Source organism: Oncorhynchus clarkii, chromosome 1, assembly GCF_045791955.1.
Source record: "Oncorhynchus clarkii lewisi isolate Uvic-CL-2024 chromosome 1, UVic_Ocla_1.0, whole genome shotgun sequence".
NCBI classification, from domain to species: domain Eukaryota; kingdom Metazoa; phylum Chordata; class Actinopteri; order Salmoniformes; family Salmonidae; genus Oncorhynchus; species Oncorhynchus clarkii.
In genome coordinates, this window is record NC_092147.1 from 49,638,229 (window position 1) to 49,919,155 (window position 280,927).

Consider the following 280,927-nt stretch of genomic DNA (forward strand, 5'->3'; position numbering starts at 1 on the left):
CAGTTTCTTGCTCTGTGAGTGGCTGTGATTTGTGATGGAGCTACTGTAACATAAGATGGAGCTACTGTAACACAAGGTTATGATGCCAAACGTAATTTTGTAGCCAGACAGCCCAGCAAGCTGCTGCCCCACTTCTGGCTCGCCTCTCCTCTCCTAGCCTGGGTAGAGGAGTCAAAGACAAATGAAGGTGGAGGCATCGGGGAGGGAGGGCAAAATTATTTACGTTCCTCGAACCGCAACAGGAAGGAAGGAAGGAATCACACAGGAAGAGAGAGAAACCACAGAGGCAGATATAGACTATAGAAGTTGTGAAGATGACACCTTTTCAATCTGGTCCATCACCGGCAGAACCTTTCCTGCAGTCAATGACCAAAAGTGCACTCTTTGGCCTCATGGGGGTAATGTTATTAATATTTTCATAATTAATAAATACTTAAACAGATGTAAATATGGTGTTTCGAAGTCAAAAAGTTGTCTTATTTTTCAGTCTTCTGTGATGTACATAAAGTGAAATATTTGGATGCAAACTCGAAATTGAATACATTTCAGCTATATATATATCTGACATGGTACAGGGGTCTTTTTTTAAGCCCATAACCATGTGTGTTTGAAAGTAGATTAGTTTAAAGACTTTTAAGACTGTGTGTGACCCTGATTTAGCCCACTGCAGTAAAAGGTTTTTAAAATAAAATGAAATAAAATTAAACAGGTTTGCAGATAATTATTTTAATGTGGTCAGTTCTATGATTCAAGCACACGTCTTGAATATTGACTATTATTTACAACCATGTTAATAGACTAACACATAAAGCAGTGTTTTATATTAAAACATAAGGTTGCATGGAATATTCTTAACCTTTATTATACTTCATGGATACTAACCCCAGCAGGTTACTGATACATATGTAACGATGCAGTTTGAATCGTCTATGTGTGTAAAACAAAACATGTGGGAATCGCTAGGACCATTACAAACCAGCATCATTAGGGTGGAGATGTTATCCGTGGTAAGTCCGTACTCTACTGTAGCTGAGCTGTGCGGTGGTGGAAAGACAGGTGCAATAACGACCCCTCCTCCACCGTGAACCCCCCTCTCTCTCTCTCTGCTCCCTCTCCTCTGCTCGGTAATGTTTATCATCCGCATGTTTCCAAACCCTTTTACACCATTTCCCCCCAGATACCCCGGGCGGCGGGCAAGCGAGCTCAGCAGATGTACGGTAGTGCACACACCACTTTCCCTTTCTGAAAAGGATACTGAAAACGGAAAATAACGTTACCCTCGTGTTACCCGGTCCAAGCTGCGGAGAATCACCTTTTGCAGTTTCTGCTTTCCCTCCAAACGAAGGTGGAGAAGTAGAGGGGGACAAGTCGCGTACCTCCGGCTCCAATCACCCCAAGGTAAGTGCAAATGCCATTGTTTCCTGCACTGCGCGTATTTATAAAAATAAGACGCAGAGGGTTTGTTAATAGGGACTTGGGTCTCAAAGTTGAAATTGGCCTACAGAATAATTTAATTTACATTGCTCTAGTCAAATTGTGACGAATGAACTTCGATGTAGCCTAGCAAAAATGCTGTTTTAAATAGCCTATAGTTTGGCATTCTCAATTCAAGAATTGGGAGGGGGAGAAAGCTACCTGGTCACTTTAAAAACTACGTAGTATAATTCATTATATGACAATTAAAATGTTCTTTGTGTTCAATGCTGTTGCTTGGTACAATGTCAAAGGTCTGTATTTAAAAGAAGTCCAATCAATCAACATGTATCAAGCAATGAATCAGTGTAGCAGTTTATGCTTTTGCAATAGATTTGACATTTTAAGTAAATTATAATACTTTATGGCATTGCTGGCTTTGCAGTAAAAACGTGGGTGTGGCCATTAGCCTAATTGGTCAATTACTGAATCTTCAACAGTAATGACAATTTACCAATTACACTTTCAAGCTCACTTATTACGGTATGCTATGTTCCTAACAAGAGTACACAAACACACTATAAAGGAAATAGCCCAATGAAATATCACAATCTGTCAAATGCAATATTTTTTTCCCCCATATGTAAATAAGTCAAATATTAGCCTACTTCTAAATAATTATTGTCAGAAATATGAAATCACTTACCATCTACCATTCTGTCAATGATGGTGAACACAATTGTACATAATGTCTCTTGACAGAAAACTGTCTCACTTTGAGATACTGGGTTTCTCCCAAATGGCACCCTATTCCCTGTATACTGCCCTACTTTTGACCCGGACCCTATGGGCCATGTAGGGGATAGGGTGCCATTTGGGATGTATTCACTTTGTATGTTGTTTATGTCCTTTGGCCGAAGCAGCTGCCCATTTCTCCTCCCTTTAATAACTTCAATTTTGTAGTTCATTCACTCATTGTCATATCGGGAGGGTGGCTTGAGTTACTTTTACATGTTTTTATTGCCAGGTTTATAAATCTGCCATAGGTGATGAGGACAGATTGTGTTTTGTTACTCTATCTGGATGATGAATAATCAATCGAAAGCATTGGTGTGGCTGAGGAAGGGAGAGAGAGAGAGGGGGGGGGGGGGGAGAGAGAGAGAGAGAGAGAGATAGTCGGAGAGGGGAGAAAGAGAGTAAAATGTGACTGGCTAGCTGGCAGGCAGGGTGTGGAGGAACACACAACTTATAGCTTATTGACACATTTATCTGTGTCCTTTCAAAGTCACTGGGCTAGCTTCCAGGCTGTGAGCTGTTTGCACACCAGAGCCATAGAATTACAAATAACACTATCTCTATGGCCAGGACAGTGTCTCCAAGCTGCTCCCCCAATCTCCCTATGTATTCACTTTCAGTATCATTAATACCAAATTTCATAAGACTACAATGATTAACAGATGTGAAGTTCATTCCCCAATGCAAATAGTGCCATTGTAGACCTTGTTGATGTTGAACAAACAGGCACAATCAGGTATACAAGTACTGAAGGGATCGGAGGACCTTAATTGAGAAATGCTAATACCACATTTCATTATCAAATAGATTAATAATATAAAAGTGATAACACGTAATAATAATAAAACAAATAATAAATACACAATGAGTAAGAATAACTTGGCTATATACACGGTGCACGGAGTCCATGTGCAGGGGCACGAGGCAATTGAGGCAGACATTCACATATAACTATGAATAAAGTAACCAGGCAACAGGATAGATAATAAACAGTAGCAGGAGCATGTGATGTGATGAGTCAAAAAAAAGTTTGTGCAAAATGCGTCAATGCTGGTAGCTATTTTGTTAACTATTTAGCAGTCTTATGGCTTTAAGTCAGAAGCTGTTCAGGGTGCTGTTGGTTCCAGACTTGGTGCATTGGTACCGCTTGCCATGCGGTAGCAGAGAGAACAGTCTATGACTTGGGTGGCTGAAGTCTTTGACAATTTGCAGGGCTTTCCTCTGACTGCCTGGTATAGAGGTCTTGGATGGTAGGGAGCTCGGCCCCAGTGATGTACTGGGCCATATGCACTACCCTCTGTAGATCCTTGAGGTCAGATGCCATAACAAGTGCTGATGCAGCCATTCAAGATGCTCTCCTTGGTGCAGGTGTCGAACCTTTTGAGGATCTGAGGGCCCATGCCAAGTATTTTCAGCCTCCTGAGGGGGAAGAGGTGTTGCTGTGCCCTCTTCATAACTGTGTTTGTGTGTGTAGACCATGATAGATCGTTAGTGATGTGGACAGCGTGGAACTTGAAGCTTTCGACACGCTCCAGGACAGCCCCATCGATGTGAATGGGGGCATGCTCGGCCCCTCCATTTCCTGTAGTCCACGTTCAGCTGGACTGGATTCGGGCCGTCAGGAAGTCCAGGATCCAGTTGCAGAGGGAGGTGTTCAGTCCCAGGGTTCAGTCCCAGCTTAGTGATGAGCTTGGAGGGCACTATGGTGTGGAACGCTGAGCTGTAGTCAATGAGCGGCATTCTCACATAGGTCGTTCCTCTTGCCCAGGTGGGAGAGAGCAGTGTGGAGTGCAAAAGGAAGTGAGTCATCTGTGGATTTGTTGGGGCGAATTGGAGTGGGTCCAGGCTGTCTGGAATGATAGTGTTGATGTGAACCATGACCAGCCTTTCAAAAAATGTCATGGCAGATGTGAGTGCTATGGGACGATTGTCCCCAGCCTTGTGAATGTTGTGAACCTGTTTAAAGGTCTTACTCACATCAGCTACAGAGAGCGTAGTCACTATCTGTCCCATCCTTATCTATGCACAAATGGGACAACTGTACACTCTTAGAAGAAAATGGTGTTATCTAGAACCAAAAAAGGGTTTTTCAACTGTCCCCATAGGAGAGCCATTTGAAAAACCCCTTTGGTTCCAGGTAGAACCCTTTTGGGTTCCATGTAGAACCCTTTATACAGAGGATTCTACATGGAACCCAAAAGAGTTCTACCTGGAACCAAAAAAACGGTTCTATCTGGAACCAGAAACGGTTCTCCTATGGGGACAGCCGCAGAACCCTTTTGGAACCCTTTTTTTCTAGGAGTGTATACCAACACCACCCTTAGGAGGCTAAATACTTTAGTAATCCCTGAGGGGAAATGTGTTCATTTGGTTACTTATTTAGTACTGTACATATCATTTGCATTATGTTTTGAACACCACATGTGCACATAGTTTCTGTTCCATTTTCTGTTGTAGCATTCAAGCATTACCATCAAAAATGTAAGGAAGGGAGCAGTACCTGGCTTTAGTACAGGGAGTAGCACACTAAAGGGAGGCAGAACAGCAGTACCTGGTGTTAGGAACATCCTTCCTCTGTTAGATACATTTACTCATTCAGCAAAGTGTGTCCCACTGGGCAAAAACTGGTTGAATCAACATTGATTCCATTCCATTTCAACCCCAAAAAATCTATGTGATGATGTTGAATGAATGTGGAAGTCTGAATGGAATCAATGTTGGAATCAATCAACTTGCAAATAGTCACCAACGTAAGGGAAATTCACATTTTTTTTCAACCAACTTTGAACCTAAATCCAATGATTACTTTCACATTGAATTCACGCCAGTTGACAACTCAACCAAATGTAAATCAAAAATAGATGAACTGCCATCTGTGCTCAGTGGGGTGTTTCTCCTTTGAATGCACATATCTGGTTTACTTCTTCTAAGTCTACTATTCCCAGCAGACCATGCAGCCTACCAGGAATTCACAGTACGGCTATAATTGATTTGTTTCTTCAATGAGTTTTTAGGACAGCAGCATTTTTCCAAGCATGCGATATTATGCAGGCGAGACGTTTTTTTTTCCATCACTGTTATACTGGGCGGAAGGTCCTATGGGGTTTCCAAGCATGGCCTCCATAGCAACGGAGGCAGAGAGGAGAGGGTTTTACGGGATGGCACTTTTAATCTGTAGGAAATCCTGGTGGCTCTGCATCGCTGTGACAAACGGATGGATGTCACACCCACTACCTGACCTCTACAGCTCACTTAGAATGTATTATACAACGACGTAACTTAAGGGTTTCTCCGCCAACACTGGATGCTTTCTATCGTATAACATAATCACACAATCTAGATAATCCTCCACATAGACCTTACAGTCCATAGTGAAAGTCTGCACATCCCTTACACTAGTCTTCACATTTTGCTGCCTTAAAATGAAATCCAAAAATGTTTTTTTCCCTGCTGATCTACACAACGTACTCCACATTATCAAAGTGAAAGAACAGTTATGTAATTTGTTTATAATGAATTTCTTGAGTTTGTTTCTTGAGTTTTCTTGAGTTTGTCTTCACACCCCAGAGTTAATACTTGGTGAAAACACCTTTGGCAGCCATTACAGCTGTAAATGATTTTGAATAAGATTCTACCAATGTTGTACAACTCTTAGGGCAGCATATAACCATAGTTTTTTCGAGCAGGTTTAAGTCATCACTGAGACTGGACCATCCAGGAACACTCAACAGCTATTGGAAAACCATTCTGGTGTGTCCTTGGCATTAAAAACGCAATCCCAGGGTTAGGTATTCAGAAGACTGAAGGCAGGGTATCCTCAAACTTTTTAACTGAGCTTTCCTCCTTTCATATTTATTTTGATGCTGACAAATCAAGCTTTATTTATACAGATCAAAATAAATCCTGATAAACTTCCCAGTCCCTGCTGGTGACAAGCATCCCCATAACACGATGCTGCCACCACAATACTTGAAAATACAAAGGATTTCACTCTGTGTTGTGTAGTGTTGGATTTGACCCAAGCCTGTGGTTTTTAATTTAGGCCAAAAAGTAAATCAGACAAGGTTTGACAATTGCTGTCAATCAATGACTCCCAACCAAATTTACTGATCTTGAGAAATTTGGACTAAAACAATGGGTATACTGTATGTTTCCCTAGGAATCTTATTCAAAATGATTTACAGCTGTAATGGCTGCCAAAGGTGCTTCTACCACAGTGTGAAGTTATAAGCAATCAAGAAATCTTTGTTTTTGTATTTTATTATTAATTTGGAAGATTTTCTATAATTTTTCTTTCCCTTTTAAAATATGGAATAGGTTGTGTACATCAGTAAAAACAAAATCTAATTCAATCAACTTTTGATTACATTTGTAGGCAGCAAAATGTGCAAGGGGTGTGTAAACTTCAACTAGGCACTGTAGGTCCCCCACAGCTCACTTAGATAACCTCAGACAGCATACGTTTATTCCCCCCACCCCAATGGATGCTTTCTTTCTACCATACAAATCTAATACATCTTCATCACTCCATTATACAGAGACAATATTTTTTATTTTATTTTATTTCACCTTTATTTAACCAGGTAGGCTAGTTGAGAACAAGTTCTTGTTACTCCTAAATGACATTCCCAAATCTAACTGCCTGTAGCTCAGGCCCTGAAGCAAGGATATGCATTTTCTTGGTACCATTAGAAAGGAAACACTGTTAAGTTTGTGGAAATGTGAAAGGAATGTAGGAGAATATAACACATTAGATCTGGTAAAAGATAATACAAAGACAAAACCAATCTTTTTTTTTTTTGTACCATCATCTTTGAAATGCAAGAGAGAGGCCATAATGTATTATTCCAGCCCAGATGCAATTCAGATTTTGGCCACTAAATGGCAGCAGTGTATGTGCAAAGTTTTAGACTGATCCAATGAGCCATTGCATTTCTGTTCAAAATTTAGTATCAAGACTGTCCAAATGTGCCTAATTTGTTTATGAATAACTTTTCATGTTCAAAACTGTGCACTCTCCTCAAACAATAGCATGGTATTATTTCACTGTAATAGCTACTGTAAATTGGACAGTGCAGTTAGATTAACAATAATTTAAGCTTTCTGCCATTATCAGATATGTCTATGTCCTGGGAAATGTTCTTGTTACTTACAACCTCATGCTAATTGCATTAGCCTACGTTAGCTCAACTGTCCCGCAGTGGACCCACCAATCCTGCTAACTGCTATTTTTCCCTTAACTATAAACTTAAGAAGAAAGTTAAGCAAACGTGTTATTCCTCAAAAAGGTTATTGGAAATGTTATTGCGCTATTTCTTATGTTTCTTCTTTAGCAAAAAGTTAACAAGAAATTAGATTCTTGAAAATAAAGTTATTTGAAATACCAAGATAACTAAACCCTTGTCACACCCTGATCTGTTTCACCTGTCCTTGTGCTTGTCTCCACCCCCTCCAGGTGTCGCCCATCTTCCCCACTTATCCCCTGGGTACTTATACCCGTGTTCTCTGTCTGTTGCCAGTTCGCCTTGTTTGTCAAGTCAACCAGCGGTTTGTTTCTCAGCTTCTGCATTTCCCCAGTCTCTTTTTTCTAGCCCTCCTGGTTTTGACCATTGCCTGTCCTGGCCCTTTACCCTGAGCCTGCCTGCCATCCTGTACCTTTGCTCCACCTCTTGATTACCGACCTCTGCCTGACCTGACCCTGAACCTGCCTGCCGACCTGTACCTTGGCCTCTACTCTGGAATATCGACCCCTGCCTGCCTTGACCTGTCGTTTGCCTGCCCCTGTTGTTACAATAAACATTGTTACTTCACACAGTCTGCACTTGGGTCTTACCTTGATTCCTGATGACCCTTGTCTTAAACTCAAGGCAGTGAGAGAAAAAGCTCATGAAAGCAATTGAACATGTTTAATTCATTCACAAATTTGATCTGAAATGTTCCGTATTTATTCTTTTAAACCCTAGAACATGTTTTAGAACATTGATCTCATTAAGACATTTGTTGATTGCTGACATGCTGACATGATTGCAATTGCTAGCTAGATAGCTAGTTGAAACGGTTGCCTAGCAACAAACATGTTAAGAAGATTTGTAAGAATATTGTAATGAAACAGCAGGGAGCAGGTCTTGAACCCTCGACCTTCTAGCCTGAGGTCCGGCGCGCTATCGACTGTGCCGCAAAAGCATGCTCGTGCGGCAGAGTCGATTTCTGCGCTTATAAACCCAGGGTTGTTACAATATATTTGAGAAGTTCATAAGAAAACTGTTGAGGAATTGCACTTGCAATGAACTATCTTCTTTTTCTTCATAAGATGCTTGATAAGTTTTTGCATAAGAAGTGTTTTGTGCCCAGTACTCTAACCAGCCCCACCACACAACACACACACGACAGGCTTAATACATACAATATAGTCATGCAATATTGTTCTTTTACATACCTCCATAATTTCCATTGCACAAGACTACCTTTGCCACAGCAGGGTAATGTAATGTTGCTAATGAAGGAAAGAGCTGATCAATATTTAAAGGGGAACTGACAGCGTTTGAACTACTTTTCAGATATGAAATATTCACAATCATAATATCAGCGAAAAAGATCAAATTCCCAGTTTATGCTTCAAACCCAACTTTATGAGAGGTTTTAAAAATAGATACAGTAAGGCATTTTTGGCAGAACAATATAATTAATATAATTCACCAATACATTTTTTAGTAGTCCCAAAAATATTGCTATCAGGTTTTAAATCACAGCGGCCTGGTACATTGTTTGCTGCTGCCACCATTCGTGATGCACCGTTTCAGTTTTAATTACTCAATATTTTGTACAAAAACGGGCGACTGTAATTAAGGCTGGGAATGTCAATACAATCAAACTAGCAAGGGCAAAGATCACAAGTCAGTCATAATGTGGCTAATAGGCTAGCGCACATGTGTCAAAGACAAGACCCGCGGGCCAAATAGCACACAAGCGAGTCTAGATGAGTCAACCGTTGAAATCAAATCAAATCAAATTTTATTTGTCACATACACATGGTTAGCAGATGTTAATGCGAGTGTAGCGAAATGCTTGTGCTTCTAGTTCCGACAATGCAGTAATAACCAACAAGTAATCTAACTAACAATTCCAAAACTACTGTCTTGTACACAGTGTAAGGGGATAAAGAATATGTACATAAGGATATATGAATGAGTGATGGTACAGAGCAGCATAGGCAAGATACAGTAGATGGTATCGAGTACAGTATATACATATGAGATGAGTATGTAAACAAAGTGGCATAGTTAAAGTGGCTAGTGATACATGTATTACATAAGGATACAGTCGATGATATAGAGTACAGTATATACGTATGCATATGAGATGAATAATGTAGGGTAAGTAACATTATATAAGGTAGCATTGTTTAAAGTGGCTAGTGATATATTTACATCATTTCCCATCAATTCCCATTATTAAAGTGGCTGGAGTCAGTGTCAGTGTTGGCAGCAGCCACTCAATGTTAGTGGTGGCTGTTTAACAGTCTGATGGCCTTGAGATAGAAGCTGTTTTTCAGTCTCTCGGTCCCAGCTTTGATGCACCTGTACTGACCTCGCCTTCTGGATGATAGCGGGGTGAACAGGCAGTGGCTCGGGTGGTTGATGTCCTTGATGATCTTTATGGCCTTCCTGTGACATCGGGTGGTGTAGGTGTCCTGGAGGGCAGGTAGTTTGCCCCCGGTGATGCGTTGTGCAGACCCCACTACCCTCTGGAGAGCCTTACGGTTGAGGGCGGAGCAGTTGCCGTACCAGGCGGTGATACAGCCCGCCAGGATGCTCTCGATTGTGCATCTGTAGAAGTTCGTGAGTGCTTTTGGTGACAAGCCAAATTTCTTCAGCCTCCTGAGGTTGAAGAGGCGCTGCTGTGCCTTCTTCACAATGCTGTCTGTGTGAGTGGACCAATTCAGTTTGTCTGTGATATGCCGAGGAACTTAAAACTTGCTACCCTCTCCACTACTGTTCCATCGATGTGGATAGGGGGGTGTTCCCTCTGCTGTTTCCTGAAGTCCACAATCATCTCCTTAGTTTTGTTGACGTTGAGTGTGAGGTTATTTTCCTGACACCACACTCCGAGGGCCCTCACCTCCTCCCTGTAGGCCGTCTCGTCGTTGTTGGTAATCAAGCCTACCACTGTTGTGTCGTCCGCAAACTTGATGATTGAGTTGGAGGCGTGCGTGGCCACGCAGTCGTGGGTGAACAGGGAGTACAGGAGAGGACTCAGAACACACCCTTGTGGGGCCCCAGTGTTGAGGATCAGCGGGGAGGAGATGTTGTTGCCTACCCTCACCACCTGGGGGCGGCCCGTCAGGAAGTCCAGTTGCACAGGGCGGGGTCGAGACCCAGGGTCTCGAGCTTGATGACGAGCTTGGAGGGTACTATGGTGTTGAATGCCGAGCTGTAGTCAATGAACAGCATTCTCACATAGGTATTCCTCTTGTCCAGATGGGTTAGGGCGGTGTGCAGTGTGGTAGTGGAGGGTGGAGGTGATATGGTCCTTGACTAGTCTCTCAAAGCACTTCATGATGACGGAAGTGAGTGCTACGGGGCGGTAGTCGTTTAGCTCAGTCACCTTAGCTTTCTTGGGAACAGGAACAATGGTGGCCCTCTTGAAGCATGTGGGAACAGCAGACTAGTATAGGGATTGATTGAATATGTCCGTAAACACACCGGCCAGCTGGTCTGCGCATGCTCTGAGGGCGCGGCTGGGGATGCCGTCTGGGCCTGCAGCCTTGCGAGGGTTAACACGTTTAAATGTCTTACTCACCTCGGCTGCAGTGAAGGAGAGACCGCATGTTTTCGTTGCAGGCCGTGTCAGTGGCACTGTATTGTCCTCAAAGCGGGCAAAAAAGGTATTTAGTCTGCCTGGGAGCAGGACATCCTGGTCCGTGACTGGGCTGGATTTCTTCCTGTAGTCCGTGATTGACTGTAGACCCTGCCACATGCCTCTTGTGTCTGTGCCGTTGAATTGAGATTCTACTTTGTCTCTGTACTGACGCTTAGCTTGTTTGATAGCCTTGCGGAGGGAATAGCTGCACTGTTTGTATTCGGTCATGTTACCAGACACCTTGCCCTGATTAAAAGCAGTGGTTCGCGCTTTCAGTTTCACGCGAATGCTGCCATCAATCCACGGTTTCTGGTTAGGGAATGTTTTAATCGTTGCTATGGGAACGACATCTTCAACGCACGTTCTAATGAACTCACACACCGAATCAGCGTATTCGTCAATGTTGTTGTCTGACGCAATACGAAACATGTCCCAGTCCACGTGGTGGAAGCAGTCTTGGAGTGTGGAGTCAGCTTGGTCGGACCAGCGTTGGACAGACCTCAGCGTGGGAGCCTCTTGTTTTAGTTTCTGTCTGTAGTCAGGGATCAACAAAATGGAGTCGTGGTCAGCTTTTCCGAAAGGGGGGCGGGGCAGGGCCTTATATGCGTCGCAGAAGTTAGAGTAACAATGATCCAAGGTCTTTCCACCCCTGGTTGCGCAATCGATATGCTGATAAAATTTAGGGAGTCTTGTTTTCAGATTAGCCTTGTTAAAATCCCCAGCTACAATGAATGCAGCCTCCGGATAAATGGTTTCCAGTTTGCAAAGAGTCAAATAAAGTTCATTCAGAGCCATCGATGTGTCTGCTTGGGGGGGATATATACGGCTGTGATTATAATCGAAGATAATTCTCTTGGTAGATAATGCGGTCTACATTTGATTGTGAGGAATTCTAAATCAGGTGAACAGAAGGATTTGAGTTCCTGTATGTTTCTTTCATCACACCATGTCACGTTAGTCATAAGGCATACGCCCCCGCCCCTCTTCTTACCAGAAAGATGTTTGTTTCTGTCTGCGAGAAACCCGTTGGCTGCACCGCCTCGGATAGCGTCTCTCCAGTGAGCCACGTTTCTGTGAAGCAAAGAACGTTACAGTCTCTGATGTCCCTCTGGAATGCTACCCTTGCTCGGATTTCATCAACCTTGTTGTCAAGAGACTGGACATTGGCAAGAAGAATGCTAGGGAGTGGTGCACGGTGTGCCCGTCTCCGGAGTCTGACCAGAAGACCGCCTCGTTTCCCTCTTTTTCTGAGTTGTTTTTTTGGGTCGCTGCATGGAATCCACTCCGTTGTCCTGTTTGTAAGGCAGAACACAGGATCCGCGTCGCGAATAACATATTCTTGGTCGTACTGATGGTGAGTTGATGCTGATCTTATATTCAGTAGTTCTTCTCGACTGTATGTAATGAAACCTAAGATGACCTGGGGTACTAATGTAAGAAATAACACGTAAAAAAACAAAAAACTGCATAGTTTCCTAGGAACGCGAAGCGAGGCGGCCATCTCTGTCGGCGCCGGAAGTTGAGTCATATACTTTATGAAATTACAGCCTGCATAGGTGAATTCAACTTCAACAATTGCGCTGCTTTCGTGTGTCCTGTTTACAGCACTCAGCGGTGGGAAAGTGTACAGACACATGCCACAGTCCTAGCTAGGCTACTGAAATTGTGCATTCCGCCTTCGGTTTTTAAAGCTCGACAATGAATAAGCAAAAAACTAAACCTGCAACAAAATGCAAAGAAACATGTAGGCCAGTGTCAAACTCATTCCACAGAATGCCGAGTGTCTGCAGATTTTGTTTTTTCCTTTCAATTTAAACCTAGACAACCAGATGAGGGGAGTTCCTTACTAATTAAGTACATCAAGTGCAAGGGTGGAGCAAAAGCCCGCAGACACCCAGGTCCTCCGTGGAATGAGTTTGACATTTGATGTAGTCCTATTAGAGCAAGATTTGAGCAGTAGCCTAGGCTACTCAACTACAATACATTTTGAGTACATCGTACAGCAATGCTGCATTCAACCACACCAGTAATCCATGCAGTGCAAAAAAAAAATTCAAACATGTTTTAAGTTTAAATGTTACAACAACTTATATTCAAGTTTTTGTTATTTGGAGTTATTAATTAAATCATTTTTGATTAGGGTCGCAGCATATTATGCACATCTGCAGGCTAGCAGAAAAGGCTGGACAAATGCTTTTCCTCTCTGTTGTTTTAACATGTTCAAATGCTATATACAGCGTCCTATGTTCAGTGTATTTGGAAAGTATTCAGACCTCTTGACTTTTTTCACATTTTATTTTGTTTCAGCCTTAATCTAAAATGGATTAAATAATTGTTTTCCCTCATCAATCTACACAGAAATACCTTATTTACGTAAGTATTCAGACCCTTTGCTATGATATTCGAAATTGACCTCGGGCGCATCTTGTTTCCATTGATCATCCTTGAGAAGTTTCTACAACTTGATTCGTGTCCAACCTGTGGTAAATTCAATTGATTGGACATGATTTGGAACGGTACACACCTGACTATATAAGGTCCCGCAGTTGACAGTGCATGTCAGAGAAAAAAACAAGCCATGAGGTTGAAGGAATTGTCCTTAGAGCTCCAAGACAGGATTGTGTTAAGGCACAGATCTGGGGAAGGGTACCAAAACATTTCTGCAGCATTGAAAGTTCCCAAGAACACAGTGGCCTCCATCATTCTTAAATGGAAGAAGTTTGGAACCACCAAGACTCTTCCTAGAGATGGCCGCAAGGCAAAACTAAGCAATCATTTAAAAAAAATAAAAATTATTAAATGCCTTCCTAACCATCTTAAATAAGCATGCCCCATTCAAGAAATTTAGAACCAGGAACATTGGTCCCTTGGTTCTCTCCAGACCTGACTGCCCTTAACCAACACAAAAACATTCTATGGCGTTCTGCATTAGCATCGAACAGCCCCCGAGATATGCAGCTTTTCAGGGAAGCTAGAAACAATTATACACAGGCAGTTAGAAAAGCCAAGGCTAGCTTTTTCAAGCAGAAATTTGCTTCCTGCAACACTAACTCAAAAAAGTTCTGGGATACTGTAAAGTCCATGGAGAATAAGAACACCTCCTCCCAGCTGCCCACTGCACTGAAGATAGGAAACACTGTCACCACTGATAAATCCACTATAATTGAGAATTTCAATAAGCATTTTCCTACGGCTGGCCATGCTTTCCACCTGGCTACCCCTACCCCGGTCAACAGCACTGCACCCCCCACAGCAACTCGCCCAAGCCTTCCCAATTTCTCCTTCTCCCAAATCCAGTCAGTTGATGTTCTGAATGAGCTTCAAAATCTGGACCCCTACAAATCAGCCGGGCTAGACAATCTGGACCCTTTCTTTCTAAAATGATCTGCCGAAATTGTTACCATCCCTATTCCTAGCCTCTCATGTCGTCTGAGATTCCCAAAGATTGGAAAGCAGCTGCGGTCATCCCCCTCTTCAAAGGGGGGGACACTCTTGACCCTAACTGCTACAGACCTATATCTACCCTACCCTGCCTTTCTAAGGTCTTCAAAAGCCAAGTCAACAAACAGATTACCGACTATTTCGAATCTCACCATACCCTCTCTGCTATGAAATCTGGTTTCAGAGCTGGTCATGGGTGCACCTCAGCTACGCTCAAGGTCCTAAACTATATCTTAACCGCCATCGATAAGAAACATTACTGTGCAGCCATATTCATTGATCTGGCCTAGGCTTTCGACTCTGTCAATCACCACATCCTCATCGGCAGACTCGACAGCCTTGGTTTCTCAAATGATTGCCTCGCCTGGTTCACCAACTACTTCTCTGATAGAGTTCAGTGTGTCAAATCGGAGGGTCTGCTGTCCGGACCTCTCGCAGTTTCTATGGGGGTGCTACAGGGTTCAATTCTTGGACCGACTCTCTTCTCTGCATACATCAAAAATGTCGCTCTTGCTGCTGGTGAGTCTCTGATCCACCTCTACTCAGACGACACCATTCTGTATACTTCTGGCCCTTCTTTGGACACTGTGTTAACAACCCTCCAGGCAAGCGTCAATGCCATACAACTCTCCTTCTGTGGCCTCCAATTGCTCTTAAATACAAGTAAAACTAAATGCATGCTCTTCAACCGATCGCTGCCTGCACCTGCCCGCCTGTCCAACATCACTACTCTGGACGGCTCTGACATAGAATACGTGGACAACTACAAATACCTAGGTGTCTGGTTAGACTGTAAACTCTCCTTCCAGATCCACATCAAACATCTCCAATCCAAAGTTAAATCTAGAATTGGCTTCCTATTTCGCAACAAAGCATCCTTCACTCATGCTGCCAACTTGTAAAACTGACCATCCTACCAATCCTCGACTTCGGCGATGTCATTTACAAAATAGCCTCCAATACCCTAATCAACAAATTGGATGGAGTCTATCACAGTGCCATCCGTTTTGTCACCAAAGCCCCATATACTACCCACCATTGCGACCTGTACGCTCTTGTTGGCTGGCCCTCGCTTCATACTCGTCGCCAAACCCACTGGCTCCATGTCATCTACAAGACCCTGATAGGTAAAGTCCCCCCTTATCTCAGCTCGCTGGTCATCATAGCATCACCCACCTGTAGCACGCGCTCCAGCAGGTGTACAGTATCTCTCTGGTCACCAGCAAAACCAATTCTTTCTTTGGCCGCCTCTCCTTCCAGTTCTCTGCTGCCAATGACTGGAACGAACTACAAAAATCTCTAAAACTGGAAACACTTATCTCCCTCACTAGCTTTAAGCACCAGCTGTAAGAGCAGCTCACAGATTACTGCACCTGCACATAGCCCACCTATAATTTAGCCCAAACAACTACCTCTTTCCCTACTGCATTTATTTTATTTATTTATTTTGCTCCTTTGCACCCCATTATTTTGAATTCTACTTTGCACATTCTTCCACTGCAAATCTACCATTCCAGTGCTTTACTTGCTATATTGTATTTACTTTGCCTCCAAGGCCTTTTTTTGCCTTTACCTCCCTTATCTCACCTCATTTGCTCACATCTTATATAGACTTGTTTATACTGTATTATTGACTGTATGTTTGTTTTACTCCATGTGTAACTCTGTGTCGTTGTATGTGTCGAACTGCTTTGCTTTATCTTGGCCCGGTCGCAATTGTAAATGAGAACTAGTTCTCAACTTGCCTACTTTGTTTAAAAAATGTTTAAAAAGTGCCTTGGTCAGTGAGGTGACCAAGAACCCAATGGTCACTCTGACAGAGCTCCAGAGTTCCCCTGTGGAGATGGAAGAACCTTCCAGAAGGACAACCATCTCTGCATCACTCCACCAATCAGGCCTTTATGGTAGTGTGGCCTGCCGGAAGCCATTCCTCAGTAAAAGGCCCGTGACAGCCCACCTGGACTTTGCCAAAAGGCACCTGAAGGACTCTCAGACCATGAGAAACAAGATTCTCTGGTCCGATGAAACCAATATTGAACTCTTTGGCCTGAATGCCAAGCCTCACATCTAGAGGAAAACTGGCACCATCCCTATGATGAAGCATAGTGGTGGCATCATCATACTGTGGGGATGTTTTTCAGTGGCAGGGACTGGGAGACTAGGATCGGGGAAAAGATGAATGAAGCAAAGTTCAGAGAGATCCTTGATGAAAAGCTTCTCCAGAGCGCTCAGGACATCAGACTGGGGCAAAGGTTCACTTTCCAACAGGACACCGACCCTAAGCACACAGCCAAGACAACGCAGGAGTGGCTTTGGGACAAGTCTCTGAATGTCCTTGAGTGGCCCAGCCAGAGCCCCGACTTGAACCCAATCGAACATCTCTGGAGAGACCTGAAAATAGCTGTGCAGCAACACTCCCCATCCAACCTGACAGAGCTTGAGAGGATCTGCAGAGAAGAATGGGAGAAACTCCCAAAATACAGGTGTGCCAAGCTTGTAGCGTCATACCCAATAAGACTCAAAGCCTGTAATCGCTGCCAAAGTTGCTTCAACAGCGTACTAAGTAAAGGGTCTGAATACTTATGTAAATGTGATATTTCAGTAAAAAAAATATATATATATTTGCAAAAATGTCTAAAATCCTGTTTCTACTTTGTCATTATGGGGTATTGTGTGTAGATTGATGAGGGGAAAAAAACAATTGATTACATTTTAGAATAAGGCTGTGACTTAACAAAATGTGGAAAAAGTCAAAGGGTCTGAATACTTGCCGAATGCACTGTAAGTGGACATTATTACGGGCCATATGTTTTCAAATAAAACAATGACCAGTTTGGTCGTTGGCTACAGCTGAAATGCTGCAGGTGTCATTTGGTTAGCTAGCAAGAAATGTGAATTGCTTTGCTAGCTATGCTGAACTTTAACGACTGTTATCCACAGTTAGCATATCTCTTAGTTGTCAATTAAATGTATTTGGCATTAATCAAATGGGTGGGCTGGCAGCCTAGTTCCCATTCAGTTTTTTGGACAAGCATTGGCAGGCAATCTGCAGATAGATGAGCAGGCTACTATTGAATAGTAACTATTCCCCATCGTTTATCAGTGCAATTCTGACGCCCAACTAACTGAAAAAGTTTGAGAGTTCCCTTGTTAGATTTTTAGCTCATCTCGCTCTGGCTAGCATTAGTTGTTTATCTTGTTGTTGATGTGCGTAGGCAACTGAGGGAGAGAGAGCTTACCTTTTCAATGGTCGTTTGATCAATAGGATTGTGAAGTTCCCAAATGTAACAGGACTCCCGTGGTATTTACATATTTCCAGAAATCTATTCAGGTGCATTTTGTGGTTTTTGGCGAATGCGTTCTAATGATCTAAAGTTGCTACTGCCTGTAAACACACAGTCCAGTTCAAAGGGAATGATGGCAAGCCCTTGTTGCAAATAGCTTATTTGCATATAGGCCTACTGTCTCTCTGATTGGCTTGGGCGCACCGGTCTGCGTAGACTCCGGTCCTGGACAGTGGTGTGTCTATTAATTGTCCAAATGCAAGGCCGGTTTCCCACTCTACATTGCTATAGAATGTTCACAAATGCCTTACTACACGAAATTCCCAAACATTCTATGAATTTATGAAAAATGTGAAAATGACCATATCTTTTTGCTAGCTTGTCGGAAAATGGTCATATTCTTCATGGGGGTGTATATGAGCAGATTTTAATAACATGTTGCTCAAATGCTGTAAGTTCCACTTTAAATCTATTAATAATCTCATTCACCACACTCCTTATCAATAATGCAAAGATAGCAGAGCAGATGAACAGATCCATAGATCATCTGGATGGAGACGAGAGCAGAGCACCTTCTAAAGCTGCCATGTGCCTCCAATGGGTAAGGCTGTGCTGGCTGTGACGTTTCCTTTTTCACGTTGCCCTTTCCAGCACAGTTCCAGCAACTATGTGTAGTATGAAAAGCGTGTCAACGAGTGCGCCTCGCATGGGTAGAGCTGTTTCAGCTGGATCCTAGACCTAGCACGGTAGGTTGCTCATGCTGCATAGCAGACCTGGGTTCAAATATGATTCAAATAGAACAGTCAACAACAACCAAAAACAACCCAACTGGCACTCCAGTTGGTACACTGAAGGTATAGAAGGATTGTGGTAACTATAACAGCCATGCTCACAGGGAGCAGGCTCTTCTCTGTTCTCTGTGCCTAAAAAATAAAACAAAATAAAAAAAATATATATACAGTGCCTTGCGAAAGTATTCGGCCCCCTTGAACTTTGCGACCTTTTACCACATTTCAGGCTTCAAACATGAAGATATAAAACTGTATTTTTTTGTGAAGAATCAAAAACAAGTGGGACACAATCATGAAGTGGAACGACATTTATTGGATATTTCTAACTTTTTTAACAAATCAAAAACTGAAAAATTTGGCGTGCAAAATTATTCAGCCCCCTTAAGTTAATACTTTGTAGCGCCACCTTTTGCTGCGATTACAGCTGTAAGTCGCTTGGGGTATGTCTCTATCTGTTTTGCACATCGAGAGACTGAAATGTTTTCCCATTCCTCCTTGCAAAACAGCTCGAGCTCAGTGAGGTTGGATGGAGAGCATTTGTGAACAGCAGTTTTCAGTTCTTTCCAAAGATTCTCGATTGGATTCAGGTCTGGACTTTGACTTGGCCATTCTAACACCTGGATATGTTTATTTTTGAACCATTCCATTGTAGATTTTGCTTTATGTTTTGGATCATTGTCTTGTTGGAAGACAAATCTCCGTCCCAGTCTCAGGTCTTTTGCAGACTCCATCAGGTTTTCTTCCAGAATGGTCCTGTATTTGGCTCCATCCATCTTCCCATCAATTTTAACCATCTTCCCTGTCCCTGCTGAAGAAAAGCAGGCCCAAACCATGATGCTGCCACCACCATGTTTGACAGTGGGGATGGTGTGTTCAGCTGTGTTACTTTTACGCCAAACATAACGTTTTGCATTGTTGCCAAAAAGTTCAATTTTGGTTTCATCTGACCAGAGCACCTTCTTCCACATGTTTGGTGTGTCTCCCAGGTGGCTTGTGGCAAACTTTAAACAACACTTTTTATGGATATCTTTAAGAAATGGCTTTCTTCTTGCCACTCTTCCATAAAGGCCAGATTTGTGCAATATACGACTGATTGTTGTCCTATGGACAGAGTCTCCCACCTCAGCTGTAGATCTCTGCAGTTCATCCAGCGTGATCATGGGCCTCTTGGCTGCATCTCTGATCAGTCTTCTCCTTGTATGAGCTGAAAGTTTAGAGGGACGGCCAGGTCTTGGTAGATTTGCAGTGGTCTGATACTCCTTCCATTTCAATATTATCGCTTCCACAGTGCTCCTTGGGATGTTTAACGCTTGGGAAATCTTTTTGTATCCAAATCCAGCTTTAAACTTCTTCACAACAGTATCTCGGACCTGCCTGGTGTGTTCCTTGTTCTTCATGATGCTCTCTGCGCTTTTAACGGACCTCTGAGACTATCACAGTGCAGGTGCATTTATACGGAGACTTGATTACACACAGGTGGATTGTATTTATCATCATTAGTCATTTAGGTCAACATTGGATCATTCAGAGATCCTCACTGAACTTCTGGAGAGAGTTTGCTGCACTGAAAGTAAAGGGGCTGAATAATTTTGCCCGCCCAATTTTTCAGTTTTTGATTTGTTCAAAAAGTTTGAAATATCCAATAAATGTCATTCCACTTCATGATTGTGTCCCCTTTGTTGTTGATTCTTCACAAAAAAAGACAGTTTTATATCTTTATGTTTGAAGCCTGAAATGTGGCAAAAGGTCGCAAAGTTCAAGGGGGCCAAATACTTTCGCAAGGCACTGTATGTTTTGTCATTTAGCAGAGATGCTCGTATCCAGAGACGCTCATATCCACAGACGCTCTTATCCACAGACGCTCTTATCCAGAGCGGCTTACAGGTGCAATTAAGACAGTGTTTCCCAAACTCCGTCATGGGGACACAGAGGGGTGCACATTTTGGTTTTGGCCCTAGCACTACACAGCTAATTCAAATAATCAAAGCTTGATGATTCGTTGATTATTTGAATCAGCTGTGTAGTGCTAGAGCAAAAACCAAAGTGTTCACCTCTTGGGGTCCCCAGGACCAAGTTTGGAAAACCCAGAATTAGGGTTAAGTGCCTTGCGCCAGGGCACATTGGCAGATTTTTTCAACTATTTGGCTTAGGGATTTGAACCAGCAACACTCTTAACCGCTAGGCTACCTGCCACCTACCTGTTCTCCACTTAAGTGGAGTATGATAGAGAATAGTGTAATCTAGAGCCAGATAGAAGGTATAATATAAAGCATAACCACAGAGACACAAGAAACTCTGTTTAAATCCACTCTCATCTCCTCGTGATACCCTGGCTTTCCTGGCTCTGGCAATTCCCTTACACTGAGAGAGGTTTATAAATTATTCATTACCCTTTTGTATCCATAGGACAGTTAATTTCACCTGGCTGAGTGTCTCCATGTCTCCGGATTGACTCTTGGACTTGGGTCGCAATTCTGTTATGTTTAGTAAAGTCACGGGCTGGTGAATCTGGTTCCTGAGATTGACAGGAATGGAGATGAGCGTAAATGTGTTTCTCTTGATATCAGGGATTTACCCCTGGAGAGTGGAACATCATTAGCCTAGATCCATATTTGTTTGTGCTGTTTTGCCAACTCCCATGGTCATGGCAAGACGGCAAAACAGTTTTGGGACCAGGTTAGAACTCAGAAAGAAATGTTGTGTAGTTCTGTGTTCTGTGTTGACTCAGCTCTACTGAATGTCGCAGCCCACTGCACAGCATAAGCCCTAAGTCACGGGTGGGCAAAGGACCCCCCCTCGCCCCCATTGATTTTGTTAGTCAGTCTCATTCAGATATCATATTAAAACTGCAAACATTTCTCTCCCCCCTATGGCAAAATGTGTAGAATTGTGGTGGTCAACTGCGGCCTCTCATGATGAGTTCAGAAGTTTTGTGTCCCCCACCCCCATCAAAGTTGCCCATCACTGACCTAGGTAATATGAATAATTGACGGGCATACTTTTAAGGTGGACATCCTTTTCTAGCAAACTAAACTATTCATTTGTTCAGCCAATGATGCGTTAAACTGTTCAACCAACAGTATTGGCATTTTACACACCCATCTGAGACCAAGATGTTCTGACCGGCCTGCTAAACAATCCTATGTGTGTTGCCCTACTTACTGTGGCATAGCTAGTGATGCCTTCCAGTCGTCCATAGGAAACAAACTGACCGAGAAGCTATATCATTAGGCCTCCATCCACTGTGACACTGAGTGATGTTTCTCCCTATCACTGCCTGGGGACTGACAATGTCTGTCTGCTTCGTCCAGAATACATAAAAACGGGCTAGATCAAATTCACTGAATATTGTTAGCATGGAGAAGAAATACAGTATTTGATATGGGTTTGTGCTTCATGAAGGCACGGTTTCCTGATTGGTATTTTTGTCTGTTTTATGATAATATTGAGTTTAAGAAAACACATGTTCGTAAAGTCTGATGCGTGGTGGAAATTAGGTCTACATGGTTACACAGTTGTGCTTGTAATGTGAGCCACATCTAGTCAAACCTTCCTAAAGACGCTGTCCATTCAGGGGGTCTGAAATAACAGAGGTCTCCGATGCTAATGGGCCATGGTTAGAACGCTCTCCTGTCTGATTTGAGTGTCTTTTTCAGTGGCTAAACCCATCACTGTCCTCGTTGTGGTCCTAGAAAGATTGCTATTACACTGACATTCTCCCCTAAGGGTGCTTTGCAGCTGGATAGCATGGCACATGTACTGCATGCTATTTTAATGTATTTATTTTGTGAAATAGAAATTAGTTGTGAATAAATCTGGAATATACCGTGGCATGAAATGTATGTTATATAGCCCATTCCTATGTGAATTACAGAATTGTTTACAGTATGATAGAGGTCCTTGACAACTCTGACCTGATTCAGGCAGTCAGACGGATGCTGGACGCTAAGTCAATATGTCAGACCATCTGGAGTCAAGGTGTTCAGGTGCGGATTGGACAAAAGTTCACTCTGGGAATGCAAAATCGCATAATTTCTCTCCTTACAAAACATGTCAAACGTGATTTCACATTGGGAACTCCCAAGAGTTCCTTCCCAATTCCACCTTTGGTTGTGTATACTGGAGGTTTGTTCACCTTAATATGATTGAGTTACTCCCTCTGGTGCTGCCCCTGGCCCTGATCCTAGAGGACAGTCAGGGCCACACTGTGTGACCCTGTGTGACAGAGAGGTCCCTGGTGCTCAACCTCACTGCAGGTTAATGACACCAACAGGGACACAGTAGATCTTTAGAACAGCTCACTGTAGAGGAGACTGTACACCAGAGGGAGAACCACAACGTAGAGTGTTTACTGGATCACAAAATGACTGTAAACAGTTGCAGTGCTATACACCAATCACAGTAAGAGGTACGGTCACTGAGAGGTGAAACTAGTCCCTGGATCCAGCAGAGTAGAGCCTCCCAGGGATGGGATGTTATGGTCCCTGACCGTGTCAGATTAGCATTTTGGAGTGTTATATCCTCTCTTGCATGACTGAGTTCATTACAGAGTCCCAGCTTGGCCAGCTGATCCCCATCCCATCCACTGGGGCTCTCATTAGAGCCAAGTACACAGCAAATGGGCTAGATGCAAGACTGACCGGGACTTAAAAGTACAGGGTTCGGTTATAGTGCCCACTTTTGATCTCATCACACTGCATGGATTGAAAGTTAGAGATTTTGAATAAGGTCTGCCTACGGTGCTATCCGAATTCACTTCAAAGACAAAATCCATATCCTCTTACATTACGTGTCATACTTTTAGCTACCTTGGGTTCGACATTTTGCCAATGGTTCTGTCTGGCATTGGCTTTCACTTTGCAGAGATTCTTTCCGGGCCCAGCATGCTTGAACAGTGTGTTGGAACACCCATGTAATAGCTAAGGTATATCAGTGTGTCAGACCTGCTGCGCTAGGCAACTGTTTAATTGCCTCCAAGACCCTATAGGCTAAGCAAGCGTTAAACAAACCAACACGATACTTCCTTCCTTCTGGGTTTAGTGTGTCTCGTGGTGATTCAAAGGGGTCTGTGTGTGTGTGTGTTTCCGTGGTGATTGGAGGGGTCTGGCTGGAGGAAGGAGGAAGTGGAGAAAACAGACAGTCATGATGAATGATGTGGCTGTCTGGGGAAGATGCTCTAGGGAGGTTATGTGCTGCTGGACCACTTTTTATGGAGCTAGTCATTTTTTCGACTGTGGCCGTGGCCCCGACTGGACTGGATTGAGGGAGAACCACAACGTAGAGTGTTTACTGGATCACAAAAACGACTGTAAAGTCACAACGGTTTGAGCTAAAAAACTATTATGACCACGCAGTTGTCACTGACAAGTTGGATATCCATTTCCCACTGAGAAAACAATTTCTGTGCTTGCAACATTCTTATAAATGCATTTTTCATCAGGTTCTTGATTGGTGGACCTTACTTGTTTATTGACATTTGTCAATAAAACTCATGAATACAACTTTTTATATCAAATTGTTTTGTGCTCTACTTGAAAAGAACATGGTAAAACACTTCAATGTGAGGCTAAATATGATTGCAGAGCAAGCATATGAATGAAAGTAGTGAATTTCAGCGTTTTCACTGTAGGAGGCCTCGGACAAATTTCGTTTTTAAGATGCTATTCTCACATTGCTATTCTCTTATTGCAGGATGGATCCCACCACTTGTTACTTCCAAGGTCATGGCATTTGATTTCAAGCTGCCTGTCAGTTTCTTGGCTGTCTGAAAACAACAATTAGAAAAGGTGAGCTTCTGGTCTGCTTCCTTTACTTCACAGCTCAGTTTTAAATTACATTTGTGAGCAGTGATTGAGAAACTCTCAGCACAGAGCTCTAAAAGGGAAGTCAAGGACAATGAACCCGGCATCACAAAGTGAGAGAAATGGACAGGAAATGAACAAAAGGAAGGATAGTAGAACCATTTTAAACACACAATGACTTGGGTCTCAATTACTGTGTAAAGTGGTATCGGTCAAATATAACCAGTATACAAATCTATCCTACATACAGCATTTTCTATTTGAAAAACTTCCCTGTTAGACAGAATTAGGGTTTTGCAAAGCATTATTGTAAAATGTATTTTGAAGCATTATCAATATCCAATTTTAAAGCAGTGCCTGTTCAAATGCAGGATACCGGTAGTAGTGTGTGAATGTGTGTCATCCTGTGTGTCATCCAGAGCTCTAAACTAGGGCAACAATATTGCAAAGGCTGCATGGTGTGTGTGTGTGTGTGTGTGTGTGTGTGTGTGTGTGTGTGTGTGTGTGTGTGTGTGTGTGTGTGTGTGTGTGTGTGTGTGTGTGTGTGTGTGTGTGTGTGTGTGTGTGTGTGTGTGTGTGTGTGTGTGTGTGGAGGGCTCCTGTCACATGACATCTGATATCGCAGATTTTGGTGGTCAGATTTGAAGAGAGCGCTGGATAATGCCAATTGATCCAATTATCAATTCCTTTCACTAGGTTCTATACCAATGGCCAATACTATATGTCCAATATATCAAAAGATAATATCACATATCGTTATTTGTTATATATGTAGGCTATTATGGAAACACCCCTCAACGTTACTACTGAGCACGCACACCTAACGGATATCTTTGGACATCACCGGTGGGGGTGAGGAGACCTAAAAATCAGCGATCGATTATGCGTTCCCGTGCTATCAGGTAGTTCCAGACTCACATTAATCATCTCCAATCCAAAATTAAATCTAGAATCGGCTTCCTATATCGCAACAAAGCATCCTTCACTCATGCTGCCAAACATACCCTCGTAAAACTGACCATCCTACCGATTCTCGACTTCGGTGATGTCATCTATAAAATAGCCTCCAACACTCTACTCAACAAACTGGATGCAGTCTATCACAGTGCCATCTGTTTTGTCACCAAAGCCCCATACACTACCCACCATTGCGACCTGTACGCTCTCGTTGGTTGGCCCTCGCTTCATACTCGTCGCCAAACCCACTGGCTACAGGTTATCTACAAGTCTCGCAAAAATCTCTGAAGCTGGAGACACATCTCCCTCACTAGCTTTAAGCACCAGCTGTCAGAGCAGCTTACAGATCACTGCACCTGTACATAGCCCATCTGTAAACAGCCCACCTATCTACCTACCTCATCCCCATACTGGTATTTATTTATTTGTTTTGCTCCTTTGCACCCCAGTATCTCTACTTGCACATTCATCTTCTGCCGATCTACCATTCCAGTGTTTAATTGCTGTATTGTAATTACTTCGCCACCATGGCCTATTTATTTCCTTAACTTACCTAATTTGCACTCACTGTATATAGACTTTTTGTTTTATTTTGTTCTACTGTATTATTGACTGTATGTTTTGTTTATTCCATGTGTAACTCTGGAATCAATGTGCAGGGGTACTGGTGACTCGAGTTAATGTAGGTAGGGGTAAAGTGACTATGCATAGATAATAAACAGAGAGTAGCAGCGGTGTATGTGAAGAGTGTGAAGGAATGCGAATGTACTGTATATGTGTGTGTGCAGGGCGTCAATATGCAAATGTGTGTGTTTTGTGTGTGTGTGTTGGAGTGTCAGTGATTGTGTGGTTAGTGAGTGAGTCCAGTGAGTGTACATCGAGCCTGTGCAAGAGATTCCGTGCAAAAAAAATGATAAATAAAATAAGGGGGTCAATGTAAATAGTCCGGGTAGCCATTTGATTAACTGTTTTTCAGTCTTATGGCTTGGGTGTAGAAGCTGTTCAGGAGCCTTTTGATCCCAGAATTGGCACTCCAGTACTGCTTGCCATGCGGTAGCAGAGAGGACAGTCTATGGCTGTGTTCGAATACCCATACTAACATACTTTATACTACATACTTAATGAGTATATGCTACATACTATATACTATTAGTTCATTTTAGTATATCTAATATTCATATGTGTAAACATACTGAATTGTAATTGGATGCATTTTATCGCCATATCATACTATGATTGGTTAAGACCACCCAAATGGTTAGGTCATGGGCAGTTTGATCCTGGTTGGCGATACATGAACTTGCCAGTTATAGCTAGCTAATAAAGAGCTACCTTAAGAAATATCCTGCAGTACTGCATTGTATTATTTTGTACAAAGTGTGCAAAACAAGACATGATGTCAGAGTAAAAGGTCTTAAAAGATGCATTTTTCTGGAGTTCCTTCACCTCGAATGGACTGGGAGTCTAAAAACTTACCCGATGCATGGCGTAAGTACAAACAGCATGTGGAGCTAATGTTCACGGGTCCTCTGAAGGACAGAGGAGAAGAGGGAAAATGCAGTTACCTGCTCCTCTGGATCGGTGAAAAAGGGAGAGATATTTTCAACACATGGACACTTACTGAGGCTGAATCAAAGGTACTGAAAACATACTAGGGTGGTTTTGAAGCATATGTTGCGCCGAAGACCAATACGATTTACGCTAGGTACAAATTCCATTAGAAAGTACAGGGAGCTAGCGAGTCTTTTGAACAGTTTTTGACAGAGCTGTGTCTGCTTGTGAAAGACTGTGATTATGCAAACAATGATGAGATGGTCAGGGACCGTATTGTATTCAGAATACACTCACCGCGAGTGAGAGAGAAACTTTTGAATGTTGGGTCTGAGGTAACATTGGATAAAGCTATCGACATAGCCAGATCTCACGAGATACAGAGAGCGCGTTTTAGAACGGAGAGAGACATAACTCCAAAACAGAGCGACACAGACTCAAAACGCCCCAAAACATGTGGATATTGTGGATATTGTGGATACAACGTGCATGGCGAACAAGGAAATTGCCCAGCTAAAGGCAAACAGTGTATTAAATGTGGAAAATGGAATCACTTTGCAAACTTGTGCAGAGCTTACTGTGGAAAAACAGTACACACAGTGAGTGAAGATGAAATGCCAATCAAAGAGTCAAACGCTGATGAACACAGCAAATGGAATCAAGCCAGATCCACAGAAGATCTCAGCCATAAAATAAACGGAGCCACCAAAGAACCGTGAAGAGCTGGAAACAGTGCTTGGCATGGTCAACTACTTAGTCAAGTTCGCACCCAGCCTCTCCAATGCTAATGCACCCCTGTGTCAACTGCTAAAGCGGTCCAGTGAGTTTCTCTGGGACAAGCAACACGACATTGCTTTCCAGAATGTGAAAGAATTGATCACGAGAGAACCAGGACCAATCCTTGCCTACTACGACCCTGACAAAGAGCTCAGACTCCAAGTGGACACGTCGAAGTATGGACTAGGTGCAGCGCTACTGCAAGAAGGAAAGCCCATCGGCTACTCTTCCAAATCTCTCACAGACTGTGAAATGAACTATGCTCAAATCGAAAAGGAGCTCTACGCCAAACTGTTCGGATGTAAACGTTTCCATCAGTACATATATGGACGACAAGTCATTGTGGAATCCGACCACAAGACCCTTGAGTCAATTATGAGGAAACCACTAGCCGCAGCCCCACCAAGGCTGCAGAGAATGATCCTTCAACTACAAAAATACGACTTCACAATCACTCACCGTCCAGGCAAAGACATCCCTGTCGCAGACACACTCTCCAGGAAGTTTCTTACTTATAAGGACAGCAGCCTCAGAGAAGGCATGGACATGCAAGTGCACACTGTGTACAGCAACTTACCAGTTAGTGACACAAAACTGAAGGAGATCCAAGCAGAAGCAGAAAAGGACTCACAACTCGCACAGCTGAGGGAGGTCTTACAGGATGGATGGCCTGAGGAGAAGAGAAAATGCCCTCACAGTGTCTCAGAATTCTGGACCATCGTGATGAACTATCACAGATCAACTGAATAATTTTCAAAGGTGAGAAAATCATTATTCCTACCAGTCTCAGAGAAGAGATTTTGACAAAGATCCATGCTGGACACATGGGCATGGAAAAGTGCAGACAGAGAGCACGGGACATTTTGTTTTGGCGCTGAATGTGCAAACAAATAGAGGACATTGTTGGTAAATGCGCCATATGTCTTGAACGACGCCCCTCAAACACCAAAGAGCCAATTTTACCTCACTGTATCCCAGACCGACCCTGGCAGGTCGTGGCAACCGTTCTGTCCACCTGGAACAACGAGGACTACATTGTAACAGTGGACTACTACAGCAGATACTTCGAACTCGACAAGCTTCACAGCACCACATCTGCAGCTGTGATACACAAACTGAAAGCAGAGTTTGCCAGGCATGGCATTGTAGAGACTTTAATATCTGACAATGGGCCCTGTTACAAATCAAAAGAGTTTGAATCCTTCACAAAAGCATGGGAGTTTACACATGTCACCACAAGCCCACATTACCCTCAAAGTAATGGCCTTGCTGAAACATCTGTGCAGATTGCTAAATCACTCATGGACAAAGTAAAAGCAGACAAGACAGGCCCCTACCTCAGTCTCCTTGAATACTGCAACTGTCACACCCTGACCATAGTTTACTTTATATGTTTCTATGTTTTGGTTGGTCAGGGTGTGATCTGAGTGGGCATTCTATGTTACATGTCTAGTTTGTCCAGTTCTATGTTCGGCCTGATATGGTTCTCAATCAGAGGCAGGTGTTCGTCATTGTCTCTGATTGGGAACCATATTTAGGTAGCCTGGGTTTCACTGTGTGTTTGTGGGTGATTGTTCCTGTCTATGTGTTTTCACCAGATAGGGCTGTTTAGGTTTTCATTACGTTCTTTATTTTGTAGTGTTTGTATTGATTCGTGTTTTACGTTTGGTTATTAAACATGGATCGCAATCTACACGCTGCATTTTGGTCCGACTCTCCTTCACATACAGAAAACCGTTACAGAATCACCCACCACCAACGGACCAAGCAGCGTGTTTTTATTTTTTTATTTTATTTTTTATTTCACCTTTATTTAACCAGGTAGGCTAGTTGAGAACAAGTTCTCATTTGCAACTGCGACCTGGCCAAGATAAGGCATAGCAGTGTGAACAGACAACACAGAGTTACACATGGAGTAAACAATTAACAAGTCAATAACACAGTAGAAAAAAGGGGAGTCTATATATACATTGTGTGCAAAAGGCATGAGAAGGTAGGCAAATAATTACAATTATGCAGATTAACACTGGAGTGATAAATTATCAGATGGTTATGTAAAGGTAGAGATATTGGTGTGCAAAAGAGCAGAAAAATAAATAAATAAAAACAGTATGGGGATGAGGTAGGTGAAAATGGGTGGGCTATTTACCAATAGACTATGTACAGCTGCAGCGATCGGTTAGCTGCTCAGATAGCAGATGTTTGAAGTTGGTGAGGGAGATAAAAGTCTCCAACTTCAGTGATTTTTGCAATTCGTTCCAATCACAGGCAGCAGAGAACTGGAACGAAAGGCGGCCAAATGAGGTGTTGGCTTTAGGGATGATCAGTGAGATACACCTGCTGGAGCGCGTGCTACGGATGGGTGTTGCCATCGTAACCAGTGAACTGAGATAAGGCGGAGCTTTACCTAGCATGGACTTGTAGATGAGCTGGAGCCAGTGGGTCTGGCGACGAATATGTAGCGAGGGCCAGCCGATTAGAGCATACAAGTCGCAGTGGTGGGTGGTATAAGGTGCTTTAGTGACAAAACGGATGGCACTGTGATAAACTGCATCCAGTTTGCTGAGTAGAGTGTTGGAAGCAATTTTGTAGATGACATCGCCGAAGTCGAGGATCGGTAGGATAGTCAGTTTTACTAGGGTAAGTTTGGCGGCGTGAGTGAAGGAGGCTTTGTTGCGGAATAGAAAGCCGACTCTTGATTTGATTTTCGATTGGAGATGTTTGATATGGGTCTGGAAGGAGAGTTTAGAGTCTAGCCAGACACCTAGGTACTTATAGATGTCCACATATTCAAGGTCGGAACCATCCAGGGTGGTGATGCTGGTCAGGCGTGCGGGTGCAGGCAGCGAACGGTTGAAAAGCATGCATTTGGTTTTACTAGCGTTTAAGAGCAGTTGGAGGCCACGGAAGGAGTGCTGTATGGCATTGAAGCTCGTTTGGAGGTTAGATAGCACAGTGTCCAAGGACGGGCCGGAAGTATATAGAATGGTGTCGTCTGCGTAGAGGTGGATCAGGGAATCGCCCGCAGCATGAGAAACATCATTGATATATACAGAGAAAAGAGTCGGCCCGAGAATTGAACCCTGTGGCACCCCCATAGAGACTGCCAGAGGACCGGACAGCATGCCCTCCGATTTGACACACTGAACTCTGTCTGCAAAGTAATTGGTGAACCAGGCAAGGCAGTCATCCGAAAAACCGAGGCTACTGAGTCTGCCAATAAGAATACGGTGATTGACAGAGTCGAAAGCCTTGGCAAGGTCTATGAAGACGGCTGCACAGTACTGTCTTTTATCGATGGCGGTTATGATATCGTTTAGTACCTTGAGCGTGGCTGAGGTACACCCGTGACCAGCTCGGAAACCAGATTGCACAGCGGAGAAGGTACGGTGGGATTCAAGATGGTCAGTGATCTGTTTGTTGACTTGGCTTTCGAAGACCTTAGATAGGCAGGGCAGGATGGATATTGGTCTGTAACAGTTTGGGTCCAGGGTGTCGCCCCCTTTGAAGAGGGGGATGACTGCGGCAGCTTTCCAATCCTTGGGGATCTCAGACGATATGAAAGAGAGGTTGAACAGGCTGGTAATAGGGGTTGCGACAATGGCGGCGGATAGTTTCAGGAATAGAGGGTCCAGATTGTCAAGCCCAGCTGATTTGTACGGGTCCAGGTTTTGCAGCTCTTTCAGAACATCTGCTATCTGGATTTGGGTAAAGGAGAACCTGGAGAGGCTTGGGCGAGTAGCTGCGGGGGGGGGGAGCTGTTGGACGAGGTTGGAGTAGCCAGGCGGAAGGCATGGCCAGCCGTTGAGAAATGCTTGTTGAAGTTTTCGATAATCATGGATTTATCGGTGGTGACCGTGTTACCTAGCCTCAGTGCAGTGGGCAGCTGGGAGGAGGTGCTCTTGTTCTCCATGGACTTAACAGTGTCCCAGAACTTTTTGGAGTTGGAGCTACAGGATGCAAACTTCTGCCTGAAGAAGTTGGCTTTAGCTTTCCTGACTGACTGTGTGTATTGGTTCCTGACTTCCCTGAACAGTTGCATATCGCGGGGACTGTTCGATGTTAGTGCAGTCCGCCACAGGATGTTTTTGTGCTGGTCGAGGGCAGTCAGGTCTGGAGTGAACCAGGGGCTATATCTGTTCTTAGTTCTGCATTTTTTGAACGGAGCATGCTTATCTAAAATGGTGAGGAAGTTACTTTTAAAGAAAGACCAGGCATCCTCAACTGACGGGATGAGGTCAATGTCCTTCCAGGATACCCGGGCCAGGTCGATTAGAAAGGCCTGCTCACAGAAGTGTTTTAGGGAGCGTTTGACAGTGATGAGGGGTGGTCGTTTGACTGCGGCTCCGTAGCGGATACAGGCAATGAGGCAGTGATCGCTGAGATCCTGGTTGAAGACAGCGGAGGTGTATTTGGAGGGCCAGTTGGTCAGGATGACGTCAATGAGGGTGCCCTTGTTTACAGAGTTAGGGTTGTACCTGGTGGGTTCCTTGATGATTTGAGTGAGATTGAGGGCATCTAGCTTAGATTGTAGGACTGCCGGGGTGTTAAGCATATCCCAGTTTAGGTCACCTAACAGAACAAACTCTGAAGCTAGATGGGGGGCGATCAATTCACAAATGGTGTCCAGGGCACAGCTGGGAGCTGAGGGGGGTCGGTAGCAGGCGGCAACAGTGAGAGACTTATTTCTGGAGAGAGTAATTTTCAAAATTAGTAGTTCGAACTGTTTGGGTATGGACCTGGAAAGTATGACATTACTTTGCAGGCTCTCTCTGCAGTAGACTGCAACTCCTCCTCCTTTGGCAGTTCTATCTTGACGGAAGATGTTATAGTTGGGTATGGAAATCTCCGAATTTTTGGTGGCCTTCCTGAGCCAGGATTCAGACACGGCAAGGACATCAGGGTTAGCAGAGTGTGCTAGAGCAGTGAGTAAGACAAACTTAGGGAGGAGGCTTCTGATGTTGACATGCATGAAACCAAGGCTTTTTCGATCACAGAAGTCAACAAATGAGGGTGCCTGGGGACATGCAGGGCCTGGGTTTACCTCCACATCACCCGCGGAACAGAGAAGGAGTAGTATGAGGGTGCGGCTGAAGGCTATCAAAACTGGTCGCCTAGGGCGTTGGGGACAGAGAATAAGAGGAGCAGGTTTCTGGGCATGGTAGAATATATTCAGGGCATAATGCGCAAACAGGGGTATGGTGGGGTGCGGGTACAGCGGAGGTAAGCCCAGGCACTGGGTGATGATGAGAGAGGTTGTATCTCTGGACATGCTGGTTGTAATGGGTGAGGTCACCGCATGTGTGGGGGGTGGGACAAAGGAGGTAACAGGGGTATAAAGAGTGGAACTAGGGGCTCCATTGTAAACTAAAACAATGATAACTAACCTGCACAACAGTATACAAGGCATATTGACATTTGAGAGAGACATACAGCGAGGCATACAATAATCACAGGTGTTGAATTGGGAGAGCTAGCTAAAACAGTAGGTGAGACAACAGCTAATCAGCTAGCACAACAACAGCAGGTAGAATGGCGATTGATTAGGCAGAGAGGGTCGGATTAACTACACACAGAGCCTAAGTGCGGCTGGGGCCGACAGATAAAACATAAACAAGCAGAATGGATTACCGTGATTAATGGACAGTCCAGCATGCATCAGCTATGTAGCCAAGTGATCAGTGTCCAAGGGGCAGCGGTGGATGGGGCAGGGAAGCTGGACTGGCGAGTGTTATCCAGGTTAGAAAACTAACAATGACCAAAAAGCTTGTAGCCAGTTAGCTGGTTAGCTTCTGGAGGTTCTTGAGTGTGTTCTAAAAAATGTAAAGATAATAGCGGTTCCGTATCACATTGGGTGAGGCAGGTTACCGGAAGGTATAAACAAATTAAAAATCGAAAAGGGATAGAAAGTAAATATGGGTTCAGTGAGTGTTTGGGACGCGGCGATTCAGACGGTTAGCAGGCCTGTGCTAACAAGCTAACAGTTAGTAGACGGTGCTAAACACGGTAGCAGTTAGCGGACCGGGCTAAACAAGCTAGCAGTTAGCAGGCCGAATTTGCAAGCAAGGAGATAGCAAGGGCTAGAGAGTTAGCCTTTGGGGACGTCGCGATGGGGGTATCTGTTTATTCCTCTTCATGCAGTGACATCGATGGACCGGTCGTGGGTCTGGATATTGTAGCCCAGGAGCTCAAAATGTTCCGTATGCGATGGGAATCCGGGGATGAAAAATAAAATAAAATAATAAATAGGTCCGTTATGCTCTGGTTAGAGTCGCGTTGTTCGAACTGGCGAGAGCTTTCCGAGCTAAAGGTTAGCTGATGACCGGTTAGCTGAAGACCGCTAGCAATGTTTTGCTGAAGCTGGTAGTTCGTTGGCTAGCTTCAGTTGAGGGGTTCCAGGTCCGAAGTAAATATAAATACTTTAGGAAAAATAGCTACGTTGGGTGAGGCGGGTTGCAGGAGAGTATTTAGAAGAAGTTGAGGTTCAGCAAAAAGTTTTAAAGATATGTGAAGAAAAAAACGAAAACAAACGATATATACAAGGGACACTACACGACAATACGTCCTACTGCTACGCCATCTTGGCACACGGTGTCAACAGGCAGCAACAGCAGCGTAAAGAGGAATGGACATGGGAGGACGTTTTGGATGGTAAGGGCTGTTACACTTGGGAGGAGATACTGGCTGGAAGAGATCGCCTCCCATGGGAACAGGTGGAGGCACTTAGGAGAGCAGAGGCAGCCGGAGAGAGGAGCCGGCGATATGAGGGAACACGGCTGGCAAGGAAGCCCGAGAGGCAGCCCCAAAAACTTATTGGGGGGGGGGGCTAACAGGGAGTATGGCTACGCCAGGTAGGAGACCTGCGCAAACTCCCTGTGCTTACCGGGGGGCTAGAGAGACCGGACAGGCACCGTGTTATGCAGTGGTGCGCACGGTGTCTCCAGTGCGGGTGCATAGCCCGGTACGGTATATTCCAGCTCCGCGTGTCGGCCGGGCTAGATTGAGCGTCGAGCCTAATGCCATGAAGCCGGCTCTACGCAGCTGGTCCCCAGTGCGTCTCCTTGGGCCGGCTTACATGGCACCAGCCTTGCGCTCGGTGTCTCCGGTTCGCCTGCATAGCCCAGTGCGGGCTATTCCACCTCGCCGCACTGGCAGGGCGACCGTGAGCATTCAACCAGGTAAGGTTGGGCAGGCTCGGTGCTCAAGAGCTCCAGTGCGCCTGCACGGTCCGGTTTTTCCAGTACCACCTCCACACCCCAGCCCTCCGGTAGCAGCTACCCGCACCAGGCTTCCTGTGCGTGTCCTTGGCCCAGTACCACCAGTGCCAGCACCACGCATCAGGCCTACAGTGCGCCTCGCCTGTCCAGCGCTGTCGGAGCCCTCCTCATCTCCAGCGCTGTCGGAGTCTCCCGCCTGTTTAGCGCTGTTAGAGCCTTCCTTCTCTACAGCGCTGCCGGAGTCTCCCGCCTGTTCGGAACTGCCAGTTTGCAAGGAGCTGCCAGTTTGCAAGGAGCTGCCAGTTTGCAAGGAGCTGCCAGTTTGCAAGGAGCTGCCAGTTTGCAAGGAGCTGCCAGTTTACAAGGAGCTGCCAGTTTACAAGGAGCTGCCAGTTTGCAAGGAGCTGCCAGTTTGCATAGAGCTGCCAGTTTGCATAGAGCTGCCAGTTTGCATAGAGCTGCCAGTTTGCATAGAGCTGCCAGTCTGCAAGGAGCTGCCAGTCTGCAAGGAGCTGCCAGTCTGCAAGGAGCCGCCAGAGCTGCCTGTCTGCAGGATGCCGCCAAAGCTGGCAGTTTGCAAGGAGCCGCCAGAGCTGCCAGTCTGCAAGGAGCCGCCAGAGCTGCCTGTCTGCAGGATGCCGCCAAAGCTGCCAGTTTGCAAGGAGCCGCCAGAGCTGCCAGTCTGCAAGGAGCCGCCAGAGCTGCCAGTTAGCATGGAGCAGCCAGAGCCGCCAGTCAGCATGGAGCAGCCAGGGCCGCCAGTCAGCATGGAGCAGCCAGGGCCGCCAGTCAGCATGGAGCAGCCAGGGCCGCCAGTCAGCATGGAGCAGTCAGGGCCGCCAGTCAGCATGGAGCAGCCAGTCAGCATGGAGCAGCCAGAGCAGCCAGTCAGCATGGAGCAGCCAGAGCAGCCAGTCAGCATGGAGCAGCCAGAGCAGCCAGTCAGCATGGAGCAGCCAGAGCTGCCAGTCAGCATGGAGCAGCCAGTCAGCATGGAGCAGCCAGAGCTGCCAGTCAGCATGGAGCAGCCAGTCAGCATGAAGCTGCCAGTCGACCAGACTCTTCCAGATCTGCCAGTCGACCAGACTCTTCCAGATCTGCCAGTCGACCAGACTCTTCCAGATCTGCCAGTCGACCAGACTCTTCCAGATCTGCCAGTCGACCAGACTCTTCCAGATCTGCCAGTCAGCCAGACTCTTCCAGATCTGCCAGTCAGCCAGACTCTTCCAGATCTGCCAGTCAGCCAGACTCTGCCAGATCTGCCAGTCAGCCAGACTCTGCCAGTCAGCCAGACTCTGCCAGATCTGCCAGTCAGCCAGACTCTGCCAGATCTGCCAGTCAGCCAGGATCTGCCAGAACCGCCAGCCAGCCAGGATCTGCCGGATCCAACTACCTGCCTGAGCTTCCTCTCAGTGCTGAGCTTCCTCTCAGTGCTGAGCTTCCTTTCAGTGCTGAGCTTCCTCTCAGTGCTGAGCTACCCATCAGTCCCGAGCTACCTCTGTCCTGAGCTGTCATTTAGGAGGGTAACCTATCTAGGGACGCTAAGGAGGTGGACTAAGACTATTATGGAGTGGGGTCCACGTCCAGCGCCAGAGCCGCCACCGCGGACAGATGCCCACCCAGACCCTCCCCTATAGGTTCAGGTTTTGCGGCCGGAGTCCGCACCTTGGGGGGGGGTACTGTCACACCCTGACCATAGTTTACTTTGTATGTTTCTATGTTTTGGTTGGTCAGGGTGTGATCTGAGTGGGCATTCTATGTTACATGTCTAGTTTGTCCAGTTCTATGTTCGGCCTGATATGGTTCTCAATCAGAGGCAGGTGTTCGTCATTGTCTCTGATTGGGAACCATATTTAGGTAGCCTGGGTTTCACTGTGTGTTTGTGGGTGATTGTTCCTGTCTATGTGTTTTCACCAGATAGGGCTGTTTAGGTTTTCATTACGTTCTTTATTTTGTAGTGTTTGTATTGATTCGTGTTTTACGTTTGGTTATTAAACATGGATCGCAATCTACACGCTGCATTTTGGTCCGACTCTCCTTCACATACAGAAAACCTGTTACAGCAACACTCCAGTTGACAACTTCAAATCACCAGCCCAGCTGTTGATGAGCTGCAGACTTCGCTCAATCCTTCCCAGCACCAACCAGCAGCTGCAACCTGAGGTTGTCAGCTACAAGGAAATGCATGAAAAACGTGCACAGAGACAACAACAACAAAAGCGATACTACGACAGGTCAGCTAGACCACTGCCACCACTGATCGACGGAGAGTCAGTTAGAATCCAGAAGCATGGCCTCTGGAGGCCGACAGTCGTCGATTTTTTTTATTTTGTTTTAAAAGAAGGGGTATGTAATATTCATATGTGTAAACATACTGAATTGTAATTGGATGCACCATATCACCATATCATACTGTGCTATGATTGGTTAAGACCACCCAAATGGTTAGGTCATGGGCAGTTTGATCCTTGTTGGCGATACGTGAACATCCCTGTTATAGCTGGCTAATAAAGAGCTACGATAAGAAATATCCTGTAGTACTGCATTGTATTATTTTGTACAAAGTGTGCAAAACAAGACAGTATACTGTAGCAAACGGTATTAGTTTGTCTAAATAAATGTTGTACAATTAAAGGTCAAAAACACTCAATTTCAAAACAGTCATCAATAATCTAATGAGTTCAGGGCTTGTGAAGTTATACCACGGCTATACAGTGCATTCGGAAAGTATTCAGATCCCTTTTTCCCTATTTTGTTACGTTACAGCCTTATTCTAAAATGGATAAAATAGTTTTTTCCCTCATCAATCTATACAATCAATACTCAATAATGACTAAGCAAAAAAAATGTGCCAATGTATTACACATTTAACGTAACTATTTAGACCCTTTGTTGAAGCACCTTTGGCACCAATTACAGCCTCAAGTCTTCTTGGGTATGGCGCTACAAGATAGACACACCTGTATTTGTGGAGTTTCTCCCATTCTTCTCTGCAGATTCTCTCAAGCTCTGTCAGGTTGGATGGGGAGCGTTGCTGCACAGATATTTTCAGGTCTCTCCAGAGATGTTCAATTGGGTTCAAGTCCGGGCTCTGGCTGGGCCACTCAAGGACATTCAGAGACTTGTCCCGAAGCCACTCCTGCATTGTCTTGGCTGTGTGCTTAAGGTCGTTGTCTTGTGGGAAGGTGAACCTTCGCCCCAGTCTGATGTCCTGAGCGCTCTGGAGAAGCTTTTCATCAAGGATCTCTCTGTACTTTGCTTCACTCATCTTTCTCTCGATCCTGACTAGTCTCCCAGTTCCTGCAGCTGACCTCCATCATGTTCACGTGCCCTTCTCCCCACAGCATGATGCTGCCACCACCGTGCTTTACCATAGGGATGGTGCCAGGTTTCCTCCAGATGTGACGCTTGGCATTCAGGCCAAAGAGTTCAATCTTGGTTTCATCGGACCAGAGAATCTTTTTTCTCATGGTCTGAGAGTCCTTTCGGTGCCTTTTGACAAACTCCAAGCGGGCTGTCATGTGCCTTTTACTGAGGAGTGGATTCCGTCTGGCAACTCTACCATAACGGCCTGATTGGTGGAGTGCTGCAGAGATGGTTGTCCTTCTGGAAGATTCTCCCATCTTCACAGAGGTACTTTGGAGCTCTTGATCAGGGAGATGACCAAGAACCCCATAGTCACTCTGCTCTTCTCCCCCGATTGCTCAGTTTTGCCGGGCAGCCAGCTCTAGGAAGAGTCTTGATGGTTACAAACTTCTTCCATTTAAGAATGATGGAGGTCACTGTGTTCTTGGGGACTTTCAATGCTGCAGAAATGTTTTGGTACCCTTCCCCAGATCTGAGCCTCGACTCAATCCTGTCTTGGAGCTCCTTAGACAATTATTTTGACCTCATTACTTGCATTTTGCTCTGACATATCCTGCCAACTGTGGGACATTATATAGACAGGTGTGTGCATTTACAAGTCATGTCCAGTCAATTGAATTTATCACAGGTGGACTCCAATCAAGTTGTAGAGACATCTAAAGGATGATCAATGGAAACAGGATGCATCTGAGCTCAATTTCAAGTCTCATAGCAAAGGGTCTGAATGTTTTTGTATTTGCTAATATTTCTAAAAATCTGTTTTCGCTTTGTCATTATATGTGTAGATTGATTTATCCATTTTAGAATAAGGCTGTAACAAAATGTGGAAAAAGTGAAGGGGTCTGAGTACTTTTTGAATGCACTGTAAGCCTTCCACAGCCATAAGACCCACTAATAATGTATTTTATTTTGTCAAGATAGTTGAACCTGTTTTTTTGGTGTTGCAATAATCACTAATCTGGCTTTCAAGTCTGTCTTTGAAAATGGCCTTTTTTTTAAAAGAATTAAACTAAAACCACATTGACTAATAATGACTAACTTCTTGAAGCAGGCGTTAGGCTATAGACACAGGTCTCATCAACAATCTCTCATGCCCACGTGCTAGGGATTAGCCAGCTAATCTTTATATTTCAAGTATAGTCAACTTGGATCTATTTGCTAGCTAACAATGTTGAACAGTTGAATTGTTATGAAAACACCCTTCTGTCTGTCTCCAACTGTTTTAAAGGCATGTTAGCCTGTCCACTTTGTTCAGATGTTGAAATCAAACGGCCTACCTTATTTCTCAGAATGAGAACGAGTTGCCAATTCCTTATACAATTGTGTTTTATGCTTATTGCACATTTATAAAACAGACTAGACAACTAGTCTGTCTTTGGCTAAAATGCTGCTAGCGGTACGTGGTACCCCAATGCTGTGCACAACAAACTGGACATTCCTTTTCCAGAATTAATGCTCATTAATACTCTCGCTTTAGTAGTGTCTGCTCTGCACACAATTGTAGTAGTTGAGACGTAAAAAGGGTATCTTTAGAAGAGTTAACTACTCTATTACAGTTTTTTTAAAGGCTCAATGTGTTTTGGTGTCCTTATGACCGATTCTGTTTTACCAAACCTCAAATGCAAATAGCTGAAGTTAGTTAGTTGAAGTTGAATCCTACAAGTTGAATTCACTTGTAGGAGAGGAAGATCTCTCAACTTTGTTGGCATAAGAGGCAGGGAGAGGGGCTTGGTGTGTGTGTAAACCATAGAGGAAGAGGCTTCAGTCTCGCTAAAGTATGTCCAAAATAAGGCCAATGTGGTTCTATGGACTTATTTTGGACCTTAGCGTGTCTTCTGCCTTCCGACTTTGGGACAACAAGTACCATTTTTAGGTCGGAGACGTGTACTCGTCATAATTTACAGATCTCTGGTGTAACTGGGAAGGTGCACACTGCACAAAGGGGCGAAGGGGAGGAGACCAAAAATACAACATGAGAACAAGCAGACATAAACGCTCATAAAAACAAAATCCCTACTCTGAGTACGCGTCCTGAACTCAGGCGAGCAAAACCTTGAGACTTCCTTAATATTAGAGATTGTTCATTAGTTGTTGTTGACAAAGAGAATAAGATAATTGTTCTGACTTCAAAACTTAAACACAATAAGGCTGGATTTATGGCGCCGAAGAACATGGCTGATGTTTTACCAATTGTGCAATTCTGTTATTTTTGGGGGGCGTTTTGAGTAACTTATTTTTTTACTTATTGTGTACATAATGTTTCTGCTACCGTCTCTCAGAAAATCGATTTCTCACCAAGGACTGGAAGAAGATTTTTCCTTTAATGAGTCAGACGAGAAGGATATCCTGCTTTCACTGGAACAGGCCCAGATCCACGCCTTTTGCGTGAAGAAGAGACGCCGAAAAAGGGGACGCAGATCGGGGATCCTTCTGAGATTCCGGAGGCAAGCGAGCAAACTCCCAATGCCTTTCATTCTTCTAGCTAACATGCAGTCTTTGGAAAATTAAATTGATGACCTACTATTAAGATTATCCTACAAACGGGACATTAAAAACTGTAACATCTTAACATCATCTCACTGAGACGTGGCTGAACGACGAAATGGACAACATAGAGCTGGCGGGATATTCCATTCACCGGCAGAACAGAGACACTACCTCTGGTAAGACGAGGGGTGGGGGTCTTTTTGTCAATAACAGCTGGTGCGCGATGTCTAATACTAAAGAAGTCTCGAGGTATTGCTCGTCTGTGGTAGAGTACCTTATGATAATTTGTCGAGCACACAATCTACCAAGAGAGTTCTCATCTGTGTTATTAGTAGCCATCTATTTACCACCACAAAGCAAAGCTGGCACTAAGACCGCTCTCAACCAACTCTATAAGGCCATAAGCAAGGAAGAAAATGCTCACCCAGAAGCGGCACTCCTAGTGGCCGGGGACTTTAATGCAGGCAAACTTAAATCAGTTTTACCAGCACTACCAGTTTTATGTGCAACCACGGAAAACAAAATTCTAAACCACCTTTACTCCACACACAGAGATGCATACAAAGCTCTCCCCCGCCCTCCATTTGGCAAATCTGACCATAATTCTATCCTCCTGATTCCTGCTTACAGGCAAAAACTAAAGCAGGAAGTACCAGTGACTCGCTTAATACGGAAGTGGTGAGAATACGCGGATGCTACACTACAGGGCTGTTTTGCTAGGACCGACTGGAATATGTTCCGGGATTCATCTAATGGCATTGAGGAATACACCACCTCAGACATCGGCTTCATCAATAAGTGCATCGATGACGTCGTCCCCGCAGTGACTGTATGTACATTTCCCAACCAGCCATGGATTACAGGCAACATCTGCATCGAGCTAAAGGCTAGCGCTGCTGCTATCAAGGAGCAGGAGACTAATCCGGACGCTTATAAGAAATTCCGCTATGCCCACAGACGAACCATCAAACAAGCAAAGCGTAAATACAAGATTAAGATTGAATCCTACTACACCGCCTCGGATGAGGCAGGGATTGAAAACTATTACGCACTACAAAGAAACCCAGACGCGAGCTGCCCAGTGACGCGAGCCTACCAGACGAGCTAAATGCCTTTGTTAGCTTTTTATTTTATTTTAATTTTACCCCTTTTTCTCCCCAATTTTGTGGTATCCAATTGTTGTAGTAGCTACTATCTTGTCTCATCGCTACAACTCCCGTACGGGCTTGGGAGAGACGAAGGTTGAAAGTCATGCGTCCTCCGATACACAACCCAACCAAGCTGCACTGCTTCTTAACACAGCACACATCCAACCCGGAAGCCAGCCGCACCAATGACATTTTCAACCTCTCCCTGATCAAGTCTGTAATACCTACATGTTTCAAGCAGACCACCATAGTCCCTGTGCCTAAGGAAGCGAAGGTAACCTGCCTAAGTGATTAGCGCCCCGTGGCACTCACGTTGGTAGCCATGAAGTGCTTTCAAAGGCTGGCCATAGCTCACATCAACAGCATCCTCCCAAACAACCTAGACCCACTCAAATTCGCATACCGCCCCAACAGATCCAATCTCAATCGCACTCCAAACTGCCCTTTCTCACCTGGACAAAAGGAACACATATGTGAGAATGCTGTTAATTGACTACAGCTCAGCGTTCAACACCATAGTGCCCACGAAGCTCATCACTAAGCTCAATAAGCTAAGGACTCTGGGACTAAACACCTCCCTCTCCAACTGGATCCTGGACTTCCTGACGGGCTGCCCCCAGGTGGTAAGAGTAGGCAACAACACGTCTGCCACGCTGATCCTTAACACTGGGGCCCCACAGGGGTGTGTACTTAGTCCCCTCCTATATTCCCTGTTCACCCACGACTGCATGGCCAAACATGACTCCAACATCATCATTAAGTTTGCTGATGACACAACAGTGGTAGTCCTGATAACCGACAACGATGAGACGGCCTATAGGGAGGAGGTCAGAGAACTGTCAGTGTGGTGACATCAACCTCTCACTTAATGTGAGCAAGACAAAGGAGCTGATCTTGGACTAGAGGAAAAGGTGGGCCGAACAGGCCCCCATTAACATTAATGGGGCTGTAGTGGAGCGGGTCGAGAGTTTCAAGTTCCTTGGTGTCCACATCACCAACAAACTATCATGGTCCAAACATACCAAGACAGTCGTGAAGAAGGCACGACAAAACCTTTTTCCCCTCAGGAGACTGACATTTTTTGGCATGGGTCCCCTGATCGTCAAAAGGTTCTACAGCTGCACCATCGAGAGCATCCTGACCGGTTGCATCACCGCCTGGTATGGCAACTGCTCGACATCTGTCCGTAAGGCACTAGAGAGGGTAGTGCAATCGGCTCAGTATATTACTGGGGCCAAGCTTCCTGCCATCCAGGACTTATATACAGTGCCTTGCGAAAGTATTCGGCCCCCTTGAACTTTGCGACCTTTTGCCACATTTCAGGCTTCAAACATAAAGATATAAAACTGTATTTTTTGTGAAGAATCAACAACAAGTGGGACACAATCATGAAGTGGAACGACATTTTATTAGATATTTCAAACTTTTTTAACAAATCAAAAACTGAAAAATTGGGCGTGCAAAATTATTCAGCCTCTTTACTTTCAGTGCAGCAAACTCTTTCCAGAAGTTCAGTGAGGATCTCTGAATGATCCAATGTTGACCTAAATGACTAATGATGATAAATACAATCCACCTGTGTGTAATCAAGTCTCTGTATAAATGCACCTGCACTGTGATAGTCTCAGAGGTCCGTTAAAAGCGCAGAGAGCATCATGAAGAACAAGGAACACACCAGGCAGGTCCGAGATACTGTTGTGAAGAAGTTTAAAGCCGGATATGGATACAAAAAGATTTCCCAAGCTTTAAACATCCCAAGGAGCACTGTGCAAGCGATAATATTGAAATGGAAGGAGTATCAGACCACTGCAAATCTACCAAGACCTGGCCGTCCCTCTAAACTTTCAGCTCATACAAGGAGAAGACTGATCAGAGATGCAGCCAAGAGGCCCATGGTCACTCTGGATGAACTGCAGAGATCTACAGCTGAGGTGGGAGACTCTGTCCATAGGACAACAATCAGTCGTATATTGCACAAATCTGGCCTTTATGGAAGAGTGGCAAGAAGAAAGCCATTTCTTAAAGATATCCATAAAAAGTGTTGTTTAAAGTTTGCCACAAGCCACCTGGGAGACACACCAAACATGTGGAAGAAGGTGCTCTGGTCAGATGAAACCAAAATTGAACTTTTTGGCAACAATGCAAAATGTTATGTTTGGCGTAAAAGCAACACAGCTGAACACACCATCCCCACTGTCAAACATGGTGGTGGCAGCATCATGGTTTGGGCCTGCTTTTCTTCAGCAGGGACAGGGAAGATGGTTAAAATTCATGGGAAGATGGATGGAGCCAAATACAAGACCATTCTGGAAGAAAACCTGATGGAGTCTGCAAAAGACCTGAGACTGGGACGGAGATTTGTCTTCCAACAAGACAATGATCCAAAACATAAAGCAAAATCTACAATGGAATGGTTCAAAAATAAACATATCCAGGTGTTAGAATGGCCAAGTCAAAGTCCAGACCTGAATCCAATTGAGAATCTGTGGAAAGAACTGAAAACTGCTGTTCACAAATGCTCTCCATCCAACCTCACTGAGCTTGAGCTGTTTTGCAAGTAGGAATGGGAAAAAATGTCAGTCTCTCGATGTGCAAAACTGATAGAGACATACCCCAAGCGACTTACAGCTGTAATCGCAGCAAAAGGTGGCGCTACAAAGTATTAACTTAAGGGGGCTGAATAATTTTGCATGCCCAATTTTTCAGTTTTTGTTTTGTTAAAAAAGTTTGAAATATACAATAAATGTCGTTCCACTTCATGATTGTGTCCCACTTGTTGTTGATTCTTCACAAAAAAAATACAGTTTTATATCTTTATGTTTGAAGCCTGAAATGTGGCAAAAGGTCGCAAAGTTCAAGGGGGCCGAATACTTTCGCAAGGCACTGTAATAGGCGATGTCAGAGGTAAGCCCATAAAATTGGCAGAGACTCCAGTCACCCAAGTTCTAGACTGTTTTCTCTGCTACCTCACTGCAAGCGGTACCGGAGCACCAAGTCTAGGACCAAAGGCTCCTCAACAGCTTCTACCGCCAAGCCATTAGACTGCTGAACAATTCTTAAAAATCGCCTCTGGACAATTTACATTGACCCCCCCCCCCCCCCCCCCCCCCACCCGTTGTACACTGCTGCTACTCGCTGCTTGTTTGTTACCTATGCATAGTCACTTCGCCCCCACCTACATGTACAGATTACCTCAACTAGCCTGTAGCCCTGCACACAGACTCTGTACCGGTGCCCCCTGTATATAGCCTCATTATTGTTATTCTTATTGTGTTACTTTTTATTATTACTTTTTATTTCAGCCTACTTGGTAAATATTTTCTTATTCTTGAACTGCGCTGTTGGTTAAGTGCTTGTAAGTAGGCATTTAATGGTAAAGTCTACACTTGTATTCGGCGCATGTGGCAAATAAAGTTTGATTTGATTTATAGTTTCCCACTTACCACAAGCATGTGAAGCCCCGATAATATAACTTTAAACTATAACAAACAATTTAACATTTCTATTCTAGTGTAATCTTTTGCATAACAACTGTGGAACATGTTTAGCTATAGGAATATGCTTGTACAGTACACGCTAGCAACACAAGTAAACATTAGCAAACATTCAAAATCTGTGTTTGGCGCCAAATGAGGGGATAGGAATCACGTCCCAATGATATCTCCTTTCTCCTGCAGTGTGCACTCACTCGTTCACTACTTCCCACAAATCTAAAAGCATTGGATTGGTGGAGACATGGGTGAGTGGAGGTTTCCACCTTATTTCTTATTCCAGTAAATTCCTTTCATTTCAGTGAAGGGAAGTGAACAGATGCACACTTTGGGAGTAAAGAAAGATGATTGGGATATAGCATTATCACAGTCCTGTTTGTATGTGTGCGTGTGACGTTGTAATAAATGTATGGATCTGGGTGACCCTGTTTCTTCTCTCCTCTCTCATCTCTCCTCTCTCTTCTCCCTCCCAAGGCCACAGTCCGATATCAGGCCCGACGTCCAGTGAGAAGGAGGAAATCCACAGTGTGTGTGTGTGTGTGCGTGCGATGTCGTGTGTACGTGCAACGTTGTGTGTGCGACGCTGTGTGCATGTGTCTGTGTGGGAAGTACACTGTGTTTGTATGTGTATCTGTGTCTGTAATTGTACAGATTTCTAGGTAACACTGTGTCCTCCATTATCTCTCTCTCTCGCTCCTCTCCTCTTTTTCTCTTGCTGGCCTGACCAGAAGGGTATCATTCCTCGTTGCCTAATGTCCAGTGAGGAGGAGATGGACCAGAACTTTTGTGTGTGTACATGTGTATAAAGTACACTGTGTAATATTTATTTTCTCCTCTCTCTTCTCACCTCTCTTCTCTCCTTTCTCCCCTCCCTCCCCCGGCAACAGCGTAGTACGGTATCATACCTCGAAGCGCAACGTTGAGTCCAGAGATGGCGTGTGTGTGTGTGTTAGTCTTTTATGTGTGAAGTACACTGTGTCAATGTGTGTACCTGGGGTCGGTTACAGTATAATGAAACCCTATAACACTGTGTCCTCTATCCCTGCCCCGACCACAGTAGAGTCCAGCATGCCTCGTAGCCAGACCTTCAGAGCTTGTACAGTTGAAGTCGGAAGTTTACATACACTTAGGTTGGAGTCATTAAAACTCTTTTTTTTCAACCACTCCACAAAAGTAATTTTTCCAACAGTTGTTTACAGACAGACTATTTCAGTTAGAATTCACTGTATCACAATTCCAGTGGGTCAGAAGTTTACATACACTAAGTTGACTGTGCCTTTGAACAGCTTATAAAAATCCAGAAAATTATGCTGATAGGCTAATTGACATCATTTGAGTCAATTGGAGGTGTACCTGTGGATGTATTTCAAGGCCTACCTTCAAAATTAGTGTCTCTTTGCTTGACATCATGGGAAAATCAAAATAAATCAGCCAAGTCCTCAGAAAAACAATTGTAGACCTCCACAGGTCTGGTTCATCCTTGGGAGCAATTTCAAAACGCCTGAAGGTACCACGTCCATCTGTACAAACAATAGTACGCTAGTATAAACACCATGGGACCACGCAGCCGTCATACCGCTTAGGAAGGAGACGTGTTCTGTCTCCTAGAGATGGACGTACTTTGGTTCGAAAAGTGCAAATCAATTCCTGAACAACAGCAAAGGACCTTGTGAAGATGCTGGTGGAAACAGTTACAAAAGTATCTATATCCACAGTAAAATTAGTCCTATATCGACATAACCTGAAAGGCCGCTCAGCAAGGAAGAAGTCACTGCTCCAAAACCGCCAGAAAAAAGCCAGACTACGGTTTGCAGCTGCACATGGGGACAAAGATCGTACTTTTTGAGGAAATGTCCTCTGGTCTGAGGAAACAAAAATAGAACTGTTTGGCCTTAATGACCATCGTTATGTTAGGAGGAAAAAAGGGGAGGCTTGCAAGCCGAAGAACACCATCCCAACCGTGAAGCACGGGGGTGGCAGCATCATGTTGTGGGGGTGCTTTGCAGCAGGAGGGACTGGTGCACTTCACAAAATAGATGGCATCACAAGGCAGGATAATTATGTGGATGTATTGAAGCTGCATCTTAAGACAGTTAAAGCTTGGTCGCAAATGGGTCTTCAAAATGGACAATGACCCCAAGCATACTTCCAAAGTTGTGGCAAAATGGCTTAAGGACAACAAAGTCAAGGTATTGGAGTGGCCATCACAAAGCCCTGACCTCATTCCTATAGAAAATGTGTGGGCAGAACTGAAAAAGTGTGTGCGAGCAAAGAGGCCTACAAACCTGACTCAGTTACATCAGCTCTGTCAGGAGGAATGGGCCAAAATTTACCCAACTTATTGTGTGAAGCTTGTGGAAGGCTCCCTGGAACTTTTGACCCAAGTTAAACAATTTAAAGGTAATGCTACCAAATACTAATTGAGTGTATGTAAACTTCTGACCCACTGTGAATTTTTTATTTTTTTATTTCACCTTTATTTAACCAGGTAGGCTAGTTGAGAACAAGTTCTCATTTGTAACTGCGACCTGATGTGATGAAAGAAATAAAAGCTGAAATAAATCATTCTCTCTACTATTATTCTGACGTTTCACATTCTTAAAATAAAGTGTTGATCCTAACTGACTAAGACAGGGAATTTTTTACTGTGATTAAATATCAGGAATTGTGAAAGACTGATCCGACTTCAACTGTATGTGTGTTAGTAGTATATACTGTATAATGTACACTGTGTAGCACTGTCTCCTCTCTCCAGTAGACTATCATGCCTCGGAGTCCTACGTCCAGTGAGGAAGAAATGGCCCAGAGTGTCTCTGACGGGTCTGGAGGTTTTGAGACAGACAGCTCCAAGGAGGAGGCTGGCCAAGGAGGACCTGGAGGGGAAAGGGCCAGCAGAAGGACCAACAGGAGAGCAGAGAAGGATAAGGCCGCCCGCAGGGAGTCACTGGTCTTCTGTGTGGTCATCCCTGACCTGCAGCAGTCTGTGAGTATACACTTCTGTCTCATTAAACTGTTTTTCTTATCATACTGCAGGAATATGCTATCTAAATCCAGTTCGAAGCCAAAACATAAGCACGTTTCACTTTCCATTTGTGTTGTCATACCTGACCGACAGCAATCCATGAGTAGGGACAGGGACATTGTATATATATTTTTTTTTCATATTAGTCATTTAGTAGACAGCTTTATCCAGAGTGACTTACAATCAGTGCATTCAACTAAAATAGTTAAAACAATGAAGAAACTTGAAAAAGAAAAGGAGAGCCTCACACTATGAGCTCAAAAGCAATAATTTAATAACCAACATTTCAACAGACAAGCTGTCTTCATCAGGGTATAATGACAAACACTGCAGGTCACTAGTTTATATCGTTTGGAAGGACACACACAGGTGTCTGCAATCATGGCCGGGTGTGGAACAACGACCACATCACAATCATTACAAGTAAAACATCTTCAAAGAAAACAGCAGCTATCTGCGAAATCAGTGCTAATGAGAGTAGAAAAATAATTGGGATGTTTTTTGGAATTACGACATACCGGTAGTTGTTTCTGCAGTTTGTTACTGCGTTTTGCTTATATGAAAGACTAAACCCTAGGCTAGTAAAATTGTAAGTAAAGCACAAAGCTGTTAAAAAAACGAGGTCATAGCAATCGTGGGATATTTACGCCAACCTAGCTGCAAACAGTCAATGTGAAAGAGCGAACTACAATTGCTATGTACTGTATAATGTATCAACTGAAAGTCAGACTGTTCTCAGCCAAGCAATTAGATAGATACAGTGCCTTCAGAAAGTATTCACACCCCTTGACTTTTTCCACATGTTTTTGTGTTACAGACTGAATTTATTATGGATGAAATTGAGTTTTTTTCCCACTGTCCTACACACAATACTCCATAGTGTCAGAGTGGAATTATGATTTATTTTTTATTTTTATGTTTACAAATGAATAAAAACTGAAAAGCTGAGATGTATTGAGTTAATAAGTATTCAACCCCTTTGTTGTGGCAAGCCTAAATAGGTTCAGGAGTAAAAATGTGCTTAGCAAGTCACCTAATGCATGGCATGGACACACTCTGTGTGCAATAATATTATTTAACATGGTTTTTGAATGACTACCTCATCTCTGTACCGCACATATACAGTTATCTTTAAGGTCCCTCAGTCGAGCAGTGAATTTCAAACACAGAATCAACCACAAAGACCAGGGAGGTTTTCCAATGCCTCTCAAAGAAGGTAGATGGGTAAAAAAAAAAAAAAAAAGCAGACATTAAATATCCCTTTGAGCATGGTGAAGTTATTAATTACGTTTTGGGTAGTGTATCCATGTTATGGGAATGCTTGTAATCATTAAGAACTGGGGAGTTTTTCAGGATAAAAAGGAAACGGAATAGAGCTCAGCACAGGCAAAATTCGAGAGAAAAAACCTGGTACCGTCTGCTTTCCATTAGACACTGGTAGATTAATTTACCTTTCAGCAGAACAATAACGTTAAACACAAGGCCAAATCTACACTGGAGTTTCTTACCAAGAAGACAGTGAATGTTCCTAAATGGCTGAGTTACAGCTTTGACTTAAATCTACTTGAATATCTATGGCAAGACATGAAAATAGTTGTCTAGTAATGATCAACAATCAACTTGACAGAGCTTGAAGAAATCTGAAAAGGATCATGGGCAAATGTTGCATAATCCAGGTGTGGAAAGCTCTTCGAGATTTACCCAGAAAGACACACAGCTGTAATCGCTGCTAAAGGTGCTTCTACAAAGGATTGACTCAGGGGTGTGAATACTTACATACATCAAATCAAATCAAATCAAAATTATTTATATAGCCCTTCGTACATCAGCTGATATCTCAAAGTGCTGTACAGAAACCCAGCCTAAAACCCCAAACAGCAAGCAATGCAGGTGTAGAAGCACGGTGGCTAGGAAAAACTCCCTAGAAAGGCCAAAACCTAGGAAGAAACCTAGAGAGGAACCAGGCTATGTGGGGTGGCCAGTCCTCTTCTGGCTGTGCCTGGTGGAGATTATAACAGAACATGGTCAAGATGTTCAAATGTTCATAAATGACCAGCATGGACGAATAATAATAAGGCAGAACAGTTGAAACTGGAGCAGCAGCACAGTCAGGTGGACTGGGGACAGCAAGGAGTCATCATGTCAGGTATTCCTGGGGCATGGTCCTAGGGCTCAGGTCCTCCGAGAGAGAGAAAGAAAGAGAGAATTAGAGAGAGCATATGTGGGATGGCCAGTCCTCTTCTGGCTGTGCCGGGTGGAGATTATAACAGAACATGGCCAAGATGTTCAAATGTTCATAAATGACCAGCATGGTTGAATAATAATAAGGCAGAACAGTTGAAAGAAACTGGAGCAGCAGCACGGCCAGGTGGACTGGTGACAGCAAGGAGTCATCATGTCAGGTAGTCCTGGGGCATGGTCCTAGGGCTCAGGTCCTCCGAGAGAGAGAAAGAGAGAAAGAGAGAATTAGAGAACGCACACTTAGATTCACACAGGACACCGAATAGGACAGGAGAAGTACTCCAGATATAACAAACTGACCCTAGCCCCCCGACACATAAACTACTGCAGCATAAATACTGGAGGCTGAGACATGAGATATTTCTATGTTTCCTTTTCAATACATTGCGACATTCCTCTAAAAACACGTTTTTACGTTGTCGTTATGGGGCATTGGGTGTAGATGGGTGTAAAAATGTCTCATTTAATCCATTTTGAATTCAGGCCATAACACAACAAAATGTGGAATAAGTCGAGGCATATGCATACTTTCTGAAGGCTCTGTACGTAAGAGGGAGAAAGAAAGCAATTGAAAATCGGTAGCTTGGTTATTCAGCCACAAAACACATATTTTCTTGCTGAGAAGAAGTGTTGTTGTTTTTCCAAATTCCTTATCAGAAATGAACATGCACTCTCATATAAACCCACTAGGATTTTCTGGATAACAGCATAATCCATTGCTATAATCCTTACTAATTGATTGAGCTAATTCCAGTTATTGTTTCCTTCCACCAATACTGTGTAGTGTACACCTCTGCCAAATGACTTCATGAATATGGAATGATCATTTTTTTGTCCAGCTTCTTTTGGGAAAAGGCTAGCTAATTACTGAAGCAGAATATCATTCGTAGACATTTCCATACTGTTCTATACAGGACTTCCTAGTCTATTCTACTGTAAATAAAATACTATATTCACAGCCATTGTCTCACTGGCAGGGAGACGTGTGCTATTGTTTGTCCAGGTCCATCTGTTACCACCTGCTGCCAGAATGGAACATCTGCATGTGTGTGGTAGAAGCAGAAATGTATGCTTTTTAAACCCAACGCCACCTGTCCTCTAATGTTTTGGAGCAGAAATGTATGTTTAAACTCCAGGTTTGGTATGTTAGCATGATCTTTGCATATGTTGTCTTTGTTTTGGAGCAGACATGTATGAGGTTTAAACCCGAGGCCACCGTATGGGTTGCTAAACAACAGATCCTGTGTACACTGACCCAGACGTTGAGGGACGTGCTGAACTATGGCCTGTTTCAGCCCGCCGTGGAGGGCCGCAAGTCTGGCTTCCTGGACGAAGAGCGCCTCCTCAAAGACTACCCTACTCCCACCAGCATCAAGGGGGTTCCAACTCTGGAGGTACAGTAAAAGTACGGCTTTGATCCATCCCTCAGGTCTAGCCCTAACCCTAGCCCGAGTCCTAACTCTAACCCTCAGACTGACTCACCCACCAGCAGCAAAGGGATCCCAACTCTGGTTGTACAGTAAAAGTACTGCTTTGATCCATCCCTCAGGTCCAGCCCTAACCCTAGCCCGAGTCCTAACTCTAACCCTCAGACTAACTCACCCACCAGCAGCAAAGGGATCCCAACTCTGGTTGTACAGTAAAAGTACGGCTTTGATCCATCCCTCAGGTCCAGCCCTAACCCTAGCCCGAGTCCTAACTCTAACCCTCAGACTAACTCACCCACCAGCAGCAAAGGGATCCCAACTCTGGTTGTACAGAAAAAAGTGCTACACCGTTAGTCTGTATTATTAAAACGCACATCCATCACTGATTGCTTCACCACATGCAGTACCTTCATCAGGCTATTACGTTTTGATCAAAGAGTGGATCTTCGTCTTGTCAAATAGATGCGCTCCTGGCTCAAAACATTACACTATAAAGTATGTGGTAGAGCAATCGTGTGTGCATTGCAGGCCCTACTTAAATAACCCACTACGGCTCCATCCCTCAAGTCCAGTCCTCCTGTATTGGCAAACGTAAGTCACTGATTGCTCGACAACAGACCTTTATTAGGCGAGCACAATGTTGTTATGGATTGTGTGTGTGTGTGTGTGCCCTACTTCCTCCATCCAGCACTGCTCCATCCCGGCGGTCCAGTAACACAGCACTGGACATGCTGCTCGAACCCCAACCAGGGGTGCTGTATAAGCACTTCTCCGGGTTGATCATTATCAAAGAATCTAATCTGTAGAAAATTCAGCCACTTAATGAATGATCGAGGGACTGCATCACTATAATAAGTCTTGTTTTCCCAAACAGCTCAGCTGGATTTGTGATGAGGCGGCATAGCGGGAAACTCCATTCTTGGCTCCCTCTCTCTGTTCTTTGTTCTATATAGCCTCAGTCAGTGGTCCCCTGGTATCACTAGTACTTAATTACTGCCTGCCTGGGTGATATTCTCTAGTATAGTACACCTTAGTTACTTAGTATTAGACATACGGATCATACATTCTGGGGCAGTATTCATAAAGTGTCTCAGAGAAGTGGTGATCAGTTTTGCCTTTAAGATCATAACTGAGTCTTTATAGAACAATGACATGGACAGGGGGGGGGGGGGGGGGGGGAGAGAGACACCTGATCCTAGATCAGTACTCCGACAGTACGCTGAGATGATTTTGTGAATATGGGCCCTGGGTATGATTGGGAAGTAATCTTTTTTTTTAATCTCCTTTCTACAGTTTTGTTATAAGAGCAAGGTCTACCACTAACACAATGTGAAAGTTTCCATAGATACAAAAACATCCTCTTGGCTCCCTCTCTCTGCTTTGTTCTATATAAGCCCAGTCAGTGGTCCCCTGGTATCGCTAGTACTGAAGTCTTAGTTACTGCCTGCTTCTTCTACTGGTAGTTGTACACCTTACTTAGTGTTGAATATATGGATCACCAATACCAGCGCCGCAGGGTATGATTATATCTGTTTTGTTAGTCGGGATCATTACGAGTTGATTATAAGAGGCGTTACAATGCATTACAACAACATCATAGTGTATTATACTGTTTGGCTTTAAGTAAAGCGTTACCATTTTTCTCTTCTCCTATTTACAGTTCCGTTACAAGAGCAGGGTCTACCAGCAGCCCAATGTAAACGAAAAGCAGATTGCCAAAATCCACACGCAGGTGAGAAAAATAAATGAGGCTTCATATTCCTTTTTCACTTCTTCTTTCAAGTGCCTTGAATATCTATTGCTGATGTAATTTATTGTATTGGATCAGGTGAAAGCTATATCTTGGACCCTTTTCACACTATATATCCGTCAATGATGGAACCGTGCTGAAAAGAGCAATGTGAAAAGACAATATTAGCCTCAGTAGAGTACGGCTCAGGTCATTACAGTCGTGTGAAAAAGTGATATTATTAACGGAGCTTGTCTCTGAGACTTTCATTGTATTATGAGCGAAAGAACATCTCAGGGCCTTTCTCTGTAATACTGATCAAATCAATACACTATTCGGCTACAAGCTGAATATAAAGTGTGAATTATTGAAGTGCATCATTTCAATGGGCTCAATATTCAGCAGGTATGTGTTTTAACACATAGAACAGGATGGATTATTGGATTAAGACAGAAAACGACTTGAGTCCAGGAGAAATTCTATCCCTGTCCTTCTCGGTCAAAAAGGAATGCCACACTAAATAATTCACCCATCAAATTCCATCCCTGCTGTTTCCCCTGTTCTTTCAAGTACACTCTTCCTTTATGTGTGTTCGTGCGCGCGTGCGTGTGTGGTGTGTGTGTGTGTGTTGGAGTTGTTCAAAGTGTGTGTACTGTGGCTGCGTTAGAGTGCTCTGGTCAGCGTCAGTCCCCCTGTAGTGTCTCTGTCCTGCCTGAAGGCTGCAGGCGAGCCTCTCTCCCTCTGCCTGGCACTGTTCAGCTCAGCTCAGCTCTGGGACCTGCTCTCTTAGCTATTTATAACTGGCCTGGAAAGCAGCACATGTGTCCCTGGTCCCTGGGAAAGCAGCATGAGAAGAACAGCAGTGGAGAGACCTGTGTAACCATCATCTGACCTCCCTACTGTACCAACCTCCCTGTCCCTGTATCACCACCCCACCCTGCTCTCTCTCTCTGTCTTTCTCTGCCCCCTCCTACTCCTAGGCCAACTATAGGAAATTCATGGACCACATTCAGCATCTCCAGCTGGATAAAGTGGTAAAGATGCTGGAGAAAGGCCTCGACCCCAACTATCAAGACCCTGATACTGGTGGTACGCCACACACACACACACACACACACACACACACACACACACACACACACACACACACACACACACACACACACACACACACACACACACACACACACACCTGGGCTCTTACTCAATATTGTGATGTGCACCTCATGTTGTATTATACAGCAGCTGCTGAGAAGTAAACAGTGTCTGATAAATTATGAATAGCTTAGTTTACTGAAAAAGGAAATTAGAGATCACCTCACCTCAAATGTTTTTAAAATCTCAGTTTACGGCTACAGTAGACAATTGCTTGCTTGTGTTTTTGTGCACCTTTATTCTGTAGGACCTATAGGGCTGGTTTCCAGGACAAAGTCTCGTCCTAGACTACAAAGTTATTTCGATAGCCGTTCTTCATTGAACAATAAACTCAGGGTTTCTTCTTTTAAGTAATATCCGTAACACTGAACAGCCCCATGTTGTGTGTTTGTTTTGTAGAAACTCCACTGACCTTCGCAGCCCACCTTTACAATGTGGAGCAGGTCATCGTTGTATTGAAACAAGGTGGAGCACATCTCGACTTCAGATCACAAGATGGAATGACCGCTCTCCACCATGCGGTCAGGGCCAAGAATCAGGCCACGCTGAAGGTTATCCAGCATCTCTATGCCTTTTACAGCTTATATAAAGTCGGCCACAATTCCCCTCTCTACCCCTTCCCCTTGGCCTTACCCTTTGATGTGTGCAGATCTGTATGGTTGAAGCAACATAGTGGAACATCCGCCACTACTGCTTTTCTCCAGACCCTTCAGATCTGCAAACGTAGAAGGGTTAGGACCAAGGATATGGGAAAGAGAGAGAATTGGTATCGGCTGATACCTTTAGATTTTTCTAAACAATCTATCCCATAACAAATCAAATCCAACTTTGTCACATGTGCCGAATACAACAAGTGTAGACCTTACCGTGAAATGCTTACTGACGAGCCCTTAACCAACACCCCACATATAGGAATCATAATTGACAATGTCCTACGCATAACACATGTGAACGACCACCTGGATTTGGTCGGTCGTATGTAGCAAAATTTGAAATGGTGTGTTTTTTTTTTATACATTGGATAAGAGTAAAGACTCATAGCTACAACATGGTATATCATACACTGCAGTTGAGGAACAATGGGGAAGTAATTGAGTTTGAGTTTATTTGTATTTTTACAGGGACAGTGCACATTAATCAACGTTTTAGTAAAAGTGCCGGTTTTAGCCAACCGGCTAATTTTCAACTGCAGTCCCTGGGCAGGTTTTTAAAATTAATTACAATACAGACAATCAATGAGCAGTGAGCACACGCAGAGCAACATAGGACAAGCAAGACATAGCATGCCGACAGAGGAACATAGGACAAGCAAGACATAGCATGCAGACAGAGCAACATAGGACAAGCAAGACATAGCATGCAGACAGAGCAACATAGGACAAGCAAGACATAGCATGCAGACAGAGCAACATAGCACAAAAAGCAACAAGACAAAACCCATAAAAGCAACAAAGTGTTTTCACACCTCACAAGCTACAGACAGCAGACAACATGGAAAGCAGCAATACACAGCTAAGGATTATGTTCACAAATCTGATTGACCTTTAGCCATGTTTTTTGTGAAACTGTGATTCTGCTTTGAAAGTTGATAAACTTGTAACATCACTTTTGAGATAATGGTATTTGCATGTTTTGGTACCTACTAGAGAGCTCTTCTCTGTCTATACCTATTCAGCATTGTTCACACCCAGATACTTTATGTCTATGTCCTGGGAAATTTTCTTGTCACTTACAACCTCATGCTAATCGATCCCGAAGAAGCTTACGGACAATGTCAAATGTGATATAACGAAGCACCTGAGTGAGTTGGGTGCGCAATTACGCAGGTACTTTCCAGAAACGGATGACGCAACAACTGGATTTGTTATCCCTTTCATGCCCTGCCTCCAGTCCACTTACCGATATCTGAACAAGAGAGCCTCATCGAAATTGCAACAACTGGTTCTGTGAAAAATGTATTTAATCAGAAGCCATTGGGCTGTGCTCAGAGTATCCTGCCTTGGCAAATCGCGCTGTTAAGACACTGATGCCCTTTGCAACCACGTACCTACAGTTGAAGTCGGGAGTTTACATACAACTTAGCCAAATACATTTAAACTCACAGTTCCTGACGTTTAATCCTAGTAAATACGCTGTTTTAGGTCAGTTAGGATCACCACTTTATTTTTTAAGAATGTGAAATGTCAGAATAATAGTAGAGAGAATTATTTATTTCAGCTTTTATTTATTTCATCACATTCCCAGTGGGTCAGAAGTTTACATGCACTCAATTAATTGCCTTTAAAATGTTTAACTTGGGTCAAAGGGTAGGGTAGCCTTCCACAAGCTTCCCACAATAAGTTGGGTGAAGTTTGGCCCATTCCTCCTGACAGAGCTGGTGTAACTGAGTCAGGTTTGCAGGCCTCCTTGCTCGCACATGCTTTTTCAGTTATGCCCACAGGAATTTGTGATGGCCACTCCAACACCTTGACTTTGTTGTCTTTAAGCCATTTTGCCACAACTTTGGAAATATGCTTGGGGTCATTGTCCATTTGAAAGACCCATTTGCGACCAAGCTTTAACTTCCTGACTGATGTCTTGAGATGTTGCTTCAATTTATCCACATAATTTCCCTCCCTCATGATGCCATCTATTTTGTGAAGTGCACCAGTCCCTCCTGCAGCAAAGCACCCCCACAACATGATGCTGCCACCTCCGTGCTTCACGGTTGGGATGGTGTTCTTCGACTTGCAGGCCTCCCCCTTTTTTCCAAACATAACGATGGTCATTATGGCCAAACAGTTCTATTTTTGTTTCATCATCCCAGAGAACATTTGTCCAACGCTCTTTGTCCCCATGTGCAGTTGGAAACCGTTGTCTGGCTTTTTTTATGGCGGTTTTGGAGCAGTGGCTTCTTCTTTGCTGAGCGGCCTTTCAGGTTATGTCGATATAGGACTCATTTTACTGTGGATATAGATACTTTTGTACCTGTTTCCTCCAGCATCTTCACAAGGTCCTTTGCTGTTGTTCAGGGATTGATTTGCACTTTTCGCACCAAAGTACGTTCATCTATAGGAGACAGAACGCGTCTCCTTCCTGAGCGGTATGACGGCCGCGTGGGCCCATGGTGTTTATACTTGCATACTATTGTTTGTACAGATGAACGTGGTACCTTCAGGCTTTTGAAAATTGCTCCCAAGGATGAACCAGACTTGTGGAGGTCAACTATTTTTTTCTGAGGTCTTGGCTTATTTTTTTCAATTTTCCCATGATGTCAAGCAAAGAGGCACTGGGTTTGAAGGTAGGCCTTGAAATACATCCACAGATACACCTTCAAGACGTGTAAAAAGCCTATCAGAAGCTTCTAAAGCCATGACATCATTTTCTGGAATTTTCCAAGCTGTTCAAAGGCACAGTCAACTTAGTGTGTGTAAACTTCTGACCCACTGGAATTGTGATACAGTGAATTATAAGTGAAATAAACTGTCTGTAAATAATTGTTGGGAAAATTTATTGTGTCATGCACAAAGTAGATGCTCTAACCGACTTGCCGAAACTATAGTTTGTTAACAAGAAATGTGTGGAGTGGTTGAAAAATGGGTTTTAATGACTAAGAGTATGTAAACTTCCGACTTCACACTACTGCATGTGAGAGTGGATTCTCAGCCCTCGCTAGCAAGAAAACTAAATACAGGCACAAGACTGTGTGTGGAAAATGATTTAAGACTGAGACTCTCTCCAATACAACCCAACATTGCAGAGTTATGTGCATCCTTTCAAGCACACCTTTCTCATTAACCTGTGGTGAGTTATTCACAATTTTCGATGAACAATAAGGTTTTATATGTAAGATGGTTAAATAAAGAGCAACATTATTGTCTATTATTATATTTTTATTTGTGCCCTTGTCCTATAAGAGCTCTTTGTCACTTCCCATGAGCCTGTATGTGACAAAAACTCACACTTATTCTTATGTTTAATAAATGTATCGTAGAGTGTGTGGCAGGCTTACAATGATGGCAAAAAACATTTGAGAGTGCGCTGACCCTGGTGCTAGAGGGGGTATGCAGCTGGAGGTTGATTGTTTGAAGGGGTACGAGACTATAAAAAGTTTGGAAACCACGGGACGGTTGAGCTAACGTGCACTAATGTGATTAGTATGACGTTTTAAGTAACAAGAGAATTTCCCAGGACATAGACTTATCTGATATGGGCAGAAAGCTTAAATTCTTGTTCATTTAACTGCACTGTCCAATGTATAGTAGCTATAACAGTGAAATAATACCATGCTATTGTTTGAGGAGAGTGCACAGTTATGGATCAGGAATCAAGGTAAGACCCAAGTGGAGACTGTGTGAATTAACAATGTTTATTGTAACCACAGGGTCAGGAAAACGACAGGTCAAGGCAGATAGGGGTTGATAATCCAGAGTAGAAGCAAAGGTACAGGACGGCAGGCAGGCTCAGGGTCAGGGACAGGCAGAGTTCAGTAATCCAGAGGTGGAGCAAAGGTGCAGGGCAGCAGGCAGGCTCAGGGTCAGGCGGGTGGGTACAGGGTCAGGACAAGCAAGGGTCAAAAACCAGTAGGACGAGAAATAGAGAGGCTGGGAAAAGACAGGAGATGACAGGACAAACACTAGTAACATGGACAAACAAGACGAACTGGCCCAGACAGTTTTTCTGGGGCAGTGTGCTTTTGGGGGAGTGATTTTACACTCCGGGCAGCTGTGAAAATAGTCTTCCACAGCCCTCCTCATCCCGGGCCAGTGGAACTAGGCGGTGATCCGTTCCCGGGTCTTATCCATTCCCAGGTGCGCCTCCAACAGGTGAACAATTCCTGCGTACAGTTGGGGCAGCAACAGTACCTCTCTAAGTTCCCCCTGTCTGCACGACACCTGATGCAGGGAATGGGCTCCTCCTCCAGTTGTTCACTGGGGGGGGATCGGGACTCCGACTCCGGACCCGTAGATACGGGTTTGTCAACTTGCTTATTGGCCACGCTCTTGTCTTACACCGGCTCGTACCTTTTTCCACAGCTCCTGCCTCCACAGTGCCCTGAACAGTGGACAATCTCGTCCCACGAGGAGGGGTACCCGGCAGCTCCGGTACGGCACCCACCGCCATCTGGCAGCCCCCTTGTGGCGTCCCGATATTGGTCTGTACGGTTGGATACCGCTTTGTGTCACCGTGGACACATGAGACGGACATCTCCCTACCACGTTCGGTCCCCTAGGCCAGCAGGGTCGTGGCTATGAGCGTAACAGGAGTTGACATAGCTCACTGCGTGGCCCACCTCGCCTACGGGGCTTGCTGATGGCATTGAATCCTCTCGAGTCGGACAATTCCATGAAAGGTGCCTCTGAGCACCACACTCAAAACACCCCCTTAGATCTCCATCTACCTGGGGTCGACTGTCGGTTCGAGATATAATGCGGTGTGGGTGTCCTTCCATCCCCTCGGACGGGTCTCCGACTCGGCCCGGCTCCCCTTCAGGAGGGCCTCTGTATTCTGATGCATCTCCACTGCTCCCGGGAGTCCCTTCAAGGTCTGGGGCGTGCATAGATTCGCTGCCCTCTTCATGTCGTGGGGTAGGTAAGAAGCGATCCATGACCACTTTGTCTATGATGGAGAGGGTGGATATGTCGGTTTGGAAGCACGTCCTGGTGATTTGCACTAGGTGGCTGATCTGGGCTCGGGGGGAGGCATCGGCCCCGTACCTCCAGTCGTGGACCAGTTGGGCCCGATGGGCCTGTCTGAGTATGTCGTAGTTAGCTGCCTGTTCGTTGTTAAGGGCCAGCAGACTTACCCACTTCGGCCTTGGCCATCCTTTCCGTAGCGCTGTCCGTTCAAACATGCAGAGGTATGTTTTCGATGTCATCATCCTCCATTAGCTTGTTTAAAAACTGGTCTGGATGCAATTCAGTAGACGTTCCTCCTTGTAGCTTCCTGTTTTCTTCAACAAGGCAAACATTTTGTTGCCGCTTTTCCTCCAGCATTCGTTCCTGAACCGTCTGTTGGGCCCGGGACGAGCTGAACTATCCAAGCTGAACTATCCAAGCTTTCCAAGTGTCCAAGCTTATGCTTCGTAAACGTCAAGCCAGATCTGACCATGTTATCAGAATGCCCGCATTCTTCACCAATGTGGCAGACCAGGGGGTTTGGTCAAGACGTTTAACAGATCAGACACAATTGTATTAGCTCGGTTTCAAGGGTGTTTATTAAATAACAAACAAAGAGAAAAGAATAGGAGACCTCCTCCGGGATATCGTCTTCTGGGCTCCGGAGTCTTGCGGTATCCTGTGGGGAACAAAACCGAGCTCCCTTCGTTATCTCTGGTACTGAGCACGATTATACAGGAGTTACCTCTCTTCCCCCTAGTCCCCAAACTTGTGTGATGCCCTTCTGGCAGCTTTATGGGACTCGTCCAGCTAGTGAGCAATCAGCCCCTTTATTACTGGGCTCTCGAGTGGCTCAGCGGTCTCAGGCACTGCATCTCAATGCAAGAGGTATCACTGCAGTCCCTGGTTTGAATCCAGGCTGCACCACATCCGGCCGTTATTGGGAGTCCCATAGGGCTGCAAACAATTGGCTGGGGTAGGCCGTCATCGTAATTAAGAATTTGTTCTTAACTGACTTGCCTGGTTAAATAAAAAAATGTAAACAATTACAAATTACTCACCAACCACAATCAGCCCGAATTAGTCCTGACTGGAGAGCCCGTTGAGACCTGGCACGTCCAGCAGAGGGAGCCATCGACGCGACAAGTCTCACCCTGGTGGCTAACCTGCTGTATGCCACAGTAGGCATACATTTAAGCTATACAGTACACCACCCCCATTCCATGTATTAAACTTTGACCTACCAGCACCATCACCAACTGTCACATGACACCATCACCCATTTACCCCAAGGCGGCTCAACTTACCCTGTCCCTATGCTCAATTTAGTTTATTAAGTACACCACCACGTTCATGAAAATGGATCACTCCTACAAACAGTGAGTCACGTGGCCGTGGCTTGTTATATAAAGCAGGCAGGTAGGCACTGAGCCGTTAGAATGAAGAATACAAGTGACCTAAGCAATTTTGAGCTTGATATGGAGTGCCGGATCCAGTATCTCAGAAACGGTCACCCTCCTGGGCTTTTCACGCATGACAGTGTCTAGGGTTTACCGAGAATGGTGAGACAAACAAAAAACACCCAGTCAGCAGTAATCCTTTCGGCGAAAAGAGCTTGTTGATGAAAGAGGTCGAAGGAGAATGGCAAGAATCGTACAAGCTAAACGGCCGGCCACAAACAGACAAATAACGGCGAGGTACAACAGTGGTGCGCAGAACAGCATCTTGGAATGCACAACACGTCCATCCTTGTCACGGATGGGCTATTGCAACAGACGACCACACCGGGTTCCACTCATTTCAGCTAAAAACAAGAAAAAGTGGCTCCAGTGGACACGCAATCACCAACAGAGAACAATTGAGGAGTGGAAAAACATAGCCTGGAACATGACAGTGAGTTCAGTTTACTTTAGTGGCCCACACAGTCCCAAGACCTCAACCCAATAGAACATATTTAAGATAAGATGGAACGGGCTGTTCGCAGCATGAATGTACTACCGTCCAATTTGCTGCAACTGCCATTGCGTCAGCATGAACCAACATCCCTGTGGAACGTATCTGACACCTTGTAAAATGCCCTAAAGACTTTAGGTTGTTCTGGAGTCCAAGGGGGGCGGGGGTCAGACCCGGTATTAGATGGGTGTACCTAAACTGGCCGGTGAGTGCATGTAGATATCTTTGTTAGAAAGAATACTATATTTTGACCCGTTGACTACTGCACCTCACTTTGATAGGCCATGAGAATGAGGGGAAATTGGATGTCCCAATCACTCTGGTTCCTGGGCAGTCTCAAGGGCTAGTCGGGCACCTAAAGTACATATGAATCTTTCGACTAGCCTATCGTTGTGCGGATGCTAGTGGGTAGTCCGCGTCTTCCTGTTACCCAGCCGTAGAAGTCTTCATGTGTCCAAAAAGTTGGACCTGTTCCGAAATGGATCCGTGGCTTTCCCACCGGACCCGATATGCATAAATTAAAACATTTAAACGGAGACCTGTTCACGAAATGGACCCAAGGATGACAATCAGACCCATTTTGAAACAACCTATGTAAAAACATATCCAAAAAGACCCGTGCAGGTTCATATCTGAGAGATCCATACAGATCTGAGAGAAGAAAGAGAGAGAGAAAGAAACCACAGACCTGGCACTGCCAGTGGCATCAATAAACAAGAAATATTGGCCAAATAACCAATATTTACGTGCCCTTAAGAAATGCCTCCAACAAATGACAAAAAACCTATTCATTGTGGTTTGATGTGTAGCATATTAAAACTTTATAGCCTATTGTTTTTTTTTGTTTTTTTATCAGGTATGAAGGTACGACCCAGATGCAGACACGTCAAATTAACAATGGTTTAATAATCCAACAGGGGCAGGCAATAGACAGGTTAAGGCAGGCAGGGGTCAGTAAACCAAAGGTGGGGCAATGGTACTGGACGGCAGGCAGGCTCAGGGTCAGGCAAAGTGGTCAGGCAGGCGCGCTCAGAGTCGGGACTGGAGGGCGAGAAAAAGAGAGTCTGGAAAAAGCAGGAGCCGAGACAAAAAACGCTAGTTGACTTGACAAACAAGACAAACTGGCAACAGACAAACAGAGAACACAGGTATAAATACACAGGGGATAATGGGGAAGATGGGCGACACCTGGAGGGGGGTGGAGGCAATCACAAAGACAGGTGAAACAGATCAGGGGGTGACAGGTTTTTACTTTCCTAAAACAATAATGGTCCACCTCACAATTTAGCTGTCAGAGATTTGAGTGCTAAAGGCTTCAGGGTATTGCATTCCTATAGACCTAATAGGCTTAGGCATCCACTGTATGATGTTAATATTTCAAAAATAAATATAAAGGAAGAAACACTTAGGTGCCATGTTCCCGACACCAACATGCATTCTTTATCTTTGTCAGATAGGCTACTACTGCTATACCGATATAGGCATTCAGAACGGGGCTAATTTGTTAATTTTCGATCCGAATATTTTTTTGATGAGCATTATATTGTTCGATTAAAAGAGTAACTCTGTTAGGCCTTCTTCCTCACCTCAAGTTCAACTGTCAAAGTCAGTTGGAGCTCCAGTGCGCACTGCCTTCATTGGCCTGCAGTAGCTAAGGCTAATAATAGCCATACCACACCAAACCTTCAAAAAAGTTTATTTACTGTTAATTTCCTGGTAGCAGCTCTGCGAGTAACAAAGACCCACATTGGAGTAACAAAACTGTCTGGGTAGAGGTCTTTACGGATCAAACAGACCCGAAATTCTGAGATCTGACCCACTTGCAGGTTCATGGCCTTACAGTGTTTCTGCTCGATCATAGTCGCGGCATTCTAGCGCACATTCTGGCGCACATGGCCGTCTGGACAGGCTATCAACTTCTAGAAGCTCCCGGCGTGTTACACAATAGTTATTCTCTGGCTTGTCAAAGATGTGACTGTAATCGGCAACAACTCATTCTCTTTCCTGGGTCATTACTGGCATCCGTATCGAGGATGAACTTAGCGGAACTCAGAGGAACATTATCACTCTCCCCTCAGTCTCGATCTGTCTCGCTCTCGCTCAGATCCCCCTCAACACCCCAAACCTAGTGAGTTATCTGAACTAGGGGCAACTCCTTCCCCCATACATTCCCCTTGAGCCCCCGCGCATAATAGAGCTAAAGGGTCGCTACAATATTGTAAAGCAATAAACCCATTAACCCATGTTAATAACAAGGGTTATGCAGACATGCAGACTGTACAGTAACTGTCCGTTGAAAATCTCACGTTTAGAAGTTAATATTCTGTTAAAACTTACCAAAATAATGTTGACTCATGAAATACCAATCCTGTACCACACTGAACAAAAATATAAACGCAACATTTAAAGTGTTGGTCCCATGTTTCGTGCTCTGAAATAAAAAAATCCAAAATTGTGTGCACTAATTTGTTTACATCCCTGTTAGTGAGCATTTCTGCCAAGATAATCCATCTGGTGTGGCTTATTAAACAGCATGATCATTACATAGGTGCACCTTGTGCTGAGGAAAATAAAAGGCCACTCTAAAATGTGCATTTTTTTTCACATAACACAATGCCACAGATGGCTCAAGTTTTAGGGAGCATGCAATTGGCATGCTGACTGCAGGAATGTCCACCAAAGCTTTTGCCAGATAATTAAATTGTTAATTTCTATTCCATAAGCCGCCTCCACTAGAGAATTTGGCAGTATGTCCAACAGGCCTCGCAACTGATGAAACTGTGGGTTGGCACAACCAAATAATTTCTACACAGAAACCGTCTCAGGGAAGCTCATCTGCGTGCTCTTCATCCTCACGCTTCTCCAGTGTGCTCTTCACGGATTAATCCTGGATTCAACTGTACCGGGCAGATGGCAGATAGTGTGTATGGTATTGTGTGGGCGAGCGGCTTGCTGATGTCGAAGTTGTGAACAGAGTGCCCCATGGTGGCGGTGGGGTTATGGTATGGGCATGCATAAGCTATAGACAATGAACACAATTGCATTTTATGTATGTGTAACAGTATAGGCTTTACGTCCGTCCCCTCGCCCCGACCTGGGCGCGAACCAGGGACGCTCTGCACACATCAACGGTCACCCTCGAAGCACCGTTACCCATCGCTCCACAAAAGCCGCGGCACTTGCAGAGCAAGGAGAACTACTACTTCAAGGTCTCAGAGCAAGTGACGTCACCGATTGAAACGGCACTAGCGCGCACCACCGCTAACTAGCTAGCCATTTCACATCGGCTACACTCACCCCCCCTTTTGACCTCCTCCTTTTTCCGCAGCAACCAGTGATCCGGGTCAACAGCATCAATGTAACAGTATAGACTTTACGTCCGTCCCCTCACCCCGACCTAGGCACGAACCAGGGACGCTCTGCACACATCAACGGTCACCCTCGAAGCATCGTTACCCATTGCTCCACAAAAACCGCGGCCCTTGCAGAGCAAGGGGAACCACTACTTCAAGGTCTCAGAGCAAGTGACGTCACCGATTGAAACTCCACTAGTGCGCACCACCGCTAACTAGCTATTTGATACAGTGACGAGATCCTGAGGCATGTTTGGGATGCTCTGGATCGACGTGTAATCCAGCATGTTCCAGTTCCCGAACAATATCCAGCAACTTTGCACAGCCATTGAAGACTAGTGGGACAACATTCCACAGGCCACAGTCTCACCCCCCTCTACCATTGATCAACTTTATGCGAAGGAGATGGTGAATGGTGGTCACACCAGATACTGATTTTTTTTTTTTTATCCGCGCCCCTAACTTTTTTTTAAGGTATCTTGCATATCTGTATTCCCAGTCATGTGAAATCCATATATTAGGGCCTACTGAATGTATTTAAATTGACTGATTTCCTTATATGAATTGTAACCCTTTGAAATTGTTGCATGTTGCGTTTATATTTTTGTTCAGTGTATAAATTGGAGAAAAAACACTTAAAAAACACCACTTGTATCTCAAACAGACTGTTTATTTATTTTTTGGACTATTTCCTCCTGTCATCATCCTGAGGAGGATGAGCTGGCCAATAAGCGGGCTACTGCATGAATGTTTTTAATGACCAGTATACGCCCACACCATTCTGTTGTTGTGGTTCGCCCACACCATTCCAACACAGAAAATCGGCTATTTAACTTGCTTGAATACAATTTCTTTGGAAGCAAAGCTATTTCACTCATATTGTAATTAATTATAGGTCATCTTTTATAGAAATCGGGAAACATTGGACAGTTACTTTAAATAAAGTGTAGCTCAGGGCTGAAGTTTCTCCTGTGTACAGATCTAGGATGTATCAGCTTCCCCAAACCTAACCTTAATCATTAGTGGAAAAAATGTTTAACTGACCTAAGATCAGCAACGTCAACTTAAACCTAAATTGCTCACCCTAATACTCTCTGTCGCCCCCCTCAGGCTCTACTGGACCTGGGCGCATCTCCAGACTACAAGGACAGCCAGAGTCTCACCCCCCTCTACCATACAGTCTTGGTGGAGGGAGACCCAAGCTGCTGTGAGCTGCTACTGAGGGCCCACGCCACCGTCTCTTGCCATGACGAGAACGGCTGGCACGAGATACACCAGGTGTAATAATCGATTGGATTTATATAGAGGTAGCCTAACGGTTAAGAGCTTTGGGCCAGTAACCTTTTGGGCCAATAAGATGGCAAGGTGGGAAAATCTGCCATTTGGCCCTTGAGCAAGGCAGTTAACCCCCAACAACAACTACTCCCCGGGCGCTGATGACGTGGAAGTGTATTAAGGCACCCCCCCCCCCCCCCCCCCCGCACCTCTCTGATTCAGAGAGGATTGGTTAAATGCAGAAGACACATTTCGGTTGAATGCATTCGGTTGTGCAACTGATTAGGTATCCCCCTTTCCCGAAGGGTTTTACATACAAGTGTTCTACATAATGGTTTAGTTGAGAGTCTCAAGTTACAGCGCCTGATACAGTACTAAAGCAAATTAGCCAAGCCATTGAAATTATATGGACTCCCTTGAATAAGCTATCTTGTCTTTGATTAGATATAATTCCGCTTTTGGTAGATGTTTCACTTTATGAATTGCTTTGGTTGAGAAGCAAGCTTGGCTAGATCATCAGCAGCAAAAACAACAGTAAGATAGCTCAGCTCAGTTGGTACTCTGACTGACATCTAGTGTGCAGAGCAAGACGATACAGTTGAGAATATCCGTAGTCTACCGACTCCTGTTTGGTCATTTTCTATGATAGTCCCGGTGTGAAAGCTAGGCTGCTGTATAGATTGTTTCATTTTCTTTGTTTATGTATTTGTGACAGACGTGTAGATATGGACATGCCTTTAAAAAAAAAAAGTTTTTACCTCCTCTCTATTAGTTCGTTTGTATGTCAGACCTGTAGGTATGGACATTATTTGACATGGTCTCTGTGTTTGTATGTCAGACCTGTAGGTATGGACATTATTTGACATGGTCTCTGTGTTTGTATGTCAGACCTGTAGGTATGGACATTATTTGACCTGGTCTCTGTGTTTGTATGACAGACCTGTAGGTATGGACATTATTTGACCTGGTCTCTGTGTTTGTATGACAGACCTGTAGGTATGGACATTATTTGACCTGGTCTCTGTGTTTGTATGACAGACCTGTAGGTATGGACATTATTTGACATGGTCTCTGTGTTTGTATGACAGACCTGTAGGAATGGACATTATTTGACATGGTCTCTGTGTTTGTATGTCAGACCTGTAGGTATGGACATTATTTGACATGGTCTCTGTGTTTGTATGTCAGACCTGTAGGTATGGACATTATTTGACCTGGTCTCTGTGTTTGTATGACAGACCTGTAGGTATGGACATTATTTGACCTGGTCTCTGTGTTTGTATGACAGACCTGTAGGTATGGACATTATTTGACATGGTCTCTGTGTTTGTATGACAGACCTGTAGGAATGGACATTATTTGACATGGTCTCTGTGTTTGTATGTCAGACCTGTAGGTATGGACATTATTTGACATGGTCTCTGTGTTTGTATGTCAGACCTGTAGGTATGGACATTATTTGACCTGGTCTCTGTGTTTGTATGACAGACCTGTAGGTATGGACATTATTTGACCTGGTCTCTGTGTTTGTATGACAGACCTGTAGGTATGGACATTATTTGACCTGGTCTCTGTGTTTGTATGACAGACCTGTAGTTATGGACATTATTTGACCTGGTCTCTGTGTTTGTATGTCAGACCTGTAGGAATGGACATTATTTGACATGGTCTCTGTGTTTGTATGTCAGACCTGTAGTTATGGACATTATTTGACCTGGTCTCTGTGTATGTATGTCAGACCTGTAGTTATGGACATTATTTGACATGGTCTCTGTGTTTGTATGACAGACCTGTAGTTATGGACATTATTTGACCTGGTCTCTGTGTTTGTATGACAGACCTGTAGTTATGGACATTATTTGACCTGGTCTCTGTGTTTGTATGTCAGACCTGTAGGAATGGACATTATTTGACATGGTCTCTGTGTTTGTATGTCAGACCTGTAGTTATGTACATTATTTGACCTGGTCTCTGTGTTTGTATGTCAGACCTGTAGTTATGGACATTATTTGACCTGGTCTCTGTGTTTGTATGACAGACCTGTAGTTATGGACATTATTTGACCTGGTCTCTGTGTTTGTATGTCAGACCTGTAGTTATGGACATTATTTGACCTGGTCTCTGTGTTTGTATGTCAGACCTGTAGTTATGGACATTATTTGACCTGGTCTCTGTGTTTGTATGTCAGACCTGTAGTTATGGACATCATTTGACCTGGTCTCTGTGTTTGTATGTCAGACCTGTAGTTATGGACATTATTTGACATGGTCTCTGTGTTTGTATGTCAGACCTGTAGTTATGGACATTATTTGACATGGTCTCTGTGTTTGTATGACAGGCCTGTAGTTATGGACATTATTTGACCTGGTCTCTGTGTTTGTATGTCAGACCTGTAGTTATGGACATTATTTGACCTGGTCTCTGTGTTTGTATGACAGACCTGTAGTTATGGACATTATTTGACCTGGTCTCTGTGTTTGTATGACAGACCTGTAGTTATGGACATTATTTGACCTGGTCTCTGTGTTTGTATGTCAGACCTGTAGTTATGGACATTATTTGACCTGGTCTCTGTGTTTGTATGACAGACCTGTAGATTTGGACATTATTTGACCTGGTCTCTGTGTTTGTATGTCAGACCTGTATATTTGGACATTATTTGACCTGGTCTCTGTGTTTGTATGTCAGACCTGTAGGTATGGACATTATTTGACCTGGTCTCTGTGTTTGTATGTCAGACCTGTAGGTATGGACATTATTTGACCTGGTCTCTGTGTTTGTATGTCAGACCTGTAGGTATGGACATTATTTGACCTGGTCTCTGTGTTTGTATGACAGACCTGTAGGTATGGACATTATTTGACCTGGTCTCTGTGTTTGTATGTCAGACCTGTAGTTATGGACATTATTTGACCTGGTCTCTGTGTTTGTATGTCAGACCTGTAGTTATGGACATTATTTGACCTGGTCTCTGTGTTTGTGTGGCAGGCATGTAGATATGGACATGTCCAGCACCTGGAGCACCTGTTGTTCTACAGAGCAGACATGGGTGTCCAGAACGCCTCGGGAAACACGGCTCTACACATCTGTGCTCTATACAAGCAGGTGAGAAAACACAAACCACCAATCGGCTGTCAATCAACTGTACAGAGGGGTTTATATTCTACCACCTACAATGTTTTAATTATACCATTAGCATATTGTTTTGGTACAGGCCCATAGTATTCAGGATTAGGGTCAATTCCATTTGAATTCATGCAATTCAAGACGTAAACTGATTTGACTGAATTGAAATGGAATTCACCCCAATCCTGAAAATGATGCTATTATTAGCGAAGGGGGAAATTATGATGAATACATATCCTGTTGATTCGTCACATGGATAAAGATTGACTGGATGCGCTGCTGATGATACATTTCACTGCTATGGATGAATCCTGGGTGAACATGAGTCAATATTGTCTTAACATTTTAAAATGTACCCATCTATCATGTTCTATATGGGCTTAGAGATCGATGGAAACGAACGATGACAATTATGAAAATGCCATTCATTACTGTGCATGTGCGCTGACCCTTGTGTCAATGGCTATGAATTATAGTTTAAATGTTAATCCCTCCACTCTGTCATATGAGCATTACACACACACTCACACACACACACACACACACAAACACACACACATTTTCCAGATGGTGGTTTTAGCATGGGATGTGTGTGTGAGATATCTCTCCTGTTCTCTGTAGGGTTCACTGCTCCCATGAGATATGGCAGAGATTAAAAAATAAAATTAAAATGAAAAACTCTCTCCTGCCATTAGAGAGAGAGAGAGAGAGAGAGAGTGAGGAATGATGAGAGACATAGAGAAAGAATATGAGAGAGAAAGAGAGATGATTCCCTCTCCATTGTTTGGCGTTGTGCAGTCTCTTTCCTCAAGTGCTCTGCTCAGCTCCTACACGGGCAAGGTATATCTCAATGGCTTTCTGATTGGCAGTAGAATATAAAAAAGAACATGCTAAGTATGCTTCTTTGCATCTCTGCTAAAATCTGGGTAGCAGATTGAAAGGAATGAGTCTTATTCTGTACATTTAGTAATCGCTTGCTTTTCTAAAGTCTACCAACATTGCCAGCAGGCATGCCAGCCAAGACAAGCTAGCCACTCTTAATTTATTGATAGCCTGAAATGGCTTCTTGGTAGCTAGTTATGAGGTTGGGAGATTGAGAATCTATCTGGGCTAGCTAAAGCCAACTTCATACAATTTCTAGGTAGCTAGTATTATTACAACAACAAAACATTTAGCCAGATAAATCTGAGGGGGCCACGCGCCCCTGTGCCCCCTATGGACATGATGCCTCTGAATTTATTGAACATTAAAACTATGAATATTCATATCTCAAAAGTACCCTTTTGATTTTGATAATTTTTTCAGCAGATTGTTTTAAAAAGTTTATCAAATTTCCAGTGTGGGCTCTCTGCTACTTTTAAAGTTATGATACATTTTATGAGCACCACCAACACAGTGATTATGAAAATGGATTCGAAAACTCCCTCTGCTGGTGATTTGCTGAAGGGTAGTGCTAGCAGGGATCCTTTGGACGTCCAACTCCACCGTCACACAATTAAGTATAACGGTTAAGGTAAGGGTTATTGTTAGGGTTAGGTAAGGGTTATTGTTAGGGTTAGGTAAGGGTTATGGTTAGGGTTAGCGTTAGGGTAAGAGTAGGGGTTAAGGTGTAGGGCAGGGACGTCCCAAGGACCCCGGATAGCACTACCCATTTTCTGAACACGCAATCCTACAGGAGGAATGCCATTGGTTAATGTTGTTAATATTGTTAATGTTGACTCAGTTCACGTGAAAATTCTATTTCAGAATATAGCCTTACTCCTTATTTTCGAGCACACTATAAGGAGTACAATGTCATCAAGATGTTGTCTGTATAGGGTATGGTTCATGGTCCATAAGGTCTTACAGGAGGCATGGATTGGTCTAAAAAGGACCTAAAATGGCCACTTTCATCATGATTTTCTATGTAAAAAGCATGTTAAACATCCTTCCTCCCGATAACATTTGCATGGAAACGGAAAGGGGATACCTAATGAGTTGCACAACTGAACGCATTCAACTGAAATGTGAGTTACTAAATAAAAATTCAGGCCATGCTGGTGTGGAATCGCCCAGTAGGCGGAGTATTAGCTTGAACTGGGGTGTGTGTGTGTTTGTTTGTGTGTGTGTGTGCAAGCACTATGCGCGTGTGTGTATGTGCAGGCACTGTTCGTGTGTGGGCGCCTGCGTGTTTGTGAGCCTGATTGTATGGGTGTGTGTATGCTTGCGTGTGTGTATGTGTGTGTGTGTGTGGGCACGTGTATAAGTGTGTTCGCGTGCGTGTGTGTGTTTGTAATGGAGCCTTCCGTGGGTGGGCTGCTGAATCCAGCTAGCAGCAGGCTATAGTGCCACATACAGTTACCACAGCTCCATCTCTTTATTCACCAATCTTTACACTACATGTGTTCACTGCACTGAGATTCTTACTGGAGAACTGAGGTTTTACCTGGTAACAGACACAGGGCATCATCAGCCAGAACAGGGTGAGCTGCAGCTCCAGGACAATGATCAGTCCTGGAATGTTCTGGAATCAGTCTGGATCAGTTGATGGAATGGAATGCCTGAGCAAGATGGTTTCTGGTTCTCTCGTTTAATGGGCTCAGTACAGAAGAGGGTAATATTGTACAGTAGCTGGCTGCAGAAAGAGAGAGAGAGAGAGAGAGAGAGATAGAGAGGTGAAGTGGAGTTTAAATTAATGAGGTCCTGGTCACAACCCTTACAGTGTCTTACTCTGTTCTCGCTCTCTCTCTCTCTTTTTAATTGTATTTATCCTCCCTAAGGAACACTGTGCCAGAGTACTGCTTGTTCGTGGTGCCAACAAGGAAGTGAAGAACTACAGAAGCCAGACATCATTCCAGGTATGGACTGACTCACACCTCTAACCATTGTTGCTCACAGTAAAGGTGTGCTGTCGAGTAAAGATGGCTACATTCCAATCTCCAGTCTAGCATGCCACATGGCCAGTACACTGCTTCCTTCTTCTATATGGTATGCTATATAATGGTCATCCATTGTTTCCATTACTCTTCTTTTCTCAGATGAATTACATCAGTAGAGAGCTTGTTACAGTAGTGGAGTATGTGATACTATTTTTGCGGGCAGGTGGCAAGTCTAATAAGTCTGTGTTTTCGGGTCTCATTTTGTTCACTTGCCGTTTCAGAAGGGAAATGCAATATGTTTGTTAGTGATTTAAGCAAAGCACTATATGAGTCAGTGGTTCCTTATATGGTAGTCTTTTATGTCGCTGTGAACAAGCAGTCAGTGGTCCTGGGATAATTATTCATGTTTTAATGGTTGTTTACATGCACGTGTCAGCGTTCCACGGTGTTCTAAATTTCAAACAACCAATTAGTCATACTGTAGGTGTGATGCATTTTGGGGGTTGAAAGTAAAACATATTGAATGGATATCGAAATAGCTTTCTAGCTATAGTTGACTGTATGTTTTATTTTTCCCATTTATCATTCCTATTCTGTTTACCAACTGTGTACTACTTTTCATGCAGATACAGTAATTCCATATCCCACGAATAATTGAGCCGTGAATTCACACCGACATTGTTTTGACCTATTTTATTTTACTGGCAGCAGGCCCATATAGCTGCTAAGACATATTACTATTTAAGTAGCATGGCAAAATAAGAACTACTGCATGAGGTACATTAGTACCAAGCACACAAATACAAATAAAGTTTATTCTGGGAAAGAGTCTTCCATTGTGGTACGTTTATGGTACAAAGTTGAACATTTTTCACCAAATCCCCTCTTTACCTCCTCATGCTTTCTTAGCAGTCTGAACTCATCCTCAGTTACTCTGAATTCCTATTACTTGGTCTGATCCCCGGCGGAGCCAACTGTCTTCTCTTGCATCACGTTGGAGTCAGTGGAGTGTTGCTGTTTATGCAATGTACATTTCCACCGAGCGCTGATGCGTCCTCAAATTCTCTCTATTATTCATTCATCCCTTCATACTTCTGAAATTGTTTCTTGCCTCAGTGACTCCTTAATTACAGCTAATTTGAAGGGGTCCATAAACCGCATTCACCACACCCAATCAAATTCTGATGAAGTCTTCCCAGTTAAACAGGCGTCTGCTGACTGATGGTGACAATTTAAGAGCTGAGATTAAGGGTAGCATCCCAAATGGCACCCTATTCCCTATATAGTGCACTATGGGCCCCGATCAAAAGTAGTGCACTATAGAGGGAACAGGGTGCCATTTGGGACGCATCACTGATTCAGAGCAAATTGGACCACTTCACTTCTTGCTCCTCTTTTCTGACCCACTTTCATCCTAAAATCACATCCCGCTCCACTTCCTAGTACACCCTGCCGTCATACCTCACCTTATCTCCATATGGTTTGGGACAAGGTAATCCTCCCCTGCCTCACATCCTTCCTCATCCCCCTCTCCATCTCCCTCTCTCTCTCATCTCTCTCTCTCCCTCCTTCTGCTCTCCGTTTCTGTGGTCTTTTTTTCTCTCTGTCCCTTTCTGCCCAGCCGTCATAACATACGGTTTTGGGGACCAGGTAAACAGACCGCAGAGCAGAGAGCGGAGCGCGTATGGTGTACTTTGCTGTGCAGAGTTAAGAGGGGGTATAATCGTTTTAGCAGAAAGGGTTCTATAGCAGGCTATCATGGTGGTTATACTGTAGCAGAAGGTTGTTTCTGGGAGATGAGCTGGGAAGCAGGAGTCATGACATGTGTTGTCACCCCCAGAGAGGACCTCCTGGCTCTCATCATCGTGAAACCATCAGCTGGAGATTATACAGCCTCGTTCCACACTCTAGCTGGCATTGAATTACAGCCCTACTACTCCAAGCCAATATACAGTAGCTACCGTAAGGTCATTGCTGTATTACATTGATAGGTTCATTGCACTCATTTCAGCTGTGCTATTGAAAATGGAAGTATACTTTGGGCTAATTTTCACTTATGCATCATTAATGGAAAATGCTATTTGTTTTTCAATACGGAGGCAATTTCATATTTGCAACGGAGGGATGAGTTTATTCCGTTTATTTCCATGATAAGTAGCGTTTCAAGTTGTGATTTCGCTTGTTCTTTTCCCTGACTGAACTAGCTGGATGTTCATGAGAGGTGCTGTATGACTCAGGTGGAGACTTTGTATGGACTTTGTCTCCAGCGACTAAAACTATGGTCGACCTGCTTTGATGCAGCCAGAGCCTCAAGTCGTTTCTCCTACTCCACTGACCTGACTTATGTAAGACGAGCTAAAGGTGGCCTGAGCCGGCAGGGTCTACTGGCTGGATATGTGTTGACTCACCCACTGTGGCTGTAGCTCGGCTGTCCGCCACCCACGACAGTACAACTCTTAGCGGGCTGCTGTTTGTTGTGTTATTATTAGTAGCTATAATCATTTCAGGTTGCATTTCATAAAAGTGAGTCCTTCGACAATGGGTATTAAGTTATTTTCGGGCAAATAACTGAGGCACCGCATGTGGGAGGCCATCAGACCAGGTAGTCAGGCATTTTGAATTATGAATACCATAGGTCAGCCATTTTGCTTGATTTAAAAATGGTACTGTGATAAATGCTAAAAGACAAATCTATCATTCTGTTCCAGGTGGCCATCATCGCGGGGAACTTTGAATTGGCAGAATTAATCAAGAATCACAAAGAGACTGGTATTGGTAAGTTACTGAACTAAACACTTATATGTGTGTCTAAACTGGGTGTATTTTAAGAGATGAAGAAAATACATTATTGTTCTAATATAGGAAATGGTGAGACTGGTAAACCATTGAGCGCAGCAGTCAGTATGGTTGACCAGGCTAGGAAATGGTTGCAAGCAAATCTGTTGTATTGAATGGGATTCAAGTCATGTCCAATTCATGTGCTTCTTTATAAATGTTGTATGTTGTTGACCAAAGATCTTCCTCTCTGAATGGGCCCTGCTGTTTACTGTTTGATGGACCTGCACTGTGGTTCCTCTCACCTATAGACAGTCTGTTTTCTGCTCCAATCCCACATCTACTTCCACACTTAGCCACAGTACACAGTGGAGCTGACCTACATAGTGCAGAGTAGAGCGACTGGGATGAGAACACACACACACACCCGTCACACACATCCTGCATGCACACATACACACACGCATGTGCTCATGAACACATGTATGAACACACACACACATGTATAAAGTGTACTCTTTATAATAGGTTACTTTGCTGTATAATGTGTACTGTATGTAGTACACTATAGAATACCCCTAAAAAGACAGCATGCCTTTGAGAACTAAGAACAGTGTTCCAGTGGTTGTCTGTGATATGAATGGGACAATCTCCCTCTATTCTTCACAAAGGGCACATCCATCCTCTCTTATCCTCACATGACACTCTTAGAAAAAAAGGTGTTATCTAAAAGGGTTCTTTATCTGTCCTCATAGGAGAACCCATTGAAGAACCCAATTTGGTTCCAGGTAGAACCATTTTTGGTTCCATGTAAAAACCCTTTCCACCTCAAGTTCTACCTGGAACCTAAAAGGGTTCTCCTACAGGGTCAGCCAAAGAACCCTTTTTGAACCCTTTTTTCTAAGAGTGTACACTACCGTTCAAAAGTTTGGGGTCACTTAGAAATGTCTGTGTTATGAAAGAAAAGCTAATTTTTTTGTCCTTTAAAATTAAATAAAATAGATCAGAAATACAGTGTAGACATTGTTAATGTTGTAAATGACTATTGTAGCTAGAAATGGCTGATTTTTAATGGAATATCTCCATACAGAGTACAGAGGCCCGTTATCAGCAACCATCACTCCTGTGTTATAATGGCACGTTGTGTTAGCTAATCCAAGTTCATCATTTTGAAAGGCTAATTGATCATTAGAAATCCCTCTTGCAATTATGTTAGCACAGCTGAAAACTGTTCTGATTAAAGAAGCAATAAAACTGGCCTTCTTTAGACTAGTTGAGTATCTGGAGCATCAGCGTTTGTGGGTTCGATTACAGGCTCAAAATGGCCGGAAACAATTAACTTTCTTCTGAAACTCGTCAGCCTATTCTTGTTCTGAGACATTAAGGCTATTCCATGCGAGAATTTGCCAAGAAACCGAAGATCTCGTACAACGCTGTTTACTACTCCCTTCACAGAACAGCGCAGACTGGCTCTAACCAGAAGTGAAAGAGGAGTGGGAGGCCTGATGCACAACTGAGCAAGAGGACAAGTACATTAGTGTCTAGTTTGAGAAACAAATACCTCACAAGTCCTCAACTGGCAGCTTCATTAAATAGTGCCCGCAAAACACCAGTCTCAATGTCAACAGTGAAGAGGCAACTCCGGGATGCTGTTCCTCTGTCCAGTTCCTCTGTCCAGTGTCTGTGTTCTTCTGCCTATCTTAATCTTTCTTTTTTAATTAGCCAGTCTGAGATATGGCTTTTCCTGTGCAACTCTGCCTAGAAGGCCAGCATTCCGGAGTCGCCTCTTCACTGTTGACGTTGAGACGGGTATTATTTAATAAGGCTGCCAGGTGCCCTAAGGTGCTGGTGATGGGGATTCTCTTTAATCTTTCTTTGCTTGTCACTTTGTAACTGCTGGAGTCAGGTCTTTCCTATGTCCTTAGGCCAGGGTTTTGACATTATGAACTCTCCTCGGCCTTCTGGCATGCTGTCAACATAATGCTACTGCCAGCAATCTTACTGTGCAATTGCCGGAGCATTTCTGTCTTTTCCTCTCCAAATAGGCACTGACACTTACACTAACTCATTTTGTCATGCATTGTCAACCTCCCAAGAGAATTTTTGTTCTCTCTGTCTTCCATTCCGTCATCGCTTCTTAATGTTTTGTAACCTTCTTTTGTAAATTGCTGAACACCTTCTATCTGATCTAAACAGTCAAACTGAAAAGTCTTTGTAACAGTGGACCTCAGTACATGTTCATTTATAACTCTGTACGATATAGTACAACAGCATGCCTACAGACAGGGGCGTCATGCACCCATTATTTTAGATGGGGGACGAAGTATATGGCGATGGAGGGGGGGGGGGGGTGCACATTGATTCTTTAACCTATTACTGGAGTGGGCTAAACCAGGATCACACAGAGTGTTTCTTAGTAGTCTTAAACAAACGTATACACCTCACACACATGATTATTAGCTTAAAAAAAGAAGACACCTGTACCATGTCAGCTATAGAGTTGAAATGTATCAAATGTTTGCATCCCAATAGTACACTTTATATACAACACAGAAGACTGAAATATAACTAAATCAGTTGGCATAGAAAAAAACTGATTTTTGGAATTAAAAAAATAAATAAAAATGAAAAATATTAATAACATTCCACCCATGAAGCCAATAGAGGGTGATTTGGTCATTTGACTGCAGGAAAGGGTATGAACTTTTATGCCTTTTAGGGTTTTAGTACAACTGCCACACTGGTATATACTATCGTAACACAATAATTAAAGCAATTCAAGTATTTTCTAAAGTCTAGCAACCTTGCCAGTTGGCATGCCAGCTAAGATAGTTTGACAACTTACTCTAACTTGATTGATAGCCTGAAATGGCTTGGTAGCTAGCCATGAGGTCGGGAGATTTGGAACCTATCTAGCTGGCTAGCTAAAGCCAACTTCATAAAATTGCTAGGTGGCTAGTATTACAGATGTAACGGTTTTCTTGAGGTGAAGGAGAGGCGGACCAAAATGCAGCGTGGTTTCTATTCATGTTTTTTTAATGAAGAAAACTATACATGAATAAACTAACAAAACAATAAATGTGAGAAAACCTAAACAGCCTATCTGGTGACAACAAACACAAAGACAGGAACAATCACCCAAAGAATATGGCTGCCTAAATATGGTTCCCAATCAGAGACAACGATAAACACCTGCCTCTGATTGAGAACCACTCCAGACAGCCATAGACTATGCTAGAAAACCCCACTAAGCCACAATCCCAATACGTACAAAAAAAAACCAAGACAAAACACACCACATAAAAAAACCAATGTCACACCCTGGCCTGACCAAATAAATAAAGAAAACACAAAATACTAAGACCAGGGCGTGACAACAGAGAAACAACAAAACATTTGCATTTGATTTATTCATCAAGAAGGAATCAATATGCTACCTAGCTTGATCAAATTAAAATTAAAATAAATAGCAAAAAAATACAAAAACTATAGTAACACAATAAAATAACATTAAAGAGGCTATATACCAGGAGTACCGGTACCGAGTGAATGTGCAGGGGTACGAGGTAGTTGAGGTAGTATGTACATGTAGGTAGGGGTAAAAGTGACTAGGTAATCAGGATAGATAATAAACAGAGTAGCAGGAGCGTGTGTGAAGAGTGTGTGTGTGTGTGTGTGTGTGTGTGTGTGTGTGTGTGTGTGTGTGTGTGTGTGTGTGTGTGTGTGTGTTGAAGTGTCAGTGTAATATGTGTGAGTGTGTAGGTAGTATCTAGAGTCCTGCCTAACATATCTTTGCTCTGTGGTGCACCTTGGAATGAACTACTTACTAGGGCGAATAGGCGGGGTACTCTTTCCAGTCAGTGTGCGCCCTCCGCAAAATACAGCTTACACATCTTTTTTTAAATAGTTATGATAAAACGTCAGCTTAAAAATTTAGTTTTGTAATTTATTTAATTTAATAAAAAAATTGACATCTGAGGGGGAATGTGCCCTTGTGCCCCTTATGGGCATGACACCTCTGCGTACAGTCATGACATGAAAACCTATAGTATCTGCCTTGTTCAACAGTCAACTATGTAAATCATTGTCACATACCAGTGGTTGCCATGGTTCCCAGATCCATGTGATAATAGGCTTAGGGGATCTGAATCTTTGGTTCCTCGATGATGATGATGATGGGAGACTCATGGGTAGGGAGGTAGCCTCTTTATATAGTATACATCTATGCATTGATGGTTAGTTTTCCTAAAACATTTTTAACTCATTAGTGTTGTTTACATCAATGTCCTGTGAACAATTAACCGCCTTGCGTCATTTTATGGTCTACTGTATCACTGATCTATGTGGTGATTCATGTGATACCAGAAGTGTTCTATCTAATTTCCTATATCTATGGATCCATCATTCAGGGTTTGTGATGCTCAAACGATGGTTCCTCAGTATTTTACACTCTTTGCGATTGATCTTTTCCAGCACAAGCATATGTTTGGGGAGTCTCCCACATGCCTTTTGGCGAACACCAAACATGTTTGCTTATATTCTTGGCCACTATTCCGGAAAGCCCAGCTCTGTGGAGTGTATGGCCTAAAGTGGTCCTATGGACAGATACTCCAATCTCCGCTGTGGAGCTTTTCAGCTCCTTCAGGGTTATCTTTGGTCTCTTTGTTGCCTCTCTGATTAATGGCCTCCTTGCCTGGTCCGTAAGTTTTGGTTGGCGGCCCTCTCTTGGAAGGTTTGTTCTGGTGCCATATTCTTTCCATTTTTTAATAATGGATTTAATGGTGCTCCGTGGGATGTTCAAAGTTTAGAATATTTTTTTAGAACCCAACCCTGATCTTTACTTCTCCACAACTTTGTCCCTGACCTGTTTGGAGAGCTCCTTGGTCTTCATAGTGCCGCTTGCTTGGTGGTACCCCTTGCTTAGTGGTGTTGCAGACTCTGGGGCCTTTCAGAACAGGTGTATATATACTGAGATCGTGTGACAGATCATGTGACATTTAGATTGCACACAGGTTGCCTTTATTTAAGTCATTATGTGACTTCTGAAGGTAATTGGCACCAGATCTTATTTAGGAGCTTCATAGCAAAGGGGGTGGATACATACAGTTGAAGTCGGAAGTTTACATACACCTTAGCAAAATACATTTAAACTCAGTTTTTCACAATTCCTGACATTTAATCCTCAAAAGAATTCCCTGTCTTTGGTCCGTTAGGACACCACTTTATTTAAAAAATGTGAAATGTCAGAATATTAGTAAAGATAATGATTTATTTCAACTTGTATTTCTTTCATCACATTCCTAGTGGGTCAGAAGTTTACATTCACTCAATTAGTATTTGGTAGCATTGCCTTTTAATTGTTTTATTTGGGTCAAATGTTTTGAGTAGCCTTCCAGAAGCTTCCCACAATAAGTTGGGTGAATTTTGGCCCAGTCCTCCTGACTGAGTCAGGTTTGTAGGCCTCCTTGCTCACACACGCTTTTTCAATTCTGCCCACACATTTTCTATAGGATTGAGGTCAGGGCTTTGTGATGGCCACTCCAATACCTTGACTTTGTTGTCCTTAAGCCATTTTGCCACAACTTCGGAAGTATGCTTGGGGTCATTGTCCATTTGGAAGACCCATTTGCGACCAAGCTTTAACTGTCTTAAGATGTTGCTTCAATATATCCACATAATTTCCCTACCTCATGATGCCATCTATTTTGTGAAGTGCACCAGTCCCTCCTGCAGCAAAGCACCCCCCACAACATGATGTTGCCACCCCCGTGCTTCACGGTTGGGATGGTGTTCTTCGGCTTGCAAGCCACCCCCTTTTTCCTCTTAATGGTCATTATGGCCAAACAGTTCTATTTTTGTTTCATCAGACCAGAGGACATTTCTCCAAAAAGTATGATCTTTGTCCCCATGTGCAGTTGCAAACCATAGGCTGGCTTTTTTATGGTGGTTTTTGAGCAGTGGCTTTTTCTTTGCTGAGCGGTATAGGACTTGTTTTACTGTGGATATAGATACTTTTGTACCTGTTTCCTCCAGCATCTTCACAAGGTCCTTTACTGTTGTTCTGGGATTTATTTGCACTTTTCCCACCAAGTAGTTTAATCTCTTGGAGACAGAACGCGTCTCCTTCCTGTACAGTATGACGGCTGCGTGGTCCCATGGTGTTTATTCTTGCGTACTATTGTTTGTACAGATGAATGTGGTACCTTTATGTGTTTGTAAATTGCTCCCAAGGATGAACCAGACTTGTGAACCAACTTTGTCAACTTTTGAAGTTGACTTGTGGAGGTCAACAATTTTTTTCTGAGGTCTTGGCTGATTTCTTTTGATTTTCCCATGATGTCAAGCAAAGAGGCACTGAGTTTGAAGGTAGGCCTTGAAAAACTTCCACAGGTACACCTCCAATTGACTCAAATAATGTCAATTAGCCTATCAGAAGCTTCTAAAGCCATGACATAATTTTCTGGAATTCTCCAAGCTGTTTAAAGGCACAGTCAACTTAGTGTATGTAAACTTCTGACCCACTAGAATTGTGATACCGTGAAATAATCTGTCTGTAAACAACTGTTGGAAAAATTACTTGTGTCATGCACATAGTAGATGTCCTAACCAACTTGCCAAAACTATTGAAATTTGTGGGGTGTTGAAAAAACAAGTTTTAATCACTCCAACCTAAGTGTATGTAAACTTCCCACTTCAACTGTATACACGCACCACTTTTTCTTTCTTTTTTATCATTTCACCCCACCAATTTGTGCTTGAAATCCAAATAAAAATCCATTTAAATTACAGGTTGCAATGCAACAAAATGGAGAAAACGCCAAGGGGGTGAATACTTTTGCAAGGCGCTGTATCTTACAATCCGTATACCGTAGATGCGAAGAGGTGATCCATAGGGATTCCCCCATCCACAGTTCCCCTATAGCCTACAGTCATTTAGATGTTAGATTTTAAACTGGTTTGATGTCATAATGCTTTGAAATCCGTCATAGACAGCACATTTTCCAGCACGGGATAGAGCCATCATTATCATTTCCTGAACCATCAGAGTAAGTGAAAATGTTGCATTAAATGGACTGATTCCTATATATTTATTTAGCTAGGCAACCAATGACCACACCAACGGTTTGAGCAATGTTGATGGTAGGAGTATTTCCAAATGCCAGGCTCTGAATTCATTATGTTGTTTCCCCAATGAAAGTCCCAAAGGTATTCTGAAGAGGTGCTGAGTCTGACATTATAACATTTTATAATATCAGAACATTTCTTAATTTCCATCACATTCCCATTGGATTTGGAATGTGTCTTGTGCTGTCAATGACTGGTTGCAAGGGCTGTGGAACCACACCATAATATACATAAGGAGTCAGATCCTTTCACAACCAACAAGCAACTTGCAAGTGACAAATTTAGACTTCCTCACTAAGGTTGCCTAGCAACACAAAGGGTTTGTTTCCGATACAGCTGTTCCCGCGAAAGCAAGGGTTAAAATCCCATCTCCCACTGAACATTGCATGTCTCATTTGGGTGCTATGGGATTGCAAGCGATGCATCTCTTCGCCATGTTTGACAGTCACATATTGAAAATGTGCCTGTCCTGTCATCTATGGCAAAATCATTAACTTGTTATTGAAGTAGTTTTAGTTAATGCAGCCCTTACTCTAGTTTATACAGCTGGCAGTGCTAATGATAATAATCATAGTTGATGTGGTTTAGTTTAATTCTCCCCATCCGTGATGATTATAATAATGAACATATTCTTGCTCCTTCGAGTCCAGCCTGATATGCTGTGCTGCTTGTCTATGTGCCTGGGTGAAGCTGTGAGAGAGAGCGAGAGTGTGTCTGTGAGAGAGAAGTGTGTGTCTGAAAGAGAGAGCGAGAGTGTGTCTGTGAGAAAGTGAGTGTGTGTCTGTGAGAAAGTGAGTGCGTGTCTGTGAGAGAGAGTGAGTGAGTGTGTGTCTGTGCGAGAGAGTGAGTGTATGTCTGTGAGAGAGAGTGAGTGTGTGTCTGTGAGAGAGAGTGAGTGTGTATGTGTCAGAGAGAGAGAGAGTGAGTGTGTGTCAGAGAGAGAGAGAGAGAGAGAGAGATTGTGTCTGTGTGTGTGTGAGAGAGAGAGAGAGAGAGAGAGAGTGTGGATCTGGTGCATTGTGCACCCATCCTCATAGTCAGTGACAAGCGGAATCATGTGGGGTGGGCTCTCTCTGTCACCAGCGTGCCTGCCTGCCTGGCTCCGTCCCTGCCTTCCTCCCTGCCCAGTCAATCTCTCTCCCTCCCATTGTGACTCGCTATACCACTGGAGCTATTCGCTGCTGCTTTTTCGCGCTACAAAACTCGGATACATTTCACATTCACTCTTTCTCCACATTCCCATTAATATTTAAGCAATAAGGAAAAGAGGGGAAATGAAGTCTTTTCTGAATGCCTTGAAGAAAGAAGGTGAGCTGTTGTAGTTGATTTTGGAGGATTTTGATGGCTCTCAATGTTTTGAGTTTGTGATTGAAAGTTTGTGTGGAATACAGGAGCTGAGAAAATGAGTTCTAGACTGTACGTTGTGGTATGCCTTTTAATTGATATGGTAGTTCTAGCTTAACAAAAACTCGGCATGTAGTTTAATAGCAACTGTTCATTAACTAAGGCAATTGTTGAATCACTAATAGTCACCGTTGTATAACTTGTTTTGCTAATATAAATATTGATGGCTGCTTTCATAACCGCTTCAAAAAGTCTCAAGAGGATGCTAACTATTTTGGCCCTACGATTTTCAAAGAACACAGCCTGGGAAAGTAATGTCTGTTTACCGGATATACTGTAGAGTGCAACCTAGGTTGTTGGCACTGTAGGTTGATTTGACGAATGATGATCAATGTCGACAACTCACAATATCTGACTCTGCAAAGTGAACGGACTTTTTGCGACCGGTGAATTGTAAATGTAATCGGACCATTCTTGCAGAAGAGATGGAGTTATATTGAACTGTCATACAGACACACAGGGAACGCATTTGTTAGGATATGTCACTTTGTTAAAGCAGATCCAAGCATATCGCCATAACTTTATTCGCTTTGCCTCTTCCGTTGATGATAGGCCATTCAGATATCACCGGCTATTGGGAGAGAGGTGAAGAGGGTGTGGGATCTGTCTTGTTCAGGTAGTGGTGGGTTGGGCGTTTTTCCTTTCCCTTACCTTTCCTCTCTTTATGCCTCACGGGCGTACACTTTATTGTGGATCATTTTCACCGAGTTTTGGAGGTTCACTGGCACGGCTTTACATTGTGCAATCAGGATTTGAGTCTTCCTCGGGGGGAATGCGTAGACTTCTTTTTTTGTAAGACGTCTTTTGGAAATGTTTTAAATAGATGACCCTTTTCCTAGGACGGTGTACTGTGATTTTGGCTGTTTTACAAAGCAGTGTCTTCTCTCTCACTAAGTGGCCTGTCTTTGCAGGGTTAAATCATGTGGATGCTGTATATAAGCCTCCTCTTCCTCCTTGGTGTTTAGAAGGCAGCGGAGAAATAAACATCATCATTAATCATGCTTCAGCTGTGTGCACGGTGCGCTGCTTCAAACACAGGGGAATTCCACCAAGGCTCCTATTATAGCTGGTGTTGAATAGAGTCCTCTCCACAGCCAGCCTGTTCTGAGGCCGTGAGCCTAGCGCGTTTGGAGCTCTCCTTGCGTCTTCATTGAGGCTCAAGATGCTTAATGCCTCAAGGTTGTTAATTGAAGGTGTATGCGTGCGTGCGTGCGTGTGTGTGTGTGTGTGTGTGTGTGTGTGTGGAGTATTCTGCTTACTGACCTGCTTCTATTTGAGTTTCAAAGGAACAATGAAGAATCTGACGTAATACTCTACCATAATGAAACTTGGTCTAATTTCTCCCTCCCTCCCTCCCTCCCTCTCTCCCTTCCTCCCTCCCTCTAGTGCCTTTCCGTGAGGCGCCGGCCCAAACTGCCCGGCGCAAGCAAGCCCCACGGAGCACCCTCGCTGCACCACGGCCGACGCTCTTGCGCTCCAACAGCGACAACAACCTGAACGTGAACAACCGGTCACCCCTGCCGTCCCCGAGCCACTCTCCCCTGCGTAGCCTCTCCCCCCGCCGGCCCCAGCAGCAGCAGATGCCCAGCCCCAATGGAACAGTCAGGACCATGGGGAAGGGGGCTCCCCGCCCTCCCCGCTCACCTTCCCTGGGGCGCCTGGGGGAGGAAGCACGGAGACAGACCCCTCAGCGACAGCCCAGGTCAGTCACCAACCAGGGTTTGAGTTATATATTGGCTCTTGAGGGCTCCCAACTTCTTTTGCAGGTGCCCAAAGTGAAATCGTGATTTTTTTTTCGGGGGGGGGGCCCGGCCCATATTGATATCTCAATACTTATGGGTGGGCCCTGATTTGTTATGGGGCTGCCCAGGCTTACTAGACCTCCTTTTAGTTAAACAATGTCACCAACTTTAGGGTGCGACTGCTATAGGGAGTGACTTTCCAATTAGTGCCCTTGATAGTTTACAGAACCTCTACAAACAGAGTGCAGTTACAAAGAAGGATTTTGGCCCAGAAAATATGTCCCAAATGAGTCCCTGGTGCACATGGCAGCCTGGGGAATAGAGATGGTAGATGTGTGGCGCTCACTGTAGGTCTGAGCAGTCTCTCTCAGGAGAGTGTGGATGTGTGTTCATGGATGTGTGTGGATGTTGGCCCAAAAACAGTCCCTAGTGTTCACTGCATCTTGGGGAGTAGAGATTCTAGATGTGCTCCACCATCGGTCCAATCAGTCACTCTTATGAAAGTGGCAACGTCGGAGTGGGGGTTTCTGTTGCAGACAGGGGAGGGAAGGGTTTGTTCAGTTGGGATAAGTGAGGCCCTGCTCAAAAGTAGTACACCATACAGGGAATAAGGTGAGAGGAATTGCAGGCAGACAGAGGAGAGGCTTGGCAGTACAGCTGTCCCACTGCGACTTGGTTAATGTGTACGGATTCCCCAATGCAAATCGTGACAACTGTTACTCTTCGTGAACAATACCCCAGTCCTACTTCAGCAAACTGCTTTCGGTTGGTTTACTTAATTTGACACTCCAACCCCCCCCTACCCCAGATATACCCTGGATCACAGTCTCATCACATATACCCCCCACCCTCCTACTTCACATCTGTGATTGTCACCATGGATGTACCACCAGATTTGAGTTGAGACCATTTTTTGGTCCACGTCAATGACGACGTGTGTTTGCGTGCGAGCGTGTGAATCTCTTCACCATAGCAGGGGGTCTGTGGAGAACAGAGCAGGCTCAGTAAGTGGGCCACGCCAATTACTCACTGCTCGCATAAAAGGAAAACGGAAATTCATCTAAATTGAATCTAAATATGACAGATGTCACACAATAAATGATCCTATGGGAATTGTACCTTTTTTTTCTCCTCTTCAGCTTCCCCGTGTTCAGCCCGTGTTCAGCCCGTGTTCAGGATGCAGAATGAGTTGTTGTGATTGCCTTCACTCTGCCTCCTCTCAGCCAGGTCAGCAGGCCTACTGGTGTATGAATACATTATTACTGGCACCGTTACTGGAGTAGAGCGGTTAAAATGGGACGCCGTTAGTTCCTCCCTAGTTACTGGAGTGGTTGCTATGGCCATTACTGCCATATGGTGCATATGTGTTTTTAGCAGCTAACTAGCTTACTCCACGGTGTGTTAGATAATATCCTCCAACTGCGGACCAAAGCAAAGCGCTAACAGCTGTAGTGTGTTTCGGATGTGATCTGATAATTGCTGTTTGCTATTACGCTCCTGTTGTCCGTGTGGACAACGGTGATTCAGAGGCCAATATAAAACACACTATTTTCTGTATTTAGTTCTAAGGCGTAGACAGTACTTGTGCTAAATAACTGTTCAGGGTTAGAGCCTGCTATTTTAACTGTATTAGATAATTCACCTAGATTTTTTTTACTTATTATTCTTTACTTGGTACTGTAGTAGACACTCTATCTTGGTTTACATACTGTACCTAGAAAGAGCAATGACAAATAGCTCACACGTATAGGCCATTCCTTCTCTTTTTGATTTAGTCATTTTAGCCAACAATCTTATCCAGAGCAATTTATAGTAGTGAGTGCATACATTTTTCATACCGGTCCCCCTGGGAAATTGAACCCATAACCCTGGCGTTGCAAGTGCCAATGCTCTACTAACTGAGCCACTCAGTCAGTGCCTGTTATAGTTTCATTGAAACGCTGATATATCCTGACATGATACCTTAAAAGAAGCAATTATATACCATGACAGTGAGTGTTACATGAACACTCATCTGTTTTTGCCTCAGCATAGCAGTAGATCAGAAATAGACACATTGTGACAATATTCAGACACAACCATTGGCTGATGCTGCTGTTGGAGGACCTATTTTCTTCCTGTTCTTGTTTTGCATAAATACCTCAGCCCACGACTGCCTCTTCCAAATTTAACATCCTTATGTAATCACTGTCTTTGGTTCAGGGTATGAGGGGTGGGTTTGTGCACGGCTCCATCCCAAATGGCACCCTATTCCCTACATAGTGCACTACTTTTGACAAGAGCCCTATGGGCCCTGGTCAAAAGTAGTGATATATATATATATATATATACTGCTCAAAAAAATTAAGGTAACACTAAAATAACACATCCTAGATCTGAATGAATGAAATATTCTTATTAAATACTTTTTTCTTTACATAGTTGAATGTGCTGACAACAAGGTCTGGATTTGGAATCACACTCCAGTGGAAAACCACACTACAAGCTGATCCAACTTTGATGTAATGTCCTTAAAACGAGTCAAAATGAGGCTCAGTAGTGTGTGTGGCCTGCATGTGAAATGTATTGTCAATCAGTGTTGCTTCCTAAGTGGACAGTTTGATTTCACAGAAGTGTGATTGACTTGGAGTTACATTGTGTTGTTTAAGTGTTCCCTTTATTTTTTTTGAGCAGTATATATATATATATATATATATATATTCTATATATATTCTATATATATATATTCTATATATATATATATATATATATATATATTCTATATATATATATATATATATATATATATATATATATATATATATATATATATATATATATTCTATATATATATATATATATTCTATATATATATTCTATATATATATATATATATATATATATATATATATATATAGAATATGATGCCATTTGGAACACAGACGGGTGGGTTTGAGCATGTCGCCAACCAGGGTTGGTTGCTGGTAAACAAGGACTTGCTCTTTGTAGTTTGTAGAGGCGGGTAGCTGGTAGCCAGGACTGTGCCCCAAATAGCACCCTATTCCCTACATAGTGCACTACTTTTGACCAGAGCCCTATGGGCCGTGGTCAAAAGTGGTGGACTATATAGGGATTGGAATATGGCGCCATTTGGGACACAGGTCATCAACCATGGTTGGTTGGTGGTAAACAAGGACGTGCCTTTTTGTAGTTTGTAAGGGCGGTTATCTAGCCGGTAGTTGGTAGCTTGTGTCCTATAAACCTCTCACTGGGTTATTTACACCGTCAACAGTTTTTTTTTATGATCTATTATTCATCCCGTTCATAAGTTTCTCTTACGTCTCATACCGTCCATAGCACACGTGTGCAGTACAATACCCTTGTGTTCTTCCTATTTGGTATATGGCAACGCAAGAGTGTCCCGTTGCAATTTAATGACCGTCACGACCCTACACAACACTATAACTATGTAGACACTAAAGTACCCAGACCTGTTTGTTAGCCTAACCTTATCTCCATAGTCTTTCCATCATGCAGTAACCCGGTGCCATTTTCACATTTTGGTTGCATCACACTGCTAAGTTTGATGCCCACTATTCTAGCAGATCCCCCAGACACTCTTTTTTTCTTTTTTTCACACGATTGTGTCGACCCCAACCAAACTGTGCTGGCTCCAGCACATTTACAGCAACTATGGTGGATGTGTAACCAAACCAGCTCAAGACAGCCTGGCTCGGCTCGACACAGTAGTGTGTGTAGAGCCACGAAAGCATCTGGAGGATTTGATGTGACAGCTTGACTGTTAAACAGGCAGTGAGCTGCTGTCAGTCACAGTGGTCTGCCATCTACACACACACACACACACGCACACGCACACACACACACACACTGCCATGGCTACTAAGCGTAAAGTCATGACTAAAAGGTTAACATTGGTTTGACTGTTGCCATGTACAAAGGTCACGTTTTTATGATTTCGACCTACCAGTGAATGAATGGCAGTGACTTTGGGCCTATGCATTTATAGGCTATAAAGTGTGTAGCATCTGTACTAAGTCAAATAAAATCTCAAATTGTGTTGCTGTAGTTACACAAAAAAATGTTACGTAACGTGAATGTCGGTATTGTTGGTGAGACCCTATCATGCTTTATGGGCTGGCAGGTAGTCTAGTGGTTAGAGTGTTGGGCCAGTAACCGAAAGGTTGCTGGATCGAATCCCCCGAGCTGACAAGGTAAAAAATCTGCCCCTGAGCAAGGCAGGTAACCCACTGTTCCCCCGGTAGGCTGTCATTGTAAATAAGAATTTTGTCTTAACAGACTTGCCTAGTTAAATGAAGGTCAAATGTACACACTGCATTGTATTCAGTGTGTGGACTCTGCAGAGTCTCTTGTCTTGATAGTTTGCTATCGTCAGCACCTGCTCAGACAATGGATGTGTCATGGTTTCCCATACTGCTTCACACTCTCAAAATCTACAACCTGAAAGGGTTCTTCGGCTGTCCCCATAGGACTCTTTTTAGCTCCAGGTAAAACCTTTTTGGGTTCCCATGTAGAACCCTTTCCGCAGAGGTTTCTACATGGAACCCAAAAGGGTTCTACCTGGAACCAAAAAGGCTGTTCCTTTGGGGACAGCTGAAAAACCCTTTTGGAACCCTTTTTTCTAAGAGTGTGAAGGATAGGAGGCTATGCTATGCTATGCTAGCCTATCCAGTTGGCATGAGGGATGCCTTTGGCTGTGACTTCGACAGAAATAGTGATTCACTTGGTATGAAATCTGATCTCGGTTAGTTTGGTCTGCGGAATCCGGTCGGATGCTCGATTAAACCATTTACGTTCACGCAGTCGGGTACATTAGATATGACAAGGTATAGTCCCTGCCTACAGTTAAGCGGAGGAGGCTGTGCTACACTAGGTACCTACAGTGATGCTAAACTAGGTAGTTAGCATGAGGAATGCCTTTGGTTGTGACTTTGACAGAGTCTCTATAGAGTCTTAATGAAGCATCAGCCACTGAGGGCATGTACAGCTGGAATTCTCATCTGGCCCACTTTCTCTCTCTCTCTCTCTCTCTCTCTCTCTCTGCCGCTCTGCTGGCCTCTATCGCCGTGTGTGTGTGTGTGTGTGTGTGTCATGCTGTGTCCCTGGGCTAGCAGGTGGAGCAGCGAGGTGGGTAGGCTCTCATCCCCCAGGCCGAGCACAGGAAGTGAACATACCAGGACATCACATATCACTGCTCTGCTGCTGCCTTGGTTGTCAGACGTTTACAGTACACCATCCCCATCATCTCCATGAGTACAGCATGTCATCTGTGGCGCTTCAAAATGTGTTGTCATTTTCGGTGTAGATCTTGTTGAATTACACTGTGTTCATACCAGTGACATTGACAGATGCATTTTTTTTACCCGTTTTAAGTCTAAACACAGTCCACAAAGTACTTTCTATGCAAATTAGCTTTGCTGTACAAGGCTCTTGTGCTAAATACACAAGAGAATCTCAATTTGGGGCCCTTAACTTCATACTGTATTGCAGAAGACATTGTAATGTTTCCATCTACATCCTCTTCCCCTGTGTCATTTCTCTCTACAAAGCAGGTGAATGCCAAGAGCTCTGCGGATAATAGCTCTGATTGGTTTCCCTGTTCTCCTCATTGTGTTGTAGAATAGATGATGTGTGCAGAGAGTAGATCTGGACCACAAGCTGGGATAGGAGTGGTAATAGGGCCCCTGTTGAGGGACCCAGACACTGTACAGCAACTCCAAACAACCGAATGGACAGAGAGAGTTTGCTGCTTTAATTAGCTAGAAGGAGCATTCGTATTCAACAGAGGAGAGCCTTGTTACTGCCTCAGGCTTCAATATAAAGCTATGTCCAAGGGATTGTAAACATATACAAGTGGACCATCATAGGAATTATATTGTCCAAGCACTATCCAATCATTTGATAATGTAATGTCTCTCAATTGCTACATGTTTCACATCTCCACGCTAACGAATGTCAGACTTTTGAGTGGGGAATGGAATATATCAACATCAAATGGATGATCAACACAGATGTGATGATACTCCTGTCATTAGTGTGGATAATGAGCCCGTTCCAGCTCTGATCTCCTATTGTAGGCCGTCAGTTTTACAGCAGTCCAACAGAGGGGGCCATTGTACAACCTTTCATTCCTGTCAGTGAATTTCCTCAGCTGCTATGATGTGCTGCTCATTGAGTAGAGTAGAGTTCACTAAATACTAGGGATGTGACGATCATGGGATTTTGTTGACAACTATTGGTCACCGTTATAAACTATACAAAATAAATAAATACGAGATAATGACTGGACTCAACCACACATAATATGTTTTTGAATGCCCGGGTGTCTCGTCTTCAGTCAGCTGTTCTTTCCAAACAAAATGATATTTTTTCCACCTCTTGTCTCTCCTTATGTCGGCTGTTATATGTAAACCAAGCGTACTTTTACTTTGCTGCTTTCGGGTAAAGTTTTTCGACTTTAAAATGAAGTTGATGATATTTATTTTTGAATAATGTTATTATTAAAACGCTCGTGACAGTTATTTTATTATAGACGGTCTTCATCCATAATCTGCAGTTACACGGTTATAGAGCCCTACTAAATACATACCCATATAATTTCACTGTTCTGTGAAAATATGTACCTTGCACTTTTTTCTCTTCCCTATCCTGTTCCCTGAATATCCCCCCCCCCCCTCCCCCCCCCCACACAGTATACCGTTTAAAGGGGGCACAGGCTGCTAAAGTGTGCTTTATACCAAAAGGCTGTGCTCCATTTAATAAAATCACTGTATGTGACCACAAAAAAAAAGTATGTTTCTATTTTTGTGACTACGGACTAACATTCCCCTAACCTCAATCTTTTTCCCCTCTCCCTCTCCAGCCCACACAGGGGTCGGGAAGCCTTCTCTGATGGCATAGACAGCCAGGGGCCCAAGCGTAAGCTGTACAGTGCTGTGCCAGGCAAGCACTATGTGGTGACCCAGTCCTACCAACCACAGGCCGAAGGAGAGATCCCCCTGTACAAGAACGACAAGGTCAAAGGTAAACATCCTGGTCGATCTATGCTGTGTCCCAGAGCGAAGTAGTGTTTTAATTGGGACACATTTTCTACTGCTTGAGTACTGGGCGTTCTTATAGTATAATGGCTCTCAAATACAGTATGAGCGCCGGTACAGTACATTTGTATTAGTTCCGGCACCTTTTTCATTTCACTTGAAGCACTGGGGAGAGAGATATTAGAGGCAACCACTCAGAAGGATGTCATTAAGAAGTCCATCAGTAACCTGCTTAGATTTAGCTAAACGATTTTTCCCAACTAAGTAAACAGTGAAAAACAAGACACTTATGCAAAAGACTGCAGTGCATTAAATTTACTCCAGTTATTTACTCTCACTTCTACTCTAGTTATTTACTCTCACTTCTACTCTAGTTATTTCTAACATTAGTGGTAGCTTTGTCTCTTAGGGAAAAGGACTATTTCGTTTACGGGTGTGTTTTTCCTCAGTGCTTTTTGAGTTTTAAAATTCAATTGTGCCTTTTCAAAGGTTACATAGTATTTACCTGTCAGGTTGTCATGTTGGGTAAGCTAGAGTGGCATTGAAGAGACCACAGGCACATTGGTGGAGTGGAGCTGGGGTCTTTTTTAGATGAATAATGACTAATGCAGTCAATTCTTCTTTTACATACTACTATTTACATTGTTCTTACACAGTCTTTCCCCCCTTATCTCACTCCCCCTTCCCCACCCTCTCTCTTACTCTCTTTTCACCCACCCTTCCCCTCCTCTCTCTCCCCCTCCCAGTGCTCTCCATAGGGGAAAGTGGTTTCTGGGAGGGCAGTGCCCGTGGTAACTTGGGGTGGTTCCCAGCAGAGTGTGTGGAGGAGAACATCCCTAACCAAGTCCAGGAGGAGAAACCATGTAAGTCCTCAGTGTGTGTGTGTGTGATCCCTAGCCAGGCCCACTAGGAGAAGCCTCCTCTCAAGACAGATCACCACGCTGTTCTAAATCACTTCTAAATCTCCGCTCGCAGCGCCACGAGGATTGATGTTTTATTGATTGGTAGAACAGTTGTTAGTGTAAAGTCTGATGCCAAACGGCCTCATTTTTCGCCTCACGCATCCCGTCCCTCTCCTCCTCTACAACACAATAGGGCTCCATTATATGAATAAAGGAAAGAAATGGACCTTTGTAACAAGAGTTATTTTGTGACCTATCGTTTTATTCAAACACACACACTCTGTTTCTTCAAAGAAAAAAGCAATCAGATTCTTGTGAGATATTTTTCTCCTGTGCTCGGTCTCAGCTTTAGCTCTCTTATGCTTCGATAACCCTCTGAATATGTGAAGTGCCTTCTGGCCATGGCAGGCTGGTAATGCAATTAGCACTCAGCAGCATGGACACAGTCCACAGCCTACACATGCGTTCTCTCACAACACAGTGTTTGCGTGGATCATTTTGCATTCAGTAGGCTAAGCCACAGGGTACATGCATTTACAGTAGCCTATCTTTGCCTGTACAGTAGCGGGCATACGGACCTCATGTTCAATACATGCTTAACCTGTGTATTTCACGCTTGGTTCCCTGACCTCTCCTAGTATGTCATTCTGGATTATGGGTAGAGAGAGCCACACTGATACCTGAGACTAGACTACAATGCAGCTGTAGTACTGTAGTGAAGATGTTAAAATTTCTGAGATGTTGGCCGGTAGACTGCTTTCTTCCTTTGCATTTGTGCAAGTACAGTATTTTTGTACAGTTTGTGTGAATTTGTGTGTGTGTACTCTGTGCGCATACTACGTGTGTGTGGGTGTGGGTGTGTGTGGGTGTGCGTGCGTGGCGCGCGTGTATGCTTCTGTGTGTCTGCGTGTGCCCCTTGCTCCTGGGGGCAACATTCTGTTGAAAGTTATTTTGGTCCAAATAAATGCCTTCCACATCAGTGCAGCCAGTGTTCAGTAGCTTATGAGGCCATGCAGCTCTGCTCAGGCCAGAGGGGATGAGGGCTCTCTTGAGTTTAAAGCACACCATGATTGCATGATCCGGCTGCACTGATGTACTGACACAATAGTAAGGCAGCTATTGAAACGCTTAAAGGGATAGTGCGAGATTTTGTCAAACCATTTTCGACCTACCCAAATTCAGATGGACTCATGGAGACCATTTGTATGTCTCTGCATGCGGTTCTAAGGAAGTTTCTAACTGGCGTCAGCGCAATGACTGGAAGTCTACCGGAACGGCTAGCATGCACATCTATCTACCTCTTACTTCCCTCTGAATATGTGAAAGGCCTTCTGGCCATGGCAGGCACACACACAATTAACCCTCAGCAGCAAGGCCACAGTCCACAGCCTACACATGCGTCCTTCACAACGCAGTGTTTGCGTGAATTATTTGCATTCAGTAGGCTAAGCCACAGGGTACGCGCATTTTACAGTAGCCTATCTTTGCCTGTACAGAAGCGGTTGTGCGGACCTCATGTTCGATACATGCTATAACCTGTGTGTTTCACCCTTGGTTCCCTGACCTCTCCTAGTGTGTCTTCTGGATTATGGGTAGAGAGAGACATTAACTTTTACTATGTTACGTCTATGCCTGAGTCCAGGTTGATCTTGCGGGAGTTGCTGTTCCACAACTACCGCATATCAACCAATCAGCATCCAGGATCCAAACAACCGTTTTATGACACATTATAAAAAGCAGCATTTGAATAAAGCGATACTTCAACGCTTTCACTTTCGCCATCACTGTCTTATCAATCTTCTTGAACAACAAAATAATATACAGGATTCCTACCGGGGACCAAAATATATGATGTCACTATTGTAGGTCATTTTGCATAAAAGTGTCTTCTAAATGGACTGTTAGGAGGGTGGTGTACAGAAATACATTAATTATGTTTTAAATTAGAAGTCAGGCAGGCTTGAGAAGCATTGGCAAACCATCTGTGATGCAATTGGCTGGGAGGGTGTGTGTGTGTGTGTGTGTGTGTGTGTGTGTGTGTGTGTGTGTGTGTGTGTGTGTGTGTGTGTGTGTGTGTGTGTGTGTGTGTGTGTGTGTGTGTGTGTGTGTGTGTCATCACAATATGAGTCATTATGATGTCATTCTGCCTGCTACTCCACTCTGACAGAACACTGATATGCCATTGAATGTTCCAGACCCTCATGTTTGTGTGTGTGTGTGTTCCAGACACTTACCTGTGGCTTATATAGTATCAGAACAATGTGCGGTGACTGGAGAGGTCTCTTGATAGGAGAAGGCTAGCTTTGGTGTTTACCCCTTAAAATGTGTATTGGCCTAAATGTATTTAATGTCAAATAATGTCTATACTGAACAAAAATATGAACACAACATGCAACAGTTTTCAGGGAATTAGTCAACTAAAATAAATTATCTAGGCCCTGGGCAGGGGTGCAGGCATGGGTGGGCCTGGGAGGGCATAGGCCCACCATTGTGGGAGCCAGGCCCATCCACTGGAGAGCCAGGCCCAGCCAATCAGAATTAGTTTTTCCCCACAAAAGGGCTTTATTACAGACAGAAATACTCCTCAATTTCATCAGCTGTCCAGGTGGCTTGTCACAGACGGTCCTGCAAGTCAAGAAGCTGGATGTGAAGGTCCTGGGCTAGCGTGGTTAGATGTGGTCTTTGGTTGTGAGGCAGATTGGATGTACTACTAAATTCTCTAAAATGATGTTTTGCCAGCAGCTTGTGGTAGAGAAATTAATATAAAATTATCTGGCAACAGCTCTGGTTGCCAGTTGCACTCCCCCCTAAAACTTGAGAAATCTGTGGCATTGTATTGTGTGACAAATCCGCACATTTTAGATTGGCCTTTTATTGTCCCAAGCACAAAGTGCACCTGTGTAATGATCATGCTGTTTAATCAGCTTGATATGCCACACCTGTCAGGTGGATGGATTATTTTGGCAAAGGAGAAATGCTCACTAACAGGGATGTAAACAAATGTGTGCATATGCAACATTTCTGGGATCTTTTATTTCAGCTCGTGAAACATGGGACCAACACTTTACATGTTACGTTCAGATTTTTATTTTGTTTATTTGTGAATCCTGAAAGACCTACTTGCTGTACTCAGTGACTGGACAGAGTCACAATGACTCAATCAGTACATTTTGACCGAATCTGTGAATTATAGCAGTCCGTGCTACTGTACAAATGCAGTTTGTGAAGGATATGATAATTCACTATTTGACAATGCAATGTCGATGAGGCTATAATTAGCAGGTACTTTTCATCCAGTCTTGTCCTCACAAATACGTCTGTTTTCATACACCTGAAGGGAAGATAAAGCACAGAGGATTTCAGACATTGTTATTGCTCGAGGTCAATAATTACTACCGAAGGACCATCTGAATATTATAGTAGTGGCTACCTGTGCTTCTGTTTGGTTACTAACATCATGCAGTCGTACCAGCATCATGAACCCTTTACTGTAACACTCATGTACATTCCTGATTGATATATTGCCATGGAAACGTCCTCTGTACACTGTACAAGCCCGGTTGCTAAGGAGTGGGCCTTGGCAAGATTTTTTTCTCTCTCTCTTTTTGTACAATTTTTTTCTCTCTCTCATTCTCTCTCTGCACTAAGAACGGAGCTTACGGATTTTGTCATTACCAGATAGAGTTGTTCTCTTCATGTCTATGGACATGGTTATGGGCTCTATATATTCACATACCGGGATTGGTCAAACTTTCTGGGGATGTTGACGAAAGGCTTTCTAACCTGAGGACTAGAGGTGGAGAGGTGAGGTATCCTGACTTAGGACGGGGACTTGAAGGTGGAGGTGTGAGCGTTTCTGGGAAGCACTCCATTTCAGGAGAGGACAGAAGGGGGCAAATGGAAGAGACTGCCAAATCCAGGAAGAAGGTTCATTTTGGAGGTACAGCACTGTGTGAGTGTTGGGGGGGGGGGGGGGGGGGGGGATTGAAGCGAGGACCATATCTAGCTGGTAGTCAGTCTGGTTGTAAACATTGTTTGAAATGTTTTCAGGGATCCTAACGGAAAGTGTTTTACCTGGAAGGGAGAAAGGCATATGTAGGTGGTATTTCTGTTAGTTATTTTCAGTGTTTTTAGTTGGAAGTGTGTGTGTGTGTTTATTACGTGGACAATGGATTGGGTAAATTCTATTCTCAAGTTGAGTATAGTGCTGCTTATATAAAGGAGGCGGAAGAATTCGTAATGGTAAATTATAGTGATTTTAATGCGCTGTACTGTATGTTCCTTTACTGTATGGCCTTACTGTACATGTATGCATTCATCTTCCTCAGTTGAAGTAATTCAAAGGATGTAGACATCTGATTACACCCAACATATACAGTACAGTTCAGCACTGATGTTGAATCTATTCAGGGCCTAATCTTTTCCACGGTGCTAGTTTTCTATTCCAAATACATAGTATCCTTGGCCTGTGTCAGTATCCATTTGAAACGCAGGAGTCAGGTTGGAGCCTCTGTGGATTTACCAAGCTAGCCACTGACTGTGCTATGCTAGGCTAGGCTAGCTACAGTGCCCCCATGGTGATGTGATTTAGTGTCAGCAGCTGTCAGAACAGTGCACGCTCTCGTCAAGTAGTCTTTTTTAATTCTGCTCTCCGTGTGTTAAGGAGAGGAGGCAAGTGAGGGAGGGAGAGAGAGAGAGAGAGGTGTGTTTGCACTCTAGAGAACAGCAGCAGCATTGAGAGGGAGACAGAATGAGAGATGGTGGGTACAGAACATACACTACAGTGCCTTGCGAAAGTATTCGGCCCCTTTGAACTTTGCGACCTTTTGCCACATTTCAGGCTTCAAACAAAGATATAAAACTGTATTTTTTTGTGAAGAATCAACAACAAGTGGGACACAATCATGAAGTGGAACGACATTTATTGGATATTTCAAACTTTTTTAACAAATCAAAAACTGAAAAATTGGGCGTGCAAAATTATTCAGCCCCCTTAAGTTAATATTTTGTAGCGCCACCTTTTGCTGCGATTACAGCTGTAAGTCGCTTGGGGTATGTCTCTATCAGTTTTTCACATCGAGAGACTGAATTTTTTCTGGCCCTTCCTTGGACACTGTGCTATCTAACCTCCAAACGAGCTTAGATGCCATACAACACTCCTTCCGTGGCCTCCAACTGCTCTTAAACGCTAGTAAAACCAAATGCATGCTTTTCAACTTTCGCTGCCTGCACCCGCACGCCCGACTAGCATCACCACCCTGGATGGTTCCGACCTAGAATATGTGGACATCTATAAGTACCTAGGTGTCTGGCTAGACTGTAAACTCTCCTTCCAGACTCATATCAAACATCTCCAATCCAAAATCAAATCTAGAATCGGCTTTCTATTTCGCAACAAAGCCTCCTTCACTCACGCCGCCAAACTTACCCTAGTAAAACTGACTATCCTACCGATCCTCGACTTTGGCGATGTCATCTACAAAATAGCTTCCAATACTCTACTCAGCAAACTGGATGCAGTTTATCACAGTGCCATCCGTTTTGTTACTAAATCACCTTATACCACCCACCACTGCGACCTGTATGCTCTAGTCGGCTGTCCCTCGCTACATATTCGTCGCCAGACCCACTGGCTCCAGGTCATCTACAAGTCCATGCTAGGTAAAGCTCCGCCTTATCTCAGTTCACTGGTCACAATGGCAACACCCACCCGTAGCACGCACTCCAGCAGGTGTATCTCACTGATCATCCCTAAAGCCAACACCTCATTTGGCCGCCTTTCCTTCCAGTTCTCTGCTGCCTGTGACTGGAACGGATTGCAAAAATCGTTGAAGTTGGATACTTTTATCTCCCTCACCAACTTTAAACATCTGCTATCTGAGCAGCTAACCGATCGCTGCAGCTGTACATAGTCCATCAGTAAATAGCCCACCCAATTTACCTACCTCATCCCCATACTGTTTTTATTTATTTACTTTTCTGCTCTTTTGCACACCAGTATCTCTACCTGCACATGACCATGTGATAATTTATCACTCCAGTGTTAATCTGCTAAATTCTAATTATTCGCCTACCTCCTCTATATTGCACACAATATATATAGACTCTTTTTTCTTTTTTTTTCTACTGTGTTATTGACTTGTTTATTGTTTACTCCATGTGTGACTCTGTGTTGTTGTCTGTTCACACTGCTATGCTTTATCTTGGCCAGGTCGCAGGTGTAAATGAGAACTTGTTCTCTACTAGCCTACCTGGTTAAATAAAGGTGAAATAAAATAAAATCCTCAATGATTTTATTAATGTGCATGTATGGCTTTTAAGTTTTATGTGTGCTTGTTTTTTAAAATGGTCGAATTAATAAACTAAACTAAACTCCGCCATTGGACGCTGGAGCAGTGGATACGTGTTCTCTCGAGTGATGAATCACGCATCACGATCTGGCAGTTCAGCGGATTAATCAAAGTTTAGCGGATGCCAGGAGAACGATACCTGCCCGAATGCATAGTGCCAACTGTAAAGTTTGGTGGAGATGGAATAATGGCCCAGGGCTGTTTTTCATGGTTAAGGCTAGGCCCCTTAGTTCCAGGGAAGTGAAATCTTTAAGCTTCAGCATACAATGACACTCCAGACGATTCTGTGCTTCCAACTTTGTGGCAAAGGTTTGGGGAAGGCCCTTTCCTGTTTCAGCATGACAATGCCCTCGTGCACAAAGCGAGGTCCATACAGAAATGGTTTGTCGAGATCAGTGTGGAAGAACTTGACTGACCTTCACAGAGCCCTGACCTCAACCCCATCGAACACCTTTGGGATGAATTGGAACGACGACTGCGAGCCAGGCCTTATCGTTCAACATCAGTGCCCAACCTCACTAATGTTCCTGTGTCCCAGCAGCGATGTTCCAACATCAAGTGGAAAGCCTTCCTAGAAGAATGGAGGCTGTTATAGCAGCAAAGGGGGGGACCAACTCCATATTAATGCCCATGATTTTGGAATGAGATGTTCGACGGGCAGGTGTCCACATACTTTTGGTCATGAAGTGTATATCACTGACAGGTTGTAGTGTACCATTTGGGGATGCAGAAAGAGAGACACGGGGGGCTGCTGTACAGCACAACACTGACAGGGGCTTTGTTCTCAATGGCACTCTATTCCATATATAGTGCAGTACTTTTAACCAGAGCACTATGTAGTGCACTATAAAGGGAATAGGTTGCTATTTGGGACATAGCCAGAGCAACACCACTGACAGGGTGTTTCATTAGTACTGTGGATGGCTGGGGGATTTAACCTGTGCTAAAAAGGTGCTTTACACGTCTATCTCATTGCCATGGTGTGCATAGCCTACAATCTGGGCGTATCTCAGAATATATTAGCTTGGCAGTTTTATATCTGAGCCTTAAAATTTGAACTTAAAATTTTAACTAAAGATGGTGATTTAAGCCGTGATGTACATTTCAGATGTCTATGAGATTTAAAATAGTGGACTTTCATGAAAAAGCAGATGGGATGACCTACAGTGGGATAGTGTACTTTCTAGAAGAGGCCTTGAATAGGGTAATGCTCACATCACATGTTATCTACATGGGTGATACGTGCACATAATATAAGTCATATAACTCACCCTGCTATCAAAGAGGCTGTGCTTAGAAAAGAAATCAGTGACTATGACAACGAGGAAGTAGGTTGGAGGGGAAAGTGTTGAGTCCCACGCAGCCCAGCTTCTGACAACTGATATCATCACATATCAACATAGAGAACCTACAGAACAATGCCAAAATAACACTCACTGTGGTCTTCAACAACATCTTCAACATCTCCACATCCTTTGAATTAATTATCCTAGTTTCTAAAGGCTTTTGGATGGCTATCGGACAGCTAAATGTTTTCTGTTTTAAAAGGGCCTTTTGGTTTTACATTGGCTTATTGTTGTTATTATATGTCTATATTTAGAGTTCATCTTTTGTCAAATACTGAATATTTGGTGGTGTTTATTGCAATTAGGAAAGGGTGTTCTTAGGAAAGGCTATACAGTATGTGCACTATACAACTTGGATTGTATCCAGTGTTAATTATTCTCTGTGCTATCCCTAACACACACACACTGTAATGGGTGCGTGCCGGTGGCAGGGAAGTCAGGAGAACGAACTTGGTATAAACAGAGTCATTTAATAAGTGCTCACAAAACTCAGAAAACCAAAATATACAAAATTATAAAAGTAGGTACAAAACCCGTCGCACACGAGAACATAACTAGCACATACCATACAATCAAACAATCACAGTCAAGGACATGGGGGGAAACAGAGGGTTAAATACACAACATGTAATTGACAGGATTGGAACCAGGTGTGAAGGAAGACAAGACAAAACAATTGGAAAATGAAAAATGGATCAGCGATGGTTAGAAGGTCGGTGACATCGAACACCGCCCGAACAAGGAGAGGGACCGACTTCAGCAGCGAGTCGACACCGACCTCAGGGACGACCCGGAGGGCGAGGCGCAGGGCGATCCGGATGGAGACGGTGGAACTCTCGCAGCATTGAAGGATCCAACACATCCTCCACCGGAACCCAGCATCTCTCCTCTGGACCATACCCCTAACAGTCCACAAGGTACTGAAGGCCCTTCGCCCGACATCTCGAATCCAGTATGGAATGAACGGAGTACGACGGGGCGGAGGAACATCCAGCACCTTAGTATTGCGGAGGAACCTCCATCACCTTAGTCTCCAGGAGCGGGTCACTCACCACCGGCATGAGGAGAGACACTTGGAACGAGGGGTTAATGCGGTAATCGCAGGGAAGCTGTAACCTGTAACAAACCTCGTTCACTCTCCTCAGGACTAAATGGCCCCACAAACCGCGGACCCAGCTTCCGGCAGGGCAGGTGGAGGGGCAGGTTTCGGGTCGAGAGCCAGACCCGGTCCCCCGGTGCGAACACCGGGGCCTCACTTCGGTGAAGGTCTGCGCCAACTTTCTGGCGCAGCACGGCGCGCTGATGTCTCCTCCGTGCGCCGGAACCAGTCGTCCACTGCAGGAGCCTCGGTCTGACTCTGATGCCAAGGAGCCAGAACCGGCTGATACCCCAATACACACTGGAAGGGAGAGAGATTAGTGGAGGGGTGGCGGAGCGAGTTCTGGGCCATCTCTGCCCAGGGCACGAACGCTGCCCACTCCCCTGGCCGGTCCTGGCAATAAGACCTCAGAAACCTACCCACATCCTGGTTAACTCTCTTCACATGCCCCTTACTCTCGGGGTGAAAACCTGAGGTAAAGGCTGACCGAGACCCCCAGACCATCCATGAATGCCCTCCAGACCCTCGACATGAACTGGGGACCCCGATCAGACACTATATCCTCAGGTACCCGTAGTGCCGGAAGACGTGTGTAACCAGGGCCTCCGCAGTCTGTAGGGCCATAGGGAGACCGGGCAAAGGGAGGAGATGACAAGACTTAGAAAAACGATCCACAATGACCAGGATCGTGGTGTTACTCTGTGAATGATCAAATCAAATCACATTTTATTTGTCACATACACATGGTTAGCAGATGTTAATGCGAGTGTAGCGAAATGCTTGTGCTTCCAGTTCCGACAATGCAGTAATAACCAATGAGTAATCTAACCTAACAATTTCACAACAACTACCTTACACACACAAGTGTAAAGGGATGAAAGGGATGAAGATATGTACATAAAGATATATGAATGAGTGATGGTACAGAACGGCATAGGCAAGATGCAGTAGATTGTATCGAGTACTGTATAAACATATAAGATGAGTAATGTAGGGTATGTAAACATATAAAAGTGGCATTGTTTAAAGTGGCTAGTGATACATGTATTACATAAAGATGGCAAGATGCAGTAGATGGTATAGAGTACAGTATATACATATGAGATGAGTAATGTAGGGTATGTAAACATTATATTAAGTGGCATTGTTTAAAGTGGCTGGTGATACATTTTTTACATCAATTTTTCCAATATTAAAGTGGCTGGAGTTGAGTCAGTGTGTTGGCAGCAGCCACTCAATATTAGTGGTGGCTGTTTAACAGTCTGATGCCCTTGAGATAGAAGCTATTTTTCAGTCTCTCGGTCCCAGCTTTGATGCACCTGTACTGACCTCACCTTCTGGATGATAGCGGGGTGAACAGGCAGTGGCTCGGGTGATTGTTGTCCTTGATGATCTTTATGGCCTTCCTGTGACATCGGGTGGTGTAGGTGTCCTGGAGGGCAGGTAGTTTGCCCCTGGTGATGCGTTGTGCAGACCTCATTACCCTCTGGAGAGCCTTACGGTTGTGGGCGGAGCAGTTGCCATACCAGGCGGTGATAAAGCCCGACAGGATGCTCTCAATTGTACATCTGTAAAAGTTTGTGAGTGCTTTTGGTGTCAAGACAAATTTCTTCAGCCTCCTGAGGTTGAAGAGGCGCTGCTGCGCCTTCTTCACCACGCGGTCTATGTGGGTGGGCCAATTCCGTTTGTCCGTGATGTGTACGCCGAGGAACTTAAAATTTACTACCCTCTCCACTACTGTCCCGTCAATGTGGATAGGGGGGTGCTCCCTCTGCTGTTTCCTGAAGTCCACAATCATCTCCTTTGTTTTGTTGACGTTGAGTGTGAGGTTATTTTCCTGACACCACACTCCGAGGGCCCTGACCTCCTCCCTGTAGGCCGTCTCGTCGTTGTTGGTAATCAAGCCTACCACTGTAGTGTCGTCTGCAAACTTGATGATTTGAGTTGGAGGCGTGCATGGCCACGCAGTCGTGAGTGAACAGGGAGTACAGGAGAGGGCTCAGAACGCACCCTTGTGGGGCCCCAGTGTTGAGGATCAGCGGGGTGGAGATGTTGTTACCTACCCTCACCACCTGGGGGCGGCCCGTCAGGAAGTCCAGTACCCAGTTGCACATTGCGGGGTCGAGACCTAGGGTCTCGGGCTTGATGACGAGTTTGGAGGGTACTATTGTGTTAAATGCTGAGCTGTAGTCGATGAACAACATTCTCACATAGGTATTCATCTTGTCCAGATGGGTTAGGGCAGTGTGCAGTGTGGTTGCGATTGCGTTGTCTATGGACCTATTGGGGGGTAAGCAAATTGGAGTGGGTCTAGGGTGTCAGGTAGGGTGGAGGTGATATGGTCCTTGACTAGTCTCTCAAAGCACTTCATGATGACGGAAATCAGTGCTACTGGGCGGTAGTCGTTTAGCTCAGTTACCTTAGCTTTCGTGGGAACAGGAACAACGGTGGCCCTCTTGAAGCATGTGGGAACAGCAGACTGGGATAAGGATTGATTGAATATGTCCGTAAACACACCAGCCAGCTGGTCTGCGCATGCTCTGAGGACGCGGCTGGGGATGCCGTCTGGGTTTGCAGCCTTGCGAGGGTTAACACGTTTAAATGTTTTACTCACGTCGGCTGCAATGAAGAAGAGTCCGCAGGTTTTGGTAGCGGGCCGTGTCAGTGGCAATGTATTGTCCTCCAAGCGACCAAAGAATGTGTTTAGTCTGTCTGGGAGCAAGACATCCTGGTCCGCGACGGGGCGGGTTTTATTTTGAAATCCGTGATTGACTGTAGACCCTGCCACATACCTCTTGTGTCTGAGCCGTTGAATTGTGACTCTACTTTGTCTCTATACTGACACTTAGCTTGTTTGATTGCCTTGCGGAGGGAATAGCTGCACTGTTTGTTTTCGGTCATGTTTCCGGTCACCTTGCCCTGGATTAAAGCAGTGGTTCGCGCTTTCAGTTTTGCGTGAATGCTGCCATCAATCCACGGTTTCTGGTTTGGGAATGTTTTAATAGTTGCTGTGGGTACGACATTGCCAATGCACTTGCTAATATACTCGCTCACGAATCAGCGTATTCATCAATGTTGCTGTTTGACGCAATGCGGAACATATCCTAATCCACGTGATCGAAGCAATCTTGAAGCGTGGAATCAGATTGGTCGGACCAGCGTTGAACAGACCTGAGCGCGGGAGCTTCCTGTTTTAGTCTCTGTATATAGGCAGGGAGCAACAAAATGGAGTCGTGGTCAGCTTTTCCGAAAGGAGGGCGGGCGAGGGCCCTGTATGCGTTGCGGAAGTTAGAATAACAATGATCCCGGGTTTTACCAGCCCTGGTAGCACAATCGATATGCTGATAGAATTTAGGGAGTCAGATTAGCCTTGTTAAAATCCCCAGCTACAATGAATGCAGACTCAGGATATGTGGTTTCCAGTTTACATAGTCAAATAAAGTCCGTTCAGGGCCATCGATGTGTCTGCTTGGGGGGGAATATATGCGGCTGTGATTATAATCAAAGACAATTCTCTTGGTAGATAATGCGGTTGACATTTGATTGTGAGGAATTCTAAGTCAGGTGAACAGAAGGACTTGAGTTCCTGTATGTTGTTATGATCACACCATGCCTCGTTAATCATAAGGGATACCCACCGCCCCTCTTCTTACCAGAAAGATGCTTGTTTCTGTTGGCGCGATGCGTGAAGAAACCAGCTGGCTGTACCGATAGCGTGTCTCGAGTGAGTCATGTTTCCGTGAAGCAAAGAACGTTACAGTCTCTTATGTCTCTCTGGAATGCAACCCTTGCTCGGATTTCATCAACCTTGTTGTCAAGAGACTGGAAATTGGCGAGTAGTATGCTCGGGAGCGGTGTGTGATGTGGCCGTCTCCGGAGCCTGACCAGAGGACCGCTTCGTCTGCCCCTTTTATGGCGTCGTTGTTTTGGTTCGCCGGCTGGAATCCAATCCCTTGTCCTGGGTGGTGGGCAAAACACAGGATCCGCTTTGGGAAAGTTGTATTCCTGGTCTTTATGATGGTGAGTTGACGTTGCTCTTATATCCAGTAGTTCCTACCGACTGTATGTAATCAAACCTAAGATTACCTGGGGTACCAATGTAAGAAATAACACGTAAAAAAACAAAATACTGCATAGTTTCCTAGGAACGCGAAGTGAGACGGCCATCTCTGTCGGCACCCCTGAGGAAGATCGGTCAGGAAATCTACCGACAGGTGCGACCACGGCCGTTGTGGAACGGGTAAGGGTTGTAACTTACCTATGGGCAGGTGCCTAGGAGCCTTACACTGGGCGCACACCGAGCAGCAGGAAACATAAACCCTCACATCCTTAGCCAAAGTGGGCCACCAGTACTTCCCACTAAGACAGCACACCGTCCGACCGATCCCAGGATGACCAGAGGAGGGTGACGTTTGGGCCCAATAGATCTGCCGGTCGCGGACAGCAGACAGAACGTACCGATGTCCAGCTGGACACTGGAGGGGAAGGGACTCTGCATGTAACGCCTGCTCAATGTCCGCATCCAGCTCCCACACTACCGGTGCCACCAGGCAAGAGGCCTCCTTCTTCTTCACAAAAAAGAAACTCAAGGAGGTGGGTGAAAGGGGGGACCGAATGTACCCTTGACGCAGGGATTCAGAGACATATGTTTCCATAGCCTCCATTTCCGCCTGTGAGAGGGAATACACGTGACTCCTGGGAAGTGCAGCGTCTCTATCGCACAATCGCCCCGTCGATGAGGTGGTAATTGAGTCGCCTTCTTTTTAGAGAAGGCGAGAGCCAAATCAGCATATTCAGGGGGAATACGCACGGTGGAGTCCTGGTGTGGTCTCTCCCAGTAGTAGCACCAACGGAAACCCCTAAACACCTACCTGAGCACTCTCACGACCACCCCGTGAGAGCCCTCTGTGGCCAAGAAACAGTGGGGTTATGACAAGCTAACCAGGGTAGGCCCAGCACCACGGGAGAGTCAATAAGGAAGAGACTTCTCTCCGTATGACCCCCCTGCGTCACCATGCCCAAAGGCGCGGTGACCTCCCTAATCAACCCTGACCCTAATGGTCGACTATCTAAGGCGTGAACGGGGAAGGGCACATCCACGGGAACGATGGGGATCCCTAAACTATAGGCTCTATCAATAAAATTCCCAGCCGCGCCTGAATCTACAAGCGCATTAAGTTGGGAATGCGGGGAAGACTCAGGGAACGTGATAGATACAAACATATATGCAACAGGGGGCTCTGGGTGAGAATGGTGCCGGCTCACCTGGGGTGACGCCAGAGTGCCCTGCCTGCTGCCTCGATTCCCAGAGGAACCAACCCGGCACCAACCGGCAGTGTGACCTCTGAGGCCACAGATGGTGCACGAGCGGGGATCCCCTCCAGTCTCCCTGCGCAGCGCCCTTCCCAGCTCCATGGGTATTGGAGAGGGAGTGCGGGAGGATGGAACCACCAGACACCGATCTGAACGTCCGCGAGTAGCCAGCAGGTTGTCCAGTCGGATGGACAGGTCCACCAGCTGGTCAAACGTGAGGGTGCTGTCTCTGGAGGCCAGCTCCTGACGAATGGGACGACTGTTTGAGGACGACACAACAGTGGTAGGCTTGATTACCAACAACGACGAGACGGCCTACAGGGAGGAGGTGAGGGCCCTCGGAGTGTGGTGTCAGGAAAATAACCTCACACTCAACGTCAACAAAACTAAGGAGATGATTGTGGACTTCAGGAAACAGCAGAGGGAACACCCCCCTATCCACATCGATGGGACAGTAGTGGAGAGGGTAGTAAGTTTTAAGTTCCTCGGCGTACACATCACAGACAAACTGAATTGGTCCACCCACACAGACAGCATCGTGAAGAAGGCGCAGCAGCGCCTCTTCAACCTCAGGAGGCTGAAGAAATTCGGCTTGTCACCAAAAGCACTCACAAACTTCTACAGATGCACAATCGAGAGCATCCTGTCGGGCTGTATCACCGCCTGGTATGGCAACTGCTCCGCCCACAACCGTAAGGCTCTCCAGAGGGTAGTGAGGTCTGCACAACGCATCACCAGGGGCAAACTACCTGCCCTCCAGGACACCTACACCACCCGATGTCACAGGAAGGCCATAAAGATCATCAAGGACAACAACCACCCGAGCCACTGCCTGTTCACCCCGCTATCATCCAGAAGGCGAGGTCAGTACAGGTGCATCAAAGCTGGGACCGAGAGACTGAAAAACAGCTTCTATCTCAAGGCCATCAGACTGTTAAACAGCCACCACTAACATTGAGTGGCTGCTGCCAACACACTGACTCAACTCCAGCCACTTTAATAATGGGAATTGATGGGAATTGATGTAAAATATATCACTAGCCACTTTAAACAATGCTACTTAATATAATGTTTACATACCCTACATTATACATCTCATATGTATACGTATATACTGTACTCTATATCATCTACTGCATCTTTATGTAATACATGTATCACTAGCCACTTTAAACTATGCCACTTTGTTTACATACTCATCTCATATGTATATACTGTACCCGATACCATCTACTCCATCTTGCCAATGCCACTCTGTACCATCACTCATTCATATATCTTTATGTACATATTCTTTATCCCTTTACACTTGTGTGTATAAGGTAGTAGTTTTGGAATTGTTAGTTAGATTACTTGTTGGTTATTACTGCATTGTCGGAACTAGAAGCACAAGCATTTCGCTACACTCGCATTAACATCTGCTAACCATGTGTATGTGACAAATAAATTTGATTTGATTTTAATGTCCTCGCGCAGACTGCAGTGGTAATAGTCGATCAGGGCCCTGTTGTTCCATCCAGCGCCGGCAGCCAGGGTCCTAAACTCCAGGGCGAACTCCTGGGCGCTCCTCGTCTCCTGCCTCATATGGTAGAGGCGCTCACCCGCCGATCAACCCTCGGGCGGGTGGTCGAAGACTGCCCGGAAGTGGCGGTTGAACTCCTCAAACTGGTCCAACGTCGCATCTCCCTCTCTCCACACGGCGTTGGCCCACTCCAGGGCTTTCCCGGTGAGGCACGAGACAAGGGCGGACACCCTCTCACGGCCCGATGGAGCCGGGTGGACGGTGGCCAGATAGAGGTCTAATTGCAATTAGAACCCCTGGCAGTTCGCAGACCTCCCGTCGTACTCCTGGGGCAAGGAGAGACAGATCCCACTGGGTTCAGGTGGGAAAGGGGCGCTCAGGAGAGTCCCCGGTTGTGCTGGTGAAGGTGCTGGAAGAACACCCTGTCTCTCCCAGCGGTCCATTGTCTGGACAACGCGATCCATGGCGGCGCCAAGATGGTGAAGCATAACTGCATGCTCCTGGACGCGCTCCTCCACCTCAATTGCCGGGGTACCTTCTCCTGCTGACTCCATAGTTCGGGTCGGTGATTCTGTAATGGGTGCGTGCTTGTTATAAACGGAAGTCGTTTAATAATAAGTGCTCACAAAACTCCGAAAACCAAAATATACAAAATAATAAAAGTGGGTACAAAACCCGTCGCACACCAGAACATAACTTGCACATAACATAAAATCAAACACTCACGACAAGGACATGAGGGGAAACAGAGGGTTAAATACACAACATGTAATTGATGGGATTGGAACCAGGTGTGAAGGAAGACAAGACAAAACCAATTGGAAAATGAAAAATGGATCAGCGATGGCTAGAAGGTTGGTGACGTAGACCGCGAAACACCGCCCGATCAAGGAGAGGGACCGACTTCGGCGGAAATCGTGACACACGCGCGCACACACACACACACACACACAACTTTTGTCCCCTTCTTTAATTTGCGTCAATCCACTACAGCATTTGCAGCCACTTCTTTCTAAAGCCATTACACACCTCCCTACACTGATTGTTAGGCAATATTGATCCATGCCTGGGTTCCAACATTATACCAATGACGTGCTGCTTAAGGCTACTCACAGTGGCTTGGGCTGACTGCTTGATCAGCTTGAGTACATTGAGGGTCCGGCTTATATTGCATAATTCAATTTGCTGGGAGACAGCACCTGGGAATAAAGTGCCATATGGTGCAGTGCTTGTTTCTGTGAAAGAGCCTCTATGAATCTCACTACGGCGTCTTCTATCTCTGCATGGAGTCCCAAAATGCACCCTATTACCTGAATAGTGCACTACTTTTGACCAAATCCCTATGAGGTTCGGGTGAAAAGTAGTGCACTGTGTAGTGAATAGGGCACCATTTGGGACGCGGGATCTGTTTGTTCTGAGTGGTTTGTGACACTGGCTGACTGGCTCTGTTGTGCGGTTTTGGTAGTAGCCGCCATTGAAGTGAAGCTATTTCTAGCAGTACATGTACGGGTGGGTACATGTTCTGCTTATTTTCAGGGGTTAAGAGGGCCTTCTTCAAACAATTATAAATGACGTAAGGGTCATAATGTTTGTCGGTTTTCTGCCTCAGTACTCGTACCTATTTGATTTCATAAAATGGGTTGAACACAACCGCCACATAGAATAAACATGGATAATGACCTATTGATTTGGAAGGGTTCAATGTGATAAGATATCTCTTGTATCTCTCCATAAGCTTCATTTTGAAAATTAAAAGCTGTTATATTCTGCCGCTTACTTCGAAACAGTACCGGACTCCAGTCATCCATGTTAATTTAGAGCATGAGGAGGGCAGGAAGTGATGTGATGCCTCATCCGTTGAATTGGTCACCCCTTTACACGTCACTAACTTAATGGCTTGCGTCCCAAATGGCACCCTATTATGGGCCATGGTTAAAAGTAGTGCACTATATACTGTAGGGTGCCTTTTGGAAAACAGTCATGGTCACCCCTTTAATGAATAGTTCACCCCTTTTACTGATTGTTTTGTTGTCTGTACTGCAGATGCCAGGGCAGACAGAGCTGAGAGGAGGAAGCTCTTCAGGCACTACACTGTGGGATCCTACGACAGCTTTGATGCGTCAAGGTAAGGATTGGTTTCAGGATTGGTCTTGGTTTACTTACTGTTTTTCCGAATGCCTATTCAAGGGGATGTTCAGAGGAAATTGGTGGAACCATGATACTCTACAGGGTGTGATATCTTCTTCTAAACTGCTATAGCATATGAGAAGTTTTGCAGACATTTATAGCTTCTGTGACGAAGATGCTGCTGACACATAACCCCTAATGTTTGGTGTCTGACTTCAGACTACAGATCTGAAGTAGCATCACCGGCCTTATTCAATTGTAAAGAATGGAGGAAGCAACTATGCACATACGGTAGTAAGCTATTCATCTGGGGGGGTCTTCGTCAGCCAATCCTCCCAGATGATGAGGCGAGGGGTGAATGTGAATTGTGAACTCAAGCGTATAAGGCACTTGGCTTATTTCATGTATTTTCTTTTTCGTTTGGGAATAGCACGTATGGGACATTGCATGTTACCCTTTTACCTGGCTTTCATGTGCATATTTCAGTTATTTCATTCATTCGTATCAACCGCATTCATTTTGTATGTCAGATCATCTACAGTAGTACTGCACTCTAATCTGTGGCGCCACTGATTACAGCACAAGAAAGGGCTCTGAGAGGACTCTTTGGATCCTTCTCTCTGGTAAAAAAAAAGCTTCTAAAAGGGTTCTTTGTGGGCGACAGGGTTCTACCTAGAACCGTACAGCGTTCTTCTACAGGTGCAAGTCCTAAGGACCTTTTTATTTCCAAGAGTGTACTGTGCCAAAGCCTTTTATGGCAAAGCAAACTTGTGCAAGTGGAGAACATTGAGGAGGAAATTGGCTGGGTGGGAGTGTGTGTGCGCGTGTATGTGTTTGTCTCCAAAGGAGAGGAGATAGGCAGGGTAGGAGTGTGCATGTGTGTGTGTGTGAAACCTCTCACTGTCAGATGGATGGTGATGTAAGAAATGCTTGAGCCCGGGGCCTCGCTTGTTCGCACTTGGGCATTCGATGCCGGGACTGTTATGCAAACAGTAACAAAGTAAGAAAAGTGTACCTAGGAAAGAAAGCACTCCATTCACAATGTCCTCAGCTTCTTCCCAGGGAACGGTCCACATGAGAAAGCATGGGGTAACTACATGTTTTAACTAACGAACATCCCAAGGAGACTGTATTGCAGCCCATGCACTAGCCTACATACCGGATGGATTTAATGGAGAGACCAAGAGAAGAGACAGAGAGATATCCTCCTCCATCCAACAGTACTAACATACAGTGCCTTCGGAAAGTATTCAGACCCCTTCCCTTTTCCCCCACATTTTGTTACGTTGCAGCCTACTTGTAAAATGAAGAAGAAATGAAGAATATCCTCATGAATCTACACACAACTCATAATGGCAAAGCGAGACAAGTTTTTTTTTAGAAATGTTTGCAAATGTATAATAAAAAAATAAGAAAAACGCAGAAGTATTCAGAACCTTTTGGAATGAGACTCAATATTGAGCTCTGGTGCATCCTGTTTCCATTGATCATATTTGAGATGTTTCTTCAACTTGATTGGAGTCCACTTGTGGTAAATTCAATTGATTGGACATGATTTGGAAAGGCACACAGTCTATATAAGGTCCCACAGTTGACAGTGCATGTCAGAGCAAAAACCAAGCCATGAGGTTGAAGGAATTGTCTGTAGAGCTTCGAAACAGGATTGTGTCGAGGAACAGATCTGAGGAAGGGTACCACAAAATGTCTGCAGCATTGAAGGTCCCCAAGAACACAGTGGCCTCCATCATTCCTAAATGGAAGAAGTTTGGAACCATTAAGGCTCTTCCTAGAGCTGGCCACCCGGCCAAACTGATCAGTCGGGGGAGAAGGGCATTGGTTAGGGAGGTGACCAAGAACCTGATGGTCACGCTGACAGAGCTCCAGAGTTCCTCTGTGGAGATGGGAGAACCTTCTTGAAGGACAACATTCTCTGCAGCACTCCACAAATCAGGCCTTTATGGTAGAGTGGCCAGACGGAAGTCACTCCTCAGTAAAAGGCACACGACAGAGTTGGAGTTGGAGTTGGCCAAAAGACACCTAAAGGACTCTGGATGATGATGAGAAACAAGATTCTCTGGTCTGGAGGAAACCTGGCAACATCCCTACGGTGAAGCATGGTGGTGGCAGCATCATGCTGTGGGGATGTTTTTCAGCGGCAGGGACTGGGAGACTAGTCAGGATCGAGGCAAAGATGAACGGAGCAAAGTACAGAGAGATCCTTGATGAAAACCTGCTGCAGAGCGCTCAGGATCTCAGACTTAGGCGAAGGTTCACCTTCCAATAGGACAACGACCCTAAGCACACAGCCAAGACAACGTAGGAGTGTCTTCAGGACAAGTCTCTGAATGTCTGTGAGTGGCCCAGCCAGAGCCCGGATTTGAACCCAATCGAAAATCTCTGGAGTGACCTGAAAATAGCTGTGCAGTGACACTCCCCATCCAACCTGACAGAGCTTGAAAGGATCTGCAGAGAAGAATGGGAGAAACTCCCCAAATACAGGTGTGCCAAGCTTGTAGAGTCATATCCAAGAAGACTCAAGGCTGTAATCGCTGCCAAAGGTGCTTCAACAAAGTACTGAGTAATGGTCTGAATACTTATGTAATTGTGATATTTCCGTTTTTTAGTTTGAATACATTTGCAAACATTTCTAAAAACCTTTGTTTGCTTTTGTCATTATGGGATATTGTGTGTAGATTGATGAAGGAAAAAAACAATTGAATCAATTTTAGAATAAGGCTGTAACGTAACAAAATGTGGAAAAACTAGAGGTCTGAATACTCTCCGAATGCACCGTACCCACCAACCAGTACAGCCAGTGTAAAGAGCAAAGTAGGTTGTCATGGACACACAGACAGTCCCTGTTACCGGTGCTGTGATGGCTGTTTGCATGCTGCTCTGCTCATCTGCTCTGGCATGGGGGGTGACAGAGGTGAGGGACTTCAGCATGGTCCCAGATCTGTTGCTGCTGTCTTGCCAACTCAACATAGCATAGCAGATCTGGGCCTTGCCAACTCAGCCCGAAACAAACTGATCTGGGACCAGGCTATAGGGACAGAGCCTCTCTGTAAACTTGGCCAGGCTTCTGGTTTGCTCAACAGACAACATATTTGGGGATTGGTCCTCTTGACCAGTTGCATTGTTGCACTGCACTGCTCCAATAAATGAATGTAATCTCTTCAAACGTCTGTTGATGTTCAAGCTACAGTGTAATCTCTTAATACATGTAGCAGAAAGGAGACTACTACTGATTAGCTTGGTAAATACTGTCTGCATTGAGATTTGTCTCCTTTCTGCTTCACGTAATGACATATTTCACGGTAGCCTTTTGGGATAGCTATAGGCTGCCTTCTGGGTTCATACTAGGATATTGGAATATAGATGATTAGACTCTGTTTCCTGAAGGTCTGTGGAACACCCTTACAAAACGATTGCAGTCAGAGTGCAGTACAACCGCAGTGTGCTGCAAATACTGCATCCAAAATAAATAAAAAATAGTTTACTGCAGTAATTTTGCAGTGTAACTGCAGTTAGAGTGCAGTATAACTTCAGTTCAACTGCAGTCCACTGCAGTTATTCTGCAGAATCTACCATAACCTTGTTGCACTATGACAGCGTTTCCCAAACTCAGTCCTCAGGACCCCAAGCACATTTTGGTTTTGCCCTAGCACTACACAGCTGATTCAAATGATCAAAGCTCGATTATGATTAGTTGATCATTTGAATCAGCTGTGTAGTGATAGGGCAAAAACCAAACCTGCACCCCTTGGGGTCCAGAGGACCGAGTTTAGGAAACCCTGCACTATGATGACCTGTAGCGTCACTTTGGTCCTGGAATACTATGACTAGCTCCCATTCTGATCACCAGCTCAAAGTAGAACAGGTTACCATGGCAACCGAGCATCCCACCACAATCACGCTGCTACCTCTGCTGCTCTCCCTTCAAGTTCCTCTTTGGAACCCAACCAAAGCATTGAACACAATACTAACTCTGGAATGATGTCTACTTCTGTAGCCTGGTTTATGACAATCAGGCTGACCTACTGTTTTTATTCAAGCATAGGCCTACCAGATTGGAAGAATGACATTTAGATTGTCCATGCATCTGAAATGGTTAACTACTTCTACTCCAGGGGTTCTTGAGAATGAAATTCAGCAAATTCTTCTTGAGAAAATAATAAGTGAGCGCTTTTCATGTATTTTTTCACCAAATTGTGTATTCTTTCTTTTGGCACAATATTGGTATAATTATTTGTTTAGTTAAAGGCTATTTACTCCAATAAATCACATTACTGCATGTTGGTCTGCATGCAATTTTGCAAACATATGTAGGCTAAATAGCCTAACTCTTCTCAGCTTTCACCCATGATACAGATGTTCATCCAGATGTTGCTGTATACACAGAATAATACGAAATCTCTGAGACCAGGTTGCATACACTAAAGGATACTGCCGACTGAGGGATGACATACATTTGATAGGCAGGCTATGGGTGGTCGCTTCCACTAAATTGAAATAAATTACTCCAAATCGCCTGTCTTCATTCATCCATTAATTCATTTGTTCGTTCATTCATCCACTCAGCTTTGCACCCTATAGGCTACCCCTCACCGCTCCCTCCCTCCATCCTTCCCAGAGCCGCTGGCTTTTCAGAAACATTTTTTTCTCTTTTCTTCTAATGTTAACTGCTTTTGATTTTGCTCTCCTTTGGGTGGAAATGTTTTCTCTCCGCTGTCTCCGGCTCCACCCGTTTTTTGTTTTGTTTTGCCTCAACGTTTTTGGCAAAGGTGGACTTAATCTTTGGAGGAGCACTGTGACGGTGCGCTGTCGCTGTCACATCGACACAGGGAGCATCACTCATTACCATAATTGATTAATTCGGTGTGCAGCCGACGAGCTGTCATGATGAAGCACTCGGGGCGAGCAGCTGTGGCTATGATGCGGATGATAGGATGTAGTAACAACGGTCGCTTTGCGCGGAATTTTCTCCACAGCGACTGTGTTATTGACGAGAAGACGGTAGTTCTACAGAAGAAGGATAATGAGGGATTCGGGTTTGTGCTGCGAGGGGCGAAAGGTAGGAGACGGACCCTTAACTTAGTGTCTGTCTGTTGCTCCCTTGTTATGTTCATGTGTCGTCCCCGGTCCACGTTGCAATATTTGTTTCCGTTGCGTCAGTGATGAGAATCACACACATATTGCTTATTATGCACCCATGCTGTTTTCAACACCCACTTCCTTCCATAGAAATTCCAATACTTTTTTTCCCCTTCTGTTGACGACCGTGTGATAGTTTTTGTGTTGTAGCTCATTCTCAAGTCAGCTCTGCCCCATATCATGTTTTGTGTGACCACCATAATAAGTTTAATATTGGTGCCTATAGGAGCCTATAATAACTGAATAACTACTGATATTCTGTTGACTTAAACAGCTTCCCCCGTCACAAACATATGTGCCTGATCAAGTAGACAATTATTTCAAATCTCATACCCAGAGCCTCTGCATCTGCTCCATAGAGTAGAAATGAACATAAGCTACTGTATTGAATGAGCAGACTAACAACGGCCTTTGGAGTTTTCTTCATGGCTGATTTATTGCAAGTGTCACTTGTCACCACCGGTTTCTTGGAGGTGCTGTGACTTCAGTTCTGCAAGAGAAAGATGCTACACAGTATTCATGTGACATCTGTAGCAATCTGCAACATCTAAACTGAAGTTAACTTTGATGTGACTTTGCTGATATTTGTAAAAAAAAAAAAAATATCTGCTTACATTGGTTTAGGTGTGTAGTATCTGGCATGCGATCCTGTCTGATCTGCAGTTTGTCAGATCTGCAGTTTGAGACACACACACACACACACACACACACACACACACACACAGCTCTCTACTGAACTGTACACAGTCAGTGCATGGAATTTATTTGGACCAGGTCTGGAGGGGTGAATGATGCGTCTCCCTAGCTCCAAACCTCTGCTGCAGCCCCAGCCCTAGCCCACAGTCTCTGTCGCTGTCCCTGGCCAGACAGCATGATTATGCCACTAAGCTGTGATTACATTGCCATTGTTTTCTACATGCATGTTTTCCGTGTCTTACTGATAATTACATTGCGTTAGGATGATCCCGTCTAAATACAAATGTTACTGCAATATTGCTGTAATGATGTTCCTGCATGTATTACCGTATATCGTCAATGCACGCACAGCTTCCATGTCCATGTGTTTGTGCGTACACGCGTACGCAACACGGTTTGCAACGTCGTCATATTATTTGGTCCAGTAAAACATGTTTTCCATTTCCCAGATGGTGTCTGTTTTGAATGTTGACATTCAAAGGTGTTCCACATTACACTGTTGCATTGAATTGAATGACCTGTATTACAAATGTGCAGAAATGATACTGTCCCAGTGACATCGCTTCCCTGCATTTCTCACCTTCTCTTCTCTCTCTGACTTTACCTGGGACGTTGCCTGGCCCTGCTCACCCACCCCTCCAGCGGACACGCCTATCGAGGAGTTTACTCCCACCCCTGCCTTCCCCGCCTTGCAGTACTTGGAGTCTGTGGACGAGGGCGGGGTTGCGTGGCGGGCGGGGCTTCGCAACGGAGACTTCCTCATCGAGGTAAGGAAACATAGTCTTTCTCAATTCATCTCTCCTCGATTGCTTGTGTCCTCTCTCCTTGCCTCCTCCATAAAATGCATTGGAAAAGAAGGTCTGGGATGTGGGATTCAAACGTTCCTTCCTGGACTTGGAAGATTCCTTTTCAGTGTGAAGAATTTGTGATGATTATGTGTCTTTTGAAACTGGATGGGAGGTCTGTCTGAAAGCATTTATGAATGTGGGCCCGACAAGCTCCATAAGCATGGGTCTCTTTTATGGGAATTTAGGGTAGTTTACTCCATTTAGCATTTAGAGTTTTGTTTGACCCAGAAAATAATGGCTTTCAGAACAGCCAATTCTGGCATAGTTTTCAGAAAGATTCCTCATGAACCTACTTAATGAGAAATCTGTGTTCTGTTAATGCTGAAATAAGGAATACTACGCTACTGTGCTGAAAGATTGTTTTTTGGCTGCACCTCGTCTCATGTTGGTTGAAGCGCTGTCTGCTCCCCTCCTGAACTACTGTAACGTCCTCAGAGTTGTGCTCAGAGTCACTCCCATGCAGTACACTGTCCAGTTCTGTCTGTCAGTCTTTTTGGGTTGTAAGGCGATTTGAGTTCATCCCCAAGCATAGCCTGAAATCCAAACCGATACGTTCCGCTTCACTGTCGTTTCCCCAAACGTAACAGGATGAACAGTTAAATTCCAGGCTAACTCAGACAGTCACTATGGATTAGATTTCCACTTGAACACAGCACATACTGTAGTATTGCGTAGCACTCACCTCCTCTTGCTGTGGATTTATCTTCCCTTTGTCAGGACAGTGCTTCACCTAAATTCTTTATTTATTTACTTCATTGTCTTAACATTTGACCACAACAGGTTGTGGTGGAACAGACCCTCTGGTCTAGTAGTTGAGATGAATGAATGAATGAATGCTTGAACAGACTAGGGAGAGGAGAGGTCCGTTCCAGTTCATCCTTTTTTCCATGGCTGTCACTTCAGTTCTATGTCAGCAAAACAAATGCATTTTGCGCTTGAAAAATTCAGAACTCCAACTCAGCATACCCCGTGTACTGTGTGAATGTTTTATAGGCACGTCCTAGATTTCATCCGTGTCGGTGTTCTTCAGTGTGTTACTTCAACAGAACTACAATGAGATTGTATTTCTAGGGTTACTTCAACAGGGTCGGGTGGAAGTCATTTTGTACTACAAGGCAGAATAGAGAGGAGATAACGATTGGCCATCTGTCTTCCTAGAGCATACAGACGTCGTGTTCATGGACTCATTGGGCGCTGAACAGCCTGTGTTTTTAAAATCAGCTGTCAGAGCAGGACGGTGATGATGTTACAAAACAAGGGGGGGGACATCAACTACACTGTAAAAATAGACAGAGTCAAAACACAGTGATTGTGTAACGAAACCCTGAAAATTAGTGTACCTAAACTGAGATGTGGTGTTTGAACGTAAACCCAACGTCTACGTGTTCTGATACACAGAAAGTCTTTTTAAAAACAGAATAGAAGTACTCTGAATAACACCCAAAGGGGTTATTCAAAACACACACATTTTTTTTTTTTTTTTTTTTGCAGACTGTCTCTCATATTGTCAAGTGGTTTAGAAATGCAAATGGTTTATAGCCAGAATATTGATTGATGATAAGGGCCGATGGAGAATAGGTTTTTTCCACCTTCATTCTTTTCAGTGATTTATTTATTTATTTAGACAGATTAGAAACAAGAGGGAAACAGGTAAGGAGTGAAAGTGGGACAGGTAGAAGTGGGACAGGTGGAAGTGGGAATTCAACCTCCAACTTCAAATGGAATGTCATTGTAATTTTACACACTCAACCAGACAGCCGCACTGTAAAAAAAATATATTATGGGGTGAATTATGGGGTGAACAAAAAAACAGCAACATATAATTAATATAAATGAATGCAAGTCATTTCAATGTTTTGTTAATTTCATTTGACCCCAAAAATGTAAGAACAAATCCAACGTAATATGTTGCTCCAAATGTCAGTGTCTTTTATGAGGACAACCAAAGACAGAGGACATTGAATGATTTAACTCATTGGAAGTCTGGTTCTAATCTCCTATCCTGCTCTGTTTTGAAAGTGTCGTGTGTGTTTAAAAAATGCTCAGACTTAATGAGTATTTTACGCTACGTTGTTTGCATGTTTGACGAGAGAAACGTATACTTCCATATGAGTATTAAGCAGGTCGTTGTGCCATGAGGCTCAATCAATCATGATGAACGGATATCAAAACCGTCAGACCACCCATTCCTACATTCCCAACTTTAAATGGTAGAGATAATTACAGTATCCTGCCATTTGTTATGTAAAACCTCTCGTTACTGCTGGTGAATTGAGCCCTGAGCTCAACAATGCCTGCCAAAATGTGTTAAACTGGCAAGTGACCAGATACATAAATCAGTGTTAAACATCAAAATATTCCAGAAGAAGGGATCTAATTCTTCACTAGACAGGAGGTGAAACACCATAACAGTGTTTAGAAGCTATACAAAGAGGAAACGACACCAAAAGAGGAGGGATCTAATTCTGCATGGTTTCAAAAACGTCTCAGGATGGTGTGTTTCAGTACCACAGCAAAGTTAAGGTTTCATCTCCTTCGCATTGGTGGCAGCTCAGTTGCCACTAGTTTTGTGTTACAAAACACTTAATTGTAACAGTTTTGAATAGAGTACAGTGGTGTATGTCTTGCAGCTAAACTAATATCGTCCTACCACTTCCCATATTACTGTATAGTCAAGCTAGAGATAGCCCCAGGGAATTGTCCCTTTGTGTTCAAAGTTGTTGTCGTGCTATTACAGTCTATTAATCACGGGAAGCTTTAAGATTTGTCACACTTCTCCCGTCTTTTTGGTGATTATTCCTCAGAATAAGATTTGATCTTGATTTGATGTCATCCAACTAGCCAATAATGTACATCATTGCCCATGAAATATTACATTATTTAGCTCAACAGTAAATTCCTGTCAAATAGTATGATGACATTACAGCAAATCTGTGCCCTGGTTGGGGGACAATGGCAGTCGGGAGTTCACAGCTTGGTCATCCCCAACAGACCATCTCCAATGTCCTTGCAGGCTGCCAGTTAAACCCCTGTTTAATGGTCCAGTCAATACTTGAGATGTGGATAGCTTTGGGAACGGGGATGGAGGGTTTAAAGCCTGTCGGGTGTTGTGGGTGCATCTCTTGGGGATGTGTAGGTGAAGGTTTATCGCCTGTCTTCAGGGAGAGGGGGTGCTGCTCTACAGATGGGTGTGTCTGGGACCTCAGAGTGATCTGTCTCGTAGGCCCTTCACTCTATTAGTGATCTGTCTCTTATTCCCTTCACTCTATTAGTGATCTGTCTCTTATTCCCTTCACTCTATTAGTGATCTGTCTCTTATTCCCTTCACTCTATTAGTGATCTGTCTCTTATTCCCTTCACTCTATTAGTGATCTGTCTCTTAGGCCCTTCACTCTATCAGTGATCTGTCTCTTAGGCCCTTCACTCTATCAGTGATCTGTCTCTTAGGCCCTTCACTCTATCAGTGATCTGTCTCTTAGGCCCTTCACTCTATTAGTGATCTGTCTCTTAGGCCGTTCACTCTATTAGTGATCTGTCTCTTAGGCTCTTCACTCTATCAGTGATCTGTCTCTTAGGCCCTTCACTCTATTAGTGATCTGTCTCTTATTCCCTTCACTCTATCAGTGATCTGTCTCTTATTCCCTTCACTCTATTAGTGATCTGTCTCTTAGGCCCTTCACTCTATCAGTGATCTGTTTCTTAGGCCCTTCACTCTATTAGTGATCTGTCTCTTAGAGTGAAGAGACTATCAGTGATCTGTCTCTTAGGCCCTTCACTCTATTAGTGATCTGTCTTTTAGGCCCTTCACTCTATTAGTGATCTGTCTCTTAGGCCCTTCACTCTATTAGTGATCTGTCTCTTAGGCCGTTCACTCTATTAGTGATCTGTCTCTTAGGCCCTTCACTCTATTAGTGATCTGTCTCTTAGGCCCTTCACTCTATTAGTGATCTGTCTCTTAGGCCCTTCACTCTATCAGTGATCTGTCTCTTAGGCCCTTCACTCTATTAGTGATCTGTCTCTTATCCCCTTCACTCTATTAGTGATCTGTCTCTTAGGCCCTTCACTCTATCAGTGATCTGTCTCTTAGGCCCTTCACTCTATCAGTGATCTGTCTCTTAGGCCCTTCACTCTATTAGTGATCTGTCTCTTAGGCCCTTCACTCTATCAGTGTCTGTCTCTGAGGCCCTTCACTCTATTAGTGATCTGTCTCTTAGGCCCTTCACTCTATTAGTGATCTGTCTCTTAGGCTCTTCACTCTATCAGTGATCTGTCTCTTAGGCCCTTCACTCTATTAGTGATCTGTCTCTTATTCCCTTCACTCTATCAGTGATCTGTCTCTTATTCCCTTCACTCTATTAGAGATCTGTATCTTAGGCCCTTCACTCTATTAGTGATCTGTCTCTTAGAGTGAAGAGACTATCAGTGATCTGTCTCTTAGGCCCTTCACTCTATTAGTGATCTGTCTCTTAGGCCCTTCACTCTGTTAGTGATCTGTCTCTTAGGCCGTTCACTCTATTAGTGATCTGTCTCTTAGGCCCTTCACTCTATTAGTGATCTGTCTCTTATTCCCTTCACTCTCTTAGTGATCTGTCTCTTATTCCCTTCACTCTATTAGTGATCTGTCTCTTATTCCATTCACTCTATCAGTGATCTGTCTATTAGGCCCTTCACTCTATTAGTGATCTGTCTCTTATTCCCTTCACTCTATTAGTGATCTGTCTCGTAGGCCCTTCACTCTATCAGTGATCTGTCTCTTAGGCCCTTCACTCTATTAGTGATCTGTTTCTTAGGCCCCTCACTCTATCAGTGATCTGTCTCTTAGGCCCTTCACTCTATTAGTGATCTGTCTCTTAGGCCGTTCACTCTATTAGTGATCTGTCTCTTAGGCTCTTCACTCTATCAGCGATCTGTCTCTTAGGACCTTCACTCTAACAGTGTCTGTCTCTTAGGCCCTTCACTCTATTAGTGATCTGTCTCTTAGGCCCTTCACTCTATTAGTGATCTGTCTCTTAGGCTCTTCACTCTACCAGTGATCTGTCTCTTAGGCCCTTCACTCTATTAGTGATCTGTCTCTTAGGCCCTTCACTCTATCAGTGATCTGTCTCTTATTCCCTTCACTCTATTAGTGATCTGTCTCTTAGGCCCTTCCCTCTATTAGTGATCTGTCTCTTAGAGTGAAGAGACTATCAGTGATCTGTCTCTTAGGCCCTTCACTCTATTAGTGATCTGTCTCTTAGACCCTTCACTCTATTAGTGATCTGTCTCTTAGGCCCTTCACTCTATCAGTGATCTGTCTCTTAGAGTGAAGAGACTATCAGTGATCTGTCTCTTAGGCCCTTCACTCTATTAGTGATCTGTCTCTTAGACCCTTCACTCTATTAGTGATCTGTCTCTTAGGCCGTTCACTCTATTAGTGATCTGTCTCTTAGGCCGTTCACTCTATCAGTGATCTGTCTCTTAGGCCCTTCACTCTATCAGTGATCTGTCTCTTAGGCCCTTCACTCTATTAGTGATCTGTCTCTTAGGCCCTTCACTCTATCAGTGATCTGTCTCTTATCCCCTTCACTCTATCAGTGATCTGTCTCTTAGGCCCTTCACTCTATCAGTGATCTGTCTCTTAGGCCCTTCACTCTATCAGTGATCTGTCTCTTATTCCCTTCACTCTATCAGTGATCTGTCTCTTAGCCCCTTCACTCTATCAGTGATATGTTACTATTAGGAGTGTGAATGTTAATATGTATTAAACAAAATTGAGATCCTTAATGTTAGGAAAATAAATATATAAACCTGTAAGGAAGAGGCAAACTTTAGGCTACTTTGGTGAATTTGCGAGGCATGCAAGATAAGACTTTGCAACATAAAGATTAACAAATCAAATCAAATGTTATTTGTCACATGCACCAAATACAACTTCTGTAGACTTTAGAGTGAAATGCTTGCTTATGAGCCCTTCCCAATAATGCTGAGTTTAAAAATAACATTACTAATTAACTAGTAACACAAGAGTAATAAAATAAAGCACACAAGAATGGAGCAGGGAGTACCAGGGAGTACCAGATCAAAACAGGGAGTACCAGTATATACAGGGAGTACCAGTATATACTGGGAGTACCAGGGAGTACCAGATCAAAACAGGGAGTACCAGATCAAAACAGGGAGTACCAGTATATACAGGGAGTACCAGATCAATACAGAGAGTACCAGTATATACAGGGAGTACCAGGGAGTACCAGATCAATACAGGGAGTACCAGTATATACAGGGAGCACCAGGGAGTACCAGTATATACAGGGAGTACCAGGGAGTACCAGATCAATACAGGGAGTACCAGTACCAGATCAATGTGCAGGGGTTCAAGGTATTTTAGGTAAGTATGTACATGAAGGCAGGATAAAGTAACTAGACATCAGGAGTAATAAGAGTCTAATTAAAAACAAAGTAGAAGCAGAACAATAGGAGTGTACTTGTGTGTGTGTGTGTGTGTGTGTGTGTGTGTGTGTGTAATGTGTTTGAATGTGTGTTTGTGTTGTGTCGGTATGCGTGTGGGTTTTGTATGTGTGTGTGTAATGTGTATGAATGTGTGTTTGTGTTGTGTCGGTATGTGTGTGTGTGTGTGTGTGTGTGTGTGTATGTAGTGTAGTGTATGTGAATGTGCACACATTCTTTCTCCCTCCCCCGTCCTCTCTCTCCTTCGCACTGGCTCGACTGCTCTTTCTCTTTGCAAAGGATGTGAGTGTGTGTTCAGTCTTCAGTCTGTTGCATGTAGAATATCCTAGCCCAATATGTCCCAACCCTTTTCGGTTACTTTTTTCTCTGCCCGGGGGGACTCTGAGGTCCTGCATGGAAATACTTTGAGAAGTTAAATTAGATGGTGCCAGGTGGAACTTAATGATTTCAAAAAAATTATTTAACAGAAAACCTGTTTAAAATGGTCACATTTGTCACATCCCTAGTTACTATCCCTTGTTCTTTTCGCTGCGAGAAAGTGTGTTGTTTTTCTTTGGGTGGCCTCTGGTTCTGGCTGCTCCACTTTATTACAGATGTTGGCCAGCCAAGACTTCATTTAAAGAAGCAGACCAATGCTGCTATGCAGTTGGTTGTGCCAGGAATATAGCCCAATAACCTATTGTGACACTGTAGTCTAGGTTACTTTGGTGATCCACTGTTGTCCACTGTGACAGTAGCTCAAGTTGTAGATGCTGTCCACTGTGACGTGGTGCTGAATCTCTGATTGTCTCTGTTACAGTGTGTTTCCTTACTTTAGCACTCTAGCATATAGCTGTATGCTGGAAAGAAAATACCAACACCACATGTATATGAATATTGTATACAGTGCATTCGGAATGTATTCAGACCCATTGACTTTTTCCACATTTTGTTACATTACAGCCTTATTTTAAAATGGATTTAATACAAACATTTCCTCATCAATCTACACACAATACCCCATAATGATAAAGCGAAAACAGGTTTTTTGACAAATGTATTACAAAAAAAAGTATTCAGATCCTTTGCTATGAGACTCGAAATTGAGCTCAGGTGCATCCTGTTTCCATTGATCGTCAAAGGAAGGATGAATGGAGCAAAGTACAGAGAGATCCTTGATGAAAACCTGTTAGAGCGCTCAGGACCTCAGACTTGGGGCAAAGGTTCCCCTTTGGGAGTACCAGGGAGTATCAGTATATACACCGACCCTAAGTACACAGCCAAGACAACGCAGGAGTGGCTTCGGGACAAGTTTCTGAATGTCCATGAGTTGCCCAGCCAGAGCCCGGACTTGGAACCCATTCGCACATCTCTGGAGAGACCTGAAAATAGCTGTGCAGCGACACTCCCCATCCAACCTGACCGAGCTTGAGAGGATCTGCAGAGAAGAATGGGAGAAACTCAAATACAGGTGTGCCAAGCTTGTAGCGTTATACCCAAGAAGACTCAAGGCTGTAATTGCTGCCAAAGGTGCTTCAACAAAGTACTGAGTAAAGGGTCTAAATACTTATGTAAATGTGATATTTCCGTTTGTATTCTTTTATGCATTTGCAAAAAAAAATAACCCATTTTTCCTTAGTATTCATGGGGTGTCGTGTGTATGTTGATGAAGGAAGGAAACTATTTAATCCATTTTAGAATAAGGTGTAATAACGTGACAAAATGTGGAAAAGGTCAAGGGGTCTGAATACTTAACAAATGCTCTGTATGTATGTTGAATGTGTATATTGAATATGTATATTGAATGCACCTATTCAGTATACTGTGTTTCATCTCGTCTCCTCTCTCACATCTCTACTTTTATTTTCTCCTCACGGTTGTAGCCTACTTTTTCTCTGTTGTTTTTCCAGATAGACACATAGCTCTGCGTTCTGTTAAAGCCCAGTAAACAGAGTACTGTTGTCAGTGAGCTTGTGTCAGCTTTTCGTTGCTAACGGAATTATTCAACATTTGGTCCAAATGAGCATTCATGCTGCATGAACACCAACCTATCCAGGAGGTACACACACAGCAGTCAAATTAAGTGGCTGTATATGCTTAGGTGAATGCTGAAGGAATTACTGAGGTACTGGAAGTGGGAAGCCCATAGGGTCACGGCAGGTTGTAATATGGTTTGTTAATGCACATAGTGGATGTACAGTTGAAGTTGAGGTTTACATTCACTTAGGCTGGAGTCATTAAAACTCGTTTTTCAACCACTCCACACATTTTTTGTAAACAAACTATAGTAGTTTTGGCAAGTTGGGTTGGGCATCTACTTTGTGCCTGTAATTTTTCCAACAATTGTTTACAGACATCACAATATCATATATATCACAATTCCAGTGGGTCAGAAGTTTACATACACTAAGGTGACTGTGCCTTTAAACAGCTTGGAAAATTCCAGAAGATGATGTCATGGCTTTAGAAGCCTCTGATTGGAGGTGTACCTGTGGATGTATTTCAAGGCATACCTTCAAGCTCAGTGCCTCTTTGCTTGACATCATAGGAAAATCAAAAGAAATCAGCCAGGACCTCAGAAAAACAATTTGAGACCTCGACAAGTCTCGTTCATCCTTGGGAGCTACTTCCAAACACCTGAAGGTACCACGTTCATCTGTACAAACAATAGCACACAAGTATAAACACCATGGGACCACATGGCCGTCATACCGCTCAGTAAGGAGACGCGTTCTGTCTCCTAGAGATTAACATACTTTGATGCGGAAAGTGCAAATCAATCCCAGAACAACAGCAAAGGACCGTGCGAAGATGCTGGAGGAATCAGGTACAAATGTATCTATATCCACAGTAAAACGAGTCCTATATTGACATAACCTGAAAGGCCGCTCAGCAAGGAAGAAGCCACTGCTCCAAAAGCACCATTAAAATACCAGACTACGGCTTGCAACTGAACATGGGGACAAAGATCTTTTTTTATTTTTTTTTATTGTCCTCTGGTCTGGCCATAATGACCATTGTTATGTTTGGAGGAAAAAGGGGGAGGCTTGCAAGCCGAAGAACACCAACCCAACCATGAAGCATGGGGGTGGCAGAATCATGTTGTGGGGGTGCTTTTCTGCATGAGGGATTGGTGCACTTCACAAAATAGATGGCATCACGAGGCAGGATACTTTTGTGGATATATTGAAGCAACATCTCAAAACATCAGTCAGGAAGTTAAAGCTTGGTCGCAAATGAGTCTTCCAAATGGACAATGACTCCAAGTATACTTCCAGAGATGTGGAAAAATGGCTTAAAGTCAAGGTATTGGAGTGGCCATCACAAAGCCCTGACCTCAATCCTATAGAACATTTGTGGGCTGAACTGAAAAAGCGTGTGAGAGCCAGGAGGCCTACAAACCTGACTCAGTTACACCACCTCTGTCAGGAGGAATGGGCCAAAATTCACCTAACTTATTGTGGGAAGCCTCTGGAAGGCTACCCAAAACGTTTGACCCAAGTTAAACAATTTAAAGGCAATGCTACCAAATACTAATTGAGTGTATGTAAACTTCTGCCTCACTGGGAATGTGATGAAAGAAATAAAAGCTGAAATAAAACATTCTCTCTACTATTATTCTGACATTTCACATTCTTAAAATAAAGTGGTGATCCTAACTGACCTCAGACAGGGAACTTTTACTAGGATTAAATGTCAGGAATTGTGAAAAACTGAGTTTAAATGTATCTGGCTAAGGTAAACTTCCGACTTCAACTGTATATTTACATAAACATGTATGTATGGCTCTGGTAGTGAAGATAATATGACAGTGCTGCTGGCCTGAACGGCCATGGCCAAACGGACCTCCACATATACTCCGGCTCCAATTTAACCAATTGACAATATACACTGAGTGTACAAAACATTAAGAACACCTGCTCTTTCCATGACATAGACAGACCAGGTGAATCCAGGTGAAAGCTATGATCCATTTATTGATGTCACTTCTTAAATCCACTTCTTAAATCCACCACTAGATTAATCAAATCAAATTGTATTTGTCACATACTCCGAATACAAGTGGTGTAGTAGACCTTACCATGAAATGCTTAGTTCCAAGCCCTTAACCAACAATGCAGTTGAAAAAAATAGTCAAGAAAATATTTACAAAATAAACTAAAGTGAAAAAAACCTATAAAAATAAAATCAAAAATTAACGCAAGAAATGTACGTAACAATAATGAGGATATACACAGGGTACAGGGTACAGGTTAGTCATGGTCATTTGTAAAGTGACTATGCATAGATAATAAACAGCGAGTAGCAGCAGTGTGAAAACAAAGGGGGGTCAATGTAAATAGTCCGGGTGGCCATTTGATGAATTGTTCAGCAGTCTCATGGCTTGTGTGTAGAAGCTGTTAAGAAGCTTTTTGGTCCTAGACTTGGCGCCCCGGCACCCCTTGCCGTGTGGTAGCAGAGAGAACAGTCTATGACTTGGGTGACTGGAGACAATTTTTGAGGCCTTCCTCTGACACTGCCTAGCACTGGACCCCAGTGATGTACTGGGCCCTACGCACTACGCTCTGTATTGGACAGGATGCCGAGCAGTTACCATACCAGACGTTGATGGAACTGGTCAGGATGCTCTTGATAGTGCAGCTGTATAACTTAGTGAACATTTGGGGACCCATGCCAAATCTTTTCAGTCTCCTGAGGTGGAAAAGGTATTGTCGTGCCCTCTTCACAACTATCATGGCGTGTTTGGACCATGCTAGTTTGTTGGTGATGTGGACACCAAGGAACTTGAAACTCTCGCTCCACTTCAGCCCCGTCAATGTTAATGGGGGCCTGTTTGGCCCTCCATTTCCTATGATCCACAATCAGCTCCTTAGTCTTGCTCACATTGAGGGACAGGTTGTTGTCCTGACACCACACTGCCAGGTCTCTGACCTCTGCCCTATAGGCTGTCTCATCATTGTGGTCAGCTAACTTAATGATGGTGTTGGAGTTGTGCTTGGACATGCAGTCTTGGGTGAACAGGGATTACAGGAGGGGACTAAGTACACACCCCTGAGGGGCCGCAGTGTTGAGGATCAGTGTGGCAGATGTGTTGTTGCCTAACCTTACCACCTGGGGGTGGCCTGTCAGAAAGTCCAGAATCCAGTTGTAGAGGGAGGTGTTTAGCACCAGGGTCCTTAGCTTAGTGATGAGCTTTGTGTGCACTATGGTGAACGCTGGGCTATAGTCAATGAACAGCATTCTCACATAGGTGTTATTTTTGTCCAGGTGTGAAAGGGCAGTGTGGAGTGCGATTGAGATTGCGTCATCTGTGGATCTGTTGGGGCGGTATGCTAATTGGAGTGGGTCTAGGGTTTCCGGGATGATGGTGTTGATGTGAGCCTTGACCAGCCTTTCAAAGCATTTCATGGCTACCGACGTGAGTGCTACGGGGCGGGAATCATTTAGACAGGTTTACCTTCACTTTCTTGGGTACAGGGACTATGGTAGTCTGTTTGAAACATGTTGGTATTACAGACTTAATCAGGGAGAGGTTGAAAATGTCAGTGAAGACACTTGCCTGTTGGTCCGCGTATGCTTTGAGTACATGTCCTGGTAATATGTCTGGCCCCGCGGCTTTGTGAATTTTGACCTGTTTAAAGGTCTTGCTCACATCGGCTACAGGGAGCGTGATCACACAGTCGTCCGGAAGACCCGGTGCTCTCATGCATGCTTCAGTGATGATTGCCTCAAAGCGAGCATGAAAGGCATTTAGCTCATCTGGTAGGCTTGCATCACTGGGCAGCTCGCGGCTGGGTTTGCCTTTGTAGTCTGTAATATTTTTCAAGCCCTGCTACATCCAACGAACGTCAGAGCCGGTGTAGTAGGGTTCAATCTTAGTCTTGTATTGACACTTTGCCTATTTATGGTTCGTCTGAGGGCAGCTCTAGCATTTGGATGTTTCCTGTAATCCATGGCTTCTGGTTGGGAAATGTACGTCACCGTGGGGATGACAATGTCGATGCAATTATTGAAGAAGCCGGTGATTGAGGTGGCATATTCCTCAATGCCATTGGATAATTCCCGGAACATTTTCCAGTCTGTGCTAGCAAAACAGTCCTGTAGCGTAGCATCCGCGTCATCTGACCACTTCCGTATTGAGCGAGTCACTTGTACTTCCTGGTTTAGTTTTTGCTTATAAGCAGGAATCAGGAGGATAGAATTATGGTCAGATTTGCCAAATGGAGGGCGAAGGAGAGCTTAGTATGTTTCTCTGTGTGTGGAGTAAAGGTGGTCTAGAGTTTTTTCCCTCTGGTTGCACATGTGACATGCTGGTAAAAATGAGGTAAAACAGATTTAAGTTTGCCTGCATTAAAGTCCCCAGATACTAGGAGTGCCGCCTCTGGATGAGCATATTCTTGTTTGCTTATGGCCTTACACAGCTCGTTGAGTGCGGTCTTAGTGCCAGCATCGGTTTGTGGTGGTAAATAGACAGCTACGAATATTATAGATGAAAACTCTCTTGGTATATATTGTGTTTTCTACAGCTATTCTACCTCAGGCAAGCAATACCTTGAGACTTCTTTAACCTGCTGTCTACCAAACCCGGATCCGGGATTCTATTTACAGACCTAAGCTCATTACCATAACGCAACGCTAACTATTCATGAAAATCGCAAATGAAATAAATATGCCATCTCTCAAGCTTAGCCTTTTGTAAACAACACTGTCATCTCAGATTTTCAAAATATGCTTCTCAACCATAGGAAAACAATCATTTGTGTAAAAGTGGCTAGCTAGCGTAGCGTTTAGCGTTAGCATTAGCGTTAGCATCCAGCACGCAAGATTTCAACAAAAACATAAAAGCCTTCAAATAAAATCATTTACCTTTGAAGAACTTCGGATGTTTTCAATGAGGAGACTCTCAGTTAGATAGCAGATGCTCAGTTTTTCCCAAAAAGATTCTTTGTGTATTAGAAATAGCTCCGTTTTGCACATCACATTTGGCTACCAAAAAAAAACGAAAATTCAGTCCTCAAAACGCGAACTTTTTTCCAAATTAACTCCATAATATCGACTGAAAACATGGCAAACGTTGTTTAGAATCAATCCTCAAGGTGTTTTTCACATATCTCTTCAATGATATATCGTTCGTGGAAGCATGGTTTCTCCCCTCAATCAAATGGAAAAGTACAAGCAGCTGGCGTTTGCGCACCGAATTCCTTATTTTATTTTTTTGAATTTTACCCCTTTTTCTCCCCAATTTCGTAGTATCCAATTGTTGTAGTAGCTACTATCTTGTCTCATCGCTACAACTCCCGTACGGGCTCGGGAGAGACGAAGGTTGAAAGTCATGCGTCCTCCGATACACAACCAACCAAGCCGCTGCTTCTTTAACACAGCGCACATCCAACCCGGAAGCCAGCCGCACCAATGCGCCGGAGGAAACACCGTGCACCTGGCCACCTTGGCTAGCATACACTGCGCCCAGCCCGCCACAGGAGTCGCTGGTGCGCGATGAGACAAGGACACCCCTACCGACCAAGCCCTCCCTAACCCGGGCGACGCTAGGCCAATTGTGCGTCGCCCCACGGACCTCCCGGTCGCGGCCGGTTACGACAGAACCTGGGCGCGAACCCAGGACTCTGATGGCACAGCTGGCGCTGCAGTACAGCGCCCTTAACCACTGCGCCACCCGGGAGGCCCGGCGCACCGAATTCCACGCAGGACACCAGGCGGACACTTGGAAAATGTAGTCTCTTATGGTCAATCTTCCAATGATATGCCTACAAATACGTCACAATGCTGCTAACACCTTGGGGGAACGACAGAAAGTGTAGGCTCATTCCTTGCGCAATCACAGCCATATAAGGAGACAATAGAAAACAGAGCTTCAGAGATTCTGCTCATTTCCTGGTTGACGCATCATCTTGGTTTCGCCTGTAGAATGAGTTCTGGGGCACTTACAGACAATATCTTTGCAGATTCTGAAACTTCAGAGTGTTTTCTTTCAAAAACTGTCAAGAATATGCATAGTCGAGCATCTTTTCGTGACAAAATATCGCGCTTAAAACGGGAACGTTTTTTATCCAAAAATGAAATAGCGCCCCTAGAGATCAAAGAGGTTAATATTTGACATTGTGCACCAGCACTTATTGACAAATAGACACACACCCCCGCCCCTCGTCTTACCAGATGTAGCTGCTCTGTCCTGCCGATGTACGGAAAAGCCAGCCAGCCAGCTCTATATTATCCGTGTCGTCCTTCAGTCAAGTCTCGGTGAAACATAAGATATTACAGTTTTTAATGTCCCGTTGGTAGGATAGTCTTAATCGTTGATCGTCCAGTTTGTTTTCCAATGATTGCACGGCCAATAATATGGGGGGGGGGGGGGGGGAGTGGTGTATTACCCACTGGTCGGCTAATTCTTACAAGGCAGCCCGCCTTCCTCCCTCTTTTCCTCTGATGATGATGGGGATTTGGGCCTTCTCTTGATAAAGCAGTATATCTTACGTCAGACTCATTAAAGAAAAAATCTTTGTCCAGTTCGAGGTGAGTAATCGGCAAGTAATTGTCCAGAAGCTCTTCTCGGTCATAAGAGACATTATGTACAAAATGAGTTAAAAACAATGTGAAAAAACAATTGGTTATGAGCCTGTGAAAGTGGTGGGGTGGGGTTGTAGACAGATTAAAGAAGGATTTTTTTGCCTTGAGACAATTGAGACATGGATTGTGTATGTGTGCTATTCAGAGGGTGAATGAAAGCAAGAAAAAAATGTACGTGCCTTTGAACGGGGAATGGTAGCAGGTGCCAGGCGCACCGGACGACTCAATATTAGGAAGGTGTTTTTTCTGTTTTGTACACTCAGTGTATCATAGCTCAGATACACAATTTAACATTCATATTTGCCTGACGTTCAGGTCGGATGTGAGGCAGTCACAATCAAGCATTGTTTGTTTGAACAGCCTCTCTCTCTGAGAGTGTAGATAAAAGGACTCAGGCTTCATCCCAAATGGCCTCCTATTCCCTACATAGTGCACCTCTTTTGACCATTCCTTATGGGCCATTTGGGAATGCCATTTGGGACTCAGCCTCAGTGCATCCTCACAACAATACAGAAGCTCTTAGCAGTGGCCCTCCAATGCTCTTTAGCTCCCCGTTGGATGAGGAGCTCTTATCTGTCTGTGTGGCTCCCTCTCCTCTCACAGAGAACACAGCAGCTGCTTGAAATAACCTATAATCTAGCTTATGTTTAGCACTGATGTTATGTTCCCTGCAGGAACACATTTTCAGTGGGAAAGGTTGTGTGTGTGGGTGTGGGTGTGGGTGTGGGTGGAGGTGTGTTTGTGGGTGGAGGTGCAGGTGTGTTTGTGAAGGCGGTTGGTCTGTGTGTGTGTGTGTGTGTGTGTGTGTGTGTGTGTGCGCGCGTGTGAAGAAGGAACGCATTTTCACTGTTTAAAGGTACAATCAGAAGATGAAACAATAACAAAGCCTTTTCCCCACCATTGTTTTGGTAGATGAGAGAGAAAGTTAAAACAAAGCTCCAATTGCAACTGGCCTTTTTGTTACATGTTTTGTTGCGTTCAAACACCATTTCATTGATTTAAATAAGCGTAAGATAAGAGTTGAGCACATTCTCTCCCTTTACCTGGTACTGTATTGATATGACACTCAGCCAGCCCTTCTCAGCCCTCTGCAGTGCTCTGCTTTCTCTGTGACCATGACTATCTCATGGACAGTAGCCCAGAGTGTGGACGGTAGCCCAGAGAATGCAGGGCATGCCTTGGAGGTACCTCATGGCCTAATAACCACACAACCTGTCACATCCCTGCTTGGTGTAACCTATTTTGAGGATAGGAGGAAAGTGAATTAGTAACATTTCCAACTGTCTCTTAATTGTTTATTTGTTAATATTGTAGTCAAATGTATTTGAAATAATTCAATCCAAGCTTTTAGAATGATGACGTTGTTCAGTGTTACACATTCCCCAAGGGAAAATGTGGGAGATGTAGTCTGAAAAAAGGACAATGCATTTACAGGAATCACCATTATTACCCAATGAATAGCCAGTAGAATCATTATACTTCCTATTCATTGAGTAATGGGATTCTTGTAAATACAATCTAATTAGCGATGGTGGGGACCTGTTCATTCGTTCTCTACACATGCTGCTGGACGTCCAGGGTTCACGCACGTCGTAATACATCACAATGGTCACCTAGCAACCAGCTTCACATTGTGTCCCTAGGCTCGCTGGGATGGATAAAAGGGAGGCAGACAGCTGTTAGAGATTTACTAGCAGCACCCTCTCTGTCTCTGTCTCTCTGACGGTCTGGGTACTCTAATCTGAACGTGTTTTTTAAAACGTATGCGGGTGGCTGGGGTTCGGTGACGGTGTGATTGAGCTGTGTCGCTGTGTGTCCCAAGCCATGAATGTTGCTTTATTGTCTTATGTACTGTAGTACAGCCTGTATACTCAGCCAGTATACTATTACTATTTCTAACTTAGCTGATTAGCTACATTTTATGGTATTCACTTCAAGGTCATCTCAGATGTGCACTGATCAAACCAAAGCGAGAGATTATACACCGAGTCTAGAAAACATTCAAATGTATTCAGGCTGAAGGGAGAAGACAGGTTAAAGAAGGACTTTTAAGCCTTGAGACAATTAAGACATGGTGTATGTGTGCCATTCAGGGGGTGAATGGGGCAAGACAAAAAATGTATGTGCCTTTGAACAGGGTGTGGTAGTGGTGTGCCAGGCACACCGGTTTGTGTCAAGAACTGCAACGCTGCTGGGTTTTCCACGCTCAACAGTTTCCCATATCTATCAAGAATGGTCCACCACCCAAAGGACGCCCAGCCAACTTGACACAAGATGTGGGAAGCATTGGAGTCAACATTGGCCAGCATCCCTGTGGAACGCTTTCGTCATCTTGTAGAGTCCATTGCCCGACAAATTGAGGCTGTTCTGAGGGCAAAAGGAGGGAGTGCAACTCAATATTAGGAAGGTGTTCATAATGTTTGGTTTACTCAGTGTATATTGTCTTGTGGTGTTTACATTTAAGGTATTGGGTACACCATTGATACTTTGTTTTTCTATACTTTTTTTTCTATACTTTAAGTTTCCATATGCTTACTCTTCGACAATGACATCACATAGTATCTAATGTGGGTTATGTAATTCCTTTCTCTTGAATGTTATCTGTGTGTGGGGATCCCTTTCCTCTCTTCATTAGTCACTTATCTGTGTGTGCCTGACGTACGATACCCCTACTCTTAATACATGGGCTTTGAGCTGAGGTAGCTCCAATTCAGGCCACCCAGAAAAGGCTCTAAAATGGAACGGCGATAAGTAATCACACCCAGCAGCTCCTCTGTGCACTTGGTAATTAGCCTACTCAAGACAAAAGAGTTTTGCCTGCCCTGAAGACTGAAGAATAGAATAGCAGAGAGGAGATTGCACTTGATCATGGGATTGCAATGGGACTGTGGGTGATTGGCCACTGTTAACCCTCCCGCTCTCTGAAGTGGCTCAGTGAAACCGCAGTGAAACAGCCTGAACTCCATTGATTGCCAGCCACTGGCCTTTTCCCTCTTACATGATAACATCCCTGTCCAAAAGGGAAGAAAACGTTTGTTGCCATCCTATTCCTTATGTAGGGCTTATAGTGCATTGGTCAAAATTAGTGGACTATTTAGGGAATAGGTTGCCATTTGGAACTCATCCATTCTCTCCGGGCAGCTGGAGCTGATTGCACTGTATGACTCCATAACCACAAGACAACAGGTGTGTCTCAGAAGGATTTTTACACATAACCTGGATACATATTTTATACATCAGGTGAAGTGTATGTGGTTTCTGTGCATTTGAGCCTGTGTACTGGGTGATGAATCAAGCAATGAATAATGATTGTGTTGTTCTGTTACTGTAGATACAGGCTGTATCTACTCATCTCTCTCCCTTTCCTTGAATTGGCTGTATCTGGATTGGGTTGTTTTTCTCAAGTTCTTTTCTTATCAATCTAAAATGGATCATCTCTCTATCTCTGTGTTCTGGGCAGGGGTACCCGAGGGTCTCTATAGTTCACTGAGCAGTGTTATTTAATGATTGGGCTGGCAAACATTCAACATTATGTAATGAATGTGTGTGTGTGTGTGTGTGTGTGTGTGCATCCTTTTAGTACAGTGCACATGTTAATTCTGCTGGAAGTGACCAGAAGTGACACGAAATCCTATTTATGAAAAATGTAAGGGCCCTGTAGACACTTTCACACAACCTCTCTCCCTGGCAAATCACTCACTGCATTCCATGCTATCTGTTTTTCAAAGTCAAAGCCATGAATACCACATCCCCATAAGATCTACTGGGTGCCTGTAGGGTTATTAACATTAAGTCCTGGACCCATGTTGTCCAAAAGCGTATACTTTTGAATCATCTGTCCACAGAACATTCTTCCAAGAGTCTTGATGATCACCCAGGTGCTTCCATGTGCTCTTTCGAAAACTTGAGTCAACTTTTTGGATGACATGGGTCCCATTTTGACTGGATAAAAAACAAACACTGCATTCCAAAGTAAGAACCTCATACCAAAGGTCAAACAAGGTGGTGGTAGTGTGATGGTTTGGGGATGCTTTACTGCCTCAGGACCTGGATGACTTGCCTTAATAGAAAGAACCATGAATTCTGCTCTGTATCAGAGAATTCTACAGGAGAATGTCAGGCCATCCATCTGTGAACTCTGCTGGGTCATGCAGCAAGACAATGACCCAAAACACACAATCAAGTGTACATGAAAATGGCTAAAAAGCAACAAATTTGAAGTTTTGGAATGGCCTAGTCAAAGTCCAGACCTAATCCCATTTGAGATTTTGTGTCAGGACTTGAAATTAGCTGTTCATGGTTGAAAACCCACAAATGTTGCTGTGTTAAAGCAGTTCTGCATGGAAGAGTGGGCCAAAATTCCTCCACAGCGACGTGAGAGACTGATCAACAACTACAGAAAGTGTTTCATTGGAGTCATTGCAGCTAAAGGTGGCACAACCAGTTATTGAGTGTAAGGGGAAATACATTTTTCACACAGGGGGTGTTGCATAACTTTGTTGATTAAATAAATTACATAAGTATGAAATTGTTGTGTTATTTGTTCACTCGGGTTCACTTTATCTAATATTACGTTTTGGTTAAAGATCTGATAACATTCAGTATAAAGAAATATGCAAAAGTAGAGAATTAGAAAGGGGGAAAATACTTTTTCACAGCACTGTATATGTACTGTAGAAAGGGACTGCACATTGTTTTATGTAGATATTTTTCTATTGATAATGAGAACTGTGAATTTCTATTTTTCTACAAAGCAATTGTGATGAACCAGATAATTGACACTTGACACTATTGGAAAATATATGTTTATTAAATTCTATTAAGAACTTTTCCTGAAACCAGCCAACTTTCTCTTGTCTCATAATTTCTCGTGTTTTACAGGAAACATCTGTTTTCCTGGTCTCAATCCTTGGACCTGTAACAAACACGTCATAGGCTATGGTATATACAAGATGGCGTAGCAGTTGGATGTCTGTTTTGTCTTGTCCCGTCCCATGTCTATATAGTTTTCTACGTATATATTTGGTATATATTTTTTTATCTCAATTTCCATCTCCTGCAACCCACCTCACCCAATGTGGTACGAATCTGCTATTTTTTATACTTTAGACCCGGATCCCACATCAGAAGCTAGCCAGGTAACTAGCTACTAGCTAGTAGTCAGTTAGCCACTGCTAGCGGTCATCACCAGCTGATTCTTGGGCTACAATACCTCTTTTGCCAATTGGCCTGGACCCTTTACTGCCGACACGGAGCACCGCCGATCCATCACGACTGGTCTGCTAACGTAACTGGCCGAGGGGATTTCAACAGGCTCTTCCGTTACGACGTCCCCTGGAGGCCCATCTGCTAGCCTGCTAGCCCCGGCCCGCTAGCTGTCTGTATCGCCATGTCTCCAGCTCGCCTTGTTACTCACTGTACCCTATGATCACTCGGCTACACATGCCTCTGCCTAATGTCAATATGCCTTGTCTATTGCTGTTTTGGTTAGTGATTATTGTCTTATTTCACTGTAGAGCCTCCAGCCCTGCTCAATATGCCTTAGCTAGCCCTTTTGTTCCACCCCCCACACATGCGGTGACCTCACTTGGCTTAAATGGTGCCTCTAGAGACAAAACCTCTCTCATCGTCACTCAATGCCTAAGTTTACCTCCACTGTACTCACATCCTACATACCCTTGTCTGTACATTATGCCTTGAATCTATTCTTCCGCTTCCAGAAATCTGCTCCTTTTACTCTCTGTTCCAAACGCACTAGACGACCAGTTCTTATAGCCTTTAGCCATTCCCTCATCCTACTCCTCCTCTGTTTCTCTGGTGATGTAGGGGTTAACCCAGGCCCTGCCGCCCCCAGCACAACTCCCATTCCCCAGGTGCTCTCATTTGTTAACTTCTGTAACCGTAAAAGCCTTGGTTTCATGCATGTTAACATTAGAAGCCACCTCCGTAGGTTTGTTTTATTCACTGCTTTAGCACACTCCGCCAACCCTGATTCCTGGCTTAGGAAGGCCACCAATAATACAGACATTTTCATTCCTAACTATAACATTTTCCGACGAGATATAACTGCCAAAGGGGGCGGAGTTGGAATCTACTGCAGAGATAGCCTGCAGAGTTCTGTCATACTATCCAGATCTGTGCCCAAACAATTCAAGCTTCTACTTTTAAAAATTCACCTTCTCAGAAACAAGTTTCTCAATCTCGCACAAATGATCAATGAACCTACCAGGTACAACCCTAAATCCGTAACCATGGGCAGGCACCCTCTTAGATATCATGCTGACTAACTTGCCCTCTAAATACATCTCTGCTGTCTTCAACCAGGATCCTAGAGATCACTGCGTCATTGCTTGCATGCGTAATGGGTCCGCAGTCAAACAACCACACCTCACTCTGTCAATCACTGCATTCTTATCGGCAGACTCAATAGCCTTGGTTTCTCAAATGACTGCCTCGCCTGATTCACCAACTACTTCTCAGATAGAGTTTAGTGTGTCAAATCGGAGGGCCTGTTGTCCGGACCTCTGGCAGTCTCTATGGGGGTGCCACAGGGTTCAATTCTCGGGCTGACTCTTATCAATGATGTCGCTCTTGCTGCTCGTGATTCTCTGATCCACCTCTACGTAGACGACGCCCTTCTTTGGAAACTGTGCTAACAAACCTCCAAACAAGCTTCAATGCTGTACAACACTCCTTCCGTGGCCTCCAATTGCTCTTAAATACAAGTAAAACTAAGTGCATGCTCTTCAACCGATTGCTGCCCACACCCTCCTGCACGACTAGCATCACTACTCTGGACATTCTGACTCGGAAAATGTGGAAGACTACAAATATCTAGGTGTCTGGTTACACTTTAAACTCTCCTTCCAGACTCACATTAAGCATCTCCAATCCAAAATTAAATCTAGAATTGGCTTCCAATTTCACAACAAAGCCTCCTTTTCTCATGCTGACAAACATACCCTCGTAAAACTGACTATCCTACCGATCCTTCACTTCAGCGATGTTATTTACAAAATAGCTTACAACACTCTACTCAGCAAACTGGATGTAGTCAATCACAGTGCCATTCGTTTTGTCACAAAAGCCCCATATATCAAATCAAATCAAATTTTTATTTGTCACATACACATGGTTAGCAGATGTTAATGCGAGTGTAGCGAAATGCTTGTGCTTCTAGTTCCGACAATGCAGTAATAACCAACAAGTAATCTAACTAACAATTCCAAAACTACTGTCTTATACACAGTGTAAGGGGATAAAGAATATGTACATAAAGATATATGAATGAGTGATGGTACAGAGCAGCATAGGCAAGATACAGTAGATGGTATCGAGTACAGTATATACATATGAGATGAGTATGTAAACAAAGTGACATAGTTAAAGTGGCTAGTGATACATGTATTACATAAGGATGCAGTAGATTATATAGAGTACAGTATATACGTATACATATGAGATGAATAATGTAGGGTATGTAAACATTATATTAGGTAGCATTGTTTGAAGTGGCTAGTGATATATTTTACATCATTTCCCATCAATTCCCATTATTAAAGTGGCTGGAGTTGAGTCAGTGTGTTGGCAGCAGCCACTCAATGTTAGTGGTGGCTGTTTAACAGTCTGATGGCCTTGAGATAGAAGCTGTTTTTCAGTCTCTCGGTCCCAGCTTTGATGCACCTGTACTGACCTCGCCTTCTGGATGATAGCGGGGTGAACAGGCAGTGGCTCGGGTGGTTGTTGTCCTTGATGATCTTTATGGCCTTCCTGTAACATCGTGTGGTGTAGGCGCTGCTGTGCCTTCTTCACGATGCTGTCTGTGTGAGTGGACCAATTCAGTTTGTCTGTGATGTGTATGCAGAGGAACTTAAAACTTACTACCCTCTCCACTACTGTTCCATCGATGTGGATAGGGGGGTGTTCCCTCTGCTGTTTCTTGAAGTCCACAATCATCTCCTTAGTTTTGTTGACGTTGAGTGTGAGGTTATTTTCCTGACACCACACTCCGAGGGCCCTCACCTCCTCCCTGTAGGTCGTCTCGTCCTTTGTTGGTAATCAAGCCCACCACTGTTGTGTCGTCCGCAAACTTGATGATTGAGTTGGAGGCGTGCGTGACCACGCAGTCGTGGGTGAACAGGGAGTACAGGAGAGGGCTCAGAACGCACCCTTGTGGGGCCGCAGTGTTGAGGATCAGCGGGGTGGAGATGTTGTTGCCTACCCTCACCACCTGGGGGCGGCCCGTCAGGAAGTCCAGTACCCAGTTGCACAGGGCGGGGTCGAGACCCAGGGTCTCGAGCTTGATGACGAGCTTGGAGGGTACTATGGTGTTGAATGCCGAGCTGTAGTCGATGAACAGCATTCTCACATAGGTATTCCTCTTGTCCAGATGGGTTAGGGCAGTGTGCAGTGTGGTTGAGATTGCATCGTCTGTGGACCTATTTGGGCGATAAGCAAATTGGAGTGGGTCTAGGGTGTCAGGTAGGGTGGAGGTGATATGGTCCTTGACTAGTCTCTCAAAGCACTTCATGATGACGGAAGTGAGTGCTACGGTGCGGTACTCGTTTAGCTCAGTTACCTTAGCTTTCTTGGGAACAGGAACAATGGTGGCCCTCTTGAAGCATGTGGGAACAGCAGACTGGTATAGGGATTGATTGAATATGTCCGTAAACACACCGGCCAGCTGGTCTGCGCATGCTCTGAGGGCGCGGCTGGGGATGCCGTCTGGGCCTGCAGCCTTGCGAGGGTTAACACGTTTAAATGTTTTACTCACCTCGGCTTTAGTGAAGGAGAGTCCGCATGTTTTCGTTGCAGGTCGTGTCAGTGGCGCTGTATTGTCCTCAAAGCAGGCAAAAAGGTTATTTAGTCTGCCTGGGAGCAAGACATCCTGGTCCGTGACTGGGCTGGTTTTCTTCTTGTAGTCCGTGATTGACTGTAGACCCTGCCACATACCTCTTGTGTCTGAGCCGTTGAATTGAGATTCTACTTTGTCTCTATACTGACGCTTAGCTTGTTTGATAGCCTTGCGGAGGGAATAGCTGCACTGTTTGTATTCGGTCATGTTACCAGTCACCTTGCCCTGATTAAAAGCAGCTTTCAGTTTCACGTGAATGCTGCCATCAATCCACGGTTTCTGGTTAGGGAATGTTTTAATCGTTGCTATGGGAACGACATCTTCAACGCACGTTCTAATGAACTCGCACACCGAATCAGCGTATTCGTCAATGTTGTTATCTGACGCAATACGAAACATATCCCAGTCCACGTGATGGAAGCAGTCTTGGAGTGTGGAATCAGCTCGGTCGGACCAGCGTTGGACAGACCTCAGCGTGGGAGCTTCTTGTTTTAGTTTCTGTCAGGCAGGGAGGGATCAGCAAAATGGAGTCGTGGTCAGCTTTTCCGAAAGGAGGGCGGGGCAGGGCCTTATATGCGTCGCAGAAGTTAGAATAACAATGATCCAAGGTTTTTCCAGTCCTGGTTGCGCAATCGATATGCTGATACAATTTAGGAAGTCTTGTTTTCAGATTAGCCTTGTTAAAATCCCCAGCTACAATGAATGCAGCCTCAGGATGTATGGATTCCAGTTTGCAAAGAGTCAAATAAAGTTCGTTCAGAGCCATCTGCTTGGGGGGGAATATATACGGCTGTGATTATAATCGAAGAGAATTCTCTTGGTAGATAATGCGGTCGACATTTGATTGTGAGGAATTCTAAATCAGGTGAACAGAAGGATTTGAGTTCCTGTATGTTTCTGTGATCACATCACGTCTCGTTAGCCATAAGGCATACGCCCCCGCCCCTCTTCTTACCAGAAAGATGTTTGTTTCTGTCGGCGCGATGCGTGGAGAAACCCGCTGGCTGCACCGCCTCCGATAGCGTCTCTCCAGTGAGCCATGTTTCCGTGAAGCAAAGAACGTTACAGTCTCTGATGTCCCTCTGGAATGCTACCCTTGCTCGGATTTCATCAACCTTGTTGTCAAGAGACTGGACATTGGCGAGAAGAACGCTAGGGAGTGGTGCACGATGTGCTCGTCTCCGGAGTCTGACCAGAAGACCGCCTCGTTTCCCTCTTTTACGGAGTCGTTTTTTTGGGTCGCCAGCTGGGATCCATTCCGTTGTCCTGGTTGAAAGGCAGAACACAGGATCCGCTTCGCGAAAATCATATTCTTGGTCGTACTGATGGTGAGCTGACGCTGATCTTATATTCAGTAGTTCTTCTCGACTGTATGTAATGAAACCTAAGATGACCTGGGGTACTAATGTAAGAAATAACACGTAAAAAAACTAAAAACTGCATAGTTTCCTAGGAACGCGAAGCGAGGCGGCCATCTCTGTCGGCGCCGGAAGTAACTCAACTCAACTAACTATACTACCCACCACTGCGACCTGTATGCTCTCTTTGGCTGGCCCTCGCTACATATTTGTCGCCAAAACCACTTGCGTCAGGTCATCTATAAGTCTTTGCTAGGTAAAGCCTCACCTTATCTCAGCTCACTAGTCACCATAGCATCACCCACCCATAGCACGTGCTCCAGTAGGTACAGTAAATTTCACTGGTCATCCCCAAAGCCAACACCTCCTTTGGCTGCTTTTCCTTCCAGTTCTCTGCTGCCAACAACAAACTGCAAAAATCATTGAAGCTGGAGACTTATATCTCCCTCTCTAACTTTAAGCATCAGCTGTCAGAGGAGCTTACCAATCGCTGTACCTGTACACAGCCAATCTGTAAATAGCACACCAAACTACCTCATTCCCATATTGTTGCTTATCCTCTTGCACATCATCATCTGCACATCTATCACTCCAGTGTTAATGCTAAATTGTAATTATTTCACCTCTATGGCCCATTTATTGCCTTACCTCCCTTCTCTTCTACATTTGCACACACTGTACATAGATTTTTATGTTATTGACTGTACGTTTGTTTATGTGTAACTCTGTGTTTTTGTCTTTTTGCGGACTGCTTGCTTTATCTTGGCCAGGTCTCAGTTGTAAATGACAACTTGTTCTCAACTGGCCTACCTGGTTAAATAAAGATTAAATAAAATGTTAAAAATTTAAAATATGTTATTTTTTTTACAGGAAACTAGCTTTAAAACTGCTACGTTTTCTCTCACATGGACCTTGTTTATAGTGTCTTTATGCTATCCAGTGCTTAAAACAAATATCTAGACATAACTATTATACATTTACACAATTGTATTTATTTCACCTTTCATGCAACACAAAGATAAATATAATAATTTTAACTCTGCAAATAGCACTGCTGGGGGATTTAAAAAGTCAGTCAGTCTATCAACAATATAATAATACTCATAGATAAAAGGTAATTCATTATTTAATTTAGAAACTATGAGAATAGAAAGGTTTAGAAAGAACTCTTGTGAAACATCACAGCACTGTTGAAAAATATATGGCAAATAGCAATCAAAACCAGATGGTGTTCAGAGATGGATGGGAGGGGTATAATGGAGCTGAAGGGTGGGACTAATATAGGAATTAGACATCACTTTGCAAGCCATCATAATGTGACTTGGTGCTGGTAAATAGTCATTTAATTTCATCAGGGTTTAATGATTTATGGGATACATACAGAGCAACTCCCCTGTTACGAATCCCTTTTGGCCCAACAGTCTAGGGGGGATGGTAGTGAGACCCGTAACATAACTCATGTAAATTATAATAGTGACAAAGTAAAAGTGAACGAAATAACCACGACAACCGAAATAATACCGTCAAACTCAGGGTTTATTATAAACACACGGTAATGGGGGGGGGAGCAGGAAAAGGGGCTGAGCTGGACCCAAGGAAAGAAACAAATATGCAAAAACACCCCTAAGCTAGACTAGCCTATTTCAACAACAGCTAACTAACTAACCAAAAATACAGTGGGTGGTCCGCCCAGTTCTAACTAGTGTGTTTTAACAAAGTTTACCTACGGGTAGTGTATGCCCATGGGCGACTTGTCTTGGTTTCCCCCTTTTCCCACCAGCAACAAACAAACACCATAACCAAAACAATACTCACAGGTGATGAAAGTGCTATGGAGGTGCTCAAACAAAAGAGAGGTTAATTAATACACAGAGAGCGAGTGAAGAACCGAGATCTACAAACATGGCATTTACAAAGATATTGAGCTCTCCTGAAATCTACAAAGAACAGCTATCTACCAACATGGCATTACAAAGAGATTGAGCTCTCCTGAAATCTACAAAGAACAGCTATCTACCAACATGGCATTACAAAGATTGAGCTTCTGAACAAACAAATGATGGGGTTTTTAAACCATGGGGAAGGAACTGTGATAGGGTAGGAAACAGGAGGAGGTGTGTCTTCTGATTGATGGGTTGATTGTTGACTGATTGGGGAGTAATGATTTTCACCTGTGAGGGGAGAAGGAGAGAAAAGAAACACACACAGGATACACACAGACACAGGATACCTGTATCCGTAACACGTAACATCCCCCCTTAATTAATATGCAAGTGTGTATGTGTGTTATGCCTTCTCTGTCTCAGCCTGTCCGTATCCTGCTCTCTCACTGTAGCCCAAACGTCTCTTATGACCGAAAAGAGCTTCTGGACATCAGAACTGTGATTACTCACCTCAGATTAGACAGAGTTTTTCTTCAGTGAGTCGGACCAGATCCCCGTCAGATCCCCGTCATTCGCTTGAGAAGGAAACAAGAGATTTAGCGGAAAATGATCAGGGTGCCTTGTGATGATTAGGAGAGGAGTGGCACCCTGCTAGCTAATGTTCAATCGCTGGAAAATAAATGGGATAAACTGAAAGCAAGTATATCCTACCAACGGGACATTAAAACTGTAATATCTTATGTTTCACAGAGTCGTGGCTGAACGACGACATGAATAACATACAGCTGGCGGGTTATACACTGTATCGGCAGGATAGAACAGCAGCTTCTGGTAAGACAAGGGGTGGCGGTCTATGTATATTTGTAAACAACAGCTGGTGCACGATATCTAAGGAAGTCTCAAAGTTTTGCTCGCCTGAGGTAGAGTATCTCATGATAAGCTGTAGACAACACCATCTACCTAGAGTTTTCATCTGTATTTTTCACAGACCGATGCTGGCACTACAACCACACTCAATGAGCTGTATATCGCCAAAAGCAAACAGAAAAATGCTCATCCAGAGGCAGCGCTCCTAGTGGCCGGAGACTTTAATGCAGGGCAACTTAAATCAGTTTTACCTCATTTCTATCAGCATGTTAAATGTGCAACCAGAAGGAAAAACATTCTAGACCACTTTACTCCACACACAGAGACGCGTACAAAGCTCTCCCTCGCCCTCCATTTGGCAAATCTGACCAGAATTCTATCCTCTTCATTCCTGCTTACAATCCAAAATTTAAGCAGGAAGCACCAGTGACTCGGTCTACAAAAAAAGTGGTCAGATGAAGCAGATGCTAAACTTCAAGGCTGTTTTGCTAGTACAGACTGGAATATGTTCTGGGATTCTTCTGATGGAATTGAGGAGCACACCACATCAGTCATTGGGGACGTCGTCTTCACAGTGACTGTACATACATACTAGAGATCGACCGATTATGATTTTTCAACGCCGATACCGATTATTGGAGGACCAATAATCGGTAATAATGACAATTACAACAATACTGAATGAACACTTATTTTAACTTAATATAATACATCAATACAAACAATTTAGCCTCAAGTAAATAATGAAACATGTTCAATTTGGTTTAAATAATGCAAAAACAAAGTGGAGAAGAAAGTAGAAGTGCAATATGTGCTATGTAAGAAAGCTAACGTTTCAGTTCCTTCCTCAGAACATGAGAACATATGAAAGCTGGTGGTTCCTTTTAACATGAGACTTCAATATTCCCAGGTAAGAAGTTTTAGGTTGTAGTTATTATAGGAATTATAGGACTAGTTCCCTCTATACCATTTGTATTTCATTAACCTTTGACTATTGGATGTTCTTATAGGCACTTTAGTATTGCCAGTGTAACAGTATAGCTTCCGTCCCTCTAGTTAGCCCGCGCTAACTAGCTAGCCATTTTACTTTGGTTACACCAGCCTCATCTTGGGAGTTGATAGGCTTGAAGTCATAAACAGCGCAATGCTTGACGCACAACGAAGAGCTGCTGGCAAAACGCATGAAAGTGCTGTTTGAATTAATGTTTACGCGCCTGCTTCTGCCTACCACCGCTCAGTCAGATTCTTGTATGCTCAGTCAGATTAAATGCAACACAGGACACACTAGATAATATCTAGTAATATGAGCAACCATGTTTCGTTAACTAGTGATTATGATTGATTGTTTTTTATAAGATAAGTTTAATGCTAGCTAGCAACTTACCTTGGCTTACTGCATTCGCGTAACAGGCAGTCAGTCTCCTGGTGGAGTGCAACGAGAGGCAGGTCGTTATTGCGTTCGTTATCCAATTAATCGGTTGACCTCTAATACATACCCCAACCAGAAGCCATGAATTACATTTGCACTGAGCTAAAGGGTAGAGCTTCCGCCTTCAAGGAGCGGGACTCTAACCCAGAAGCTTATATGAAATCTCGCCCTCCGACGAACCATCAAGCAGGCAAAGCGTCAATACAGGACTAAGGTCGACTCGCACTACACTGGCGAGTGGCAGGGCTTGCAAACTATTACAGACTACAAAGGGAAGCACAGGCTAGAGCTGCCCAGTGACACGAGCCTGCCAGACGAGCTAAATAACTTCTATGGTCGCTTCGAGGCAAGTAACACTTAAACATGCATGAGAGCATCAGCTGTTCCGGACAACTGTGTGATTGCGCTCTGCACAACCGATGATGAGTAAGACTTTTAAACAGGTCAACATTTACAAGGTCGCAGGGCCAGACGGTTTACTAGGATGTGTACTCCGAGCATGCTCTGACCAACTGGCAAGTGTCTTCACTGACATTTTCAACCTCTCCCTGTCTGAGTCTGTAATACCAACATGTTTCAAGCAGACCACCATAGTTCCTGTGCCCAAGAACACTAAGGTAACCTACCTAAATGACTACCGACCCATAGCACTCACATCTGTAGCCATGAAATGCTTTGAAAGTCTGGTCATGGCTCACATCATCACCATTATCCCAGAAACCCTAGACCCACTCCAATTTGCATACTGCACCAGCAGAGCCACAGATGACGCAATTTCAATCGCACTCCACACTGCCCTTTCACACCTGGACAAAAGGAACACCTATGTGAGAATGCTATTCATTGACTCCAGCTCAGGGTTCAACACCATAGTGCCCTCAAAGCTCATCACTAAGCTAAGGACCCTAGGACTAGACATCTCCCTCTGCAACTGGATCCTGGACTTCCTGACGGGCCGACCCCAGGTGGTATGGGTAGGTAACAACACATCCGCCATGCTGTTCACTCATGACTGCATGGCCAGGCACGACTCCAACACCATCATTAAGTTTACTGATGACACAACAGTGGTAGGCTTGATCACGAACAACGGTGAGACAGCCTATAGGGAGGAGGTCAGAGACCTGACTTTTTGGTGCAAGTATAACAACCTCTCCCTCAACGTGATCAAGATGAAGGAGATGATTGTAGACTACAGGAAGAGGACGACCGAGCATGCCCCCATTCTCATCGATGGGGCTGTAATGGAGCAGGTTGAGAGCTTCAAGTTCCTTGGCATCCACATCACCAACAAACTAACATGGTCCAAGCACACCAAGACAGTCGTGAAGAGGGCACGACAACACTTATTCCCCCTCAGGAGACTGAAAAGATTTGGCATGGGTCCTCAGATCATCAAAATGTTTTACAGCCGCACCATCGAGAGCATCCTGACAGGTTGCTACACTGCCTGGTATGGTAACTGCTCTGCCTCCAACCGCAAGGCACTACAGAGGGTAGTGCGTATGGCCCAGTACATCACCAGGGCCAAGCTCCCTGCCATCCAGGACCTCTATACCAGGCGGTGTCAGAGGAAGGCCCTAAAAATTGTAAAAGACTCCAGCCACCCTAGTCATAGACTGTTCTCTTTGCTACCACATGGCAAGCAGTACCGGAGCGCCAAGTCCAAGAGGCTTCTAAACAGCTGCTACCCCCAAGCCATAAGTCTCCTGAACAGCTAATCACCAGACTATTTGCATTGCCCCCCCCTTCTACTTTGCTGCTACTCTCTGTTATTATTTATGCATAGTCACTTTAATAACTCTACCTACATGTACATATTACCTCAATTACCTCGACACCGGTGCCCCCTGCATATTGACTCTGTAACGGTACCCCCTGTATATTGCCCCGCTATTGTTATTTACTGCTGCTCTTTCATTATTTGTTGTTCTTATCTCTTACTTTTTTGTGGGTAATTTCTTAAAACTCCATTGTTGGTTAAGGGCTTGTAAGTAAGCATTTCACTGTAAGGTCTACACACCTGTTGTGTTCGGGCGCATGTGACTAATACGATTTGATTTGAGATCTCGTTATGGTGTGGTGGAATTAGGGGGTTGTGATGTTAGGGCAGGGGTGAAAGTAGAATACACTTCTTCCTGGGGGGGCATAATCATAGAACTACACATAGAATCCCTATTGATTCAATAGGATCTCTGTGTTGTAAAGATTTTTTCCCCTTTAAAATGTATTATTTTTGTTGTGGCAAAAACACTTTATTGTGGCAAAAACATTGTCAAACAATCACCACAAAGGGCACCTTTACTAGGCTACCCGTGCACGTTCATCCAAAACATATTTACAGCCTCCAAATTAGTGGTGAACGGAAAGAATCATCTGTGACACTAAACACCAAGAAGTTGCAATAATGTGGCAATTGTCATTAGGCTAGAATGTATGCGTCCACTGCTGTCCGTGCGTGCCTCGGTGTCGGGCCACTCTTCTCAGCCTTGGCAAAATATCATTGTTCTCGTCAAACCACATCACATTTTGGAGTGTAGACCATACCACCCGTTTTCAAGTCCATTCGCTCATTTTTCATGCCTCTGACATGAGGTAATGATTTAAATGCAGTCCACAGTTTTCTTGACATTTTTTGATTTATTATTGTGATGGGCTCATGTTTTACTCTTACAGCGTACCCCCGCTGTTCATTTTGCCGGGATGCTGTACCGGACCGTACCGCCTTACTTTCACCCTTGTATTAGGGTGTTGTGTCTTTTGGGAGTTGTGGTGGTGTAGAGAAGACAGCATTAGGGTGGTTGTGTGTCCTTAGGGGAGTCGTGGTGGTGGCTTGTATAAGGCAGAGGTTCACAGAGGGTAAGGAGTATTTCACCTTCCCCATGGGATGAGCATGATCCCTGTCACTCTGGGGACTCTTTCTGTTATGGAGGCATCATCATTATGAAATACATGAGCTTTGGTCGTAGTCTCTCTTTCTGGACACTTTAGAAGCTGGGGGATAGATTGCTGTGTGCAGAAGGCTTTTGAACTTTAATGCGGAATCAGAGGTCAGTGAGGAGACTCGCCTTCCCCAAAGGATCAGCATTGTCTGTCACACTGGGACTGTGGAACTGGCGTTATAGAAGCTTTGGCATTCTATTATGCTCGCATAACAGCTAGTCATGTTTATTTTTTATTTTTTATGATTTCAACAATTCAAACTAGGTTCGAGTAACCTTCTCTGGGCAAAATGGGCGAACAAACTGGCCATCCATTATCAACACCATGTGTAAACAGCCTTCTAGCTGTAGAGTAAAGAGTAAAAACTCAGACGAGTAGTAAAGCTCAAACTAAGTTTATTTACCCAATGGGTCAGATAGCTGAACAGACAAAACCATGTTCCCACCAGCACAAGTATATATACCGCAATTTGGGTGAAGTCTCCTCCTTCCCTCTAAACATTCCATCTTTATTGCTAGGCAGGGAGTTAAGTGACTCCCTTAATGTGACCTGACCTGACCTCGGCCCCTATTCCTCACCGATCCACAGCTCTCCACCCTTATCAGTGACCGCAACCATATACATTCCTCCTACAGATAAACCATTAACTTCTGGTGTAGAAACAAGACTGGCCCTTCTCCTTTCCATAGGATTAAGTCAGAACCCATCCTAGCCATTTGGACACTTCTTTGGCAGATGGGGGTTGTGATGACACTTGGCTTCAATACTTTGCTTGCTGTCCCTATTATTATGAAGACACTCCCTTGGCTTTTGGCTTGGCTCAATAATGCAGTCGCACAGATCTCTTAATATCAGCTGTCCAGCTGTGCAATGGAAACTTTAAGACTAATTCATGATGCGTATTGAGAACTTTTATGAGTAAAAGTGTCGATTGTTTGGTAATATTTGGATATGATGTGTCTGTGACAGGACCTCAGATTCGAAAGAAGATTGTTGGCTTTAGCTCCCAGAGCTCATGTTTATTCTGTGTTTTCCAGTGTCAGCCATATATGCAGAAAATATATGCTGTAATGTGTGTTATTAGAAGTGGATGAGTGAAGATATTGCTAGTAGGAGCAGTTTTTCATGCGTGTATTCACGAGTGACACATCTTTTGTCTTCTATTTGTCTAATTTCCCTCTGTCTTAGTGCCACTGATTTCTGTTTAGTTTTTAACTATAATGGAATTGTAGTCCAACGTTGGATCATAGTCTTGCATGCTATTCACAGCTCCAGTATACAAAACATTAGGAACACCTGCTCTTTCCATGACATAGACTGGCCAGGTGAATCCAGGTGAAAGCTATGATCCCTTATTGATTTAAGAAGGATTTTTAAACAAATGAGACATGGATTGTGTATGTGTGCCATTCAGAGGGTGAATGGCAAGACAAAATATTTAAGTGCCTTTGAACGGAGTATGGTAGGAGGTGCCGGGTGCACTGGTTTGAGTGTGTCAAGAACTGCAACGCTGCTGGGTTTTTCACGCTCAACAGATTCCCGTGGGTATCAAGAATGGTCCACCACCCAATGGACATCAAGCTAACAAGACACAACTGTGGTAAGCATTGGAGTCAACATGGGCCAGCATCCCTGTTGAACGCTTTCAACACATTGTAGAGTCCACGCCCCGATGAATTGAGGCTGTTCTCCTGAGGGCAAAAAGGGGTGCAGTATTAGGTGTTCCTAATGTTTTGTACACTCGGTGTACATGCTTATGATGCAGGTTCGCTACAGCACAATGCATTCTGGGTGTGTGATTAGCCTAGCTGGAAGCTGGGGGATAGTTTGCTGTGTGCAGAAGGCTTTTGAACGTTATTGTCAGAGCTTGGTGTTTGGCTTCTTTGGTTGGTGCTTAGGAATCTATTCAAGTTTAACCATATTTTATGGGCCCTGGTCAAAAGTAATGCATACATAGGAAATAGGGTGCCATTTTGACGCAACCATGGTTTTGACCAGTTTAAACAGAAGGCTAAAAGATGCTGTGTCAATAGGACGAACAGTCTCTTTGGCAAGCCTTAGCGTTTATTGCTGCATAGTTCCAGCAGCACAATCCCCTCATGATTTATGTACTTAACAGTAATGATCTGTTTATCACCAGTGACATAAAAATTCACAATACCGCTGACTAGATTAATTCCTCGCAGCCAAACACAGACACACATACACAAATAGCATGTCTATCTCCCATAAGCTACCCAGGAAAGGGCTAAGAATGGCCCAAATGAATATAGGTAGCCTTAGAAATAAGGTTCACGAAATCAATAACTTGGCTAACATCAGATAACATTCATATACTGTCCATCTCTGAAACTCTACTTAGATAATACCTTTGATGATACAGCAGTAGCAATACAAGGATATAACATCTACAGAAGAGACAGAAATGGGGGAGGCTTTCTGTATGTGTTCAGAGCCACGTTCCTGTACAGCTTAGAGAGGATCTCACGTCAAATGTTGTTGAAGTGCTGTGGTTGCACCTGCCTCATCTAAAGCCTTTGGGGTGCTGCTATACGCCACCAAGTGCTAACAGTCAGTATTTGGACAATATGTGTGCAATGCTTTATAATGCGTGTGATGTCAACAGAGATGTCTATTTTCTGGGTAACCTGAACATTGACTGGTTAGCAACTAGCTATCTACCAAGAGGACGCGTCTAATTGTAACTAATGCCTGCAATATGACTCAGGTTATTGCTCAATCAACTAGAGTGCATTCCAAATGTATTGGATCCATAGAGATCATATTAAATTACTATAGAGGCTATGTACGAACCCTCAGTTCCATAATAGTGCAAAAAATGACAGCCATCCATCTTGGTCAGGGAGAAATCCTAAACAGTCTAATTTGAATTAATGGCAGTAGAGGCATTATCCAGATTTTGCATATGCAGGAAAATAATAGTAAGGCTTGTGATGTATCAGAAATGTTTTAATGGAATTATAGTCAACCTAGAATATTGTCATATAATTATAAATACAGTCTGCATGGGTTGTATACCAATTTCCAGTATAAATAGCCTCTAAAATATATGTCAACATATGTCTCCAGATTTTGTTTTCTTGGAAACCTGGGAGCACTATTATATGATACAATATCAGTACTTGTTGCATTTACAACTTGTCTAAGTCATATCATCAACTGATTTGAGCCAGTGTATGGCTGTGGATTGACAACATTGTTTGAATGGAATGTTGTCATATTGGCAGTTAATTAGGACATTTTATGTAATCATTTTTCCAAAACTGGCTGACTAGCTAGCTAAGACAAATACAGTGCAGATAAATTCTTCACATTCATTGTTTTAAACTATATCTTATGACAGCACTTGCATACTATGGTTGACCAACTCCCTGACAAACATAGCTGACCTTTGGACCATCATAAGAAGGTTTATTTCCCGTTCTAGTATTCTAAGTCCCAATTCTATGATTGGATCTGTGACATCCACTTGTATTGATCATATCTTCACTAATGCTGCAGAGCGTTGCTCCAAAGTAATATCAGTTCCCATTGGCTGTAGTGACTATAACGTTGTGGCAATAACCAGGAAAGCCAGTGTCAAAGGTTGGGCCTAAAGTCATTTATAAGAGATTATACAATTGAACATTTTTTGTTTAAGATGTGAAACATGTATGTTGGTCTGATGTGTAGAGGAAGTGAATCCAGATGCAGCACTGGAAGTGTTTGTATGTATTACATGCCAATTGTTGACAAGCATGCACCTGTTAAGAGCCCCCTGATTTGATGAGGAGTTGAGAAAATGGTATGGTTCAAAGAAATTATTCAAAAGTGGTGGGAAACAGTACAGGTACAGTAGCTCAGCAGTTTAGGTGACTTTAATTTTATTTATTGTTTTACCTTTATTTAACTAGGCAAGTCAGTTAAGAAGAAATTCTTATTTCCAATGACGGCCTACCAAATGGCAAAAGACCTGCGGGGACGGGGGCTGGGATTGTTATAATATTTTTTTTCAATATATTACATATAAATATAGGACAAAACACACATCACGACAAGAGAGACAACACTACATAAAGAGAGACTAAAGACAAAAAGGCAGCAAAACATGACAACACAGCATGGTAGCAACACAGCATGACAGCAACATGGTAGCAACACAACATGTCAGCAACATGGTAGCAAAACAACATGGTAGCAGCACAAAACATGGTACAAACATTATTGGGCACAGGCAACAGCACAAAGGGCAAGAAGGTAGAGACAACAATACATCACGCAAAGCAGCCACAACTGTCAGTAAGAGTGTCCATGATTGAGTCTTTGAATGAAGAGATTGAGATAAAACTGTCCAGTTTGTGTGTTTGTTGCAGCTCGTTCCAGTCGCTAGCTGCAGCGAACTGAAAAGAGGAGCGACCCAGGGATGTGTGTGCTTTCGGGACCTTTAACAGAATGTGACAGGCAGTGTTGTATGTGGAGGATGAGGGCTGCAGTAGATATCTCAGATCGGGGGAGGTGAGGCCTAAGAGGGTTTTATAAATAAGACTGGTATACAGAGATAACCAGTTTACAGAGGAGTGTAGAGTGCAGTGATGTGTCCTATAAGGAGCATTGGTGGCAAATCTGATGGCCAAATGGTAAAGAACATCTAGCCGCTGGAGAGCACCCTTACCTGCTGATCTATAAATTATGTCTCCGTAATCTAGCATGGGTAGGATGGTCATCTGAATCAGGGTTAGTTTGGCAGGTTGGGTGAAAGAGGAGCGATTAAGATAGAGGAAACCAAGTCTAGGTATAACTTTAGACTGCATTGATATGTGCTGAGAGAAGGACAGTGTACTGTCTAGCCATACTCCCAAGCACTTGTATGAGGTGACTACCTCAAGCTCTAAGCCCTCAAGGGTAGTAAGCACACCTCTGGGGAGAGGGGCATTCTTCTTACCAAACCACATGACCTTTGTTTTGGATGTGTTCAGAACAAGGTTAAGGATAGAGAAAGATTGTTGGACAGCAAGAAAGCTCAGTTGTAGGGCATTTAACACAAAATCCGGGGAGGGCCCAGCTGAGTATAAGACTGTATAATCTGCATATAAATGGAGAGAGTGTCCTACTGCATGAGCTGTGTTGTTGATGTAAATTGAGAAGAGCGTGGGGCCTAGGATTGAGCTTTGGGATACTCCCTTGGTGACAGGCAGTGGCTGAGACAGCAGATTTTCTGACTTTATACACTGCACTCTTTGAGAGAGGTAGTTAGCAAACTAGGCCAAAGACCCCTCAGAGACATCAATACTCCTTAGCCGGCTCACAAAAATGGAATGGTCTACCGTATCAAACGCTTTGGCCAAGTAAATAAAAATAGCAGCACAATATTGCTTAGAATCAAGGGCAATGGTGACATCATTGAGGACCTTTAAGGTTGCAGTGACACATCCATAACCTGAGCAGAAACCAGATTGCATACTGGAGAGAATACTATAGACATCAAGAAAGCCAGTCAGTTGATTGTTGATACGTTTTTCCAACACTTTTGATAAATAGGGCAGAATAGAAATAGGCCTATAACAGTTAGGATCAGCTTTAAATAAAGGACGAACCGTGGCTGCCTTCCAAGCAAGGAGAGACAGGTTAAAAAGGTTGGAGATAGGCTTGGCGATGATAGCGGCAGCAACCTTAAAAAAGAAAGAGTCTAAACCATCTGACCCATGTGTTTTTTGGGGGTCAAGTTTCAGGAGCTCCTCAAGCATCTCGGACTCATTGACTGCCTGCAGGGAGAAACTTTGTAGCGGGGCAGGGGAAAAAGAGGGAGAAGCATCAGGGAAAGTCGCAGTCGAATGGGTGGGAGATGAGGAAATTTTGAACGGGCAAAATTCCTATTTTTCCCCATGGCTGAGTCAAATAGGAATACTGACTTAATGAAGTGGTGATTAAAGAGCTCAGCCATGTGCTTCTTGTCAGTAACAACCACATCATCAACATCAAGGGACATGGGCAGCTGTGAGGAGGAGGGTTTATTCTCCAGGTCTTTAACCGTTTCCCAGAACTTCTTGGGGTTAGACCCACAGAGCGAGAACTGCTCCTTAAAGTAACTAACTTTGGCCTTCCAGATAGCCTAAGTGCACTTATTTCTCATTTGCCTAAACGAGAGCCAGTCAGCCTGAGTATGCGTGTGCTGAGCCTTTCACCAAATGCAGTTCTTGAGGTGGAGTAACTCTGCAAGATCACGGTCGAACCAGGGGCTGAACCTGTTTTTAATTATCATTTTCTTTATGGTGGCTGGTTTGTTAACAATACTACTGAAAATATCCAAAAAGAAGGCCCAAGCGTCTTTGACAGAGGGGATCCAGCTGATTCTATACCATTTTACAGAGGCCAGTTCATGAATGAAGGCTTGCTCATTGAGTTTTTTTTAGCAAGTGTCTGTCTAACCAGGACAGGTCATTTTCACTGAGCAGCCATTACGAACACAGGCTGTAAAACAGTGATCACTAAGGTCATTACAGAAAACACCAGACTGATACCGATCAGGATTATTTGTGAGGATAACATCAAGAGTAGCCTTTTCTGGGTGTTTGGAGTCATACCTTGTGGGATTGGTAATAATCTGAGAAATATTTAGGGAGTCCCATTTCTTTAGGACTTGGTCAGGTGGTTTAAGCATGTCCACGTTTAGGTCACCTAGCAGGAGAAATTCAGACTTGGCTTAGGGGGCCAGGAGAGAGCTTAGGGCAGGTAGGGTACAGGCCGGTGCTGATGGGGGACGATAGCACCCAGCAACAGTCAACAAAGAGCTATTTGAAAGTTTAATACTTAAAACCAGCAAATCATATTGTGATCAGATGACAACAAGATCATATTGTACAGCAATTTCATCAGGTAACATGACTACAAAGCCGGCGAGAGGTGTTTAGAATAGGATGGGAGGCCAAACGCCAGTGTAACCAATAGAGAGTCCGAGCCCCGAGTGTGGGAACAAACATAGTCTGTCCCACGGTTGGGTAAAGAAAGTTCGTAGTCAACAAAGCATGTTCATAAATGACCAGCATGGTCCAATAATAATAAGGCAGAACAGTTGAAACTGGAGCAGCAGCATGGCCAGGTGGACTGGGGACAGCAAGGAGTCATCATGTCAGGTAGTCCTGAGGCATGGATGGTCCTAGGGCTCAGTTCCTCCGAGAGAGAGAAAGAAAGAGAGAAAGAGAGAATTAGAGAGAGCACACTTAAATTCACACAGGACACCGAATAGGACATGAGAAGTACTCCAGATATAACAAACTGACCCTAGCCCCCCGACACATAAACTACTGCAGCATAAATACTGGAGGCTGAGACAGGAGAGGTCAGGAGACACTGTGGCCCCATCCGAGGACACCCCGGGACAGGGCCAAATAGGAAGGATATAACCCCACCCACTTTGCCAAAGCACAGCCCCCACACCACTAGAGGGATATCTTCAACCACCAACTTACCATCCTGAGACAAGGCCGAGTATAGCCCACAAAGATCTCCGCCACGGCACAACCCAAGGGGGGGCGCCAACCCAGACAGGAAGATCACATCAGTGACTCAACCCACTCAAGTGATTCTTATCCATCTATAGTGATACCCACCAGGTATAGACAACCATAATGGGAAACTATTAAGAATGGTAGCAGACTGTATTAGCAACTCTGTGCTATATATCTTTACCTAATGCCTAAAGGAGCGTGTGTCCACAGGCGTGGACAGAAACTAAAGTAATTTCACTGCCTAAAAATAGTAAAAGACCATTTTACCTGGTTGCTAAAATTATAATAGTTTCAGTGTATGTGACAAAATAAGCATGTATTGTATAGAGAATCATTGTACCATCTAAACCGCTGTGAAATATATTTTAAGTAACCAAAAATATTGTATTTTTAGCTGTTTGTAGCTGGTGTACAAAACTGAAGTTAAAAGAAGCAAAAACTAAACTTAAGAATTGGAATATAGAAATAGCGCACATAGGACCAGTCTAGCAATTCTTAGACTTGCCTTCAATGCAGATCTGCAATTCATATTTCTATACTGAGCAAAAATCAAAACGCAATATGCAACAATTTCAAAGATTTTACTGAGTTACAGTTCATATAAGGAAATCAGTCAATTGAAATAAATAAATTAGGCCCTAATCAATGGATTTCACATGACTGGGTAGAGCCGGAGCCATGGTGGGCCTGGGAGGGCATAGGCCAACCCACTAGGGAGCCAGGCCCAGCCAATAAGAATTTGTTTTTCCCCACAAAAGGGCTTTATTACAGACATAAATGTTCTTGTTTCGGTGGCATTGTGTTGTGTGATAAAATTGCACATTTTAGAGTGGCCTTTTATTGTCCTCAGCACAAGATGCACCTGTGTAATGATCATGCTGTTTAATCAGCTTCTTAATATGCCACACGTCAGGAGGATGAATTATCTTGGCAAAGGAGAAATGCTCACTAACAGGGATGTAAACAAATTTGTGCACAACATTTTAGAGAAAATAGCATTGTGTGCATGTTGAACATTTCTGGGATCTTTTATTTCAGCTCATGAAACATGGGATCAACATTTTACATGTTGCGTTTGGTGTATATGAATTTGGTCGGGTCGCCCAAAAAGTTACATATTGCAGCTTTAAAGGCATCTAAAACTAAAAGCATTGTATTTGGTTCAGAAAATTTTCTAAGGCCTAAACCTCAACTGGAGGTGTGTATTAAGGGTGTGACTAGGGCTGTTATGGTGACCATATTACTGCCACACCAGCTGTCACGAGTCATGAACACAGTCAAATTCCACGTGAACGTGTAGTCACGGTAACTCGGCTTCTCCAAAACTGTGCTTCTGATGCTGCTAACGGTCATTAGTAGCCTACCAAACTTGCTAACTGCCTGTCGCTAATGACATGTCCCTCTAATCCCTCTCTAATCATTTGGCATCAATGCAAATGCAATCAAAAATGAAATCAGACACTTCATGAGAGCCCATGAGCTCATGTTGCGCAACATTTCTATAGGCTATGCAATTGCGGGAGAATTGTTTTGTTGTTGATGGCCTTTATTAAAAAAAGGATCCCATCAGCTTTCTAGAGGCTAGACCTACTATATTTATTTCTCATCTTTCCTAATATGAAGCACATTGCTTTACTTTACAACAGGAGTTGCCTACCTGGCTGGCATGGAAATGAACCGCTGGAAAAGCGGCCTCTATGATCTTTTTCTGTACTGAAACTCCAAATACTGTGCCGCGTGGCAGTTATGTACATATGGTTGTTTCCTTCCTTTTCCTCGTTTTCTCATTTAACTGTAAGATGTAAATATTGTTTTTTTTATTGTTCCCGGAGGCAGTTGCTATAGAGAGAACCAAGATATAGCTTTTTCAATTTCTTTACTCCAGTTCCAACAGACGCATAATAGTGGTCCATTCTAAATCAAAACTAATTCCACACCTATATCATTTAGGATATGTAAAGACAATATCAATAGTCTGATAGGGGACAATGTTATCACTTGTGAATGATGTGTCATCGCTTGTGAATGATGCCCAGCGTGTGCAGTCTAAGGCAATAAATGTCGCATACCTTTTTTTGTGCTACTTTTTCAAATCAGAGTCGCATGAGGCATGTAGCCTAGCCTATAGGCCTATATGTTTTGATCGCCCATAGGCCTATATGTTTTGATCGCCTATAGGCCTATATGTTTTGATCGCCTATAGGCCTATATGTTTTGATCGCCTATAGGCCTATATGTTTTGATCGCCTATAGGCCTATATGTTTTGATCGCCTATAGGCCTATATGTTTTGATCGCCCATAGGCCTATATGTTTTGATCGCCTATAGGCCTATATGTTTTGATCGCCTATAGGCCTATATGTTTTGATCGCCCATAGGCCTATATTTTTTGATCGCCCATAGGCCTATATGTTTTGAGCGCCCATAGGCCTATATGTTTTGATCGCCCATAGGCCTATATGTTTTGATCGCCCATAGGCCTATATGTTTTGAGCGCCCATAGGCCTATATGTTTTGAGCGCCCATAGGCCTATATGTTTTGATCGCTCATAGACCTATATGTTTTGAGCGCCCATAGGCCTATATGTTTTGATCGCCTATAGGCCTATATGTTTTGATCGCCCATAGGCCTATATGTTTTGATCACCCATAGGCCTATAGACCTAGGACCCATGGAACACAGTTAGAGAGCACAGCCTACAGAACCCAGTGAAACGTGTTCTTATAAGCCCAATTGCACAATTGCGTGTGAAAACAGAGTTTTGACTAGCCACTATTTAAAAGCGGATCCCAGCTTTCTCGTTCTGCTATATTTATTGCTAAATTCTTCAAATCAAGCACATGAATCCGCTTTACAACCGGTGTAGCCTACCTGGCATAGGCCTACATAGGCCTGTGAGTTTCAAGTTTGGGGAAGAACATTTTCACCATAGAAATGCCCCTTTATAATAAAGCATTACGTGCATCATCGCATTTGCAGACTTATGTAAGATAGCCTGCTATCCCTATTGTGATTGAGTAGATTGGATAGTCATAATTTAGGCTAATAATATAACTCAATCACTGTTTGCAAACTATATCGCTCCATGCTTGGCTGAGCACGTATAGTTTAGAGTAGGCCTAGGTTATAGACTATATAAGATCTATTTCTTCATTCTTTGCATGGGAAAAATGTGGCCTTTTATGAACACATTTCATACAATTCTACGACACTTTCGATGACTGGAGACATTAGATTCATCTTTTTTAATACTACAAATGAAAGGGTTGCCTACTTCGCTGACACTGGCAAACCAATTAAAGTGACTTGAAGGGAGACACAAATATAATATGACATCCATCTTAACTGGAGGACATGTATTGTCCAAAAACAAACGTTGAAGTAGCACCATATTCTTTCCAAACTGTTTTCCCGTGATTATATTTAGAAATATATTGCGAGATGCCTGCCTATATTGCAAGATACTTTGCATGCACTGCCTTTCCTTCTCACTGTAGAAGGAAAGGCAGATTTAAAACAATCCACAACTCATCCTCTGGCCAAACAAAGCTCTAGTAGTCTATTTTAAATGATTCAATGTATTTCTGTATAGAAAGGAGTAATCTAAGTAGGTTAAATAATTTGGGCAATTTAATTCACTTTACATTAGGGAAGCTTAGCTTTCCCTAGGCTTATCGTAACCACATGTAACCTCCATTCACTATTCGAGTGCAGGCTATGGATGACATATTTTGTTTTTGTGCGCCATTCGAAAATTAAAAATAATTCCACACATATAGGCTATTAGTAGGTTATAGGTATAACGAAAAACAGATTAAATTGAGATTAGTCTGAAGGCTGAGAATATTACAAAGTGCTGGTCAAATTGTGAATGAGAGACTGATGAAGTGTGTGCAGCCTTCGCAAGAAATAGAGAAGAGCACAGGCCTCTCATGCAACTTTTTTCAAATCATCATTAGAGTCACATCGTGCAGCCTTCGAATGTATTAACAATCTAAACACATAGCCTAACGTTTGTATCACTAAAGTTGCATAAATAACTCTACATTAAGCATATACGAGGACATGTTTCTTTTTTATCTGCTCAACATAGAAAAGCCGCATGTGCTCACCTCGGAAATCGTTTGGGGGAAAATGTCCTTTCTATTTTATTCAGCTATGTTCAATTGTATTTTTCTTACTATAAAATCATATAAAATAATGCCAATGAATACTAAGCAAATATTGTCGGCATAGCCAGATCACGACCTAACATAAGGACAACTCAGAATATACTATTCTGTTCTTCTGAAATGGGCTGTGATGGTGTAGGCCTGTTTAAATAGATTTATTAGACTTTTTAATCAAATGTAGATGTTCCAAAGGTCTGCATCAGTAGCTTGTAGGCGATGCGTGGAAGCCAGGAAATGCTAAACGTGTTTGTTAGTGAATGGTCAATTACCGTGAGACTGGCAGCTATTTACATGACTATCACCGGGTGACAAAATGTCATGACCATCACACCCCGACGTGTGACCATTGAGCAAGTTGAGGAAGCTAAACTCCTAAGTATAAAATTGGATGGTCAATTATCATGGTCAAGTCATATTGACAAAGTTCTTGTAGAGATGTTATAAAAAGCTGGTCTGCATTTTTGACACAAAAATCAACTGTACTAATTGTTCAGGCTTTGGTCTTGTTCCATCTTGATTGCTGTCTGGTAATATGGTCAAGTGCAGCAAAGCTGCAGCTGACTCAAGACAGAGCAGCAAGCCGTGCCCTGAACTGCACATACAGAACTAACATGCATGCCAGTCTTTCCTGGTTGAGGGTTGACTAGAGATTGACTGCTTCTCTTCTAATTTTTATGATAAATATTACTGTGATTATAATTCCAGATCGTCTAGATAATCAAATAACATTCAACTCAGACAAACATACACACCCCACAAGGCATGCCACCAGGGATCTCTTCACAGTCCCCATGTCCAAAACGAATTCTCGGCAATGCACAGTATTATACAGAGCCATAAGCAAACAGCAAAATGTACTCCATTAAAAAAAAAAAAAACATCCTATGGCACTATAGGGATTGGGAAATGACACACACACACACACACACACTGACACTCTAACACACACAATCTACACACATTATTCTTTAGTTGTATTGTTTGTATATTGTTGTATTTTTAATTTGTGTGAATGTTCTTGTCTGTCGGTCTATCAGTGTTTTGTTACTTGTCATATTTTGTGTTTTTGTGTAGACCACAGGAAGAATAGCTGCTGCTTCGGCAACAGCTAATGGGGATCTGAATAAACCAAATCCCACACAAACGCACACGCGCACGCGCACATGGTGTGTCTTTGCCTTTGCCAGATGACAAAGTGGAATCAATAGAAGGACCCCCTCCTCCATTACTGACCAGGCCTGTGCAGTGAGCAGAGCAGCCTGTCAATACCGACTGCAGATCTAACATGGTGTTATAGGAAGAGTAATGGACCTGATTGAGTGGCTTGAAATAATGATATATTAGACAGCAGCACAGGGTACTACAGACTGGTTGAACACCTAAGTGACCACCTCTGAGCAGGAAATACAGGTCTGAGAACAGTCCATAAACCGTTAATTAGACAAAGCAGCACAGGTAATACAGGATGGTTGAAACACCACCAGAGACCTCCAAGTAGGAAATACTGTTCTGAGAACAGTACATAAAACCTGGCTGAATCACCACAAGATACCTCTGAGCAGGAAATACTGAGAAACCTAGCCTACACCATACAACAAGAAATGTCACGGCTAATAGAGCTGAAGATATCTAATCACCTTTAATGTCAGTCAGACCTCAGTACTTTGCCATGTTTTTCTGGGTTGTTGCATTTCTATTTTAAGGGTTGTGGTTTTATACAGTATATCAGGCCAGTCATTGAGTCACGATGAGATGCTGACTTCATGACTTTGCCAAGTTCAGATCAACTTGTTGGAGAGTTGTATCCGTGTGGTTAAGGAGTTGTTACAGCATACTTTAATGAACGTTAAGGGAACATGCCCCAAGGTAATTATTTGCCCATAAACAATATCTAGTAATGCTGCATACTTTTAGAAAGTTCTGGAACTCGCCTTTCTGATGACAAATTGTTATACATTGCTTAGGTGTACTCACTTTTGAGGACACAAGCTCAAATACGTAGTATAACATATGATGTTTTTCCTCTTCAACAAAAGTGGTGTGATAGGGCACGAAATGACTGCAGTGCCTTCTAGATATAGTAACATTGAAATGATAAATGATCTACCATCGGATTTCACCTGTCTTACAACCTTCTAATAAATACGATCATGCTTTATGACAGTACAATATTGGCGCCACGTCACGTAACTGACTACAGAGAGTTTTCTCCAAAACGTCCTCTGAGGGATGCAGAGACACCATTCAAGTGGCTGCAGACTCATTACAACTTCTGCTCTAATCACACGGTGGTTTTGGTCCTTCTGTGAACAAGAGAAAGTCTTGTTTAAATTCTACTAAATTAAATTCATATTTTTTCATGCTGAAAGCGCTAAATCCATCTGAGAACATCACAGCGAAATGAGACTGCTTTTTGCTCAAATCGCTAGACTCTTCCGTTTCACTTGTAATCGCAGTCGGAGCCTTTGTCTAGATAGGCCAGGAAATATGACGTGTCTCTCGCTGTGCAAATTAGGTGTCAGGTTTCAAATACTGGTTCTCATAGGTGAGTCGGAGACGGCATCAGAAGAGAGACAACCAGACCTTTCACAGAGTGCACAGGAATGGACATTGTGTCGTTCAAAGAGTGCTGTACACAGAAATGTCTGTTGGAACTGGTCCAGAACCACTCAAGGTCCCCTAAATCGTTACCGTAATGGCTAAGAGGCTTTAGTTCAGGTTGTGATTTTATATTTCTGTCCAGTCATTGAGTGATGAAGGGATGTTGACTTTGCGAAGATTAGATCAGCTTGATAGTGAGTTGTTGTTAAGAGATGTAACAGCCGTGGGAATACGTGTTGTTTCACCTGCATTTTAGGGTTGTGATGCTATGTTTCTGTCCAGTCATTGCGTGATCTAGCGATGTAGACTGTACCCTAGGTGTCTTGTCTTCTGTGTTGCAGGTGAACCAGGAAAATGTGGTGAAGGTGGGCCACAAACAGGTGGTCAATACGATCCGACACGGGGGAAACCGGCTCATCATCAAAGTGGTGACGGTTAGCAGGAATCTGGACCCTGATGACACGGCTAGGAAGAAAGGTAAGCCTTTTATCCTCTCTCTCTCTCTCTCTCTCTCTCTCTCTCTCTCTCTCTCTCTCTCTCTCTCTCTCTCTCTCTCTCTCTCTCTCTCTCTCTCTCTCTCTCTCTCTCTCTCTCTCTCCCCCTCTCTCCCCCTCTCCCTCTCCCTCCCACCTTGCTGCTCTGCCCTACACCCTGCCAGCAGGATCAATGTCTGATTAGTTGGGGTGAGTCCACAGTCAGGGTCCCAGCTCACCCTTCCAAACCAGAACTGGGTTTAATACTATTTGAATTATTACAAATACTTCATACGTGCTTGACCAATAGATAGGCCCGAAACTGCGAACCCCGCAGTCTGGGCAGACTAGAGCAAACGTTAAAAGTATTTGAAAAATTTGAAATAGTTTTTGAACCCAGGTCTGTTCTACACCGTCTTGGCTCGTCCTCATACTGTACTGTAGTGCATCAGGAAGCTAGAAGCTGATGAGCTAGAAGAGCATTGACCACATTGCAGTTTTTCCTGATGACTGTGCTGATTTTCAGCCTTGAAGTTAAGACGGTGGTTTTACAGTTGGGGGCATTCAAAAAAATTGCCTGTACTGCAGCACAGGTAAAAACATTTCAAAGCTGATGTACATCAACTGTCAGGGGCATATTTTAGAAGGGCATTTGTAAGGTACTTTGTTAGATGATTCCTGAACTTGGTCGCTTGCTTGGCGAGACTTGTGAAGATGTCACATTAACAACTCAGCGTAGCTGAAGCGCATACAAGCATTTTGGAAAGGAACTTTTTAACACGCCTAGCTGTATACTGTCGATCTCTCATCTGGGGCTTGTTCAGGATGATGTAACGTTACAGAACGCTCACATAGAAATATAGGCCTATGGCATAAAGCAGAAATGATTTTCTTGTCAGATGGAATCGGGAATAGTGTCAGCTCTATTCATTCTATCTTTATCTGCAACGTTCAGAACACGACCCTGAATACACCCCTGCTTTTCTGTGTTGTTGCAGTGCCCACACCTCCGCGTAGGGCTCCCTCCACTGCCCTGTCCATGGCCATGCGCTCTAAATCCATGACATCAGAGCTGGAGGAGCTTGGTAAGAAACCATCCGTACATGGAAGATTGTAATTCCAAGAGGTCAAATGCATTTTGTATCCTCTTGGTTTGTTCTCTGTGTGTTTGTTTAGTGATGTTATTCTCTGGAAGATAAAAAAAAAAAAAAAAAGTAATTATGTCCTCCTGATTTGTTTGTCAATACCTGCGACTACAGTGGACAAAGGTACAGTAGCTACTGTTTGGTCACAGCTGCTCGCAACTGTCTTAAAATAGTTTTGTTCTCTCATTTTTAAATGTTAATTTCCTCCATTTAATATAGTACTATATTTACTCGACTTTGAGGGGGTATAGGCAATTATGCACTTTGCGCAAAGGCACTAAGGTGTTCTGCTCTGTACCATTTGATCTGAAGAGGGCTGAAGAGAAAACATTTTAACGACAGTGCGGAATCATCTAATGTGATAAAGAGCTCATTAGACAGCGTGACTGATCATTTTGACTACTTTGAATGATCATAACAATTGCATAATTCCATTCTATGTCATCATACATCTAACCTAATGAACTTTGGATGATTCATTTACTTAATCATTTCATTTATTGTTTGATTGTTTTAACTCGGAGCCGTATAAAGTATTGTAAATAGCTTTGATTTAACTTCACCATTTGAAAAAGCTTTCACCTTATTGCTGACTCATCTGTCGCTTATAACTGTTCTGCAGTAGGTGTTTTTTGAAGGGCCTGTCGTAGAAATGGCATGAAAGGGTTGATCATTCTATGTCTATTTGTCAGGTGTCATGTTTAGAAGCTTTTAAACATGTATACAATTGCTTTACGAAAATGCACTATATATACAAAAGTATGTGGACAGCCCTTCAAAAATTGTGGCTGCTGCTATGTCATGCACGCCTGTGGCTGACAGGTGTATAAAATCGAACACACCGCCATGCAATCTCCATAGACAACCATTGGCAGTTGAATGGCCTTACTGAAGAGCTCAGTCCAACAAGTCTCTTTGTCAAATTTCTGCCCTGCTAGTGCTGCCCTAGTCAACTATAAGGGCTGTTATTGTGAAGTGGAAACGTCTAGGAGCAACAACGGCTCAGCCGCAAAGTGGTAAGCCACACAAGCTCAAAGAACGGGACTGCCGAGTGCAGAAGGGAGTAGCGCGTAAAAATCACCTCTCCTCTGTTGAAACATTCACTACTGTGTTTCTGGAACGTCAGCACAAGAACTGTTCGGGAGATTCATGAAATGGGTTTCCCATGGCCAAGGGGTACTGAATGTTTCAACCTAGGATGCATTCCGACAGACAAATCTGGGTTTGGCAGATGCCAGGAGAACGCTACCTGCCCCAATGCATACTGTAGTGCCAACTTTAAAGTTTGGTAGAGGAGGAATAATGGTCTGGGGCTGTTTTTCATGGTTCGGGCTAGGCCCTTTAGTTCTAGTGAAGGGAATACAATGACATTCTAGACGATTCTGTGCTTCCAACTTTGTGGCAACAGTTTGGTGAAGGCCCTTCCTTGTTTCAGCATGACAATGTCCCCATGCACAAAGCGAGGTCCATACAGAAATGGTTTGTCGAGATCGTGTGGAATAACTTCACTGGCCTGCACAGAGCCCTGACCTCAACCCCATCAAACACCTTTGGGATGAATTGGAACGCCGACTACAAGCCAGGCCTAATTGGCCAATATCAGTCCCCGACCTCACTAATGGTATTGTGGCTGAATGGAAGCAAGTCCCCACAGCAATGTTCCAACATCAAGTGGAAAGCCTTCTCAGAAGAGCGGAGGCTATTATAGCAGCAAAGGGGGGGGGGGGGGGGGCGACTCTATATTAATGCCCTTTGATTTTGGAATGAGATGTTCGACGAGCAGGTGTCCATATACTTTTGACCACCCCCTAGGCTTACATTTGGCAAAGAAGTGATGAGTAGTGGTCTTTATATTACGCTGCTTTAAATGACAATATTCCACTATTTTTGCATAAATTGCCTGTGTTCTTGTTGAGAGATACTTTTTGTTGATTTCTTTTTGATCATCATTTGTTACATACGTTTGTATATTCTCTTTTTTTCTAAGCCACTTTGAGGAAAAAAGTGACCGGTGGTAAGTGTGATCGGCATGCTTCACACATTACATGTTATCTGTACGTCCATAGAAACTACAAAATGCTTGACGCACTTTTCACTTTTTCTCTTAGATCCCTTATTTCTTTATCAACGCAATTTGTGCATTTTACTTGCATGCCTACTAAACTGTAAGAGGGCAGGTATGAAGGTCAACTAATGTTCGCCGTCTCAGGGTTGTAAAACGGGCGTGCAAGCACATTAAGAACATAAGAAAGTGCCCTTCTGAACTAGAAGCTTTTTAAAGACTTGTTAGCACATCACAACACTTGATATGTTCTTAGCTTTTCCCAGCGTTCACATCATACGTACTTCAGTTCGGTGTGAGAGTGCAATGCTATTGCCATGCATTATTCATTGCTCTGCCCCTCTTTTAAACACAGTTATGCAAGATCAGGAAAAAAACAACAGCCGAGATCTCACATGCATCCCAAATGGCACCCTATTCCCTCTATAGTGCACTACTTTTGACGTGGGACCTGGTCACAAGTAGTGCATTACAAAGGGAATAGGGTTCCAATTTGGGATGCAGCGCTCAGCTCACCACAGATTCTTATCCTTCCGAAATAGTTGCACTGTTCTCTGTAACGATAAAAGGATTTGAAACACCTTTATGGAATAAGAACTAGGGGCCTAGGTAATGCACAACAGTCAGCTGCACATTTCAAAGAGCAGCTACCTTCTCAGAATACACTGTGACTTAACTTTAAGGGCACAACACTGTTATACAATGAGCCCACTACAGATAGGCTTTGACTCATACGGAAACAAGGTGTTGCCATGGAAATAATGCTGCATACAGTGTAGTGTGTCGTCCAATATACTGTAGCAGCACAGCATAGTACCTGCAAAAAATTGTCTCTACAGTCCTGCAGCTTCCTACTCTTAGACACGTTCTTCAGCTGTGTTGGCCTCGTTCTGTGTTCACTGCTTTAAACCACAACACTGGAGATTTGCAGGAATGCTTCTAGAATGTGTGGTGACACCAGACACTGAGGTGTCCTAGAAGGAGTGGCTTCATCAATCCACCAGTGTTCCTTACTGTCATAAATACTGCAACGTTACTGTAGCCAGAGGATGTGACAGAGCGAGCGAGAGAGAGAGAGTTAGAGAGAGAGAGAGGTTGCTGATTGGCCTAAACATCAGCGCCACAGGTAACTTCCACAAAGCTGTGAACGATCTGAGAGACAAGGCAAGAAGGGCATTCTATGCCATCAAAAGGAACATAAAATTTGACATACCAATTAGGAGCTGGCTGAAAATACTTGAATCAGTTATAGAACCCATTGCCCTTTATGGTTGTGAGGTCTGGGGTCCCCTCACCAACCAAGAATTCACAAAATGGGACAAATACCAAAATGAGACTCTGCATGCAGAATTCTGCAAAAAATATCCTCTGTGTACAACGTAAAACACCAAATAATGCAGTGCAGAATTAGGCAGATATCCGCTAATTATCAAAATCCAGAAAAGAGACGTTAAATTCTACAACCATCTAAAAGGAAGCGATTCTCAAACCATCCATAACAAAGTCATCACATACAGAGATATGAACCTGGAGAAGAGTCCCCTAAGCAAGATGGTCCTGTGGCTCTGTTCACAAACACAAACAGACCCCACAGAGCCCCAGGTCAGCAACACAATTAGACCCAAACAAATCATGAGAAAACAAAAAGATAATTACTTGACACATTGGAAATAATTAACAACAAAACAGAGCAAACTAGAATGCTATTTGGGCCTAAACAGAGAGTACACAGTGGCAGAATACCTGACCACTGTGACTGACCCAAACTTAAGGAAAGCTTTGACTATGTACAGACTCAGTGAGGATAGCCTTGTCATTGAGAAAGGTTGCCGTATGCAGACCTGGCTCTCAAGAGAAGACAGGCTATGTGCACACTGCCCACAAAATGAGGTGGAAACTGAGCTGCACTTCCTAACCTCCTGCCAAATGTATGACAATATTAGAGACACATATTTCCCTCAGATTACACAGATCCACAAAGAATTCGAAAAACAAACCGATTTCGATAAACTCCCACATCTACTGGGTGAAATACCACAGTGTGCCATCACAGCAGCAATATTTGTGACCTGTTGCCACAAGAAAAGGGCAACCAGTGAAGAACAAACACCATTGTAAATACAACCCATATTTATGTTTATTTATTTTCCCTTTTGTACTTTAACCATTTGCACATTGTTACGACATTATATATATTTATAATATGACATTTGTAATGTCTTTATTCTTTTGGAACTTCTGTGAGTGTAATGTTTACTGTTCTTTTGGAACTTCTGTGAGTGTAATGTTTACTGTTCTTTTGGAACTTCTGTGAGTGTAATGTTTACTGTTAATTTTAATTGTTTATTTCACTTTTGCATATGATCTACTTCACTTGCTTTGGCAATGTTAACATGTGTTTTCCATGCCAATAAAGCCCCTTGAATTGAATTGAATTGAGAGGCAGATATGGCTTTATGAAGAGGGGGTGGGTGATTGGTGGATGGGTTCATGGAGAGGAGAGGGTCAGCCTTGGAATCTTCTCCATCTTAATCCTATAGCACACACATGGGCATGTGTTCAAGCTTATTATGTAGACAGAGGGAGAGCAAGATGTATCCTTAAGATGTACACCTTTAGAAACAAAGGGTTCCAAGGTGTCTTTGGGCTGTCCTTAAAGGAGAACCCTTTTTGGTTTCAGGTAGAACCAGTAGCACCTTAAAGAGAGGCTTAAAGAGAATAACAAACATGCTTATTATTTACGATACACTGATTCTACTGTACAGTATCTGTCAATGCAAAAAAGGCAACATATATCAAAAATCCATATATATATATATATATATTGTGTTCCCTTTCAGGATAATAGAAAAGAGCAGAAGCTCTGAACTATTGGTTCAGATCCCAGTCCTACCTGCCTAGAGGTTATGATAAATGATTTGCTCTTTCAGTATTTCTCCACTAGGTTTCTTCAAGGAGAAAGACCTCCACTTCTATGTCAAAGCGAATAAAACAATAACGCTATAGTAAATACTTCTGTAATGTCAGCAAAAACACTACAGTAAATACTATGTCCGCAAAAACACTACAGTAAATACTATGTCTGCAAAAACACTACAGTAAATACTATGTCTGCAAAAACACTACAGTAAATACTATGTCTGCAAAAACACTACAGTAAATACTATGTCTGCAAAAACACTACAGTAAATACTATGTCCGCAAAAACACTACAGTAAATACTATGTCTGCAAAAACACTACAGTAAATACTATGTCTGCAAAAACACTACAGTAAATACTATGTCTGCAAAAACACTACAGTAAATACTATGTCTGCAAAAACACTACAGTAAATACTATGTCCGCAAAAACACTACAGTAAATACTATGTCCGCAAAAACACTACAGTAAATACTATGTCCGCAAAAACACTACAGTAAATACTATGTCTGCAAAAACACTACAGTAAATACTATGTCCGCAAAAACACTACAGTAAATACTATGTCTGCAAAAACACTACAGTAAATACTATGTCCGCAAAAACACTACAGCGTGGGGACGTCTGCTCTTGGTTAGATGAATGAATCATGTGTTTCAGGAAGACAATAAAGAGGGATGTATGTAGCCTACAGCTTTCTCTCTCCTCCGTTGACAGGTTTTGACAGCAGTGACTTGAGGGACAAGTGTGTGTGAATGTACTCATCACTAGCTATAGAATAAGGATGCATGTCTGTATCTGAACTGCCTTTTCTTCCACTGTATTCCTGTTGTAGATGATCAGTCTTCCGATAATGAGAGTCTAAAGAAGAGGATTGTTTTCTCAGTCACTCTAAGTAATCGTCCCATGCATGGGAGCGCAAAACTACAAAACAAAAAAAAAGCTAGCATGTTGGTTGTGCAGTGGCTGCTGAACCATAAACCTATTCCCATATCTGTTTGTGCTATCTTACCGACTTCTTGTCACTCATTGTAAATGATTTAAGGGCTGTGTCCTAAATGGCACCCTGTTCCCTACATATTACGCTACTTTTGACCAGAGACCAGTGGGCCCTGGTCAGAAGTAGTGCACTATATGTAGTAGGGTGCCGTTTGGGACACGGGAAGGAGTTGGAAAGAGAGCAGAAATAGACTGGCACCCAGGATAGCTAAACCATAGAAACAAAAGGAAAAGCCTGATGGAGGTATAGCTAGCAAGGGAAGCTTGCACGGCTTTGACTTTGACCAATGTCAGTGTGACTATTTCTGTTCTCTTTCTTTTCCTTTCTGCTCGGTTTGATATCAGTTCTTACTTACGGGCCTGGATTGCCATTGCCTGAGATGAAGGCTCGTTTTAGCTTAGAGACGGATGTAGGCTACAGTGTCCTGTACTGACAGTAGAGGTGTGTGTTACTTTGTGTTCCAGATAAAGTGGACGAGAACATGCCTCCTCAGAAGCCTATGTGGGAGAACTCCAATGCTGACGTAAGGGTCGCTAACACAGTCAAGTCACGGCCCAACAGCAGGTGCTTCGCCATGAGCCCCGAGATGAATGTAGGTATAAACCCTACCGTCAGTGTACATTTTGTTGGCTGCGTGGCACAGGAGTGAGACCAGAAAGGTCTACGCTGAGTAGGGTTGAAAAACATTGGAACATTTCCCAAATTTACCATGTTTTCCCAAAATCAGTTGGGACTGAAAATCCAACTGGGAATCAATAGCCATTTTTTGAAAAACTGGGCATTCTGGATATTTTTTTAAAGTTAGTGCTCAGAGAATTCTGGTGGCTGCACCATTGCCTGTTGGAAGTTACTGCTCTATTCTGGCTGGTAATATAAATGCATGATTGGCTTCCTTTGTTAGACGCTGTACATGGCCCTGATGGGAATTGCATTCCCTGATTTGCTTGGTCTCAGAAGAGTATATGAAGGTTAAACAGCTTCTTGTTCTCTGTTGTCCTTCATTTCCTTCACAAGTTTATCTGCAACGCTGAGGACTAACAAACACAGTTGGATATTGTTGATTTAATGTACCTCGAAAATACCTCTGTAATAATAGTAAAGATCAGTCCAGGCACCCAGTGTCTTCTCTCTGCGTTGCAGTCCATGTGTGAGAGCCAGGATATGTCGATGCAGACCCAGACCCAGACCCAACCCAGAGAGCCAGGCAGTCCCAGAGGTCGAGGACCCTACCTGGGGGTGCCAAACAGACAGGGGACCATGAGACGACAGAAGTCCATAGGAACATCTGGTAACTACATATCAACATGTTTCTGTCAAGGCTAAATATTGAACCTGCATACAGTACATACTGTATGGTACACACATGCAGAACCAATGTGTGGACACACTCACACACATACACACACACACACACACATGCACACATCTGTGGGTGAATCCCTGTAATCGACAGAGCAAAACAATGAGGAAATTACCTTTTTGCACACACACCCTTGATGGTTTCAATTGTATAATTGCCATCGATGTATTGTAATTCATCATGCATTTTTCTTTTTCAGGAATAACAGAAGAGGAGACCCCTCAGTTTCTGACCCCTCCCATGTTGAAATTCACCAGGAGCCTCTCCATGCCGGACACATCAGAGGACATACCACCCCCACCCGCCATCTCCCCTCCATCTCCCCCTTACAACAACGCCCCCAACCCCCAGGGCAGAGGCTACGGCATCATCAGACACTCTGCTCCTAAAGGCACCGCCCCAGAGCGAGGGGACCTCACCGCGGGCGGCAGCGATGGGTGGAGGGAGCAGGGGGGTATGTACTATAGAGAGCCCCAGTCGGAACAGTACCAGTCTGAGGACCACCACCACCAACAGGGAAGCCACAGCCCAGGCCAAGGCCTCACAGCCCAGCAGAGCTTCCTGAACCGCAGGGCCCAGATCCCTGAGAACCCCTACTCAGACCTGGGGAAGATGGGCAACCTGGGGCTGTTTGCCCCCAACAAGCCCCAGAGGAGGAAGGGCATGCTGGTGAAGCAGGACAAGATCGAGGACAGCCCTGAGAAGATCTGCACCATCAAAATCCCAACCATCATCATCAAGGAGCCGTCTACATCCAGCAGTGGTAAGAGCAGCCAGGGCAGCAGCATGGAGATAGAAACTGCCGCCCACGACCACCCGGGACAGCTCCGGCCCGACGACGGACACAACCCCAGCAGCCCCTTTGCCACGGCCATGGCGGGCGCCGTGCGAGAGCGCGAGAGGAGGATGGTGGAGTCTCACCAGAACTCCCCATCCTACAGGTTCACCGACCAGGGTGAAGAAGACTCGCCTCCCGCCCCAACCCCTCGCCTCCGCCACTCCAAGTCCATCGACGAGGGGATGTTCAGTAGTGATGAACGCCTGCGCCGCATCATGGCCCCACCTGCCTCTCTCCTCAACATCCCCAAAGGAGGAGGCAATGTGACCAACTTCAATACCTCAGAGCCCAACATGGTGAGGGAGCCACTCCACACCCGCACGGGTCACCACAGCCCAGTCAGTCTGCCAAACAAGACCTACACCTCCAGCAGCGGACACTACGTCCACCCAGTAACTGGGAAGCCTCTGGACCCTAACTCCCCTCTTGCACTGGCTCTAGCTGCACGGGACCGGGCCATGAGAGAGCAGTCCCAGCCTCTCCCACTGAAGACTGAGCTACCCAAACCTGACCTGAACAAGCCTCTGTTCATCGACACTAAGCTAAGGACTGGCATGGATGCGAGTTTCTCCGCGACGGCCACCATGGGTCGACCAGGCAGGGCAGGGCTTCGCAGGCAGATGACCGAGGCCAAGTACGAGACAGAGTCCAAATATGACCACCCGCTGGCTAAAGACCAGGACAAGAGTCTATCCCGGCCTGAGAGAGAAGAGGAGAAGAAGAACATGTTGATAGACAACGTGGACACGTCTCAGCAGAAGTCTGCTGGTCTGCTGATGGTTCACACCACTGACGGAGCCAGGTCTGAGGAGAACAGCCTGTCTGAGGGGGACAGGGACGGGGCAGTGAGTCCGGACAGCACCCCCAGCGAGCTCCGGGATCCCAACCAGCCTAACACCTCCAAAATGTCCTCCCCTAACCCCCATAACTCCCACTCTATGGGCCCTGGTCCCAGAGGTAGTAAGACCATGATCACCGTCACCTCAGTAGATGAGCCGGTCAAACTCCCCTTCGGCATCCCCCCTCCGCCCTGCGTTCCCTCTGTTGACATCGACGATGACTTCTTCGCTGACCCACTGCCACCGCCGCTGGAGTTCGCCAACAGCTTCGACATCCCAGAGGACCAGAAGGGGGCGATCACTGAACTGCTCAAACAGCATCGAAACGCTGGCAGAGCCCCATCGTCTCTAGCTCCCTTCTACCCCCATCACGGTAACACCCCAAGCCACCCTGACCAGACGATGATCAAACGGCCTGCAGTGCTCACTAACTGTATGCCCCCCAGCTTCACCCCCAACGCCCTGGAGAGCTACGAGCCTATCAGTGACTCTGGGATCGATGTGGAGCCCGACAGCCGCAGTAGTGGAGACCCTCAGATGGAGACTACGAGCACTGTATCCACTGTGTCCAGTATCTCTACGCTGTCGTCAGACGGTGGTGAGATGCTGGACAACACTTGCACAGTCTATGCAGACGGACAGGCCTTTTTGGTGGACCGGACCTCAAAGCCAAAAAACAGGCAACCTGCCGCCAACAAGAGTAATGCACTTTACAAGGACCCTGCCTTGATGGATAGAGAAGAGAACCTGAGAACTTTCGGAACGCCCTCCTCTGTCCCGCCACCTCCCCCCGGGGCATGCGTCCACTCAGAGCCCCCCAGAACACCAACGCAAAGGACCTCAAAGCTGTGGGGAGACCCGCCAGGCTCTAACCCCTATGACATGCAGAACAAGGACAAGACACCAAAGCCAGGGGATGGGATAGACTCTTCTTCCTCAGGATGTAGGACCGTTTTTGGATCAAGGTAATCTTTGTTTTTGCTGTGTGTGTGCATGTCGTGCATGTGTGTGTGTCTAAGCATGCTTGTGTGTGCGTCCGCGTTTTTGTGCGGGCATGTGTGTGTGTGTGTTCTACCGGAGAGCAAAAAGAGTTGCCTAGCAACCTAATAATGAGAGCAGCAGCCTTGAGGAGTAGATGAGCAACAACGTCATGTCAGTCTGATTATCATAGAGACCAAACCGCCACAGCGCTCTCCTTGGAAGGAAGGGGTGAGCCATGTGTCACTGTGTGTGTCACAAGCAGCACGGTTCAAAATAGCACAGAGGCTACGTCCCAAATGGCACCATATTCCCTATTTAGTGCGCTACTTTTGATCAGGGCCTGTAGGGAAATACGGAGTAGTGTTCAATTTGAGACCCACCCAGAGTCTCTTTAAACCCGGGGTGGATGGTGTGTGTAACCTGTCTCTTTATCATCTATCATTTCAACAAACCCAGAGTATGTGAAATATCTATGAGCAGCCGGGGCTCTCTCTTCAGTTAACCCTCCTCTTCATTCCTCTACCAGTCATGTCAGATTACTAAAGTAGAATGGCGTTGTAGACTAGAAGTGTGTATACATTGAGGCTCCAACAGATGTAGGCTATGCGGTGTTGTGTGTGTGCGATGTACGATTGTAGCCTGTAATTGTGTGGTCGGTTTTTGCCAGTGTGGAAACATATTTCTGCGTGTGTATTTATGTCACCAGCTTTGTGTCGGTTACGCAGGTTTCTCTCTGTACGTTTGTTTATTTGGTGTGTGAATAGTTGCCGTTTGTCCGTTTGTGTAAATTGCATATATCTGTTTTGTACAGTAGGCTACCTACCTAAGCCTGCGTGGCATTTCTTAGACACCGCGCGTTCCTCACCACAGCAGTCCCCTGTGATAGCAGCACTTATTATGGAAAGCTGCCGTTATTTACAGAGCAAACCAGACGAGGCTAACCCTAAAATGCATGGCTATACCAGCAAAGTTCTGCTTGTGGTGGCTACAATATATGCTGCAGAGCAGAGCACATCCCTGCCATGTGATCTGAGTGAGACATTAGGTTAACCTGATTCAACCGGATTCATAGTGTGAATAGATGAATAGCATAGAGATCTTCTGACCCTTTCAAAAATAATGGCTGTCACTTTACATGGGATGAAAAACACAGTTCGTTCATTTGGTATTTGGAATGAATTCCCCACTTCCTACTTACAAAGGAGTGAATGCAGTATCTCTTTTGTTTCTATTCTTAACTTCTTTTACTTCCCTCTCCTCTGACACAAACAAACACACACACACACACACACACACACTCAAACACACACTGTAGCCTACTCCCAGTCTGCAGTTTCGTAGGAGTTGGTGTAGTATAGGGAAAGACTGTTTTATTCTCCAGTAGGTCTGTCAGGTCAGGTAGACTACTTCTTCCTGTCCCCTCGCAGGAGGAGAGACATCAAAGCGTCCGTCTCTTACTGGCCCCGTCAGAGCAGTCCGTGAGGTAGGGGGCAGGATTAGTGGATGAATGTATATACTATGTACTGTGTTTGTTTGCATCCAGGTGTGGTTGTGGAATATTTAAGTTTGTTTGTCAGGCTGACTTAGCGTCTCTTACTAATGTTTAAGTTCAATATTTTCTGATAAACAACACCCTCTCTCGTCCTCTAACCTGGTGAGTTCTGTACTTTCTGTAGGGGTCCAGACGGTGGGTCCCTTGCCTCAGGTACACAGCGGAATACCACAGTCACTTTTGCTGCCCAGCTCGGCCCGAGCGTGCCGGCCCCATCTCCAAAACGAGAGACAGAGAGTCTCCCCCACCATCGAGCCCCCAGCCCCATCCTCTCTCCTCCAGACTCAGGCCTCGGCTGTGCCTCCTCCCTCCCCGCAACCTCCCCCACCCTCTCGGATGTGTTCGGCCTGCCCACCCCCCCTCTCAGCCTGGGTACGGGGAGCAGCCGCTCACCCTCCCCTCTCACCCTCATGCAGGCCGTCTCCAACAAGCCTTTTGCCACCAAGCCGGTTCTGATGTGGAGCAAGCACGATGTGGCCGACTGGTTGGAGAGCCTAAACCTGGCAGAGCACAGAGACACCTTCATGGACAACGACATCGAGGGCTCCCATCTGCCCAGCCTGCAGAAGGACGACCTCATAGATCTCGGGGTGACCAGAGTCGGCCATCGGATGAACATAGAGAGAGCTTTGAAACTGCTGATGGACAGATGAGAAGAGAGGATAGAGGTCTCTCAGTCTCCAACACGACAACTTCACATAATAGTTTTATTTACGTTGACTTATTTCAAACTATACTTACTGTATAATTCTTATGACGATGCTTGTTTTGTTGAAACTTAGAAATATCCTCATGTATCCTGAAGAAACTGCAACTTGAAACAGCACTGCAGTTTCCTGAATAAGCACAAAAGTCCCCCAGGGTGGGATAGAGTGATCCCAGGTGAGACACAGCCGCTCTGTCAGTAGAAAGTAAGGAAGCAGACACACAGGGACCTGGCTGCGATGTGAAATACACTATCAAACAGAACGGCAGCCTAATCACTACGAGACTTAAGGACTTTTGAAATCAACCCCATTTGAATGCAAAACCAGAGTCAGCTCTGCAGGGGTTTCATTTTCTATTGTATCTCTGTTAGAAAGTATGTGAACACTGATCTCTTCAGGAAAAAGGGTGGGAATCTGCACTGCACAGGGCCGGCACTAGAACCAATCAGTTGGCAGGGCACATTTTTTTTTTTTTACGGGACCTCCTATGTGTGTAAGTGCTTGGCCTCAAGGTACCCCCTCCCCCCCTCAAGCTAAATTGAGCATTCATTTAATATATGCTATCGCCAAAATAATAATTTGGCTTGTGTTTATCTTAAGTAACATTAGAATACAACAAATATGTTTCAAAAAACACAAGAGCATTTTCATTAGTTTATGTTACTGTGGGATATGTAAAAAGCTGAAAAACACGAAGACAAAAAAAAACATCCAAATCCAAGTGTTCAATAAATTGTATTCGTGGAGTGCCTTTGTTACAACTATGAAACAGAAAGCATAGGTGTGGGAACGCGGTAACAGCTTCCTTTTTATGACAACAAAATAAAACGCACCCCAACCACCAAGACGCGCGGTGTGCAGTCAAACGATGAAAACATCAGTAGCCTAAACATATAAGCGCCAAGTGTGCTTGATAAACAGTGAAAATCATCACAAAGCAATAATGGCATTTTACAATGGATATACAGCAAGTGTCGATGACAGCCGTAAGAAATGGTCAATTATCAGTTGGAGAATGTCCACCTCATATAAACAACGACAGCGCTTGAGCCCTGCTCTTTCAGTGACGACATTTTGTGCTGCTATTTGGCCTGTAGCATTGTCACCGGCTTGTTCTTTTCCAAGCGGTGCCATCCCTTCCTCTCTCCTGTCTCACCCTTTCACTTGTTGGTGACACAGGCACCTGCTCAGTGTGCACCATTCTGGCTTTTTTTTTGGCCTTTACGCCTCGGAGGTGTAGATTCAGCCTGAGGCTCAGAATCAGAAGAATAATCATCAGAGATTTCATCATGATTCATTTCTTCCCCGCCATCTGAATTGTTTTCCATTCAGATTTTGTAGCAACGCTTGCCATTTTACATTACGCACGCTCTCGCTGTTTACTCCAAGTAGGCCAGACTAGGACTGAAAAGACTGCTTGGTTTCGGTGAACTGATATAGGGTACATACTATTTTGAGGTTATAATTAGAATAGATCAATACAATAGAATGTTCCGCACTGTTCTTCATTCACAATTGGTGATTATATAATGATGTATTGTTCGCTTCCCCTCGCTCATCAACTCACCCATTCCCCACATCGTGCTTTACTTCGTTTATTGAATCTGTTGTATGTGTGAAATTAGTTTCAGTATAGTTTAGGTTCAGATTCGAGACCGTTATCGGGGCGGTTATCAACTGGGCATGGCACTTATCAACTGGGCATGGCACTATCAGGAGAAGAAGGGGAGCAGGCCCTACTGTCGGCAGGGCAGTAGGCAATTGGGGGGAAAAAACATGATAAAACTGGTTCTGTTTGATTCTAACAACAACAGTGTGTTTTATAGACTTATTTAGGAAAGGTCAAGGACGAAAGGGGAGTAGTGCATGTTTTAAATGAATGAGCAGTCCAAATGACCGCTTTAGCGGTGCTCGTGTGGGTTTTTATGGTAAAGACATTTAGCTGTAAAAATGTATGACCTTTTAATGTGGCATGAACACAACCAGTCATGATGTTTTCATCCGATTGTCCAGCAAATCACTTCAAGAGATAGGTTACCTTCGTGCATTCGTCCCAAAAAAGCATCCGAGTGAGCGAGACAGCCTGTCTTACTCTATGTAGCCCATGTATCTGATGAGATCTGGCACAAAAAAAAAGAGAATGACATGCCATGCTCTTTAATTCCAGACACCGTCACATACGTGGGCTGCACCTACTGAAACAGAGGGGTGCTGTTTCGCTCTCTCGGATGCTTTATCTGAGATTGATGCTGTCTTTATGTCGGCGCGCGTCTCGGTCAAATAAATTATACGCCACAGTGGACGCGTTATAATACCCATAAAAGCCGTGTAATTCCCCCACGGACAAGGTGAGTTTTATCAATAGATTCGCCTCAATTTAATATAATCAATGTGAAAAGCTAGTTATTGAGAAACATTTAATGGTCCGGAGAGATTTGTGCGGTTTATACGAAGTAGTTCTAAAATCCCAGATACAAAAATGAATGGTGACAAAAAATGATTTCAACCATTTCCTGGTTTTATGACTCGTACTGTGTTACTCAATAGGGCTTAGGGGGCGGGCCATGGCAATTGCCCATAACGCCGGCCATGGCCCTGCAGTGTGTGTAATTCATTTTTCTCTCTCTCCCTTTTTACCGGGATGTAGTTTGATTTGAGGGACAGTGCAGTGTTTTCTCAGACGAAGGTATTGCACATTTCTACTCCTGAAAGGGAGATCACATCAGATGGATTACAAAATAGGTACAGTAGCAAGTTGTTGCCCTTAGATTTCACTTGCCATGTTTTCAACATACTTTCAAGTTTTAATATTTGTTTGTAGTTATGTTTTACTTGAGGATGGAAAGTGGAACACAATACATATTGAAAATGTAAATTCAGTTTATAAATCATTATACTGTCTTCCACAGGAAGCTGAAATGTGTGCCAACAGCTCTCCCTACTGTTGTCTTCTGAACATGACATGGCAGAGAGAGCAGAGCTTGGCAGTCAGGGCTTTCCAATCGTTATCACCAACCATCATCCTTTCTTTCGCAGTCTTCTATGTCCTCTGAGAGGAATAATACACACATTATCACATTAGGTTATTACTATACCCTGAACTGATGTTTAGGGCTTTGGGATTGAAGACTCAGGAATGGATTACCCTAGTTCAACAGAGTAGCAGGGATGGGGTCCATTTCATTTCAATTCAGGAAGTAAAGTGAAATTCCAATTCTACATTTTTCTCATAGAGAAGCATTGAAGAGAATGTCCGTTTACTTCCTGAATTTAAAAGGAATTTAAGCCAACACTGCAGAATAGGCATGTTTCTGAAGACGAACATCAGTCACGTTTATGCAACGATGAGAAAAAGTAGGCGAACAAACACTAAAGCTGGAATTTCCTTTTCCCCTTCCCCTAGAATAGGAATAGTTCAACTTGTTTGGCAATCGAAGAGAGGCAGATACCTCTAAGAATCAAGTTGCTAGAAATGTTGTATGATTATTGAAGTATTAGAGATAGTATTTATTCTATGATGGTGTTTTGATGTGTTTTGTTGATGAGGAAGAAAGTTGTAGATACCCACAGAGCTCAACATGCTTCTTTTTAGAATTAGGTGATGCTTTTAGGGGGGATTTTTACTCCCAGTGACTGCTGTTCTGGAACACATGGGAGCTATAGGACATTTGCTAAACCATGTGCCATTGGACTTCTTTGACAGGTCTCTTTTATACAACACGTCTGAAACTGGCCAAATCCAAAACAGTATCACCAGAATAAGAATGTCCTGAAGTGCAGCATCATTTCCCTCCGTGTTCTCAAGGCAAAGTCTCCTCAATACCATCGCCAGTCCAAAAGGGCAGGGATTCGCTCATCGTAATGTTGATGAGTTTAAATGTAATTTACTCTCTCCACTGTTTTTACTTTCTGAAACGGTCTGAGGTGGTATGTTCCACTCAGTTTGCAGTGTAAACTTCTTGATATTGAACCCCCCCCCCCAAAAAATGAGGGTGCTAGCTAAAATTCTAACATCAGTATTTACGAAACATTCTTTTGGATTGACATCCTGATGACTGATGACTGTCTGATGACTTTGTAAAACAAAAAAAGTTTTTAAAAAGTGTGATGGTCCGCAATCAAAAGGATGTTGCCTAAAGCATACTTAATGTGTACGGTATTCATCTACGACTGTCCGATGACTGTAGTATGACCTCATAACAGAAAAGTTCCAGTGCGATAGGCTGCAGAGGGGTACTTGTCACCTGTCAGTTGTCACTGTTGACACGCGGGCACACGTTGAGATGAGATCTTATGTTAAGAACCACAGGAACAAGAAAGAGTACAGTATTTTTTGATTACGCAGAGATATTTAATGTTAGGATATATTCCTATCCGTGTTGTTGCCATATCAACCCTGAGCTGTGGTTAGGTTTTCCAAAAAGAAGAGAAATATGGTTAAGAAGCAATATAATATCAATTCTGTTTCAAGTTGTTGTTTTTCTTATTCTTTTCCAGGGGAATAATTATACATGTAACAGGATTTCAAGTCTCTCTATTTTTAAAATTGACATAAATAATTGTGTTATAATCCATATTCCTATAGAGCATATTTGAAACTTTTAGCAATTGATAGTCATGTATTTACAAAGCCTCTGTAATTATTAAAAGCTGATATAAACTGATTTGCATAGTTTTTTGCATCACGTGTGTATAAATGAAGATTCTCAGGCTGTACATTTCGACACTATTTGCTATAGAAAGCGTTATATGACCACTATATGACCGAGAGAAAACCACACCACTTGAATGTGACATTTGATGTACAGTAGAGTTGACGGCTACACGTTGCACTGAGGTCATGTACAGGCCTAAAGGCCTAGTAGTGAAGCTGACTAGACCTATATACTTAATAAGGCATCTGAAGCTCATTTTAAAAGCTACTTTTTCCTTACTTTGCCCTGTAGGGCCACCGTAGTATGCTGTCAATGGAACATAGCATAGCAATCCAGACTGAATTCTGCTTTATTTCAGGTTTATTTCACTCCACTGGGAAACAATGGTGAAATGTAGTACAATGCAGTCTGGCTACATTGGACATGTTAAGATGCCGTAAACCGACAGGCATCAGCTCCAAACGTTATGTCCTCTTGTTTTATTCTTCATAGATACAGAATCACTCTGCTTTTTGTCAACGTCCTTTTTATGCTATATATGTTGCTGTAATTTTATGCGACAAATAATTCATTTACTTTAGAGAGAAATTCATATTATCGCGATCAAAGGAACATAAGTATCTGTAACTGCACTTTCCCCTAAGTTCACAAACCAACATTTTATGGAGGTTAATAAATGTAATATTGCGCAATATTTGATCACATTGATGTTGTATTGATTTTTTGTCTTGAAAGGACATGTCCAATGGTGCTCCATGTTTGATTGACAACTGATACAGTGGGTGTTGCAATGACTTCTAACGATGTGTTCAATTATTCTGGTTCCAGATCTGTTTTGTGCTGTCTTGCGTACGCCTATGGTAAATCATATGGTCGCTTTGTATCTCTCAATAGTCCTGTTTTATACCTGGTTCTAACTTGTCTCCTTTGTCCTGATTTTGTCCACATTCTGATTGTGCCCACATTTTTTGACCGGTGGAGACAATCAGAAAACACGTTGTGATCTGATCAACCTGCCCACCTCCGGGAGGTAGTCAGACGCGCATTGTGTCTGGATATCTTAAGAGTGTAGACAGAGAAACAATTTAAACCATCATTATTCCGCCCTCTAAAAATCACTTACAGGTGAGGTGGCACCATTAACTGATTACATCAATATTTGTCTAACAATAAATAAATATTATTTTGAAGAAATAGCTGTGAAATAATTTGCATAAAGGAAGGGACCAGGAAATCTGGTCACAATGCAGAAACAGTGGACGGATAACAGACACATTTTAATACAATGTGTAGACACATTTCTGGAAATGTGGGCACAATCACAATGTAGACAAGATCAGGACAAAGGACCCATATTAGCAACAGGTATAAACAGGGCTAATGTTTGGCTTGAAAATTATTATCGGAGTGCTGTAATATACATTTTAGTGTGACATTTGTTGATTTATAATCATTTTAATTGAAGGATAATTACTCCTTGTGTGAGCACCTGGGTAATCGTCCATTTGGAGCCAACAGAATAATTATATTCTGAACTCCATCCTTCTGGAATTAGGTGCCCTTTATATAGATGGAGAATCCTGCCCTCTAGTGGTTATCATGATTCTGAGAAATTGTCCCTGAATGCCCTTTAATCCATCATTACATTTTTTTGCACAAATTAGGAGAGAAGAACTCAATCCTAATGGAAGATATTGCACAGATATAGGCTACACTGAACAATAGGATATTGTTTTTCCTCACAAGGCATTTACTTTGAAAGTACATGCAAATTCAATTGTAATTACACTGTAATAACTTATGAATGTAGCTTTTTTTGGGGTGAACCTCTTGAGCCACTGGAGGGTTCCAATCAGTGACCTGGAGTGGCCTTGGTCAGTGGTTCTGCTGGCACGAGGTACACACACACAAATAACACACACCCTGCAGGCCAGTCATCCCTCAGTGGTCATCAGGTCTCTAAGGACAGCTGCACGTCCAGCTGGGGTTCATTAAACTGGACGCCCATTGTGATACTGTGAGAAAGTTCCTTTATATACCCAATGGGTGTACATACACACACGTACACATATACACACACGTATGCATGCACAAATGCATACACACATACAGTACCAGTCAAAAGTTTGGACATACCCACTCATTACAGGTGTTTTCTACATTGTAGAATAATAGTGAAGACATCAAAACTATGAAATAACACATATGGAATCATATAGTAACCAGAAATTGTTAAACAAATCAAAATATATTTTATATTTGAGATTCTTTAAAGTAGCCAACCTTTGCCTTGATGACAGCTTTGCACACTCTTGGCATTCTCTCAACCAGCTTCATGAGGTAGTCACCTGGAATGCATTTCAATTAACAGGTGTGCCTTGTTAAAAGTTCATTTGTGGAATTTCTTTCCTTTTTAATACGTTTGAGCCAATCAGTAGTGTTCTGACAAGGTTCCGTATGGCATACAGAAGTTAGCCCTATTTGGTAAAAGACCAAGTCCCTATTATGGAAAGAAGAGCTCAAATAAGCAAAGAGAAACGACAGTCTATCATTACTTTGAGACATGAAGGTCAGTCAGTGCAGAACATTTAAAGAACTTTGAAATTGTCTTCAAGTGCAGTCGCAAAAACCATCATGCACTATGAAGAATCTGGCTCTCATGAGGACCGCCACAGGAAAGGAAGACCCGAGTTAACCTCTGCTGCAAAGGATAAGTTCATTAGAGTTACCAGCTTCAGAAATTTCGGTCCAAATAAATGCTTCACAAAGTTCAAGTAACAAGAAATATCTCAACATCAACTGTTTAGAGGAGACTGCATGAATCAGGCCTTCATGGTTGAATTGCTGCAAAGTAACCACTACTAAAGGACAGCAATAATAAGAAGAGACTTGCTTGGACCAAAAAACACAAGCAATGGACATTAGACAGGTGGAAATCTGTTCTTTGGTCTGATGAGTCCAAATTTGAGATTTTTTGGTCCAACCGCCATGTCTTAGTGGGATGCAGAGTAGGTGAATGGATGATCTCTGCATGTGTGGTTCCCACTGTGAAGCATTGAGGAGGAGGTGTGGGGGTGCTTTGCTGGTGAAACTGTCTGTGATTTATTTAGAATTCAAGGCACACTTAACCAGCATGGCTACCACAGCATTATGCAGCGATACGCCATCCCATCTGGTTTGCGTTTAGTGGGACTATCATTTGTTTTTCAATAGGACAATGACCAAACACACCTCCAGGCTGTGTAAGGGCTTTTTGACCAAGAAGGAGAGTGATGGAGTGCTGCATCAGATGACCTGGCCTCCACAATCACCTGACCTCAACCCAATTGAGATGGTTTGGGATGAGTTGGACCACAGAGTGAAGGAAAAGCAGCCCACAAGTGCACAACATATGTGGGAACTCCTTCAGGACTGTTAGAAAGGCATTCCAGGTGGAGCTGGTTGAGGGATGCCAAGAGTGTGCAAAGCTGTCATCAAGGCAAAGGGTGGTTACTTTGAAGAATCTAAAATATATATAGTCCTGTTTTATACCTGGTTCTAACTTGTCCCCTTTGTCCTGATTTTGTCCACATTCTGATTGTCTCCACCGGTAAAAAAATGTGGGCACAATCAGAAGACACATTTTGATCTGATCAACCTGCCCACCTCCGGGAAGTAGTCAGACGCGCATTGTGTCTGGATATCTTACGAGTGTAGACAGAGAAACAATTTAAATCATCATTATTCCGCCCTCTAAAAATCACTTACAGGTGGCACCATTAACTGATTACATCAATATTTGTCTAACAATAAATAAATAAATAAATATTATTTTAAGGAATAGCTGTGAAATAATTAGCATAAAGGAAGGTACCAGGATATCTGGTCACAATGCAGACACAGTGGACGGATAACAGACACATTTTAATACCATGTGTAGACACATTTCTGGAAATGTGGGCACAATCACAATGTAGACAAGATCAGGACAAAGGACCCATATTTGCAACAGGTACAGTGCCTTGCGAAAGTATTCGGCCCCCTTGAACTTTGCGACCTTTTGCCACATTTCAGGCTTCAAACATAAAGATATAAAACTGTATTTTTTTGTGAAGAATCAACAACAAGTGGGACACAATCATGAAGTGGAACGACATTTATTGGATATTTCAAACTTTTTTAACAAATCAAAAACTGAAAAATTGGGCGTGCAAAATTATTCAGCCCCCTTAAGTTAATACTTTGTAGCGCCACCTTTTGCTGCGATTACAGCTGTAAGTCGCTTGGGGTATGTCTCTATCAGTTTTGCACATCCAGAGACTGTAATTGTTTCCCATTCCTCCTTGCAAAACAGCTCGAGCTCAGTTTTAATTACTCCTTGTGTGAGCACATATAAACAGGGCTAATGTTTGGCTTGAAAATTATTATCGGAGTTGGCAAGACAGCCGAAACAGATCTGAGATCAGCCTAGTGTTCAATCATTTAGATATATGGATGTGATGCAATCCACAGGAGGTTTGGACATACGTCATCATCTCCACTACCCTTGCAGCTTGATCAAAGGTACGATATACAGTACTCCACTCACCCAACCTAATCCTGTGCCAATGTTATACCTTCTGATATACTGAGCTGTTGGTATTGTAGTGTCTCTCCAATGATGCCTTTTAAATTATCTCTGGATTACACTTTTGTCCAATATTAAGCTAGTATTGTGTGTGGTGTGTGTGTGTGTGTGTGTGTGTGATCTAATATTATTCTGCTGTAATATACATTTTAGTGTGACATTTGTTGATTTATAATCATTTTAATTGAAGGATAATTACTCATTGTGTGAGCACCTGGGTAATCGTCCATTTGGAGCCAACAGAATAATTATATTCTGAACTAAAAATATATTTAGATTTGTTTAACACTTTTCTGGTTACTACATGATTCCATATGTGTTATCTCATAGTTTTGATGTCTTCAGTATTATTCTACAATGTTGAAAATAGTAAAAAATAAAGGAAAACCCTTGAATGAGTAGGTGTGTCCAAACCGTTGACTGATATTGTACATGCGGACAGACATATACACACACACACACACACACACACACACACACACATTCACACATGAACACACACACGCACACCCTGCAGAGGAGTGGAAAGGAAACATATTACCAAGACTAATCTGTAATGTGTGTACACAAGAGGAGGGGAAACCAATTAGTGTGCATTTATGTAGAAATTATAATACCGGTTGAAACTGCATTAAACAGCTGTAAGGCTAATTTGTGATTCAAATGAGCCACTTGAACCAATCTCAACCATAGAGATCTAGTTTTTCACCTATAGGATATTCATGGTCTCAATGTTCTCAACAAAATTAAAGCACTGCCTTTTAATTTGATTAACCCGGTTTTTACTGTGTATGTTGAAACCTCAAAATTATTTTACTTAAGGATCCCTAGACTGTTTAAAAATAGCAGAAAGCCTACAGTTTGTTTTGGTGAGAGAGCTGTAGTCTATCATGGGCTTCGTCCCAAATAGCACTCTATTCCCTATATAGTACACTACTCTTGACCGGTGCTGGTCAAAAGTATTGCACCATATAGTGAATAGGGTGCCATTTGGGACACAGTCCATGATGTGCGTGAGGAGGTGGTCGCAGAGTCACGCTAGCATTGGTCATTCTAAGTGACCTTTGACCCGAGGCTGGCCCGGCAGTCTCTGGAGGCTGGCTGAACTCTGCCAGATCACTCTGTGTGTTCCTACATCCACATCCAGCTGTTTCGAAGGACTCACTTCATCACTAACCCATCCTCCTTCAGAGTCCTTTGGGACAATGACAGGAACATAGAAGGCTCTCAGAGTTAGCTCACTCACTGCAGTGCTGGTTTTTATAAGGCTGTAGGTTGAAAACACAGAGTTCAGTAAAAGTAATGTGACTGAAGCAATATCCTAATGCAGGGTTCCCCAACTGTTGGACATAAAACACTGTAAGAAATGCCAGCAAATCAGCTCCAAGTGATTTCATTCTGGGAAATTGGTTCCAAGGTATTCCCTCACATAATAGAGATCTACTGTATGTGGTCGTATACAAATGTAAGCAATGTTTGAAATGATTATGCTTTCGTCAAATGTTATATATGTCCGGGGCGATCAATTGTCTGTCAACAAATAATATGTCATTATGATCCAGCTCAAGAAAAAAAATCGGCCTGCGGTGTTGACGATCCCTGCCCTAATGTTTCCACTTCCTGTGTTTCTCATATCAGCAATAAAACTCCCCCACCCCAACCCATTTTTACATTGACATTTTTGTAATTTAACAGATACTCTTATCCAGAGCGACCTACCTTTGTGCAATTCTCTTAAGATGGCTAGGTAAGAAGTCAATCATAGCAAGTACATTTTCCCTCAAAAGGGGTACAATAGTTATCAGCACGCATTGACACATTCACCCCTTTACACATTCACAACCCCCAACAATAACATGTTTAAATATGACTTGGAGACAATGGAACAGTCAACATTCAGTCGGTAAAAATGGATTTTGGTTTATTCAGTGAAATAAAATGAAAACGTTGAAATATATGGGTCAGCATATTCACATTCATCTCGAAAACAAACAGCTGATAAGCGAACATACTCTACTGGTTAACATGGTCCCACGCCACAAGTTCAGACAACAGATGTTTTTTTAGTATCTGGAAAAAAAGAAGGGGGAAAAAAAGAGTTATTAGTCATTTATATATAGCATCCCATGCTTCTATTTCCAGGCAGTGAAGACTGGTGGAAAATAAACCGACTGGATAGAGGTTTAGGAAACAATATCTATTTCAACATTATGAGGTGAATTGACGAGTTATTTGGACAGATTAAGTAGAATAATGTGTTGGGTGGTAAGGTGGTATACTTTATTTTGAAATCAGTCCAAAGTATACTGCGTGAAAAGAGGCACGTGTGGTTCTACTGTTGTTCTCGATTAAAGGGAATAACTTCGCACACAGGTGACTGACTGCCTGCTGGTCCCAACGTGTCTAATTTCACATTTCCTTTAAACACGGACAGAGTATATCTATTATGAATTAGGTTTTAAAATCTTAGCCACAAATGATAAATCATGTATCTAACTTTCAAAGGCTGGCTTTGTTTACACTGGCAGCCCAATTCAGATTTTTTTCCCTAATTATTGCCCTCGTTTCCGAGAGCCTTCCTAGCATTAAGATCACCGTTAGAACCTTCTTACGATGTATCTTTAGTAGCGGTGGTGTTTCCCAGAGCTCGTAATAAAAACCCTTTGCACATCTGCAAGTGATTTTTACCCCATCAATATCGACACATGGTCAAATGACGCACTTAGCGAACGTTCTCTCTCCTTGCTTGTTTGGGAAAAAGTTGGCTCGTAAATAACGATACACTTTATTCATAGAAGTTATCCACTAAAGATATAATCAAGATTTGTTTATGCTGTCTGTCTGACTGTTACTACCGATAACTTCAGAACGAAGTTGACTACAAATCCAAAGTTGCCAAAGTATTTGCAATTTTTACAAACAAGTGAAGGGCAAAATTATGCCTCAAATGAAAACCGAGGTGATTACATCACATTTAGGCCTACATAGTCAGTTTAGTTCTATTTTGCGACTAGGCTACTTAAATGTTTTGCCTAAATGTGTTTCATGATGTGTGACAACATGTGCGCAATGATGTGCCCAATATGTGATTTAGTGCATTATTATTGGGTAAGCATAATAAACCACCTCAAAAGACATAGGTGGTAATATCTCTCTAGGAGCTGATCTGTCGTCAGTATTGTGGAATCATTTTAATGTTACTGAAAGATCTGAATGGATAAAGCTGCTTTTCTTTCGATCCTATCATTATCGACATATGTTTAATGACGCACTTTGCGAATGTTCTCTACGTGCTTGTTTGGGAAACACTCTTAAAAAGTTGCTTCGTAAATAAGGATGCATATGGTACGATCATCGTAATGCTTAAATTACATCGCAACTGGGAAACATGGCCTTGATTTGATTGGCCAAAAGACCAATTCGTGGAAAAAGATCAGACTCAGGAACAGGGAGATTTGTGGGATCTCAAATCTGTATGAGTTAACGTTTCTCAACCATATATAAACAATGCATTCTACCTCTACGTTGTTTTACTGATTATATCTGACCTCACAGTTGACCTTCGTGGCTGTAGAATGTGTGCCATTAAACATGAACTATTTTAACTTTCCTAAGGCCTCTGCTATCGGTTTATCGCCACAGCAGACCAGGGTTCAAATACTATTCGAAATGATTTCAAATACTTGAGCTGTGCTTGATTGAGCATGCCTGGCACAATAGAACCAATTGGATAGTCAAAAAAAAGTGTAACCCCTCCCACTCTGGCATTCCTGGCAGGCTAAAGCAAATGCTAAAAGTATTTGAAAGATTAACAATAGCATTCAACCCAGGGATGCTCCAGAGATGTAATTGCATTTTATGGTGTTTTGCTGGCAGCCAGACAACCCCAGTGGATTTCTTCAGTATAGTTATATCAATGCCATGCCATGGACCATGAAAGACTGTTAGACTGACGTTTGTTGGCTTCAGTGGATGGGCAAGTTCATCATTTTTACAAGGGGTTAAGGTAGCAAACAGTAACTATACAGTCTCTTGAACCAGGGTCAATCTCAAAATTTGTTTGCACAGTGGTGCATTGTGGACAGAGAGTGGCAGGGCAACCACATAGACTACTATATCTGTATTTATTTCAATCAAAGACAGAAACACCTTCTAGTCAGGAAACATACTGGTTCAAAAAAGGAAACCTGTGGAACTCAACTCACAAGAAGCTAGATGGTTAGATTATGATTTGATTTTGATTTGATTTGATTTAGATAAACCAACTGAAATAACCAAATGTGGAAATTGAATGCTCTAAATGTTTTATGGTTCCTCCTGGCACCAGAGGGCGGCAGAGACCGCCCTAGAGACTTTTTATGGTACTCAGGTGAGTCTTATCATTTCATTATTGTTTCCCCTTTAAGAGAGGTGTGTTTTCTGTTTCTCTTTGTTAGCTCTTGAATTTAGCTCCCTGTATGTTTCCCCCACATGAGTTTTCGAGTGTTGGTGTTTGTTGTTTAGAGTTTTTTGTTTCCCTGTGTTGTCATGTTCTCCATTTTAACCTCCGCCAAGGGGCCAGACCAGTGGGTGACTTCGCCATTGCATTCATTTTCACCCTCGACGCGGAGAGTGGGTGGAATACGGAGGCACTGGTTACCGCTTTCCACCAGGGACTGTCTAACTCCATCATGGATGAACTTGCCGCTCGGGAACTGGGAAAGGATCTCGAGTCCATGATAACGCTGTCAATTGGCAACCGCATCCGAGAACGGGTGAGAGAGCGCCATTTTGACAACACTCCAGCATTCCAGTTTCCTGAGCACCCCAAGTCCACCGAGTCCAGCATGGATGATCCCATGCAGCTGGGTCGCACACGTCTGAGTCCACAGGAGCGAGACAGGCACATGCGCGAAGGCTGTTGTGTCTACTGCGGAGGTCTCAGCCATCTCCGTGCTACATGCCCAGAGCTGACGGGAAACACCAGAGCTTGCCAGGACCAGGAGAGACCCTGGCGAGCTGTGCAGTTACCTCCCGGCAACCCAGGCACCGTCTGTCACTACCTGCAATCCTCCACTGGGACGACCGTCAGCACCAGATTCAAGCCTTTGTGGAATCCGGGGCCACAGATAATTTCATGAATCAAGACTTCACCAGAGATTTACAAATCCCCTTGTGTGAAATGTCCCATCCCTCTGCAGATTCAAGCCCTCGGTAGACGCCCCATTAGCTCCGTCCAGGGGTCAAGGGTCAGATCAAGCTCATTCTACTGCAGGTTCGGGGTGACCCATTGTGAGACTCTTTTTTAAAAGGGTGGATCAGCTTTAATATTGCATCAATGTAATTGTCCATCAATGTAATTGTCTACATCTTTTCTAATCCCCCATATATTTTGGGGGTAAATATACATACAGTATATACAGTTGAAGTTTATATACACTTTTCTTTCGATCCTATCATTAAAACTTGTTTTTCAACCACTGCACAAATTTCTTGTTAACAAACTATAGTTTTGGCAAGTCGGTTAAGACATTTACTTTGTGCATTTGTGTAATTTTTCCAACAATTGTTTACAGACAGATTATTTCACTAATAATTCACTCTATCCCAATTCCAGTGGTCGGAAGTTGACTGTGCCTTTAAACAGCTTGGAAAATTCCAGAATATGATGTCATGGCTTTAGAAGCTTCTGATAGGCTAATTGACATAATTTGAGTCAATTGGTGGTGTACCTGTGGATGTATTTCAAGGCCTACCTTCAAACTCAGTGCCTCTTTGCTTGACATGATGGGAAAATCTAAATAAATCAGCCAAGACCTCAGAAAAAAAATGTTGACCTCCACAAGTCTGGTTCATCCTTGGGAGCAATTTCAAAACGACTGAAGGTACCACGTTCATCTGTACAAACAATAGTACGCAAGTATAAACACCATTGGACCACGCAGCCGTCATACCGCTCAGGAAGGAGACGCATTCTGTCTCCTAGAGATGAACGTACTTTAGTGCGAAAAGTGCAAATCAGTCCCAGAACAACAGCAAAGGACATTGTGAAGATGCCGCTCAGCAAGGAAGAAGCCACTGCTCCAAAACCGCCATAAAAAAGCTAGACCACGGTTTGCAACTGCACGTGGGGGCAAAGATTGCATTTTTTGGAGAAATGTCTTCTGGTCTGATGAAACAAAAACAGAACTGTTTGGCCATAATGACCATTGTTATGTTTGGAGGAAAATAGTGGAGGCTTGCAGGCCGAAGAACACCATCCCAACCGTGAAGCACGGGGGTGGCAGCATCATGTTGTGGGGGTGCTTTGCTGTAGGAGGGACTGGTGCACTTCACAAAATAGATGGCATCATGAGTCGGGAAAAGTATGTGGATATATTGAAGCAGCATCTCAAAACATCAGTCAGGAAGTTAAAGTTTGGTCACAAAAGGCTCTTCCAAATGGACAATGACCCCAAGCATACTTCCAAAGTTGTGGGAAAATGGCTTAAGAACAAAAACGTCAAGGTATTGGAGTGGCCATCACAAAGCCCTGACCTCAATCCTATAGATATTTTGTGGGCAGACCTGAAAAAGCATGTGCGAGCAACAGGCATACAAACCTGACTCAGTTACCCCAGCTCTGTCAGGAGGAATGGGCCAAAATTCACCCAACTTCACGTCAGCGACCGGCTGGGTTGCTCCACCCTCTGCCATCCCAACCGGCCCTGGGCTCATCTGTCTGTAGACTTCATCATTGGGTTACCTCCATCATTGGGGTGGCAGGGTAGCCTAGTGGTTAGAGCGTTGGACTAGTAACCGGAAGGTTGCAAGTTAAAATCCCCGAGCCGACAAGGTACAAATCTGTCGTTCTGCCCCTGAACAGGCAGTTAACCCACTGTTCCTAGGCCGTCATTGAAAATAAGAATTTGTTCTTAACTGACTTGCCTAGTTAAATAAAGATCAAATAAAAAAAATAAAAAAATCTCAAAGACTTACCACTATCCTGGTGGTCGTCGATCGGTTCTCCAATATAGCCCATTTCATCGCCTTACCCAAGTTGCCTTCAGTGGAGACGGCTGATCTCATGATTACCCATGTCTTGGAGAAGTTCCTCCACCGCTTCGTCTCCACTCAGGCCAGCAACTGGAGCAAGTACCTCATCTGAGCGGAGTATGCTCATAACACACTGCCGAAGTCGTCCACTGAACTGTCACCGTTCGAGTGTCAGTTTGGTTTTGACCCCCCCCAGGCGTTCATTCGACGATGCCGCCGCACCTGGATCAGAGCGCGATCCTCCTTACTCCGCTCCTATGCTTGACATCAACATCAGGCAAACCGGCACCGAAGACCTCTTCGGCTCTTCAGACCTTGTCAACGAGTGTAGCTGTCCACCCGTGATTTTCCCTTAAAGATGGATTTGCGGAAGCTCGCTCCTCTACGTAGGACCATTCAAGATCCTGAGTCGCATCAACCCGGTCACCTATCGTCTCCAGCTTCCCAGATCCATGGGGGTCTGTCCGTCCTTCCATGTCTCCCGTCTCAAGCTGGTAAGGATCCATCCCTTCTCTCCCCCCATACCTGCTCCTCCATCCCCCTCGACTTGTGGATGGCCGCCCAGCCTACACTGTCCGGTGTCTGTTGGAGGCTTGTCGGTTCCGAGGGGCCCTGCAGTATCTGGTGGACTGGGAGGGCTACGGTCCCGAGGAGTGGGCGTGGGCGCCTGCCCGGGACATCCTGGATCCTGGTCTTGTTAGAAACCTCAACCGACTACGTGGTGGTCGTCATGGCTCCGCTGCTGAAGCCGCTCCTAGAAGGGGGGGGGGAGTACTGTCATGGTTCCTCCTGGCAACAGAGACTGCCCTAGATACTTTGTTACTCAGGTGTGTCTTATCATTTCATTATTTCCCCTTTAAGAGACGTTTGTTTTCTGTTTGCCTTTGTTAGCTCTTGAATTCAGTTCCCTGAATGTTTCCCCCACATTAGTTTTCGAGTGTGTTTTGAGTTTTTTACTGTATTGTTACGTTCTCAAGTATTTAGGTTTTTTCCAAGTCGCTGATTCCTGGTCTGGTTCATCCTCTGCTCTTGGGTTCACTCTACCATGTCACAAAATGTGTTGTGTGGCTCTATTGATTGTATAACCACTTAATATTGCACCAAAGATCAAGAAACTATCAGATTGCTTCACTCTAAAGTGTTAAAGTTCCAGTCTTTTAATAATGTTGTGGCATGGCCACTGAATTCTTGTTCTAATTGTTCACTTGTGTTTTGTCTGCTTGAACTGCGTATGTGAAGGCAAATCATATTATTCAATTGCCATTTAATTGTAAGAATGTTGGCCAAATGTTAAGCCTCAGGCCTTGGGGATAATCATTTTAGGAGGGAATCTCCCTTACATTGTTTAGCTTGAAGTCATGCGAGTTCAATGACAACTCAAATACTCAAGTAGAGTTTTACCTGGTCAGGTCGCATGGACAAGAAAAGCTCTATCTTAGTATTTGAGGTGAACTCATACAACTAATGACGAGCCGTAAGCAAGTGAGATTCTCTACTAACAAGGGCGACCTTAACGATGATGATTGTAATCATTATGCGTGACTAACAAGGGTTTCCTGAAATAGTTGATTCTATCACACCAAAGGTTGAGGTGACAGATCTAGTGCAATCAATTAGAGTTGAGTGTATGAGTTGAATGAAGGACCTGCTACATAGTTACCCTTAATGGAATGCACTTGAGACAATTTTAACCCTCTCAACCACAGCCACATGCCGAATGAAGAATGTGGGCCCCCATATCGGAAGACAAATGTTTAGATTATAGGAAAAATGTGAACTTCAAACATTGTGCTGCAGTACTGTTCAGCATTACCCCAGTCTGAGGTATGTAGGTGGATAAAGTATAAAACAAGTTTGCAGGCACCTCCCCAGTGTTTGGGTTCTTCCTGAACTCGTACAGGTGAGAGCACCAAACGCTCAGACGAAACTCTCCAAAACAATCCAAGAGATGATGCGTAAATTAAAACGTGCGCTAATAGTCGAAGTCAAACAAACATTTTGATTCATTGATCAGTTTTCTTGATGCTACGTGTAGTTGTTAATCGACACGTGTCATTGTTTGCGCCTTTCGTGCACTTGCTTTTCATGCAAATGTTGCCATTTAGTTAATAGTGCTGGCTTGTTTGCTTACTAACTGTATAAGCTTCACCTAGTGTTTGATGATGCATGCAACACATGCTATATGGTACACTAAATAGCCACTACCAATTTAGTGTACCAATGGTCTTGCAATGTATTAATATGATAGAAGTTAAGTTAACCTAATAATGCATTGATAAACTGTAATTATTGCTTGTTATTATTTGCTATTTCTCTGTCTCCCTGTAGAAAAACATACATACAAACTACATAACACACGGGCTGGCCAATTCTAACCAAAACCAATCAAGACAAGAATCAGAATGTCAACTGAACTGTCAACTGTCAATCATATAATCTAACTCAACTGTACTGGGATTCAATGCATCAGAACAACCTTCCATGCCATGTACCCTCTTCTGAATATAAAGACTCTTTTCTGGGTTAGTGCTCCCAGTCTCTGGCAAGGTGTTGCACAACTCTTTATTAAGTGCTGTTACAACCAGTGGAGGCTCGTCAGAGGAGGAAGGGGAGGACCATCCTCCTCAGTGAATTTCATAAAAATAAAAATTGCAAAACATTTTAAAAGTTATCCTTTTTAGATAAAACTATACTAAATTGAATCTCATGTCACCAAATAATTGAATAAAACACACAGTTTTGCAATGAAGGTCTAGAGTAGCCTCAACAGCACTGTAGGGTAGCAACATGGTGTAGACGGAGGACAACAAGCTTCCGTCCTCCTCTGGGTACATTGACTTCAATACATGGTTCTCCCTTCCATAGACTTACACAGTAATTATGACAACTTCCGGAGGACGTCCTCCAACCTATCAGAGCTCTTGCAGCATGAACTGACATGTTGTCCACCCAATCAAAGGATCAGAGAATTTAAGCTAGTACTGAAAGTGTAAACTACAGCTAGCTTGCACTGCAGTGCATAAAATGTTGTGAGTAGCTGACTCAAAGAGAGAGCGAGACAATAGTTGAAAACAATAATTTCTTCCAAAATGAAGGAGAAGCAAGATAGAGATATTTCATACATTTTTTCACTTTTAGTTTTACTTACTTAGTTAGCAAATGCAGCTAGCTAGTTTAGCCTGCTCAAACAGAGGGATGCTATGTCAGCTAGCTGGCTATGACAATCCAACACAACACTGGAACTGTTCCAAGTCAAGGTAAGCTTTTGGTTTTACTAATTTATTGCCACCAGGGCCCGCCGGTGTAAGTGCTAATCTGCTTACTGGCTGAACACTAACATTACTGCATGAGTGTAGCTGGTTTACTAACACAGTACATCTATTAGCCATGTTGGCTATGGCGTTACTTTAGCTAATATGGGGTCAACGATGTAGGCGGTGTGTAGCGGTTATGATATGATTTGGCTTGGAAAGGTTTTTTCGCCTGGTCTCATACAGCTGATGTGTTGTGCATTGAAGTCCACAATCGAAGGGAAAAGGTGATGAGGAGAGTGCATTGATGCGAGAAGGAATACCATGCGGCTGCTATGAAAGTGAACTGTGTTTTCGGGTGATCAGGGGTGTATTCATTCCATCGAATCTGTTGAACAACTTTTCTTAAACGGAAGCAAACGTAACAGGGACAAACATACCTGATTTTTTCCAGTAGAAACTCTCATTTGCATCTGTTGGACTAATGATTACTCCCTAGATCAGCTAGATGCAGGAGAGTGTGTCACTGTATTGAATGTGTCACTGTCACTTCAAATCTTTCTCTTGACCTGTGTGCACCTACTTTGTAAACCTTCATTCGTTGGCTAGGTTGTAGCAACCTCATGATGGGTAAAGGGAAAATGTGAGTTTAAACCTATCGTTATTACATTGAAATGGGTGAATGGAATATGAATGACAGTCATCCGAAATGCTGTAATAGAAATAAGGCCATGGTCATGAAAAAAAAGTGTTCTCCCTCATCTTAAACGGCACCGACCACCACTGGTTAAAACACACCTTGTCATGTTTCAGTACACCTTAAATCTGTCCCACTACCCTCACACCCATATGTTTCAATACTCCAGGAAAATAAAGGTTTTGTCTCCTTTAAGGTGGTGGCAGCTCAGTTGCCACCAGTTTTAGTGTTCCAAAGCACCTCATTATTACATTGTGGTAAGTTATGGTATTTGTGGGACATAATAATGCCCAATCAAGTGAAGTAGTCTCATGCATATGGAACAAACCCCGATGGCTAATTCAATACAGCCTAAATACATGGCCTGCCTAAATGTATTAGCGAATTAAATTATTGAGTTGGGCATGTTTGGCTCCTAAATTACAATTGGTTTACTCTACGCCATAAAAAAAAAAAATGGGCTGATACTTCAATGGCAAAGAGGAAAAGAGGGACTGCCTCAGATATAGATCTTCGTGCATATTCCTCTGCCTCACACTTTTCGCGCGACTCGACGAAGGAGGGCTGACAAGAGCGCAGCGCGCACCGACTGTCCTCGGGAAGAACGAGGAGAGGCTGACTGCTTGATGGTCACTATGGATTTAAGTTCTCTGTAACCTTCTCAGCAGGTTGGACCGGAGGCTTTTTATTTCATCCACTGCAGGTATAAAGTTGCTGCTATACATCTCTGTATCATGTTTTTCAGTTGGTATGGCTATGTGGCGATGTTGAAACAATGACAAGACTAGCCTAAGTCATTGTCACAGCAAACTGTTATTTTTCGTGTTTAAATGCATATTTCAAAATGATACACGTCAACTCAATTTCTCACGCAGGACAATAACACCCTTTAATCTGCATGCGTAATAACGATGTAATAAACATACAACGAGACGTGTATCTATTTTTCGATTGTTTTGTGAATTGATACAATGGTGTAATTATGAGTGTGATATAAAATGCAGATAATTAATTATTTACTTTCGTCTTTTGCATCTTTAACTTGAACTGTAAAGAGAGTTGGTTAACCTGCGGCGCTTTGCATCGGTCGGACTCCGCTAGATGAAAGGGAATTCAAGCAGAGAGAGCAGGGGAAAGTCGTTATATTTTTGAGTCTGAGCAAGCGTTAAAAACGTTTTGTTATACAGACATGAAACTAGGCGTCAGTATGTACCTGTACAAAATGTGAGTATATGATTTGGTATACAAACATTAGGCAATCCCATTGACCGTTTAAAATAAGAAGCTACAAAAGTCTGACTTGGAGCGCATTGTCAGTTAAGAATAAATTCTTATTTACAATGACGGCCTACACCGGCCAAACCCTAACGACGCTGGGCCTATGGGACTCCCAATCACGGCCAGTTGTGATACAGCCTGGAATCGAACCAGGGGCTGTAGTGACACCTCTAGCACTGAAATGCAGTGCCTTAGTCCGCTGCGCCACTCAGGAGCAGAAACATCCACTCGTATCTTTCCTATTGTTTGGATGTGATTTAGTGACAGTCGAGCTCGAGGAGGGGAAGCCAATTTCTATTCTATGGTGTCAGGTGTACAAACTAATCCAGGAGTATGACGATCATGTTGTGAGAAAGTAGTTTCCCTACCGCAAAACCCTCACCTGTCTTTGTCAGTCAGGTCGGTGTGCACTGTGCAAGGCTGTCAGAAGGTCATATTGTCGATGCTGCATGCATTGCGTGTTCAGTCATTACACACTGTAAGACTTTTCTGTAATTTCAACAGTTAAACACTGTAGAACATACAGTAAAATACTTTACAGCTTTTACAGAATTAAATTGCATTGCGTTATGGGTAAAATGCAGAAAAATACTTTTATTGGTAGCCTATTATTGGTAGCCTCTTGTGAAAATTACTTTAACACACTGCATTTCAAGGATGGGCCCTCTGATCAACTTCCACCAGGGGTCTCAACTTACTGTTACAAGTTAGAATAGTAGAATACACAAGGTGCAATATGTAAACTTGGTTGTGGATCAGCAGTTCTTCTCTTGTTTTGTCAGTCACTGATAGTCAGTCAATTAGCCTATGTCAGCTAACATTTTTTAGATAGGATTTTGATCTCCAAATGAGCTGAAATGTGTTGTACAATCTTCTCTCCGCCCCATGGCAAAATGTGTAGAATTGCAGAAAACTTGCTTTAAAACTGCAACATTTTCCCTACACCTCATGGCAAAATGTGTAGAATTGCACGAAATTGACTCCAAAACTAAGTTTTACTGTCTAAAACTAATCTCTACTGTCAAGAGGGGGTCAATTTTTTTTGTGTGCGATTGGGGACAGGGGCGGATATGGATATTAGCAATTGCGGCCCCTCATGATAAGTTCAGGTTTTTGGTGGCCCCCACCCCCATCAAAGAGTCCCATCCCTGTATTGCTTTACAGTAATTGCTTATGTATACTGTAGACAAAAAATGTCAGTTTCAGGGGCCAACCTCATGCTGTCAGGTGAGACGCATTAAGTGGTAAAGTGGACAAATATTTTCAGCACCTTCTGGGTACACTGTTAAAAGATCTTGTTGTTTTTACAGTATTATACAACACAACTAACATGTGATTTTAGGTCGAACTGGTAAAATGTACCTTAAATTCCAATTAAACATTGGTTTAACAGTATACATTTCTGTAAAGATCTACTGTATTTCAAATGGTACTATAATTACACCCGACAGAATACAGTACCCTACCGTATTTTTGGTGGGTGCATGGTATTGTTATTTCTGGCTCATGAACATATTCTGAGGTGTGTAAGAGGCTTTGTAAGAGGCTACATTTGTTGCACCTCTGAGTGAGAGTGCTGTACCAATTTAACTGATTTGTGCTAGTAGTGTCCCAACAATGAAATGTGTACAGGGGGATAGTAGAGAAGCAGCAACTCTCAAACCTAGAATGGTTGAGTGTTTACCATGCCCTTGGTATGTTTTGTCCTGTAGTCACTGCAGGTTTGGAAGCCTTCGTTAAGGACTCTAGAAGTACAAGTGATATTAAAGACCAAATATTAATATATACTGAGTGTACAAAACTTTAGGACCTGCGTTGCAGTTCTTGACACAATGCCATGCAATTACAGTAAAACTGTAAATTGCAAACCCAGCCCCCCCCCCTCAATAAATTTCATCCATCCATTAATGAATTCATTAGTTCAATACAATTCCAGAAAAAAGACTACAATAAGAGTATTAGTACCGTAAAACTGGTTTCGGTAACATGCTGTACTGTAAATTGACAGCATTATACTGGCATCAGAGTTGCCATCATATTACTATAACTGTATAACTGTATTAGACGCCACTATTTTTTTTACTGTAAAACATTATACAGCATCCCGGCTGTAAAGCAAATTACAGTGTTTACCTGGCAACTCTGTTGCCAGTATAATGCTGTAAATTATGAGAGAAAAGTTTTACAGTGCAGCCTATCAAGTTCGTATTGTAGGTTGCAGCTATCCACACGGTAAGTGAGAGACTTGAGTAACTTGTAACTGATAAAAGTGTTTGGTTTATCACGTAAGACAACAAGACTGATTGCATTTTGGTTTAGTTTGCACTAGTTCTTCTTGTCAATATTTACTGTACAATTGGACTAATATGTGCTCACGCATTGCATATTTTCTTAAACTCAAGGGCCTCCCTCAAATCGAAAGTGTCATTAGGTCTGGGCCCTATGTGCTGTCATGTGCATGAGATACATTTTGGTTTGGTTACATTGGGATTGTTACTTAAGTCCAGTCCAATTACTTAAAAATGCACTCCTGTGTCTTAATCACAACAAATTCATAAGATATTGTACGAATTGGAACATCATTTATAACATATCACACAAATTGGAAAATTCGCATCAGATCAAAATCAAATAAAATGTGATTTATTGGTCGTATACACATATTTAGCAGATATTATCGCAGGTGTAGTGAAATGCTTATGTTTCTGCTTATGTTTCTAGCTCCAAATGTGCAGTAATACCTGACAATACAAAAGAATACACGGAAATCCCAAAAAGAAAAAGAAAGGAATTAAGAAATATATTAATGTTTTGAACGAGCAATGTCAGAATCCGGAATATAAATATAATGTGCATGTATATAATGGTGTGTATACACATTATGGACAGTATATGAATAGAAAAGATGTGTACAGCCGTAGTTACAGTTGAAGTCGGAAGTTTACATACACTTGGGTTGGAGTCATTAAAACTATTTTTTTCAACCACTCCACACATTTCTTGTAAACAAACTATAGTTTTTGGAAAGTCGGTTAGGCCATCTACTTTGTGCATGACACAAGTCATTTTCCCAATAATTGTTTACAGACAGATTATTTCACTTATAATTCACTCTATCCCAATTCCAGTGGGTCAGAAGTTTACATACACTAAGTTGACTGTGCCTTTAAACAGCTTGGAAAATTCCAGAAAATGGTGTCATGGCTTTAGAAGCGTCTGACATCATTTGAGTCAATTGGAGGTGTACCCGTGGATGTATTTCAAGGCCTACCTTCAAACTCAGCGCGTCTTTGGTTGAAATCATGGGAAAATCAAAAGAAATCAGCCAAGACCTCAGAAAAAAACTGTACAACTCCACAAGTCTGGTTCATCCTTGGGAGCAATTTCCAAACGCCTGAAGGTACCACGTTCATCTGTACAAACAATAGCACGCAAGTATAAACACCATGGGACCACGCAGCCGTCATACCGCTCAGGAAGGAGGCGCATTCTGTCTCCTAGAGATGAACGTACTTTGGTGTGAAAAGTGCAAATCAATCTCAGAACAACAGCAAATGACCTTGTAAAGATGCTGGAGGAAACAGGTACAAAAGTATCTATATCCACCGGGGGTGGCAGCATCATGTTGTGGGGGTGCTTTGCTGCAGGAGGGACTGGTGCACTTCACAAAATAGATGGCATCATAAGGCGGGAAAATGATGTGGATATATTGAAGCAACATCTCAAGACATCAGTCAGGAAGTTAAAGCTTGGTTGCAAATGGGTCTTCCAAATTAACAATGACCCCAAGCTTACTTCCAAAGTTGTGGCAAAATGGCTTAAGGACAACAAAGTCAAGGTATTGGAGTGGCCATCACAAAGCCCTGACCTCAATCCTATAGAAAATATGTACGCAGAACTGAAAACGCGTGTGCGAGCAAGGAGGCCTACAAACCTGACTCAGTTACACCAGCTCTGTCAGGAGGAATGGGTCAAAATTCACCCAACTTATTGTGGGAAGCTTGTGGAAGCCTACCTGAAATATTTGACCCAAGTTAAACTATTTAAAGGCAATGCTGCTACCAAATACTAATTGAGTGTATGTAAACTTCTGACCCACTGGGAATGTGATGAAAGAAATAAAAGCTTAAATAAATCATTCTCTCTACTACTGCAATTTCACATTCTTAAAATAAAGTGTTGATCCTAACTGACCTAAGACAGGTACATTTTACTAGGATTAAATGTCAGGACTTGTGAAAAACTGAGTTTAAATGTATTTGGCTAAGGTGTCTGTAAACTTCCGACTTCGACTGGAAATAGGATGACCCTTGACTGGAATACAGTAAATACATATGAAGTAGGTAAAACAGTAGGTAAACATTATTAAACTGACCAGTGTTCAATGACTACAGTATGTCCATAGGGCAGCAATTTCTTATGTGCAGGGTCAGGTTAGTAGGGTGGTTAGTAACAGTGACTATTGTTCAGGGCAGTGTACTGGGCGGAGGCCGGCTAGTGGTGACTATTTAACAGTCTGATGGCCTGGAGCTAGAAAGTTAGTTTTTCAGTCTCTCGGTCCCAGCCCAGAGTGACTTCCGGCGCCGACAGAGATGGCCGCCTCGCTTCGCGTTCCTAGGAAACTATGCAGTGTTTTGTTTTTTTACGTGTTATTTCTTACATTAGTACCCCAGGTCATCTTAGGTTTCATTACATACAGTCGAGAAGAACTACTGAATATAAGATCAGCTTCAACTCACCATCAGTACGACCAAGAATATGTTTTTCGCGACGCGGATCCTGTGTTCTGCCTTTCACCCAGGACAACGGAATGGATCCCATGCTGCGACCCAAAAAAACGACTCCGAAAAAGAGGGAAACGAGGCGGTCTTCTGGTCAGACTCCGGAGACGGGCACATCGTGCACCACTCCCTAGCATTCTTCTCGACAAGCATTTCGCTACACTCGCATTAACATCTGCTAACCATGTGTATGTGACAAATACAATTTGATTTGATTTGATTTGAGCTTTGTGGCACCTGTACTGTCTCCACCTACAAGATGGTAGCGGGGTGAACAGGCCATGGCTCTGGTGGTTGAGGTCCTTGATGATCTTCTTGGCCTTTCTCTGACACCGGGTGCTGTAGATGTCCTGGAGGGCAGACAGTGTGCCCCCGGTGATGTGTTGGGCTGACAGTACCACCCTCTTGAGAGCCCTGTAGCTGTGGACGGTGCAGTTGTCATACCAGGCGCTCTCAATCTTGCATCTGTAGAAGTTTGTGAGGGTCTTAAGGGCCAAATGGAATTTGTTCAGCCTCCTGAGGTCTTCCTCACCACATCCTTGCTTAGTGAAGTTTTTCATCCTCTCCATTGCGGCCCCGTTGATGTGGATGGGGGCGTGCTCCTTCTGCTGTCTCCTCAAGTCCCTCACCTCCTCCCTGTAGGCTGTCTAGTTGTTGTTGTTAATCAGGCCTACCACTGTTGTGTCATCTGCAAACTTGATGATTGAGTTGGAGACATGCTTGGCCACGCAGTCCTGGGTCAACAGGCAGTACAGGAGGGGCCTGAGCATGCACCCTTGTGGAGCCCCCGTGTTGAGGATCAGCATAGCGGAGGTGTTGTTGTCTTCACCACCTGGGTTTGGCCCGTCAGGAAATCCAGGACTTAGCAAGCTTATCGGGGTTAGGACCCAGGGCAGCGAGCTTAGTGATGAGCTTCGAGGGCACTATGGTGTTGAAGGCTGAGCTGTGGTCAATTAACAGCATTCTTACATAGGTATTGCTCTTTTCCAAGATGGGATAGGGCAGTGTACAGTGTGATGGCAATTGCATCATCCATGGATCTGTTGGGACGGCATGCAAATTGTACTGAATCTAGGGTGATATCATATAAATTGCTAAATTTGTAACATATCACATGAAATAGATGACCTAGTGTACAACTGGATGACACAGTAAACAAAAAACAGGGACCCGTTTTGGCTCGTGAGCACCACTTTCAAAACTACTGTTTGAAATGAGACATAGGTTAGAGACCGCATCGTTAACTCAATATCTGCTTTGGAATTACTATGTGTTTACACACATCACATCCTAGTTTAACTGTAGGGACCCTGGAAACTGCAATGTCATCAGCTCAGGGTCTCCAGAAAGATTCGCTGCTACACCACCCTTCTACTTCCTGCCATGGGGACCGTCATGTGGCAGATGCTTTTTGGGATGTGGGATGAAATGCAGTGACCGTGTAGTGTCAACACACTGTGGTCACGTTCACTTTGCTAGGTTGTCTTATGACCTATGGTGTCCCATCGAATCAGTCAATCAATCAATCAATCGGTCAATCAAATGTATAAAACCCTTTTTGCGTCAGCAGTTGTCAGAAAGTGCTTTTACTGTAACATAGACCACAACATATTTCTAGAAGGAAGACCTGGAGAGGACCCAGGCTCTTCCGGCTGCACCAGTTTGAGATGAAGGGGTAGGCTACACTGAGTATGTTTACATGCTCAGTGTAGTGAACGTAATGATGATGGCAGGAGTGCAAAATAGTGTTTTGCAACAAAAACCCATTTTGATACACATCTAAAAACTATGAATGAAACATCTGAGAACAGTAATATTTTACACACAAAAGAAAGTACCGATGACCAATCATTTCTGATTTTAAAAAACACAAATGTGAAAAATGTGTGGATATAGCGTTATGGAACTAAACTCTTCATATGTTTGTCAAACTGAAAGAGTCACGAGCATTGACCTCGGGACTGATTAGGCGTTTGGCTCTCAGTCAACACCTGCTTTACTAACGAAAATATATGCATAAAACATATTTGATTACCCCAATAGCCCATGATGTCATCATCTCTGGTCCTATATTGATCCTATACTTCCTCTTCCATTGTCTTATAGGGACCGGGATGGAGCTAGATACACATTTTGAGTAGGGTTTGGTGTTGGATTACAATTTGTGGTGGAAGGATAACCTGATTCTGTGTCTAGTACCGTATGTGTCTAGAGAGATTGTTGTGATCCGTTGACTTTGCAAGGTTGTTCTAATTGGAGTAGCATCGTGTCTGGTCTGGGAGATCTAACAGTGCACCTCCGTTGAGAGTCTACTGATTTCTGCTGAATAAGCATGTTTTTTGTTAAAACATTTATTTTTTTTGTGAATAACTTTTTCTCGGCCTATGAATAACTTAGTGTCAAACTTTTTCAAAGCAGGTCAAAGAGAACTCTGGCAATCTTTTAGGACTTTTCTTTCAGGACTGGGATTTCGAACTTTACTTTCGAGTTGAGTGTTTCCGTTTGAGTTGACGAGATACTGCAGTTCTTAGAGTTTTAGAGTTCAAGAAGAACAGAATGGATGAGAATGGGACTGGACACGACAACAAAGGACATGTTAAGAATGAACGATTTTCAATGAATTTACACATTTTATTAGTACGAATATTTGTCCGTTGTAGTCCATTGTTCATTTAAAGTCATGTTTAATATGTTTAAGATAACCTATAACATCATGACATTATCATAACAAAACCAGCATTTAGCAATATTTAACCCATTTATTAAGTTCACTTGGATACAGTCTATAGGACTTTAGATGTGTGGGTGTGTTTGTGGACCCATTATGGTTATCATTAGATCTCCTTTATTCTGATTTATATATGTAATATTAAATGCATTTAATTTTCATCAGGTTATTGAACACAAATTGTGAATTCACAGAACTTTGGTTTCTCTTTTATTCAACATTTTTGTAGTATCCTGTGTAGAAAGATTGACCTATGGTCAACTTGATATTAATTGAAGTGTAGCTTGTCCAAATTCCACAGAGACCATTCTAATATTAGAACGAGAGGAAGTTATTTTTTCCCTTTTTCTTTTCCTCTTCATTCTTTAAAAAAAAAAAAAACAATGATTCCCACGGAGACTCCTTCTAAATCCTCGGGTCTGCTTATTTAAACTGCCAAACACACAACTGGGTGGAAGCCCAATGTTTTGAAGCTAACAGATAATTCATGTTGCAGAGAAGTGAGCCCTGAGTCAGAGATAGTCAGGGACTTGATGGAGACCAGCTGGACAGTAGCTTATGTTAGTGAAGGTGCACGCACATCTTCCCTTTGAGTTGAGGAAAAGCACCATCCGGGTGAGGTTCAACAGAGTCCAAGGAGCAATTCACATAGTGCAGTATGTCTGAAAAATAAACAACGCTCAGCTGCAAACTCTCAGATGTCATCTGAGTCGGACCCTGGCCTGCCTGGGCAGCTAGCGGGAGATTGAGAGGGACGATTTCACAGATATAAATGTTGCTTTTGGATGCTTTAGTTATGGATGACCATGAAAAACAAACAATAGCACTTTACACTTTTATAACTGTTTTGTTATTGCATAGATTATTAAGCAAATGAATTACACAAGAGGGATGAAAAATCTTTTGATATTTGATATTATTTAGCCAGTATGTCCTTATTTGATATGCATGCACATCCAGTCAGAGTTAGAACAATTGACTTAATTGTCACTCCGCAATGATATAACAATACAAAATAAAGATTTTTAAAAACCGCATTGTGGACCACCCCAAATTGAGTTTAAAACACTAAAAACAATCATATAGCCAAACATCCATGAGCTAGATCATTTCTGTGATATGGCCCACTATATGTCCAGTACATCTACTGCTTGCTGTCAGTGTTGCATGTGATAACTCACAGTTTGAAACATGGCCTGAACTAGATGGAAACATGCATAAAGAGTGCCTGAAGGTATGCTCCTGCAATTTTAGCACCGGAAACATATCATGGACACATACTCTACATTATATGAGCCTATACATTTGAACTCATGTAGGCCTATATTATAGCCTACAGAAAAGCTTATTCATCATCTATGGTACTTTACAACCAACCCAGAATGTATGTGTTGAGACTTGAGAGGTGCACCTTGCTGTTTGTCTCCCCAGGTAAAGCCCACCTGACCCAGGACACGGACCCGTCAGGAGAGCCCCAAGAGACTGGCCAGCAGTCTGGGGAAGCCATGGAGAAGAATGAGAGGTCCACCCCCATCCCTGGCAAAGAGAAAGAGGTGGATATCATCAATATTAAGGGCATCGAGGACATAGGCTATGTCCAGCCGGATTCCATAGTAAGCCACCTTTACTTTTCAGCAACTGCTAAATCACAGTCCATAGCACATAGTAGCTAGCACATAGCAACATCGGATTCCTGGAAAGAACATCCAGCACAGTAAAGCTAGTGTTGACAGTGTCGAACACCCTTGCAAGACTAATTGGTTGGTTTTCCCGATGATAAGTTTAGATGACAGTGGGGGTACCTCATTCCTGCATTGTTTGTTTTCTTTTGTATTGATGGCCTTTTTATTAACTGACTTTATTTGTCAATTGCTGTACACTATATATACAAAACCATGGGGACACCCCTTCAAATTAGTGGGGGAATCGGCTATTTCAGCCACACCCTTTGCTGACAGGTGTACAAAATCGAGCACACAACCATGCAATCTCCATAGACAAACATTGGCAGTAGAATGGCGTTACTCAAGAGCTCAGTGACTTTCAACGTTCTACCGTCATAGGATGCCACCTTTTCAAACAAGTCAGTTCGTCAGATTTCTGCTCTGCTAGAGCTGCCCTGGTTAACTGTAAGTGCTGTTATTGTGAAGTGGAAATGTGTAGGAGCAACAATGGCTCAGCCACGAAGTGGTAGGCCATACAAGCTCACAGAATGGGACCGCTGAGTGTGGAAAAATCGTCTGTCCTCAGTTGCAACACTCACTACCGAGTTCCAAACTGCCTCTGGAAGCAACGTCAGCACAATAACTTTTCGCTTCATGAAATGGGTTTGCATGGCCGAGCAGCCACACACAAGCCTAAGATCACCATGCGCATTGCCAAGTGTCGGCTGGAGTGGTGCAAATCTCACAGCCATTGGTCTCTGCAGCAGTGGAAATGCATTCTCTGGAGTGAGGAATCACCATCTGGCAGTCTGACAGACTAATCTGGGTATGGCGGATTCCAGGAGAACGCTTCCTGCCCCGATGCATAGTGCCAACTGTAAAGTGTGCTGGAGGACGAATAATGGTTTGGGGCTGTTTCTCATGGTTCAGGCTATGCTCCTTAGTTCCAGTGAAGGGAAATCTTAACGCTACAGCATTCAATGAAATTCTAGATTATTCTGTGCTTCCAAATTTGTGGCAACAGTTTGAGGAAGGCCCTTTCCTGTTTCAGCATGACAATGCCTCCGATCACAAAGTGAGGTCCATACAGAAATGATTGTTTGCTTTTGTCTTGATGGCCTTTTCATTAACCGACTTTATCTGTCAATTGTTGTATGTCACAGATGTACGTATGACAAGTCACGAGATGTCTGTCTTAGCTAAATAAACAATCTTAGTGTTACACATTTTTCTCCTCTGTCTGCATATGTCCCACTCTGTGACAAGAGTTTGGACTGGACTGACTGATACTGTATAATGTGAACCGATGTCTGCTATGTGTTGGATATTTTGGGTCTATGTAGACATGGAACAGTTCTGTAACAAGCCGTTTGGGAAATGCTGGCTGAGAAATTGAATGAAGGTTGAATTTACATTTGGAGATTTGCATTTATCCCTCTGGTGGCCGAGTTGACCTGTTTTAAGAAATGCCATTGGTTTCTGGAGAACAATTGTAATATCTTTAATAGGATGATGAGGAATTTCTTGCAGGAAATATTCACTGCCACCTGTTGAGGTTAGCATAGGGGCTAACATGTGCCAAATTATCTGATGGGACCAGCTACAATGTAGCGTTCTATCACGTGACACTACGTCAATGATTTTAATTGGCTGATGCTTAAACCATTTTCGAATGTGTTTAATGACCTCTCATTCAACACTGCGTATTTTGTGCCACATCTGAAGTGGTGATCCATCTCTGTGTTGCGATGAGAAATTATGTCACCGAGGACCCTCTCAGGGGAATGTTTGTACTGGTTGGGCAAAGGCCGCCGGAAAACATGTGGTGAGGCGGCATTTGTCACAGCACTTTTCAATCAGGTTGGCCTTATGATATGTCAACTTGCGAAGAATTTCTTTGTCCTTCACATCAGAGTGCTGTTGCAGTCTGTTTGCGTGTCTCATGCAAATCAGATTCACGGAAATCGCAGGTCGTGGGCGCTCTCCGCTTTCCTCCGGTATTTATTTAGCAACCATGATAACACATCACTCAGACAGACACAAGCAAAAACTCTTCAATACATGTTGCAGCCTACACACCTAATCATTAGCGATCTTGCATGCTGTATATTGCATGGACAAAAGAAAACATTTCTGATCTGTAGGCTGCGTCCCTCTGGTCAGGGTAAACAAAGTGGTAACATTGTGTATTTATAGCCCGTTTGTGAGAAAATGTGAGCGGGATCAAATTTGTTTTATATTAAAACTTGGGCTGGCTAGGCTACCTAGACTTTTTCAATCCAAAATGATGAACTGGAATGAATCAATAAACACAATAGTTAACATAGAGCAGGACTGGGCGATGCAAACCTGCAGAACGCAAGCTCAGAGTTTTTTTGTCCAATCATGTTGCTTTCTCTGTGTCTGCGTAAAGGTACCACCTCTAGTCCTTCTTTAAAATATAATGCATATGAACAAGCACAAGGATGCTGCAGTTTGACGAGGGTTTTCATCCTCCCCAATGCTTTTTTTAAACCAACCTGATTAGAAAAACTCTGGTCCCATCATAGCCTCATAGCCATATTAAACCTTTTGACGGCAGATTAATCGCATCATACCGTATTAGTTTTAACTGGTTAGGTTCCAGAATTGTTTTTCTACCAAACCACCCTGGGACCTGTGGAGTCACCTCTGGGTTGGGCCAATGTTTACGTTCTAATCAAGCGATATAGCCCGAAGGGGTGTGGTATATGGCCAATATACCACGGCTATGGGCTGTTCTTAGGCAGACGCAATGCAGAGTGCCTGGATACAGCCCTTAGCCGTGCTAATATTAGCCATATATCCCTAACCTCCAAGGTGCCTTATTGCTATTGTAAACTGGTTACCAGCGTAATTAGAGCAGTAAAAAGACATGCTTTGTCATACAGCCATTCAGGGCTTAAACCACCCAGTTTATATTTAAATGTATTGTGGCTTAACCTTGACCTCCGAATGATTAGCAGCCCCTGAAATAATGCTGAATATCTGGTATGGCTTTTATATGTAATGAGGGATTGAGATAGGAGAGGGCACCTTGTCGCTTTCAGATCAAGGCTAATATTAGCTACTTGGCGTCTCAGACTCTTCTCAAGTAACAAGTAGTGGGTCTTGTAGCAGAGAGACGTTGGGCTTGTTCACCCCTGTGGACGGTGACAGAGAAAGCTGGAGAGAGAACGAGAGAGCGAGGGAAAGAGAGAGAGAGAGCTCTGTTTAATAGCAGTAGTCAGCGGTGGCGCTCGCCTAGTGATGGGAAGATGGCAGAAGAAACACCAGAGAGCTCAGGGACTTCACTGCTTCATAACTCAGCAGACACAGCTAGCAAGCCCAGGCACTTCTTAAAGGATGTGGTTTTTCATGGCAAATTTCAAGTGAGTGGAATGACGAAGATACAGCATGTGTGGATTTACATCACGTGTTAACGTACTAGTGCTTCAGTAGAGACTGAGACAAACTATCTCAGGGGGACTGCTGCTTTGTCGTAGTTTGGTATTTGGTTTTTAGAGTGAAGATTCATTTGGCAGTTATTTCACTTTGCTTATGATTTGAAACTTTGATTTGCTGGAAAATAATACTGTAGGTGGAAGTCAGACGTATGATTGTTTTGTGGAAATGTAGTTTCCACTTCAACTTGGTCAAGTAATGAATACATCCATTTTGTCGGTTGTGAATCCCTTTTTAGTAACTGTTGTGCTAGGATTGTTTAATCTCAATATAGTTGAGAGATGGCTTGACCTGGTTTGCCAGCTTGCAGAGAGAAAAGGATCACGTAGCCGAATTACAGAACAAGTATCTACCGCACACGTCTGACACTTTTTCATGTCTGTCTCGTTCCACATTACACGTGAAGCCCTGTGAAGACTTGTACTATACAAGAGAGGGGTGTGTGTGAAATGAGTGAAATGTATATATCCGATAACGTCATCACGCATCACTCTTTTTCAACTCCCTTATCATTGTTGCGGTCTGTGACCATGTGTTTCCAGTTTTACACATAACGTTTGGCTAGTAGCGAGTGGATCCTGAAACCTTCTCAACCAGTGGTACAAATGGAACAGTGCATTCAGTTTTCCTTGCTGTCATGTGAGGGTAGAATGTGGAATTGTCAAATTAGGTCAAAATGATTGTGTATGTGGGGCGGGCCACAATCCACTTTTTAAATATTGTGATTGAAAATAGAGAATCAGTGGGGTCAGTCTGTTCTATTAAAATAGTTCGCAGGAATATTGGACAATATTATTCTAACTGATAAGTCACACAATTTGAAGTATGTTGGTATGGTCAATGGGCTGGACACTGTGAACAGCAGCTTGTAGTCAGCTGGACCCAACCAATCCAGACCTCTCAAGACCATCAGTATATGCCTAGCATGTCGTCTTGTCTGCACCCAAACATCCAAACACCCACGTCTACACACACACAAAAAACAATCATCAACCATTTTGGCACTCTTACCCGAAATAAAACAGTTCAAGGGTGTCTTGAAGGTGCCTCGTACAACTGCCTTTAAGGTAAATAATACTATATTGATAGTGGCACACAGAATACCGGTATGTGCGGTTCTTCATCAGTCTACCAAAACAAATGTATTTTCTGTCTTTGAATAGCTACAGATGTTTGAGAGATGAGACTGTTGGATGTCTCCAACGATAATACCAACTATTGATACAATAAAAGGCCAGCAGATCAGGAATAAGCAATGAGTTTTGGAGTCGATCCCTCTGAAAACTCCATGGAAATGTCCAACTCTGACCGGATCAAACGTATCCGTATGCGTATGTGATGAACCTAGTTAGAATTGTGACACCAGATATTCAGGTGGATCTCAACAAACTTAGAAAGAGTAGAGAAATCACAGGGATTTGAATGATCTACCGTATAAATTGTTTTTGTGTTTGATGTTCAGCAAAGTTTGTACAACAATAAATTATAATATCATACCTATAGATGCCATTCATATAAAGGAATTATATATCATAAAATAAAGAAACAGGTGTGTTTGGTTAATCGTTTGTATGCACGCATACAGAGTAGCAACACTAGCCTTTTGTTGGATTCAATTTTGTTTAATAACTTGTTGTTTACTGAATAATTCTCAATAGTGCTTGCCTTGCAAATCAGCATTCAGGTTCAAAGTCACTAAGTGGTCACTTCTCCCAAGGGGAACCAGAAATCCACAGGAACCCCTTTGGGACTAGGTGACTCTCCCAACTTGACCCCTGTAGTCTAACTGGCTCACTGACCAGTCGAATGGCAAAAGCTTCACAGCACACACACATGAACATGGTTCAGGTAGGTAGCTAGTCCTCTCTAATGCACAGCCCTCCCCTCTCTAATGCACAGCCCTCCCCTCTCTCCCCAGCTCCTGAACTCCCTGACACCCGAGGAGAACACCCAATGCCAGCACGGCCTATACTTCCAGGATGGAGAGAGGCGGGTGGACTACATCCTCACCTACCACATCAAAAAGCCCAGCAGCTCCCGCTCTAACCGACAGTCCTCCCGCTTCACCGACAATGCCTTCACACGGAGCCTCCGCCGCGGGACGGCCAGGCTGGGACGACCCCCGCCCCCGCAGCCCAGAGGTGACCCGGAGGTGGCCTCTCAGGACCACAGCATGGACTACCACGAGGACGACAAGCGCTACCGCCGGGAAGAGTTTGAGGGCAACCTGAGGGATATGGGCCTGGAGCTGGAGAAGGATGAGGATGTGAGTTGCTTTTCTATGGCTTCTCTGTTCTGTTCTGTTCTTTTTTACAGCCTCAAACCCACCCAATATTATTAGCTACAGTATATCACAAAAGTGAGTACACCCCTCACATTTCTGTAAATATTTGAGTATATCTTTTCATGTGACAACACTGAAGAAATGGCACTTTGCTACAATGTAAAGTAGTGAGTGTACAGCTTGTATAACAGTGTAAATTTGCTGTCCCCTCAAAATAACTCAACACACAGCCATTAATCTCTAAATTGCTGCCAACAAAAGTGAGTACACCCCTAAGTGAAAATGTCCAAATTGGGCCCAATTAGTCATTTCCCTCCCCGGTGTCATGTGACTCGTTACTGTTACAAGGTCTCAGGTGTGAATGGGGAGCAGGTGTGTTAAATTTGGTGTCATCGCTCTCACACTCCCTCATACTGACTGGTCACTGGAAGTTCAACATGGCACCTCATGGCAAAGAACTCTCTGAGGATCTGAAAAAAATAATTGTTGCTCTACATAAAGATGGCCTGGGCTATAAGAAGATTGCCAAGACCCTGAAATTGAGCTGCAGCACGGTGGCCAAGACCATGGTCGACCAAAGAAGTTGAGTGCACGTGCTCAGCGTCATATCCAGAGGTTGTCTTTGGGAAATAGACGCATGAGTGCTGCCAGCATTGCTGCAAAGGTTGAAGGGGTGGGACCATACGCTGTACACTGCATCAAATTGGTCTGCATGGCTGTCGTCCCAGAAGGAAGCCTCTTCTAAAGATGATGCACAAGAAAGCCTGCAAACAGTTTGCTGAAGACAAGCAGACTAAGGACATGGATTACTGGAACCATGTTCTGTGGTCTGATGAGACCAAGATAAACTTATTTGGTTCAGATGGTGTCAAGCGTCTGTGGCGGCAACCAGGTGAGGAGTACAAAGACAAGTGTGTCTTGCCTCCAGTCAAGCATGGTGGTGGGAGTGTCATGGTCTGGGGCTGCATGAGTGCTGCCGGCACTGGGGAGTTACAGTTCATTGAGGGAACCATGAATGCCAACATGTACTGTGACATACTGAAGCAGAGCATGATCCCCTCCCTTCGGAGACTGGGCCGCAGGGCAGTATTCCAACATGATAACGACCCCAAACACACCTCCAAGACGACCACTGCCTTGCTAAAGAAGCTGAGGGTTAAGGTGATGGACTGGCCAAGCATGTCTCCAGATCTAAACCCTATTGAGCATCTGTGGGGCATCCTCAAACGGAAGGTGGAGGAGTGCAAGGTCTCTAACATCCACCAGCTCCGTGATGTCGTCATGGAGGAGTGGAAGAGGACTCCAGTGGCAACCTGTGAAGCTCTGGTGAGCTCCATGCCCAAGAGGGTTAAGGCAGTGCTGGAAAATGATGGTGGCCACCCAAAATATTGACACTGTGGAACCAATTTGGACATTTTCACTTAGGTGTGTACTCACTTTTGTTGGCAGCGGTTTAGACATTAATGGCTGTGTGTTGAGTTATTTTGAGGGGACAGCAAATTTACACTGTTATACAAGCTGTACACTCACTACTTTACATTGTAGCAAAGTGTCATTTCTTCAGTGTTGTCACATGAAAAGATATACTCAAATATTTACAAAAAATGTGAGGGGTGTACTCACTTTTGTGATATACTGTATGTCCGGCCAGGTCTAGCATTAGCTAGTGTTAGCCGAGCATTAGCTTAGGGAAGAGGGGAGAACATCACGTACAATACTGTTGCCCCTCTAGAGTTTTCCAGGAGGCTGGTGGATCAGGGTTATTTTTGTCCCCACCATGCAACATTACACAAAATATACATTGTAGTTTGGCACAGCACCAGCTGAAACCGGCCTATAGAAGGCTAGCTGGACTAGCAGGGGGGTGGGTTAACTGCGTCAACCTGTCTGGCTGCTGTCATTGGTTTGTTTGTTGGATTTATTTAGAACCGCATCACAGAACCAACTGCATCATCAGTCTGTTTTCTGAAGAGGGTTCTGTTTCTCACACCTGACAATGTTTGGCTGTCTTTGAAAATGCCATTATGGACTTCAGAATCCTTTCAACATTACATCAGTAATTTCAATGTAATCTTATTTTTCTTCATTCAAAGCCAATGCATTTTGAAATCAAAATCACTGATCAGGATCAAGAGATTCATCAAATCAACATTTTGGACTAGAGAGTGAGAGTGAATGAAAAAGGGAAAACCCTGTGTACTTCTAGTGATAGCCTTCAGTATGCTTGTGGTGTGTTGACCAACTGTAATCTGTAATAGAGAGTAAGAAGGACATGAGGGTGAAGTCTCAGTAATCTGAGACTATCAAGTTAGTCCGAGTGCTGATGATGGCAAGATGACAGCTGCCATGGTGGATCTCTTTACCCAGACAGGGCAGGGCAGGACAGGGCAGGACAGGGCAGGACAGGGCAGGACAGGACAGGGCAGGGCAGGATAGGGATGGCCCAGTGGAAGGATCACACCATGCCCATGCACGCCCATGCAGACAGACAGACACACACACACACACACACACACACACTCCAGACAAGCACACACAGTAGTGTGTGCCAGCTAGAAGATAACACAGAATACCTTGACTGTACATACACTCCTGCACACTCTCGCACACTCTCACACACTCTCACACACTCTCACACTTACAATGGGCACATTTCTCACAAGCTTGATGTCCTATTGATATCATTAAAGTAAGTGTGTGAGAAAAAGAGACGTATGTCGAATGCCAAGTGTTCTTTGGGACTTTGTGACAGGCAGTGTACACGCGAGAATTGGTTCTGGGTGCCAAGATTAATTGTGATTCATCTATAAACCATCCGGTTATAATTTACACTTTGTCCCCAAATTGCATTAAAGCCACCATTCTAGTACTGAAGCTTATTCCCTCATAGATACCGCTGTTATCACAACTGTTTGTGTTCTCTGTGGGGGAAAACATACTGAATAATCTCTTTCTTATCATGTTAGTGGAGTGGAGAGAAGGGAGTAATGTTTAGGTTTTTTATCGTTTCCTCTCATCGACCGTCCATTGTGGAGTTAGTTGATTAAAACAGGCGCCCTAAGTATTATAGATCATTAAAGTGCTGTTGACTTAAACTTATCTGTATATAGAAGACACTTAGTGGATCTAATACTGGGATGGGACTGCAGTGGGAAGGGAGGAAGCGGAGGTGGTAACGGGATGTGGAGGAGTGTGAATGTTTGAGACTGAAACAGTGATGGAAACTTCTGGAAACCCATTACCTAAATCTGACCACAACCGCTCCAGAATGTTTCTCAGACTCCTTGAACGAGAATGCAGGGTAATATCTGGCAGCGCAAGACTACATAATAGCTGATTGGACGTCTTTCAGATCCGCAGGCCTAAACTCATTACTTGTTGAAACATTTATTTCATGTTTCATGAAACATGAATTCCAAGATGGCGTAGCAATCGGACGCGTGTTTGTCTTGTCCCTTGTAAATAGTCAAACTGAATATACTTTCATGCAACCTGCCTGACCCAATGTTGTAAGGATCTGCTATTTTTATACTCAGTTAGCCACTGCTAGTGGTCTTCTCCGTTAGCTCGGACACCAGCCAGCTTTAGCTCGGTCAATACCTGCCAGTCTGCACAGCGCAATATCAACCCAGAGCATATCGGACTGCTTTTCTCTACTACATCAATGGATTCCTGCCGCAAGCTCTGGACCATTACACAGGATCATCGCAGCTAGCTAGCTTCAACTGAGTGGCTATTTGCTGGCTAACGCCTCTGTCCCGAAGCAAGCACCAGTTAGCCTTGAGCTAGTCTCAAGCTAGGCTCATCTCCCGGCTAGCCGAAGAGGCATACCAGCTAATTCTTGGGCTGCAATACCTCTTTTGCCAATTGGACTGGACCCTTTATTGCCGACATGGAGCCCCGCCGATCCATTACGACTGGTCTGCCGATGTAATCGTCCAATGTGGTTTCAAAAGGATTTTTCATTGCGATGTCGCCGAAGACCCATCTGCTATCCCCGGCCCGCTAGATTTCTGAACGCCGTGTCTCCCGCTCACCTAGCGTAGTAGCGACTATCATACGGCTCCCTGTCTCACCTATTGCTGTTCATTAGGACGCTATGATCACTCGGCTACACATGCCTCTCCCTAATGTCAATATGCCTTATCTACTGCTGTTTCGGTTAGTTATTATTGTTTTATTTCACTGTAGGGCCCCCAGTCCCGCTCAACATGCCTTAGATAGCTATTTTGTCCCACCCCCCACACATGCGGAGACCTCACCTGCCTTAACTGGTGCCTCCAGAGACACAACCTCTCTCATCGTCACTCAATGCCTAGGTTTACCTCCACTGTACTCACATCCTACCATACCCTTGGCTGTACATTATGCCCTGAATATATTCTACCATGCCCAGAAACCTGCTCCTTTTATTCTCTGTTCCCTACCCACTAGATTACCAATTCTTATAGCCTTTAGCCGTACCCTTATCCTACTCCTCCTCTGTTCCTCTGGTGATGTAGAGGTTAACCCAGGCCCTGTAGCCCCCAGCACTACACTCATTCCTCAGGTGCTCTCATTTCTTGACTTCTGTAACCGTAAAAGCCTTGGTTTCATGCATGTTAACATCAGAAGCCTCCTCCCTAAGATTGTTTTATTTACTGCTTTAGCACACTCCGCCAACCCGGATGTCCTAGCCATGTCTGAATCGTGGATTAGGAAGGCCACCAATAATACTGAAATGTCCATCCCTAAATATAAAATTTTCCGACAAGATAGAACTGCCAAAGGGGGCGGAGTTGCAATCTACTGCAGAGATAGCCTGCAGAGTTCTGTCATACTATCCAGGTCTATGCCCAAACAGTTTGAGCTTCTACTTTTGAAAATCCTTCCAAAAATAGGTCTCTCACTGTTGCCACTTGTTATAGACCCCCTCAGCCCCCAGCTGTGCCCTGGACACCATATGTGAATTGATTTCCCCCCATCTATCTTCAGAGTTCATACTGTTAGGTGACCTAAACTGGGAAATGCTTAACACTCCGGCCATCCTACAATCTAAGCTAGATGCCCTCAATCTCACCCAAATTATCAAGGAACCTACCAGGTACAACCCTAAATCCGTAAACATGGGAACCCTCATAGATATCATCCTGACCAACTTGCCCTCTAAATACACCTCTGCTGTCTTCAACCAGGATCTCAGCGATCACTGCCTCATTGCCTGTGTCCGTAATGGGTCCGCGGTCAAATGACCACCCCTCATCACTGTCAAACGCTCCCTAAAACACCTCAGCGAGCAGGCCTTTCTAATCGACCTGGCAAGGGTATCCTGGAAGGATATTGACCTCATCCCATCAGTAGATGATGCCTGGTTGTTCTTTAAAAGAGCCTTCCTCACCATCTTAAATTCAAAAAATGTAGAACAAAGAACAGATATAGCCCTTGATTCACTCCAGACTTGGCTGCCCTTGACCAGTATTAGAACATCCTGTGGCGTGCTGAATTAGCATCGAACAGTATGCAACTTTTCAGGGAAGTCAGGAACCAATATACACAGTCAGTTAGGAAAGCTAAGGCTAGCTTTTTCAAACAGAAATGCATCCTTGCATCCTGTAGCACTAATTCCAGAAAGTTTTGGGACACTGTAAAGTCCATGGAGAATAAGAGCACCTCCTCCCAGCTGCCCACTGCACTGAGGCTAGGAAACACTGTCACCACCGATAAATCTACGATAATTAGTTTTACTAGTATTTAAGAGCAGTTGGAGGCCACAGAAGGAGTGTTCTGGCCAACAGCTCTATACCCTCCGCAGCAACTTTCCCAAGCCCCCCCCCCCGGCTTCTCCTTCACCCAAATCCAGATAGCTGATGTTCTGAAAAAAAGATCTGGATCCCTGCAAATCAGCTGGGCTAGACAATCTAGACCCTCTCTTTCTAAAATGATCCGCCAAAACTGTTGCAACCCCTATTACTAGCCTGTTTAACCTCTCTTTCATATCGTCTGAGATCCCCAAAGATTGGAAAGCTGCCACGGTCATCCCCCTCTTCAAAGGGAGAAACACTCTAGACCCAAACTGTTGTATACCTATATCCATCCTGCCCTGCCTTTCTAAAATCTTTGAAAGCCAAGTTAACAAACAGATCACCGACCATTTTGAATCCCACCATACCTTCTCCACTATGCAATCTGGTTTCCGAGCTGGTCATGGATGCACCTCAGCCACACTCAAGGTCCTAAACGATATCATAGCCGCCATCTATAAAAGACAGTACTGTGCAACCGTCTTCATCGACCTGGCCAAGGCTTTCGACTCTGTCAAACACAGCATTCTTATCGGCAGACTCAATAGCTTTGACTTCTCAAATGACTGCCTCGCCTGGTTCACCAACTACTTCTCAGATAGAGTTCATTGTGTCAAATCGGAGGGCCTGTTGTCCAGACCTCTGGCAGTGCCACAGGGTTCAATTCTCGGTCCGACTTTTCTCTGTATATATCAATGATGTCGCTCTTGCTGCTGAAGATTCTCTGATCCACCTCTACACGGACGACACCATTCTGTATACATATGGCCCTTCTTTGGACACTGTGTTAACTAACCTCCAAACGAGCTTCATTGCCATACAACACTCCTTCTGTGGCCTCCAACTGCTCTTAAATGCTAGTAAAACTAAATGCATGCTCTTTCACCGATTGCTGCCTGCATGCTCTTCAACCGACCCGCCCGCCCGACTAGCATCACTACTCTGGACGGTTCTGACTTAGAATATGTGGACAAATGCAAAAAACTAGGTGTCTGGTTAGACTGCGAACTCTCCTTCCAGACTCCCATTAAGAATCTCCAATCCAAAATTAAATCTAGAATCTATTTCGCAACAAAGCCTCCTCACTCATGCTGCCAAACATACCCTCGTAAAACTATCCTACCGATCCTTGACTTCGTCAATGTCATTTACAAAATTGCCTCCAACACTCTACTCAGCAAATTGGATGCAGTCACAGTGTCATCTGTTATGTCACCAAAGCACCATATACTACCCACCACTGCGACCTGTATGCTCTCGTTGGCTGGCCCTCGCTAAATATTCGTCGCCAAACCCACTGGCTCCAGGTCATCTATAAGTCTTTGCTAGGTCAAGCCTCATAGCATTACCCACCCATAGCACGAGCTCCAGCAGGTATATTTCACTGGTCATCCCCAAAGCCAACACCTACTTTGGCCGCCGTTCCTTCCAGTTCTCTGCTGCCAACAACGAACGAATTGTAAATATCACTGAAGCTGGAGACTTATATCTCCCTCTCTAACTTTAAGCATCAGCTGTCAGAGCAGCTTACCAATCACTGTACCTGTACACAGCCCATCTGTAAATAGCACACCTCATCCTCATATTGTTATTTTTTGTTGTTGCTCTTTTGCACCCCAGTATCTCTACGTGCACATCATCATCTGCACATCTACAGTGGGGCAAAAAAGTACTTAGTCAGCCACCAATTGTGCAAGTTCTCCCACTTAAAAAGATGAGAGAGGCCTGTACTTTTCATTATAGGTGCACTTCAACTATGACAGACAAAATGAGAAAAAAAAATCCAGAAAATCACATTGTAGGATTTTTAATGAATTTATTTGCAAATTATGGTGGAAAATAAGGATTTGGTCACCTACAAACAAGTAAGATTTCTGGCTCTCACAGACCTGTAACTTCTTCTTTAAGGGGCTCCTCTGTCCTCCACTCGTTACCTGTATTAATGGCACATGTTTGAATGTGTTATCAGTATAAAAGACACCTGTCCACAACCTCAAGCAGTCACACTCCAAACTCCACTATGGCCAAGACCAAAGAGCTGTCAAAGGACACCAGAAATAAAATTGTAGACCTGCACCAGGCTGGGAAGACTGAATCTGCAATAGGTAAGCAGCTTGGTTTGAAGAAATCAACTGTGGGAGCAATTATTAGGAAATGGAAGACATCCAAGACCACTGATAATCTCCCTCGATCTGGGGCTCCACGCAAGATCTCATCCTGTGGGGTCAAAATGATCACAAGAACGGTGAGCAAAAATCCCAGAACCACACGGGGGGACCTAGTGAATGACCTGCATAGTGCTGGGACCAAAGTAACAAAGCCTACTATCAGTAACACACTACGCCGCCAGGGACTCAAATCCTGCAGTGCCAGACGTGTCCCCCTGCTTAAGCCAGTACATGTCTAGGCCCGTCTGAAGTTTGCTAGAGAGCATTTGGATGATCCAGAAGAAGATTGGGAGACTGTCATATGGTCAGATGAAACCAAAATATAACTTTTTGGTAAAACCTAAACTCGTCGTGTTTGGAGGACATTTGCATCCAAAGAACACCATACCTACTGTGAAGCATGGGGGTGGAAACATCATGCTTTGGGGCTGTTTTCCTGCAAAGAGACCAGGACGACTGATCCGTGTAAAGGAAAGAATGAATGGGGCCATGTATCGTGAGATTTTGAGTAAAAACCACCTTCCATCAGCAAGGGCATTGAAGATGAAACGGGGCTGGGTCTTTCAGCATGACAATGATCCCAAACACACCGCCCGGGCAATGAAGGAGTGGCTTCGTAAGAAGCATTTCAAGGTCCTGGAGTGGCCTAGCCAGTCTCCAGATTTCAACCCCATAGAAAATCTTTGGAGGGAGTTGAAAGTCTGTGTTGCCCAGCAACAGCCCCAAAACATCACTGCTCTAGAGGAGATCTGCATGGAGGAATGGGCCAAAATACCAGCAACCGTGTGTGAAAACCTTGTGAAGACTTACAGAAAACGTTTGACCTCTGTCATTGCCAACAAAGGGTATATAACAAAGTATTGAGAAACTTTTGTTATTGACCAAATACTTATTTTCCACCATAATTTGCAAAAAAAATCATTAGAAATCCTACAATGTTAATTCGCCACTATGACCTATTTATTGCCTTACCTCCCTAATCTTACTACATCTTACTACATTTGCACACACTGTACATAGATTTTTCTATTGTGTTATTAACTGTATGTTTGTTTATCCCATGTGTCTCTCTGTGGTGTTTTTGTTGCACTGCTTTGCTTTATCTTGGCCAGGTCACAGTTGTAAATTAGAACTTGTTCTCAGCTGGCACATCACTTGTTAAGGGGTACTGTACACACACGATTGCTCCTCCACAAACCTTTAATAAGGTCAGTTGTAGGATTTTCATTTGGTCTGTATTGTAGCAGCAAAATAATCCTGCAGCAACAGGATTTTAATCCATAATGTTGCTTGATTGGTGCTTAGGCTATTAGCAGGTCAAAATGAGGTTGCATGAAAAGTGTAATACTGCTAGTATGCTACACTTTTAGAAAGAAAGAGTTCCAACAGGGTTCTTCTGTTGTCCCCATAGGAGAACAATTTTTGGTTCCATGGAGAACCATTTTTGTTTCCAGGTTGAAACCTTTTGGGTTCCATGTATAACCCTCTGTGGAAAGGGTTCCACATGGGACCCAAAAAGGTTTTTACCTGGAACCAAAAAGGGTTCTTCAAAGGGTTCTCCTATGAGGACAGCCAAAGAACCCCTTTAGGTTCGCAGGGTAAGTCTCGGCAACAAAATTGATCAAATTAAGATCCTATCTATACACAACTACATTTTGATCCAAGACTGGCTCTATCAAAATCTCTAATTTTGTCCAGGAGGGGTCTGTATGTTTTGCTATGTGATGGTGGGAACAGGAGACATAATGCAGTCTCACAGACTAGTTGTTGCATTCCAAAATCATTCTCGGTCCGATTACTCACAGACATACAGCCTTTTGATAGCAACGACTCCACCATGTCTTGAGTTGTAGGAAATGTCAATTCCTCATGTTTTGGATAGTGTGACATCTGTGTTTTGACGTGCAGAACACAGCACAGAGGCACGTCAAGTCCAAGGTACTTTGACAAGACGTTATACAAAGATCGATGATCTGTATCACAACCAAAAACAAAATGCTGGCTCTGAAATGGAAGGGAAAGACATCTTAAGAAGTGACAAAGCTGTTAAGACAGTCAGTGGTTCCAGAGTTCGAGATCCAAGTAAGAGACTGTGTTTTGTTTTATGATTATGCGTCCCTTGTTGCTAACGATGCTTGTCGCAGCTCTATTGGAGACTATATAAACTGAGAAAGCCTGTTAGAGTTGGTTGTTTAGAATTTGAGATCAAAGTTAAAGGCCATTCCCTGCTGCAGGAGGAGTTGCACATTGAATCAGATATTCTGTGCTGTACCATGAAAGATCATCTCAGTAACCACTGATTCCATGTAAATAAACAACTAACTAACCATGATATCCTGTGGGTCATAACTGGGTAACTGAGTGACAGCAGCATCGAAGTCTTCACAGTGAATCCCTCCTGTGTGGATGTTCATGAACAGACACACTGCGAAATAATATTTTGTGTTGGTACTACTTTTCACTTTTATTTTGTCGTTGTGTGCTCGACGTGCTGCGATCGCTCCCTGACAGGTCGTCATTGTAAATGTATAATGGTGAAATAAATTAAATCAAATTGAAATGCTTACGTTGAGAGACTTGTTTGTAATGATAATGATGATGTGTTTCTAAATAATGGTAGCATATTTCTCTCGTGATTTCCCATGGTGTCTTTCCCTCTGTGTCTCGCGTAAGTAGCCTTCCGTTCCCAGACGTTGTTTTGATTGAAGTTACTGTAGAGGAGGAGGGATTTGTTTGGAGAGTCCCGTTTATTGTTTACCCAACTGTTATCCAGATGAATGTATTGCTTTCCTTAATGGCACGAGATAAATGCATGCATTTCTTTAATTATTTAATTCGGTCACCTTATTTCCCTCTGATGTTTATCCATGTCTCCATGTCATGTACTGTTTGTTGGTCTAGCATAGAAAGGGCCATATGGGCAAAGTGTTGGACACTCAGATATATTTGCTCTTAACAAACCTTAAACTTACATTGTATTGTTTCAAAAATAAACTTTGATTTTATGAAATGAATCCGCTCTGTTTATTTCAGACTAAAACTCCAGGTGTGGGTTTTGTGAAGATCCACGCTCCATGGCATGTGCTCTGTCGAGAGGCAGAGTTTATGAAGCTCAAGATGCCCACGAAAAAAGTACGTCAACTGTTGAATGACATGTAAAGGTTACCAGCTGTCAAGTCCTTGCTTCCTCCGTCCTCGTTTTTCTCCTTTGGACCTCCTCCTCCAATGAGCTTTGAGAGGGAGACGAGGAATCAGAGGAAACGAGGACGGAGAAAGCGATGCTTTGACAACTAGTAACCTTTTCAGACACAGACTTCCTGCTAGTCATTGTTATCACCGATGATCCGTTCTATTGTGCCCTGGTTAAACTCCTGGTGGTTTTCTTCTAGGTATATGAAGTGAAGCAGTGCAGTGGTGTTGGGGCGAAGATCAACACATTGGTAAACAAAGCCACTGAACCACTTCACCCCAACGTGGAAGAGAACAGGGGACAACACGTTAAGCATCTCTCCTACGCGTTTTCCAGAGAAAAACAACACTTGTGAGTTTACACTGTATGTCTTATGGTGATATGCAATGTACAAGGCTGTATAGACTGTGTACATGTACGGTAACATGTGGACTTCGATTCCTGCTCCAATCCATCTTGGTTTCAAGGACATTTAATGCACTTTTAATGTATACGTGTAGTGGCATATGGTATGGCATGTGGTGGCATATGCCTGTTGGCACACATCGAAGGACAGGCAAGAGAAACAGCTAAAGGCTTGTATACGCGAGTATATAAGTATCACGATTATATATACAAGATTGTTCTCTAAAGCCCCAATGGCCGCTCCTATCCATCTGTGTTTAATGAGCATTTCATCAACTTCCTCAAATGGACCACTGTAGCAGCATATGGTATAACATGTGGCATACCTATTGCCACACACTGAAGGCCGAACAGAAAAATAGCTAAAGGCCTGAAGGTTTGAGGGCTTGAACAACGAGAGACTATCAATATTAACTGTGACACAGTTTAGGAAGAGCAAAAAAACAAAAAGGCTAGTTATAAATAGTAGCCTAGCAGTTAGGAGCGTCGGGTCAGTAACCGAATGGTTGCTAGGTTGAAACCCAGAGCTGACTAGGGGAAAAATCTGTTGATGTGGTCTTGAGCAAGGCACTTCACCCTAATTGCTCCTGTAAATCGCTCTGGATAAGAGTGTCTGCCAAATGACAATAAACGTAAAGATATGGTATGGTAAACAATTTCCTGAAAAGATGGAGTTACTCTACTGAGAGCTGAAATTGAACCCATTATTCTGTAACTCTTCCAGGAAAGAATTACCAGGAAGGACAGACATACCAGCTCACACATGATCTAGCCCAGAAGCAGAAGTCAAATAAACATGATGTTGATGTTTTGTTTAATGTAAAAAAAAAAAAGTTAAAAAAAAAAGGTCTTGTCAGCTTTTACTCTTACTCAAACAACACACAACAGTATTTGTCTAAGGGCATAAGCTATAAACAGGGTTATTTCTGCCTGCGTTTGTTGTTGATTTGTTTTGTCTAGAGATTGGGTGGGAGTCTATCTCGAGCTGCTGGCCTAATGCTGGAGTCTATGCTATTCCATCCATGCTCTCTGTTCATCTGGTGTAGCTGTACCTATGCTAACCAAAACAATCTCCCATGGGTTATCTATTACAGGTCTGCAAGACCTTTAAAGACCTTTAGGCCCTCTAGTCCCTGGATGGGCAAGCCTGGTCCCAGATCTGTTGCTGCGGTCTTGCCAACTCCACGTCGCGTGACAATAGCCATGGGAGTTGGCAAGACAGTAGGAAGAGATCTGGGACCAGGCTTTGTCCGGGGTGCCTAACCACTGACATCCTCTCTATAATTGGTTTCATTCCACGTCTGTGTGTAAAGCACTTCTGTGAAGGTCTTTATTGTGTGCAGGTACAACAGTAGGAAAGAGTCTCTCTCTTTATAATGTGGGTATATGACTGCAAAGACCAACTGCCTGTATGTCCCCAGTTAACACAACGGTCTCTGTGCGTTTTCTGTAACAGGTTTGATTTATCAGACAGAGACTCCTTCTTTGACAGTAAAACCAGAGCTTCAATAGTAAGTGTTTCTTCATTGTGTCGGCCAAATCCTCCATTACAGTAGACTCTAGACTGCAGTCATTATGACCGTTGGTTAGATGTTCTCAGTGTATTGAGGGGAAACGTAATAGGAATGTGCTGTTCTGTATTCACTTATTCTTCACTTCTTATCTTATCAGGTTTTTGAAGTATTGAAACGTACAAAATGCACAAAGGCTAAGTATAGTATGGGTAAGTCATAACAGTCCGCCTTGTTTTTATATACCCGTCGTCTAGGAGGGGTTCTCCCGTCACTGGTTAGTTGGAGTGTTATATCTGTGCTTATGTACTACATATGTATCATGCACAGGAATGTAGTAAGTATGCAGAATGTAGACAATAGTCTGTTCCTTGCGTGTGTGTGTGTGTGTTTTATAACCTATATGCCTGAACAAAATGCTGATTCTCAAATGGTCCTTTAGACTGAAATGGTACCTCTGAGTTGTCACTAGTACCCGAGGTGCAACCCCTTTTAAGGGCATTTGTTCATGTACTTGGATATGCCAAAAGCAGTGACTAAAGATCAACAGAATGACCTGCTATTTCATTTGGATTTGAAACTAGTTTTTTTTCTGCCTGTAGGGATCACCAGCCTGCTAGGTAGTGGAGTCTACACAGCTGCCTATCCGCTACATGATGTGAGTACTCATTGCAATCAGCATGTGTGTTTACAATAAAACTAGATTGTACAATTTGTATCTGAAATGTGTCTTTTTGCAGTATTATGTTATTCCCAACCACCTGGACATCACGTGTTGCTGTTTTAATGACTTTTGAGACATCAGCAGTCAATTCAACTCTTGAGTGCTGACTATACGATACATTTAACTTCCAACTTGACTGTCTATGGATATGATTCTTAATATTTGAATAGGTGTTGTTGAGTCCAGTCAAATAGGTAATGCGTTACAGGCCTAGGCTTGCAGTAAATTGAGGTACAGTGGAGTCCAACATTATTGACACCCTTGATAAAGATGAGCAAAAATGACTGTATAAAATAAATGATTCAAATACTGAGCAAGATTGTACGAAAAAATTATACTAATACAATTTCTCAGAGAAATATATTTTGTTTAATAAGTTTTTCTAATTTATTTTTTTATCTCAAAATGCTAACGGTCAAACTTATTGACACCCCTAAAGATTTTATAAATAAAGTAGTCAAAATGTTGTATTTGGTCCCATATTCCTAGCATGCAATGACTACAGCTTGTGCCTCTACAAACTTGTTGAATGCATTTGCAGTTCTTTTTCGTTGAGTCAGATTATTTTGTGCCCAATAGAAATGAATGGTTAATAATGTATTGTGTCATTTTGGAGTCACTTTTGTTATAAATAAGAATAGAATATGTTTTTAAACAATTCACATTAATGTGGATGCTACCATGATTACCGCTAATCCTGAATGAATCGTGAATAATGATGAGTGAGAAAGGGTCAAAGATCCCCAAGAAATGCGAACCTCTCACTATTACCAATAAAAAGGGAGGTTAGCATGTCTTGGGGGTGTGATCTTTGACCTTTGACCTTCTTTGACCTTTAACTTTCTAATCTGAAACACAACAAAAACGGATGAACTGCAACTGCGTCCAACAAGTTTGTAGAGTCATTGCATACTGGGAATATGGGACCAAATACTACACGTTTGACTACTTTATGTATAAGAATCTTTAGGGGTGTCAATTTTGACCACTACCTTTTAGAGATACACAATTATTACTTGTTAAATAAAATATCTTTCTCTGAGAAATTGTATTAGTATAACATAATATGATTTCCCTTTTTTTTTTTTGGAGCAAACAATATAGCTCAGTATTTTGAATGATTTGCTCATCTTCGTCAAGATGTCAGTGACCCTAGTCTGGACAAATCACAAGACAGAGACATAACTCTGTTTCATTTGTTTTGCAGGGAGATGTGGATGGTGAAAACGTGGAGCCCAATGATAGGAAGGTGAGTGACATAAACATGACCACACTGAACAAATGCATTTTTTTTTAGGAGACACTGATGTTAATATACCACACTGCAGCCGTGTTTCTGCTGCTGCGACAATCAATTGGAGTACAGCTGTGTGTGTTTGTGAAAACCTAAAAGCGCCAACATGTTTTTTTCTTAAAAGTGCCAACATGGGTCTTTAAAAAAAAGTTCTTATCCCAAATTGGTCATGATTGTAAAAGAGACACTTTGGTTACATAAATTATTGGTTTTAATAGCCCCAAAATAAGCACATATTTGAAAATGTTCATACATTTATAGTCAAATTTGATATTTAAAAAATATAATTTTTTGTATGTTTTTCAAAATGTTTTTAACAGTTGTTTTGACCAATTTCATCTAAAGCAACTTGCCATGAACATGTTTCTGTTTCAGTGTTGATTCTGTGATACTCAGAATCTGAGAAATTGGCAATTGAGCTGACGTACCGGTACAACCTAAGATGGCCGCCAATAGGAGCGTTATAAGCGATGGACAGTAGGTGCCAGTGCCATCAGACTCTAACTTTGCAACTCTATGGGCTCCAATTGCATCTGAAATATGAAACGCTCAGCTTAGTATAACAACATTGACTGGAATACAAATATGTATAGTGGATTTGAAACAGAGTCCAGCACAGATAAAATATATAAACAATTTTTTTTTTTAAATAGTATTTGAACCCAGTTTTAGTTTAGAGCAGACTCAAAGGTTTGTTTGGCTTTCCAACAGACATTCCTGTTCTTCAGCACCTTCATATTTTTTGGTCCTCTGTTCTTTAGTTTAGTTCTTGAGTTTACACCTCAGATGTCGAATGGAATTGAGGTCTGGACCGTGCTTTGAGGTCTGGAAATTGGCTAGTCAAGAAGAGTGCTTTGTCTTTACCAACCTGGTAAAGGGCATTTATGATGCCCTAAAACATAAGAAAGCAAAAAGGCATAATTCTGCCTATAAATGAGTTAAAACAACATGAAAAGTAGGAAATATCCAGCATCTTCATAGCTGTTTAGCTAGGCTGCTGTGTGTGTTAATGGTGGTGTGGTGCTGTATGGGCCATCTGTTGAGTGCTAAAAGGAGGATCCTTGGCATCCCCATCATTGAAAAAGAGAATAACGACATGTAATTGAGGAATTCTCTCTGAATGCAGACGTCTCAAAGTCTCTTATCTTTCTCCCCCTGGGAACGATTACAATAAGCTCAGCTTGGCAACAGAGGGAATCTACATAGCTCCTAGTGTGTGCGTGTGTGCGTGCATGTGTGTGTGTGTGTGTGCATGTGTGTGTGTGTGTGTGTGTGTGTGTGTGTGCTGCCACATCCTCAGCCAGATGCCTTTTCATGTTTCATCACTTATCACCACCACCATCTGTCCCATCCCCACGATAACCAAAAATGTGTCTAACTATCCAACTGTTTACACTCTTATAGCTAGCATAATCACGCTGATAAAATCAATGCACGCATAATATAGTTCACAAAGGATAAGTGTCTCTCTGAAAGGAGAGGGGGAAGAGGGGGGAGGAGGAGGGTAGTTTTGAGTGGTGACAAAACAAGAGAAGAAGCTGCCTGTCTGTAGCCTGTTGATTAACTAGGCGTTGTGGAGAGAAAAGTCTTGTGTGTTATGTTGATATGGCCTCTGCAGTATTTCAGTAGGATGGTTGTGGTGGAAACCCTGCCTGTTAAGGGTGGAGGGTGGAGAGACCGAGAGACCCTGACTGTAGAGGGGAGAAAGGGAGAGAGAAAGAACGGCCTCATCACCCTCTTGTGACACTGGCAGGACATCAGGAGGGGACAATTCCAACACTCTGAGCCTGCACTGCCACTGGCATGGCCCAGCCAACCTCAGCATGTTGTACCCGAGGCAGAGGAGACGAGAGGAGCAAGGGGAGGAAAACAAAGCCCTGGCACCAAGCGTGCGTCACCACACTTCTCTGTCCACATCAGAGAACTGTCAACATCTGAGCACTAGCCTCTGACAGAGCTCCAGAGTTCCTCTGTGGAGATGGGAGGACTCCACCAATCAGCATTTAATGTGTGGCCTGATGGAAGCCTCTCTCTCTCTCTCCCTTTCTCAATTCTACTCACTCTCTCTCTCCTTAATTCAATCTCTTCTCCCTCCCTTTCTCTCTACCTCCTAAAATTTTACACTGGTTTCTGGTACAGTGGCACTTGACCCAGCAAGAGAATGACGCATCACTGAGATAGAGAGAGAGACCCTGAGGCTACTCATTGTTTTCTTCATTAGTTGGATTATCTCTTCATGTATTGTCTGAATGTGGTATAAATATGATATGATGGCTTGGTTTCAGAGTACCTTGCCTCACCCATAGTGACACTGAGGTGTTGGGGACGGGAGTGTTAGAAGGAATGTTTGTGTGTTCTGAGACTTGAAAACTGGGTCGCACGCACACAGATCACTTACTGATGTCTGCATGGCTGTGAGATCCACTATGTGACCCGCCCAGGCACAACCCGATACCAGGGGGCCTCGTCCATGAGGGAATATACACTTTGAGATTCTTCAAATAGCCACCTTTCGCCTTGATGACAGCTTTGCACACTCTTGGCCTTCTCTCAACCAGCTTCACGAGGCAGTCACCTGGAATGCATTTAAATTAACAGGTGTGCCTTGTTAAAAGTTCATTTTATTTATTTATTTCCTTCTTAATGCGTTTGAGCCAATCAGTTGTGTTGTGACAAAGTAGGGGTGGCCATACAGGAGATAGCCTTATTTGGTAAAAGTGCTATGATGAAACTGGCTCTCGTGAGGACCGCCACAGGAATGGAAGACCCAGAGTTACCTCTGCTGCAGAGGACAAGTTCATTAGAGTTACCAGCCTCAGAAATTGCAGCCGAAATAAATGCTTCACAGAGTTCAAGTAACAGACACATTTCAACATCAACTGTTCAGAGGAGACTGTGTGAATCAGACCTTCATGGTTGAAATGCTGCAAAGAAACCACTACTAAAGGGCACCAATAAGGAGAAGAGACTTGCTTGGGCCAAGAAACATGAGCAATGTACATTAAACCGGTGGAAATTTGTCCTTTGGTCTGGAGTCCAAATTGGAGATTTTGGTTCCAGCAGTCGTGTCTTTGTGAGATGCGGTGTGGGTGAACGGATGATCTCCGCATGTGTATTTCCCAACGTAAAGCATGTGGGGGCGCTTTGCTGGTGACACTGTGTGTGATTTATTTAGAATTCAAGACACACTTAACCAGCATGGCTACCACAGCATTCTGCAGCGATACGCCATACCATCTGGTTTGGGCTTAGTGGGACTATCATTTGTTTTTCAAAAGGACAATGACCCAACACACCTCCAGGCTGTTTAAGGGATATTTTACCAAGAAGAAGAGTGATGGAGTGCTGCATCAGATGACATGGCCTCCACAATCCCCCGACGTCAACCAAATTGAGATGGTTTGGGATGAGTCGGACTGCAGAGTGAAGGAAAAGCAGCCAACAAGTGCTCAGCATATGTGGGAACTCCTTCAAGACTGTTGGAAAAGCATTCCAGGTGAAACTGTTTGAAAGAATGCCAAGAGTGTGCAAAGCTGTCATCAAAGCATAGGGTGGCTATTTAAAAGAATCTCAAATATAAAATCCATTTTGATTTGTTTAACACTTTTTTGGTGAGGGGGGGGGGGGGGGGCTGAGAAAGAGAGAAACAGAGGAGGTCTTCGGGGGACAGCATGTCTTCTTTACTCTAAAGACAGCCTCTCAGATTTACTTCAAGAGAACCATTATTTTTTGGTGGTTGATAAAATGATCAAGGATACATAAGAGGCTAGACGAGATTATGAATTAGACGAAGATGAATGAGACGTGACGGAGTCAAAAATAAATCAGTCTTTCAGTAGTAGATAAGGACATTGTTGCGCTAGGATGTTCAGCTTCACAGTTCTACTCTAGCGCTTGACAAAAGCAGTCACTCAGCGAAACACCAGCATGAAGGGTGTTGATCAGAGACACAGTGGTGTCATGGAGAGGAGAGGGAGGACTGTAACACACAGTAACTGTGGTTGATGGAAGGAACACAGCCTGTGTCCCCAACCCCCCAATACTGTAGACTGTGTTCCAACTCCACCAGTCACAACGTTCCCTACTCCCAGTCTCTCCACCCTATTCCTCACCACCTCACCCCTCCCCCTCTCTGTCTCGCCTACTCCTTGAGCCCTCCCAACTCCCACCTCCCCCTTAACAACCTCACTCATCTGTACTTTACCACGGTAGCACTGTCTCTCTATTCGTCCCCCCTGTCATCTGTTGTCAGTTGAAGGAAGAAAAAGGAGCTGGCTTCAAACGCCTTTCACGCTCTCTCACCATCTCTCACCCGTTGGCCCGCGGGTCTCTAACTGCAGCTCATGTTAACCCTCAGAAGTCAAAATACCCATTCACAGTTCTCACACACTCTCTCCAGCGATCATGCTTAGAGCTGAGACGGATATACTTGTCAGTGAGAGTCATAGGGAAGAGGGGTCCAATGCTGAAAGATTGAAGTGAATGCATGATGGTTTGAAAGCAATATCTCTGACGGGGGACTAACAGCCAAAACATTTCCTCTACACTTGTTTGCCTCTTGAATGAAGAGATCAAGCGAAAAAAAAAAAAACTTTTAAACTCTCTTTTGAGTGTGGACCCTCTAATGCATGTGATGGTTTCAAAGTAATCCATCGCGTTGTTCTTTGTTTCAGCTCTTGTATGAGGAGTGGGCGAGTTACAGTGTATTTTACAAATACCAGCCTATCGGGCTAGTGAGGTGAGTTAAAGTTTCAAATTCTGAACCGGATCTTGAAAGCTTAGATTGCTCTGTTCTTCCTCAATCTCTGCCTGGTTAATGTCTGTTCAGATCGAAACGTCACAATATGTTTTTATCTACATGTAAAAAATATATAAAAAGTCGGAATGGAGAAAGTGTTGGACCTTACTTTCTAATGCAGCGTGTTGTTCATCATGCAGGAAGTACTTTATACGTGTTCTATTCTATCCAAAAGCTGAGATTGTTCTGTTCTTCCCATGCAGGAAGTACTTTGGGGAGAAGATAGGGCTGTACTTTGCTTGGCTGGGGCTGTACACCCAGATGCTGATCCCTGCTTCTCTAGTGGGAGTCATCGTGTTCCTGTACGGCTGTGCCACTGTAGACAACAACATTCCCAGGTTAGCAACATAAGGCCCCATACACAGCTTGTCAGAAAACCAAGGAAATAGTCACAGGTTCTAGCAGACAGAATCATAGGGCATGTCTACGTGAGGTTACAATACACACAATTCGTTCACTGTGTGCAAGGGGACGAGAACCATTGAAACCAAATGGAAAGCCCATAAAGTGTCCTCCGGAGACATAGCTCAAGTAGAGGTATGACCTCATGTCCTAATCAGACATCCAATTGAATCGCTTCAAATATTGTGACAGACAGACAGCTTTAGGCTGTAGAGTGGTAAACAGTGGGATGGTGACACACAGTAGAGAAGAACTGTGCCATGGTAACTGACAAGTGCTCAACTTGAAGCCTTGGCCAAAGATAGAACAAACAGACATGTAAACGATTTGTATTCAATCATCTTCACTTCCTGCTAGCATAAATAATGCAGTTTAATAAAGCATTGACAAGATAGACCAGGTCACTTCCTACTGCCTGCTGCCTTAAGCTTAGTCTTGGTTTGGCAGTCCAGAACAATAAAAAGGAAACAAGGAAACGTGTTCCTCCGGAGACAGAAGGGGTGATTTCTAACGACCAACATCTGGTTGATGTTAGAATAGACGACAAGGCGAGCTGAGGCTTCACCCCTGGCTAACGTCTCTCGTCTCAGTCAGGATAGTTCGACACTGCTCTCTGTGTCTCAATTCTCTGCCACTGGAGTTCACAGGAACTGAACATACTTAGACTTAGCCTCGAGCTCCAGCGTTCTACTGTGTTGAGAGCCTGGCTCGTGAGAGTAGAGCCAGCTAAACTACACAATCCAGATCCCTGACATTATTGTGTAAATATTTTCATCAATAGTCGCTTCAGCGAACTCTGGGCAGGTGTACATTCACCACATTTACGATGATTTATTCAATACTCACTATAATATTATAATACTGTATATTAGATCTATAGAAGTCAAAAGTCCCTATAGCTTGCAGTGGTTCTCCTAGGATTTCTTTCAGCGGTGGTGGACAAGGTAACGAGGGAGGGGGATTGGATGTTGTAGAATGACTATGAGAAGGTCACTTCTGGTGATATTGTTTTAAAGACATTCTACTCCAAAATGCACGAAAATGGAATTACTGAATGTTGACACCATCTGAAATACAACTACTGTGTGCCACTGCACTGTGCTCTGTTTGTTACAAATATATGATGTAACTTGTCACTGATCTTAAAGGGATAACGCAAGAGATAATGTTAAATATAATCTTAAAGGGATAATGCAAGATTTTGGCAATTGAGCTATTTTATTACTTACCCAGAGGCATATGAACTCATGGAGACCATTTGTATGTCTCTGTGTGCGGTTTGAGGATGTTCAAGGTAGTTTTCGAGGACCATCGCTAACTAAAGTTAGCGCAATGACTGGAAGTCAACAGGAACAGCTAATAGCTGTCATTGTGCTAATTAGCAATTGCATGTAGAGACATAAACGGTGTCCATGAGTATCCATTCTGCCAAAATCTCGCACTATTCATTTAAAAGAGCATCTCTGCAGAAATAAAGTATATATATGTAAAAAAGTACAAATACATATTTTTGGGGGGAGTGGCGGCAACGATTTAGCAGTGACGGGCCACCGCTGCTAAAGGAATATAGGGGAAACACTGGCTTGACAGGCTGGCCTAATAACACTGGTGGTAGTGAGATGAAGAGGGCTGACTGTTTGTCTACCCCCCCCTCCCTCTACACCTCCTTCCTACCATCTTCCCTCTTTACAGCATGGAGATCTGCCACCCCAGGAACAACATCACCATGTGCCCGCTGTGTGACAGAGCGTGTAACTACTGGAAACTGAAGGAAGCCTGCGGGACAGCCCGGGCCAGCCACCTCTTTGACAACCCTGCCACCGTCTTCTTCTCCATCTTCATGGCCCTCTGGGGTAAGAGGCTGAGGCTCGTCCACACCACATAACAGAACAGCATAACTTTATTTCTGTCTGTAGGATTGTAGGACACTGTCTGTGTCTGTAGGATTTATTTAACAGGGACAAATACTCAATAATCAACCACTCGGACAGTACTGTGAAGCCCAGCAATAGACTAGCATCCTGTCCATGGGGTGGACTTGTACATCAAGCTGCAGCACACTACAAAAACAGGAAATAGGCTATTGCCCAATGGGCCGTTCTTGCTTGGTGATACTAAAATGTAACAGTTCCGGACTTAGCTAGACAGTTCCTTTTTATCCAAAGTGCATCTCAACTTTTGTAAAAAAAAAAATTTAAAAATTATATAGGCCACTTAGCAGATGTGTTTATCCAAAGTGTTCAAACATGGAGATAGTTGTGTGCTTAGAGGGCACAGTTAGACAGACTATTTCCTCTGTACGGCTTCCCACCTGCGACTGACAGTACAGTGCATATGTTTTTAGTGTGTGTATGTGATCCAAGCAGGAAATGAACCTACGGCCTTGGCGTCGGTAGCGACTGAGCCACACAGGACCCCTCGAAACAATAGGACAAACTCCTTTTTCTCAGCTCCATCTATTTTCTTCTTCCAGATGTTTAGTCTCCCGGGTTGTCTTCTTTCTTTCTTTCTTCCGTTCATTTTCCGACCATCTGCATCCACTATTCTCTCTTTCTTTCGCTCCTTCCGTGCTCTTTCCTCTATGGCTGTCCAAGCAACACTAAGCCCTGTAGACTAGACTGTATAGTGTCTTGCTGAAGTGAATTAAACCACATTCACTTTAAAAAACGGACTCTTTGGTGATGCATTCCTGTGCTCTGTTCAGTGTCACAGTAACACTGGGCCTGTGTGGCCTGAGACTGAAGGGAGGAAGCAATAGACTGGAGCACTGTATGAGGGCACAGGTACAGCCCTGGGATTTATTTGTGTGTGTTATTTTCACTACTGGGCGTTATCATCTGGCGATGATGTGACAGGCGTGGATGAGGCTTTGTAGGATACAGCACAGTAAACGATTCAAGTAGTACAGTATGTTGTGTCTCGTTGTTGTTCAACTAGGGAAAGAGTGATGCAACTGGGGTCCCTCGCTGTTGGAAGTAGGACGTAGGGCATTACCGGTCTACTAGGATTAAAAGGTGCCATTATGAAGGGCGTTTCAGGCCAACTGAAGTCAAATAAATGATGCATATTTTTAAATAATTGTCTGTATGCCCTCCCTGCCTCTGTTGTCAGAGTCAATATTGTGAGCACAAAATGATGTTTTGGTTATCCACAAATGTACATACCAGCATCCCTAATGTAATCAGATACCTGTACACATTGTCATCCTCCACATAGGGGTTCTTTTTCATTCAGTCGCTCGACGTCAACACTATGGGAAACAGTATAGTCGTGACGTCTCGCTCCTCCAGGCTCCTTCATCCCGGGTCACACATCCAGTCTCGCTCCTCCAGGCTCCTTCATCCCGGGTCACTCATCCAGTCTCGGCGTATCCACTCTTGCCAAGACGCTTTCGTGGATGACCATTATACGGAGGAAATGTAGAACATGCTGTCGCCCCAGGTGCCTGTCTGCATATAGACTGCCACCGCCCTTGCTGTTCCACTGGACTAGAAAATACCTACCTTCAATCCATGTCATCTCCACACTGAGTTTCACACGTTTAGCCCCTCATCCCACGCACGTGGCAATTGATCATTTTGCTCATTATACATGTAATAATTGATCACTGCAATCTTAATTTTAGCACCTTTATTATGCCGCACTAATTATCCTTCTAGTCTGGCTGAGGAGCCATAATTGGACTGCCAGAGTCACTGATAATAACTAATACAAATATACCATTTAACAGACACTTTCATCCAAAGCATCGTACAGTCATGCATGCGTGCGTTTTATGTACGGGTGGCGCCAGGAATTGAACCCATAACCCTGACAGCGCAAGCAGCACGTTCCATTAACTGAGCCACGCAGGACTCACATCCACGTAACTTTCTGCATAATCTGCCCAATGTTGAAAAAACTGCTGAATAAAACGCTTTAAGGAGATAGAATGGCTTTAGATTTGTATCAAACTGTACCATCTGGGATTTGAAAAAACATCAAACCGGCAGGCGCATCACCTTGTTGGGCATACAGCTGGGGGATGAGGCTTTGGACGTGTGACCCTTCTCAAAGTTCATAGACAGCACTCTAGATGGAGGGACTGACACTCTTGTTGATATTGTGGATAATGTTCTCTCTTAGCGTTAACTCTTAACCGCGTCGTGTTTCTGCAGCTGCCATGTTCATGGAGCACTGGAAGAGAAGACAGATGCGTCTCAACTACGAATGGGATCTGACCGGCTTCGAGGAGGAGGAGGTGAGTGCTCTCCTGTCGGTGTCTTGCATTTCACTGCTATTTGTTGGTGAATGGGAGCGCCATATTGTAGACTGACCAAATAATGCCGCGAGTTGTTGTTTGTTTCAAAAATACTGCTCTTACTTCCCAGGAATATTTTCTCCACAAATAGTTAAGTATTCATAATTCCATCACGAGCCATGGAAAACTCAATAAGAGAAAATGTGGCATAACTACATTTCAGTTGTCTTGTCAGTGTTGCTTTATTTGGAGACAGTAATATTAACTGTCACAATAGACTATGACAGAATTTTTTTTTTTCTTCAAGTCCATTTTCAAAAAGATTTCAAGGTTGAGAGATTTTTGTAACTCTCTTGTCCTCCTCTTTCCCCCGTGGGTACCTACAGGAAGAGCTGAAGGTTTGGAACATTTCATTTTACACAAATATCCTTTTCCCCCTCGGTCACCATCTGGCTTTGCTACCCCCCACACTGGCTCTTCTTCTTCAGACTGTCCATGGACACCTTCACGCCCCCCTAAAGCACCCACAAACTACCACGACCCATTGAACCACTACTCCTTCTCTGAATGCCATCTAGGGTTACAAAATTCTGCAAATTCTAACTGGGGTTTGCTGTATAATACCTGAGAATTTTACAACCCTAATGGCCACTGCTTCTGGCCTGCTTACAGCACCTGAAACATCCTGTCTCCTTGGAGTCGGATGACAGGTCCAGCTCACCAGCCCACAATCTCCTGGCCTGGCCAGTCCTCTCTCTGTCTCTCTCTGTCTCCCCTGACCTGTCCCCTCTGCAAAGATCCATCCTGCTCCAGACCAGCAGCAACTGCAGCCTTGTCTTTGTGATAATGTCCTACCCATCTCAGTAGAAATAGGTAGAACCTGACTTGGTACTAGCAACTGCAGACAACTGTAGTCTTTGAAAATCTTCAACCTACTTTATACTGTAGAACTTGACTTGACTGTATAACCTCACCTCACCTGGGTTTGTTGACCCAGTTGGACGGACAGTGACATCCTTAACGGCTGTTTTAAATTCTGCACCTGATGGGAGGATTCTATGTATCCCAGTCAGTCCTGATACAGTGTTAAGTGCTTCTCCCTCTATTACATCCTTAGGACCACCCGAGAGCTGAGTACGAGCTCTGCGTTATGCAGAAGTCCCTGAAGAAAGAACACAAGACGCAGAAGGTACTGATTGCTTATTCCTGGGTTTTTACTGTCATCCAACTTCTTCTTGTGAATTGATTTGCAGTCTCTTCTTGACTCCTGATGTTTGGAAAAGTGTTTGCCTCTTACATAATGATTCAATCCTCTCCTGTGGTAGATTGACGTGACACTCGTACCACACAGGTCTTTAAAAGACTCCAGGGAGATTGTCTGTCTTGTAACAGTCTTTACGCCTTTACATGACTAGCGTGTGTTTTGTCTTGTCTTCTTTTACCTCTTTGTCTTGTGGTTTTGTTGTGTTTGTGTCCTCTGACTGTATGAAGCCTACAGAGATAGCAGAAGAACCAACAAACAAATGGAAGCAAACGGTTCAATCTGCCATGGCTGGGCTTAAACTGGTACTTTTAGTGTCCTCGCCGCCTCCTCCTGGCCTATTTCAATGAATAGAGAGAAACTGCTCTTTTGTCTCTAAAGCATGTTGCACATTTTCACAACAATTCCCAGTACAAAGTACAGATAGAGTATAAGGGTTACAGTAAGATTTGACTCGACTTCTCTGTCCATTTGACCTAAACAGCCCCCTCACTAAGACCCCCCCCCACACACACACACACACATACATACACTCTCTCTCTCTCTCTCTCTCTCTCTCACTCTCACTCTCACTCTCACACTCACACTCACACTCACACTCACACTCACACTCACACTCACACTCACACTCACACTCACACTCACACTCACACTCACACTCACACTCACACTCACACTCACACTCACACTCACACACACACACACACACACACACTCACACACACACATACATACACTCTCTCTCTCTCTCTCTCTCTCTCTCTCTCTCTCTCTCTCTCTCTCTCACTCTCACTCTCACTCTCACACTCACACTCACACACACACACACACACATACATACACTCTCTCTCTCTCTCTCTCACTCTCACTCTCACTCTCACTCTCACTCTCACACTCACACTCACACTCACACACACACACACATGCACATACACACACTGTCACCGTCTGTCAGAACCAGTGCACTTTCTTCTTTCTTGACTTTCTTGTTCTTTTATTTGTTGTTGTTCTATTCTGTGTAACTTGAATCTGAATTCTCCATAGCGATAGTGCCTGGATCGCCATAGTGACAGTGCCTGGTGCTTGGTGCATGTTGAAAATGTCCTGGTAATGAGATGGAGACTGTATGGTTTGTTTTCTTGTACTTCCATGGACAGCATGTTAGCCTGTTCTGTTCCAAAATGGCTGCTGGAAGGTGCTGACCCCTTCATTGACTTGGCTCCGTCGAAAATGCCACCCCATTCCATATACTGTGCCCTACTTTTGACCGATGCCGTAGGGCTTGTTACAGGGCTCTGGTCGAAAATAGTGCACTACTGTATGTAGGGAATAAGGTGCCATTTTAGACACTAGTCATGTTCTGCCTGAGATTTGCTGCATAGAGAATGGAATGATGAGAACGATGAATGACTAAATGCTTGAAATACAGTGAATAAACTGCTGGAACACTGTCGTCTTGACTTCCAGGCTTGAATAATTCAGTTTGAAACGTTTATTTCGGCGTAATGGTTTGTCCGCATCAAAACACCAGCTTTTCTCCTCTCTCCTCTCCTCCTCCATTGCTGTTTGGATTCTTCTGCTGACTGGCTGCGATGTTTTCCACGTGCAAACAGTAACAGTAGACTTGGCTGCACCTCCTATAGATCTGAATATTTTCTCCCCTCTTTTAGACTGAAAAAGAAAAGCTGACCTGCAGAGACCGGTTACCGGCATACATGACCAACATAGTCATGATGCTTCTGATGGTGAGTCCAACCCATTTAGCAAAGCACAACTGCCAAGGGGCATTTAAGATTGAACCACATGCATTGTACAGACTTCTAATACCGTACATTGTTCATAAAATAAACCGGTGCGTCAACAATGACATCATTTTGAATGTTGAATAGCTCCCTGTGTGTTTATTCTATAGACTTACCGTTTCTTGTAGTGGCTGCATCTCAATCCCCCTCTTTCCGACGATATAAAGTTTGTGCCTATTCCATAACATGGGGCTTGTGAAAGGGGTATTTTTCTACACGTGAGAGGATCCAGGCAAGAAAATCGTCACAAACTCGTCTGTAAAACCTGAACCGTTTTTAGCTACAAACTAATATGTCACCGCCATCGACAGATGAGACTCATGAACAAGTCAGTGTTGGTGGTTTGGCTCTACGACATCCCAAAACTTTCCGGCAGTCGTCTGAACTCTCTGTTGTGGATGTCCTCATTTCAAAGAGGTTTCCTCACAAAACTGACTCTCCAGACCGAACCGTCGGAGCTACAAACTAATATGTCACCAATATTGAAAGGGGGGACTCTCACAAAGGCGTCGGCTTCAGAGGAGTGGTCTGAAGGTAAAACAGTACCGGGCTTTAAAAATGTCAAAAAGTGTATAGGGGGTGAAATGTGCCACGAATAACGTGAGTAAACATGGGTCGAAAACATTATTTTTCCTACATTTTCTTATATCTCTCAGATATGGGACAGACACTTTGAAACCTTATTCCTTATCATTTATTTTCTGACTGTCTGTTTTGCCATGCACAAATGTGTTATTAAATGTGTCTCTATGGGCTATAGCAGTAAAGGTCAAATTTTCATCAAATATTTTGTATGTATATATATTTATACCTACAGTGCTCCTAGAATTCTAAATCAAATGGATAAATTCTGAATTTTATTAGCATCTTAAAAGAATTCCATACGTTAGCTTAGTAAATATTTGAATCTAAGGGCTTAGACCTACAATTCCTAAACTGTGTAACAGATGATACAGTACCTAAGCGTTTGACAGCAAGCTGGAAAAGATTCTCAAAACCAAACCTACCAGTATTGACCTTTGCCGGGAGGCCTTATCCCTGTCACCTCTTTCCAGATCGGGGTGACCTTTGCTATAGTGTTCGGGGTCATCCTCTACCGGATCTCCATCACGGCAGCGCTGCACATGAGCAACAACCCCACGACGCGATCCAACGTCCGTCTGATGGTAAAAACAACGGCCGCAATCATCAACCTGGTGGTCATTCTGATCCTGGACGAGGTCTACGGAGCCGTGGCCCGCTGGCTCACTGTCCTCGGTACGTCTGGCAACTTGTATAGAAGTAGGGCATGCACATCCAGTAACCATCAAGTACAGTACATGGTATACAAAATCAAGTCATGGAAGAAAGATTCCCTATCTTTGCATGTCCTCGGGATGTCAGCCTGACAACCTAATTCCGATACTGTAATAATAATAATAATACATGCCTATAGCACATTTAATGTGCTTTTAAAGACTGTCCCAAGCTATCAACAAGGCATTTTGGGTTCTATTTATCAGTGTCCTAGGTCAGTCTGACAACTTGTTTGAACAATTCCTCGGGCAAGACCCATTTACAGAAAGTAAAGTGTGCATTTTGCATTGACAGTCCGCCAACTTCCCTATTAGCTGTGTCACCGCTAGCAAGGATTTCCGTTGGCCATTTCTAACAACAGGCCAATGTACTGCGTCACTGTGCCACCGACTTTTCCCACTGAATATACTGTAGCTCCAAAATGTATTTGCATCTAAGTGACAACAAACGTACCGTCATTAGGTGTACTGAATGATCTAATCGATCAAATGTATTTATAAAGCCCTTAAAGCCCTAAAGCTTTTTTTAAATTAATTTTTTTACATCAGCAGAGGTCACAAAGCGCTTATGCAGAAACCCTCTAACACTCCTCTTCCTCTATAGGCCTTGTGCTGATCCTACTGTTCTCTTTTCGAGTCAAGTCTCGAGCAGCAATGGCCTTCATAGTTATTCATTAACGTCTGTTCATCTCCTGTCTGTTTTCTCAGAGGTCCCAAAGACAGACAGGAGCTTTGAGGAGAGGTTGATATTCAAGACGTTCGTCCTAAAGTTTGTGAATGCCTTTACTCCCATCATATACATAGCATTCTTCAGAGGCAGGTGAGTTCCCGCACCTGCTTTCTCCACCCCCAATTGTTCTGTGTGAGCTTGTGATGTGATGTGGGGTGTGACGCAATGTGGTGTTATGCAATGCTTTTCCGCTATGCTATGCTATCTTATGTCGTGCCATTTTAATGTCACAGTCTATGTCAAGTGAGAGGTCGTAGAGTTTCTCTCAGTGTTGCCTCTCCCGACTTCCTTCCTCATGTCTCCTCATACAGGCTTGTTGGACGACCTGGAAGTTATCTGTATGTGTTTGAGTCGTACCGCATGGAAGAGGTGAAACACTTTTTCACTATAAACCCTCCTCTCAGTCTCTGAGAGAACTCTGCATCATGAACAGTAATTTTAGAGAGTTTTATTAAAGATTTATCGCATTATTTGCTATGTTATACAGGTATATTTAATTTGCATACGTGTTATCATATTGCATAGTGAAGTCTAATGTCATTAAGAGCAGATGGCTACGAATTAAACACGGTTAGTTAACCTAGGAACATAAATTAGGAGTTCACATGTTCAAAATAAATCTGTAGAATTCAAGTGCTGCTCTCTTGAAGCTGTCAATCAAAACGCTAAGAACAGTGTTAGGCTGGGATTCAATCAAACATAGATAAACGGCTACGAGTGTCTCTCTTGAGCCGATACGCAGCGTTTACAGTGAACTTCGACCTCTTTGAATGTCAGGGAAATTGCCTTTTGCTGTGAGGAAGTCGTAAATCTGGGTTTGTTCGAATCCCGTCCTTAGTACTTGTCTTTTATCATGTTAGTCTTTCTGTAATGGAAGTGTGTTACAGTACAGAAGTGTTTAACTAGTGTTTTTTTTCTTCTCTGCAGTGTGCTCATGGAGGATGTCTGATGGAGTTGTGTATTCAGCTCAGTATCACCATGTTGGGAAAGCAACTCATTCAGAACAATTTATTTGAAATCGGCATCCCGTGAGTACGCACACAAGCGCACACTCCAGCCTCGTCACACACACCACAAAACAAAGTCTGCATATCTGACTTGCCTAGTTAAACAAAGGTTAAATACATTATATAAATAAATATCAAGGATGCAAATGCCAGGCCCATAAGTACTTTTCTATGCTGATTTGATCCCAAATCATGACTGTGTTCCTGTCCCTGTCCCTCCACTGTGACTATGTTCCTGTGCCACTGCCTGCCTTTGGCTCTGACTGTAACTGTGTCCCTGTCTGTAACTGTGTCCCTGTCTGCGACTGTGTCCCTGTCTGCGACTGTGTCCCTGTCTGCGACTGTGTCCCTGTCTGCGACTGTGTCCCTGTCTGCGACTGTGTCCCTGTCTGCGACTGTGTCCCTGTCTGCGACTGTGTCCCTGTCTGCGACTGTGTCCCTGTCTGCGACTGTGTCCCTGTCTGTGACTGTGTCCCTGTCTGTAACTGCCCTATATGCTGTATGGCGTCTTATGATTGTGATCCTTTGTGTGCAGGAAGCTGAAGAAGTTGATCAGGTACATCAAGTCTAAGAGAAGGTCCTTCCAGGAAGAGGAGAGGGAGAAGAAGTTACAGCGCTATGAGACGGACCACTTCCTAGAGCCCTTCGCAGGCCTCACTCCAGAGTACATGGAGATGAGTGAGTCTCTCTTTGTGTGCGCGTGTGTGTGGACGTGCATACGAGTGTGCGTGCTTGCGAGCGTGAGTGCGCGTGTTTATGTGTGCGTTTGTTGAACCCTCTGACACTGCCAGAGCTCCCTGTGAGACCTTCGGTAGCAAGGCCAATCAGTCAGACAGACCCTATTCTCAATTATTTGTTTTGAATATAGAATGTTGCCTTTAGTTACATTCAATGCCATGCAAATCGTAATCTGGATATGCATGTCTTGTCTACATTGTCCAGTTTATTTAAAAATCCTCTTCTTTCTCTGCTTGTTTTCTCAATTTTTCATGCACCTTGGTTTGAAAGCAAGGTAACAACAGCATTTCTGATTCTCCTTTATGTTCCAATTGAGTTGTGAGGGAACTGTTGCCTGACCTCTAGGTGTGAGGTAACCAAACCCATTCTGCTGCTGCACTGTGACTGTGACATGTTTTTAGTATGGCAGATATTTCACACTATACACACCTCTGCTATGGCAATTCAAGTGGGCTTTGGTCCGAAATAGCTGTACTGTACTTTGAAGAAGGTTCCATTCCCATGTTGAATTTTATTTTTGATCACATACTACTCTTAGAGAAAATATTTTTTTTGGGTTGTCCCCAAAGAACTGTTTTTGGTTCCAGGTAGAACTCACTGGGGAAAGGGTTCTACGTAGAACCCAATAGGGTTCTACCTGGAACCAAAAAGGGTTCTTCAGATGGTTATCCTAAGGGGACAGCCAGAGAACCCTTTCATGTTCTGGATAGCACCCTTTTTTCCAAGAGTGTAGGACAATATCACTGTAATGCTTTAATACATGTTATCCTGAAAAGGTGATAACATGTGAAGGACCACTGGTAGCACAATCCACAAGCTGGTTAGTTGGCACCTTCGTTCAAAAACAAGTGTCACAGCAGGTGGAAGAAGGTCCCTTTCAAGGTCAGTAGAATGGTAGCATTCTAGGTAGACTATTTTGCAGTCGCATGACGGATGACATAGCACCTGGATAGGTGTTTAACAAATCAGCTGAACCACATCATATGATCTAGCAATCTGATGACCGAGGTGCCCGACTAAGCAGTCGATGACGTGCCACACAGCCATTGGTTGATGCGTGCAGTGTGACTGCAGTGTATTCGGCCTGGAACACTGTCATGTCAACAGGAAGTGGCACAGTAAAAGTTGTGGAAACTGTGAGGACTGGGGTCTCTACTGAGTAAACTCAGGGTTTATTTCTGTTGGCCAGAGGACCAGTGAGACCCTGTGATGAATAAAACAAATATCCTTGTTTTTGTTGTTATGGAGATCTTTAGATGTAGCCCGTCGTGAGAGAATTCTGATAGGCCTTCATGTTGGTTTAGAAACGATGGTAAATTAATTGCATCAAATAAGCAAAGCTTTTTAGTCTCACTGTACTGAGTTTGGCTCCAGCTTCAAACCGGCAGATGTGAATAGATTGATTCAAGAATTAGATGGAGATGGCTTTTATTTTGTATTGACTTGAATGCTGATGAAACCTCAGGTGGCTGGCTTTAGCAAATGTCAAAGATAGACACAATTAATAGATGAGAGACCCACAGGCCTTTTTCCTCAGCTAGGTAATTAGAGCCCATGTCTTTTGATGAGCTAGTAGAAGATATTTATGACTTAAATATTTAACAGGGTATTGGATAATGTGTTGCAAAGGCTGTATGGGGGAAAAAAAGATTTGGGGATAGGATCTTAAGTTTTTTATTATTCAAATTCTGTATTTGTGTTTACTGCTATTGTAAAGTAACATTGATTGAGTAGAATATCGATTATTTAAGACATAATTTTTCCTGCACTGTAAGTATGGACATTTTAGAGTAATTTAAAGTACTCAAAAAAAGCAATGTTCAAGATTCAAGTTTTTAATGTGCAGTGAAATGTCTTTCTTTTAAGTACTAAACCTAAAAATGCAGAAATCTATAACAATGTAATACAAAAAATTACATAAAGTAAAACAAAAACACACAAGAAAGTAAGTAAGCATACAAAATACAGGGTTAGTAAGTTCCAGTACCATATTTGCAGTACAGAGATGCTGGAGGCATACTGGAGTGATAGAGGTCAATGTATATGTATATTGGGTAAGATGACTAGGCATCAGGATATATGATAAAGAGAGTAGCAGCAGCGTATATGATGGTTGTATGTGAGTGTGTGTGCGTGTGTGTAGAGTCACTTGTACAGTGCCTTCGGAAAGTATTCAGACCCCTTGACTTTTTCAAAATGTTGTTAGGTCACGGCCTTGCTCTAAAATGGATTAAATAGTTTTTTCCCCTCATCAATCTACACACAATACCCCATAATAACAAAGCAAAAACAGTTGTTAGAAATGTTTGCTAATTTATCATTTTAAAAAAAGTATTCAGACCCTTTGCTCAGTACTTTGTTGAAGCATATTTGGCAGTGAGTCTTCTTGGGTATGACACTACAAGCTTGGCACACCTATATTTGGTGAATTTCTCTCATTCTTCTCTTCAGATCCTCTCAAGCTTTGTCAGGTTAGATGGGGAGCGTTGCTGCACAGCTATTTTCAGGTCTCTCCAGAGATGTTCAATCAGGTTCAAGTCCAGGCTCTGGTTGGGCCCCTCAAGGACATTCAGAGACTTGGGTCGTTGTCCCATCTCCACAGAGGAGCTCTAGAGCTCTGTCAGAGTGACCATTGGGTTCTTGGTCACCTCCCTGACGCACCAATGTGTCACTGTGCACCTGGCGACCTGGTTAGTGTGCACTGCGCCCGGCCTGCCACAGGAGTCGCTAGTGCGCGATGAGACAAGGATATCCCTACCGGCCAAACCCTCCCTAATCCTAGGCCAATTGTGCGTCACCCCATGGGCCGGCCGTGACAGAGCCTGGGCTCGAACCCAGAGTCTCTGGTGGCACAGCTAGCACTGCGATGCAGCGCCCTAGACCACTGTGCCACCCAGGAGGCCGACCAAGGACCTTTATGCCCAGATTGCTCAATTTAGCTAGTCAGCCAGCTCTAGGAAGAATCTTGGTGGTTCCAAAGTTCTTCCTTTTATGAATGAGGGAGGCCGCTGTGTTCTTGGGGACCTTCAATGCTGCAGACTTTTTTTGGTTTCCTTCCCCAGATCTGTTCCCTCCACACAATCCTATCTCAGAGCTCTACGAACAATTCCTTGGTTTTTGCTCTGACATGCACTGTCAACTGTGGGACCTTATATAGACAGGTGTGTGCATTTCCAAATCATGTCCAATCAATTGAATTTACCACAGGTGGACTCCAATCAAGTTGTAGAAACATCTCAAGGATGATCAATGGAAACAGGATGCACCTGAGCTCAATTTCGAGTCTCATAGCAAAGGGTCTGAATACTTATGTAAATAAGGTATTTCTGGTTTTGATTTTTAATACATTTGCAAAAATGTCTAAAAACCTGGTTTGCTTTGTCATTATGGGGTATTGTGTGAAGGATTGTGTGAAGGATTGTGGAGGATAATTTAGTAAAAAAAAAAAATAGAATAAGGCTATAATGTAACAAAATGTGGAAAAAGTCAAGTGTTTTCAATACTTTCCGAATGCACTTGATGCTCATGTTCATTGAGTGAAACAAGAATATCTGGAGCAGCAAGATACAGTATTTAAAAGAAACATACTTCCTCTTCGTGTGGGAGTTAGACGAATATTGTTTTTATTCATCCTGGAAACTCATTACCGTTTTATAATTGAATTGCTCCTAAGCCAAGCACATAACTAATTGAATGAATTACTTCCTTACTCTGTACCAAACCTACACCCTGGGCCTTCTCCTCAACGACAGACAGCAGTGTTTTATGCAGATCCTCCTGTTGGCACACACCTCTTCTGTCCCGTAGTTTAGTCAACATCGCCCTGGTCCTGTGGCCCTCATCTTGCTTTGCCTGTCTTCTTCTCTCTCTTTCTCAAGTGTCTCGATTGCTCCATCTTTCTATCTATCTCTCGCTCTCTCTCTCTCAACTGTATCGATACTCCATCTCTCTCTCTCTTTCAAGATCTACAGATGTAGGATCTTATTTTGATAACCCTGTAGCAGGAGAACTTTTCTGCGTTGCAGGAAATGTAAAATGTGTCGTGTATTTGAGGTTTTAAAAAGGCTTCTGAAGTTTGTAATTTCCATTTAGAAATTTCAGACTTGATTTTCCCTTCACAGAAAAATGTCTACATAATAATTAACATTTCCTGTTGATTATTTTTCTGCTGTAGCAAACTGGTTCAAATGAAGATCCTACATCTGTATCTCTCAGATTATCGTATATATTTGCAATCTAAGAGGACTGTTGAGACAGCTCTGAAGACATACATTGTTTGTTCTCTGTCTGCTCTCTGTACTCTTGAGAATGTCTTAAACAACAGGAGACCCCAGTTCCAGGGCTTTTTAACTTAGGTCCCTCTCAGAAGACGCAGTGACTCTCAGTTAATGCCCGGTGAGTAGGTCTATTCTCAGAGAGTTCAAGACTTAACTTCATTTTCATGGCATCGCATATATTTCACGCTCCCACATTATAGGTATTAAGGGATTGTAAGAGGAATGTTCTTATCCAATGTTCCTAACCTGCAGGCATCGGTCTATTAGTCCAAGCCTTCGCCAGGCACACCCAAGTTCCACACATTTATTATAAGAGTTGTCAAAATGTCACAAAATGCTGCACCTTGTGGTGTTCGATTTCCCCTAGCATGGCTTTTGAAGAGCACCTGCTTCTCAAACTCAACTGAGAACTGTGTGTGTGTGTGTGTGTGTGTGTGTGTGTGTGTGTGTGTGTGTGTGTGTGTGTGTGTGTGTGTGTGTGTGTGTGTGTGTGTGTGTGTGTGTGTGTGTGTGTGTGTGTGTGTGTGTGTGTGTGTGTGTGTGTGTGTGTGTGTGTGTGTGTGTGTGTGTGTGTGTGGCTAGAGAGAGAGAGAGAGAGAGAGAACATTTAACAGTGAAAACACTACAATTAGCAAAAGGCCCTGCATGATTGAATGCAAAACCTGTCTGAAGTGTTTTTCAATGTACCCTTGCTGTGTGGATCAAAGAGTACTAGGGGTACTACTGAGGTTGTGGTGTGACATTACAGAGTACTAGGGGTACTACTGAGGTTGTGGTGTGACATTACAGAGTACTAGGGGTACTACTGAGGTTGTGGTGTGACATTACAGAGTACTAGGGGTACTACTGAGGTTGTGGTGTGACATTACAGAGTACTAGGGGTACTACTGAGGTTGTGGTGTGACATTACAGAGTACTAGGGGTACTACTGAGGTTGTGGTGTGACATTACAGAGTACTAGGGGTACTACTGAGGTTGTGGTGTGACATTACAGAGTACTAGGGGTACAGGAGTAGTACTGGGGTTATGAGAGAGTGGCATTCTGGGCTTGGTCATGCGTTAGCTCCATGTCAGTAGAGATTACAGCCCGGGTCTCTGGTCTGATCAGCTTTCCTCTGGCCTGCGTCCTTGTCTGCCCCCTCCCAGGTCCCTGCGTGCTCCCTCTTGCCCCCATCCCTTTTCCATCCTCTCACTGTCTCTTCTCCATGGTAACTGCCCCTCCCTCATCCCTGACTTGTCCCTGCCTCTCCCTGCCCCTCACTTTCTCCTCCCCCTCGAATGTCCATGCCCCTTCCCTCACAATATCCTCTCCCTGCCTGCCCCCTCCCTATGTCTCCTCTCTCTGCAAGACCCATGAAGAGTCTCCCTGTTCTGTTCTCTCTGGTCTGGTCCACTCCCATAATTATCTTCAGCTGCTTCAATAAGTTAACCACTTAGGAGGATGATGTTGCTTTGAATTACCTAAAGGTCAAAGTTGTTACTACGTAACAAATGTTCTTAATTAGTTTATTTATACTTTTACAAGGGTCATTCAAGTGTTTCTTGTTATCCTACATGTGATGAGGGAAGAAACCTTTAACATGAGCATGTTTCAGTGCTAGCTGCAGTGTGATGTGAGGTTCAGAGAATCTCTTTTGATTGATTTGTTTAGTCTTGTCGAGTGATCAGGGCCTGTATTCATAGGACGTCTCTCTACAGTGCCTTCAGAAAGTGTTCACACCCCTTGACTTATTCCACATGTCTTGTGTTACAGCCTGAATTCAACATGTATTAAATGTCTTGTTTTCTCCACCATACACACCTCTACACACAATACCCCATAATGACAAAGTAAAAAAAACATGTTTTTAGAAATGTTAGAAAATGTATTGAAAACCTTTGGCAGCGATTACAGCTGTGAGACGTTCTGGGATTCCAAGAGCTTTGCATCTGGATTCTACAATATTTTCACATTGTTATTTGACAAATTCTTCAAGCTCTGTCAAATTGGTTGTTGATCATGCCAATTTAAGTCAAAATTATAACTAGGCCACTCAGGAACATTCAATGTCATCGTGGTACTGTAAGCAACTCCAGTGTGTTGTGCTTTAAAAGGTGAATTTGTCTCTAAGTCTCTGTTGGAAAGCAGACTGAACCAGGGTTTCCTTTAGGATTTGGCCTTTTCTTAGCTCTATTCCATTTATTTAAATTAAATAAAAAACTCCCTAATCCTTGCTGATGACAAGCATACCCATAACATGATGCAGCCACCATCATACTTCAAAATATGAAGAGTGGTTGTCAGTGATGTGGTGTTTTGGATTTGCTCCAAACACAAGGCTTTGTAATTCAGGTCATGAAGTTAATTTCTTTCCCACATTTTTTGCAGTTTTAATTTATTGCCTTGTTGGAAACAGGATGCATGTTTTGGAAGATTTGTATTCTATACAGGTTTCCTTCTTTTGATGCTGTCAATTAGGTTAGTATTGTGGAGTAACTAAAATGCTGTTGATACATCCTCAGTTTTCTCCTATCACAGCCATTAAACTCAGTAACTGTTTTAAAGTCACCATTGGCCTCATGGTGAAATTGCTGAGCAGTTTCCTTCCTCTGCGGCAACAGAGTTGCATCTTTGTAACATCTTTGTTGTGACTGGGTGTATTGATACACCATCCAAAGTATAATTAGTAACTTCACCATGCTCAAAGGGATATACCATGTCTGCTTTTTCTTTACCCATCTACCAATGGGTGCCATTCTTTGCAAGCTATTGGGAAAATCTCCCTGGTCTTTGTGGTTGAATCTGTGTTTGAAGTTCACTGCTCGGCTGGGGGCCTTACAGATAATTGCGTGTGTGGTGTACAGAGATATGAGGCAGTCATTCAAAAATGATGTTAAAACACTAATATTGCACATGGAGTGAGTCTTTGTAACTTATTATGTGATTTATTAAGAACATATTTACTCCTCAACTTGTTTGGGCTTTCCATAACAAAGTGGTTGAATACTTAATGACTCAAAACAGCTTTCAGCTTTTCATTTCTGATCTATTTGTAAAAATGTCTAAAAACATAATTCCACTTTAACATTATAGGTTATTGTGTGTCGGCCAGTGACACAAAATCTCAATTGAATCCATTTTAAATTCAGGCTGTAACACAACAGAATGTGGAGAAAGTCAAGGAGTGTGAATACTTTATGAAGGCGATGCATATCTGTGTCCTTGCAGTAATCCAGTTTGGGTTTGTGACCTTGTTCGTGGCGTCGTTTCCGCTGGCCCCACTGTTCGCCCTGCTCAACAACATCATCGAGATACGCCTGGATGCCAAGAAGTTTGTGGCTGAGCTCAGGAGGCCGGTCGCTGCGAGGGCAAAAGACATTGGTGGGTTTACTGTTCAAACTCTGTCTGCACACAGGTTCGTTTTTTTATTACACTCCTATATTGATTCCTTAAACATAATATTGAAGTCACTCCAATACAAGTGATTTACAAAGAAGGGAAAAAAAACACTTGTTGTCTTTGGGATTCTTCGGTCCCTTGAGTTTTTCCTTACCATGTGACCCAGGGCTTTAAAAGTGCGACCAATTTGGCGTGCGATATTTTGCTCTGCGACCTGTAGTTTGAATTTGGCATTATAATTTTTAAATAATAATGGTTGGAATTATAAGGCTTCGCAGTACTGTTGTTTCACAAGCGCAGTTTTTTTAGCGTCATGCTTGCAGCATTACTACAGCGAAAACTTCTTCTTTCGAGCCCAAATGTAATTTTAAACCATGTTGGGGGCTGTTCTAAAACTATTTGCGGGAATCTTAACCATTTGTTTTACACATTTTTCAGTCATGTATGGTACCTCATTAACTAGCTAGCTAGCTAAGAACCTGATAACTTGACCAGTATATCCAAACATTTGGGCGCACAGAAAGAAAGGAAATGAATAGCTTCTTCAGATCAATTATCATAGGAATGAATGAATGACGGATGTATAGCACATCGTCACAAACTTGACGCTCTGGAGTGTCAATGTTAAGTGGATGACCATATAAAACATAGCTTTCTAACCGCTTAAAGCATAAGGCTCAGATTCTTTGCTTTTTTTAATTGTATTTATTATTTATCAATGATTTATATGCCCTTTTTTGCACTGGTATGCACCGCTATAGTAAATAGTACACTGCTGATTTCATTTGACAATTGTTTTTATTTGATTACAGAGTGACATATACAGGGTCACAGTTGTAATTACAGGGTGCAGTGAAATGATTGCGCTCCTAGCGCCAACAATGCAGGACAATGTTAAATAAAACAATAGAAATATAATAAAAATAGATCATCATTAAAAATACAAGTTATAATATATACATATTAACAACTGTGGCAAGGATAAATGTCCATTGGGGAGGGTGCAGGGGTAAATGTCCGGGGGGGGGGGAGGGGAGTAGGTACTGTAGCTGACTAGTGGTGGCTATTCAGCAGCCTGATGGTCTGGGGGTAGAAGCTATTAGCCAGTCTTACAGTTTTTGCCATGATGCTACTCTACTGCCCGCATCTGATTGATGGAAATGGGGAGAACAGGCCATGGCTCAGGTGGCTGGGGTCCCTGATGGTCTTCTTGGGCTTCCTGATACACCTGGTGTTGTAGGTGTCCTGGTGGGCAGGCAGTGTGCTCCGAAAGGTACGTTTTGCTGAGCGTACAACCCTCTGTATCTCCTTGGGGTCCGCGGCAGTGGAGTTGCAGTACCAGGCTGTGATTCAAACCGACAGTACGCTCTCGATGGTGCTCTGGTGCTCTGCTCTCGCTGTGGAGACAGTCAAAAATGTAAAGGTTCTCGGCATACTCATGTCCGAGGAGCTGAAATGGTCAAACCACATGGACACCGTGGTGAAGAAGGCACGACAGCGACTTTTCAACCTCAGGAAGCTGAAAGAAAATTGGCCTGTCTCCGAGGGGCAGGCCATATTTGTTTCATCTTCCTGAGGTTGAAAAGTCGCTGTCGTGCCTTTTTCACCACTGTGTCCATGTGGTTTGACCATTTCAGACCGTCTCTACGGCGACTCTATTGATGTGGATGGGGGTGTGCCCAGCCTGGTTCCTCCTGAAGTCCACAATCAGCTCCTTTGTCTTCCTGACGTTGAGGGAGAGGTTGTTTGCCTGGCACCACGCCGTCAGAGTGCCTACCTCCTCCCTGTAGGCCGTCTCGTTATTGTTGGTATTTGGGCCTACTACTATAGTGTCATCAGCAAATTGTGCGAGGACACGCAGTTGTGGGTATACAGGGTGTACAGGATGGAACTGAGGACGCACTGTTGTTGGGCCATCATGTTCATAATCAGTGTCGAGGAGGTAATATTGGCTACCTTCACCACCCAGGGGGCGGCCCATCAGAAAGTCCTGGACCCAGTTGCCGTTTGTGGTGAGCTTAGAGGCCACTTTGGTATTGAAGGCCGAGCTGTAGATGATGAACAGCATCCTCACATATGCGTTCCTTTTGTCCAGGTAGGTGAGGGCAGTGTGCAGTGCCAATGGCGATTGCATCGTACGTGGATCTGTCAGGGCGGTAGGCAAATTTTGTATGCTATGATCAACCTACTCATGAAACATGGGGGAAAAGGGCTTGAAACATTTCATCTACATATAATATACATATACTCACGGTCAACTATGAAGTTGACATGATGTAAGATTTCAGCTGCCTTAATACTGTAATAATTTTGTATTTAGTTAGCGGTAAGGGAACATCTGACTTATTTTGTGGTGCACTGCTCTTAATCATTGCTGTCTCTAGCCCTGTGAATGAGTTGATTTGTCCTTTTGTGATGAAGACAAAGTGGTTTTGTATCTTGCAATTGTGTTCGTTTTTTTAACATTTTTTATTCAATATAAATTGATGTGTGTTTGTCATAGAACTGTTTCCTATCGCTGCAGTAGATGTGACTGTTTCCTATCGCTGTACCTGTAACGTACCATTTCGTCACAAATTGACAGACCGTCCAATCAGCAAATGACCAATAAGGCGGGACTCCCGAGCCTCTAATGGCTGTGGATATGTAAACCGATACCCCATAGTCTTTCAAGGCCAAGTGTTTTGAAGTAGGGAAGCTGGGCTTTTAGACAGAACTGCCGTGAAGCCATTTATAAGCAAATTACCTTGATATTCCTTGATAAAACAATTAAATTATAACGAAAATCCATCCAAAATGGGGCTATTCATATTTAAGATGTACCCAAAGAGAATGATTGTTGAGGAATGGAACCCAATGAATGGAACTCTGTGTGATTGTAATCGCCTTAATTAACAAATATATTTGTTATAAGATTGTAATGTCAATTACCATCAAGAGTTCTAACTCTCATGTGATTCTGCTTCTCTTATTCTAGGTATATGGTACAACCTTCTCCGAGGTGTGGCTAAAGTGGCCGTCATCATAAACGTAAGTCATGTAATCCCAGCAAAACATAACAGTGACCAAATGATAAAAATGTAAAAGAAATCTGACTAACATATACTGTTTTGATTGTTTTGAATGTTCTGCCAAAGGTACTGTTTTTTATTCCATCTTATCCATTCCCCAACCCCCTCAACAATAACAAGTCTGCACTTAAAACTAGAACATATTTCATTGAAGCTCAGCCCTGATCCACACAACATTTACTGGGAATTTACCCCCACTTTTGGGGGGTTACTTGTAAAAGCTCATAATACGGCTTTTAAATGCCTGCCCCTCTGTGCAGAGAAGACCATACTTGGTCAGAAAGAGAGCTAGCTTGGTTATAAATCCGACACCGGGCTCACACTTCACTTCCAAAGGGATCACAATCGTCATGGCAATGGTGAGTTGAGATCCAGATCTGGGTTATTTATGACATTCAATCAAGATGGAAGGGAGGGAGGGATTTCATCACCTCCATTCTCTTACTGATAAGGTTTTCAACAGTACAGGATGTCAATGTGTTTTTACTTTAAGGCCTTGGATTCACTGCAGGTTTATGTGCTGACAATCGCGGAACCCAGAACCAAATATCGCGTGGGTACTGGCCAGCTTCACAGGTTAGGGTTAGGGCTAACATTTCTGTTAACAGTCAGTCACCCTATGTGCTGGCAGGCAGAGAGTTGCAGATGAAACAGCAAGATGGCACTGACAGATATGGCAGCTCTGCTTCTAGCGCCTTATCAACTTTGCAGTATTTGTTTTTTTGCCTACTGGGAGGAGGCGAGGGCCCTGGCGGAGTCTATTATGGACTTCAGGTGAAAAGCAGAAGGAGCACGCCCTTATCCACATTGACGGGACCGCAATGAAGGTGGAAAGCTTCAAGTTTCTCGGCATACACATCACTGACTATCTGAAATGCTCCACAAACACAGAGACAGTGTGGTGAAGAAGGCGCGACAGTGCATCTTCAACCTCAGAAGACTGAAGAAATTCCATTTGGCCCCTAAGACCCTCACAAACTTCTACAGATGCATGATTGAGAGCATCCTGTCGGGCTGTATCACCCACCGCCTGGTACGGCAACTGCACCACCCGCAACAGCAGGGCTCTCCAGTGGATGGTGCAGTCTGCCCAACGCATCACCGTGGCACACTGCCTGCCATCCAGGACACCTACAGCACCCTACGTCACAGGAGACCAAAAAGATAATCAAGAACATCAATCACCCGAGCCAGGGCCTGTTCACCCTGCTATCATCCAGAAGGCGAGGTCAGTACAGGTGCAACAAAACTGGGACCAAGAGACTGAAAAACAGCTTCTAAACTCAGCAAAAAAATAAACGTCCTCTCACTGTCAACTTTGTTTATTTTCAGCAAACTTAACATGTGTAAATATTTGTAAGAACTTAATTAACAAGATTCAACAACTGAGACATAAACTGAACAAGTTCCACAGACATGACTAACATAAATGGAATAATGTGTCCCTGAACAAAGGGGGGGTCAAAATCAAAAGTAATAGTCAGTATCTGTTGTGGCCACCAGCTGCATTAAGTACTGCAGTGCATCTCCTCCTCATGGACTGCACCAGATTTTCCAGTTCTTGCTGTGAGCTGTTACCCCACTCTTCCACCGAGGCACCTGAAAATTCCCGGACATTTCTGGGGGGAATGGCCCTAGCCCTCACCCTCCGATCCAACAGGTCCCAGACGTGCTCAATGGGATTGAGATCGGGGTCTTCGCTGGCCATGGCAGAACACTGACATTCCTGTTCTCTTGTCTTTGGCTATGCCGGATTAATTGCCATGATATGCTATTCTATAAAATACTTTCTCCGTAATTAATATCACCTGATTGAGCTAATCAGGTAAATGTAATTAACTAGAGAGTTGGGCACCACAAAATAATATTTATAGAGCTGTTATCTTCCGAATAAACTCTTTAAGATTTAGCAATATTTTACATCAATAGCAGTCAACATTAATCGTCATCTTACTTCAGTCTCAAATTCTGAAAGTTGTAAATTGTTGGTTATCTGCAAGAATCCTGGCCAACAAGCTGAATCAGCAATACAAAATTGGGTTTAATTATTTATTTACTAAATACCTAACTAATCACACAGAATAACATATACAAAGAATTAATTATACCGGGATAATTCTTTAATTCATAGGAAACGTCCCTAGCGGGCGGAACAGATATGACAGCTTGTTACACAAAGGAAAAGGGGCGGGGTTTGAGTGAAAGAGCGGAAGACTGGGGGACAAAAGGAGAAGCTATACTATCGTAAATACAGTATCTTATGCATTCTAAATTACCGCCCATTTAGAAAAGGAAAATGCAATAAATATTTACTCTGAGCTGCGCTTCAGTAGGTTGGTGGTAGATGGAAGACCGTGTTGCCAAACCGAGTCCTCTGTCCTTTGAAGAATGTCTCTGGTGGTCACTTGAATAAGTTGTAGTAACGTTGTTGTGTGGTAGAACGCCGTTGTGTGGTAGATGGGATACTCTGTCTGTTCCTTCCTAACCTGCATTTGCAGCTGCGGTCGCTAACTCAACAGCTAGGAGGTATCACTTCTGTCGTGAATAAGAGTTCAAAGTCCATACCATTCGCAACCAAAGCTCATGCTGATGTTGGCTTGTAGTTTTATCTGAACCATTCTGACATGGGATTGTCATCCTCACATCCGCGGAAAAGAAAGTTATGTTGTAGTCAAGAGCTTATATAGGAAGGAAGAGGAGGATGTGTTTGAAAAGTTTTATAGTTTTATAGCCTAGGGGAGGGCCACTGATTGAGCATCCCTATCTTATGAAAATCCAAATCTCACATTTTAGAAACTAAAATCACATTTCATCCCATCACAAATAATTTCAAATTCAAACATTTAAATTGAACAACAATTCCATGTGAATCTGATAACTCTGATGTATAGACTTTCCACTGTAGAGTTTATGTAATCTTATCATTGATGAGAATGTCTCAGATGACACCCGAACTGACATCATATTCATTAAGTACCACTGCATATGTTCAATTGTTCAGATTACCAGAATATAGTTAATCCCCCCCCCCTCCCCACATTCTGACGTTCCCAGAATCTCTATGTTAACCAAGGGGTTTTGCAAATGTAACCTTAGTAGGGTAGATTGAGGAAAAAGGGGGGAAGAGGTATTTATGACTGTCATAAACCAACCCCCAGGCCAACGTCATGACACTGTTTTGCTGGAAATCATGCACAGAACGAGCAATATGGCTGGTGGCATTGCCATGCTGGAGGGTCATGTCAGGATGAGCCTGCAGGAAGAAGAAGCTCAGTCCGATGATGCTGTGACACACCGCCCCAGACCATGACGGACCCTCCACCTCCAAATCGATCCTGCTCCAGAGTACAGGCCTCATTGTAACGCTCATTCATTCGATGATAAACGTGAATCCGACCATCACCCCTTGTCAGACAAAACCGCGACTCATCAGTGAAGAGCACTTTTTGCCAGTCCTGTCTGGTCCAACGACAATGGGTTTGTGCCCATAGGCGACGTTGTTGCTGGTGATGTCTGGTGAGGACCTGCCTTACAACAGGTCTACAAGCCCTCAGTCCAGCCTCTCTCAGCCTATTGCGAACAGTCTGAGCACTGATGGAGGGATTGTGCGTTCCTGGTGTAACTCGGGCAGTTGTTGTTGCCATCCTGCACCTGTCCCGCAGATGTGATGTTCCAATGTTCCGATCCTGTGCATGTGTTGTTACATGTGTTGTCCATCCTGTCTCCCTGTAGCGCTGCCTTAGGCGTCTCACAGTATGGTCATTGCAATTTATTGCCCTGGCCACATCTGCAGTCCTCATGCCTCCTTGCCGCATGCCTAATGTACGTTCACGCAGATGAGCCGGGACCCTGGGCATCTTTCTTTTGGTGTTTTTCAGAGTCAGTAGAAAGGTCTCTTTAGTGTCCTAAGTTTTCATAACTGTGACCTTAATTGCCTACCGTCTGTAAGCTGTTAGTGTCTTAATGTCCGTTCCACAGGTGTATGTTCATTGATTGTTAATGGTTAATTGAACAAGCATGGGAAACAGTGTTTAAACCCTTTACAATGAAGATATGTGAAGTTATTTGGATTTTTACGAATTATCTTTGAAAGACAGGGTCCTGAAAAAGGGACTTTTCTTTTTTTGCTGAGTTTATCTCAAGGCCATCAGAATGTTAAATAGCAATCACTAGGTTACTCCACCCTGCACCTTAGAGGCTGCTGCCTAATATACATAGACATGGAATCACTGGTCACTTTAATAATGGAACACTAGTCACTGTAATAGTGGTTTCATACTGCTTTACTAATTTCATATGTATATACTGTATTATGGTATTCTAGTCTACTGTATTTTAGTCAATTCCACGCCGACTCCTAATATTTATATATTTCTTAATTCCATTCATATACTTTTAGATTTGTGTGTATTGTTGTGAATTCTGCACTGTTGGTGCTAGGAACACAAGCATTTCGCTACACCCACAATAACATCTGCTAAATATGTGTATGTGACCAATAAAATGTGATTCGATTTTTGTAGATGGTATAAAGCACACTGAAGACAGCGCTCCTTTTGCTGAAGTTGACCCCTATATTCAACCAATAGAGCATTACTAGAGCCCAACCGATAAAGCCGCTGGCCGATATTATCTGCCGATATTTGCCTTTAACAGAAACATTTGTGTCAGTCTTTACTCCACAGATAACGCGCAAATATTATATACAGTACAAGTGAAACGTTTGGACACACCTACTCATTCAAAGGTTTTTCTTTACTCTTGCTATGTTCTACTTTGGAGAATAATAGTGAAGACATCATAACTATGAAATAACACACATGGAATCATTTTGTAACCAAAGAAAGTGTTAAATAAATCCAAATATATTTTAGATTTTAGATTTTTCAAAGTAGCCACCCTTTGCGTTGATGACAGCTTTGCACACTCTTGACATTCTCTCAACCAGTTTCACCTTGTCACGGATCCCTCCGGAACTTTCATTACACACACCTGGCCCCTATTGATTAGTAATTGTATAAGTGTGCCCTTTGTTCATCATTGTCCTGCCGATTATTGTTACAATGTCTGTTGGTTTGTGTGAGTACCTGTGCTATGTTGTTTTGGCTTTCGTGCCACGTATATTATGCAGATGATTGCGGTTCTCGTCCCGTTTGAAAATCATTGTGCGAATGTGTATTTACTCGAGGTACTCCTCGCTCTTTTGTTTTGGTTTCTACCCTGTGTTTTGTATACGTGTTTGTTTGGTCTTCGCCCCCATGCCTTTACACGGCACGCTTTAATTTTGGAAATAAAAACCCCTATTATGCATTCCTGCGCCTGTCTCCCGACCCATTTATACCAACGTGACACACCTAGAATGCTTTTCCAACAGTTTGGAAGTAGTTCCCACATATGCTGAGCACCTGTTGGCTGCTTTTCCTTCACTCTGCGGTCCAACTCATCCCAAACCATCTCAATTGGTTTGGGATCGGGTGATTGTGGAGGCCAGGTCATCTGATGCAGTTTGGAAATAGTTCCCACATATGCTGAGCACCTGTTGGCTGCTTTTCCTTCACTCTGCGGTCCAACTCATCCCAAACCATCTCAATTGGTTTGGGATCGGGTGATTGTGGAGGCCATCACTCTCCTTCTTGGTCAAAGAACCACACATGTGGAGGTCATCCGTTCACCTACTCTGCGTCACCTACTTTGTCTGTCCAGAGCTCGTGTTTCTTGGCCCAAGCAAGTACTTTCTTCTTATTGTTGTCCTTTAGTAGTGCTTTCTTTGCAGAAATTCGACCATGAAGGCCTGATTCATGCAGTCTCCTCTGAAAAGTTGATGTTGAGATGTGAATTTATTTGGGATGCAATTTCTTAACTCTAATGAACTTATCCTTTGCAGCAGAGGTAACTCTGGGTCTTCCTTTCCTGTGGCGGTCCTCATAAGAGCCAGTTTCATCATAGCGCTGGATGGGTTTTGCGACTGCCCTTGAAGAATCTTTCAAAGTTCTTGAAGTTTTCCGGATTGACTGACCTTCATGTCCTAAAGTAATGATGGACTGTCGTTTCTCTTTGCTTATTTGAGCTGTTCTTGCCATAATATGGACCTGGTCTTTTACCAAATAGGGCTATCTTCTGCATACCATCCCTACCTTGTCACAACACAACTGATTGGCTCAAAGGGTGGCTACTTTGAAGAATCTCAAATATAAAATATATTTGGATTTGTTTAACAGTTTTTTTGGTTACGACATGATTCCATATGTGTTATTTCATAGTTTTGATGTCTTCACTACTTTTCTACAACATAGAAAATAGTCAAAATAAAGAAATACACCTGAGTAGGTGTGTCCAAACTTTTGACTGGTACTGTACATGGAATAAACAAATACGTCTGCTCATTTGCGGTAATTTTTTGGTTATGTTCAATGGTTTTCTGAAGAAGAAACCATTGGCTCTACCAGCAGCTCATTGAACATCATTCAGCCTTCAGTCACAATGTGAGAGAGAGTAGGCATGGTGGTTTGACGGTGAGTAGCTTGCCACAGCCGGCATATATGAATTTTAAAAAATGTAAACGGTCAAATGTGAAGAAGCGACGTGTGACATGCGCCTAGTTTCTTGAGACGGTTCACATTTGTTACATTCTTACTTATGTCTTCAGGTGCTTTCTCATTGATCACTGTCGGTCTCTCGCCAGGCGTTTGTGATCTCCTTCACGTCAGACTTCATCCCGAGGCTAGTCTACCAGTACATGTACAGCCCAGATGGCTCCATGCACGGCTTTGTCAACCACACCATGTCCTATTTTAACGTCTCAGACTTCCAGGATGGTAAAGAACCTATGGATCCTCATCATCTGGGTTACCAGGTGGAGATGTGTAGGTGAGATAACGCACAGCACTGGGTCAATAACTTAGATTTTTGTAATTACAGTGTAATGACCATGTAATGTCTTCATTTTCTGTACCGTAAAATAAAGTGTTACCAGTTTTTGTCATGCGTAAAAAATAAATAGTTGTTGCGGTGTCGTCTGTTCCACAGACTTTTGCTATCTGCTTTAGTCTTTGTGATCAGTTGACTCTTGACTCTAGGTATAAGGACTACAGGGAGCCTCCATGGTCCAACACGCCCTATGTGGTCTCTAAAGAGTTCTGGGCGGTCCTGGCCGCCCGACTGGCCTTCGTCATAGTCTTTCAGGTGAGTGGAGGAGAAGTCTCTTTGTAGTTGGTAACACACTTGTCTGCAAGCACTTCTATATGCCTCCCCACCGGAGACTGGAGTTCGATCCCTGTTTCCACCCTCCCTTCCCACTGCGTCTCCCCTCTTCATCTTACTCCATCTGAACTGTCTAAATATAACATGAAAAAAGAAAGAATGCAGTTGATGGAAGTGTACACTTAGTGCCAGATTTTACAGCTACAGTGTATGTATATGAGGTATTCAAAGACACACTCATTTTGCTTTGTGAGATTAGTATACAGCAGGGATCATAAACTAGACTCAGCCGCAGGTCGATTTTATTTTCTTGAGTGGATGGTTGGGGGGCCGGAACATAATTACAAATCATTTGTAGACTGTAAACTGACCGCAAGATGGCCTAACAGATATATTAGACTTAAACATAATTTCGCATCTTGCTTACATTTGTATATGATCGCATGTGTTTCTCTATTATGCGTGGGAATACCTGAGAACATATTTCCCGAATTAAAATCTCTTGGAGATGATTTCCTGGTGTTTTTACAGTCTTTTATTTATTTACAGTCTTTCTTTTTGAACAAGTTTTTGCTCAAAAACATGGGGGGACAAATAAAACCACACCCACAGGCCACCAGTTGGGGAACCCTGGTATACTTCCTGTTTCCTGCTGGTTGACCAATGACATGCTGTCTCTCCACTTCCTGTAGAGTGTGGTGATGCTGATGAGTGACTTAGTGGACTGACCAAATATGGATGTTCTATATTGATGTCATTAGTGCGTCAATAGAAAATATGTTAGCTAACACATTTACAATTATATGGGAAAAGAAAGTGAATATTCTTTAGGCAAAAGATATTTGAAAAGTTTATACCTCTCTTCCCTCCCTGTAGAACGTGGTGATGCTGATGAGTGACATCGTGGACTGGTTGATCCCAGACATCCCTAAAGACATCAGCCTTCAGATCCACAAGGAGAAGATCCTGATGGTGGAGCTGTTCATGAAGGAGGAGCAGGGCAAGATGCAGTTCATAGACAGCATGACTCCTTGTGACGGCAAGGGGCGCAACAACCACGCTCCTATAGCCCGCTCGCGCTCCATCCCACACACACACAGTCACACGCACGCCAACAACTTCTAGCAGCTCCTATAAGGTGTAGCCTTGCTAGCTAAGCCAAGGGTTACTACTCTCTGTGTCTTTATCCATGTCCAGACATTCCGTAGAAAGGGAGAAGTGTTCCCTTCAAGACGTTGTCGGAGGCCGAACTACGAGAAACAGAAACAGTCCCTGTGCACAATGCCTTCCTGTCAAACCATTCAGTGAATAACTAACTAGCTAACTGCCAACCAGATAACAAACTGCCAGCCAGTGGGGTCATGGTTTTGAGGGATGATCTTAAATGTGGCGGACCATACCATATTCAGAGCAGCCAGAGAAGAGAGAAAATGTTTGTTTAAAATGTTCTTTACGTGCTTTACGTTACAGCATATCTGGCATCCGAGGTATTTCGATGTTTGCCTCTTTATAAACAGGATGTAGATTATACATAATCCTTTTACTCTTACGACTCAACCATATCCATGGTGCAACCGTGCGAATAACCACTCTCATAAACGCTAAACTTTGTATTCATTTGCTACACAACATTAATGAACAATTATTTTCTTTACCTAGATTTTTTTTTATTTGTATTTTTAACTCTAAAAAAAACTAACTTGGATATCTTGAAATGTATGTGTGTAGAGCAAAGGATATCATCTTAAATGGGTGACAGGTTTTTGTATGTCTTTGATTCAAAGATCTCAAATGTTTTTAGCTACCAAGCACACAGTTGAGCATGGTTGATACATCACCTGGTTGTGGGCTCCCATGCTATCATATAGCAAAAGCTGTTAGTAGAGTATTTTATTGCGTTACAGTATACAAGTAAAATAGCAATGTATGATGACTAGAATGCTGCTAAACATAGTAAAATACGTTGAATCACTTTAGTTCAGAATATATACGACTTAGCAGTGTTGTAAGAATATACCCCTGTTGTAACATGTACAGTTCAGGCAAACCTTTCTCTGCCACAAGACATACATTATACTATGTGACTTCTACGCTTCAAAGCCAATCAGGATATTCTCTTACATGTGGAGCAATAATAATGAAACCTTTCAGTTGTACTTAAAATTGTATATTGTTTACACTTACTTCTGTCTACTGGATATACTAAGAAATATAATATTTCTCATTCTTTACTTGCCTTTCTTCAGAAGACAAGGACACTTTGATCCTTTTATATGTCAAACTAATGTCTTCATACAAAATGAGAGTAATTTCATAGCAGCATATTTTACTGTATTGATACTGACTATGTTGTAAATCATTTTGATGTGATGTTGAATAAATAATGCATTAAATTGAATGTATACAACAATGTGGTATGGCTATTGAGTGCTGTCATGTTCTTAGGCTTGGGAGAGAAATGTATTCCAAAAAGGATTGTGGCCTTTGCAGTAACTTAGAATTTAAAAATAGAGTATGCAATAGAATCTCGTTGAACCTAGTTTGTTTAAACAGTTTTTTTTATTCGACATTCAACGTTCAAATACACAACACAGCCAAAAGTATGTGGACACCTGCTAATCGAACATCTCATTCCAAAGTCAAGGGCTTTAATATGGAGTTGGTCCCCCCTTTGCTGCTATAACAGCTTCCACTATTCTGGGAAGGCTTTTCACTAGATGTTGGAACATTGCTGCAGGGACTTACTTCCATTCCGCCACAAGAGATTAGTCAAATCGGGCACTGATGTTGGGTGATTAGGCCTGGCTTGCAGTCAGCATACCCATTCATCCCAAAAGTGTTCGATGCGGTTGAGGTCAGGGCTCTGTGCAGACTAGTCAAATTCTTCCACACTGATCTCGACAAACCATTTCTGTATGGACCTCGCTTTGTGCATTCTGAAACAGGAAAGAGCCTTCCCCAAACTGTTGCCACAAAGTTGGAAGCAAAGAATTGTCTAGAATGTCATTGTATGTTGAAGTGTTAAGATTTCCCTTCACCGGAATTAAGGGGCCTAGCCCGAACCATGAAAAGCAGCCCAGACCATTATTCCTCCTTCACCACACTCTACAGTTGGCATTATGCATTAGCATTCTCCTGGCATCTGCCAAACCCAGATTCATCCGTCCGACTGCCAGATGGTGATGCGTGATTCGTCACTCCAAAGAACGCTTTTCCACTGCTCCAGAGTCCATTGGCGGCAAGCTTTACACCACTCCAGCCAACACTTGGCATTGTGCATAGTGCTCTTAGGCTTGTGTTCGGCCATGGAAACCCATTTCATGAAGCGATGAACAGTTATTGTGCTAACGTTGCTTCCAGAGGCAGTTTGGAGAGTTGCTCCTAGACATTTCCACTTCACAATAACAGCCCTAACAGTTGATCGGGGCAGTTCTAGGAGGGCAGAAATTTGATGAACTGACTTGCTGGAAAGGTGGCATCCTATGATGGTGTCCTGTTGAAAGTGACTGAGCTCATCAGTACAGGCCATTCTGCTGCCAATGTTTGTCTATGGAGATTGCATGGCGGTGTGCATAATGTTATACACCTGTCAGCAACGGGTATGGCTGAAATAGCCGAATCCACTCATTTGAAGGGGCATCCACATACTTTTGGCCATAGAGTGTACCTGCTATATATAGTAACATTTGTAAATGTAAGAGTGCCGTACATCATTTGATAACATAATCAAAACGGTGTTTACCAAATCCTATTGTAACTTACTATCCTACCAAGCCAAGCCAGTCAAGGATCCTAGACACTTTGCAGTGTTCTGGAACCGGTGTTATTTGAGATAGGCCAGGCCTGACCCAGGACAGGACTGATAGTTTTAATGGAGCTTTCAGGAGATGGAACTCAGAGGAAGCACTTCTTGATGTAAATAAAGGGAAATGTTCCATTTCAGCCTACAACGGAACTTCCTCTCCTTGGCTTGATAGCACTCATGACATATTTTAAGACGAGACAAAAGAAGCAACTTTAACTGGAAATCGTACCCAAAGATCAGAAACGGACTGTGAAGAGATATATATTTTCAGACTTTAGACTAAACTTACTTTTTGGAGGAAAATACAAAATCTTTTCTGAAATAAAGCAAACTGATAGAATTCTGGATCTTCCCAGAAGTTGTTTTTTTCAATCACTAGTTAGGTTTCCATCCAATTGGCTTCAGATTTTCCTGTGGATATTCTAAAATCCGCAAAAATAAAATATGCAAATGTTCCGTCAAATTGACTTGTTGCGTGATGAGATAGGCTAGTGGAACGAATAAAGAGTATCATAACTTACACTCAACAAAAATATAAACGCAACGTGAAATATTGGTACCATGTTTCATGAGCTTAAATTAAAGATCCACAGAAATGTTCCATATGCACCAAAAGCTTATTTCTCTAAAATGTTTTGCACAAATGTCTTTTAGTGTGCATTTCTGCTGTGTCAAGATAATCCATCCGCCTGAAAGCTGTGGCCTATCAAGAAGGTGATTAAACAGCATAATCATTACACAGGTGCACCTTGTGCTGGGGACAATAAAAGGGCGCTCTAAAATGTGCAGTTTTGTCACACAACACAGTGCCACAAGTTTTGAGGGAGCGCGCAAATGGTATGCTGACTGCAGGAATGTCCAACAGAGCAGTTGACAGAACATTGATTGTTAATTTCTCTACCATAAGCTGCCTCCAACATCGTTTTAGAGAATTTGGCAGTACGTCCAACCGGCCTCACAACCGCAGACCACATGTATGGCGTTGTGTGGGCGAGAGGTTTGCTGATGTCAACATTGTGAACAGAGTGCCCCATGGTGGCGGTGGGGTTATGGTATGGGCAGACATAAGCTACTGACATCAAACACAATTGCATTTTATCGATGGCAATTTGAATGCACAGAGATACCGGGATGAGGTCCTGAGGCCCATTGTCATGCCATTCATCCGCCACCAACTCCTCTTGCATGATAATGCACTGCCCCATGTCGCAAAGAGCTGTACACAATTTCTGGAAGCTGAAAATGTCCCAGTTCTTCCATGGCCTGCATACTCATGAGACATGTCACCCATTGAGCATGTTTGGGATGCTCTGGATCTACCTGTACGATAGCGTGTTCTTGTTCCTGCCAATAGCCAGCAACTTCACACAGCCATTGAAGAGGAGTGAGACAACATTCCACAGGCCACAATCAACGGCCTGTTCAACTCTATGCGAAGGAGATGTGTTGTGCTGCATGAGGTAAATGATGGTCACACGAGATACTGTCTGGTTTTCTGATCCACACCCTTACCTTTTTTTAAAAGGTATTTGTGACCAACAGATGCATGTCTCTATTCCCAGTCATTTGAAATCCATAGATTAGGGCCTAATGAATTGATTTCAGTTGACTGATTTCCTTATATGAACTGTAACTCAGTAAAATCTTTGAAATCATTGCATGTTGCGTGCATATTTTTGTTCAGCATATTTCATATGTAGCCTAATAAACTGTATGCTTTCCATAGTCGTAATGGGAGGACCACACGACTCCAGCTTTACTTCGATATGATGGATATTATATCAATATTTCTACCGCAATATCCGGCATAATTCATTTTATCGACACAAAAGGATCTCACCTTGTCTAGCGTATTTTGTTTTTGTAGACATTTGGAAAGTTTATTGACAAATTTGCTATTTCCATCAGGGCTGTTGTAACATTTTTTATCCAACATGTACTTTACTGGAATGAAAAGGTTGGACGGAAACCTGCTAATACTAATTTAGCTCCAAAATATTTATGCTTTCAAATGTTTTGCCAAAACCTAATGCTCAGCCTTATGGTATAGTAAAAGTCATCTTTGAATGAAAGCAAATACCTCTTTGCTTGTGTGTGTGCTTTTCTTTTTAAACATTCTTTCAATATTTCTGCACCCATGTGGTATGTTAGGGTGGCTTATCTAACTCACTATGGCCAAGTGTCTGGTGGCTTATCTAACTCACTATGGCCAAGTGTCTGGTGGCTTATCTAACTCACTATGGCCAAGTGTCTGGTGGCTTATCTAACTCACTATGGCCAAGTGTCTGGTGGCTTATCTAATTCACTATGGCCAAGTGTCTGGTGGCTTATCTAACTCACTATGGCCAAGTGTCTGGTGGCTTATCTAACTCACTATGGCCAAGTGTCTGGTGGCTTTTCTAAATCACCATGGCCAAGTATCTGGTGGCTTATCTAACTCACGATGGCCAAGTGTCTGGTGGCTTATCTAACTCACTATGGCCAAGTGTCTGGTGGCTTATCTAACTCACTATGGCCAAGTGTTTGGTGGCTTATCTAACTCACTATGGCCAAGTGTCTGGATGACACACTACCTGCTCCTCTGTGCACAGCTGGCACAATGCATATGTGTATGTACTGCTTTATTCCTTATAACCACTAGATGGTAACAGTGGTCTTTATACAGTAATCTCTTCATCATTGCCAGTGTGGGGCATACAGGTAACTGCCAAAATAAAGGAAACACCAACATTAAGGGTCTTAGTCGGGCGTTGGGTTACCCCAAGCCCAGGGCAACTTCAATGCCCTTGGTATATATTCTACATGTGTCTAGAACTATATTGGAGGGATGCGACACAATTTGGGGTTTTGTTGATGGTGGTGGAAAACCGCTGCTCCAGAATCTCCCAGTATTCAACTAGGTTGAGATCTGGTTACGGAAGCCCCGTTTGTTTATACCTGGTTCTAACTTGCATCCTTTGTCCTGATCTGGTTCTGATTCTGATTGTGCCCACATCTTTTGACTGATGTAGATAATCAAAAGACACATTGTGATCTGATTGTGATCAGATCAACCTGCCCACCTCCGGAGGTAGTCAGACACGCATTGTGTCTGGATATCTTACGAGTGTAGATAGAGAAACCATTTAAATCATCCTTATTCTGCACTCTAAAATCATATTATGTGTCTAACAATAAATAAACAAATACATTTTTTAAAGAATAGCTGTGAAATAATTTGCATAAAGGAAGGGACCAGGATATCTGGTCACAATGCAGACACAGTGGACGTATAACAGACACATTTTAATACCATGTGTAGACACATTTCTGGAAATGTGGGCACGATCAGAATGTAGACAAGTTCAGGACAGAGAACCCATGTCAGCGCCCGGTATGAAAGGGGCTTAAGTCACAGAGATCTCTTCTTCTAGCCATGGTAGCCAAAATAATGGTCAACTGGACATTTTTATACAAGCCCCTTAATTCACCCAGGAATCATTCCTGTTTGGAAGCACCTGCTTTCAATGTACTTTGTATCCCTCATTCACTCAAGTGTTTCCTTTATTTTGGCAGTTACCTATGTGTTGGAATCTGAGCCATAGTTTAGCATTCTGAAAAGGCTTATGTATATCTCTAGTTCTGTTTAGGATTATTAAATCATTTACTATGCAAATATTTTCTTAGGTACTGTCACCATATTTCATTGAACAAAGTACAGTTGAAACTATAGTTCTGTCGCTGAACAGATTTATAACACTGTAGTAACAGAAAACTGCATTCACCTATTTTACCAGTAGGGGTCCTCATCCAATCATCCTACAAAGCATCCAGGTAGATGCTCCTTGGTCCATCGAAGAGGCTCCTTGTGACGCATCACTTGTTGTGCCCCCTCATGGGAATCTCCAGGAGGGCTGACCCCCTTCCTTGCAAACCCCCCCCCCCTCCCATAGCCCTCCCAAACACACACCACACACGCACACACCTATTCCCAATACATCATCCAGCACCCAGAGAGAGAGAAGGCCCCTCTGAAGATAGACCAGTGGGCGAAAACTTGGCCTGGGTGACCGACCAAATGGGCCCTGGATGAGGCCTATTCAGATCAGGGGTGACAAGCTGCCATGGTGGGGATACCCCCAGCCGGTGCTCTTCGCAGGCCTCCTGGGTGGTTCTCTGCATCTCATAGTGAGGTGCAACCCTCGCCTCCGGCCCCTGCCTCTACTCTGTTGATGACACAGAGGGAGTTCTGATACAGAGCACGTAGGGAGTTGTGTTTATGACAACATAGGGAGACCTGAGACTGAGCATGCAAGTAGGTTGGGAGTCCTTGGTATGACACGGTAGGAGTTCCCTGTGTGAGCATGTAGTGAGTCCTCAGAGTCCTGAGAGCACACAGGGAGTCCTTTGACTCCTTTAGGGAGTACAGAGACAGCACAAAGGCAGGGAGTCATGTTTTGACCAGATAGGAAGTCCTCAGTGAAAGCACAAAGGAGTCCCTTTATTAACCATGTAGGTAGGGAGTCATGGAGGGGAAGACCTAGGGAGTCCTATGACTGAGAAGGTAGGTAAGGTAAGTCCTGTGTATGATAACAAAGGAGTCCTGACTGCGTAACTAGGACGTTTTACTGGAGAAGACCTTGGAGTCTTGTGTGAGAAGATGTAGGCCAGTATGTCTTCCTAGGGAGTCATTGGAGGGGTGAGTTCAGATCTCACCGCTGCCACCAATTATTGTAAGTGGAAATGTGGAGGCATGGGGTAGTGTTGGATCTGGTCAGGCTAGTTTTCTATTTGGGAGTTCTCCAAAGATTCTCTCTAAACCATGTGAAGAGCATAACAAATGCCATTTAGCAGACACTTTCATCACTTGCAACAGTCATGTCTGCTTAATTTTACAAGTCCTGAACCCACTACCCTGGAGTTACAAGCACCTTGCTCTGCCAACTGATCTACAAAGGACCACTTTCAATCCATTGTGTCCAGCGCATGGATTATAGAAAACAATATTACACTATTTTGCAATGAAGGCCAACAGTAGCCTCAACAGCACTCTGTAGGGTAGCCCCATGGTGTAGCAGGAGGACAGCTAGCTTCTGCCCTCCTCTGGGTACATTGTCTTCAATACAAAATCTGGGAGGCTCATGTTTCTCACCCCTTCCATAGATTTACACAGTAACTATGAGAACTTCTGGAGGACGTCCTCTAAACTATCCGAGCTCTTGCAGCATGAACTGACATGTTGTCCACCCAATCAAAGGATCAGAGAATTAATCTAATACCGAAAACATACAGTAAGTTACAGCTAGCTAGCACTGCATAAAATATGGTGTGTACTTAACTCAAAGAGGGAGAAAGACAATAGTTGAACAGTTTTGAACAAATTCATTTCTTCCATAATGAAGGAGAAGCAAGTTAGAGAGATTTCATCATTTCTTTTCACTTTTAGTTTCACTTACTTAGCTAGCAAATGCAGCTTCTCAAACAACCTGCTCAAACAGAGGGATGCTATGTTAGCTAGCTGGCTATGACAATCCAACACAACACCTGGAACTCTTCCAAGTCAAGGTAAGCTATTGGTTTTACTAGTTTATTGCCACCGGAGCCCACCGGTGTAAGTGCTAAACTGCTCAATGACTGTTCATTGTAACATTACTGCATGATTGTAGCTGGTTTACTAACACGTTAGTTCTAGTAGCTAGGTTGACTACGACGTTACTTTAGCTAATATGGTGTAGGCTGTGTGTAGTGGTTATGATATTGTTTGGCTTGGAAAGGTTTTTTCATCTGGTCACATACAGCTGATGTGTTGTGCATTGAAGTCCACAAGTGAAGGGAAAAGTTGAGAGGAGGAGAGCGCAGAGATGCGAGAAGCAATACAACATCGCTGCTATGATAGTGAACTGTCTTTACGTGTGATGGATGGTGTATTAATTCCATCAATTCTGTTGAAGAAAAATGATGTAACGTAAGGAAATGCAACGAAATGGGGACAAACATACCTGAATTTGTCTAGTAGAAACTCTAATTTTCAACTGTTGGACTAGTGATTACACCCTAGATCAGCTAGGTGCAGGCAAGAGTGTGCAAGGCGGTATTGAATGTGTCACTGTGTCACCTCAATTTTTTTCTCTCGGCCTATGTGCACCCACGTTGTAAACTTTCATTCATAGGCTAGGTTGTAGCAACCTCATGATGGGTATAGGGAAAATTTGAGTATCATGTAGTAGCCTAAACCTATCGTTATTACATTGAACTCGGTGAATGGAACATGAGTGACAGCCATCCAATATGTTGTAATAGAAATAAGGCCATGGTCATGGAAAAAATAAATCGTCCTCCCTCATCTTAAACGGCACCGACCGCCACTGGGCTAGAGATATACTTAACGTCTAGATCCTTATTATTGACGACCACCACTACGGTACAATAGCCTATACTGATCCAGTTACAGTAGAACTCTGGTTTTCATTCTTCCCCTCTAATCAGGGACTGATTCAGACCAGGGACACCAGGTGATTGCAATTAACAATCAGATAGAAACAAAAAAACAGAAGTGTTCCAACCCTCCAGGACTCTAATTGAACAACCCTGCTATCCTGTGTGTACAATATCAATGTCTAAAACTTAGCAACTTTTTCATCCTCAACTATTTCCAGTTCTTTGAAACCTAGTGACTGTGAATGACTAACTATGTCCTATAACGTTGGGCCCTGTGGCTGTATTGAGTCTGTTCGAGCATACGTATTTCCACCAACAAATTGAGTCAGACAAATAAATATATGCACCAGGAGGAGGGAGAGGCTGATTTTCCCAGACGTGGGCTGCGTCAGAGAGGGGTAAAGAGCAGCGGTAGGTCCTCACATCTCCCTGGGACTTCCATTTGAAGGCTGACAGGGGAGGGCTGGTCCTCCTGAGAGGGTCGACAGCATCAGGATGGGAACTGTGTTATAACATCAAACAGATCAGGCCAGCCTGTCACTGTAAATAATAATGTGTTCTTAACTGACTTGCCGAGCTAAATAAAGGTTAAATAAATCAAATAAAGACCAGAGAGATGATAAGGACAGACACCGACGGGGGAGATCCTGCTGAGACTGAAGCTGTCCTAATATGGACACTGTAGATAAGGTTTTGGTGACGATCGAAGCTGCCGGAGCTTTCATAAACACTTTCCCCCTACAGACTCACGTCACTCCAGTGTTAGCAAAGCCACTGGTCTTATGTAACAGGTCAACATGCTCACTGACCAACTGACCGAACACTAAACCTGCATGTTAGGTTTGATCATATTGCATTCGTGATGCATGTTAAATCATTTGATTGCAGATAAAGCTATTTGTAGAAATGTTACGGGGGAAAAAAACATGTTTATTCAAACGTTTTATTTAAATAATGCGCAAATCTAAGATAATATAATTTCTACAAAATTGTGACATTCTTTACACTCACACACCTATACACATACTCAAGAGACATTTACTCATATACACACATTTAGTACTAAAGCATTGGTACATATTCAGAGCACATGGAGGGTGACTAACGCCCAACACTGGTTGGTGGTGAGTCACTATTCCCACAGCACAGCTTTACATTCTCCTCTCCTCACACATATATGTACAACACGGAAGCACACGCAGCCACCGTCAGCCACCCTGGTGCACTGACCTATACAAAATGGTGGCAAACCAGAGTGGCTTGGCCAACCGAACAGTCCTAATGCCAACAGAGTGGACATGGAGCACCCTGAGGCTCTCTGTAACCCGCTGAGGTCATTTCCTGCCATTTCCCCCGATGTAGTGCTGCAGCCTGAACTGCCCAGGGTTCCAAACTTGGGTTCAAATATTATTTTTTATTTCACTTTGAGCATCTGATCTAAGCCTGTCTCTTTGAATACTTTTTGAACCCAGGTCTGCAGGTTCATTCCCCTTTCACTGTGTCTCTGAGCCGCAGGTAATACCGCCTCATACAGAGACGGGGCTGAAGGTGTTAAAATGATTCACTGCTGACATTTAAAAAATATCAGGGACCAAATTGATGTGCTGCAACATTCTCACCAGACTAATTTCAAATGGTGTTTCACGTCATCACATTTCTGAAGCTCCTGTGCTCATCGAACTAGCACATTCTCTAACTATAATTACACTTTGTAAAATGAAAATGACTATCACCAAAGTCTAAATGACAGCAGTGAAAGCTACGGTGTCACAATGCGAGGCCATCATTGCAAATACGAACTTAACTGACTTGCCTGGCTAAATAAAGGTTAAATAAATAAATAAAATAAAATTGGGTCCACTTTAAGACACATACAGCCGACGGCTCATGACTCATAAGCGCTCTATTTTTAGAGTGCATTGACCAATCACATTACCTGTCCTGTGCACTGAGGGAATATGTTAGCAAAGTCTTCTCCCCTAAACTGACCTAAATAACACCATCACAAACTGCAGAAAGACTACAAACTAACATAAAACCTCTACTGAACATGTTGTACTTGATAGGATGGTGGGATGGTGGGATGGCCAGATGGGATGGCTGACGTTTTATGGGCTCTTAACCAACCGTGCTATTTTGTAATTTTTTTTGCATTGTTTGTAACTTATTTTGTACATTAGGTTGTTGCTACCGTCTCTTAAGACCAAAAAGAGCTTCTGGACACCAGAACAGCGATTACTCACCTCAAATTGGATGAAGAACTTTTCTTTAATGAGTCGGACGAGAGGGATTTACTCCAGACACCCGAACAGGCCCTTATCCCCGTCGTTCGCAGGTGAAAGAGACGGAGGTTTCATGGAAGGAGATCGGGGTGCCTTGTGAGGATCCGGCGACGAGCGGCTAATCTGCCTTTGCCATCGGTACTATTGGCCAACGTACAATCGCGGATAATAAAGTGAACGAACTGAAAACACATATATTCTACCAACTGGACATTAAAAACTGTAATATCTTATGTTTCACCGAGTCGTGGCTGAACAATGACATGAATAACATACAGCTGGCAGGTGATACACTGTATCACCAGGATAGAACAGCAGCCTCTGGTAAGACAAGGGATGGCGGTCTATGTATATTTGTAAACAACAGCTGGTGCACGATAACTAAGGAAGTCTTGATGTTTTGCTCACCTGAGGCAGAGCTGTAGCTGTAGACCACACTATCTACCTAGAGCGTATATTCTTCGTAACTGTCTATTTACCACCACAAACCGATGCTGGCACTAAGACCTCACTCAATGAGCTGTACATGGCCACAAGCGAACAGGAAAACGCTCATCCAGAGGCGGCTCTCCTAGTGGCCGGGAGCTTTAATGCAGGGAAACTTAAATCAGTTTTACCTAACTTCTACCAGCATGTTAAATGTGCAACCAGAGGGGGAAAAATCGCCCTCCATTTGGAAAATCTGACCATAATTCCATCCTCCTGATTCCTGCTTACAAGCTAAAATTAAAGCAGGAAGCACAGGTGACTCGGTCAATAAAAAAGTGGTCAGATGAAGCAGATGCTACGCTACAGGACTGTTTTGCTATCACAGACTGGAATATGTTCCGGGATTCATCTGATGGCATTGAGGAGTACGCCACATCAGTCAATGACTTCATCAATAAGTGCATCGATGATGTCATCCCCACAGTGACCGTACGTACATACCCCAACCAGAAGCCATGGATTGCAGGCAACATTAGCACTGAGCTGAATGGTAGAGCTGCCGCTTTCAAGGAGCAGGACTCTAATCAGGTAGCTCATAAGAAATCCACCCTACGACGAACCATCAAACAGGCAAAGCATCAATACAGAACTAAGATCAAATCGTACTACACCGGCTCCGACACTCGTTGGATTTGGCAGAGCTTGCAAGCTATTACAAACTACAAAGGGAAGCACAGCTGAGAGCTGCCCAGTGACACAAGCCTACCAGACGAACTAAATTACTTCTTAACTCGTGTCGAGGCAAGTAACACTGAAACATGAATGAGAGCATCAACTGTTCCGGACGACTGTGTGATCACACTCTCCGCAGCCTATGTGAGTAAGACCTTTAAACAGGTCAACATTCACGGATTACCAGGACGTGTACTCCGAACATACGCTGACCAACTGGCAAGTGTCTTCACCGACATTTCCAACCTCTCCCTGTCTGAGTCTGTAATACCAACATGTTTCAAGCAGACCACCATAGTCTGTACCCAGCAACACTAGTTTAACCTGCCTAAATGACTACCGACCCATACCACTCATGTCTGCAGCCACATCAGCATCATTATCCCAGAAACCCTAGACCCACTCCAATTTGCTTTACCGCCCCAACGGATCCACAGATGATGCAATCTCTATTGCACTCCACACTGCCCTTTCACAGGCGCATGTGACAAACACAATTTGATTTCATTTTGTATTGATGGCTTCCTTTTACAAGGTTCTCTGGATTTTTCACTGTGGAATATGGACCCCGTCTCCAGTTTCATATCTAACATCCTACAGTCACATATTTTATAAACTCGCAACATGAGGCAGTTCATAATGGTGTGCAAAAAAATTCATTTAAGTTGGCATAGCAGCCGTCCCAAGGACAGCAGTCTTGGGACTAGACTACAAAGTGAGGCAATACAACATAAAACACAGTAGATGGCAGTGTTTTTACTTTTCACTTTCACTTTCACAGCACAGATGTTGTAGGATTTCATAAATGGATTGTTGCAGTGTGAGTTACACTTGCTTGTAAAGACAGCTATAACTGTTTTTGACATCCAATTTATAACTTTATAAAAAACACTGGATTGACTTTTCGCATGTGCAAATTTGATCAACAAGAGCGTAATAACTTGGTCTTTCCATGAAAAGAGTGCCTTTTGAGTCACCTTGATTTTTTTCAGTAGAAATTGTGCAACAATAATGAATTTTATACTTAATTAAGTGCCGTGTAACATAGATATTTATATAGATATTTATATTATAAAAAATGTCCTTCCTCATGTTTTCCGTCTAGGAAGATTTTAACCCACTTAACCCCACATTTCCACAAGTTTGTTGCTTTGACAAAGTCATTTCAGAATTTTGTTTGGTTTTGTTTTGAATGTCACAAGGGGATTCGTGGCTCATTTAATGGGGTGGTGCAGTCGAAAATGTGATTTCCAGTTTATTAGGTACGCTGCCCTGTTCATGAAAATGGTTTGCTTCTACAGATGGTGAGTCACGTGGCCATGGCTATATAATACAGGCAGAGAGTCATTCAGTTACTGTTCGATTAAATGTTAGAATAGGCAAAACCAGTGACCTAAGTGACTTTGAGCATGGCATGATCGTCAGTGTCAGGCGTGCCGGTTCCAGTATCTCAGAAACGTCCGGCCTGGGGACATCGCCAGAGGATATAAGTTTATAGACCAATAACAAAGAGTGTTTTCCCTCTTCTCTCCCAATAACAGCTGGTTTTTCAGGTTACACATGCCTCCCATTAGGCTCCTCCAATTAGACGCCGCTCTCAGACCATTCCAAAACAGTCCGAGCAAAAATGATGCTTGAGAAATTGCATTTGCGAAGAAGCTATTTTTGTTTCTTTTTGACCATTTTAATTGAAAACAATCACTGTAAGGTACTTAATCGTTACCCAGCAATGATTTTATATTGAGCTAAAAATGGCTGCATTTGACCTTTAAGATTAACTCTTAATGTAACCTTTTGAGACGGGACAATGTTTCTTTCATTAAGTTGAACATGTGCTCTTTATGAATTAGGTGAAATAAATTGTTAGTTTTTTTTAACCAAATGACACAACCCAAAGGGCACTATATTGGTGGAATGACCCAACTAGCCATGTAAGAAACCCAATTATCCAGTGCTTTATAATCCATAGAGATGCTGGTGGTCATAAACATGATTCTGTGAATGTGGAATAAGTTCAAGATGTGAGGAGCAGACAACAGTCTGACTGCAGGACATGAAGGGGAGCCATGCTTTCACTCAAACACAACAACAGTTTGACTCCCAATGCCCAAGCCCAGGGCTACATCTGAGGCAGGGCTGCACCGGGCAGAGCTGTATCAGGACAACCTCCAAAAGGACCAGCCAGACCTCGGTACCTATTCAAAATCATTCAAATACTTTGATCCTTTGCTTTAGTCTTCCCGGAGTGCCAGTTGGAAGGGTTTAGTGAAGTTGTAGGACCATTCTATAGGTTCATTAAGCCAGGCACGGTCAACCAAGCACAAATAAAGTGTTTAAATTATTTTAAATAGTATTTGGACCCAGGTCTGCCCTGGAACAAGGATAATGTTTTTGCCTCCTTTCCTGGTTTAAACATGATGCATCAGCTTGACAAATGTTATTGGGTATACAAAATAAAAAAGTGCCTTAGATGTCAATTATACATCCTATAGTAA

At 43.4% G+C, this 280,927-nt stretch overlaps 2 protein-coding genes across 10 annotated transcripts; both read left to right on the plus strand.

The window, feature by feature from the left end:
• Positions 1–48,142: 48,142 nt before the first annotated feature.
• On the plus strand, positions 48,143–179,374 carry LOC139416507 (SH3 and multiple ankyrin repeat domains protein 2-like). Its single transcript, XM_071165193.1, has 24 exons — positions 48,143–48,361; positions 51,829–52,035; positions 53,729–53,800; positions 54,778–54,886; positions 55,352–55,503; positions 66,966–67,133; positions 70,119–70,235; positions 73,016–73,093; positions 75,823–75,889; positions 85,805–86,120; positions 93,041–93,201; positions 93,962–94,078; positions 111,791–111,872; positions 116,866–116,948; positions 118,367–118,491; positions 165,539–165,674; positions 166,669–166,755; positions 166,930–166,938; positions 168,803–168,826; positions 172,634–172,693; positions 173,263–173,390; positions 173,939–174,086; positions 174,358–176,800; positions 178,493–179,374. The coding sequence occupies exons 1-24, from the start codon at positions 48,143–48,145 to the stop codon at positions 179,019–179,021; spliced, it is 5,637 nt and encodes a 1,878-aa protein (XP_071021294.1). The 3' UTR covers positions 179,022–179,374.
• A 20,458-nt stretch (positions 179,375–199,832) lies between these two features.
• LOC139408421 (anoctamin-1-like) lies at positions 199,833–267,177 on the plus strand. 9 transcript variants are annotated; one of them, XM_071152286.1, is made up of 26 exons: positions 209,588–209,698; positions 215,130–215,477; positions 226,477–226,575; positions 226,833–226,984; positions 228,495–228,549; positions 228,710–228,761; positions 229,152–229,207; positions 230,481–230,522; positions 235,241–235,305; positions 235,569–235,703; positions 237,460–237,620; positions 239,925–240,007; positions 240,394–240,405; positions 241,125–241,196; positions 241,499–241,573; positions 242,939–243,013; positions 244,126–244,327; positions 245,074–245,185; positions 245,407–245,464; positions 246,023–246,123; positions 246,638–246,780; positions 254,326–254,478; positions 257,474–257,526; positions 264,250–264,434; positions 264,644–264,749; positions 265,644–267,177. In XM_071152286.1, the coding sequence occupies exons 1-26, from the start codon at positions 209,591–209,593 to the stop codon at positions 265,890–265,892; spliced, it is 2,952 nt and encodes a 983-aa protein (XP_071008387.1). In that variant the 5' UTR covers positions 209,588–209,590; the 3' UTR covers positions 265,893–267,177. The 9 variants fall into 9 exon arrangements, with proteins under 9 accessions (XP_071008453.1, XP_071008387.1, XP_071008412.1 ...); XM_071152311.1 differs by having other exon boundaries at positions 209,588–209,638; XM_071152277.1 differs by lacking the exon at positions 209,588–209,698 and adding an exon at positions 212,930–213,138.
• Positions 267,178–280,927: the final 13,750 nt, after the last annotated feature.

What these genes read in the sequence shown, in the direction of transcription:
- LOC139416507 (XM_071165193.1), top strand. Translation starts at nt 48,143, where the DNA reads ATGCCTCGGAGTCCTACGTCCAGTGAGGAAGAAATGGCCCAGAGTGTC. An exon ending in TCCCTGACCTGCAGCAGTCT is followed by an intron (nt 48,362 to 51,828) that starts GTGAGTATACAC and finishes GTTTTGGAGCAG; the next exon opens with ACATGTATGAGGTTTAAACC. An exon ending in TCAAGACCCTGATACTGGTG is followed by an intron (nt 54,887 to 55,351) that starts GTACGCCACACA and finishes TTTGTTTTGTAG; the next exon opens with AAACTCCACTGACCTTCGCA.
- LOC139408421 (XM_071152277.1), top strand. Translation starts at nt 213,025, where the DNA reads ATGGCAGAAGAAACACCAGAGAGCTCAGGGACTTCACTGCTTCATAAC. An exon ending in TGGAGCCCAATGATAGGAAG is followed by an intron (nt 230,523 to 235,240) that starts GTGAGTGACATA and finishes TCTTTGTTTCAG; the next exon opens with CTCTTGTATGAGGAGTGGGC. An exon ending in TCCAGAGTACATGGAGATGA is followed by an intron (nt 246,781 to 254,325) that starts GTGAGTCTCTCT and finishes GTGTCCTTGCAG; the next exon opens with TAATCCAGTTTGGGTTTGTG.